Genomic DNA, 288,358 nt, shown 5'->3' on the forward strand with positions numbered 1-288,358 from the left:
TCTGACTTACCTGCCCCTAGCCCTGGTTAACAAACCAGTCCTGTGTAAGTGATAACAGCCTATAGGACCAAGTCAGGAAAGCCAACACAGAATGGATGCTGTCTGCTAGGATTATACCAATTCAGAAATCTAGAAGGTGGAGAATGACATTCAAAGCCCTCTGCCAGTGTTCAGTGCCAACCTCACACCTTCCGAAGAGTCTCTGTATTGGCTCGAGTCACGGCTGCCCTAATGGAGCCCCTCAGCTGTGGTACAGAAACAATTTGGTGCGCTACAGCCAAGGCCTGCAGTACCTCCTTTGCGCACATCATGTATCTCTGTCCCTATGCCACCTCAACTATACTGCCTGAATCCACCACACACATTATCTCTGTCACTCAGAGTTCTTCCTCAAGAAACGGAACAGTCTTCCCAGGGAAAAATCAACCTTCAGGTCAACGCTACCTATTTCCTGCTACAGAAGGTTACAAAGCCTCTTCCTGACAAACAAGGCTCATGTAGGCATTTCAGCTGGGTCCTGAATTCCTGCAGGAAGGAGGCTGTGTGCACATGGCTGGATAAAACGCTGAGGTCTTCAGCGTGCCCTGCACTGTGGAAATCAAAACAGCACAATCTATGGAAGAACTCGGGAAAGCCACTTCAGGCAGAGAGGAAGCTTCAGACCCCAATGTACCACCACCACCTACAGGCTTGGCTCCTGGGATGGGAGATGAATATGCAGTGCCATTGGCACACCAGTGGTTCAGGTTTAGTACAGTAACAGGTCTAAACAGAACACACTGACATGCTCTGCTAAAACCTACACCTTCCCAACACTTTCATATACTACTCCTCTCTCACCTGATAGAGACTCTGTACCCACATTGTCAAAACCCACAGTTCTCCCCTTCTTCTCATCCACAAATAAAACATAAGCAGTGTTTCTCACTCTCTCACTGACATCACTTCCCCCAGCCCCCTGCAATTCCTCTGATCCTGCTACCCATCCTGTATCTATAAGATTATCACAGAGTTTTACTTCCTCAGTCCTCTGTTAGGTCTATCAGCAACCTTTTCCAAGCCTGAACACTCCTCAGGTGGTTCCTGCCTTCATCTATGTCCCCTTCAGACTCCTTGCCTGGTGTTAAGTCACACTGTTTATCTGATGAAAAACTTGGACTCTCATCTCCTCCTTGTCTGGAGGGGCTGAGTAGACTGGCAAACAGGTGTAGATTCAGGAATAAATGCAGAGACATGGATTTGACAAATCTCTGCAAGAGGCAGCAGAGTACTTAATTTGAAAAAAAAAAAGATTATTTAGAGCTTTAAATGAAATAAAACCCCCAAAGTGCTCAGCTAAAACACTGTCATAAAAAAAAGGGGGGGAGGGGCTTTTGTAGTTCACAGTTCACTGGAGGTATTCCCCTTCGCTCAGTGGATTAAATACAGCTAGATCTTGCTTTCAGGACATCTTGTGAAACTGGTTCAAAAACTGCAATCTCTCTGCTTAGCCGGTGTCTTAGGGGTGATTCTGCACCAGAAATGTTGCAGGAGACTCCTCATACATCCACTCCTATTCAAAAGCAATTTCTGATAACCCAGTGCCATCCATTTCACTCTTGTAGCATCCTGATCCTGGCCTCACCAGCAGCATATGGGGATCAACAACCAGCCCATCAGTCCTTGCCCAGCAGCTTCTGAAGAGACGGAATACACCACCTTGCTACCATATTCAGCCCCATAATGCAAAACTCAAACTGTTTTTGTTAAACTCAAATTTGGATGTATGCATCTGCACAAGCACATAGGGAAGGGGTCTGCATAGACCTACACACCAGCCAGTGATCAACATGGCTGCATTTGCAGAGGGTTGAAGGGCTCTGAAGTAATTTCTAAAGACCTGTGCCACCCTACAGAAGTTTGTAGATTTGATAGCAGGGGCAAGAGAGGAAGAAGCGGAGGCATCTGTTTTACGAGGGACAGCTGACTTTCTGCTGTGGCTTTGTCACCTCTCTGAATGGCAAATTACACACTCTGTGCTCCTTCAGACTGCAGCTGACCAGTGCATGGTGAGAGCCCTGAGGAAGGGGGCAAAGAACAGGATCCTGTTGCAGCCAGCACACGCTGCTGACTATTGATAAATAGGGTCAACCGCTTGCCATGAGGCACTTGTGCAATAATTGTTACTGCCATCATTTGTCATGGATGTCTAATTAGAATTTGTTGGTACAGCAACAGGAAATCAAAACATGGCATGGAATAACAACAGTTCAACGTTAGTCTGGACTCAGCCCCCTCCCATGGAGGGCAGAGCCTTTGCAAGAACACCTCTTGCTGAAGTCTGCCAGTTTTCACACAGCATCTCTTCCCCCCAGCACAGCCCAACATGGTGGCCACAAAGTAAAATCAAAGTAAGGTTCCCACCAAAAGAGTGTAAAGTTCCTCACACGGCACTACTGGTGGTTTTGGAATAGGAGGAATTGACAAGAGCATGGAGGAGTTGAGGAACTAAGTTCCCAGCCCTCACAAGGACTCCACAGCTGAAAATCTGTGGCAGCCTTGCACTGTAACACATTTTCACCTGCACCAGAACAATGAGTCATCTCTAGGCCTTGTGCAATAACCAACAAAGAACGAGGCAAAAATATACCAGACAGCAGGAAAACAGGGACCTTGCCCCTTACCTATAACAGAGGTTAAGAGTCTGTTAAAAAACTATTTGCTAATCAGATTATTGCACTAACTCCTAGATGTGGAGATTTATGGATTTGACCTGTGCAAGTTCCCAAGTGCAGTCTATCAGGTCTGTTGCTACATCAGAAAGGAAGCCCTTACTTTACAGGAGCAAACAAAGCAAGCGACAAGGAAATAAAAATGGAGAAATTTACAGTTTAGGTAACTAACAGAAAGGAAAGAGACAGGCTTGTAATGAAGCATCCTAACACTAAACACTACTGACAGCAAGCAAATCTCAGTTCCAAGTTGTTGAAGGCTGGGTGCATTTCTGCAGTGAAAGGTCCTGTTTTTCCGTGACAATTGCTGTCAGCAACCTTGGTACTGGGCTCTAAGAACCCTGGAAAAGCACGAACCCGGGCAGTAGTGCTATGGCCTTCGACTTTTAAAGTAGGCTTCGATTTGCAGCAACATCAGCTTCATGAAGGCAGTGCTCTACTACAGCCGGTATCAGTGACTCTAACTCCGTTGCCTGTAAGTGCCATCACACCCACAACACTGCCCACGGGGCCGAGAGACAGACTTCTTGAGGGTAGCCTGGCAAGTCTCCTACCCGCTGCCAAAGGCTGAAGAGCGGGGCCCCTTTTACCTTTGCTCCCAAAATTCCCTATGACCAGTCACAAGATTTGGGAGCCCAAACTATTGCCTTGGGCTACAGGAAATCGCTGCGGTCCTCCCAGCCCATAAAAGTCCTCTTAACTCCCAAACTTGCTGCTCCACAGGCCCTCCTCAGCCAGCCTGCCCCCCAAGTCCCTGCAGCCCCTCGCCACTCCGGGGTCTCTGCCCCTCACTACGCCCAGCGCCCACCACAGAAAACCCACACCCCGGGCCCGAGAGAGCGGCAGAAGGCAGGCGACGGACCCATCCCGCCAGCACCGCCACCGCTCCCGCCCGCTTCCATCATGACGTCAGGCGCGCGCGCCCCTCCCAGCCGCGCGCCGCCGGGGCGGGGCAGGGCGGGGCGGAGGAGCGGGAGAGGCCGCCCCGGGGCAGCGGGGCGCATGCGCCCCGCCCGGCGGCCGGGCCGGGCGCAAGATGTCGGCGCAGGGCGATTGCGAGTTCCTGGTGAAGCGGGCCCGCGAGCTGGTGCCGGGGGACCTGTGGGCCGCCAAGGCCTGGCTCATCACGGCGCGGAGCCTCTACCCCGCCGACTTCAACATACAGGTAACGCGCGGCCGCCGGCGCCACGGACAGGGGCGGCGCGCCGGTCCCCCACACGGCCTTGCGGCGGGCGCTGCCTCAACTGACGGGCGCTTCGGCCAATGGGGGCGCGGGGGCGGGGCGACCGGTTGCCGTGGTGACGGGGACCCGGCGGCGCCGTCTGGTCCGCTACCGCCGTGCCGGGGAGGGCGGCGGGCGGCCCCGCTGGCAGGGCCCAGGCCCAGGCCTAGGCCCGGCGCCTTTTGCAGGCTCCCTTCGCCGCGTTGCGCTGCCCGCGGAACGCGCAGGGCAAGGCGGCGGCGGCGCCCAGCCTCTTGCTGTGGCGGCCGGCGGTTAACAACAGAGCGGCGAGCTTGGGCTTCGCTGCGGTAAAACCGGCTCCTGCGAATGCTGCGTGAGAGAAGTGGAAGCGTTGTTGTTTTGACAGCCGAGGGGAAGGGGCCTTCCTGCCGCTCGCGTCTGCCCGTGGCGGCACGTTTGGGCTGGCCGGTGCGCCGGGCCCGGCCGTGCCTCTGCTGCTGTGGCCGCCGTCGCGGCTCGGGGTTCTGCGTGGCCTTGCACGGGAAGCAAACCCCGCTCAAAGAGCTCTCTGAATTCTCACTCGAGTTCTTTGTTATTTGTGTAAAAACAAAGCCAGCACGTTAATATTAGAGTGCTTGCCGTGAAGTGTGCTTCGCTAGTCTGAGCTCAGCTCCTGACTCCCACAGCAGATGTGGCCACCCTTGCATTTTCTGCCATCCGGCCTGCTGCGGCGAATCGGGGACAGTTTTTTAGAGCGGAAGGATTAATGTGAGTCTCAAATGTATTCAAGAAAGCTATCGTTCTGTTCTGCTGTCCTGCAGTATGAGATGTACACCATTGAGAGGAACGCTGAAAGGACGGCGTCTGCGGGCAGGCTGCTCTACGACATGTAAGTAACCAGAGCTGGAACTCCGCAGTTACGCCAGGTGCTGCTTTCCATAAATGTCAGAGTTTCCAGAAATATAACGTGAGTGTTCTTGGAAATCCACGTGGATAAATTAAGCAGAAAAGGTCTTATTAATTAAAAATAAACAGCAAAAAGGAAGGTTTTATTTTCCATTTGCCCATGGACGTTCTTTCATAGGAAGATTTTGTCTTGGAAACGGATTTTGAGATCACTGTGCATTCCCTGCCTCAAACTTTATTACAGGTTTGTGAATTTTCCAGACCAGCCTGCTGTATGGAGGGAGATTAGCGTTATTACGTCAGCATTAAGGAATGACTCGCAGGACAAGCAGACACAATTTTTAAGAGGTAAGGATTCCATTCGGTCAATAGGGAGAGTCCTGAAGCAATCTGAAGATAAGTCCTCTGGTTACATATCTAGTGTGGCAAGTAAATGTCCGTCTTTTTAACTTTGCTTGTGGGCGGGCTGCAGATTTTTTGCTCAGTTCAGCCCTAGAGACTTCATTCAGTATGTTAGGCTTAGGAAACACAAAGAAAGGGACATGAGAAGCTGGTTCCCATTGCTTTGTATCTGGTATGGGTAGACCAACTCTGCCAGAACAACAAGCACTTAGAAGAGAGATTGCATAGGGAATAAGTGGAACGGGACTTATAGACTCATTAAAGCTGGAAAAGACCTCTTAAGATCATCAAGTCCAGCCATCAACCCAACAGCACCACGCCTGCTAAACCATGTACTGAAGTGCCACATTTACACATTTTATGAACACCTCCAGGGATGGGGACTCCACCATCCGCTTACGAATCATTGTCCCACTGATGGCAAAGAACAATGAGTGGTCATAAAAATGGAGTGAATTTGTACATGTGAAGTGAGGGTTATGAAAATGAACAGTGACCAGAAGGGCTTGGCGTTCACTGCTGGCAACCACAGGCAGTTTTGAAAGCAACATTTACACGTGACAAATTATAATCTGCTGTTTGAATATGTGCTTCAGAAGCTCTTAAGGACAAGCAGTGTGTAACTACATACAGGCTATTCCAGTTAAGGAAACACTTGCTTTTTCATGGGTGTGTTTATTTTTCAGAGAGAATACATAAAACATACACGGAGAATGTGTTGGTTTCTTTTTTAGTGTCTCATTGGAAGTTTCAGTTGAAAAAACTACCTTTTAATAACAAAAGTAGTAATTGTAGAAGTGGAATGTAAGTAAAAAAATAAATGAACATTCTTGGAAAAGCATCTTAAAATGTCAAATATTTAAGTATTAGGATTTTCAGTATTCCACTCATTAGCAGTCTTACTTGTTAATTCAATTTCTGTTTACCCAAGTAAACACAGATAAATATTCATATGGTCTTCTCTGAAAGAAACAGCTGTTTTTTTTCCAGAAGTAGACATTAAAAGCAGAAAAAAGCATAAGGCAATCTCACTCTGCGTGGCAAGGTGATGTGGACTAGTCTTTTTACCCTTTGCTAGTCACCTTTGCAATTTAGACATAGCAAGTTAAAACGTTTTAATTTTTTGTTTAAGGATTATTTGAAACCCTTCCTGGTCGGGTCCAGTGTGAAATGTTACTGAAGGCCACAGAGCAGTGTTTTAACACGTTAGAAAGGGCAGAAATGCTACTACTACTTCTGCGACGTTTCCCAGAGACTGTGGTACAACACGGGGTAAGAGAAACTTATACTAAGTCTTCAGGATATTGGCATTCTATTTCTTGAGATTTTGCTGAAATGTGTTTTCCTTTGCTTAGTGAGAGGGTGAGTGTTTCTATTCATGTTTAATTGTGGCTTATAGTTCAGATTGCTGTATCTTGAGGTTACCACCAGGAAAGAATTGGGCAGAAAACAAATGGAGGCAAATAAAACAATATTCCGTGCTTTTTGAAAAAGCAGAATAGCATAAAAAAGAGTGTAGGGGAGTATTGTAGTCTAACAGAGAATATTGTTTCAGCGTTTTGTCAGTAAACTCCCATTGAGGGCAGAGTGCTTTGAGGTTATGAGTGAACTCTAACAAGCAGCGTGTTTGCTCTGACTTATGGAACTACAGCTGAAGCTCTTTAAAATATGACCTACTTTTTAAGGACAGTTTAAGGATAGTTTAAAAATAGTTTAAAGACTATAAAACCTGTTAGTTCTGAGAGTGACTTCCACTAACGTGTTCTAGCTTGTACTAACATCAGGCAAAGTGCACAGTCAGTTACTGCAGCTCAGGTGACAAGCTGCAACTTTAAACCCTGGTACCTCCATCACTTTCACCTGTCTGTGGACATCTTTACTGATACAGTCACATGCACAATTTTTCTCTTGATCTTGTTTCGCTATATCCTGGCATTGCTTTGCGCCTTTTACTAAGTAGAGATAGTTTAACTATGTATTTAGAGACTAGCACGTGCAGTTGCTATGTAATGAATTGCTACTCATGCATCCGCTGAATCAGCTCCATTGAACTGCAGTTTAAAAAGTTCTGAAACCACTGTTCCAGTGTTTGATTTTCACCTCTGTTTACACAGGTAGGCCTTGGAGAAACATTATTAGACGCTGAAAGTATTGAAGACCAAGAATCCCCAGTGAATTGTTTTAGAAAATTATTTGGTAAGAAAATATTAATGTTCTTGTTTTATTATACAGCTTTTTAGTACAGCAAGATTCTGCATTCAGTAAACTGCTTTCAAGATATTAGGATTAGAAAACTGCTTTAGTCAGAAGAGGTTCAGGCCCCATTAGGCCAGGCTGACCATACAGTACAAATTGGTATTACACAGTCATTCATGTGAGGTTCTTTGTGATCCTTTGCGGTGTATGGTCAGCCAGAGACAGAGGCCTGCATTGCTGACTGAGTAACCTTACTTAGGGCAAATAGAACAAAAAACCCCCACAAACCTGAAGGATTTTTTGGTTTGTTTTCTATTTTAGTTTGTGATGTTCTTCCTCTAATAATTAACAACCCTGATGTTCGACTCCCTGCGAGCTTGTTATATAAATACCTGAATAAAGCAGCGGAATTTTATATTAACTATGTAACTAGATCTACACAGACAGAAAGCCAATATCAAGGTAAGAATATTTTTACAAAATTAACCTTTCTTGGAATGTATATTGGTATTACTGAAGTGACGTCCATAAATGACGAGTGCATTACTTTATGTAATGTATCCTGTAGCCAAGTGTAAATAGTAGTATTTGATGTTTCTTAGTTCTTTGATACCAAATCACCTCATGATGCTTCAGCTACTTAGCCATGATGCTCATGATGCTTCAGCATATGTAGTGAGAGGTGGGACAAAATGTCCAAGATCTCCTTATCCAGCCTATCAGCTCTCTTGTACTAGGAGGCAGAAATGCCTACTGCTCCCTGTTAGCCTTCTCAGTAAAGAAAGGTTACCCTGAAAACTCCGGTGTACATTTCCACATGTCTCCCTGTTGAAAATAAATAAGTTGGTTTGATTTCTTTATGGAGAGAAAAAAGTGCTTTTTTTTATAGGTTCACAAGATTCTTCTGATATTATGTCTCCAAGCAAGCGTAGCTCTCAGAAATACGTAATAGATGGTCTCACAGAGAAGTCATCCCAGATTACAGATCCTTGGGAGAGGCTATTTAAAATATTGTCTGTGGTGGGAATGAGGTGTGAATGGCAAATGGATAAGGGAAGAAGGTGAGAAATTTGTACTTTTCCAGGTATTTCTTCTCAAGGAGAATTTGGCTTTTCAATTCTTAAGGAGATGGGTTGAAGAAGGATTTTAACATGAGGACATTGTACAGTCTTGAAAGAAAAGCTGCACTGAATTTACACACAATGTAAAGCAAAAACGTGGACCCAGGGAGCACTTTCAAAATAGGCTCTAAACTAAATCTTTGTTGATGAAAGTCGTATGTAAGAACTGTAGTACTGTGGGGTATCCTTCCCTAGGTGCCCCAGCAAAGAGAAACTTGGTAAATGTTCAGTGAAGTTTCACTGGTGTGCATTCCCAGCCTCCACTGATTTGCAGCTGCGGGATTTCCTTGGCCAAAACCTGAAGTTTTTCTTATTCACTGTGCATTCTTGCCTTTAGTTTTGGAGTCTGTGTAGCATCCTGAATTCTTTTTGTCCCTCTTCCTCAGAAGTCTTGGTGATATTTTGCATCGAATGAAAGACCTCTGCAGATACATCAGTAACTTTGATAGTGATGCACATGCTAAATATAAGAATCAAGTAGTGTATTCCACGATGTTGGTCTTCTTTAAAAATGCATTCCAGTATGTCAGCAACATCCAGCCGTCACTCTTTCAAGGTCAGTTTCTAATGTAACTTTTGTAAAAAGTTCTTTGTGATTTCATTGCTAATGTCTGAAATATCTTTTCTTATTAGTCTTTTGAAACTGTCATCTTACAAAGTGACATGGGTCTTTTTAAAAATTCTCCCAAGCCATTAGTCTTACCAGCAGAAGTAGTTCATGACAACTGCTGTGGTGGATCAGACCAAAGATCAATCTGACTTGGCATCGTGGTTTCAACCTTGGCCAGCAGCAGGTAGTTTTCTGGCAAAGAGAAAAGTAACTGACCAGATGTTAGGAGAAACATCTCTAGTGTTGATTCCTACTCTTCCATCAGCATCGTGTTTGTTTCGTTTTCTCTTCCGATTCTGTTTCCTCGAAGATGATATTTTCCTGGCTTCCTTCAGTCAAAAGATTGTACAAAAAGCTTCCACAAATTAAGTGAAAATATTTTTGCATTAGGAACACACAAGAAACTTATAATTAATCAAATAAAAACTGAATAGGAAAAGATTTCCTGAAATTCACAAGCTTCCAACTTGGCTTTATTTGTATACTTTAAGCATAATCTTATTTAGAACTTATTGAAATAAACAGCAGCATAAAGAGGAATTTTCAACTCCTAATAGTATGCTTCTTCACTCACTGCTAGGGAATTCCTTGCAGCAATTACAATAGTCATCATAGGTAATCAGTACTTATTAACACTACAATTAGTGATTCGTGATGAAACTACAATTTTAGTTGTGTTTTGTGTTCATAAGTTTCAGCACAATTTCCTGTGTGGAACAAATGATCATTTGAGTAATGAAGCACTCAATACAAATGGTGGGTTTTAAACAACTTTACAGAAAGTTGGGTAATCAGTTGAACAATGTCAGTAGGTAGCTAAGCTCAGAAGACAAATGGCATGGCAACTTGGAAGCAGAGAACTTGTAGTCACTTCAACAAACACAGAAACTGACTGAGTTGAGTTTTTTGTTCTGTCCAGAGGAAAGAAGAGTTAACGGTGGAGCAGTGAGATACTTCAGCTGTGCATATAGTTTTAGCTGCTTGATTCTGAGTTGAGTAAGAAAGCAGGTAAAGCACTGGTGAAAATGTTCCTTTCTAAGTTGTACAATTGAGTATGTTAAAGCTCATGTTTTCAGACTGAACCACCAAAAAAAATATACTGAGATAGCAGAGCGCAGTCCCTTTGGTGCAGCATTTCTGGTACCCTCTGTCATTTCCTGACATCAGGAAAGTATTTCCAAGAGATCTGTTACTCATTTCTGCTTTAGCATTAAAGTCTGGTGGTATTCAGCGCCTTTCATATGCTTTCTATCATCAGGGTTTTTCCTTCTCCTCTTTGGAGGGCTCGCTGTAGAAATGCAGAATCCTATGTATTTTGGAAGCGTAGTGATGGGGAAAAAAGCTGTCTCCTTAATCCGGCAGCTCTGAGCTTTGATCGGCGACTTTCTTCTCATGTGTATGGACTTGGAAGAAACCTCGAGAGAAAACTTCTCAATGCATTTCTCTTACATAATTCATATTTGCCTTGCTGGAGACTTGAGAAATGAATGAGGCAATTCACACCTCTCATAACTTTCAGGCTGCCTGCAAGCTTGGCAGGAGTTGCTCTTTGGGCTGATGCTTTTAGGGGTTTATTTATAACACTGTGCTAGAAATCAATTAGAAACTCTGTAAGCTTAGATTCTAGAGCTTGGTTAGATGGAAAATCACAACATTGCTTTTTGTGTGGCTGTGTAACTTTCAGAAATGTAAGAGAAGATTTGCAGCCCGAGTCAAGCCTGAGGTTAGGTTAGGTTTTGTTTTAATTTAGGACCAGAGGTTTTGGAATAAAGGCTACAGTGCGCTTGCCTGCTACTGAGAAAAGAGCATTTTTCTGGAAAGCAAAGCGCTTGACTGGTATTCATTCAAATCAGTATGAGCAAAAGAAAAACCCACTCTTTTCTTCTCAGGTGTTAGATGTAGGCAGCTCTTGAGATTTTAGTGATAAAACTCTTCCAGCATCCCAGTTGTGGTACTTTCGTATCTGTTTGTCATGGATGCTATTTTCTGCATTATGACTTGGCTCTGTTTTCAGTTCACACAGGTTAGATTCAAACACAGTGGAATACATGATGGTACAGGAGAGTTGATTTCAATGTGTTGTAGCCTTTGTGCAGGGGACATTTCAATGGTGGTATTCAGTTTGAACCTAGTCAGAGGAGGTAACTATTTGTTAAGCATGCCAGGTAGGTTGTTTCTTGTAACATTAACTTCTGTTGTAGTGGACTCCTTACACATCACTTCTGAGTAGACGGGAAAAGCTTAATATAGGTTCTTTTATATCGAGATGAAATGTATTGTCCTTATACCAACATCTCAAATTATTCTTTGCAATTACGTATGAGGCCTTAGCCTCATGCCTTTCTGCAAATAGAAACAGAAGAAATGCACATACTGAAAATACTTCTGAGCACTACTGTCTTGTCTGGTGGAGATTTCAGAAAGGGAAAGCAGATTAATGGATTTCCCCTTTCCTTTATATTTGTTTTTTCTGAGCTTTGCACATCTATATACAACTCGATTGTGCAAAAGGAGAAAATGTTTTCGGAAGGAAAGCTTTCTCAGTAATGGCCAGGTACCAGTGTTCTTTGAGATTAAGAAGTGGTGTTCCTGTTTTATATCTAATGAAACTTAAGCACGAAGGTCTGAAATAACAGGTACCAGATGCCACCGGATGTTCTGTGACACCAGTGTAAGTAGAAATTATGTCTTCTATGCTTCAAAATGAGACTTCTCTAGAGGCTTTGAGGAGTCATGATGGGCTCTGGCAATCAATTAAGGGTTAATTCTGTACACTGAAATCACTGGGGGCAAAGTTGACAATGAATGAACCTACTAGATAAATCTTGTGATAAAATACACTCACTTCTTTGAGGCATCGGTGCCTGTCAGCATATTGATTTGGTTTCTCATGAGAATGTTTTGAGAATATTGCTGTGCTTTACCATGTTTATGGCTGTTAACTTTGCAGCTGTTTGTTCTGTTCACCTGTTGAATATTTGTACTTCTATAAAAGAAAATAATGCTTGATGAGAGAACACCTGCTGCCTGACTATATCTTGTGACTGCTCTGTAAGAAAAGGATTCAAATATATTCTGAAGCTCTCAGACAAACTTTTGTGAGGTCTGGTAAATGCATTCTGACCTTTACCGTAAGGCTGCTTTGAGAAAACCATAGCTTTACCAGCATAGTTTAAGCCTATGCAACTTAAGTGAATTAATTTCAGATTGTTTTCTCTAGCATTATAATAATTACTTGTAAAGGAAACAAAACCAGCTTGATGTAGGCATGAGACCTTTCAAATCGCTTTAGAGCAATCTTGAATTAATTTGTCTTTAAATCCAGGTCCAAATGCTCCAAATCAAGCCCCACTGGTTCTTCTTGAGGATGTGACCAACATCTATGGTGATACAGATATTGATCGTAACAAACACATACACAAAAAGAGGAAACTTGCTGAAGGGAGAGAAAAAACAATGGTAACTTCTCTAGACATTTTCCTTCCTCACAAGAGTGGCATTGGTACTAGAATTTAGACAATAGTCATTTTGACACAGAGGTAACAGACATATCTTTAGAGCTACCCTGGAACAGCTGTTTATGACCACAATTTGCAAACGAAATTTTTTTTGGCTAAAGCCGTCAAGAATAAAAATTTTTTGTAGCAATTGCTGTAGACACGTATGTGCTGATGTGAATACCTTAACCTGAAGGAGTTCAGCAGAGACTGCAGAAATTTTTAAAAATGGTAGCTACAGCAGTCATGTTCTACAGCTCAACCTCCAAATTAATTGACTTTTCATGACTGGAACTGTGAATACATCTATTTCTTTAATAGTAGAAAACCACTATTTTGTTGAATTTCTTTGCTGGTAGAAGTATGCCCTTATACAAGAATTACATTTCCTTTGCATTACGCCACTGTAGGCTTAAACTGGGTGATAAAGTACGTATGTACTTCAACAGATAGTCTGCCTGAGGCTCAGTGGAGGTACGCCATGTTTAACAGAATGAATTCTTTTGGGGTACTGTTTATCACACTGAGTTTCTTGGTAGTAAAACAGATTGTTCTAATATTAAAACAAGCTAAGTGAAAAGTCACTTAAAGGCACTTAAACTAGGATCTTAGCATCTCTAGTGCAGAATTGTTTTCGTGTGTTCAGTGGAACTTCTGTGACTTTAAAATCTTTTGAAATAAGTATAAATTAAGTGAATCTTTTTGTTTTATACTAACTCTTAAGCAGAGCTCAGATGATGAGGATCCTTCTGGGAAGGTGCGAAGTCGCCATATTACAGTAAACAAGGCAGATCTCGCAAACTCTATTGAAGTATTAGAGAGCTTTAAACTGGCAAGAGAGAGCTGGGAGCTGCTCTGTTCTCTGGAATCACTCGACAAAGGTAAGGCTAACTGCAGGCAGAGTTGCATTTAGGCTTCATTACTGTGCAAAGCAGTCATTTTACTATTATTAAAATAGAATTCCTGTCATTGTGAATCCTTAAAATTGAATTTACTTTGGGTCCAGAGTATTTTTGGTCTAAGTTCCAGTAAGAAGCTTTATCAGTTGTTGCGTTTCTGAGTATTTTGGTCCTGGATTTCATTTCCTTCTTCATGCATCTTTGCTTATTTACCCCCATTTCTCTTGGAAGCAGCTTTTACCGAAGGAACAGTTGGTTAGTAGTAGTGCTGATAATACTCGGTGAGGAAGTGCTGCTAATGGCTGCTTTAGTTCATGCTTAAGATGATGGTGTCTTTATTCTGTCTCTCCCTTTCTGATAATATCTGGTGTGATAATCAAATTTCTCTTCTAAAAAGCAGCAGATAGTACCACCTAGCTGCTTTTAGATTTGTTGGATGCTGTGAAGTATAATCAAAATATGATTGTATAGGAAGAGAGTATCCTATATTTGAAAGATTTCACACTGTTACTGTTTTGTTTTTCTCATTTTTAAATTCCGCCCCCCCCCCCCCCCCCGATAACTGATTTTTAACTCAAAGACTCAAAGCTGTGAAATGCTTCGTTTTCTACTTTTGCTTTTCTGACCACTGACACAGAGTTCACCAGAATTTGTTTGTCGTGGAAAACAGACACCTGGCTCTGGTTAAGAATCTTTCTTACAGACATGATCATCTACCAGGTAAAAAAATAAAAACTAATAAAAATGACAGTTACATTGCTCTTTCTTTTAGTGAACAGCTGTTCTGATTAGCCACTTTGACTGCTTTAAGTGTCTACTGATTTTATCCTTTAAAGCATGACCCTTTTGGGGATGGAATCATACCATTCCTACCACAAGCTAGGTACTCTACTTAGGATATTCCTGCCCCAATAGCTGTTTGTTGAGTCCAGCTAGTTTGGGCATATGAAAAAGACCTCTGCAATGGCATTTTGACTTGTGGATATATATAGCATTATGGAAGAAAAGTGCATTTTAATGTCTGTCAGTGCATTATTTTGGAACACAATCAGATAGAAGAATTTTCAAAGAGCAGAAGATTTTACCATGTCTCAGTTAAAATCTATCATTCTCTTCAGAACTTAGGCTGACTGTACTCATTCCAAATACCATCTGTAGAACAAAGCTTGTTCTTTTATATTTTTCTTTTGGAGGTTTCTTGTTTTTGCCTGTACTTGTACCTGAACAAGAGCTATTTCAAATTCTATTATAAAGTAATGATTAACTAAAAAGCACAATTATTTGTTTCAGTTACAAATGCGATTTTGTAAACAGACTTTTTAAAGCAGAATTCAGTTTGTCTTCTCACTGCCTTGCAAGTGATTGATCCACACTCCTGTACGCAGCACGTCACTGGAGTGTTCTGCTAGATTAAAATTCTGAAGCCCTGTTACTTGGGCATGCTCTGTTTTGAAAGCTTTCTGTAAGGGAATTTTTATTTCTGTCTTTCTATGCGTTGTATACAGAAGATCCTAACACTGTCTTTTTATATATTTTTTTAAAGGGGCAATACAAAAAAGCAATTAGCAGCCTACATCACTTGGCAGCTCTTCAGGGCTCTCATTCTCCACAGCAAATTACAGGACAAGGATCATTAGAAAATCAGAGAGCGCTAATCCAGTTAGCAACATGCCACTTTGCCCTTGGAGAATACCGGGTACGTACAGCATTCCATACAGTGGTCCTTCATCATCTGGCCCCGGGGTTCCCATTTATATTCTTCCTTTGAATTTTCCTGTTAGGCTGCTTTCAGCAAGGTATCAAACATAAGCTAGAGTCTACTAAAAAATCCATGCTTCGCAGGGGGAAGAATTGCATTTCCTGGCACATAAACCATTAGCATCTCTCATATAGTCTTATTTGGTAGTTATAATTTGGGGGGTTTAGTTATGATTTGCCATAGCCACGAGTGTTTGAGTTGTCTGTAAATGTAACCTTAAATTTGAATTCCTTTACTGAAACAGTTTTAAATACTGAGGGAAAATTCTTATGTATAGGCTTCATGTGGCAGATGAAAGAAAAGATTTATAGAAAAGAAACTTCTGTGATCATCTTAGAAAAGAATTAGTTATGAACTGGCAGTATAAGAGACTCCAGAACAATATTATGTGGCCTGACCTCTGAACTTGCTCTACCTTTGCAATACATATTTTGTGGTTTTAATATTGCAGGAGTGCATGGTGGTCTGAGGTCAGTCAGTGTCAGCACTAATAATAAAGGCTGGTCTCTTAGGATCTAACGTCATCCTAGTACTACTGGACAAGTCTTTTTGTCCCTTCCAGTTTACTGCTTTTTTATTGGAAATGTGATAATATATCCCCAGACCTCTTACTGTCTCTAGGAAATAGTATTAAAAATTCATTGCATTTCTGTCATGCTGTCAGGTTGCCATTTCCCTTTCTATTTTTACCATGGACAGAACAAGCTTTTAAAAACTATTCTAAGAATTCATTTGAAAACTTAATCCTTCAAAATAAAATAGTTTTTGGTTGCAGTTATATTAATCTTGAAATGAAGAATGCAAATACATTTTTTTCACAATTAAAATGACTTGTGTAGGCTCTCAGAGATTGTTTAATGACAGCTATGTCTTTTTGCTCAGCCAACAAATTACACATTAAGTCCACTCAAGTTCTAGCAGATAATTTTGCGATTGTTTTTTTATTTTTGCAGTGTCTGAAATTTTTAATCATTATTAACATACCTGAATTTTAAGGACTTTAATTTAGGTGTAGCATTATCGTGTCTCTCTTCTTCTTTTTGTAGCAAACATGCGAAAAAGTGCTTGACCTCATGTGCTGTATTTCACTTCCAATACAAGAAGGAGGTAAAGTACAAGAGGAGCAACCTAAAGTAAAGTCTAAATTCAGGAAAGGTATGGAGTTGCTGCTACCCTAAACTCAGTTGTCAGCTCAATTTTAGCTCATGCATTTCAGTTGAGTATATAATTCTTCTCTTTTTGTATTATGAAAAGGGAGGAAGTTCTTTATCCCCTCTTGGTTTGTGAGTGGTTTTCCTGCTGGTACCTATTAAAATATATTGGTGATAAAGTCCAACCACAGGAAAACAGAAATGAAGAAAAATTTTTAAAATGTGTAACTTCACATTTTGAATCATTTGTAATTTACCTTCAAAGTTTTTCTCCCTACGTGAGATTTGGCAATTGTAAATTTGTTTTGCACCATTCTAATTTCTTTCAGATTTAAATAATTATGAGACCACTAAAGAAGTTGCATGATAAACTGTTCTGTTGCAGGGTCTGATTTGAAGCTTTGGCCATGTACCAGTAGAGCTATCATGCCTTACTGCCTTCATCTATTGTTAGCTTGTTTCAAGGTAAGCTACAGTCAAGACTTCAAATTCTCTCATGTCTCTAAGGCCTAGTTTACACATCTGGGGACCTGCAACTGCATGGCCTTATCCCAGCGGTGTTACTAGGTGTGAAGGGCTGTGCCTCAAGTGCTTCTCACCTAAATGGGTTTGTGAAGGGTCTTTTTCTGGGGAGGGAGGGAGTGTTGATGGAGGAGGGTTTGTTCTCTCTTTTTTTTCTCTTCTATTCATTTTAGTTTTGGACAGAGGAGATAGAATTAATCTCAAAATATTTTTGTCTGTATTCAGACTTCCCTTATAGGACAGTGGAGAGAATTTGGTATTTTGGCTGGAAACTTCCAACCTATTTTAAATGTATAGATTAGGGCAGAATGGAATACACTCCTAAAGAACTTCTTTTGTATTTGCACAGATGTAGGTGAGATTAATCCCATATATTTATAAAAGCAACATGTGTTTCCTGATTGTCTCAATGTCAATTTTTTTCCCTGAAGCTCAGAGCTTTCACAGACAGCAGAGATGACATGGCACTGGGCCACGTGGTTGTTCTGCTTCAGCATGAGTGGCCAAGGGGCGAGAACTTGTTCCTGAAAGCCATCAACAAAATCTGCCAACAAGGAAACTTCCAGTATGAGAATTTTTTCAACTACGTCACAAGTATCCTTTCTCTAACCGAGAGTGTCTTTGACATCCACAACTACGTGCTGGGGTGTTGAAAAAGCTGCTGGATAGTTTTAGCAGCAGCTCTCTCCCTGAATCACATTCTGTATTTATTTCCATACCATGCAAGCCTCTTGTAATAGGTAGCAGTGCACAATGGACAATAAATATGCCTCCTGTCACCTCTTCTGGCACTTGAGAGTACCCTTAAGTACATTGCAATTGCACTTCCATTCAGAAAAACAGCAGCAGTTTAGGCTGCTCCTGCAAGTGATTGCAGTCTTTTCAGTAAGGTATACAGGACATTATACTACAAGGGTGTTAACAAAAGCATAAAGCGGTACTTACGCTTCAAAGAGCTGAATGTCAGAGCTGAATTATTTTGGCTATTGTTTATTAAATGCTTTGTGTAGGTGAGATTTTTGGGTTGAGTAAGATAAGGAGCTGTGTCAAAGTTCATGCAAAGCGTGTCCAATTTCTATATTCATATATCTGACATACTCTTTGATCAGCATACACGCACATGGACAGTTTAGTGGTTAACCTGAATAGGCATCCAGCCATGGTCCTCAGGAATCAAGGGGTCTAACTCCTAACTGAGACAACTAAAAAGGCTCTGCTGTTAAAGGAAGGGGGGAAAAAACAAAAAGAAAAGCTAAATAAGGGACCAAAATAGAAAACTAAAAAGGGTGGTATGTTCCACTGTGGTGGCATTTCCTTCAGTCCCAGTCTCAGCCTGCACTGCTTTGATAACCTGCAAGGCAGGAAAAGGAAGTAAAAAAACTAGGGAATTTGGAGAGATGAGCTTTCTTTACCTCTGACTGTACATGAAGAAATTAAGAAAGAAAAAAAAAAAAGACGTATGTACTTTGCAATTTAAAATTTCTCATGAATTTGTGGAGGAACAGAAATACATGCTGTGATCTTCTTTACCACTTTTAAGAATAAGGTACTTCAGTAGCTGTTCATTTTGACTGTCAGCAATGTGGCTTCAGATGCGAGAGATAAGGAATGTTCTCTATCATTTTTTCTCAAATCTTTAACGTTTTCTTCAGATATTGATATGTTAGAGGAATTTGCTTATTTAAGAACACAGGAAGGAGGGAAAATTCATCTGGAACTGCTGCCAAATCAAGCAATGTTGATAAAGTAAGGATAAAAAAGCATTTACTGTTTTCTTTGGGGGAAAAAAAAAAGGGAGTATGTTCTGGTTGTCTTTGCTTTCATGTAATCTTCTGGATAGTAAGTTTGTGATGTCTTTGAGATTAAATTTAAGGAGTTGGCTAAGGAGTTCAAACAAGGCCATGAGTTTCTTTTTCTGACTCTCCTGCTGATCTGTGAATTCTTTGGGGGGTTCTTCAACTTTAAACTGTTACTTTTATGGAACTTTATTTTTAAGTGTGGCATTTGCTTTAGAATGATTCATATTAAAGTGATTACAGTATTGCTTTTTCAGCCAGACACTTGCACTTTGCAGGAATTCCTTAAATAACTGGGCCTGAGTGCAAGGTGTTGTTGGTAATTTTGCTCAACAGTAATGCTGAACAGAAAGCACTATTTGTTGTAAACAGAGTTATGAAAGACCACTGAATGATGAAAAACTTAAGTATTAAACAAATTAAATTACACTCCAGGTAAACTCTAATAACCTTTCTGTCAAAACTAGCAGGTCATCTCTTGCTATGTACTGAACAAGCTTATTCTGCTTAGCTTATTACGAGATGCTGAAGGAAATTAATAATTTGGATTAACTTCCTAGGTGTTCTTAGTTTTGAGTCAAGACTGAACAAGTATCTGCTGCAGGGTTTTAGTGGCAGAATGTTTTGGAATATCCTGGTTCTTTATGAGAACTTGTGGTATTTTGTTCTGTAAGAGGGGGGCTGCTAAAGTTTGTTGTGATTCCAGTTTGGCTTAATGTATTATGGTTATTCACTAACTAGAAATGGGCTACAGCTTTAAAAAAATGGGAGCCTAACATTATAGACAACTGGATCCAAATTTGGACTAGTAAATAGATTTTCCACAGTTCTAGGTAACCAACACAAAAATGAGATACTAGGTGTAACTAAAGAAAAGAAAAAGAAGAAATACAAATGCTTAATTATATGACAGAGAATTTTTTTTAAGCTCTAGATTTTCAAACTCTTGCCCTTGCTGTATCTCACTGCTTGTAACCAGCTGTATGAAAACAAGAATCAGAGTATGGTGCACTATGTATGATACTAAGTAATAAGCTTTGTCAGCAAAAGGGCTTAGCACTGAAGACTACACCTGGTAACTTCTTAGCTGCTGTCTCAAGTTAGTTGCAATAGTTTAGCACTATTTCTCTGCATCACAGCTTTTATTTTGATTGGCGTGGTAGCTGTTACGGTTCTGACCCCACCAGTCAGGAGGCAGGTAGTAAGCAGTGTTTCTAGCAAGACAGAAACCTCTCTTTCACCTCCTTTTGACCAATGCTGTGTTTCCTGAATGGTGGAAATGCTTGTCGAAGAGCAGTCCATTTCTTTGTGCTTATTGAGCCAAAATGGTCAAATACCCCTTCCAGCTGGAAAAGCCGTGTACAGTGTCTTATGTGTCTGAGGTGTGTACGACGGGAACCACTTCACCAAAGAGCGGAAGGGAGGGAGAGTTCAGGGTGTAGTCCACTAATCGGAGATGACTTCTACTCTGCTGGTAGCCCGGATGTTTTTTTAGCTGGACTGGCTGTGAGGCTCAGGGATGGTGTCACCCAGCAGTGTTGACCATAGCAGCACTGATCAGCTCATGGCCTCCCGTAGCTAGGGTTTTAGATAAAAGTGCGCCAGCACAGCCCTGTTTCCTGGGACAATGGTTGGTGGGCTCAAAATCTGCAGACTGTCTTTCATGTTTCAAAACTTAGCATCAGTTCTGGTTCTAAGAGCTGCTGCACCACCCCCCAGTAATTAGCAGGGGCAGCTCAGACGCTGTTCAGTCATGCACAGGAAGACTGTGAGTTTGCCACAGCAGCCCAAAGACGAAGCAGTTGCTCCTTTGCCTGATCATTCCTTGGCATAAATGTATATAGCAATCCTACATCTTAATTGATGGGAAATGTATTACAGATAGTGTATGTTTTTTATAAGGACAGCTTTTTGTTTTGTGACTTGTATTTTCCTCTGCAGGTGAATTCCACATTCTTTTTCCATTACTCTTCCTCAGTACCTTATACTTTATGGAAATTATATTCGTTTTTCTGAACCCAGGAAAACAAACTGCAGTGTGGTTTTCAAAAGCTGAAGTAAGATCTTGGTAGCCTGCAGACTTAGAATCAGGTCCGGCAAAATATATATATATAGCTTGTAAGCTTTCCCTTTGCTTGTATCCATTGTGGGAATATGAAGGTCCACGGTTTTGGTTTTAACTGGTGACACAGCCAGCTCATTCCGTTTGCAGTGTCAACAAGACTTCTACGATGGCCTCTAAATTCAACCACTAAGTGCTTTTGAAGTAAAGTCTCATAGTTTTACTGATTATACATGTCAGTAGTTGGCAGTGTTAGCTAGTGAGGTTAAAGAGAAAAAGAACAATATGCAAGAAATGACTGATTCATATCGTGCTGCTATTTTTGATAGATCTTACTCTAATTAGACTAATTTTAGCCTACCAAACTGCGTAAACTTGATGTGAAAGCTGTTGAGTGTTCTGCCCCTATGCACAGTCACATCACATCTGCATTTGGGGACAGAGGGGGAAAAGCTCAGTTGGTTTGAAGTGAAACAAAGTATCTTGAAAGTGTAATTTTTATTCTGATCCTGCACTTGAGTATGTTTAGTTCTGACTGCAGATCTTGCAAACAGTAATGAAGGCACAGTTGCGCAGAATCCCTTTTGCAAACATATGCTGCTCTTGGACCAGTAACATCTTGCTGTTCCTTTGTCTTTTCTGTTCCCCGTGTCCATTTTTGCAAGTACTGGACTCATTCATGCCAAGAACTCCTGGAAAATGACCTTATTTGAGTAATTCTTGTGAATATTTTATTTCAGGTTATTGTAGCTGTATTGTAGAGTGTTTCTGTACTACTAAAATGTCCCATCTTTATTTGACTTTCATAAGTATAGCTCTCCATCCATATTCATTAAAATAAATTATAGATACTAACCAAAGTGCCCACCTCTGAGATCTGAAGGTAGGCACCTAACTCAATATTGTAGGTATGTAAGTACGAGTCTTGCTTCTGTGCTCCCTGCTTAGCATCTATGGGGGTGAATGATGCACGCAATACTTGGGTGCCTAATAAGATTAGGTGACATTTTGAGAGACTTAAGAAACTAGACCTGTTCTCTGTATACCACATTTCTCCTTAGGTGGGGCATTGCATTTGCTCTAGGCTGGACATGTGGGGTTATTATCTTGTGCTACAGATAGCATACAGAGATAAGGACTAATTTCACAGAGAAGACAAACTGTCTTCCACTCGAGACGCCTTTTGGTGGCTAGTTCATGTGGCCGTAGCCATAAATGGGAGGTTGCTCTGAGTGGGCATTTGTCCTCTGACGTCGTGACTTCTTCTAAGAGCCATTTCTGTATGCAGTTTGAATTTGAAAAGGTGAAAAAAGCCATCTGTGGGCTAATGAAAAGATACTTGGGCAACCTGTAACAAGCACTGTCATGTACTCAACTTGGCCAGTACCCACTGTGCATGCACTCAGCTTGGGCTCAGCAGCAAGCCCCGTAACTCCCAAGTTTTGGGCTCTCCCAGTTCGCTGACGTGCTCTTGCCAGCTCTGCAGGGAAGCTGTGGTATCTGCAGCGCTCCTCTGATTAAAACTTTTCTGATTGACACACTTCCTGGGAAGAGCTCTGTCAGTTCATCACAGTACAACTGTGAATTGGTTTTGCACCTACTGCTGTCCTTTCTCCCAGTGTAAATGTCCAAAAATATGTGTATATATTTAGACCACAGTTGCAGAACAGCCTTGCAATGAAATCTGGGGATATTTGCATATTTGTTTGATGCTGTTAGGGTCCTGCACCCCTTTGGCTGCTCAGTGGTCATATTGCTGTGTGGTCTCACCCTAGTTCTTTGTTGCTCCTTTTTCTGGAGAGTTGTTTTGCACCGGAGGGGGGAGTTGGTGTGTGGTTGTTTGAATGCTGCTATTTGCTGTTTTTTAAAGGACTTCTAGCCCTCCCATGGGGTTACTGCAGCAGGAATTCATACCTGTGCTACAGCCCAGCATACAGACTGCTGACAGGTACCAAGTGGAAAAACCCTGCTCATAGTGTGCTGTGTTTTGTCAACATGTTTTACTGCCCATGGTTTTCAGCAATTTGTTACTCAATATTTATCTTTTTTTTTTTTCTCCATTTGTGCCTACATTGCCTGGCAAACCATGTTGTTCTATTATAACATTTATTTTTCTTTTTCCCATAAGTTGCCAGTATCCGTGTCCTTTCAATTTAATAATCACTGTTGAATTTAAACAACAATGTAGAAATCCCCCCAAATGATACCAATGTTCAATCATGTATTAGCAAGACTATAACCCTTTCTTTTCAAGATACTGGTCACTGGATCTGTTTGTAGCTACTTTTCTTCATTTAAGTTGTTCTGAATTCTGTTTTCCAGCTGTTGTGTGACACACATCTTCAGAAGCGCTGCTGGCTTACTCAGTAGCTGTAGGTTGCTTATTCTCCTTTAGGTTGTAACAGACCATAGTGGTCAGCTGCCAGCAATGTTGAAGACAGTAAAGGTGGAAAACAGGGCTTATCCCGTAACCTCTGAATATGGTGGAGTATTTTCAGTGCAGTTTTGCTTCACTCGGCGTAGCTCATCAATGAATTGCCCAGCAGTCTCCAGGCTAGTCTCTTCTTTGCCTTTTCCACGTGTTACAGAGGTCTCTACTGATTTGGCAGAGAAGTCTCTTCTCAAATGCTGGACTTGGTGATTTAAGTGGAGATGGGGCGGTGTTGTTGGTGAGGGTAATTCCCAGACTTTTCCCTTTCTTGTTTCCAGCATCTCTGGATTGTTATAGAGGCCCTCACCTTTTATTTTTTATTTCCATTCTGTCTTTCGTTGTGCTTGCTGGGTTCACTCCAGTTCTTCCCTTCTTACCCATGAATCAGGACTTGTCTCAACGTTAGCATTATGGTTTTCTCTCTAATTTAATTTATGCTGCTCCTTTAGTAGTGCTAGGGCTCTCATTTCAGCACATATCTTTTGCTTCCCTTGCAAGTGGGGCTTGCAACTAGATGTGACAAAGTCGTGATCTTACTTATCCAGTTCTGGATCAGTGTACGTGAATTTTTGTGCTTTGGGGCTGCAGAACATTGTTTTAAGGACAAGATTTAGGTATTGAGTGCTACAGGACAGTGTAAGGATCAAGAATTGTTCATAAGAATGGCCTTTAACAGGGCAATATCCCAAGTTTCCCCAGCCAGCATCGCTTTATCTTGCTCAATAGCTGGACCTGTGCTCTGTTTGCAAGTAAGTCCTGAACTTTTCCTCAGAATAAATGTAACTCCTGCCTGGTGTCTAGTATCTCCACAAGAGCTGGCTTCTACTGACGCAGACTCTCAGCCTGCCTTGATTTTGGCTTTGTGTCGGCCTGTGAAGCGTTCGCTGTGCCTTTCATTAGTCAAGGAGTTATCAGTGCCCACAGGATTGTATAGCTCCTTCCTGCACTTCCCTACTGGTACAAGATGCCCTCTGCTCTTTATGGTGGCAGCCGTCTGCCCCCTTCCTCCAGAGGAAGCAGGTTAATCTTTTCACTCTTCTTTCAAACCCAACTATTTATAGAAGTGATTACAAGGAGGAAGTGGCCTGGGCAGCAAAGGTAGATAGGAAAAAAAGAAAACAGACTTCCTTTCCCCAAGCAAGGAGAACTCTGTACATGCTGGGTTAAGAGACTAGATTTTCCTGTTAGCCAGAAAAGTCTTTTTCCCCCCAACAGCCATAATAAAAGCAGTGAGAGCATCGACTTGGAACTTCTAACTGTTGAAAGACTTGTAAGCTACTAAACACCCGATTTTTTAAAAATAGCATAGTATGGACTATTTGGCTCTCCTTATATAAATTTGGGTATGGACAGTAAATATATAGTAAGTGACATGCAGCACCTTTTAAATTACTGTAGTGCACCAAATAACCATTACTTGATTTTGTCTGTCTCTCTCTCCTTCATGGCTTAAGGCATCATACAGTGACGCGGGGTATAACTAAAGGAGTGAAAGAAGATTTCCGCCTGGCCATGGAGCGCCAGGTCTCGCGCTGTGGGGAGAATCTCATGGTGGTCTTGCATAGGTTCTGCATTAATGAGAAAATACTGCTGCTTCAGACTCTTGCTTGAATGGAGTGGATCATCATGCAGTGTTTCTTACGGAGAGAGGGGAAGGCTCTCAGTTGTGTGAACAGTAGCATGGCAGTGGAAAATCGCTTGTCCGGAGAGTCAAAGAAGTTCCCTATGAATTACACGTTCTGCAATACACAAACGCTACTCGGTGTTTGTTCACTGCGTAGTTTTCTCATGTGGGTAGATCAAACTTTATAAATAAAACTTTGTTTAAGAAGTCTTCTGTAATGTCCTATTTATTTGGGTTTTTTTTCCATAGCATTATACTGAGGTCTGCGTCTTAGTTCTTTCTGTCTTTATACATACACAGAGAATGTAGCAGGATCTTTCAGGCTTTTTATTAGCACTAATTTGGAAATCACAGCATGAGCAAATTTCCTGAGCTTCCAAAAACTATTATCTTACATTGAATTGGTCTGCTCTCTCCTCCTTTTTAGCCAAATTCTACCTGTAGTGCTGGTTTTCAGATTCAGGGCCCTTACGTAAATTCATTGATAAAGAGGATTGCTTTGATCGAACTTTGGTAATGTCCAAGTGCTTATACAAAGACAATAGTATTGAATTCAATGAATAATGATCAGCTGAGTCACCACTTTCCACAGCACGCTGTAGCACAGGGGTGCCCCTGAGCTTCCCCAGGCAGTCACTGCACTGCCAACCCACGTGCAGGGCTGAGGATGCTGCCAGTGCTTCTGAGTCAACCAGATGGCCAAGTTAAATGTGTGCCAGTTGCCAGTGGTGCAGGTGTGCGGCAGGTGCCAAGGGTATATACAAACCCCCAGCCACGTGAGTTAGGGGCTGCCTTGTCAGATGCAACGACTGTTGCCATAGTCCCACTCTGATAACGCCTTGCAGTCGCCACCCAGATCCCTTGCAGTTCCTTTTGTAAGCACCATCAGGCTGTCTTTGACTGCCCAACCACTGCAATATGTTCAGTTTCTCCATGTGAAGGAGGGAGATCAGTAAAATATTTACAAAATGTAGAAAACAGAAAGAAAGCAACTGCAGCAGACTAGTTAAGTTTTTGCTAGATAGGAAAATACTGTCCCTTAAGTCACATTAAAATCTTGATGGCAACTTCCATGGCACTGTGAACTTGAACTAGTATCCATTTTTAGTAATACAGCCTAGCACAAGTGGCAATATTTCAGGCTAATCCACCTTATGCTCTTGCCCCATCAGAATCTAGGCTCGTTACACCTTGACCACCTCTGTCAGATTTTCCAGAATATCCTTCTCCTGTAAAGTAGATATGATATTATGACCCAAAGAGTTGTTGCAGTGAGGTTTTGAGTCAGATGCTCTGCATGGGATTGACTGTCTCGCATCTTCCACTTAAAAGGGAAATAGTTTTCGAGCACTTCGTGTCCAATGTAGACCAGGATTGAGTTCATTCCTGAAAGTAAGCACAGGTCATACCATCTGAAAGAGCAGGTAGGAGCTTGCTTCAGAGTAAGCAGGCAGAGGCATGCCAGGCTTATGGAACAGAGTGGCACCGAGACAACAGCAGCTAATCACAACAGCTAATGTTGCTTTCCCCAGAGATGCTGTACACATGTGTTTTCAAATACAGTCTGAGGGGTTCTCTCCCCCCCAACATTTGTTGAAAAGAAAGGCAGACAACCCATATGCTAAATTGAAAAAACAACCAAATCAGTATCCTGCAATTTTACTGATGAGGAGAATAATCACAGTTACTGTTTTCAGGGTGGCCAAGCGCCAACGTATTTGGTCAGCGCTACTGCCTTTACAAACAAAAAGCTGACTGCCCTTCAAAGCTCTATGATTTCTGGTAGGAGATATGATACTATGCTCTCACCCTACCCATCTTCCTGTCCAGACACCAGACACCAAAGCTGCTGAAAGGTTCCCTCTGCTGTGGGTTTGCATTCTGTACTCAGATATTTGTCAAGAGCCCAGCGTGGTTAAAACCGCAGTGGGATGCTTTGGGAGACAGGCTCATCTAAAAACACAGAGACAGAACCTACGCAGCTGCCCAGGGGATTTTGTTGTCCACATCTTCAGAAGTGGTATTACTCTGTCGACAGGCCTTTGAGTTTCCCCATTAGGTTACCCAAGTCTCAGCAGTCTTTTCCAAAACTAGCTATGAAGAACCAGCTGTGGTGTTTTGCTTGGTAATAGGCAGCTGTTCTCCGGGACCTTGAGACCAAACTGAGAACAGTCATTGGGCAATAGCAGCTTCCAGCCCATTTAAAGACTTGATGGTCCCTTTCTCCTAAATATCTGGTCTTGAGTGTCCCAGTTCTGCGCAAAGATTCACCTCAAGTTAATCATCCTAGCATCCTCTGGGTTACCTCACTGTAAAGCCCAACTCTTTTAAAAAGGGAAGCACAGAAAACATAAAAGGATAGTATCAGTGCAAAAAGAATTCGAAGGAATACGTTACCTGCCATGGTTTACTGACCTGGGTAGAAAAATGGAGCACCTGACCACAGTCTCTTGACATCCACAAGGTAATATATCAGCAGTAAGAGGATGAAGGCAAAGCAGCTCATGGTTGTCACATATGATATTGACCTACGCCCATTTTCAGTAGAAAGATTATTTAGAGAAGTATGTGATTCAGACAAATCTCAATATAAGCAAGGCAAAACATTCTCCAAGGTAAAATAGTGCTTTAACAAAATCATACTAAAAGCTGTATCTCTTTGCTTACCATAAGTTCTTGTTTATGGGAATAAACCCTTCTTCTTTAGAACATTTTGTCAAGATAGCAGAAATAATTCCCTGCAACAGAAAGTTGCTGAAGTTCACATAACCACTGCAACATGTTTCAAAAATACTAAGTTTGCGTTGCGTAAAAATACACATCTATTAAAGAGCAACATAACTGACTTACCATTACTATGCTCCATATGATGAACCGACTCATAATTTGTTTGTACTGGTCTTTGTAGAACAAGATAATTTTTCCTGCCTAATATAAAAAGAATACAAAAAATGAATTAATGCCCATAAATGTAACTACATGTCAAGAGCCAGATGTATTTGCCACCGGCTCCCTGTGCTAAGACAGAGAACATGAGCAGAGTTTGTATCAACTAAATGCCTGAAAGGCTCAGAATGGGAACTTTGTGCAAAGAATGGACACAGATGGGGAAAATATGTAAATACAACCCACTCAGCAATACAGGTGCACCTTTTCTCCCTTCCCTACCACTTTAACACTGAGGAAGGGGACAAGCAACTTTGTTAGGTTAACACAATGTGACTCGAGCTCCGTCTCCCTCAGCAAGGACTGCACAAAGGAACAAGGTTACATGGACTCCCCAGCCAGCCCCAACAGCTTCTCAACAGGGCCACGTCGCACCCTGGCCTGCTTGGAGCACACGCTCCTTTTCACCCACCACTAAGAAATGTGTCCTAATGACTCATTCCTCAGTGTCACCCTTCTGTTCCAAGTTCCGCCCCCAGAGATTCCCAGTCAATTTTTACCCAGTGCTACATGCAGTAACATTCCTTTCCCAGCACAAGAATTTCAGTTTGGCTAACAGCTGCTGCAGACAGGAAAGCCAGCAATGACCAACTAGAACTGCATCAAAAAGCATCATGAAACCCTATTTTAAACATGGTGGTGAGCTGTGAGCTTTCAATGTTGGTAACACTAATGTGAACCCCTGCCTCCCTCATGTTTGGGAAGGTGAGGACCCCCACAGCACCTATGCAAGACAGCTAACACTACATGTCAAGCGGAAAATTAGCAACGGGGAACATGTACAGCTGCAACCTTTAAAACTGTATGTTTAAAATGAAGCTGTGAAGTCTATGCATCTCTTGGCCCTATTTTCCAACATGCAGAGCCAGCCCAAACTTAAAACAAGCAAAAGAAGTTTCTGGTTGGATATTTTGCAAACTTCCTCTGTCCATCCCTTATAAAAACTGAGAAAAAGTCTTGATTTATGTAATGCAAGCTACTGCCAGGTTAGATTCCACTGCTCTGACACTCATCTCAGGATAAGTCAACCTAAAAGCATTGCTCTGGAAAAGGTTTTGTTAGAACCAGTCTCAGCCTTAAATAAAGAAACCAAGTTCCCTCCCCACTTCCAAGATTCCTCCAAATCTTCCCATTATAGCACACATCCAGAAAGAAAAGAGGTACCTGCAGTCCCAGAAATGCCATAAAAATTGTATTTATGGTCCCCAAGATCCCTTCAGGATCATACGGCATCGTTGTTTGGTAAATCACCTTAGAGAGAAAACACTTGTTACAGGGCACCTGAGCAACCAGTCTGCTCTCTCTTCCCTCCCCCTGCATGTATCCTTCCCAGGCCCTTCCCGACAGCTGGCCTGTGTTCAGTGCTCGCCTGCGGCTTCATACTGCAACCCAAGAGCTACTTACACTTGAAGAGGGATGCTGATATATATGCTTTTCTCCAAGCAGCAAACGATCAATGTAACCAGCCGCTCCTCCAGTGCAGTTGGGATAGTTTCCAAAGTCTCCAATGCCCCCAGGACCAAGATAGCCCCTAGACCAGAAGCAAACAGGTTATGGCACCAAGTGTTGGTACATTCCACCTGAACAGCAGCTGGTCCACCGGCCCAGCACACTAAACACTTGATGTTTTCCCTGGCCAGCGGCACGCGGTGAAACACAAGTCCTACGTGACAGCTGGCTGGTGGCCATCTTGTTCTGATCATCACAATGCCATGAGCAGCCGGATCACGAGGGGACAGGCAGTATCAGGAGGCTAAAGCAATGCTTCAGTTCAGACCTGGCTACCCAGCCAGCTGCTCCACCTGCTCTGCAGGTGCTGACCCTTTAAAGGGGCAAAGACAGAGACAGGGATGACATTGCGATGATCATATATCGCTGTACACAGTTCTCAGGGAGATTTTAATCCTCTTCTTCAGACAGAAAGGAACAATGATGTTGCTTTTATAACACCTGGTACTTTAGTACCAGACAGTTTTTTCACATGATGAACACTTCCCTTAAGCCTGCTGGCCTAAAAGCTCTCCTCTTCACTCTTTTCCTATGGCTAATAAATGTATTTTCCACTCAGTAGAAGAAAAACAATCATCTGATGCCCCACAGAAAGTAGTCTGAGTGCACAGTCTTACCTGGGACAACCCGGCACTGGTAACAAAAAGGTGAGACAGAGCCAAATCACTTCTAACATCAGAATGAAAATCCACTGTGGCCAGTAGGGGAGAATATCCTGCAGAGCAGGACATGGCGTCTCCTGCATGAGAGGGAGGGAGGAGGGTATTAGCTGGCAAGTAAAAACCATGCCCTCAGGGTATCCTGTACTTCCTGGCAGGCAGTCCCCCAGATACAAGAAGGAGCTGTTGTCATGACAAAACCGGGTTCTACCAATAGACTTTTCATCTTCACAAACATTTTCCAGACACTTAAGTTACTTGGGGGAGGGGTAGAAGCAAGCCAAAACAAAAGCCCACAATGTTTTTTAGCTTGGAAAATGTCAAAAGGAATTTTGATTCATGAGTACAACAAAAGCCTTTTGGGAAAACTGACTCCAGAAAGGCTGGAAAGCATTATTACTTTCCCCTGCTGTGAAAAAACACTGCCAAAATTCACCGGACAAAACACAGGCCATGGGTCTCAGCACAGAGATGCCTGTCCCTGAGGTCCCTTGGCAGTGTAAAGTCACCAAAAGTGGCTGGGAATGCCTGCTTCCAAGCACCATCTGAGTGGATCAGTGAAATCCTCAAATACAGCAAAGCTAGATGTGATAAAACGCAGACTGGGACACTGAAAGGTACATTCTCCCCCAAAATTTTTGCCAGGTCACACTACACTACACATCAGGTAAGATGCTACATGTTTTCTCATCATTTCTCATGTGTTCTTTGTGCCCAAACAAGAGCAAAAGCTCCCAAACCCTACTCCAGTATCACTTGTCATCTCCCCACATAACTCACCAAGATCCCACTCTCAACCCCCGCTCTTGTAAACAGGAGTTCAAGAGCAGCAACCACCAGGTATGTGAATCCCAGCCTCTGGAGCACCCCAGGAATACGCAGATTATCCCAGGACACTGGAAAACACGCAAGCAATGTGGAAGAGGAGCAGACATAGGCTCTTTCGTAAATATAAAAGCTACCCTTCTCCAGGGAGAGCTGAGACCCGCTGCACCTGCAGGTACAAGGACACCTCTAATCTGCCAGTCCACTTTCTGGAAATCATAACCCTGAGAAAGTCACCACTAAGACGATAAACAGCGGTTGGCACAGGGGTCAAACACAGAGAATTGCATCAGTGCAGAGCTGAACAGCACTCTACAGGATACCATCAAACCGCCCCTATGCAACTGGTCAGTACAGAAGGCCGACACTGTTTTCTCAACAGCCCAACGAAGGAGGCAGGACCAACAGTTGCAGAAATACAAGGAAGAGAGCAAGCTCCGCTCACATGGTCCAAGGCAGTAATTGGGATTCACAACTATGATTCCCAGCAAGATTAGCAGAAAACTCCTCCAGAGGATTTTCCCGAGCACCTTCTGCTTGGAACTTCCCCACCTCAGCATGGAGCTCATTGACAACGATATCGATGTCCCCATGATGAAGACAAACCTGGAGAACAGAGCAGATGGGAAATGGAGCTGACAGATGTCTCATCACACATGTGAGTGACAGCAAACACTAAAGCTAAGAGTAGCCTGCATTGCCCCAACAGAAATGCATGTATTGAGTGAAATTGGACAACTTTACTTCCTTTGATTGCTAGGAATTCCCAGACAACTGAGCTTGTACTATGGGACCCTTCCACCTCTTTCAGTGGTCATTTGAGGCAATAAAGTTCAGGAAGTAACTGCATTCTGGTCTTTCTGCAGCAATATATACCACCAAAAAAATTCCATTACCCAAAATTAAATTAGCGTCTTTAGAGCAGTAAAATACAAGCTGCAAATCTATGATTCATATTCAGAACTGACCCGCTCCTCCCCTCTAGATTAGGTTCACAGTCCAAGTCCAGCTCTCATCTCCAGGAGTAACCACAACTGGTGTGTATTTTAGAGAAACATGCTAGGGGCAGATGGGATAGTTGCTTCCCCATAAGACTAGAGAGATTATAGGTTATAGAGAGATTAGCTTAATTCAACATTCCTTTGGCTAATTTTACCTCTGGATACACATCAGTCCAGCTTTGAATCCTGCCATACTGACCGCCTTCAACACGTCAGCTTGGCAATTAGCTCCTCAAGGATACTGCACTTCCACTGGTAGGGTAACCCTGGGCCTCCCACTGACGTTGTGTAGGTGGAGGAAGGAGGATGTGGGCAGCCGAACGCAGTTAGCTCTTCTACTGATTCATAAGGATGGTGCTGTTATCTGGAGGGGCAGATTCCTACCAACCGAATAACACAAATTCACCTCTCCAAAAACATCGAGGCAAGGTGCGCACAATGTTCTCCTTGCAACCCTTAATATATAGAACCACTTGACACAAGAACTATTCTTCAGGAAGACTTACCATGGAAACACCAGGTCTGCCACTGTTAATCCTACAGAGAAACACGAAGAAACACATTATTTACCTCAAACCCTCCCTAAATTTTAACAACATTATTGCTGAGTTTCCAGAGGAGTTGCAGGCTGTTTGCAATTATTTGATGCCCCAAAATCTAAAACACGTTATAAAGAAAACATACAAAGAGCTAATCATCTCACTTCACTGCTTTCACCATTCTCCAAAAACAAAGTCCGAACTGATCGCTGTGTCTTGGGAAAGATTTCAGGGGTGGGATCCTTGCTGTTCTCCACTAGGGCAGCACAATGCCCAACCCCTTCCCCATCAGCTTGTCAATCAAAGCATTATGTTCGTACAGCATCGAGCACCATCAGCTTGACTGTGGTCACAGAACAACACAGGAAAGTTAAACACATGAATCTCTGTCAAAAATGAAAAGGTTACACACAGATTGTGATCTGAAACTACGCCGTCACTGTGTGATGAGCAGGACTGTACGCTGCTCTGCCCATTAACCTAAGAGGCCAGATACCCTGCTGAGGCAGACTGGCACAGCATCCCAGCCTTCAGCTGAGCATCAGCTCGCTGCAGCAGCTGCAATGCTAACCATGTCTAGATGCTGCCGCAGTTAAAACGTAGATTAACTGTCTCAATTGTACTTTACCATTCCAACTCTCATGTTTGAAGAACCAGTATTTTCCTCCTCCATAGTTAACAAACACCATAATTATAAGAGAGAGCCTAAAAAGACAACAAAAGCACACACAAAGTATCACATGTCGATGAAATACATAGATATGAACACACAGTTAATGTTTACCCCCATTAGGACATTTCTAACTGTGAGATCTGGCTTATTTTATTTTTAAAGCAAGATTATGTACAAGGTTTCCAGCTTTGCCAAACGGGAAGCAGCGTTTCAAAGATCATGGGTGGCGGTGAACCAAAGTAAGCTCCTTCACATAGCGTTTTCGCACTGAACATATGTTGTTCTTTTCCACCCTCTGCCACAACTTTAATGTTTCCTCAAACTAGATCAACTGCAAAGTGTTTTGGAAAATCCAAGATTTAAAACCTTGAGTATCTTCCAAGTAAAACAGACCCCCTTGAACCCTCCATCTGCTATGTATTTCCATACACTGTCAAACTGCCATTGGAAAAATCTCATTCCCCTTGGAAGAACTGCTTTTGAGCAAAGTCTTCTGCTCACCCTCGGAATGTGTCCAGTGAACGTAGCCGCTGCCGAGAGGCCGTGCTCCACAAACGCGGGGTGGGATCGCTGCTAACAGAGTCTGTTGTTTTCGGGGACCCGAGCTCCTTCAGGAACAAACCAGACACCAGATCGGCAAGTCAGCAGCTGCATCAGCTGCCTAGAGAACAAAGATCAGTAAACTGCAGACTTTCACATACTGTGTTTGTCTTTGTTCTCCCCATCTTCCTCTTCCTTTTGTTTCCCCACTTGCTACTTCTAACCCCTTCACGACTCCACCATATTGCAATAATATTTGCAGATGCTCCACACTCCCCCTTTGACCGGGGTGGAAACAAAATATGCAGTGAAAAAAGGCTGTGTTTGAGACTAATGAGAGCCGAATCCAGCTGAAATCAGCCACAGATTTGCTGTCACTGTGAGTGCTGCTTCACAAGAGTTGAGCAGATCCAATTGTTGACTCTCAAACAGGATCCATCCCATCCCACTGGCACCTGTCTAACACCACAGAGAGACTGTTTAGAGAGCTAAATCAGCCACTACTTTTAAATGCAGGAGTGGCTTCTTTCCAATCAAGTTCCCTAAATCACTCTGATCAGCTCCAGTAACAGCATAAAGAAGCAGACATGGCTGTAACACAGCTATGGAGACGCACAACTACAAGAACAGCTGCAGAGCTCTGCTCCCAAGTCTTTTGATTCTAGACAGGTTTGGACCTCCTAGATGTGAAGCCCAGACTGTGATGATCTGTCTATTTGTACTACAAAACACATCTCACACAGTGATGCCAGGTCTAGAGCTGCCAGAGAAATGTTGACTTCAGTGTAGATCCTGCTAAAATTCCTACTGTGCTGGAAGCAGACATGAAAGCTAGCACTTCTTCCCTTCCCTTACTTCGTCTATGTCAGAAGTGGACAGTATTTTCACCAACACGTTTGCTTCAAGGGAACCAAAGAGGGCACAAAGCTGTATGTTCGAGACTTGCAAAAGCTCTATTGGGAATCCACTAAACTTGCATGGAAACCCTGTCTAGCATTCTCCATTGCCCGTCTAACTTCAATACAAGATTTGCCAAGGGGAACATGCACAAGGAGATGACTAGTAATAAACAAGTTCCCAGATGTCCAGATAATGTGTGTTCCTCAGAGGTGAAAACATTACAGAATGCAAATTAAAGACACTGTGGTCACTCACGGAATTAATCAGACGATCAGTTTCTCTGGGGTTCAGTTTCTTATAAACCCAGTTTCTGACTGGATCAATTCTGAAAATTAGTAACAGTTTAAAACACAACACAAAACAAGAAGTACTTTATAGCCAATTTCATCTTAATATCAACGATTCAGCAGCATAAATCAAAAGTTGCGGCAGTCTCTATTTCTGTTTTCCCAGCTCACATACGCAATACTGAGATTCAGCCAGTACCTGGGACCTCAGTTAAGTCCAGCTCTGTAAGTACACTGCCACAAGCTCAGGTTCAGGGGCTTTATTCTTGGGTCGTTTACAGGCAGGGACGACTCACGTCATTCAGTACACAAGATGGAAGGCTCCATACGCTACACACACTGATGTCCCACTGACTTGTATTGCCAGTTCAGGGCTAGACCCAGGAACAAGTCACAGGAGGGTAAGGCAGGGTGTGTGCAAGCTTACAGTGGACACCCGCAGCTCTGCAGTAACCGCTCTACGTACAAGCTAACGAGGCTGCAAGATATCCCTCAAGGGAAATCCTATCACTCTGTATTTATTATCATATGGACAGCTACCACAGCTGAACTTGTACACGTCAACCTGATAACAGGATCTGATCTGCAAGCAGGGCTACTGTGGGACTGCTTACACTACCACATTACTGCGTGTGTTTTGAAACTGGCAGCCCCACTTCACGTGTAAGAAGGTATTACAATACTGTTCACTTACTTCATAAAAAGGCGTCCAACAATCAGGATAGCAAGGATCCCCGTGTAAACCAGGAAAGCAAAGAGAATAGCTACATGAAAGGGAGAAGAACACAACTCTATAAATGATCTAACAAAACCATTCAGCAGCCTGGGCTTGGCCAAGTGTGGCACAAACATGACAAAAAACCCAGCCCACCAATCATCACATCACCTTCTCCATGCAATACATATCTCCAGCATCAGTCCCAGAGGAAAAAAAGAAAAAAACAACAAACCACAACAAAACCCCAAAACAACCCAAAACAAAAGCAGGATAGTTTCAAAGTGCAGCTCAGGGACTGCACAACTCGGCATAAAAAAGGCAAAATAAAACTGCACTGCATCACAAGGCAATGGTCAGAAAAGAGCTGATGTGCTATACATTCTGAAGAAGAAACTAGAGATTTAGAAACAGCCTCAACACAAAGAAGACAGGGGAGAGGGTAACACACCAAGTTTGCAAGCATGCAGATTTTTTTTCACAGCTGGAAGACTGGAAGGACTGAAGAATAACCTAATATAAAGGAAAAGAATGGAAGAGACGTAGATGAGAGTTTGAAACAGGAAAGGAGATGAACGAAAAAGCAAGACGTGAGGTTTAAAACTAAAAGCACAACAACAAACAAAAGTTTAAACACTGTATGAATTGTTTCCCATTTTGTGAGAAGAAAGATAGAGGCAAGAAGAGGGATTCTGTGCACATACATAAACATGCAGGGGAACAGGAACTAACTACAAAAATATCTCCCTCTGGACACATACCCACTTATTTTTCTAAGCTAATCCCTGCTGCAAAAAGGTTGTGGTCACACAGCATATCATGTGAAGAGGCCTGATCCTGGTCAGGGCCTCAAGACGAACATATAAATCGTAAAGAGGTAAGATCCTGAGAGAGGAGCAAGCCCATGACACATCTTCAGCACAGCATAACTGGCTGCACAGGCTTTTTAGCAAGTTGGTTCTGCTGGGAGACATGCAGGTTGTAGAATGAAAGGGGAAAACAGAGCATTACATACGGAGGTAGCTGTTGATAGGGCCTTCATTGATGACTAGGTCACAAGAAACACTTTTGGTTCTTGTACTTAGGGTCTTTACCACAAGGGAATAATTGCCAAACTCTCCAAAATGATACTGAATCCTGCAAAGGATAAAGGAAATGAAACTTGCTGAGCCATCACTGCGAAGTTCAGGCACCACGGCAGCATTTGGGGGGCTGTAAGCCTGAATGCTTGCAGGAAAGGCAAGCTGAAAACTCGGCCTAACAGCATGATCTAGCGACGAGGTGCCTGGCTCTGCCTTTGGCAAACATTACCCTCCCCTAGCCCAGCACAGATGCTTTACCACACATGCACTGCCTACCACATCACCTGTCTTCTCGAACTACAGACTCTCCGCCAGAGAAACCAGGTGCTTGCACATACTGGCTCAGTGCACACCATTTCAGCTCCTGCTTGTGCCTAGACCCTTCCAGCACAGTTCTGATGCACACCACAGCTACAGCAGTGGAGGAAGGGCTGAGCTCCAGGTCCAAGCAGCCAGGAAAAAGCAGGTGATGAGCAGGCAACAAATAGGCACATGGCTTCAGGTAAAAAACCCCTAAATACAGGACAGAGCTACCCAGGTGTTCTCCAGGGCTGGGCCACCTACTTGCAGAGCTCCCCGTCACCCACAGAGCCGTTGAGCAAAAGGGTGAGCGGATGCTGGGTATCGACCGCGACTGCCGCCATGCCCGGTGTTCTCGGGCTCCCGTTGCTCGGCGGGACGAACGCCAGGAACTGATACAAGCACTGTGGAAGAAGAGCGGGAGGGGAGCTCGTCAGTCCCAAAGCGGAGGGAAGGCGGCCCTGCCTCGCACAGCGGCCAAGCCAAGGGCAGCTGCCCAGGGGCCGGAGCGGCCCCCGCGGCGGGGCTTCCCGGCGCGCCGCCGGAAGGTTACACTGACGCGAAGCCAGCCAGCGAAGCCACGGGGAGACGCCAGCGAGGCCCAGCAGTCCCGCCGAGGCCCGGGGCCGGGCTGCCACAAGCAGAGGCCGTGGGGTGACACCGACACTGCACGACCCCTCCGCGGGGCCCTCCGCTCACCTGGTGGCAGGCGCCCGAGAGGGCGGCCAGGCGGAGGCCCGGCACCGGCAGCTCGTTGCGGACGAGCAGCAGGGCCTGGTCCATCCGCCCCGGGGGGGGCCGCCCCGCCGCCTCCCCCCTGCGGGGCCCGGCCGCGGGCCCGCTCCCCTCCGGCGGGCTCTCCCCGTGCGGCTGCGTGAGGCCGGGCGCCATCAGCAGGGCGCCCAGCGCCGCCGCCGCCGCCGCCACCAGCCCCGCCGCCGCCGCCATGTCGCTGCTCTCCGCCCTGGGGCGGCGCCGCCACCGCCCTGCGCGGCCGCGGCGGGGCCGGGAGGTGCCGTCCGTCCCTTCCCCCGCCCCGCTCGGGAAGGCGGGAGGACGGACAGCGCGCGGAGCTGCCCTGAGCGTCCGCCGCTGCCACGCGCGGCCTGTCCCGTCGGCTGCGGGCTCGGGGCGGCGGCGGGGCCTGCCATGTTAGAGCCCCACAGACGCTTACCCCCGGGCTGGGGAGAGGGTCCTGCTTAGCCTCCGTCTGTCACGGAGAGCGCAGAAGGCGCGGCCATGGAGAAGAAACCGTACCTCGTTAGGAGGGAGCTTCCTCCCAGGGAGGTGTCGTCCCTCTCGCTGGCCTTACTGCTCGCAGCCGTCCTGCTCCTTAATGCCCTCCTCTACCTGTACCTCAACAAGTTCTACACCTCTTCGGGACACGCCGAAATGGACCCCGGCCTCTGCCCTTTCGGGCACTTCAAACTGGGAACAGTGAAGAATTGTTCCCCGTGGCTCTCCTGCGAAGCCATGAACAGGGAAGTCAGGAAACTCAAGTGTGTTGGTGAAGGCGCTGTCAAAAAGGTGAGTTTGGTTTTCCCTTCTTCCCTCCTGGGGAGAAGGAGCTGTGACTGTTTGCTGGCTCGTTAATGCCCATACCGCTGGTATAATTATCCCCGCAGCAGCTAATTACTGTAGACATCCAGGGGCATATGCCTGCCGCTACGGTGCACAGAACAGGTAGGAGACAGGTCAAGGGGCAATGGGCACAAACTGAGGCACAGGAAGTTCCGTCTGAACATGAGGAAGAACTTCTTGCCTCTGAGGGTGATGGAGCACTGGAACAGGCTGCCCAGGGAGGTTGTGGAGTCTCCTTCTCTGGAGATGTTCAAGACCCACCTGGACAAGGTCCTGTGCAGCCTGCTGTAGGTGGCCCTGCTTTGGCAGGAGGGTTGGACTAGATGACCCACAGAGGTCCCTTCCAACCCCGAACATTCTGTGATTCTGTGATTCTGTGAGAGTGTGACCGGAGCCCTGGGCCACCTCCCTGATGCCGAATGACGTCCAGCTGCATGAGCAAAATCACAGAGATGGGTGAAGCGCTTATGGAGTGTGGTATGATCGTGGCAGAGTAAGGCTGGCTGGTTGGGTGGTATGAAATAATTCATCTGCATTGCCTATTCCAGAGAAAATTTAGGAAATCGTGATGTAATTACAACATCAGTAAGGGCCTGCTGTGACAGGTACATGGCCCTACCTAAAGGCTTGACTCTGCCTGGTGACTGCGATTTGCAGGTCTGACTAAGCATTCACTCGGAGGTTAGCGGCAGTGGGTAGCAGTTGGTGGAAGAAGGCTCTCCACGTCTTATGTGTCTCTTGTGTGTTTTAAGGTCTTCCTGTCTGAGTGGAAGGAAAACAAAGTGGTCCTGTCACAGCTCACCAACTCCGAGCTGAAGGAGGACTTTCTCCATGGACTGAAGATGCTGAAAGCACTTCAGAGTAAGCACGTTGTCCGGCTACTTGGCTACTGTGAGCAGCAGTTCACCATCCTCACTGAGTACCACCCTCTGGGCTCCCTGAGGGGCCTGAATGAAACCCTCCACATGCCCAAGTACAAGGGCATGAACACCTGGCATCGCAGGCTGATGCTTGCTATAGACTACGTGAGTGTCATCCGGTACCTGCACAGCAGCCCTCTGGGCACCTTAGTGATGTGCGACTCAAATGACCTGGACAAGGTCCTCTCTCAGTATCTCCTAACAAGTGACTTTCATATCCTGGTGAATGATTTGGATGCTTTGCCTCTTGTAAACAGGAGTGCTGGCAGGCTGGTGAAGTGTGGTCATCGGGAGCTCCGGGGCGAGTTTGTAGCTCCTGAGCAACGCTGGCCCTATGGAGAAGAGGTGCCGTTTGAGGATGACCTCATGCCTCCCTATGACGAGAAAACAGACATCTGGAAAATCCCAGATGTCTCCAATTTTTTCTTGGGCCACGTTGAAGGAAGTGACATTGTGCGACTGCATTTGTTTGACATCCATGCAGCATGTAAGAAGAAGGACCCAGCTGAAAGGCCTTCTGCCCAAGAGGTCTTAGACACCTACAGGAAAGTTTTAACTCTGCTTGTTCGGGAGGCGGCCATGCCTGGTACCAGGGAAATGTTATAGTGAGACAAACAACATACTGAAGTTGATGTCCTTCCTATTTATTTAGCTTGCCTGAAGGGAAAAATCTCCGTCCCCAAAACTGAGAAGAAAAGAGCAACTGAAGTTGTACCTTTTGATTAAAATAAATAAATAAATCAGTGCAGTGCTGGAGCTGTGCAAACTTTCCGTTAGCATGTTTAATCTATCATTGGAAGAGGGGGAGGGAGAGAAATGAAGTTGGGTGGGTTGGGGGGGAAATTTTTTCATTAAGAAATAATAAATTTTCTTTTGCAACATTTACACAGAAACTCTCTTAAAAAAATTACAGAAAAAGAGTTTTAAAAAAAATTGGTCCACTTAAACTGATTGGCAGAGGACTGGAGAGCAGAGACCATGGCAGGTGCCCCAGAAGCTTTGTGCTGATTCCTGTGGCTTTGGTCCATGTCTTATCCACAAAGTCCTCACCCGCTTCCCCATGCAGTAAAAGGAGCGGTTACTGAGAAAGGAGTACCCCAGTTCACTTCAGATTTTGGTGAACCCTGATGCCAGAGCCCCAAGGGCAGTCTTTCCTTGCTGGATGGGGAACAGGTTGTTCTTGGAGCTGTAGGGACATTGCTCTGTGGGCCGCGTATTGCACACCAGCAAGCATGTGGCTACTTCGTGAGCAAGCAGATGATGCAGATCCTGAAGAGACTTTTTACAGACATGAGCTCTTGGTTTTCAAGCCTTTGTCCCATGGTATTCTCAGATGAGCTCTTTGGAGATGAAGCTGTAAAGCAGAGGAGTCTCTTGCTCTTTTTTAATTCACAGAAATCCTGAGCGCTTTGGAAGAGAGCTGAAGCGTATCTTTTTTTCATTCGCTTATCCTTGATGAGTGTCATCATGACCTGATGGAAGTGGGGAGAACAAGGACTGGAAGAGAATGTGACTTCCTTCCACAGCAATGAGTACTAAATGTGAGCTTTGGAAAGTAAAAGCCCTAGATTCAGAGCATGCAACTCTATTGGGTCTGAATTCCAAGCCCACTAAGCATAAAGAAAGACTGCTTTTTTGTTCATTGTGTTTAGGAGAAAGCTTTTGGTACCTGCATGGATGTTACAGCCTGGTACCAACAGCTGGAGAGGAAGAATAATGATGCTCTTTAATCCAGCAGTAGGCTCTAGTGGGATTGGGATGCACTTGTTCTCGGTGAAAAAAACAGGAACAGTATGAACGAGACACATGGACTTTACCGTTATGTACCTATGGACTTTCTGTTCTGTGGACTGTTTGAAAGACCTAAGGGCCTAAGACAACTTCCATGTTTTGAATTGAGAGGTGATTTGTAAGCAGAGAAGTGCACAGTCCTTTCTGCCGTAGAGTTTGGTTCTGTTCTTTGCTGTGCTGATGTTCCTCTTTACCTAAACGAGCCGTGTTATGACTGCACTGAGAACATGCAGTCAGTTTGTGTACATAATATTCAAACGTACCTGTGTTCTATTGCTACCAGAATTTTATTATAAATGGGAAAACTTTCCTGCAAACGACTAAATTCATACCTGATCACACACAATGCCAGCAGGCGCCTTTTAAAGGCTGCTCGTTATGCCTTTCCTTTCCCTCTGGTCAGTCTATTTTCTTATATTAGCTGATTTTTGCCATTTTTCACTTGTGCCGTCCTTCCTGGCATCTTTCCTGCTCAGGTTGTCAGCAAGCAAAGCTCAGAAGCCAGGGTCTCCAAAAGAGAACAATGATTTTGGATGCTTCTTGTTTGTTTTGGATTTTTACTCAAAACACCTTAAAGATGCCCAGGGAAAAAGAATGCTCTCTCTGTTGTAAATGCATCATCCAGCCCATGAACTCTTGAGTTGTTACTACTAGGGTTAAAGTTCTACAGTTCCATCATGGATCCAGGAGGTGCAACAGTTGGAAAAGCATCCTGTTACAGCTCCTCAAAGCCAGGGATCAAGCTTTGGAGGGCCACAAGTAAAATCTTTTGTGCGTCCCCAGCAATAACTTGTTATTTCTTGTTAGCCATCATGTACACTTGAAAGAAAAATCAGCATCTGATGGCTGTGAAGTAAACATATCTTGTGTTTTTTATGAGAGTAGCAAGGACAGACAAGAAGAACCTGCCAAGCCTCTTATACTGGTCCCTCTTGGTTAATAGAAGCTTCTGCTTGGATTCTTGCTCTGTTGTATACCATTGCACCTTGCAAACAGCCATATTAACTTCACAGAGTTAAAAACAAATGAGGACAAATTCTGGTTCTGAGTAATTATCTTGCTGTGAAGATGTCTGTCTCTGTTCCTGGAGGAAATAGTTACAAATTTTTTTAGGAAAAGTTGTCTCCCGAAACATTCACTCTGAGCACTGGGTCCTCCACATGTCTCTTCCCCATTCTCTCTCCTTCAGCTTGTGTGTTGTCCAGCGTTGTATTTCAGCAGGAATAAATTACATTTGTTCTGAACACAGCATTATGGAACTTCAGTTTCTTTTTTGGGATATTGTTTCCGTCTACGATCAAACACTAGATGGCAGCATGAAGGTCAGCTTCGCTTTAGCTATTAGCCGTTCCAGTCTCTCATGCCCTAACAGCGCCAGGATCTGGCCTTGAAGCCAGTATTGTGCTAGCAAACTTCCATAAACCCCTAGAAGATCTCATTGTGTTTGCATTAGCAAGTCTGTAGTAACTAGACAAATAGATATAAGGGCCATCAGAAGAGCCACAGATAATAGCTGAAGGTACTACCTCCCCTTTAACTTGCTCGTGGTATTTGTGTACTTTACTGTCCCTTTTAATCTCAACCTGGTGCAACCTCAACCAAGTTTGAGTGTCACCTCCATCTAATCTTTCAGTAAATCAGAGGAGTTTGCAATCTCTCCATCTTTCTGTTTTTCCCCACTAAGCCCTTCCACAATTTCAAGATTGCATGAAACCTGTCCTTCCCACATTTCAAGCTTCATTTCCCTTAAAGAGAAGAGGCAAGGCCTCACAGAGAGGGAAGAAGAGGTGGGACAGCCCTATATGCAGTTGCCTACTGTGGTGGTGCAGCCCACCCCACCCCGGCAACCCCAGAACCAGCCAACACTGTGTTCTTGCTTGCGCTGCAGGAGTAGCTGGCTGGTGTGCAGTGAATCGGGACGACTTGGCGCTCTCCTTGTGTCTGTACAAGAGCAGCGAGTTGGGCCCATCAGGCACCCCTGACCGCACCTGAAACTCCCGATGCCTGCAGTGGCACCCACCTGGTACATGTCAGAACCGTACCTTCTGGGTAGTGCTGGAATTGTAAAGTTTCTGTCTAAATATCAGGATTGCATCATGTGGATTGTGACCAGGATGGAAAATGACTGATGCCTAAAGTCAATCATCTTGAGACCCTATGAACAGTGGTACCAGGTGAGGCCCTTTGAGCTCTTCTGGTCCGCAGCGGGCTGTGCCCAGTAACTCCCTCTGAGTGGGACGCTTCTCAGAGTAACTCGAACTCTGTCGGCATTACCTGGGCTGATCTCCTTGAGACTCAACCTTCACCTGTTGAGAGATCATTTGATTTGAAGTGAGTATTTCACTGAACTCTGAGGGGAATTTTTATGATTGTATTCAAAGCATAATATCCTAATACTGTGATTGTAATAGTAAATTCTTTCTAATCATGCTGTAAATGCTAAGTTAACCGGTGATTAATTGCTGCTAAATCCCTGTGATTCTCTCTCTCCCTAAACTGTGAACACACCATGAATTGCTGCTAAGCATCTCCCTTAGACATAAATTGTTGTGGTCTAAGGGCGGTTCTGGATGCAGCCGCACCTAGGCTCCTCTCTGAGAAGGAGTCTGGAAAGCAAGGGGGTACATTCCAGACCTGGTGACTCAATGGGAGGGTTTCCCTTGCCCCTTACACTGTTCTTTTACTCTGTGTGAACCGTTTTCCACTCAAAACCTCCTTCAATTTGTGTTCCATTCATTTAAGAAGTACTAGAGTGACCCTTGCCAACGAACTTTGTAAGATCACATTTTCCAGATTTTCAGTAACATCTTTTCTTGCAAAACCTTTGAGTGATCATTTAAGCGACCTCACCACTCATTCACGACAAATTGGCATAGCTGGCGGGATGGCAAGTAGTATCACTGTTTAATTACAAAAAAACGGAATAAATCCATTTTCCAAATTCTTGGATGAATGGGGTCGTAACAACTGGCATGACTGGGAAGCAGTAGAAAAACAACTACTGGTGGCTAGGACTCATATAAAACATGGAAAAGAAAACATTCCAAACACTCAAACACCACTACCAGCTCCCAGAGAGAATGGTAATCCTTTCCATTCTCAGTCAATAAAACAAATAGTGCCTGGATGACAGTTGGATCTATCTGTCCGGCAGGTGGAACCCTATCAATGGATACATGATAGTAGCCATGATAATAGGCCATAGATTTTAATCCCAATTGGACCTCGACAACAAATGACAAAATTTCGGATAGATATGGGAGCACAAATTTCAATACTAACACAACAAGATGCTGAGAAGCTGGGTATGCAAACCAGGCGGCAACAAGTTAAAATTACTGGAGTGAATGGAATAAGTGCTATTTGCCAAACTGTAAAAGTTAATTTATGGCTCCCCAGCAAGAAGCGTATGTCATCTACTCGCTTTGCAATTAAAGATCGCAGTGAAAACATTTTAGGATTCGATGTTTTAAACGAACGAACCTGGCATTTGCCAGACGGCAGCATCTGGTTTTTCGGTTCAAGTATCAATCCTCACCCTAATGAAAACTGGGAAACTACTGATAGTAGTGGTACAAAACACAGAATAACTACTAGGTGAATTTACCCTGTATCATAAAGGAGTAACCCTTTCGGCCTTCCCCACCAAAACTTTTCTTTCTTCTCTTTTGGAAAAAAAAAAAAAAGAAAAAAAAAAAGACTCTACATCGATGGCAATGACAACGACAGCAGTGTATCCCCAGTTCACCATTGATCTTCCTCTTAATTGGGATAAGTATAACCTTTCAAGCACAGACACAAAACCCTTGGACAATCCATACACAAGACCCTTGGGACCATGCACTAGTAAAACTGTTGCAACATGACCTGCATCAATTGCTGAAACGAGTTCAAGACAATGGGTAATGGACTCTGATCACTGTCCATCATGACACAGAAGAGATACATCACGTCCTCAAAAGAATGAAGAAAGATGGGGAACATACCTGGTGGGATACGTTACTCAGATGGTCTCCAACAGCAGCCAGAACCCTGAAACAGATGTTACAGCCCACTGTGATTCTGTTAACTCTTTGTTGTATTATGCCTGCTGTTAAACATGTTCATATAGAGTGTAGAAGTTAGCTAAAAAAGTCACATCATTGCTAGAAAACCCTACTTACATATGTAACCTTGCTTAACCACACTTAACGAATCTTGATAATTAAGGTAACCAACTAAAAATTTGCCTCGAAATTATAATTGGAATGTAGTATTGCTTGGTTTATACGCACAGACGCAAGAGGCGACCACACCACCACTCTGTGGAAAGATGGATTGACGTTAGTCACTGGGTGGAATGTGGTGGTGCAGCCCCCCCTCACACCTGGCAACCCTCACACCTGGCAACCCCAGAACCAGCCAACACTGTGTTCTTGCTTGCGCTGCAGGAGTAGCTGGCTGGTGTGCAGTGAATCGGGACGACTTGGCGCTCTCCTTGTCTCTGTACAAGAGCAGCGAGTTGGGCCCATCAGGCACCCCTGACCGCACCTGAAACTCCCGATGCCTGGAGTCGCACCCGCCTGGTACATGTCAGAACCGTACCTTCTGGGTAGTGCTGGAATTGTAAAGTTTCTGTCTAAATATCAGGATTGCATCATGTGGATTGTGACCAGGATGGAAAATGACTGATGCCTAAAGTCAGTCATCTTGAGACCCTATGAACAGTGGTACCAGGTGAGGCCCTTTGAGCTCTTCTGGTCCGCAGCGGGCTGTGCCCAGTAACTCCCTCTGAGTGGGACGCTTCTCAGAGTAACTCGAACTCTGTCGGCATTACCTGGGCTGATCTCCTTGAGACTCAACCTTCACCTGTTGAGAGATCATTTGATTTGAAGTGAGTATTTCACTGAACTCTGAGGGGAATTTTTGTGATTGTATTCAAAGCATAATATCCTAATATTGTGATTGTAATAGTAAATTCTTTCTAATCATGCTGTAAATGCTAAGTTAACCGGTGATTAATAGCTGCTAAATCCCTGTGATTCTCTCTCTCCCTAAACTGTGAACACACCATGAATTGCTGCTAAGCATCTCCCTTAGACATAAATTGTTGTGGTCTAAGGGCGGTTCTGGATGCAGCCGCACCTAGGCTCCTCTCTGAGAAGGAGTCTGGAAAGCAAGGGGGTACATTCCAGACCTGGTGACTCAATGGGAGGGTCTCCCTTGCCCCTTACACTGTTCTTTTACTCTGTGTGAACCGTTTTCCACTCAAAACCTCCTTCAATTTGTGTTCCATTCATTTAAGAAGTACTAGAGTGACCCTTGCCAACGAACTTTGTAAGATCACATTTTCCAGATTTTCAGTAACATCTTTTCTTGCAAAACCTTTGAGTGATCATTTAAGCGACCTAACCACTCATTCGTGACACCTCCCCTCTTTCCAGTTGTCCCTGCTGCCCATTCCAGTTTTCACCACCAGTGACAGCCCTGGATAAACATTCAGGGGTTTTGCTGCCTCAGTAGCAGCAGCTCTTATATGTCTGTAGGAGAACATCAAAGGATGAAAAGCATGAAGAGGCCTGTTCACAGCTGGAAGCCTGCAAGCCCCTCTCTCCTCATCCACTCCCCAGCCAGCTCTAGACCTGTGGACATGACCTCCCCTGCCAAGACCACTGCCACAGCTCTGCCTAACCTCAGCAATAGCTGCTGGTTCCCATCTCAAACTCAAATCAAGGGCCCCACATTCCCTGTCCTCTCCCACAAAGATGCTTCTCCTGGGACAGTTATTGCCAGGTTTCCTATTGTATCCCTGGTCCTCCGTCCCAAAATCCAGCCAAATAATCTGCGCAAAGACGGAGGGCACACAAGAATAAGGACTGCTACTGGTGCTCATCTCCTTCAGAAAACTTCAGAGGAGGTTCCCCAAACTACCCTAGGTGGTCAGTGCCAGGGCAGATATAGTTCTAGAGGTCCCAGGGCTTATGTTTGGTGCCATCATCAAGATGAAGGCCTTGGGTCTGGCCACTTGCCCAGGGATAGGACAACCCTTTTGCTGAGTCACTGATCTGCACCACCTTGCCCTTCCCTTTCGGGCAATGCCTCCTCTGCCATCTCTGTAGCAGTCCCACAGCACATCCTGCCCACCCCATCTGACCAATTAGACAAAGAAACAAAGCAGAGACCATATCCCAAACTCAAGAAATACTACCTGCTTCCCAGACTGCCCCCCCCCCCCCCCCCCCCCGAAACACTGCTGTGCCAGTGGTGGAGGAGACAGGGAGACCTAGGACATGCCAGCTGAGCCTGCTGACAGTCTGGCTGTGGGTGCCAGCTGTGTCAGGGCACCTGGACCCATTACTGGTATGGTATGCTCTACCCTTGGTCTGATGCTGTTGCCAAAACAACTCCCAGTGGATTTCCCAATAAAGTTTAGCCCTTCCCAGGTAGATTTGTACCACAGGATACAGAATGGAAACGGCCTGTCTCAGAGCAGAGTCCCAGATACAGTTCAAACCCACTGCTCCTTTCTTTTTTTCCTCAGAGTCATCCAAAGAATAGCACTGTCAAGGTTATGCTGTTTTCCTTTCCAAACTGCCTGCTGGCTGCAGGCTTCTTCTAGGCGGCTCAAGTCTGATGTAGCGTGTTTCCCTTCATGTGCTGTGGGTTTCAGACTACAACCAAAAACACTCCTATAACACAAACTGCTGTACAGGTGAGCAGCCTTTATGGCAACTCATCTGTATGTTTGACACCATCAGATGCAAAAAGTATTGCATGCCTATCGACACCAGCTGCTATGTAGGCCTGGGTAAATGCTGAGGAAATAAAACAGACACAACCTATTGAACAGGTTTGTTTTTTCCCATTTTTGAAGGACGCTTTTAAAGTCCGTGTTACTCTCCACTTAATAGAGTGGTAACTATGAAATGTAGCAGAAGTTTAGAATACCACACAAACTTTTTGCAATTCTATCATAAGCTCTAAAACTATATTTTCCTTTGGTCCCACATAAACAAAACATCAAATCATTATCTTTGTGAAAGAGAGGCAGTGCTGTTTGCCAGATATAATTTGTGAGATATTTGGCAGAATTTGCAACTGTAAACTGATTCTATCATTATAACTATAATGTCTTACCAACAGTCAAGAGACCCTGGGAACAAGAAAAAAGTGGTTCTTAAGTTCTTCTAGCATGATATAATGCATATATTTGTAGAGTTCATCCAAATAAATTACATGCTACATGGTACTTTTAAAAGAGAAAAAAGGATTTTATGGTTTTATTTTAATTGAAATACTGTATACTTGAGATGACCACATGATTGCCAATAATTGTCAGTGTCCTGAAGTCTATAATCCAGTATTTATCAGGATTAAATGGTGAATATATTTACATTAAAGTGATATTTATGTCTCAGCGATTTCTGATTCTGTTTAGCTCTGCATAACTCAAAATCCATTAAAAATCATGTATTTATATAGAGAGACACACACAGACTCTTTGGCCATAATTTTCAAAAGAACAAGCTTACTGTTAGATTCCAGCATTCACATTTTGGATATGAAGTAACTGGATTTTTAAAACTGATAACGTTCAGCAGCTTTCAGTCCAATTTATAGTAGTTGCTGGATGCTAAGGACTTTTGGAAAGCGAATTCCTTTCTTGTAGAGCTGTAAGATCCTTTTCAGCAATTCTCTTGTTAAATCTATGGGACTTAAGTGGGTGCTTTTATCAAGTTAGATTTCTTTTTTTTGCTAGATTTCTTTGTGGAATGAACAAAGTTCCCCTTTTGTCAAAGTTGGGATGGTTTGTTTGTTTTTTTTTTTTTAATTAAATCACACGGCTATGTGTTTTTCTCCCCAAGACCTGGCTCCTGTGAGGGGTTGTGTCTGACCCATAGCTGAAACTCCCCAGGCTTATTTGCTACTGTGTAATGTTGAAAATCTAGCCACTAAGCTTGGGTCTCCATTAGCTACGTTTTGCCAGAATAGCTCATACCAATGCCATATATTATTATTATATATTATTTGTTTGGTGCCTATATTATTATTATGTATTATTTGTTTGGTGCCTACATGCTTTGATCACAGGCCAGGATCCCGGAGGTCAGATGCTATACAGGCACAGCACAAAATCGTAGAATCACTGAATGCTTTGGGTTGGAAGGGACCTTTAGAGGTCATCTAGCCCAAAACCCTGCAGTCAGCAGGAACATCTTCCACTGGACCAGGCTGCTCAGAGCCCTGTCCAACCTGGCCTTGAGTGTTTCCAGGGAAGGGGCCTCCACTACCTCTCTAGGAAACCCATTCCAGTGTTTCACCACCCTCATTGTAAAAAATTTCTTCCTTATATCTAGTCTAAATCTACCCTCCCTTAGTTTAAAGCCTAATGGCTTTAAAAATGACACTCCTTTCCCTACAACCAGCTTTAGTCTAAGAAAATAGAAAGCAACTGGTGTCCTGATGCATTAACAGCATACACAAGCACTGGTTATCCCATCCCACCTAATCCAAGCCACAAATAAATATGCTACATAATCTAGACAGACAGGTCATACCATTTCTTGTGCACATAACAACAACTGCAAGGCCTGACTTTGCTCTAACCAAACTCAAGAGCAGCTTGCATTCCCATTTCTCCAGGTGTTTCAGGAGCCTAAGACTGAAACAAAAGTTCAAGCTATAAAAGGAAACAACAGCGTACCAGGAGAAGCTAATCTAGGCTTAAGAGTCAGCCAGCTTTGGTATTTGAACCAGATTCCTCAAGGCAGTCACACAGAAGGCCTACTCCCCCATAATTCCTATTGCTACAGGGCAGCAAGTGGGAGATCACCCCTTTTTCTCAGGTTTGCAAGGCTGCCACACTCACTGCAGCGCTACATGTTGTGCTCCTCAACCCAACCCTGTCCTACCCACTGCATAACACTTGCAAACTTCAGAGGGCATGTGGGGGAAGAAAATCTCTCTCTGCCCGTCCTCTAGGTTTGGGGTGGGTGGATTATCTGAGCCTTAAATCGAGAATTTGATTAAATCAAACAAATCAGGCACCTGCTGAGTGAGGCAGAGTCTGTTCCTGTGTGCTGGAGTCTGCGGAGAAAAGCCCGAGACCCGAAGTCGTGCTTTGTGGATGCAGGCATTCGTTTCCTCCAGATGGGAAGCTGGCTGCAGAGTCCTGGGGCGTTCCAGCCCCTTCCTGGGTTGCCCAGAGAGTGCTGCAGGGTTAATACAAAAAGTGCCTTTAGATACAGCTTAAATACAGCTTCTCTACACCCCGTACAAGGGAGCCCGATCTCAACTGAGGTCTAGAGGTAGTAATGAAATATAAAGAATACCTAAGTTACTCACGTTTATTCTTTCCACTTTTCTTCCACAGACGTATAATGCTATCTTGTCAGGCCTGTTAGCAGAAAAGTTCAACATACTGGAAAAGCAAACAAAAAGCCTCAACTTCATGAGAAACTGTTTAAAATTCCTGTGGAACCATGCATAATTAACTGTCTTGTGTCACGTTGCATAAGTGATAGACTTTTTTTTTTTTTCTCTTCTAGTGGTTTCCACAGTTCTGTGCATGGGTGCCATCCTGATCCAATGACCTAGAATTATGTCTAATTGCTGTTCTACTCTTATTTCCCACACCATGTGGGGCAAGGAACTTCTCTCATGATACAGTGCCTTAGCTTTTTTTTTTTTTTTTTATATTGTCATTTTCACTCATATCCTTTTATGCCCTGATCTGAGGGCTTTTAAAAGGAATCTATTCCATAGCATGGAAAGAGAATGACCTGGCACATCTTGCACTGAGAAAACGGCTCCTCAAAAGATGGAGTCCCTCCAGGCTGGCTGGATATTTGCAAAGCAAGTGCCATCCAAGTGAGGTGTCTAGACTCCCTCTACTCAGCAAGGGGTCAGGGCACTTCCCGGGCACAGGAGGACGCATTCTGAATGTTTGACATAGGTTAGATAAACCATGCCCTAAAAATACTTCCCCCCCCCCCTTATTGTCTTATAAAGGGTGAAGACAAATAACCGCAACATAAGCACATACCCCAAATATGCGTAAAGCTAAGGGAGATGAACCATATCTGTAATGTCTACATTGTAATAGTTCTAGTATCTGAAGGAAGGTATGGTAAAAGGAAGTATCACTGCCAGAGGTAGATAGAAAGAAGCAGGGGAGGATAAAGGACAGCACACCTAGCCTGTCATGTAGCTCAAACATGCCACATCAGGCAGTACAGAAGAAAAAAAAAAAAGCATTTGTGTGTGTGTATGCTAGAACATCCTCTGCCTCGTTAATCTGCATCGCATTAGGCAGTTCAGACAACTTTTCAAGCTTCTAGACTGAAACGCTTGCTCTGCTCCACCTTTTCTGCCAAGGCATAATCCTAGAATTGTGCTTTTTGGCACCAGGAGCATATGGAGCATAGGAGTAACCTGTGTTGCTCCAGCATCTGAATATCCAGCAACTCCTATTTTGGCATAAAAAAACCCCAGAGAGGCAAGATTTCTCATAAAGTGCTCTTTCTACTTTGACAACCTAAACTGTCAAATTTAGTTCCCATGTGCAAAGTGAAAGCCCGCGACAATCGCGAACTCTTTCCCTCTCGTCACCGGGCACTGCTGCGCCACATCCCAGACGCCTCCACCGCCACAGAGCGAGCCCCAGCCCCGGCGGGGGAAGCTGCTTTTGCCTCCACGCCTGCCAGGCTTTCGGGGCTGCTGAATTCACGCCTCTGCCCGCCCGCGCGATTCCCCTCAGGCGCTGGCAGCGTGGAAGCAAGACGACCGCTACCTCCCGCGGGAGAGAAACGGCCACCTACTCCCGCCCTCTCCCCCAGGGCCCGCCGGCGAGAGGGAGAAGGAGGGGGGGGGGGGGGGAGCGGCCCGCCGGGGGGAGCGGCCCGCGGCCCCTCACTGCCGCCACCTCCGGGCTAGCCCGACCCGGCGGCTGGCAGGCCGAGGCGCAGCGCCTCACGCCGGCCCCCCCTGACGTCACTTCCCGCCGCCACGGGCCACCCCCGCCGGCCGTTCTCCCCCATGGCGGCGGCGGCGGCAGCGGCCGGGGGGGCGGGAGGCGGTGGCTCGGCGGCGCTGGGCGACGGCGGCGCCATCGACTACTCGGTGCACGAGGCGTGGAACGAGGCCACCAACGTGTACCTGCTGGTGGTGCTGGCCAGCCTCGCGCTCCTCGTCTACGCGCGGCGGTGAGGGGAGGCCGCGGGGGGCGGGGCGAGGGCTCTCGCCGGGAGGCGGCCGCGCGGGCCCCACGTGCCGCCGCGCCCGCGCCGCTCACCGCCGTCCCCCCCCCCCCCAGGAACAAGAGGAGGATCATGCGCATCTTCACCCTGCCTCCCGCCGCCGAGACGCCGCCCGGCTTCTACGACAGCCTGAAGAAGGTCCGCCTGCGGCAGCAGCTGGAGATGTACTCCATCGGTGAGGCGGGGGGGCGGGTGCGGGCCTCGCGCGGTGGCGGCACGCGAGCCGGGGCCATGACAGGGGCAGAGGTGTGAGGGAGCGGCCGCGCAGCTCTCGTCCCGCCGCTGTGGCGGGTCCCGGCCCGAAGTGAACAACGGCCGGCGGCGCCTGGGTAGCCGGGTGGAACCTGGGAGCGCCATGGAGCCATGAGTAGCTCCGTGAACCGGACCTCGGCAAGAACCAGGCCTCTCCGATGAGGGCTGCCGCTCCTGCCTGCATGGAAGGTCGGGGTGGAGGTAGGGAAGGGCCCTGCGCCTCTGACACTTCAACGGCACAGTTCGGAGAAACACCTGGACTCGCCTCACGTCCGCCTGGAGGGAACGTGGGCAAGACAGTGCTGTAAGAGTTGGAACCACCTTTTAAATGTAAAGATTCTTAAAGCAGGCCATTGCATTCTGTAGGAACAGAAGAGGACGCCATGAGCCATTCCTGCAGAGGAACGGCTGCTGGCCTTCGTTGACGGCCTTTGTTCCACTGCACGCAACTCCCTGATCTCCCTCCCTTTGCCTTGCTTAACCGGATTAGTTTTGAAGTCAGTGTGGTTGTGAGCTTGTGGCTTGTGTATTGTGGAGGAGACGAGCGATGTGGAGGTCAGCCGTGTGACTAACGCGTCATTCAGGCCATCCGTAATAGTACTTAAGAAGCCATAGTCTTTAATTTATTTTTTTTTAAATGAAAGGACGTGAATGGAATCATAGTTCTGTGCTATTAGTTTACTGACATTTTGCTATGACCTTACTGTTGAACCTTTCCAAGGCCAAACGCTAAAGGACTAGTTCCACGCTGCAACTGAAACTTCCCTAAGTGTGGCTACGCGGTGAAATTACATTCTCTAATCTTAAGTCTGTTTCTTGATTGTCATCATAGTTATACATGTGTATATATAGATATGTATACATGCACACACATATATATACATGTATGTAATAAATGGTATAATTGGTGTTGATCGGTGTTTCTTTTTTTCAGCGAGGAAGTACGAACAGCAGCAGCAGCCACCGAAACAGACTGAAAGCATACAGCTGTCAGTGGAGTGAAGCCCACAACCGTAGGAACTCGGGACGTATTGCCGGTGCTGATGACGAGAGTCAGCGTGGAGCTACTTTCGATGCCTCTTAATTGACAATAGTTGAAGGCAAGGGGGAAAGGAAGGGAACTCTCCTAAAACCTTTGTTCTCGGCAGCTTTTCTCTGAGCCCCACAAAGCGAACAGAGTGCCTGCTGAAACACTCAGCATGGAAGCACCCAACGCAGGGCAGACCTGCTCAGAGAAACCTCTGAGGGCAGAGAAGTGCAGCCTTACCAATGCTTTAAATTCTTTCTCTCTCTCTATGCTGGCACCTTGGAAATCAGCTCCTACCTCCTCTGGTAGCGGCACCCTAGCGAAAGCAAGGCAGCACCCATCTGCCCGGTGGAAACCCTTTTGTTCCTTGAATTGTTGAATTTGCTGAATGCATTCAGTAAATGCGAATGAAGATGCCGTGGCCTTACCGCCCAGCGAAAGGGGACAGCTTTGAGGGCCCGCAGTGTCGCTGGCGGTAGCACAGAAAGAGTCGGCACTCCGTGTTTATATGGAGGTTGCGCATGCAATACTGCGAGCCCTTCCTGGAGAAACTCCGGGAACTGGGAGGTGAATTCCATGTCTAGAAGACACTTAAAGCAAACACTATGATGTTAATAGCAAAGGCGGTTAGCTTAATTTAGTCAAATTGCTTTGAAGAGTGGGATTGTCTATAAAAATTTGCGTAACCAGAAAGACCAGGGCTTATCCAGAAGAGACATCACACCCCAGTTACTTTTTTCTTTCTAGGTCAATCACAAAATCCGTTAATTTAAAGAAAACTGCAGAAATTGCTTCTTAATAAAAGCATCTGATCACAGAAACTACTTGAAGCTGTCTCACGCTAATCACGTGCAGCGCGTCGGCAGTCCCGCCCCGCCGGGAGGAAACTTGGCCGTTACCGGGCTGACCTTGCCCGGGCCGCGCGGGGCCCGGCTGCGCGGCCTGGCCCGGCAGGAGCAGGGCTCGCTGGGCTGAGGCCCCCGGCGCCCGTGCCAGCGCCCCCGCCCGCCGCCGAGCAACCCGGAATGCAGCATCCGGCCGCGCGCAGACCCGCCTCGGCCTCATCACCTCCCGGAAGCGGCGCCCTCCCCCCGCCCCCAGTGACCTCACTTCCTGCCGCCGCTTCCGCCTCCGGGCCGTGCCGGCTCCCGCCGCCGCCGCCGCCGCTCGGAGGCCGGAGTGCGCCCGCCGGGCGGTGAGTGGGGCCGCGGGGGGCACGTGCGCGGGGACGCCCCGCCCTCGCCCCTCCCCTCGCCCCGTCCGCGCCGAGGGGAGGGGGGCGGAGGGGAGGGGGCCGCCTCACCGGCGGCGGCGCGCGGGGGGCCGTGGTGAGGCGGGAAGGGCAGGGAGGGGAGGGGCCGCCTGAGGAGACAGAGCGGGTGGGGGCGAGGAGGGGGCGGCCGGGACCTGCTCTGGCTGTGCTTGAGGCCCCGGGGCAGGCTGCGTGCCGCCGGGCCGGGTGGGCTCCCCCCCATCCGCGGCGGGAGGGCTCTCTGCGCCCTGCGCCCGGCTTCACCCCGCGGGCGCCGCGGCCTTGTCCCGGCGTGGGGCTGGCGGCCGTACGGCGCACTGGGCCCTGCCGCCCACCCGAGCGGCCAGGCGGGGGGCAGGCGGCGCGGGGACGAGCCTTTGCCGGCGACGCATCGTCTGCAGCGCTCGCCCAGGGCGACCGACCCCGGCAGCCCCCCGGTGCGGCTCTGTGCGCCGCGGTAAAGCAGCGTACCGGCGTGAGACCGCTCTTTCCAGTTTACTGAACCCAGCCGCCTTTCTGTCTCTGGCGAGTAGTTTTACAGTTTTCCTCTCAGCTGAGCTGGAAGCACCGTGAAGGGCTTAGGAACCTCGAGTGGCTCGCAGCTCTGCTTGTGTTCGTGGGCCAGAGGAAGTGGCACAAGCATCCCACACGCTGATTTGTCGAGACAGAACGCTTTTAAGGAGAAGCAACAAAGGCAGAACCTTGTCCAGGGCACATACCTCCCGCGTTTGCTGGGACGTTAGAAGGATGCCGCCGGAGCCGTGAGCGAAGGGCAGGTAGTGGTTTGTTCTCCCGCCTGAAGTGCAGCTAATTCTGTCCCAGCCAAACCTTACCCTGTTTCGTTGGGGTTTTTATATTTCAGTTTTACAGTACAAGTACGCTTTGGGACAGGAGGTGCAGTCAGCTTTTGAAATTTTACCTGAGATTTCTGCCCATTAATTCACGATGTTGCACGTAGGAAAAAAGTGCTTTCTTTAATCGGTAGTAAAAAATCGGTGCCTAAAAGCAAAGGCAGATAGAATAGAGGTAGTAGATCTATTTATTTTGCGTCCATTCATAGTAGTTGGGCTTGTAGGCATGCACAGGAACGGATTCTCAAGCTCTCCTGGAACTTCGTTCATGCTGAATTATTAGATGTCTTGGATGAGGAGAGCTTGTGACCTTTCAAAAAATTGTGCCAAAGTTATCTTTAGTTGCGTTTATTTTTGAGAATGCTGTACAGAGGCAAATCTTTCTAGCTTGCCCAATACTGTTTAAAAAGCTGTCACGATAGGTAGATTTAGTGGTGTCTGATCACACAAAGCATGTGAGAGACGGCTTTCAAAGCAGTTAAAACTTTGCATCTGTAAGGTACTGCAAAAAAGCATTAACAAGCTGCTCTCAATTATCATTTGGATGTTTTTGAGATTCTGACTGCTCGGTTGCGCCCGTGGGAGCTGCCGAACAGTCAGATCTTTGTAAATGCAGTCTTCAGATGGAGTTACAGCCATGACTCTAATCATGTGTGAAAACTATAATCTTCTGTTAAGTGGTGGAAAAGTCATCTCTCTCCTCATAACTAAAATGTGGTAGGCTAGGTTTTATATTCAGCGCTGCACAGAAGGTCAAAGCTTTTCAGTTAGAGCTTTATTAATTCTGTGACAAGGCTCAAGAGGGTCCTAAATGTTTCTGAGCTGTGAGCGTGACCGTGCTTAAAGCTGAAGACTTTGTCAACTCGGTGGGCCCTGTAGTGAAAACGTCTTACCCCGTGCCATGAGCATTTTGAGTTTCAGTCCAGTGTTACATGCCGGGATAGTATGAACTGGCATGTGCCAGCCGAGCCGAGATGAGAACGTAGCCTGTAGCAGCTGCTGTGGTGCCTTACAGCCAAAGAGTTACGAATTTCAGCAGCGTGACGCTCAGGGGGTGCTAAACTTGCTCGCGAACTCCCCTTCCAAAGCTGCCTGATCCATTGAGAAGACCCGCAGAGGAAGCCGTTGCTGTACCACTCACACTGTTGATGTCAGCAGAAGCTCTGAAAATAGGGAGAAGACCCTAGTGGCCTGCATCCGAGGACGATTTGCGGGGAAGCGTCTTCAGCGCAGTGCAAAATTATTCATTGAGAATGTTCTAACCTATGTTGAATCTTTCTGTGATTTGCGTTTTGTGTATATAATTAAGACGCATTGGCCAAAAGCCAGGTGACAGCACAGGGCTCTGGAATGTCTCCCTGTTGCCTGGGCACTTTATTCACTTAGTTTACTTCCGTGAGCATAATAGCTCCTTTTAAAGTCCTCCTGAACTCAGGAGTGCCGCTGCTATTGAGCAAGCTGAAATTATACACGCTGCAGAGAGAAAGGTGGGTATGTTGCAACTTAACCTCTCTTTCGGAGGAATTGAAAAGATTTTGCCCTAGCCCTAATTTCTACATTAAAGAGATTGGAAATTGTTGCTACATGCCTGCTTCAATAGGGAAGAAGCGCCTTGTTGGAAAACATGTTATTAACTCCATGATGTCTTTGGCCTGTTACGCTTGAAGAGCGATCGCGTTTGGAGGAGCCTTGCTGGCAAAGTGCAGTCTTCAGTCGTGGTTGCTTACGCTGTGAATCAGAAGGAGTGATAAGCGGCGTTCGCTTTCCCCTCCAAACACTTAAACCGTGTTTAGTCATGGTAAGGAACCTGGGTGATGTCACCTAGTTTATTAACGTAGTCACTCAAGCAAAAAGCAGCATTTGATCTTGTCCTCGAGACAGGGCTGCCACTGAAGAGCAGAAGGTTTCAGTGCCTCAGGCCCCTGAGAATGGAGGTAAGAGCCTTTACTTTGCAGCCCCTTTTCTGTTGTGGCATAAGAGTTACAGGTCTAGAACAAGTTTCTTGTAGTCTGACAAGCTCCATCAGGAATTGGTGTTGGCGGGACTCCCTGCTGGCTCAGGGACAGATACTGAGTATGACCGGAGATACTGACAGTGCGCAGAACACCCCAAAGCCAGCGCAAATGTCTTGTGAGACGTCTGATGTCGGGGAGTGGAAATTGGTGCTACTTCTTCCACAACAGAAGGCAAGAAAGGAGGAGGGACAAAACACGTCATGTTAAGAGCAAAAGGCTCAGGATTTTTTAGGCAGGAAAACTCCTGCCTTAATAACTTTTTTTCCCGCTCTGATAAAAAAAGGCTCAGTGCTCAGCTGTCTCCCTGAAATCTGTGTTTACAAGAAAAAGCCTAAGAACATTTTTAAGAATGAAGGTGCTTCGCCTGATTTTTGCAAGGAATGTCTAAGCTTTGGGTGTTACTTTAGTAAAAATAATTCCTGATCTTTTAATGGAATATCTAAACTCTGGGCGTTAGTTTAATAAAAATAACTTCAAACTCCAAGATTAACAGAATTGCTAAAAGGAATTAGTTCTCTGTGAGTAAAAAACAATAAACTGAATTTGGAATTTCTGAACCAAACCCTCGAAGGCAATTTGTGGCAAAACTCCAGAAAAACAAAAAAAATCTCATTTTTGTGAAACAGCTATGTATCTTCTTTGTGAATTCTAGCTTTGAAAAGTGATTCTCCCCTTGCAGAGGCCTAGGAATGAGAAGTTTTAGGAGAACTGGCTTTAATTTTAATCTAATAGTAAAATGAATTAAGAATCCTGAAAAGGGGCTGCTCAGATTAGGGATTTGCTGAAATTGGAGTGTGAGAAAATGCCTTACGTTTGCAAACCTGAGGAAAAGCTTAGATCCTGAGCCTGCGAAGGAGTAGTCCCCCTCAGTTTCCATCAGGCTGTCAGACTTGCTGGAACTGGTTTTAGATATCCGTGGTGTATGACAGGCATGCATGGATGTATAGCTTGTTCCTGAGAAAGACCGTGATTTGGACAAGATAACAGAAACATTTGTCTTTTTTGTAATGGAATAGAACGAGTATTTTGAAAAGACTCGGCTGGCAGGAGAGCTGTATTACTTTCCAAAATATCCTCTGGATCATCCTGTAAACGTAGTTTGTAATACACTCTTGACTGACAGCATAGGGTGTGAAGCATAAATTCCTCAGCAGGAGTGATGTATGTTGGTTGTGCAACGGGAGACTCCATGTGATCTTGTTATTTATGGCACTTCTCTCAGATGTCTTTCTGGGACTCGAACAGCTGCTGTGAACTTTACCCAGCACAAAGTACTTGGTATGTTTGAACAACTCTGTTTTGCTGTTGCTCAGATCATGGTGTACGCTCCCATGAGCAATATTAGAACCAGCTTCTGTGACACCGGTTGTAAAAACCGAGCAGAACTTAGGGAACCCTTTTGCTGATTGATGAAAAGCTTGAAGGGGAAAAAAGTAAGAATATCATCTACATAGCTTTGGTTGGTGGGCATCAGGGAGTGACAGTTGAAGGCATCCAATTTGTGTATACTGTAATATGGAAGGAAGGGTGGACTGACAGAAGACTGGCTTTTTCTTTTCAGAGGGAAGTTTGGAAGAGTAAAGGCAGAGGCACGGGCTTTTTCAATCTTACCTCTTTTCTTCATGACCATTTTGTTAAATGGCAGCAGCCGATGTTTGTAGGAACTTTCCCTCACTTTGATGGCAAGCTGTGGCTCGTTGTTTATTTTGGTACGTGGCAGTGCCATTGCTGAATAGATCCAAATCTACAGTTAGATAAGGCTTGGAATAATTGATGTTCTTAGCTCAACTAAATAACCGAGTTCACATAATCTGTAAGTGGCCAGCAGATTTTTTTTCTTAGGCGAAGTATGTGCTGCTTGTATTGCACATTTATTTAAAGCTAATTTTAGCACAACAGATTGAGAATTCTCTCAGCCCAAAATACCTTTGTTGAGTCCGTTAAAAGATTTCCTTACCCAAACTCTGTTTTTCTGTGTGACAAACAGAAAATATCACATCTTTTTGACTTCACTAAGGACCCAGAAGCGGTGAAAGTGTTACACTCAAGGCCTCCAAGATTACTTTTGCCACTGCTGGTGGGAGAATTGTTCTGTATCATTACTGTTTTCTCTTTTAACCTCAGCAAATGCTGAAATGCCAAAGGCAAACCACTCGATGGCTGATCAGAGGTCCTGGAGATGGTGGCATGGCAGTACTCTGAAACTTGTGGCTTGGACCGCTGTTTGAACATTGCCTAAGAGCATTGTAGAAGTACTCGGTTCAGGATGTCGTCTTCACTCATGTGAGACAGAAGAACAGGAAAGCGTTTATGGCCACATAGAAAGAAAGTAGTGAGATTGTCTCTCTGGAACAGGGTTTCTAAGACTGCTACATAACTATTACACAGCATGGGGAGGTCACTGAGAAGTACGCAATGGGACAATTTAACTGCGATTGTGAGACCTGTGATTTTATTGGCTCTAGTCAGTATGTGATACTCAAATAGAGAAAAAAATTGCACGTGGTTGTATTGCTTAATGAACTAACAGTTCGCAAAGTGGTGCCTACTACCAGTTCTGTTATTTTGATCATTAAAGAGCTCCATTGTTTATGGACCATAGGCTGGGACGGGAGTTTTCTCTTGACTGGTTCTCTTGCCTGAAGATCCTTCCAAAGAGGGATGAAATGGTATAATTTTCGCTTTGGTTGAGGTGAAGAAGTGTTCTCTTGCCATAATTCACCAGTTCCAAGCCCGTAATCAAAACACTTGCGGTAAAACAGTGATGGCTATGTGGTATTTCTTACAGATGCTGTAAAAATTCTGTCATCTCCGTGGAGGGTCATCTTCCCATGACTTAACAGCCAGACCTAGTCTTTCTCTCCAAAAGACTTTGGGATTAAGAACCTGTGGCCTGGCGTCCAAAGTTTTAGCTCCAGAGGCTTGGAGAAGAAAATGCAGCCCAAATAGTTACTGAAAGCAGGACTATGTTTTGGGGAGACAAGAGGATCCAGAACCTCAGGTTTGCTTTAAGAGTCTCCCTTCTGTGTTTGTTGCTTGCATACGTCATTATATTTTTTTTTCACCAAACTTATGTCGCATGAAGATGTGGCTTTATATCTTGATGCCTCTTGCAAGCATTGTGTGAGCAGGAACAGCAGTGACTAATTGCACTGGCATTTTAGTAAATACTTGGCATAATCATCATGATGAATAAGTCATGAGCTCATCCACAAGTAACAACATACGCTAAAGTTACTGCACAGAGGAACCTGCAGCCCACAGGGACATAAGCCAAGAGCAAAATGGGATTGGTTTTGCTTGGTTGGACACTGCTCTTTATTCACTCATGGAGATGGGAGGGGAATTCTTTGCTCAGAGGGAGAGGTTCCTGTGTAACCTTGAAAAGCACAGCATGGTATGCTTCTTGTCTGTTCTTTTATAACTAAATTTGTCAGAGTCTCAGGGGGGGTTCAAAGAGCACAACACAGGGCAAACCAGTTTGCTTATGAGGGTGGTAGGTCTGGAGTGGAAAACATCAGAAAAGTGAGCTTACAAGGTCTAGAAGAGGGTAGGGTCTGGTGAGATTCTGGTGGAGCTGCCAGCTTCCAGCAGATCCCAGAAATTTAGATTATGGAAGTATTGCTGGATAACTATAGAAGTTGCTAAGTTGTTGCCTTAAAGGCCGCCAGATTATGTTCTCGCTCTGTAACAAGAGTGCAGTCTGGCATGGGAGTTTATGGCTGGAGCTGGAGCCTTCAGAAGGGGAAGAGAGGTGGTTGATAGCTGTGCCGGTTCCCATAGTGCAAGAACAAAGGGGTGTTTAAATTAAATTGAAAATCAGTACGTTTGAAACCTGGCATAACTATACCATGTGATATTACCGAGGCCAAAAGTGTAGTCGGATTCCAAGCAGACCTGGACATTTATATATAGAATGACAATGTCCAGAGTTGCAGTAAATAGGATTAAAAATAAATTAAGCATATAAACCTTCATGCTTACTGATGAGGTCAGGAAGGAATTTCCCCTTTGGGTGAATTACATCATTGTTTGCTACCTGAGCTGTTCCACCTTCTGAAGCATCTGTTCCTGATCACAGGAAGCAGGATTCTCAAACAGATGGACCAGCAATCTCACCTGTCGTGGCAGCGCTTATCTTACCCTGACTGGGTAGGATCTTGTCGAAAGGGTTTGAGAAGCATTTATTATTATTATTTTTTTAGGGTTTTCTGAGGCCACCTGTACTGCAGTGTATGTCCACTTTTCCAGTTTCTCATGGGTGAAAGAGGACAACTGTTGGCCAAGTGCCTTTAATGCATCCTGAGAAGTGCCTCGCAAAACATCAGCAGCAGCCTGCATAAAGATGGAAGCTGTGGTGGGCACACAAGGCATCGCTGTATTACTCTGTAGATTAAAAAGTAGCTCTGTGAGAAGCTGAACTAGTGAAGTTGAGAGTTTCCTGCAGCTTTCTCAGTTTTGGTGGCACTGTGATGCCTTAAACATCCTTCCGTCTTTCTTTCCGTTACACAGCAGTACCGTTAGCGTCCCTGATTTTCCCAACAGCACAGTGCCTGAGCAGCCTCTCACTGCCTCATAGTTCTTGGGTATATTTAATCAAAACGTGATGTCTCCGTTATGTTTGTGAACCAGGCACATTGCTCAGGGGGCTGTGTCAGTTACTTATTACACAAGCCTGTTGTAGGAATTGAGCACCTTTGAAATCTGTATCCTTTTCCATCAGATTAGGCCGAAACTGGTCTTACACTTTACATTTCTGTGCCTGGGACAGTCGGTGTGGTTATGTAGCTGTTGTTTCCTTGGGAAATGAGGAAAAATATCAGTCTTCCAAGCAAGTTGCTGTGCAGTACATTTTCTCTCAAAGCAATTGGGTGCATGAACAGTTACACCAAATAATTGAGGCACGTGTGCCTTTAGAACATGCACCGTTTAATCTTAAGACTTTCCCCAAGGTGTAAGGGGAAGACTTCCTTGCCAAAATACTGTAATTGCGTTAGCAGTCCGGGAGGTTTCTGTGTTTTGTTACTGAGCTACAAAATTCTTCTGATGATGTTGGCTGCTGTGAAGATCAAAGTTAGAATACCAGCCTGCCAGTAAGTTGTCTCTCCAGAAGAAGACTGAAGATTCCTCCGTTGTTTGAGGTGACAGCCAGCGTCAGATCTTTTTGACAATTACTAATCTTTTTCTGCAGTTCTCTTTCTGCATGCACCAGTGAGCAGCCTGGATGTCTTTTAATCTGTGTGGTGCATATGCAGAGTATAGACATCAGATTAACGAGTGAGGTATTCAATAATAAATTGAATTACTTGTCCACAGTTAATTTCTGATGCTCAGAAAGAATATGGAGTTACGGTGACTATGGAACAGGGAAATTGTGGTTTCTGTTTTTTGTATGCAGTGATCATCATGGTAAAACAATAAGGATCACTGTGGTATAAAATAACTGGACTGTATGCGGACATGTTCTGGCTGTCCTGCTGACGGGACATGTGTGGCTGCCTTGACTTTTGTATTCTGCAAGCTCTGGAAATCTGTGATAGTTGCCTTTCCCAGTTAGGCAATTTCTCAATAGCAGGCATGATCACTGAGGCGGAGGCTTTCAGGACTGTTTGCCTCCTAAGCCCTTTTGAGGGTAAGGACTTCTTCAAGAGTTCAGAATTGAGGAAATATGTATTTTTCTTTGACATATAATCCCTGCATAACAAATACATTTCTGTCCGGTTACCTAACAGCTATTGTTTCTGCAACACCCAGAGTGTTGTCAGAGGGTTTCTTGCTTTGACCGTCCAAGGCTCAGTTATCTTCTCTACTGCATTGTGCAAGAATCAAAGCCAAGACTTTTTGTGTTTGGATGGGACTCTGTCCCTGCAGCTGCCCCTTCTTTCTAGTGTAAGAGAGCTGAAAAGACCCGTCGTTTCACTTGGAGCAATTGGCGAAAGACGTGCTATCTTTCTGAGCAAAGTGTGCCCCGTGTATGGAGCATGCTGCGGTCCAGTGCTTTTGCAGAAGAAAGGAGGATTTCATATGGGAGGTGGAATTCTGAGAATTTGAGATGGTAGCTGATAAGAGGTAGGATCTGCTCTGCCTCTGCTAGGAAGAGATTTTGGTGCTAATGGTTATTTAAAAATGGCCTTAGCCCTGAAAGGGAGAGATTAAATTGCTTTCGTGCTTCTGTCTCACTGAGAGCTGGCTGGCAGAATGGTTTTGGTGCCTGCTTATCTGCCCTGAGGGCTTCACAGCTGGGGAGGCTGCAGAAATCGTTTCTCCTGCACCCCCTTGTTCAGTGTTCGGGCAGAATTGTGAGGCAGGTAAATGGTTTGGGCTGCTTGTTTGGGCGCAAGATGGCTGTGTCTCCATTTTACGCATGAGTCATCCTTCTGCCTTTTTGTTGTCAGGCTCTGAACAGTGCTGATGTTGGCTTTGGGCCCGCTTGATCCCAAGTTTTGGGTGGCAGAAACAGATAGGCAAGTGCCCTCCACCTCAGCCCCAAACTTTGACATGATTTTGGTGTACAAAGATGTACAAAGGTACACTGGATTTTGACATGATTTTGGTGTACCAAAGGTGTACGAAGGTACACTGAAAATACCTTAGGCCTTGATCACCTTATAGTTAAACTGCTGTAATGCCGAGGAAGCATCTCCTCCAATACCTGATAAGTGTGTGAAAACAAGCGTACTGTGGAAGTTGCGTAGATTAGGGAGCAGTGGGGAAAGTAGAGGAGAGGCTTACAGCTTTGTTTTTCATCTCAGTTGTAGGTTAGAGCTCTACTTACTTGGACAAAGGGGTCCTGGGTAAAGATAACTTACATTGTTTTCAGTAGTGGGTAAGTTAGTAGATGGGTCAGTGGTTTCTTTTACTTGAGCCGGGTGCTGCAGACTAGTTCTGCAAGCTTGGCACCCGGTGATGTTTTCCACGGTATGTAAGGCTAGCCGGTACAGGATTTCTCCTGCTTGTCATGTCAGGAACGGAGGTGCAGATTGGGAGATTTCATTGGTTACCCCTGTTTTGGCACGCAATGTTTACATACCTAGTTTGGCAAAACTTTGCTTTTGTGAAAGGAACTCTTATTTCCTAAGAGGAACTTGAATGAGAGTTGGGATTTTATTAAAGACACAGAGGCATATTATTATTCATCTTTCCTTGCTTCATCCCTGTGATGTTTCCTGTTTTGCTTCTTGAGATACAGGTGTCATGATGAGGAGCTTCTCAGAAACAGAAGTGGATGATGAGTGGAGATGAAGAAATCATACATTTAAGAAGTTGGCTCAAGTTTCCGTTACAGGCATGGAAAGTTTCTGAGACCAAGCCATGCGTGAAGAACATGAGTAAAGAAGAGGGAGATGTAGACCCAGACTTTCTAGAAGGGATTGCAGGATTTGAGAGGACGCTGCACAAACATCACGTAGTTTGCTTGCTTATTCATTTACCTGCACCCCTGGATTGTAATACTTTGTTTGCATTATCTGTTTGGAAGTTGAATAATCCCCTCACATCTGTGTCTTTAATATAATCATGGCTTCAAGCTTGTTTTAGGAAGAGCAGAACATCACTGTAGTTTTTCTTTGTTGATTAGGTAGCTGCTGCTTTGTACTTGAAATCAGTTTTGGTTTTTTGTAGAAACATACACTGAGTATGGAAAAGATCAGACTATGACCGTTATGAAAGAGGAAATCAGGGGTTTTGCTTGCACGTAATAAACAGACTTTGCACAAAAAGCGTGACAGGTGCGTAGGTAAAAGAAAAAAAAAGATGGTGCTAGCCCTCTGATTTGAGTAACCTTATAATGTATTATTCTTACGCTGTCCTTAAATAGATGACAGAATGAAATATTATTCAGTTCAATCTTTTTTATTTGACTGTTGGTCACGAAAATATTCCAGATAAGTAAGATTTCTTGGCAGGGCTGTGGGGATTTAAGTGCAGATTACTTAGTATTGAGTTGGGGGAGAGCTTTTTAGAAAGGTAGTTTTTTGACCATCTTGGCTGTTACGTGAAGTATCTCCAAGGAAATACTAGCCATGCAGTCCAGCAAGTTACAGTGCTGTGAACAGACTTAATTGTAGTAAGTCTGTGGTATGGAGTTGCTAAGACTTTGACATATATGTATTTAAAATTTAAAAATTAAATATAATTTCCTATATTGGACAGTGTTACTGGTAGGGGCAAAGAGCATCTTTGTTTTTCTTATGAACTTTTATCTGGTGTTTTATCCTTAATAAAAGGCTATGGTTATTTTTGCATACTGGCTGAGTATTTGGCCTTTAAGAGTATATAATTAGGTGGAAGAGTAAAAGCAGTTGTTGAAGGACTGTTTTTCTAATGAAAATAGTTTGAAATCATATAATTTTAGTTTCTTCCAAATAGATGTGATTAGTGTGTTGGAAACAGTTTTACAGTGGATATAAAGGGAACAGCTGAGAGACAGTGGCTGAGAATGTGTCCAGCTATTTTTGTAGCTAACAGTTATATTTTTTCAGTCTCTTTACTTAGATATTTCCGTATAATTGAACAGCTAAATTACAATTGGATACAAAAACTATTTGCACTTAGTAATATTTATATTTTAAAATAGGTTTTATTGTACTAATTGATAAGTAAATCACAATGACTGTGAGAAAACTCTAGCCTATATTATTACTTTGATAGAAATTTGAATATGGGATAGTATTGTCTGTATCATTTAAAAATGTTTTCATGGATTTTTAGCTGCTGAAACTGAAATCAATAAACTTCAGTTACTGTTGTTGACTGGAACAAGTAAATCTGCACATTTCTGTTTCTTTGTATTGCTTCTGCCTCTACATTCACCTAGTGTTTCTTCCAGCATTACTCCTTTCATGGTACTTGCGTTCTTTAGATCAGCTCGTGAGGCACTCTTGGTGTGGGTTTTGGATGTTCTTGTGGAAGACTTTCTTGGTGGAGAACTGTGCCTCTGAGTTTGTGCAATTACTTTGTGTTTTCTGAATAAACTGTAGAGAATCCCAGGCGAAATAAAATCCCAGGATTAGTAGAGTAGCCAGTTCATAATTTTTTTTGTATTTTAAATATATTTGTCAGTAACTGATGATTGTGTTTGAAAGTAGATACAGAATGGTCTTCTGCACACCTGGATTTCATGTTAGGTTAGTGACACCAGTGTATCCCAGACCGAATACACGTTAGTGAACAATATGGTCTATGTTCTGGATTACTTTGGAGAATGGAAAATACTTTTTGCGTTGTTGAGAAGTTTGTAAAACTGGAAAGGATTATGTTTATTTTAAAACCCTGGTACTTTGGATTTTTAAAGAAGCAAACTTGTAATATAGCCCAAATTTGTTGTAATCTGTTTAGTTATTTGTACTAAATGAAGTGATTCAAAGCTGTTCATGTGTGCTGAAATTTTAAAGAAAACAAAGTTAAATTTCAGGAGATAATTGGTTAAACACTTGGAGACAGTGTTGATTGAAATATTAAACCCATTTTGGGAGCAATGTATTCCCCTGTTTCAGAGCAACTGTTTTCTTGGCATTGTTTTATTAGTTTGATTTAATTCAATACCTGATGAATTCAAGGCTGAGGAACTGATTGACAGTTGAAAAAATGGCATAATTGTCCCTTTTTAATTCATGTGTAGAAGAGGTGGAAGAGGAAACGACTTCTATAACTTGTGAAGGTCTCAGTGACCAGAAACAACCAGTTGTTTGTTAATTATAGATTCCTTGTTTACTTCTTTAAAAGCAAAAACATTTAATGTACTTTTTTCCTGAGTATGCAGTGTTCTTCACATGATGATCCACTTGCTCACTTGTTTTATGGATAACAGTGAGTGATTTTTCCTTATCAGTACAACAGAGGTAGACTGCAGTCCCTTCCAGGTCTTGCAAGAAATGTGCTTCACATATGCTTCCATACTCCAGAAGACTCTCTTCATGTGGTGTGGTTGTCATGTCCGGCTGGCGTAGACTTAATTTTTCTTTTTTTTTTAGGTTCTTTTCTCCTTTTCTGCTTGATTTTTTTTTTTTCTGATACTTCAGCTCTCTGGGAATTTGCACCCTGCCTTGGAGTGATGTATCTCTTCTCTCAATGCTTGTATGGAGCAGAGAGGTCTGTGTCAGCACCGTGCCATTCCTGTTGTTGGGTAGGTCATTTTCTCCAAGGGAAATGCATAGGTCTAGAGAAGTCCCCGTTCAAACCATGGTGGGCATAGCAAGGTCCTGGCACAGCTAGCTCTGATTCTCACCCTTCTCCAGAAAGGCAGGGAAGAGGGAGGGTTACTTGTGGAATCCCGTGTGCAATTCCTGACCTCTCAGCAGCATCCATGCGATCTTTCTTCCTCTGGGTGACTGTTAGGGTGCTGTAATGCATCACTATCATAAGCACAGCTTATCTATAAACACCTATTTTAAAGGAGGAGGCACACTAGCCACTGGCACTGTTTGCTGGTGCCATGTACTCAAAGAAGTGTCTTTTGCTACCTTAATGGCTTTCTCTTCTCTTTATAGCCTCTGTGTCAGCAAGCAGAGAAATGCTAACTGCAGCTCTTGCCACAGACGAGTACGCTGTCAGTTCACTGGAGGCAGCGTGTGTCCCGTTATCCTGCCTGTACCTTTAGGAAGACTCTTTGGGTCCACCTGGATGTAGGCACTGGACTGCTGAAGCACAAATGCTAATGTTACCAGGGTTTGCTCCCAGGCTAGGAAAAGCCCAGATTAAACATGGAGCCATCCCTCTATGAGCAGTAACTCATCTGAGGGAGAGTTCTTGATCGTGAGATCCCTGACCAAGCCACTATATTAAGTTGCTTTGTAGGTCCACTTTTCCTATGATTTTCAGCGTTAATTCTTGCACTCAAGAAGCACTGGAGAGCAACATTTTCCTTTGTAGATGGAGGATAAAGCCTACCTTTTCTTGACCTACTTCACAGGACCACATGCCCTTAGTAAGTCGCCTTGGAGGTATCTGCTGAGCCAAGTACCCGACCGTGGCACAGTCTTTGGTGTGTTGCATTGATGACGATTTAATTGCTAGCCAGTGTGACAAGTCTGTTTGCCACCTATTTGCTCTAGCAGCATCGTCGACCTACGGTGAAGCAGCTGGCACGCTAAATCTGCCTTGTTGGTGGAACTCAAGGTTTTTGTTTCACCATCATGCTCCTCACGTCTCTAGCAGCAAAGGCTACAGGAGATAAATGTGGACCATTACATGGACTCTGAAGAGCAGAGATCAGCAGCTATTGGACTTTGCATGGTCTTCACACAGTATTATGCATGGTCACGAGCTTCCTGGTATAACATTTGGCTGCTGTTCCTATGAAATGAAGCCAAGGTCACAGCTTTCGTTGCTGTTTCCACCTTTATATCTTTATTACTGCAATGCTCGTAGAAAAAAAGAGCAGAATTTCCATTGCCGCAATATATTGGCCTCATCTACTTCCACCTACTCCCATAACAGCAGCCAGCACCTCTGAGTGTCGTCGTCCCTCCTTCCTTTGATTATACCGCTGGTCCTTGCTTTTGGCATTTAGCTAGCTCATTTCAGCAGTGTTCTGTCCTATTGTCCGCACTGATTCTGGAGGTTGTCAGTGAGAGCCAGCCAGTGTGGTTTGGCATGTTCACAGCTACTCATTCACTCCATCTCCCTTTGAAGAGAGAGGGTTGCTGGACTCAGGGGAGCCCCAGCCATCTTTCTGGCTCAATGGGAAAAGACTCCACAGCGGTTATTCTCTGAAACCCAAACCGAAATGGAAATGGCAGGCCATCCGGGGCTTGAGGTGTCAGGTTTCCTTTATCTGAAAAATTCACGTTGTTGACTTTTGGCAACCACACTCTGGCTTTTTATCAAAGGGATCTTTGCATAAGCCTCTGAATTTGCGAAATGTGTATTTTTGGATTGCCATGGGAGTGTTTCATGGGCAGTTTTTATGTTCTGTGTAAAATCAGTATAGATCTGTTAGTAATTCAGGATAGTGCTTCTTGAGTTGTCAGCAGTAGCCAGGGCTTGTAGACGTACGTTGCCCATGCTGATTGCTTTCTTCAGATATAGGGCTGGGGAGGGGAAATGGGAAATGATGGATTAAGCTCAGGGGGGCTCAGAGTAGCAGTTCACCCCTTTCCTTGGGCTTAGGATGGATATAGTATGCTCAGTCTCCAGTGAATTGGCCAGAGTCACGGGCGATACGAGTCTGGTTCCGGCATTAACTGGCTCAGTGCTTGAATCAGCACTGGCCGAAGCCTTGCTCCTTCAGGATGGGTTTGCTGCCTTTGAACCCCTCGTGGCTCGGCGTGGGCTTGGGCTGTGACAGGGGTTGGAGCCAACCTAGCTCTCCCAGGCCACACAGCACCCAGAGCCTGAGTCATCCTCTGTGCCAGCCTTGGCCTCCGGCAGTCCCAGTATGGGTTCCTCCTTCTCATTTTCCCAGGGCTTGCTTGCCCAGTAGGCAAGTGTGATCTCAAGTGGAGTCACGCTCTGCAACATGGCACTCTCACTGCATGCCTGTGCAAGCACAGTCAACTCGCCTCAGCCATTGAGAGTGGGAGTCTCCTAGCTGAGGTGGGATGTCCTCTTTGAGAGCCTGGGGGCTTGCTGGAAAAAGAGGTTTGGACAACAGTGTGACACGGTTCAGAGCCATCAAGAAAGCCTATCCAAATGGTTTGCTGCTTCCTCAGAGCAGAGGAGTCGCTCCATCCCTGAATGCCAAGTGACTTCTTAATTTTTATGTCTACCACACTAGACTTTCTAGAGAGTCGCTGAGATGCTTTTTCTTGCAGTGAAACATGGATGCATCTCTTTCTAGTCCAGTATTGTCCTGGCAGATAACAGAATGTGTTGGAGCTTGCTACCCAATATGCAAGAGCAGATGTGCTTTTATTGGTTGGAGCTGGCTCTTTCCAGGTTGAACTGTGTTTGAAGCTATCTGCAGAGCAGATATTCAGAGTTTTGCTAGTATTCTTTAGGCTCAACGGAGCTACTGAAGCACTCTACCAGTGCTGTGTTCAGTAGAGCTGTGCTGTATCTCCATTAGCCTCAAGGACCTCAGGGCTGATTTCCAGGTAATGATCAGCATGTGGTGTCCTGCTTCAAGTCCCCCTTTGAAACCAGAAAGAAGAGTATTGCAAGAGCTGGATTTCATGGAGATACTGTGTGATACCTGTGCAGTCATCTGCCACCCATTTTCATTCCTCCTCATTAATTTTATTTTCATTGTTTGTAGATTGAGAGGAAACAAGTGTTCCCAGGCTGGGTCAGGGGCACAGTACTGATAAAGGAAACAAAAAGTCCCCAGTTCCAGCTGCTTATGGCTCCCAATTTTAGAGTACCAGCAGGTATGTGAAAGCCCAAAAGCTTGCATTGCTGGTCAGTAACCGTATTTAAGTTGGCACAAAATAACTTGAACAACATCCTGCAGCTTTTGGATATTTTTATTGTATTTCTGTTTCTGACCAAATGCAGCTTACAGGTATTCAGGTTCTAATTCTTATGGGGTTTTATAGTAGAAAATGATAATCGTCCCCCATTATTTTATACTCAAAAAGTATTTATTTTTAAATAAGTATAATCACTTAAATATGTAGCCTTCCCATCTGAATGGCAAAAAGGCCAGTTACATTTGATATAAAAGTCGCATGAAGTTGCAAATTAATGTTGTTTTAGTGGTTACTGGTAAATGAGAAACTGGGCATCTTTCAGAAAATAGCTGATGCAGAAATGCAAGCCAAAGGGGGCATAAAATTAATTCTTTAAATTGGCATGTCCCATTACATTATTTAAACCAGAATGTAAGTCTGCCTGGCGTGGTTTTGGTGAATTCAATAGGAATCTCTCCATTATGGATTTACCAGAATAAATTACAATGAAAAAAAAAAATTTTATATTATAGATACACAATATATAGTTTATATATATTGTAATACATATGTGATATATATTTTAATATATTTAATGTAATACATTTTATATCTATTGTAATATATAATATTTATAATTTCTACAAATATTTGATTTGATGGGAACCAAACTGGTGCTGCCATTGCCAAAAGCCAATCCTCATCATTTATTTTGTGGTTGTACAAATTTTCCTTTGGCTGCTTCTTTAGTGGTATCCCAAATTGTAACTCTTTTTAATGGTCAGCCTATCTTGGCTTGCATTTTCCCATGCCTGAGGTCCGCAATGCTGATTAAGCAGAACAGAAACTTTGAAGATATTTCCTTTTCCCTGTGCTGTTTATTATATCCTTTGCTTTGTGTGTAGACCGAGCTCTGAAGCTTAGGTCAACAAGAAACCACCGTAGTGGTCAGGCTGTCTCGTGGGAAGCGGCACTCCAGTGGTTCCAGTCTGTTGTTCTCCTGGGTCTGAGATGATTCCCACAGGTTGGGCCAGCAACTTATGGATTTTGAAATCAATGTAGATACCTCCAAAATAACGTGTCCTTTCGACAGTATTTTTACCTGCATGTGCACGCTGGTGGTGGTTACTCTGGGCTAGGAGAATAGTGCTTTAAGTGGAACTAGGGTGGGTTTAGCACTCGCTTGAACCATTTGAGTTTGAGCTTTTCCGAGCCAGACATCAACAACTTGTCAGCTATAAAGAGAACATGAAATAATATTTTGCGTTCTTTTTTTTACTTTATAAAGTTAAATAAGTGCTCCAAGAAAGTTTCTGTGTTTGTTTATTCACTTCCTTAAAGCCTTGGAACCCAGACCTATAAATACAGAATGACTTCATATTTACAATTGTGATCGCTCTCACTTGAATTGATTGATGCTACTTGTAAAAAAAAAGAAAGTATTAAGATATGTTTAGATCTGCAGAAGAAGGTTAATATTCTTCTTGTTAAAATATGTTACTTTTGTACATCAGGGAAAACCAGTGTGAAAGTATCAACCTCTCGCACTTTAGTAAAACTAGGAAGCCTGTTTGCCAGCTGTTACAGAAGTAAAAGAAAAGATGTTGCAACCAGACTTTAGAGACGTAGCTTTGCACAAAGTTAGCAGCTGTACTGCAAACTTGGTAGTAGTTGGGTATTGACCTTAAATAGAGAGTCAGCATTTCTTACAAGGAATCGTGGCCTGATACTAATAATTCTTTTTTTTATTGGGGATTTTTAGTGTAATTTCTGCATTGTAGTTTTCTAGCTGGAGTTCTGCCCTAATTTCTTTTAGAAAATGATGTAGGCTTACTAATCCATGTGAGTTTTCTGAAGAAATGTAAACCACTTTTCAGATTTACCAAATTATCCCTGAATATCATCTGCAGCTGAATTTAACCAATTTAGAAAACTTTTGCCTCCTTGTTAAGAAAAATCCTTTATTCAAACTTGAAAAAATAGATGAGGTAAGAATTATGTTTCCAAATCTGTGTTTACAAATCTAAATCGATGATTGGTTTGTTCTCAAATGTTCAGGACGCACAAAATTTACCGATTTAAGTTTGGTGTGTTGAAATTGCCATGGCTTTGAGTGACTCAGAATGGAGTAAAATCTAATAGTTAAATTTAAAACATCATTCATTTATAAAACAGAAATACGTCCAAATAAATTTGTGTCTGTTAGATTTTTAAACTGTGACAATGCAGTTTTGATTTACATTCCTTTTTGCTGAATGAAGTGGCTTAATTGCAGTATATAATATTAAAGCAAATATTTTATATAAAGCTAAGCCGGGTGCTTTTAGGCAAACATTATTTTTGCCTTGACATACACGCAAAAATGTTTCCCACTCAAAGGAAGGTGGTTGAAGGAATTTGGATTGGGTAATTTAGGTTGAACTGCTGAAAGCGAAGTTGCTTGCTTAGGCATCAATCCAGTCAAAACTCGTGCACATCTTTAACTTTCTGCAGTCTGCGTAGCCTGTGAGACCTCTACTGACATGCACAAAGTAACAAGCACGCAACATCTTTCCCGAGTTGGATGTGCGTACCCCGCCGTCACATGCACTGGAATTGAGCAGGCGTTGGAGTGTGCTGGCACATAGGAGACTTGGGGCTCCTCAGAGATTACCTGGTAGCACCGAAATGCCCAGCTGGCGGTCAAAAATGAGATTTCCTTTCTTGTCGATGCCTATGCTGGGGGGGGAGCCGGGGGGAAGGGAACATTTTGTTGCTTTTAATATGAGCTTCATTGGATTGGTTTGTCTCACTAGTGCAGTCGTGACGCAGTGTTGTGTTTTATCAGTGCCCACCCCCAGCAGAATTCTTTGCTTAAGAGGAGGCAGATTTTCACCTACTGAATAAGACTCTGGACTCGCATTGATGCTTCTCGGTGTTGTCTTGTGTGCTGTCCTGTGCCAGAGTGAATTTTATCCGCGGACTGCCTGGTGTAAGTTATAGCCCTCTTTCTACCCTCTGGAAGTTTGCATGTTCAGATGTGACTGTGCTGAATGATAGGATGTCTATTTTAGACTTCAGCCTGTATTTACAATCAGGAGGGTGAGTCGCTGGAAGAACTTAGCTCCTTTTTCTTTTGAAACAACTTTTAGAGACTGGGTGAATGTTGAAAGATTTCTCTGCATGGTTTTCTTTTATAAAACATATTTTCCATAACCATGAATGCTTGTTTTCTCTGAATGGGTCTTAGAAATCTCTAGTGTTGAATCATAAAAAACACTTGCTTATTAGAAAGACTTTGTTCAGTCACTGAAGGATCAAATTGTCCTTTAGTTAGAGAAAAAGATATTTATTAGCAAGTGCACAACAAGGACTTGTTGATACTTTACCTACCTTGCTTGTAGAATTACTGTTTAAATGTGACTGCTCTCTTTGTTTTTAGTGAATGTTTTCAGCAACAGAATCTCATGCTAAATATTTTATATGCATTTTTGACCTTTCAGTGGTGGGAACAGAGGTTGATAGGGGCTAAGAAAAGGAAGCATCCTGTGGAATTTTTGGGAGCTGGCGGTGGCAGTCCCTCTCTGCAATGTTAAACTGGACGGGAGTCCTTGGAAAGCTATCAACTTCATGTGTGTTTCCGTATCAAGTAGTAGCGTGAAGTATACGCCTAAACACATTGCAAACGTGTTAAAATAGGAACTGATTGATAGAAAGAACTGCTTCTGCAGATGCGGTAATTGATTTTTTAAAGTAAGTTGACGCTGTTTTTTGTGTACTGGAGCATTAAACTTGCCTCATGTTTGGCCTTGTGACAAATCCTGTGCATGTAATTTAGAGCCATATAGGGATGTTCTTAGTCTTGAACCACTTGAATTAATACCATCTTTCATATCATGAGTGTAGTTTTAGTAATTTAAAGTAGATAATTTGTGAGCCTTGTGGCCCAAGCACAAACTGGAAATGATAAGGACTGTTGATGTGAATGAAGTTAGTAGCTTTGGTTATAAATCAGGCTTGGTTTCTACGCAGTGCTGTGTTTAATACCAATGGACTAAAATGCCAGATCTGATATGAGTTTATATACATAGGTGGGAAGCCTGGCAGGTTGATTTTGTGTAAAGAACAACACACAGAAATTAGAGAGGTATGGAATAACCTCCTAGAAGCTGCTGTCTGGTAAGCATTTTAGACAGACTTTTCAGCCGCTGGTAACTGGAAGTGAACCTGCCTGTCAGTACAAATTCAATGCCACTGTCTATCATGAAATGTCTGCTGTTTTCAACACTGCAGGGGGAAAAAAAAATCATCCTCCCCTGTCTGTCCTGTCATAATGCAAAGTGGAGTGGTTGCAAGAGTTACCTTGAGAAATGCTACACTAGTTGCTGTCTCTTGATTTTGCTTGTACTTGGGCAATAACAAAACAGTTAAAACTGGGACCTCACGGAGTCTTTGTCCTGTCTGGAGTAGGAGAAAGTTTTCAGCTGCAGCGTGGGGAAACTTCTGAGAGCAGAAGAGCTGCATACAGCATGGCTTGTATATGGTATGAGCTGCATGTGAGATGATTTATATACCTTGCAACGTTTCACGAGTGCAGTATGTTCTTCCCTAATTTTCTGTGAAGAGAAGATTAAAGGAGGTTTATGGGGTCTCTGTTTGTTTCCTTTATGTCACACAGTTGCATTGCTGGTGGGTAATGCGCTGTGATTGCTTCCCTAGACTTTGAACTTTGTCCCGAGCTTTTATTTAACTGTTTGTTCCTGTTGTTAGATGAATCTGCATTCTCTTTAGCAGCAATTTGTTTGGCAAAATAAACCAAACAACTGACATCTTTGCTTTTCAAATTTCATATTATTTTTTCACTAAAAACTTGTCTAGGCTTAGAATTGTGCTATGAATAGTTTCCAGAAGAGGTGTCTTAGTCAATGTCCGTATATAAACATGTCCTAAAATGATCTTGTGGTTACCAGGAGATCCTGACTTTTTCCTGAGGATTCACTTGTCGTTCTGCATGAATCAAGGTGCTTCCTTACCTAGGTTTTGTTGTCATCTCTCCCTTTGGGAAGAAATAGCACTTTGTGTTAACAGAGTTTTTACAAGATGTTTAGCTAGCAACAAAATAAAGTCCGAGGGGGGTGTCTGGATCATCTGCCAGCAAGGCAGAGGGACGTGCTTAGCATTTCCAAAAATCAAATTTTTCTCACTGAGGTGCAAGTTCTGTAAGTTTCTAGGTCCACTTAAACAGTCAAAAGCTTCAGCTCAGACCTCCCAAGTATGGCACTCTAATTATGGATCATAAGAAAACTGTATTAGCTAAAAATCTTGCCATAACGCAGAATTAGCTTCTTACAACTTGAAATTTCATCTCTACACATTTCCCTTTGCTCTAACAGCCATCAGAGATACACGCTCCAGCTTCAGGTCCTACAGCTCCTCTGCCCAGCGGTGCGTTGGTGGTACAGCTGCTGTGGTGCAGGCTGGGTTTGTTCAGGAAGAGTTACCCAGAGCGTAAATAGGAAAATGAACTTTTCCACCGGATCTGCTGCAGTAGCATAGCGCACCCAACTGCGGAGGCCTTGGTAGAGAGGCGGTGTCGGTCCTGCAGGTAAAGGGGAGGGTTTCCTCACATCTGGCGGGGCAGGTGGAATTGCATTTGGCATGCCTAGAGACGTGTCGTTGAAATATAAATGAGCACAGGAAAGAAACAGGCTAGTAACTTCCAGCTGTCATGCAGAGAGCAGACGATCTGCCATCCCTTACTGTACGATTTTTCCAGTTTCTTTTTTGTCCCAGTAACAACATGAAATACTGCAGGCTCTTGGGTTAGATTAGGTGATGAGGGGCATAGCTGAGCGTGTCTGAGCATGCCAGATGTATTTTGGGCTCTAGAAAGAAGCATGCTACAAGATTTAGTCTGTATTTAGTCACTGGCCTACTTTGTAGGATATTTTGCATTTCTGAAAACTTTCTCAGCAGAGATGTGCCCTTCTTTTTCTTCTTTCTGTTTCTTTCTTTAAATGTTTAACATCTTTTACAGTTATTTAAGGTTGAAAGTAGTGATACCTAGCCGTTCAAATGCTGTCTGCATGTTAATTTTTAAATGTGTATTTCCTCCCTTTCCTCTTTTCCTTTTGATTTTCATCTTGTTAAAGACAAGGCTTGGCCATTGCCATGCTCTGTCACTTGTGCAAACTCAGTGAACGTCAAGTCGACCCTCCCAAGTTTTGGAGGAATCTCTGTTTGAACCATCACCTTGCATAAAATGACAGGAGGGGTGACTTCTTAATAAAGACATCCTTTTCTCCCAAGGCCATATATTCCATTTGACAGGGAGGGAGATTATGTAGCTGCATCTCTGAGCCCTTTGCCAAGAGCCCCACCGACACTTTGGGAGACTCTTTGGCCTTATCAAGGAGTTTTAGGAGCACACATACACACACTTGAAGTCTTAATTTCTTTGGGACCATCTGGAGTTCTTCTCCCCCCCCCAACCCTCCTAGGGAAGCTAATAAAGGCAACCTTGTGACTTAGTGGTTTATTTTGGAAGCTGCAGGAACTGACTGTGGCTGGATGAGCCAGATTTGGCAAACGTTGTCCCATGAACTCTGTTGTGGTGGGGGAATGTCACAATTCCCCTGCTCTTTGTTCCAGAAATTGGGTCACTGCAGTAAATTGGTAGGTTGGTTGATAAGTGGAGAGAAGAGACAGATCTCTATTGGGAATAATGGTGTGCTTTCATCTTGTGGGTCTGAAGGAAACGGGTCTCATGTAATCACAGCGTCTGTGGATGCATGTGTGGATCTCAGTCAGCTTTGCCCATTTTCACAAGAGGAAATGGGGGCACCAAGGCTAACTTGGCAAAGGTACTGTGTAAATCCATGCAGGATGAAGAATTTAAGCATTAATCTCCAGGATCAAGGAAGGACCCTAGTCCAGCACTTCATCTCCTAGCAAAAATCTGATGTACATAATAGAAATTTTGTAACAAATTAGTTTAATGGAGTTTTGTATTCCTTCACAGGCAATGAAGTGCTGACTCTTAATTGTTTCTTCCAAATATTGTTAGCCTTTTCTATCTCTGTCAAGTGCTTTTCCACTCAATGGGCTGAGTACTCATTAATTATAAAAAGGCAACAAGTCTTTAAACTTAAAAAATGCATTGGTGCTTCATTTTCTCATGTTCTCTCATAGTATAAATATCCTCATACAAATGTTTTTAGCCATTAAGACCTTCTGAGATGTTATTTTAGAGTGTAAGGCATTCAAGGATTGATGTCTGCTCTATGTCTGGAAAAGACTGGAGTGACAGTTTTTCAGCCAGTTTGGAGCCTGGAGAAAGAAAGAGGGTCATCTTTTCTCCTGAATATGTATCTTTAGAGAAAGCATCAATCCTTGACATAAGCTTCAGGGTTTTCTAGGAAACACTTTTGTACAGATGTGGTGTTTTCCTGTTGGTTGTTCTCCAGGATTTAGCGTCTCAGGAATATGTGAAATATCTTTTATTTTTTAATTTTTCCATTATTTCAGAGCTTTCAGAGACCCTTCCTCCTTACTACCACAGGACCTACATGGCATTGGGTTCATCAAAACAAATTAAGCATGGTCTTGAAACTATGGATATGGGTATATTGTGTGAGACTGAAGCAACTGTGGGGAAACTGAGAGAGACCAGGAGGTGGGCCTGGGGCTTTTCAACTGACATCCCCTGGTCTCCTGAAATGCCTCTTAAAACATGTGGAGTTGGCTGACAGATACTTGCTGCTAAATGTTCATTTGACCCCTTGCCACCTCCAAAATGGCGCTTTTCTGGAGGCAAACAACATGGATAGGAAAGCAGAGGGTGGCATGGGATGTCTTCGTGGCGGCAGCCAGCAGAAGAGGCAGATGGTTTGGGCAAATTTGTTTCTGGCTTTTAACCGTCAGTGTGTGCCGTATCACTCTGCTTAGCAGTCTTTTGGATGGTGAAGGGTTTTTTTTTTTAAGTCCCTTTCTCTCTGTCCATTTTTTGGTTTGAAAGAGCTCACTCTTTTTTCATATTAGACCAATTAAGGACTAATTAAGATGTAGTTCAAAAGGTGATTATAAAACTGAAACCATCAAAAGAAATACTAGAAGATATCTATAACAATGATTTCAATATAAGAAACCTGTCAGTAACTGGTAACCATCTGTAAGAAAGAGCAGGGAGCTCAACTTTTTAATTGAACTTTTTTTTGTAGACTTCCGTAGGTCTGCAGGGTTACATGGGAATATTGCAATTATTGTGCTGTTTCAGTGACTGAGAAACTGTAAGAAAATTTTATTCTTACTGCATGGGATGTGATGACAACAATAGGTGAATATTAATACTCTTCAGAGTATTTTCAGTGGCGTTTCCTAGACAAACATACAGATAAAATCGTTTTTCAAAGGAGTGCATCCCTGGCTGTAGCTGATCGAATATGAGAGCTCTGCTGAGGTCAGTGGAGTTAGGTGACACACATCAGCTGGGAATCAGGCTGTATGGTATGGTCTCTATATTCTACATGTCCTATATTCACTGGCTGCAAAGACCCAAGAAGGATCCTCTTTCTAGAAAGAGGGCTTACCACACTGCTTGGTAAATTCAAAACAAACAAAACTCCCAACCTTTCTAAATCCTTTCAAATTGCTCAAAAGATTTTCTCTGTCAGTGATAATGCAAGAAACATATTGCTTTGGAGGTGACCTGATTTTAACCTTTTCTGAATTGCTTTATGATTAGAACAAGTCACATGCTGAGGTAGGACCCTGTTAGTGGATTTAAATTGCCTGTTTACTTCTGAAAATGCGCATTGTTATGGGCTCTGCTGAGTATTCCCTTTTTTTTTTTTTTAATTTTCTTTTTTTCTTCTCTTTTTTCACTGTTGCAGGACAGAACATCACAGTTGTACCAGTTTGGGAGCAAAATATGGAATGTGTTTCACTGCTGACCAAAGGCAGCCAAATGAACAGTATTTATAGTAGTTTGAAAATCAGCAGTTAGCAGTTTCTTCACATTCTAACACTACCCGGCACTTTCCAGAGAGAACTCATTGTTTACAAGAAATCTGCTTTCCAAATCCGTTACGGTGCCCTCCAGCCTTGACTATTAACTATTTGCGAAGGGGAAGCTAATCTACGGTTTGGGGGAAGATGGCAATGGAAGAGTACCTGTGGATGGTCATTGTGGGTTTTATCATTGCTTTTATTTTAGCCTTTTCGGTTGGTGCAAATGATGTTGCCAATTCTTTCGGAACAGCTGTGGGCTCTGGTGTTGTTACTTTACGCCAGGCTTGCATTTTGGCTTCAGTTTTTGAGACCACTGGCTCAGTATTACTGGGAGCAAAAGTAGGAGAAACAATTCGGAAAGGTATCATTGATGTTAACCTGTACAACAACACTGTCCCACTGCTGATGGCAGGAGAAGTGAGTGCAATGGTTGGTAAGTAACACTTTCCTATTCCAAGTAACATTCATTGTGTATTTGTCGTCTTGTTCGTTGTGAATATTGTTAATTACGTCTTCCGATCTTCTGGACTTGCATGGTTTTTTTTGTGTAAATGTGGGGGCCTATATTCCTTTTTTAATCTCCTGTGTTTTTTAAATGCTTCTACTAATTTACATTTTTCAGTACTTCAGCCATTTAACTAATAGAAGAAAAAATGTTTAGCATAATGGATCATACCTATGTATTCCTAGGGTACTAAAAGAAATTATTTTGGAGATTTTTATGGTGTTACATGGAAAATATGTAAGCATAGCATTTGTGACTGCATAGAAGATCCTACAGAAACAGCAGTTTGCTATGAATTCATACAAGAAGGAATTACCTAAATAGTTTTAAAAAATTTGCAGAAAATCCAAACATATTTGCTTAAACTGATTGTCTAGCTGGGTGATTGCAATAAATCATACACTTCACCCTTCCTCATGGCAAAACTAAAGGAGCAGTAAAGATAGATGGTCACACGTTTAAGGTCTTTTTAATTTTTCTGATTCAAACCGACAGCAGTTCAGCATACCTTAGAGTCTGCTCTGCGTGCTTTTGTTTGCCGTTAAATTAATCTCCATTTAGAAAAAATAGCATATTCTGAGGTAAGTAACATTGAGCCACGGTATTTACTCTTTGTTTATATGCAAGAGCCTTTGTGAGCTTTTGGAGAGCTCCCTCAAGGATCAATAGCAAACCTGCTTTTAAAGAGCAGGAGACAGCAGGAAGGAAACCCTTTCACTGTGGGAGAGGCAGCCCAGGCAAGGGGCCAGCCTGCCCATCCCACCACCACTTCTTCAGTCTGGCAGGTCTGTGGCGTCCCATGCCAGGGCAGCGTGATTTGCACGAGCGTTGCAGTGTCCTCTGTTTGAAAGGGATGCTCCACTCAAGGATTTTCTTCCTTAAACCTAACCTAAATATTATTTCACCTACACCTTCTAGCCTCCCCACAGTTTTCCAGCAGGACCTGCACGTGAGGTAGGTGAATCTGTGCAGAGGTCTACTACAAGTGGTTATTTTCCCGTATCTTCGGGGAAATAGGAAAATTTTGCTTTTTCTAAATTTTAATGGATTAAGATGGACATTGAGTGCTGGTTTCTGGACTTGTCTGAGGTGGCTTTGTGTGCTTGAGAGTGGGAAGGTGGTTCCCTTGGGCTTTTGCTGCTGCTGAGCCTCCTGAAGGTTGGCCACCTTCCCCTGCCGAAGAGGAAGAGGGGCTGGTTAGTGAGAAACCGCTTCCCCAAATGGTCCCTCTGTGACGCTGCCAACTTAAACCACATCAGATGCTCTTGGGCAGCCCCATCAGTTCGTCTTTCCTGATGTCCTGCAAGGTCAGCTGTAGATTTCTGGTCTTTCCCTCAAGCTGTAGGGTGGCTTCTTAGTACCACTCCACTTGCATCATTTGACCTTCTGCTTCCTGAGATAGCTCCATCATTTCCCACGGGTGCATGCCCAGGAGTAGCGTACACCATCTGAAATGTGAGTGACCTGCATCTTCTGACCTTCATGTTCTTGATGCTCATGGTCCCCATTGAAGGGGGGGTCCTTTTCCTTTTCTGTGTCTATTTATGGCATCTTGATCCTGGCCAGGCAAAGTTTTAAGTCTCAGATGCCCCCTGCGGAGGCAACTGGCCAGAAGCTCAAAGAAAACAACTTATTTGCATGCGTATTTACATAAGCCTGTGTGAACTTCATGACCAGTTGCATTCCCTTCCTCCACTAAGGGCATTAAGAAGAAATTCCACATTTTAAATCTCAGAATTAATCACAAGTTACAAACTGCAGATTTCAGGTTTTTTTTTCCCCCCTCCAATCCATCTCCAGCTTTTCTCTGTATGTATGATATTTTTTTCTGTGTTCCCTCTGAGCCTTCTTGGATGTTTTCTTTTCCTTTTTCTGTTTTTGCTTTGCATTTCTTCCCCTGTTCTCTCGTGCCTCATGATCATGTTTTTGAGAATGGATTTAGCTTCTGAATTTCAGTGAGGCTTAAATGAGTCAACAGTCTGGGAGAGACCAAAAGTCGCAGCATCCTCTTTCCAGATGTTGCTGGGAGATCCTTTGATGCTTGCAGCAAACAGCAGATGGTGATTTTCAGGGCGACCTTCTCTCCTAAGAGAGAGAGAGGCAGGGAGCAATGGCATTAAAATTTTTAAATACGACATTTTGTAATAATTTGTAGAGTATTAAAATGTTATTTGTTAGGCAGTTGGGAAGTTAGGGACTGTTGCTCTTCGGAGTAAATTGTAGTACTGCCCTAGCGTTAATTAATTGTCAGATTATTGTCAGGAATTGCCTGGGTGTTCTAGTGGTCCTGGTGGGAGCTGCAGTCAGCAGCTGGTGTGACTAAGGAGATGCCACCGACAGAGAGGATGTCCCAGCCAGGGCTAACAAAGCAAGGTGCTGCCCTGGTCTCACGGGTTGGGGTGGCACTCGACGGGGCTGGCGGCTGGCACGCAGCACCGGGGCCTCCGGAGAGGGGATGCGGTGCCGTCAGTAGCAGGGCAGCGCGAAACGCGCCCTGAGCCGAGAGCCAGCGCTGGCCGCAGCCAGCCCCCTTTCCTGAGGAGGTGGCAGCTGGGAGGATAGGGTGCGCGGCCACCGTGTCAGCAGGCGGAAAGGATCTGAGTGTGGGACTGTGTGACAGCTCTGGTGAGCCTCCTGCTTCCCAGGTCGCTTTTGCGAAGATAAAAATTGGGAACATGCATCTTACATTACAGAGGAGTTAAAGCTTTGATGTAGGTAGCTCAGGCATTGCAAACCCCAGAAAAAAGTCCTGCTCTGGCTTGATTTGAATTTTCTTCTGTTCCTTAATGTGCTTCCTTAAACTTCTTTAGACCACACGTCATCCTTCTCAGACCACCCATCAGTCCTCCACCACTTTCCTTCTTGCTCCCCTGTTTGTTTTCAAGGTGAAGTTGATTAAATAAGAAATAATGCCACACTCCCTCTATTCCTTTCAATACAAAAAACCCCAGCCCTCACTATGCATTTGCAGTGCAGCTGTGGCTTGGTAGCATTTTCCCTGTTTTTTAAAGTGAGTAGTTTGTAATTACATATATGTGGCTGGCTTAACTGTTTATTTGGCTCTTTACAGGTGTTGCCATCTGTTTTCTCTTTCACCTCACTTCCACTTGCTGGTCTCTAAGTTCATGTCAAAGGTTTCAAAGTGTATTTATTTTTATTTCAGTACAGGGGAAGAGAAGCCAAAAAATTGAAGAGCAGGTGTTCCTTGTTTGATCTAGAATTTCCAATAGCAATAGTTGTTTTGGGATAGTACACCAGCAGAGATCAGTTTTACAAACTGGTTGACTTCCAAACGTAGCCGCATATGATGCCAACAAATCACCATTTGCAGGTGGCTCCGTTTCAATGCCTTCAAACCACCCTCTCCTGTTGGAATTGAAGATGGAGGCAGAGATTTTGAATAACAGCGTATGTTCAGCGACCTTACTTTGTCACCTGTGTCTGCTGCAGATCTGTTAAGAGAGGTGGCACGAGCCAGAAAACATAGGATCTCTCATGTTTGATTGCTGCCATTGGGGCCTCTTAACACATCAAGATTTAGTCTTAAGGCCATGAAGTCTTAAAATGAAGAAAAGATCTTTCTAACAATTCTCTAATACTAGGCAAGACCCACAGAAAGCTTGTGTCACTGCCAAAAAGGTTTTGGTGTCCTGAGGTTAGTGCCACTGCAAGAGGAGCAGGGAGCCTGGGCCCTTGCAATGTGAAAATGAGTTGGAGCATGGAGCTGCATGCTGTGGTCTGATCTAAGACTGAAAATAAATACAAGGCATCCTCTCTGGTGCTTGGAGCTTCCCCCCCCCCGCACTCTTGGCAAATGTCCTTCCTTGGGACATCTGTTGGGACACCAGGCATCGCATTTACTTTACAGACCATAAGCCGCCATCCCTTAGTTAGGGGATCTTATTTCCTTACACCAAGGGTATCTTTGGCTACTCCTTGACTAAGATAAGCCTTTTCTGCAGTTCTGAATTGCTCCAGTACCACAATGAGCTGCAAATGCAGGCGATGAGAGAGTCCTTATTCCCTCCTCAGTCCATTTTTCTTATCGAGGACTCTGGATGGCCACGCGGCACTGAGAAGAGGCATAAAAACTCCCTGCCCCACAATTTGAGCCTTTCTCTGGTAGCATCTGAATGTAGGAGCTTGGCTAGTTCATTAATGAAACAGTGAATGCCTCCTCATGCTGATCACTTGGAGGCTTCCAGATCCAGCTCTCAAGAATGAGGTTTTCTAAGCTTGATGCAGACTGGGAGCAGTTTGTGTATTTAATCAGACAGGCTGTAAATACTAAAAGCCTTCAAAAAAAAAAAAAAAGGGCAAAACTGTTGTGCAGTGTAAAAAGTTTTTCGTAATAAAAAGTCATAAGATGCAGCATTCAAAGCTGCTGTTAAGCTGTCTTAGTATCTGCTTTTAGAGACAGAACAGGAACAAAACTCTCTTGAGGAGATCTCTGTTGTGCATGTGGAGCGTAGGCAGTGCTCGTAAAAGAATGTGGGTATGTGGCAAAGAATTTTCTGCATGACATTATTGTTACTGTTGTTTATACTATATGGTTGGGTTTTTTTCTAGGTTCTGCTGTTTGGCAGCTGATCGCATCATTCTTGAAACTCCCGATATCGGGGACCCATTGCATCGTAGGTGCTACGATTGGATTTTCTCTGGTGGCAATTGGCACGCAGGGAGTCCAGTGGATGCAGCTCGTCAAGATTGGTAAGTGTTTCCTTTTATGTGTGAGGGTATGTGAAATAGTGTGCACTGCCTGTAAAAAACATTCCTAGAAATGTGCTTTGTGCTGGTAGCACTGCCTCCTTCAATTATTTTCTGCCCTAGTCCTGTCATTCAGAAGATGCACTGACACCGTGTTCATTAAGGGCTGCAGCATGTCTCCAGTGGAGAAAGGGCTAAGACGCAAGTTGCACTTCCCCAGCGGTAAGCTGAGGAGACATTGTTCCTCAGAGACATGCTTCGAGATGACGTTCCTCCTCTTCTAATTCTTTTTGTGGCAGCTCATACCACCTCGTTCTTGCTCTCAACAACGCTAGCCATCATGTGAATGCCCACAGTCATGTTCCCCCACCCACCAGCTTCAGGGAGGCAAAAGCTAGGCATACAGCACATGTTTAACTCGCAGCCTCCCACTGCCAAGATCCGCACAGCCAAGCAGCGATGTGAAAGAGTTTTCATTATTGTTTTGGAAGCCTTGTAACCCGACTCGCAGCCTAAGCCCTGTGTTAAAAGGATTTGATGCTGAAGGCACAGAAATACAACTGAGCTTTAGAGAAGTTGGAGCAATGCGCATGTTTTTAAATTCTGTCGAAAGTAGAAGAGAGTTTGCAATGACAGCAGAATCAATCTGGTAACCATGTCGCAAACAATAAATCACTCTGGATGAGATTTCCAGAGTGCTGCCCTAATACGGTTTTATTGAAATCCGTCCGAGTTTTGCCACCTACTTCAGTTAAATCAGTCCTGGACACTTGCAAATCTGGCCTGCAAAAAATGTACGCGCATTATTCGTTACAGTTGATGCTTCTGAGGCATTTTGGAAATCAAGATTTTTGCCCTGCGAGCAGCATGGCATCCTGCTAGATGCAGTTCCTTTCCACTTGCTTGCAACATTCATGGTCATGGTGATTAGGAAATTACAGAGGTTTCTTGGTCCGCTCTGCGTCAAACTACAAGAAACTTTCCTGATGAATTTGATTGCTAAACTTGCAAAATTATTGGGAAATTATTTGGCTGATGTCTCTAATAGTGCCTAGCATTACTTTGACTTTCATGTATGTCAGTGGACATTGAGTTGCACCAGTTTTAAGTAAACATATGGAACATTCATTCCAGTTTTACAAGAACTGTTTTAAATTTACTGCTCATTAACTACTTACTTACTTAACTATTATGTAAGAATACTGTTCATGTTCCATTCTTTCTTTTCTTCAACACAGTTGCCTCTTGGTTTATTTCCCCACTGTTATCTGGCTTGATGTCTGGAGTCCTCTTTGTGCTGATTAGATTCTTCATTTTAAACAAGGTAAAGAAATCTCACTGTTATAATGAGTGCTTGGTATGAAGGATGTGTTCTAGCCCTCCCATTTGAGTCCTGGCATTTCCAGAGTTGAAAGTTTGTGACTTCTTTTTTGGACAGGAGACCAGTCATTTTTTTACAGCCATTGGAACTGTACTTGCTCTTAGCATTTCTGTAAACTCAGATTAAGTAATTTGAGAAGTATTTGAGGCTTAGAAGGTGCTACATGATAATTAATATTGTATATGCTGTTTGATTAAAGGATGGTACATTGAGATTGCTTCTGTATAAGTACAAACTTGTTGGCTTTGACTTAGCCTCGTGATAGCTGCTCTGACTGTTATTTAAACAGAACAGTCCTCCCTTGGAGATACTTCAACTGGTATTCCATAGTTGTGAAATTTTAAGCTGTGGTTGTCTGGCACATCAGACGTTAGAAGATGGGCATCTGCATGTTTCCTAGATTCTCGAGAAACCTGAATCGATCAGTTTTAGTGACCCTAGTCAAAAGTGGCAGCTTCGAGGTAACATCAGTCCGTATATCTCCAGTGCAGAAGACGGTTTGCCTGCCACCCAGCATGAACTGGAAACGAGAACATTTTCATCTGTTCTTCCCATTTCTCACACCATTCAACTTGCTACACTGGGGGAGTGCAGCGCATGACAATGATCTAAAATAAGGGACACTATATTAGCAGTTACACAGGGAACTTAAATAGATGAGAGATTAATTCTTTTGCTATAAATAACACCACCTGTAACTTCAGCTTCATCATTCTTTATTTCTGATGTAAATAAATGTCAGTGATAAAAGCAGAATATAAATTTGATTGGATTCAGCTTTGAATTTAAAATTACTCAAGTTGCTTAAAGGATGATGAAAAGTTCCTCTATTACATGCAAAATGTAACAACTTAAGAAATTAGTCATCAAAATCACATGAACTCTGGTATAAAAACCACATATTTAAGCATTAAAGAGACAGAAAAAGTTCAAGCTCAGGCAATTATCTTCTGACTGCCATCTGTGCTGTTCACAAAGTGGTAAGATTTGGAGAGCTTCTGGCATAAGCAGGTAGTGACTTGCGTTGTGTGCGTGCATAAAAAAGAGCAGTTTTCTAGCTTGCGAGTCCATGCCCTGGTGCAGGGGTTCATGCCCTTGTTGGGGGTGTCTGTGAATAGCAGCTGGCCCTGCGGATACAGCCTGTGCTGCATCACGTGTCGGGACCGGGGCATAGTGCAGGGCAGCTGCCGCCTGCTCTCGCTCCCTTTTATAACTCATGGCAGCAAGAAACAAAACCGCATTAGCCAGCCCCTTAGCTTTGCCAGGCTCTTTGCAAACATGCGGAGCCCCTCAAAAGGCCAAAGCAGTCTCCTCACAAAGGCTTTCTCCACTGCGCGCACGGTGCATTTCCGCTCGCCGTCAGCTGAGCCTTCCCTCGTGCGCACCCAGGGCATGGGACCGCGGCGGGCAGCACATTGCACGCGCGCTGCGTGCGTGGTACCTGTGTAATGCAGCCAGATGCCGAACGTGTCAGAGACTTGTGTTAGCTGGTGGAAAGTGCTAGGATGTCTCAGTCGAAACCGAGAGGTTAGGAATACGGTTTTGCGATGGATGTGTTGCACTGATGCTTGTAGCCCTGCCCCAAAAAGATCAAAGCTCCATCCCGCTCGGCACCCTGCAGTCGTGCTGAGTCAAAGGGACTCCTCATCTTGGAGACAACATAGGAAGAACACTTCTAGGAGAAAACACTCGCAGAAAGAAACCTGTGCCCAGGTCACCCAGCAGGTCTGCAGCTGACCTGAAAGTACAGCCTGTCTCCCTGGTTTCCATTAACAGTGTCAAGCTTCCCCAGGATGCTGGTGTGTGCCAGGACCAGCGTTGTGGATTTGGGTGTAACCAGGCAGGTTATCGTCCCTTCCTCACCATCCACCCAAAAGCTCCACCTGCCTGGCACTGACTCGGGAGCGCGTGTTTTCCTCATGGTGGTTCACGCTGACATTAATCTGGTGGAAAATCCAGCTAATGTTTCCTTTTTTCCCCAATTCCTATGCAGGAAGACCCTGTGCCCAATGGTCTCCGCGCACTTCCAGTGTTTTATGCTGCTACCATAGCTATTAATGTCTTTTCCATCATGTACACGGGGGCACCAGGTGAGTGAACCGTCCGCGGCAGGAGGCACGAGAGGGAGCCTTCCCACAGTGTGTAATGATGCTCTGCCAGCATGCTGTCAGGTAGCTGTCAACACCACACGGTTATCTCCTGTATTAGGAGTTAATGAGGGCAAGAGTAAATCATACAGCTCCCTGCATGCTCCTGTTTGTTTATGAGTTTTTGTGACTCCCTTCTGATCACTCCAGTTAGTGGGAAAGAGCGCAGCTGCAGAAAAAATCCCTCTTTAGAAGAAGGGGAAATACTGAGCTGCCAGCTTCGGCTTTGTAAATCTGAGCACATGTTGAGCTTTCAGAGGTGTTCCAGATATGTGCATCAATGAGGGAAGGTTCAGAGTGGGCGGTAAGAGCAGGTAGGCTGTTTGCGCTCAGTCTAAGGCTATAGCTCCACTGAAATCAGCAGAGTCACTGTTCTGGCAGATCTGGCATGGAGCCTATTAATTAAATTTACTTAAATTTACTTCTTTATTTCCCTTCAATGATAAAAAGCCCCGAGCCTGTTTCTGCATTTAATGCATCTTCTTTCTTGGGTGCTGTGTTTTCATTGCAACTGAGTAGAAGGAATGATATGTGCCATTTTCAGGATTTTATTTATATTTTTGTATATTTGTATATTTTATGTGCATTTATGTGTTTGTGTTTAATTATATTTGTGTTTATATTTGAACCTATGTTTTCGTATTTATGTTTGTATACTTATATTTACACATTTTGTATTTATATATTTACATTTATATGTTTATATTTAACTTTACTTAAGCAGTGTACATTTAAACATGCACTTGCAGCAAAAGAGTTCAGTAAAAAGATGTTCAATGCTCTCGACTACTTTATTGAAGACTCTGGTCATTAAATGTTATCTTTAGATTTAATTTTTGCCCTAGAGCCGTGAACTAACCCGAAATTGAAGAGAGACTCCTGAACATGCCCCTGAATGAAGAAAGCAGGCTTAGAAAGTGACCGTTTTTGGATAGAAATTTGTTTTCTCTAAAACCTGGTGCGCTAGATGTACTAGTTAAATGCAGTCGGTAGACTCTACTTCATAGCATAGCATTACTGAAATCAGGAGAAAGCTTGAGAAGTTCCCACTTTGAGGGTAACATAACTCAACTATTCCTTTTTCTTAAGTCTAACTGGCTACGTATCCAAGATGCTTCACAGTAAATCAGCTGTATAATCAACATTTCCTCATTAGTTGTACTGCAGAAGTAGGTCAGACACTCTGCAGTCACTCATTAAGCAAAATAAATGAAATGAGAATCTTAATGTTGCTTCTGTTTCATCTTAGCAGTCTCTAAAGTGTATGAATAAAAAGGTGGGACTCCATTTTTGATACTCAGGAAGAACACATTTACTCTCCAAGGCCTCTGTCCTGGCGACATTTACCCACAAGGATGAATTAATCACATAGCTTTCAAGATGGGCATGCATGTACGGATCAGAAACTAAGCCCTTTCTTCATTAAGGGTCTGATCATTTAATTGAGCAAGTGCAAGGAGCTCTGTTGGGGGGATACGTGCAGGAACACGAGTTACTGACAGGATTGCCCACTGCAGGACTGAAACCTGTGCTCTCCAGTGCCATATTAAGCTATTGTCAGATAGCAGATGATGGCTTAGATTAAGCCAAGCATCAGGCTTTATTGACCAGACCAAAGGTCAGGTAAATACTTACCCTAATGGGCAACATAGTTTAACATGCATTAGTGTATAAAATCACTGCAAACTTGTTTTAGCAGTCCTGATGTGGGAGTTTTACCCCTGACTTCTCTGGAAATAAGGTCACAGTAAGATAACAGAGAATTGGAGGATTAAACCTGCTAACATTTGCATGTCAGCCGGACCTTTAAATACTGCACTAGCTGACGTGTTAAAAATGATCGTCTCATTCACATTGGTTTTGACTACATTGTGAACACAGGCTTTTCTGCAATGGACTGCTCTTCCACTGCCTGAGATAATTAAGTCATGTTAATTTATGGTTTGCTTGAGTTTTATTTCTTTGTCTTCACAGTACTGGGACTGGTGCTGCCAATGTGGGCCATTGCTCTAATATCAGTCGGTGTCTCCTTAGTATTTGCCATCTTAGTCTGGATTTTTGTGTGCCCCTGGATGAAGAGAAAAATAGAAAGTAAGTAGTTGCTTGATGAAATGCAAGTGATATAGAATCATGGAAAATTTCATTTCAGGGCTGGAAGTGCCCTTGAGAGGTCACCTAGTCCAGTCCCCACCCACAGGCAGGATGTGCTTAAACTATTCCTTATGTATTTGTGTAACCTGCTCTTAAAAACCTGCAGTGGTAGAAATTCAAAACCTTGTTAGGCAATCCATTGTAGTGCTCACTTCTTCTGGAGTCTAGCAAAAATGGGAAAATAAATCCTGGAAGATAATCTGTTTTATATTTTATTAAGGAAACATTAAAGAGGAAAAATCTGGTAGAATTACTATCTTGAGGTGACTTAATTTAACTTTATAGTAAGTTAGGCTGATCACAGCTTTTAGCTCTACAGTGTTTTGCTTGTTTGCTTTGCTGCTCTCAACAAATGCAGTGTTTAAAACGCAGAGATAAGTTTCAGATTTCATTAATAAGTGAGCAGCTCGGTGTTTTATTTCAGTTACCTACCTTGGCAAATTTTACAGGAAGAAACAAAGTGCTCTAGAATTTTCTCAGATTAATTTAGTGAAGATAAGCATTAGAAATAAATAAAGAATGTGTATGAAACAGAGCCAGGTTATTGTATCCACGCTGATCTATGCCGTTGATGCAAACAGTGGAAACATAAGCAGCAAGACGGGTAGGGTGGGTTTAAAATTACAGTACTGTTATTTCCTTAGGCCAGTTAAAGAAAGATGCTACACTGTCAAGGATATCGGATGAAAGTCTTGATAAAATTCAAGATGAAGAAACACCAGTCTTTAAAGAGCTTCCTGGTGCCAAAGCATCTGACGAGAGCACAATTCCCCTCACTGGCTCAGTAACAGAAGCTGCTGGGGCATCAGATACTATTGCAAATGGAAACCATCCACGTGTACCGTATGGTAAGAAAGTAAGACAACACAGAGGGTTTATCTCCTCCCTGTTTCGATAGAGTTTCTTAACTGCAGGTAGGTCCTGTTGTAAATGGTAAGTTAGTGTCTGGGATTTCCAGCTTTAATCCCTCTTCAGCACTTGGTGGGAAAGATGCTCATTTACAAGTGACATTTTCTTGAGAGGACTTAAAAACAATTACATTTTGTTTGGCTGTATTTCAATTCTAGAAACAGCTGCAAACAAAAATTACTTTCTTTTTGCTTTACTTTGTATCCTTAATGGTGTTTCCATCGTTTTATGCAGTGGAAAAATACAGAGAACACAAATTGCTGATGTATGAAGGTTAAATTCAGCATAAAGATGATTAGCATACTGCCACAGGAGATGAAAAGATTTGGGCTTTAGTTGACAAACATAGGAGTGTTTGGAGCGTGTCCACTAGAAAAATCTCACGCATTGTTTTCTGAATGTATATTTATAAGAAGTAGGCTTGTGTGCATAAAGCTCTTTCTGTTCTCTCATGTGGTTTCATTGCACCCCCCTGCCCCACTTAGTGGTCTGCTGACTTTGATATCACTTTGCTAACATCTACACAGCCCTGTAATTTGGTTAATAAATGTCTAATATATTCGACTGATTCTTACAAAATCAAATAAGTCATGATGTGAAGCCCTTTGAGTGTGTGCTTCCAGTTTAAAAATAGCTAAAACCAATTCTGAATGTTGCGCAGTGGAAATCCGGGAAGCCAGGAAATGAAAAAGATAGTTTCTGCAGAAATACTGCCTTAGCTGTGACATATGCCCTACGGCATATGCTAATATTAAATGGGAATAAGTGTCATAATGTTTATAGAAATAAGATATACAAAATGTTGGAATAGCTGAGGAAATATTTCTGCAGAACGTGAACATTTTTCCTTTATCTTTTTTAAAATTATTTTTAAAATTTATGTAAATGTCTCTTAAGTGTAAGTACTTTTGAAAGGTGACCTCATATTCAGTATGAAATTACAGTAAACCACCTTTCCTGAAATCCTTTTTATGCCTATTCAATGTAGAGAAAACCTCAGAAGAAGTAGAGCTTATTTTACAAGACAGGAATTTTATAGAAATTACTTTTTCAAAGAACCTGAGGATTTAACCTTCAGGTATCATCTTTGAATAGCTGATCCCAAGTGACTTGCCGCAGGTCATACAGCATGTCTAGGGGAGACCCAGCACTGGAACAAAGCTCTTTTTGCACAGAAGATGAGAGAGTTTATTTTGCAGTGTATTGAATCTTGGTTTATTCACCGCATATATTGCAAATTGATCTTCTTTGTCCTGTACTCTCCGATGCTGCTGTTTTATTGTCTCGTGAAGTGGGAGAGAGTGGGCTTCTGTATTATATTTTGTAGAAATAAAAATGAATCTCTGCCTTTTTAGGAAGGGCATTTTCGATGACGCACACCTCTGTGAAATCACCTGTTTCTAACGGCACCTTCAGTTTCGATGGCCAGGTGAGGAGCGATGGCCACGTTTATCACACTGTGCACAAGGACTCAGGTTTATACAAAGACTTGCTCCACAAAATACACCTGGACAGGGCCACCGATGAGAGGCCCGCTCAAGAAAACAACTACAAACTGTTACGACGCAACAACAGTTATACTTGTTACACAGCTGCTATTTGTGGCATGCCTGTGCATTCCTCCTTTAAGGCAGCGGATACGTCAGCTCCGGAGGACAGTGAGAAGTTAGTGGGAGACACTGTCTCCTACTCCAAGAAGCGAGTTCGCTATGACAGCTACTCCAGCTATTGCAACGCAGTGGCTGAGGCAGAGATCGAGGCGGAGGAAGGTGGGGTGGAAATGAAGTTGGCCTCTGAACTTGCAGATCCTAACCGGCCCCCAGTTGATCCCGTGGAAGAGGATAAGGAAGAGAAGGACACGTCTCAGGTCCATCTACTTTTCCACTTCCTCCAGATCTTAACAGCCTGCTTTGGATCCTTTGCCCATGGAGGTAATGATGTCAGGTAAGAGGATGAGATCTCACAAACCAGCAATATTATGGTTTAAGTGCTTGGAGCAAGGTTTGCCAGCTTGGCCTGTCGGGAATTGTATTCATTTCTGCAGGCAGATGATCATCAGGGCTGTGTTTTACAAAGCTTATGACACTGATGTCCCTGGTGCTTTCCAGGAATTGAGCTGCTCAGTCTGCAGTTTATTTTCTTCTCAATGGTAGCACCTTTTTAATTCGCTGCTAAATAATTGTGCAGTAATTAGTTTAATTTTGGCAAGCTTTGGGGCACTGAGACTTCCCTGGGCAAGCCAACCACCGTAAAAGCCAACAGGCCAGTCCCAGCCCTACAGAGTTCACAGCCTATTTTAACTGCAAGGTCAGAGACCATCAGCAAATGAGAGGTTTAGACTATTTTTGTCATTAGATGAATTTAATCTCTTGTCACATTGTGAAAAGAGGTGTGTGAAGAATGCAGAGATCTATCCTGTGGATAGCTAGTCTGTCTAGCAGAGCAGAAGACTTCTTACTAGGCTTTTGGCTCCTCCACATGTTGCATAAAGATCTGCAGAGCTCAAAAGGCAGTGTGTTGTTGTAAAAATACTTGAGTAGAAACTAGCTAGTGGCATAGCTTTCTGTCCAGATTTCCATAAGAAAGCAAGCCTTGGCAATCCCTCTTCCACTGAAGACTGCTATCTTTTCATCTTCCTACTTCGTTCACTTCCCTTCTGTTCATTTTAGGTGCTGCTGTCAAGCTGCTTCTCTACTTTTTGTTTTTGCCCTCAGCCTTCAATCCCGTTGTTAAAATCCTGCTTTCCTCTGTGTTTGGTTTTAAGCTCCTCACTCATATATTTAGGGCAGCACCTCTGTTGTCCACATCTTTTTCTTTGGACTTGTCTCGTACATTTTCCTTCCGCATCCTGGAACTCACTGTCTTCCTGTGTATTCTATTTATTTTCTATCAGGCTGTTTGCTGACATTCCTTGGAGGGACAGGAGGAGAGAAGAGAGAAAAATTAAAAGCTAATATAAAAATTTAAAACCGCAAGTGGTTAAATGATTGACCTGTTTTAGAGCATATTTAAGTATGAGGCATACGATACAGACTGAACCATGATGCAGCTCAGCAACACTTTATGGAGCAGAAGTGCCCCATATAGTTTGGATAGCACTTTAGTGGGCAAAAAACCATGCAGAGGAGATCTCCCTTGTTTCATTGTTCGGGCTTTTCCCTTGGACCTGGAAGAGTTAAATTAGTATTTTGCTTTTGACTGCAGAACTAACTCATAATAAGGGTAGCTAGACCCAAATTTCTTCCAAGATGATACATTATAACATTGTAATGATGCCAGCCATCTTTGCTGTAGGAGCTGATGTCAGGGCTCCTGTTTAGGCTGACATCAGCAGGGATCCTGGCCGGTGCAGTTGTGTGTTAAAAGAAACAGGGAGTCATGGTAACTCCTTATTTGGGTGACTGTTTTGTTCAGACCATCCCCTCCTACCCCCCTGCTGCAGAGCTTATATGTGCTGTGTCAAGGATGCTGGAGCCCTTCCAGGGCTGGGACTCACTGAGACGAGCTGAGAGCCTTGTGACACCATCATGCACATGGGCTGAATGAAATCTAAAGAATTTTAAATCCCGACTAAATGTGTTGGGACAGAACTGCTGAAAAAATTGTTGTTGTTGAACTTAATTAGCGGCGCCAAGTGAGCAGGTCCTACTGGCTCAGCAGCCGCGCACAAAAGGAGCACGTCAGGTCATTGCAAGAGCAACAGGAGAATAAAAAGGGCAGGATGGAAAAAAAGACCTGGGCCAGGAGCGTGACACAAGGAGAACTGCCAGCTTCCTAAATGCTTGTTCAGAGCCAGCTTTCCAGAGAGGCCGGGAGGCTGGGTTTTGTTGGCTGGCAGGGATTATATGCACCTATGGTTGAGTTGGACTGAGCTTATGTTCTGTAAATATAGGCTGGTTCAGCAGGAATCGTGATGATCCAGAGCTCAGTGCTGCAGCCGCGGCAGCCTACCTGTATAAGTGCAGGCAGCGGGTTAGTCGCTGAAGCTGTAGGCTTTATGCTGCATTTCAAAGTCTGGAAGCATGTCCGAGTTAACTAGTTCCCAAAAACAAGGGCGGTTGGGCAGGCTATTTTGGAAATGGCTAGAGAGGACTTGCTAACCCCATAGCTATCTCCTGTGCTCAGCACAACGGCGACTGTGGCTGCTTTGCTGCTGGGTTGGGAATGAGCAAGCTATGAGCAAACGATGCATCGGCCCCACAGCCCATCCAAGCAAAGGGGAAGATGCTTTTGTTGACTCCAGCAGCCTCTGGAGCTTGTTACTCCTCAAATTCTTGCAATCAAAGCAGGATGACCCACGGGAAGCTGTAGGTTGGTGTGAGGTTTGCTGATTAAAATCTTTTGTTTATTGTGTGAACAAAAGCCTGAGCCTTGTGCTTCTACAGACCTGTCTGTGTGTGTGTTTAGTCTTATACAGATTCCTTCTCCTATAAATGGGTAGCCTCTTCTGTCCCTTCCTACCCCCCGCCTCAGGCCATCGTTCCTGCTGTCACAGTAGAAACCCTGGGGATGACAGAAGGAGCTGTGTGCCCTTGCTTGTGTGAGCAGGCATCTACGCTGGGCTCATGTATTTCAGCCGTGAAAGAAGGTGGTTTGTTATCTGGATGGTGGCAGGAGCCGTGATGCTCCTGCTGGACAGGGTGACCGCAGGCTGGGGTGCCGAGGTGCAGGCGGTACCTACGGAGGTTCAGCTGGTACGGGCTGTAGGGAGGAGAAACCTGCTTGCAGACATTTCACGGCTGTGCAGGCGATCTTAGTTTTGCTGAGCTCCTGCTGCAGAAATTATTTGAATGTGGCTGCTCTAATTAAATTTCACACAGAGAACTTCAGGACCACCCTTGTGTATTCATACTTAGATATTATAGGAAAAAGGGGTCATTTGTGACACACTTTTATTGCGCGATGATATACGCACTGTTTCAAAACTGTTCAATTATTGGAATTAGGATAAAACTCTCTCAATAATCTGTGATCTCTGGAGATTATGGCATTTTTGTTTCCTGTTGGTATATAGAGGCGTGTCTTTCTTGCACCCTTACTCAACTGGATGATGTCTCCAGGCGTGACTGCAGCATATTCAGAAATATCATCCCACTTATTTTCCTAGTGGAAAGCTCGTTTGTGAAATCCTGTTTTGGGAAGTAGTCAAATGACTGGGGATTTTGTAATTATATTTGCAATATTTGAAGCCTAATATAGATTTCTCAGATGGCTGTTTCGCTCGTCATTCAGTTTTAATCAGTGATAATGTATGTGTCAAGCTTATTTCACTCAACTACAAAAAGTGACTAAAACACGGTCTGCTTTTTCAGGTAGCAGAGAATCAAAGCATAGTCATCAAGTAGTCTGTAGATCGTGGATTATAACTCAAAGCTTATTCAGAATGTAGCATTCAAATACCTTTACATTTTCTTTTTGTGCAACTCACTGCTCCCCTCAGATAAGTAGTAGTGAGGTAATAGCAATGGTGCTAGATCATAAAATATTATGAGAAGCGTGATGAGATTTGGCTATGGAGCATTCAGTTGATGGCATCCTTCCACTACTAAAAGAAACCCCTTAATTTTTGCTAAAAAAAGAAAAAAAAAGTAAAAAAAAAGTTTGTAGTGCTTGTTCCTCCAGAGAAGGGCCTGGACTTGTGACCCAAAGGCACCTGAAAATCTCTGCTCGTGTGTGTGTGTGCATGGGAAACTGTAATTTCTAAGCCTGTCTCATGACAGCTGAACGGGGGCGATGGGGATTTTGTCGGTAATACTATCTGTCTCACAGAGGAGAGGAGAAGCCAACTCTATTTATAGTTCAAATTCACTGTCAAATGCTATCTTTCACAACAGCTTTATAAATAGTGCGGGACAGATTCTCAACTGGCACAAAAGAGCAGAAAAAGAGAAGTCATGCCAACTCACGTTAGTCAAGAGAGCTAGCGAAATCATCATGAGGGTCAGACAGCACTTCAGAAACACTCAGCAGCGCTTCGCTGATCCACCCTGACACGCGTCTGTGAGCACGGGCATTACTGTAGATGGCATTTCATCCCGTATCGTGCCTCCGGGGAAGGCAAACAGCCCCCGCGCGCTGCCCCTGCTGCCAAGCCCTGCGCACTGCGAGTGACAGGGCCGGCAGAGTGAAAAATACTGGACATGGAGAATACACGTCACGACCGGTAGACTCAAGAGTTAGGCTTCTTATGGCATAACGTTTCATAAATTCATCCTAAAATTAACTCGTAATGGCCATCCTCTTGTGCTCAATGGGAAAATGCATATTAGGTGTACAAGATCACAGTAATACCACAACAGGGGTAGCTTATCTTGGCTTTTAAACCCAATAGCTAAAAAATACGGTAACTCCCTCGAAAGCATTTCAGTTACATAGGAACCTAATGGCAATTACGTCTAGATAGAGGCGGAGAGGGGTTCAGAGCCCCCAGGTGACCATCTCAGGCTTTTTTCTTCTCCCTCTGAACTACCACAAATAAAACTTGGAGCTCCAGCACAAAGGAGAGTTAGTTAAGGCAAGTAAAAGAGCTGCGTGGGAGAGTAAGAGAAAATTCCTTCTTGAAAATAGACTTGTGAAATAAGTCTTAGCCAAATGCATGGAAGATTTGAGGTCTGCTTTCCTGCTAGTCATGTCTTGAGTCAAATGAGATAGAACCAGTAGGAAATACTATGAAAGCCACATCCTGATCTAGCCAGCGTCCTCGTGGTTCATCTGCTTAGTCACTCAGTTGTAGGAGACATCTGTTAACTGCAGAAGGTCTCAAAGCAAAGTCTCTTATCTAGCAACGCCTTTTTTTTGTGATGTGTTGTTTCTCTCTTACTTTCCTGTTGGGACTAGTTGTCTTTAACCGATGAGCTCTTCCTAGTCCCGAGGATGGTTGATTGCACATAATGGTGGTAATGTCTCAAAGCAGACGTATGCAGTACCAAGATCCTAGTCTTTGAAGTTCGTGAGTCAGACTCATTCATTGTGAGTTTCTGGCAGTTTTGTGGTGGGACAGGCCTGATGGCTTCTTCTGGAGCTGTTCTCCATTGGCATAGGAAGCATTGACACCACAAGACCTTGAGACTGGACCTACTGAAGAAATCCAGAAGCTGAAGGAGCCCTTCGAAGGGCGGTGACAGTGGTAGATCAGAGTCACCGTCTCTGTGCCACTGCCGTTTGCTGGCTGTTGGTAGCCACTTGCAGGTATTTGGGCTGGGAGACGCCATTGACCCTAGGAGCTGAACATTTCGGTCACATTGAACGTGATTTACAGGGAGAGGAGAAATGTCTCTCTGGTACAGATAACCAGTGATGCAGATACCCACAATCAAAAATGCAGTGAATTACCTTTTTGCCTTTCCAAGCATATATGGATACAGTGCTCCTCTGCTTTCTTTTCCTGCAGGGAAGGTATCAGAAGTGCTGCCTCTGTGGGCACCAGCGTCATCTCTTCCAGTCTGCTGGGCAGCATCAGCCACTCAGATTATCCGAGGCTGAGCAAAAGTCAGCAGAGTTTTGCCTTGCCTTCCGTTGCCACAAATAAGAAAATAACCTTTTCTTCGAGGATTAAGCTTAGTTGATTCACAGAGGTGTAGCATTTGCAAATAATTAAAACTGGATTTTGGTACAAAAGAGCATAGTTTGCTGCTGTAGTTTTTGAAGGTTTTTCTGTCTTCCCATTTACATTAGAACTGACAAATATCCATCCATAATCTCTTCAGAAGAGTTAGGAATCAGTGCCTCGGCTCGCTCCAAATGTACCTGTTATTTTCAACAGGGAGGCTGTCCCCAGGCCGTACAGCAGAATAAGAAGGGATGATCAGTCTTCCCTTTATTCATCTGATCAATGTTTTAGCTGCCTTTATCCATCCTTCTGCATCCATCAGTTGAATGTATAGTGAATTACCTTTCTTTTTCTATGCACAACAAGGCATTTAAATGTGCAAGTAATTTAACCCACACCTGAAAACACTGGCAAAGACGTTGCAGGTCAACTTAAAAATATTAGAAATGCTTTGATCAAGAATCTCTTTTGGCTTGAGGGTAAAATAATTCTTGCATTTAGGCACTGAGGATTTTTCATATATGGTCCTTTCACTCACACAAAACCTCAACAAATCAAATGCATACTCGGACACAGTATCAGACCAGAATTTTAAAGTATTTTTGCTAGTGGAAATCATTATTTAAAGTGTATTCATATCTTCACCATACTATCCAGTACCCATTGGATTTTATTATCCATGTTAGCTCGCTCATTTATTTCCAGCATCCTTCTCAAAATCCATAAGAATTGTTAATTCCTTTTTATATCAAAGAGCATTTTTAAATATTTTTGTTTGCCTTGCAGCTTGAATATTGTTGTGCATGTTTATAGGGGAAAATTCCTTCCTAGTTACTTTGCTCCCGGACTGCTTCTCAGAGGTCAGAGCTCAGTTTCTGAAGGACCAGGAGAAAGGAGGAGGGTCTTGTGTTGCTTAGATGCGCCAGGCTTTGCAGTGCTGAGGACCCTCGTCTCTTGGGATTAGCGTTCAGCCCCTAGCACCTTGTATCTGATAAAGATGGGATTTAAGTAAATTATTAACTGTCGGTTACAGTGGCCTGGTTTGCACAACATTTGATGTTAAAACTAGCCCTTACTCCATCTGTGTGTTTTGGAGCGAGACCAGGAACTAAATTTAGCTGGTCCTGGATGCAGGGCGAGCATAGCTGTCAGTCCTGCCTGTGGCACTCGCTGCGACCCGCTCCCCTTATCCATTTACAAAGAGGGGAGCTTCCCGTGGTTTTCAGACTTTTTGAATGACATTGGATAGGTTTGTTCTGCTCTTCTCATGATTATTTAGATGTAAATGCAGTGCTGCCTCACTTCTTATGCTTTTTTGGTTGTGGACAAATGCTGCTCAGCAGGCCAAGCAGCTACTTACTTTAGCAAATGAGCTGCAAAAAAAAGGGATGTTAAAATTCTTACGTGCTTTCTAGTATTTGTCCTGGTTTCAGCTGGTATAGAGTTAATTTTCCTCCCCATAGCTGCTGTGTTTTGGATTTCGTACAAGAAGAATGTTGATAATACTGATGTTTTTAGTTATTGCTATGCCATCAAGGACTTTTTTCAGTTTCCCATGTTCAGCTGATGAGCAGGTGTGCAGGAGCTGGGAGGGAGCACAGCCAGGCAGATAGCCAAGCTGGCCAAGGGAAATATTCCATACCATGGGCGTCATGCTCAGTTTATGAATGGGGGTTCGCCGGGGCGCAGGAGTTCTCCTTTTCTGAGAGTTCGAACTTTTCTGTGAGTTCAGTCTGTTTTCAGGAGTTTCGCGCAATTCACAAAATCTGCAAGTTCCGTGTTCCGCGATCGCTGCCCGGGGACTGGCTATGCAACTGGTCGTCGGGCAGTGAGGAAAAAAATTGTATTGTATATCATTTGGGTTGCATATTCACTATTGTTATTGTTAGTAATAGTAGTGTTTTCCTTTGTTGTTTTATTAAACTGTCTTTATCTCAGCCCACAAGTTTTACTTTTTGTCCATTCTCCTCCTCATCCTGCTGTGGGGGAAGGGGTGAGCGAGCGGCTGTCTGGTCCTAGTTGCTGGCTGCCTGGTTAAACCATGACAATATTTAAGCTTCTAAAGTAACTGGATACCAGCTTTCAAGTTTTTCTTCTAACTCTCATGTCTAGAAACTTTATGCTCTTTTAGAATAAACAGAGTTAGAAGAATAAACAGAATCAGAAGTCAGTCAGTCATCCAGGCACTGGAGACTCCAGCCACCAATATTGGGTGACCTGTATTAGGAGTGGGTACTCCAGTGTTGCTGACTTTCAGTGTTTTTCTAGATAGCAGCAGCAGGGTAGCAAAAAGGGCTTATGCCAGCTCTGCGTCACCGAGGAGTCCTCTCTGATCCAGTCCAACTAGCTCTACAACGCATATGAAGAGGACTAAGTCACATTCCTGTCTGCATTCTGATCATATCTCCAAGCGTTACAGGTTGTCAGACTAGATTATATTTGTATCTTCTTGTCTGCGATGATAATTTTGTTCATTAATTTCCCTCTTTGACAAAAAGAGCTAATTTAATACTTGAATTTTAAAGATGTAGAGCTCTTGAATTGTAAATTTTGAGATAATTTCAGCGCAGTACTGAGTGTACTGGGTTTTGTCCCAGAACAGACATAGTGAAGTATTACAAACTCTGACATCTCAGGAAACAATTTGTAAAAGACAAATTCCTTTCAGCATTCACTATAGTTAACAGCGATGAAGTGACAACTGAAAAAGCAACGTGATAAGAGTCTCCTGCTGCAGCCTTTCCAAGCGAGAAAGGGTGTTGCCTGTAGGGTCAAGTCAGAGCAGTGCTGCACGCACGATGAAGAAAAATCGCACAGAAAATAAGAGACTTCTTTCAAGGCAATTATGTGCATTTTTATAACTCAGGCAATGTTTTTCTGTTTCTCCAGCAATGCAATTGGTCCCCTTGTCGCACTCTGGCTTATCTATGAGCAAGGTGGTGTAATGCAAGAAGCATCGACTCCCGTCTGGCTGCTGTTTTATGGAGGAGTTGGGATCTGTGTGGGTCTCTGGGTCTGGGGTAGAAGAGTTATCCAGACCATGGGTAAAGACCTCACTCCAATCACACCATCAAGGTAGGTACACAGTTGTCATTATGATCATGTGAACTTTGTGTGTGAACCTAACTGAGAAATTGCTGCTCCAGTATTTTTTTTGTAATGCAGTTTGCTGCATTTGCTGTGCTTTGATTTTAATGATAAACTGGCTTTGACTTCTCTGTCTTTCTGAAAAATGAAAGAAAAAAAAAGAGGAAAAGGAGAGAAAGAAAGAATGAGAAAGAGAAAGGAAGAAAAGATAACTATGTGAATTAATAATGAATGTATTTTGAGGCGTAGAGGTCTCCATGAACAGTCTTCTGCTGATGTGGTAGCCAGTGCATTTGGAAATGGCAAGATTACAGTGGCTTTCCCAGCAGTGTGCTTCAGACTATTGAAACCATATGTATTCATTGCAGTAATTTTCATCCTTAATGCATACTCGACCTCTGCTGGTGCTTAACCAAATTACTAATTAGGCATGATTCACCGCAGCGTAGGGTAGTAACAGTCCCTGATGTGATGAGCTGCGCAGCCGGGTTGCTGCAGATGACTAGCCTGTGCCGTTCCCGTTATTCAGCCCTTCCTTATTCTCTTAACTTATTCCTGTGACAAAAATCAGTCGGAGATAAAACAGTCGAAAGAAGATACGGGTAAGACTTCGGCACGCTGCACGGTATCAGTCCGAGCTGATGCAAAGAGTGATTGTGAAGTGTTTTCTTATGCTTCCTGCAGTGGATTCACTATTGAGTTGGCTTCGGCGTTCACAGTTGTGGTAGCTTCCAATGTTGGACTTCCTGTCAGTACTACACACTGCAAGGTATGCCTTTGCCCAGCGACTGCAGTCACGGCAGTCTGGACTATTCATCATAAAACTGTGTCGCTCGAGCCAGGGATGATGGCACGGTGAGGGGAAAACAGCCGCTCGTGGAGGATGGTTAGGCGTAGGCGCGTCAGCGCGTCTTGGTCCTGCCAGTGACATTGGGAAATAATCAGGCTTCCAAAAAACACATCGGAGTTGTCACAGTGAAGTCACTGCAGTCAGGCACAGCGTGAACTCTGTAGCTGTGGTTAAAGAAAAACAGCACTTACAAAAACGTGACCTCAATTTTAAAGCAAATGATTACAAGGAAGAACCTGGTTTCCTCTGACAGTGCCATTTGAACCTGGTCGGGTAGCATTTCTCCCTTGTTCAGAGGCTGCGCACCATTCATCATTTATACTTCACTTTCTTGATAAGTGCATGGCATGGGATTTCCTGCATATAACTCTGTTACTACAGGTTTTCCATTTGTCCTTTTTTTTTTTATTTCTTCACAGTGGATTTTGCATTGAAGTAATGTGTGCGCTAACGGTACTTGTAGCCTCAAATGTGGGTATTCCAATAAGCTCCACCCATTGCAAGGTATTGGAGTTTGCAGTGATCGCATCAGTAAATCACATCACTAGGACAATCCATAACAAAATACGGGAGATACCGATTGCTGCAGATTGCCTTCACTATGCGATGCGCCGTGCAGACAGCGATCGCAAAATGAAGAGGACTGCTTTTAAAGCCAGTACGGCTAAGCAAAGTCAGCATTATAAGTAATTGCACAAAAGTCTGGAACATCTTTCACCCTTACGTGGTAGTATGAACTAATATAGACATATTAAAATAATGTAGACTCGTAGTTTGTGTGATCCCAGTTACACATATTTTAGAGCCACCTGTATGAAAAACACTGCTACATCATTAAGCTAATATTTTAACATCTTTCTTCTTTTGAACCAACTTGTCCTCACTTTTGTGCGTTATAATACAGAATCCGGCCCTTGTAATTAGTTTTTTGAACAAGGTTGTTGGCTTTTTTTAAAAACAAAAGACCAGTTTGAAGTACAGATATAGGCTGGGTAGTAAGCAGAATTTCTTTGTGTCATATGACATGCTGTGTGAGAAGACATTTGTATTGCTTGTAGGTAACAGGGAGCATGTGGACATTTACACTGCTGAAAGAACATAGTGGGAATTTGGAATTCTGTTCCCCCAGGAAATTCCCGAGTCAGATATCCCGTCTTTCGTTCCTTTGCTTCCCCATGGACTCCCAAGCTCTTGGATGCGCAGAGCTGTCTGTATCCATCACCTTCTGGCAGGGCGTGGGGAAGCCCCTCCAAAATCAGAGACCCAAGAGCAGCAAAGCCCCTCCACTTCGGGACATACCACCAAGCTCTGCAAGAGCCAGCCCCTGTAGGATTCACTGCTGCACCCTGGGGACTGGGGAGCCCTTCCAGCTCAGGCTGGGGCAGGCAGGTTTTCGGGGCTGACTGCTCCATGGCAGGGCAGGCGGGCTGGCAAGAAGCCGAGCATCTTTGCCTGTGACATTGACCTGGTTTCCAGTGAAAGAGTCAATGAAATTCACACATCCTGCGAAACGCCCCAAGTTGGTTCAATCAGCCTTTTTCTGGTGAAAACCATTTCTTCAGAAAGCCTTCCTCTATTGCAAAATCATTTCTTTCTTCTGCTGTAGAGCTCTTTGAGAAGCAGCCAAGACTGAGCTGCTCTGAAAGGAGGTTCAGATTTCCTGGCACTGGCCGAACTCTGGTTCCTCTGAATCAGGCAGGGAGGGGAAAAATGAAAACAAAGTGATCCACTTCTAAAAACGCTAGCCTGAAACCACCTCCCTTTAAGCTGATTGGTATATGAAATGCGTGCTGAAGAAGTTGCCAGGGAGAATAATACAGCTTTGATTATCCAAGTTGCATGCCTGATGCACCTCTAGCCAACTGTTGTAAAAGAGAAAATACATTTTGGTGCAGACAAATAGACTGAATTTAAAAGGAAAATGTCTTGGAAGCCATAAGCTAATGAGAGGGTGGCATTAGGAGGTATTCATTGAATCAATGCAGTTAAAAGCTTGGTCTTTTCTAACTGCAGAGCAAAATAATTATTTTTAAAGGATACTTCCATAAAAGCAGTTAATGTGGTTAGTCTGTGTCTGCTCTCTGTAGTTTGCTGTATCTCATTAGATGGATCATTCTTAGTGGGGAGATCCAATTCACAATAAGATTAGACTGTTCAAAGATGTCACATTAATATAACTGACTCTGTGTTTCGGCGAAATGAGATCCTGAGTTGAAAGAACCTAAGTGATCAACACAAGATAAAGCAAACACTTGTAAGAGATGTTTTCATTGTTTTCTTCGAGAGCCCTGTGAAGGAATAAAAGAACTATTGTATATCGTTTACTCCATGGGAAAATGCCTCTCTGAAAGTGCTCTCAGCCACTGAGACAGAAATGCCTTCTTAAAAAACAGCAGAAAAATTTCACCCTAGCAATTGAAAAGAAAATGGGTTCAAGATGACCTAGTCCTAAGCCTCTAGCATCAGGGAGTAGGAATTACTCTTTTCCCCAACATTTGCTCCACAGCAAAGTAGCGTTTGCTGAAGTGGGAGCCCTACCAAAGGGGTGTCAGTAAACTGAACATGAAGCAACTGGATGACTGATGGCAAAGAAGAAACAGTGTGAAACACCTTAGGTGGAGTGAGACCTTTTTGAGGTGAAACTATAGAGTATGATGAAAAATGGAGACCAGGTATGAAGGCAAGCTCTGGGACGCATTTTTCAGGTCTTGGAGCAGATGCAGTGGCAAACTGGGGATTAGTACTAGGAAGAAAAGCATTAGCTTCTGGGAAATATTCATCAAGCCCTCTCAGATCAGGAGTTGCATTCGGTCCTACATCAGAGGCTTTGGTCCACATGAGGTAGCCGCCACCCGATATGCCTGTCCTAAATCTACAGCCCAGCAGCTTTGCCACCCTCAGTGCCTGCTGAGAGCCTGAACTACACCTTCGTCCTTGCCACGAGTTAAAGGGGAGAGGACAGTCCCTCTGAAAGCCTCCAAGTCAGGAGGGCCTGAGGGAAAGACCTAACCTTTTGAGCCTCCAAGGGAATTTGTGAGTCTGAACACAGTAGCCCCGTTGCTCTGCCTGCACCCATTCACCCTCCCTGGGAATTTAGCACTGAAAAGCCGGTGCGGAGTGAATGCTTACCTTGCCTTTCTGCTGCCCAGGTAGGCGAGTGATCATACTGAATCTTACACATAATTGTGTTGTTAATTCTAAGATATGAGATGTAGAAATAAACAGGCCTTTCTCAGCTGTAACAGATTGAACGTGTTCACATTCGGATAAAATTTGAGCACAGGAGTTAAATGATTTTTGTGTGCAAAAGCGACTTTGCTGAGGTCATACTGTCAGCTCTGTTTTGCTATTATGATTTTGGGGTTTTGAAAAATATTTTCTGCGTTGCTATGATGGAATTATCACGTTCTCTGTGTTAGTGTGATATGCCATTGCACAGGATCAAGAGAGACAAAAGCATTTCTGTAATGCTTTAAGCAGAGCATACTGAAGGCAAACTGCACTGGTTTCAAACCAATCTCAAAGTAGATACCATCTGAAATCCTGCAGACGGTGTAGTGTCCCTACAACCAAGTTTTAGCTACTCTCCTAACCTCTAATCCATCAAAATCACTATTAATAAACTAAACTTTAATAATGTTTATAACAGATTACCAATGCCATCATTGCTGATACCTTTTAAATTTCAGGAAGGACTCGGAGATTATCGTACGTAGACTGCAGGCGCGCTCAATAAGCAATGCTTCTTGTTGCAAGCATGACAAACTGATGCTGAGGGCATGCAAAATGTAGATCAGAGCCTAACAGCTGAGCTGCTGAAAAACCAAGCGCTGTTTCCTTGGGTTAATGCTTTGATATAGTTCAGAAGTGTGAGGTTCCTTTTAGCTAGGCACCTCCTAAATACACTTACACCTCCTAAATACAGAACAGCATGTTGTCCACTCAGAGGATATTCAGATGAAATGTTACCCAACAGATTTCCTTATTGGATCAAGCTTTAGACCAAGACCTTTTCAATCCTAGAATATGAAGTTTAGTTTTTCCTTGTTCTGTCACAGGCACTTTTGAGTCTTATTTCCCTAGAGTGACAGGATCTCCCTCAAATAACTCTTTTCTCCAAAAAGAAATGTTAAACAGGAGATTGGAAGTCAAACAGGTGTTAACAAAAGATGCGGATTCAATATCCCCATCCTATCTCTCCCTGCTTCCCTGTCCTCCCAGCATTTATTGTTTTTCTGGCTCCGCACATGGGGAGCAGCCCATCGTCTAATCCATAGGCAGGGACTGATACTCCCATTAAGAAAACAAGCAGGGAAGAGGAGGCAGGGATGGCATTTCAAGGAGCAAAAGCCCAGCCATGTCTTGGAGTTTCCTTTCCTTCAAAACAGGATATTCCTTCCACATTTCATGCTGCTTTACCATGTGCTTTGAATAGACTTGCACTGATTTACACAGTTTTTGTTAACGGCATGGAGGGCCGCTTCCCGGGCAGAAAGAAAACTGCGTTTCTGAAGGTTATGCGTAATTTTTCACCGGAGATGTTTTTTTCAGTCCAGTTTCTTAAAAAATAATATGCTGGGTTTATACCTGAGCTTACTAACTGAAAACACATTTGAAGGAAGAAAAGGTAGCTTTGCTCATGCCACAGTGTGTTTTGTCTTCAAAAACACTGATCTACCCAGCCGCCCTAGTAGCAGTGCCTTTGAAGGATATTTTGGTGGTTTATCTGTTCCCCACCTGAAGCCAGACCTCTTGATGTCCATGCAGTTTGCATGCCCCATAGCATCAGGCTGATGTCTTTGTCCCCAGGGAGGATTTTAGCTCCGGATGCTTTGCTTGGCTGGCTGGTCCAGAGGGGTTGGTTTTCCTCGGAGGGCTTGGGCTGATGAGTTTGGTGGAGGGCAGCTGTACTGGGTCTGTCCTTGCGCTGTCTGTCTGCCCCTGCCAAGTTACCACTGCTGTTACAGGGTGGGCTCAGCTGCTTTTTTGGCTGTTGCTGTCCTGTTTATAGCCCGCAGTATTGAAATATATAGGTGCTGTTTGGAATCAGCCCTGTATGCCAGGCTATAAGCTGCAGAGGTTCAGCAGCTGCAAGGTGAACAGGTAGGACATCCCAAACCAGCAAGAGGACAGGCAGGTGGGACGGGACCCATACAAGCCATCCCGACCTGCCCCATGCCATACTCTCTGGAAGAGCCTTAAAAACAACTTGCCCGGTGTTTTCATGATTTCGACCGCAGTCTGGCCAGACTTCGTAGGCACTTGCCCTCCCCCCTACAGACCGAGTCAGGCGCTGGGCAGGTGGAGGGCTGCCTCGGTTGCCCTCCTGGCTGGTCCGGGAGCTAGCAGGGTGGAGAAGAACCCACAGATGTATTTATTCTCCTTTGGCTGACCCTGAGACCCATGAAAAACAGGAGATCATTCTAAAATAAAGGTTAAGGCACCCTGGAATTGTCACCCTCCTGCCACCACACCAGAACAGAGCCATCATCAGGGCTCCTTTATGTCAGAGCATTGCCTGGTATCAGCTGACTGGCATTGGTGTGGCCATGGGCATGTTACGGGCACTCAGACCTGCACTTCACATATTGTCTCCCTCTCTCTTGCCTGCGCTCCCAAGGTCGGCTCCGTGGTGGCCGTCGGCTGGATCCGCTCCAAGAAAGCCGTTGACTGGCGCCTGTTCCGCAACATCTTCCTGGCGTGGTTTGTGACTGTGCCGGTGGCCGGCTTGTTCAGCGCCGGGGTGATGGCGCTGCTGATGTACGGGATCTTGCCTTACGTCTGAAGAGCCTCCTCCGCTGGGAAAAGGGGAAACGGCCAAGCTGCTACCGAGGGGAGAAGCGTTCCCATGAAAGAGCCAGTTGGAGAGGATCCATCTTCCATATCTAACTTCTTATCTACTGTACATAACAATGTGTCATACTGGTGACATGGTGATGTGGTGCCATTTCTTATATATTAAAGAAATATATATGCATATAGTAGGTAACAATACCTAAGTTATATTATCAGTGGGGTGAAAATAATTGCCTAGGATTTAATATTTAGTAAAATTTGTACATAGTGTATCATTTTGGTGGCAATTTTTTAATCTTTTGAAGAAGCGTATGGATTAGGAAATGTTTCTTGTCCATTTGATACGAGAAGAAGTGAGGTACAGGACTACGTAACATGAATTTTTTTAAAGGTATTAAGATACTGGAACAAAATAGAATGTGCAGAAGTTCTTTTCATAAAATAACTGTTCATATCATGTTGATCTTTGTGTATCATAGCGTGATGGTTACGGCTGTGTAAATACTTACAAACAGTAACTTTTAAATGGTGCGTTTCCCTGATATATTTTGGATAAGAAAGTTTAGGAAGTACCAAAGAAGCAGGGGAATAGCTTATCGATATTATGTTGTTGTCTCCACGTGTGGGCATGTGTTGTGTTTCCCCACCTCTAATTCAACGTTGTTTTCACCAAGGTCCCGCCAGTCAGGCTGGGATAGTACTGTTCATGTCTTAATGTAACTTTAAAAAAAAAAAAGCACACAAAAAAGTTACTTCTCGTTACTTAGTAGGTAGACCACGGCTCTCCACATTAGCTGATAGTAGACTGACTTCATTCTGTGGGTTGAAGTATCTTACTGCTCACCTTCAACTTTTCCCCTTCAAGTCCGAGCTCCCGGATGCCCTGCTGTCAGTTCCGGCAGGAGAACGGACCATCAGTCGCCCCTTGTTCTGTCCATCCAGCCACAGCCACACACTCTCGGGTGCAGCAGCAGGACCGCGGGGTGCACGGCACCCCCACGTGCAGAAGCGAAGGGCAGCAGCGGATAGGAAACGGGCTTAGCCCGGGTTTTGTGGTTGAAGGTATGGGCGCCTGTGGGAGGGCTGACCCGCACAGGGGCTGGCGTGAGGAGCATGGTGAGGACGCAAGAAGATGCTGGGTCCCCCCCAGCGAGTCCTGTCCCATGCCACAGCCCACCAGCCGCCCGCCGTGCTGCCGGCCCCGAGGAGGGGACGGGAGCCTGGCCCTGCGTGGGTAGAGGCTGCGTGGTAACCAGCATTTGGGGTAAGACTGCTTCGTGGCAGCTCAGGGGGAGATGGCTAGCTTACATCCCCTGCACGCCTTTGGAAAGCACATCTGGGTGAAGGTTACTGTTATGTGGGTGGGAGGCAAAGGGCAAGGGGTGCCCAAAGGAGGTTGGGAATCTATTACTGTTTAAATGCTGCTAAAATTTTGATAAAATGTTCTTGGTACTCCATTGTGACTTTTCCATTGGTCATTCATACTAAATTTATAATAAAAAGATAAACAGCCCCTATCACTGTTTGCCTCTTGGGTTTTGTGAACGTTACTCAGCCATGCCAGCTGTAATGGGAAGACTCCGCGGGCAGCTAGAACCTTCTCCTTGGCATCCACTGTCTGTTGTTCTTTGTCTGCCGGGGTCGGTGGGGATGAAACTGCTCTCTATGCGGCACTGACGAAACCTCCATTTTCTTCCTGCCCCAGCCCTCGCCCTGCCCGGGGCTTGGCTCGCGGGCATCTCCCCAGCGAAGTTCGGGAGCTTCACCGGGCTCTCGCTGGCTCCAACTGCCTCCTCCCAACCCTAATCCTCCCTTCTGGGGCTCTGTAAGCACCCCCCATCGCTGCAGCACCATGGAGCTCGTTTCCAACGCCTCTGAGCCCCTAAGAGCCGTGGTATACATAGCACTGGCAAACAAGTGGGACCGATGAGCAGTGGCTGAGTGCCCAGAGCAGCCAGTAAACACGTGAAGGCAGTTTGGGACCTGTGGAAAAGGGTGGAAGGACTCACTCTGTCTTCACACTTGCACAAACAAACGCCTGCCCAGTGGCCCAGCAGCTTGCCGCCTTGTGTTATCCGCAGAGACAAACCAGACTTCTCTTACCGCACCGGCAGGGACCCAGCTGCAGCCCTGCCAGGCAGAGGCAGCACACAGAGGGCTGTGCCAGCTCCGAGGGGTGTGTGATGATCCCCCAGCACACGGTGCTGGGCTTCTGTCGACGCACACATTCATGAATAAAACTGTTATGAGGGAAATAGCCAGCAAGGAAGCATCTCCAAAATATTGCTGCCCCAAATACAATAACCTTTAATCTGTAGGGAGATGGGAAACCCAACTTGACTTTCTCCATGCCACAGAGGTGTCCTTTGCCACCCCAGGAAAGCAGAATCACCCCAGGGAAGCACAGCTGGCGGAATGCCCTGCAAATACAGGCACGGCGAAAATGTCCTTCCCTCAGGCAGCAATCAGAATAGGTACAGGTCTATTTTCAGAGCAAGAAGTGGTGGGGTTTTTGCATTTTTGCAGCAGTGTGGAGGGTCAGTGGGGCATGAGAACCGAGCCTCATTTAGCCAAGACCCATTTAGCAAGCAGATGCTGATGGACCTTGACAGAGACATTGGGATGCTTTGCACCTCGCAGGACTGCCCCAGCCCCTGAACTCAGTGCTGTGGCAGAGGATTTCCCACCGCAGTTCATGGCCAACAGGTCTACAGCCCTGCCAGGGCACAGGACTTCATGGTGGCCATCAGGCAGACCTTGCTGCGTGCTGGGGAGGAGCGTGCGAAGGCTGCTGGGGCCTGGATGTTCACCTTTCAGGAAAGATGAGGGCAAGAAACAGAGAAATTGTCCGATCAGCCAGGGATAGGTTAGGAAAGCTAAAGCCCTGGTAGAATTAAATCTGGCCAGGGACATTAAGGGCACAAAGAAAAGCTTCTATAGTTATGGCAGTGATAAAGAGAAGACTAGGGAAAACATGGGCCCTCTCCAGAAGGAAATGAGAGACCTGGTTACCTGGGATATGGAGACGGTTGAGGTGCTCAGAGACTTTTTTGCCTCAGTCTTCACTGGCAGGTGCTTCAGCCACATCGCCAAAGTCACAGATGGCACCGGCAGAGACAGGGAGAATGAAGAACCAACCACTGTAGGAGAAAATCAGGTTCGAGACTATCTAAGGAACCTGAAGGTGCACAAGTGCATGGGACCTGATAAGGTGTACCCATGGGTCCTGAGGGAACTGGCAGATGAAGTTGCTAAGCCAATATCCATCACATTTGAGAAGTAATGGCAGCCCAGTGAAGTTCCCAGTGACTGGAAAAGGTGAAATATAACACCCATTTTTAAAAAGGGAAAAAAGGAAGACCCAGGGAACTACAGGCCAATCAGTCTCACCTCTGTGCCCAGCAAGATCAGGGAGCAGATCCTCCTGGAAACTATGCTAAGGCGCATAGAAAATAAGGATGTGATTAGTAACAGCCAACATGGCTTCACTAAGGGCAAATTGTGCCTGACAAATGTGGTGGCCTTCTACGAAGGGTTTATTGTGTTGATGGATAAGGGAAGAGCAACAGACGTCATCTACCTGGACGTGGCCAGCAGGGTGAGGGAGGTGATTCTGCCCCTCTACTCTGCTCTGGTGCAACCCCACCTGGAGTCCCATGTCCGGCTCTGGAGCCCTCAGCACAGGAAAGACATGGACCTGTTGAAGCAGGTCCAGAGGAGGGCCACAAAGATGATCAGAGGGCTGGAACACTTCTCCTATGAGGAAAGGCTGAGAGAGTTGGGGTTGTTCAGCCTGGAGAAGAGAAGGCTCTGGGGAGACCTTATTGGAGCCTTCCAGTACCTGAAGGGGGCCTGTAAGAAAGCTGGAGAGGGACCTTTTACAAGGGCATGCAGTGATAGGACATGGGGTAATGGCTTTAAACTGAAAGAGGGTAGTAGATTTAGACTAGATATAGGAGAAATTCTTTATGATGAGTGTGGTGAGGCACTGGAACAGGTTGCCCAGAGAAGCCATGGATGCCCCCTCCCTGGAAGTGTTCAAGCCCAGGTTGGACTGAGCTTTGCGCAACCTGGTCTAGTGGAAGTTGTCCCTGTCCATGGCAGGGGGATTGGAACTAGATCATATTTAAGGTCCCTTCCAACCCAAACCACTCTGTGATTCTATAACTGAGGAAATGCAGTCCAAATTTCAGAAGATGAAGTGTCTACTGCAGCTCATGGACCAGTGGTAAAATTCTTGACTCAAATCAGCCTGAGAAGGAGAGTCAGCTGGCAGAGTGTGAAGGTGCTAATAGACTCTAATTACCCTCATCAACCTCTCCTGGTGCCTCCGGCCTCCACTCCATATGCTTGCCACATTTCCTAGCTTGCCCTGGGACTTGCTTCATCCTTGTGTGTTTGTCTGATGGTCACTGGGCTGTTGCTGGGACTTGTTACTGCCACCAACTCTGCTCTGCTTGTGCTGCTTGGCAGTGTGCCCCACACTGGTGAATTGCTGTGGTGTGGCAACCTGTGCATCCTGGTTTGCCCTTCTCAAGGGAGCAGCCCTGTTCTTCCAGTGCCCTGCCACTGGCCTCCTGCCTCTGAGGTACGTGCCCTGTGTGCTAGTGACTGGTCAGGGGGGCTGCCCATGCCCCAGGTACCAAGGCTTGTTCTGGTGTTGGTAACTTAATGCTTCTTGCAGGATCCTGTGTGGTGTGAGAGCCCAGAAAATACAGCTGGGGAGCGTGCGGGGCAGGGCAGCATGAAGGCACAGGGCCCTTAGTTTGTCTGCAGCAGAGAGATTGGAGTTGCTTTTTGAGACCCCGAACTTGGGGACCTGGGCGCCCCTGGACTGCAAGATGATGTTGAAAAAGACTTGGACAGATACATATTTTTGGAGAGCAGAAGACTGTTTGATTGAGGGTCTTGTGCAGTTTATGTGCTGCTACTTCTCCAGGGAAGGCAGCTGATGAGAACACGGTTTTTTGAAAGGTTTAAGGACCTCTGGGTTTGTGTTCTTCCTTTTGTTGAGCTTGCTTTAGTGACGCTAATGAGATGGCCTGATGGATCTAATGGAACACTGATTCCATCTCCTGGTTGCCAAAAGGAGTCTTAATTTGACTAAGATTTTATTGCCACTGTGGAGCTTTGTAAGCCACCACTTTCTCAGCAGTAAAGCAGAATGGAAAGGAATTATAAAGAACAAACATACGAACTGTGCTTTTCCCAGGTGAAGTTGTACAAATAACTAAGTATCACACAGCCTAATTTCTGGTATCTTAGCTTCTAGCAGAAAAATTTATTTCTGTTGCACTGAATTAAGTTACATTTTCATGCTGATTGACACAAGCAGACTTTGCTTCTACTTGTCTTGCAAAAGTAACCATTATCTGACTTTAGTTCTTGAAACTAGGCTGCTGAACTCTTGCAGTGATGCTATTTTAGTACTGTGTTGATGAACAAACACTTTGTCTGGGGGTAACATTGGTCTGAAAGATCTTATATGTGTATTACATCACTTGTTCAACTAATTGCAGTTTTCAAAAGGGCATTATTTTCCCAAGTGAAACAGTATTTTTAACTTCTACAAATATGCTGTGCTGTTACCAGCTTCCAGGTGCAGAAGCTTTTTGTCTGAGGAGGTGAATGTAAGTAACAAAAGCTTGATTCTTAACTGCAATCAGTTTTTAACACAAAGTTGGTGCCTGGAAACCAAGCACAAACACGAGTTGCATGGCTCCTTGCATCTCCCCCAGCTGACACCAAACAGCCAGCTTCAGGAAGATAAGTCTCAAATCATGACTCCTCATCTGATAAACCCCAAATTCAGGGATATGACATCTGTTACTCCTTGGCAGTAGTGCCACAGTGCAAGTATTTACTATACATCATTATTCACTGCCGTGCTTCAGAGGGAGGAAGAGCCGTGGTAACTGTCCAGCTGATGGCCAGTCCTCTCCACTGCCGAGTCGCAGTCAGCTCCTGGGTGGGATCATCCCGTACAGCAGCGTGGTGCGGGCCAATTCCTTTGCTGTGGGCGGCTCATGCAGCCACAGAATTTAGGTGCTGCTGAAGAATAGGATCCTTGTTTCTGATATCTCCTTGTAAGGACAACTGGGGTTCTTGGCCTTGGAAAGCCAACTCCACCAACAGTTCATATCCCTCCCCCAGCACAAAGGGAGAGGGTGCTTGTGTGGATGAAGTTGCCAGTGTCATGGAAAGACAAGGAGGACGTACACTGCCCTTATGTGAACCAGTAAGATGGTCCTAACTGAGTGGAAAAGCACTAAAATATTTTTGGATGATACTAAAACTGCTTTCCTACTGTGAGAGAATTTATCACCTTTCCTGCTTGAGGGGAAAAAAATATAGGAAGGTTAATCTGAAAATATTATCTTGCTGTCTTGATGTACTTTGTAATGGATGATCTTCTCTTGATCTTGTAAGATAATTCTGAGAATCCTCTTGACTCCTGTGGAAAACAGGCACATCTTGAACTGCCTAAGTTTTGTGGTCTAAATAATTTTCTGCATGCCTGACTCCTTCCACTCATTCACGCTTCTTATGGACTCCTGGTGATCTCTGTAATGGACATTGCATGTGGCATGTCTTTCACACTCATGGGCTTATCAAGGTAAAGCTGACAAGTTCTCTTCTCAGCTTCTGACTCTGCATGACAACCTGTAGTAAGTCGTGGCCACTTCCAGACAGATGACTACTTCGGTTTCCCACAGGACCAGAGATGCTTTGTTACACTGATAAAGTGCCTGTCACAGCATGCCGGGGTTAAATGCTGCTCAAAATACACCAAAAGCAATGGGGAACTGGCACAAGAAATGATGATGAAAGGGAGAAAGGAAACTTCAGGCTAGGCCCAAGCACTGTGAAGAGCCTGGTCCCCTTATGGGGAGAACTGCACAAATTTAATTCAGTGGACGAGCTGTGGATGGAAGACAAATGTGAATGTACTCAGTTTTCTTAGGTGACAACCCTGTGCTGTGTCTACCTGCTTCCCAAAGTTTTAGATACTTTTTTCTAAGCACTGTGAAGAATTTGCATACAGAAATCTGTGCTTAGAGGCTTCATGCAAGAACTGCACAGTAGTGAATAAGAATTGCCTGACCCAAGGGAGAAAGTGTAAAGCCACCTCCTCATCCCCACTTTTTGCACTGAGCAGCAGAGATGCATGCGTTGATCCAGTTCTGTGCTTCATGGAAGGCCTGATGCGAGTGAGTAGGAAGTTTGTCCCCTGACAAAAACGCTATTATGATTAAAAACTCCTGCCTAGCCACTGGAGACAGCCTCTGTGCCAGGACAGGGACCCTTAACCAAGGCATGACACAAGGAAGTGGAGGGGAGAAATCAGCCTCTTTTCCCCAGCACCAGCTGGAGTCCATGTCCTGTGGAGACTGACCTGAATAAATTCTGTCTCCAGCATACTGAGCAGGCTCTTCAGAAGTCACCATTGCTCTGCCATGCCACTGCTGCCCATCCTACCAATGCACACGCTGCTGTTCTCACTAAAGGTATCTGCGCTGATACAAGTCACCTCAAACTCTGAATGCAAACCCACACAGTCTGCATACTGTACAAACAGGTGAATACTCTGCCCTGCAGAATACTCCATTTCGGTGGCAATGGAAAACGTATTAAATTCACCTCACCTTCTCTATTTTTGCGTGGTCTTCATTTAATAGGTACTGAAGTGACAGCATCCATTAAAAGAGTTGCATTATGTAAAGGTTGGCTAAAACCCTTTCTACTTATTTGGGCTATGGTTTCTTAGCACTGCAGAAAGATGTTAAAAGGCTACATCAATTTGCAGGCTGTTCTCTTCCATAAAAACTTGTCCTTCCTATCCCATCTTTATAGCAAATAATGTTCATTAAGGCAGAGCTGCCCTTCCTTTACGAAGGCTGAAGGAAATGCTCTTAGATATAATTTGAAAAAAACCTCCTGGATTCACAAAGTGTTATGATAAAGACATTTTCTTTGCTTCACTCTTACATTTTGGGTAGTTTACGTCAAATCATGTCAAGATATTTCCTTTGTTCCTGAAAATGACTCCAGTTCCCCTTCACACAGCAATGTAGACATAAAAAGCTCTACTTTGTAGGACCCATTAACAAATGCAAGATAATTGCAGATGGTGTTGATAAAAACCCCAAGTACTGGGATAAGCAGAAAGGGTAGAAATAAATGAGGTAGCAAGGACATACTAACAATACCAAAATAGCCTTCAAAGATCAAGAGGCTGCAGCTGAGACAGATGAATAATGGTGGAAGTACAAGCTGCTGATGCGAACCCAGAAGAGAAATGATGGCTACAGAGAGGACAGTGGCCCTCCCCTGAATTCCCCAGCTTACGTGGCCTCTGTTAGAGTAGATGCATCTTGCAATCTGTTGCTTTTGTCTCATGCCAACATCAGATATAGGGCAGAGGTGGCCACTGACTTTTTGGGTGGGGGGATAGGGAGGGTGGCCACAGAGCAAAGCGAGCAGTCTTTCTCCTGCCCTGTGCTGTGCTCCAGCCCACCAGGGCACTTGCTCTTACTCTGCTCAGCCAGTTTCAGAAGTAGTACTGAAGGACAAAATCTCCACTTAATTTAATTGAGAATGGCTGTAGGGCTTTAGCGCTATCGTTGTTTCACAGTTATTTTTCCTGGAGCTGCAATTATCACTGCCAATGCAATTCAGTGGGTAGTGGAGGAAGTCAGGACAGTATCTGCTTCAAAACCTCTGCTGTGCTACCTACCCATGACACTTATTTGTGAGGCTCCCACTCTGGAAACATTTTAACATCAGATCCTGGTCATTTACATTTGCCATTAAGATTCTGCATATAAAGAGCTAATAAATGTTTTAATACATTCTTCATGAAGTCATAAAATCCAACAGACCAGCAAGTTGCTTCTACCTGTGGCCTGTAACCATCTGCAGCATTCGCTGGTGTATTTATAACCATCTAGAGATGTGGCATATGCAATAAAACCTCATACTCATTTATTAACCTCCTATAGCCCACTGGAGAATGTTCCTTTGATATAAAGTTGGATCATAATTTTATTACTCAGGGGACTTATTAATTTCCATGTACAGTCTAGCAACCTATACAATGAACAAACCTGCTACAAACCTTCTGATAAAGAAGAAAATACTGGGCAAGGAAAATTTGCCACCCTTGGAGGAAAAGGCCCAGTAAGGCAAAGGCAAGTTTCTTGCCAACCTTACTGAAAGAATGAAAAAGTAATGAATTATCCAGGCAATATCTCGGATTAAAATTGCAAAATACAGGGCTTTCTTGATGCAATTATTTTGTATGCCCTGCTTATTCCTACTCAGTACCACAGTGTTAGATTCCTTTAATCAATTAAACAGGTACATTCGTGATGCAAAACAAATTAAGTGGGACACCTGTGGACAGGATTTGCTGGTTGATTTGTCCTGCCTGCAGCCTGCAATGTGCTAATGCACGTGTGCCATCAAGTGGTGCAGCAAGAAAGAACTTGGCGAAGAACCGCTCCTCTCGCTTAAGCCTGTTAAGTACAGGAGACCTATTGTCCCCTGAAATGTCACCTTTTTATCTGTAAATAACAAGTGACAAATATTGACATGCCACCACAACACTAGGTGAGAAAGAGCTCTATGGCTGGGGTTACTGGGCACGTAACTACAGGGGCAAATGTCTGTTAATTCAACAGGCTTCGAGGCTCTTACAACAGGCTTGTATAAAAACCTCACCTTTTTACAGCCTGCCGAAGGCCCCAGTGGTCGTACAGCATGGTGTATGTCCCACGTAACAGAACGAAGCAGCTCTGGAACGACCCCTCCGAGGAACCGATGAGCAGCACGACTTGTTCAGACAGAGGATGCTGATTTCAATGCAGCTCAGTCCAGCCCAAAAGAGGAACAGCCACTGTCACTTGAGACCTGCTGGGAGTGCCTGCTTGGTGGAAGACCTGGACACCTATGTGGGGACACAAGGAGGTCCTTCATTCTCCTTCTTGCACTGCTTCCATCCATGCTGGAGCTGATGAGTTAGGCTCAGAAACATCTGACTGGGGTCAGGGATATGAAGTGATTAATCTAGGTACGTGGAGAACCCTTGCTGGGGATTTCTTGGAGACCTACATGCTTTCCATCACCAAACTACCTCGGTATCTCAGACCTGAATACATCAATCCCTATTTTACTATGAGGAAATGTTTAACTGCCTTTTTTTCTTTTTCCACATCCAGGTAACTTGAGTACATACAAGGGAAAGGTCATTGTTTCAGAGCTGCTAAGGGACCTGTACTCAATAAAATCACTAGAAGTTAACTGCCCCTAAATACCTTTACAAATACGGTATTGGGCAACATGCCTCAGAGCATACAAGTACATACATTGCCCAAACCCGCTGCTTCCCTAGCCCTAGGTGTAGCGGATGGCAAGACCAAGAGCATCACAGAGCGGATCTGCTACTTTTCAGGCTGCCTGGCATACGTTCACTTTTACCTCATGGATACATACATATAGCTCACTTATGAGTTACCACTGCATTTTCCATTCTGCTGGAGCTGAGCAGTAGATATTACCTTACGCAGATTTTATTCCCTGGATATTGCCCGATGCCAGACACATCTCAGCATCGCCTGTTTCCTTTGATGACAAAAGGTAACGCAATTCTGTTGAAGTGCGACTCCGTAAGACAGATAGTGTGTGGTTAGCAGGTAATCACAGCCGTGTTGAAGCAGAATTTGAAATACCAGAACAGGAAAATGTCAAGGAAAAAGAACAATGTGAGCAATAACAGAATTGTTTGGAGTAATTTGTGGTTAGTGGCACAGAGATGTTTGAATCTGGACCACAATCATTTATTTCCTAAAAGCGAGTAAAACAAACCTCTGTTCCAAAGCAGCTTGTTCTCACGGTCAGAAGCACTAGGAAACATCCAGCTTCCCTCTTTTTCACTACTTGTGAAGCCTCACGTTCAATACAGTTATCCAAGGTCAGCTGAGCTGGGATACCTGTCTGTGTCTGTGTTCTCACCCACAGCCGCCCTCCCCTGGCAAAAAAGTCACAGGAGCATAAAGGGCCCCCCCATTTGCTCCTTGGGGAGTATCTGCAATACTGGCGTGGTGAAATATCCAGGTGTCGTATTCCCTTTATTATCAGTATTTACACGGAGCTGGAGACAGAAAAGCAGAGGAAGAGAGGAAACGGCAATACACTGTATGGCAAAGAGAGGAACGTTGCTTCCAGTAGTTAAATGGCTAAGGGAAAAATCAGACTTTGCAAACGCTTTAAGTGACTGTATTTGCATGCTATATAATTGGTACTCAGGAAAAATGGAAAAAAAAAGAAAACAACAAAAGCAGTTTCATTATTAGTATCACAAAACAAACAGTAAAACATACTGCATACTGGCAGACTTTCTAAACTACCGAGGAAGTGTGAGTGACAGGGAAAAGTTCATCAGAAGACAAGGGCAAAGAGTGAAAGGTAATTTAGTAGGAGATGTGTACTCAATTACCTGGAAAAGCTAGTAAAGGAGGGAGGAACAGAGTATTCGCTAAAAATAAATGCACATCTGAAAGCGTTGATTATTAAAATTGCAGTTATTCTCCGCACACTTCAAATGCTGCTGGAACAGAAAACCTGTGGGTGGGTGCAGGCACGGCTAAGGCCCGGGAGGCTTGGAAAGCAACACGTGAAAAGTAGAGGCTGCGCTTCAGAGTGGTCAAAGAAAGTGAACATCAGAACTTCCCGGCCTCTTCCAAGATGCTGCTTCCCCCCTTCCATGGTGAGCAGCGCTGCTGCCTTGTCATGCTCGAGTGACTGCGGTGCAGGTTCACGGGAAGGGCTGAGCTTCCGCTCCTCTGTTGTCACACCCTGACTTCTTTTCTTTCCTCTTTAAAAAGCAAACCTTACATGAGTTTTTTCTGTTCCCCCCAGTGTGGATGCTGTGATGCCCAGTCCTACACACCCAGGCTGGCCCAGGCTCTCGCTGTCTGTAGAATTCGGTCTGAAGTTTGCTGCCAACAGATCTGCATCAAAGAAAGGTCGTCAGAGCTGAAGGCAGTGTTGCAGGCAGCATCACGTTTGCTCTGGTGCTCTAGCCATGTTTGCCATAAGCCCTGTGCTGAGCCTGCAAAAATGAATGAAAAGACTCCAGTTCGTGGAAAGCTGCTTCCCAATAATGTAATAATGTATTATTAAACAGAGGAGCTTTCAAGCATCTCTGTTTACATATGTAAGCCTTCCTCAGAGAAAGTGGGCCCAGAGTTCAGTGAGACTCATGGTCCGTACGTAGTAGGTTGAGGTACTGTGCAAAGGTTCAGATCAGAGCTGATGATGGTGTCAGAAACCGCAGCGGCAGAGCAGTGATGTCTCACAGCAGCAGGATGGAAATCACCCACCTCTCCTCGCTGTCTTAAAAACTATGAAGATGACTTACATGAGGTTTTGAGTTTACTTTTTATCTGCTCTTGAGCATCTTGTGCTTTTCCAGTTTCCAAACTGACCAGGTTCAGGGCTTGGAAACAGTAAGTCCTGCATTTTGGGGGGGTTTCAAAGAGACTAAAAGTCCTGCGTTTCCGGAGTTTGATACCACTCTTACTTGGGCAGTTTAAGGTTGTGAAAACAGAGCCTAAATCCTGCGTTGTCTGGGCTTAGAAAAAGGCTCATTTGGGCAGTTGTAGGGTTTGAAAATGGGAGACTGGAGTCCTGCATTGCTGGGCTCAGACACAGACACCAAGTCCTGCTTTTTGGGGGAGGGCTTGTCACTGGGCTAATCTGGCCCAGTTTAGGGTCCAGAAACTGAGACCAAATCCTGCGTTTTGGCGATGCTGAGAGAGAGATCAAGTGCAGCAGCTTGAAACCACGCTCCCGGGGCCAGTCTGGGGACTCGGCAGCAGAGAGCGAGCCCCGCACTCTGGGGCTCCGAACCGGGCCCACGCTGCTGTTCCGGGCTCCTCGGCAGCAGAGCCCGGCCCAGCCCCGGAGCCCCCCGCCTGTTCGGGGCCAAAGGCCCTCGGAGCGCCCAGGGGTCCCCCCCCCGGGCGGCGCTGGCGGGTCGGTGTCCCGGCTCGGTGTCCCGGGTCGGGCCCCACCGGACCCGAGCCGCGGTGCGGGGCCCGGGCAGAGCGCGCCCGGGCAGCCCCAGCGCCGCCGGCGGTGCCCAGACTTCGCTCGGCGCCTGCGCGGAGCTTCGGGGCCGGTCCCGCAGCGCGGCTCTTCCCGCCCGCGGCGCCAGGACGGACAGCGGGACTGGGACCCCTCACGGCCGCGGGCTCCGCACGGCCGCCGCAGCGGCCCCGCTCGGTGCCGCCGCGGCTGCGGGGCCGGTGCCGCAGCTGGGGCGAGGAGGGGGGAGGGGCCTCAGGGCGCCTGCGCCGGGCGGGGCCGAGCGGATTTGAGCCCAGGCGGCCGCCGTCGCCTCCGCGTCCCCCCGGTGGCGGCAGCGGGGGCTCGGGCCGGGGTCCTGCGGGGCCGTGGATCCACGTGGGGGCAGTGAGTGATCTGTGACCCTGCCGGAAGCCAGGGTGACCTGAACAGGCACCAGCTGTAGTTCAGCGCAGCAGAAATGGACCGGGGCTGGAGCCACGGACCGGCTGGAGCCGAAGCGAACCCAGAGAAGATGAAACCGAGCTGGAGCCTAACACGTGCTGGGAGCAGGAACAAGCTGGGGCTGGGCCTGAAACACGCCAGGGGCAGAAACAAATGGGCTGGAGCTGCAACAAGCGGGAGGTGAAAGGAGCTGGCACCATGGATGAACTGGAGCTGAAATGAGCTGGAGCTGCCACCAAACTGGAGCCGTCCGCGAGCTGGACCTGAAAGGAACGAGGCCAGAAACAACCAACCTGAAGCTGCAGATGAGCTGCAGCCATCCAGGAGCTGAACCTGAAAGGGACTGGAGCTGAACCTAGCCAGAGCCGTCCATGAGCTGGAGCCACAAATGAACTGGAGCCGTCCACAGGCTGGGGCAGAAACAAAACCAAACAGGGGCAGGAGTAACTGCCCTGAAGCTGCACCCAGGCTGGAGCTGTGAAGTCCCCGCAGCATCCCTGGGCGGGCAGAGCCAGGCAGGCACACGCAGAGCCAGGAACGGGGCCACACGAATGGCAGGCACCAGCACCATCCTTGGCACAGGCGGCCCAGCTTCTCCCTGGGGGATCCACGGCTCGTGCAGGTCTCTCCGGTGGTGGGGGCTCCCACGTGGTTGGGGCTTCTCCGGCCGTCTGTCTGTCCCTGCGCAGGGAGAGATGTGGGACAGTCAGAGCTCCTAGTGGCACAGCAAAGAGCCCCCCGAGCTGCTGCCCCTGGAAATCCTGCTGCCTCGTGGGCATGGGCAGCTCGTCCTGGCCTCTCGCCAGTGCTTTCGGCAGTGGCTTCCCAGGGCCATGCACTCGCAATGGGAGGGGAAGGAGGAATGGGGGTGGGACACCAGAAATGTTCCATTTCTCGCTGGGAGAGAGCCAGGGTCTGGCTGAAAACCCACCCGCCCCGTGCAGCAGCAGCAGCAGCAGTGGCACAGGCTGATGACCAGCAGCCCTGGGCTGGGGCTGGCACTGTGCCACTGCCAGCGGGACCTGGGCTGGACCCTGATAACACCCACCAGCCCTGAGGGACGTGCACTGGCACCGGCGGTGACCCACTGGCGCTGCCCCTCTGGCGTCGGGAGCCCTCCTTCCCCATGGGGAGCCCTGCCTGGGGATGGCACCCACCCACCCTGTCCCTCAGCTGCTGTGGCGGCAGGACGAGGGGCAAAGCCAAAGTGCCCTGAGCACAAAACTGCCCCCGGGGCATGGCAGCCCCACTCCCACGGCTGGGGACAGGACCCCCACCTGCCCCTCCAGCCCCAGGGACCCTGCAGGGACCTGGCCCCTCCTGCGGCACCAGAGATCTCCAGGCCCCACCAGCACAGCCAGTCCCACTGCCCAGGGCTGCTCAACCACCGCCTCGGGGCACTCCCCTCACCTCCTGGCCAGCATCCCCTGCCACTCACTGCCCCGGGGCCCTGCTCCTTGCCCAGGCACTGGGATGAGCCTTCCCCACGCTATGGCACAGCCACACAGCCTTGCTGGTGCCACCAACACCTCCCGAGGGACTGGCAGCACTGGGATGGCCACTGCTCCCCGTGCCCGGCCAGGCTGGCTTCACCTACGGGGCTGGGGTATCCCTGGAGCGGCCTCTGCTCCCACTGCAGCACGGTTTGCACGGACAAAGTTTTTGGGAAAAGCAGGGCTTTGCGCAGGGCCCAGAACTGCCCTGAGGCACAGGCCCCACAGTGGCAGCGCCCAACACGGCCGGCTCCAGCTCTCGGGCATCGCCTGTGAAGATGATGTCGGGCAGGGCTGAAGGGCTGAACCCCAGTGGAAACCAGTTCCCCCAGCAGCAGCACCCACGCTCACCAGTTTGAGCTCTGCTCAGCTCTGTCAGAGCCAGCACCAGGCCGGAGGAGTTTGTCCTACTGGCAGCCGCTCCGGAAAAGAGCTGGGGAGAAGAAATCAGCTGGAAGGAGAGAGCTCAGTGGCAGGAGGAGTTACTGGCTGCCCTGGGACACCCGCAGCCCCGCCAGGTCCCCATCTCCCCCATGGGACACATCCCCCAGCACAAGTATTTATTTTCTGTGCATCTGATAATATTTCATGTATGTCTTACATTGATACAGACATGCAAGGAAAAAGACATGAGGCTGTGTTTTACTGATGACCTAAAAATGTCTAAGAGGGATATTAAACTGTTAACAAGAGCCACTGTGAGGTGAGGAGATTAGCTGGCCAATTTACTGAGATGTGGTACTTGGGGGACTCCTATGTTGGTGTTGGGGGGGGGGGGGGGTGGTGCTGCGTGGAATCCTTGTGTATGTCTGTGTCAGAAGCGGTGTTGGGGCTCTTAGCTTTTTCTTTTGATCCTTCACCTGCAGGTTGGATCAGAATTACTGAGATTGGTGTGGTTAAGCACTGATGCTTGACTTGCTGGTCACTGCTGTAAGTGCTCCATCACTGAAAGGCTGTGGCTTTAAACAACAGGTTGCCTCCCTTCCAGAAGTACTGGTTCACCAGATCACTGAGCAGCAGAGTTCCCCTGGAGAAGTGTATTTTGGGGTGGGGGGGAATGCTGACGGCACGGACACAACCCTTATGAAATATGAAACTGGGGCTAGGACTTATTCATATCTTAGTCATAAAAATCCTAGGCATAAAGATCACCTGTAAATGAAGTAAAGATTTTCCTGTGGAGCAAGAATTACTTGTTATAACACCTTTTCCAGTTAGTAAATAGCAAACCCCAAGAAAATAAGTAGTCTGTTAGGAATGGCTTGGCAACATGTGTCTCATTTCAAAACAGCCAGTGTAGCAGAAATGCAGATTTGAGAGTGTGTTTGATTCTGTCGTATCTGAATCCCTTTGAAGACACATCCTCCCAGCCATACTCAGTACGTTGTGTCTCTCATAGCATTCATTGAGTGTCAGTGGTGATGACACATCTGGTTAGATTTGCAGAGATGGTGTCAACTGGTTTCACATTTATATGAACCTATGGTCAAATTAGGTGAGGGCCTCAGGCCCCTGGAAAGCTATCTGCCATTTCCATCACAGCATCCAGACTCCCCTGAAAAGGTAATACAGCTCACAGCGCTGCAGCTGTGATGACTTTTTAACAAAGCACTAAGCTGTGACCAATGAACCCCTGCTGTATTTCATCAGATCGTAAAGATCACCTGTTTCTTCAGTCTATGATGGCAAACTTCTTTTAACTTCGTATCACGTCCTCTAGCACCATTTCTTCATTTATTTTGGTCCAAGTCCACTGGCTGATCCTCTGAGAGTTTGTAGCTTTACCTAATAGCAGCTCTTGACATTGAAGCTTGTGTTCTGAGCAAGAACTGTATCGTGGAATGAGGCTCCCATGCACAAGGTAATGATTTTTCCATTAGTGTGCTAAAACTCTTGACTATCATTTCTCGGTATTCCCACTGGAAGGCCTGACCCGGCCGACGGCGCAGGATGTGCCTGCTGCTGGACGCCCGCGCTCTCCTTGCTGCGGAGCTCCTGCTGTCCCGCCAGCAGCTGCCCGGGCAGACAGTCCCCAGGCTGTGCTGCCCAGCGGGTGTTTTCCGACAGGACAGCCGGGGAGCATTCGTGCCAGTAGAAACGTTTATTCTTCTTACTGGAACTGAGACCAGTAGTTAGTTACTGAGCTGAGTTCAGACTGGTTACCTACATTTTCACAGATTCTGAAATGAGCTCTTGAAGCGTGGGCCTCCAGCAAAGTGCGAGTGGGCAGCTAGCATGGTGAAGTACAGCCCTGGCGCCCAGGAGGACAGTGCTCAGTGCCCAGCTCTCCCACAGGCTCCTCTCGTCTCAGACAAGTCTCAGCTCCCGACTATGGCCACTCCGTAGCTCCCCAGACAAAATACGGGTTTCGACCATCTGCGTTTTTTCATTTCCTTAGATATAAAACTTTAGAAACTGATATGGCTTCTTACAACAGGATTTTACAGCATCAGATGCACGGGGGTTTGCAGAGGTTTAATGGAAAATAAATAAAACATACGCTGCCTTTATGAACAGCCGTTGTGGTCGTGGACTCAGCCACGTGGGAGATCACCCTGCAATAACATTGCCTATGTTGACATAGTATCACGTGTCTAATAAGTTATTTGGAAGTGAATTGCTTAAATTGCATCTTTTCAGTGTGTTCTCTTTAGCCACAAAGAAGGTACACACATGTTTTTAAAAAGGGTATGGTTTAGCCACACCTACCAACCAGCTTGGCGTGCACGTCTGCACTGCTCTTTTATGTTTTCCAGAGAACTCTGCGGTCCAAAGCACACATCACAGAGATGGAAAACTTTCATATGCAGGTTGAAGTAGCATAAACTTGCTGGTCTCAGAATGTCATCCCACTTAGCTTTGAGATTCCCTTAAATGACCTTATATGCCCCCTCTTCCTTGCACCTTTACAAAAGGGGAGATAAAGTCAAGCCTTTCTCCTTCAGCAGAGGTAAGGAGGAATTAATCAAAGTTATATGATACACTTACCCAAAGGTCTAATCTTTGGGCTACCTCTCCTTTAAAGCTGAATTCAGACTCCATGTTTCCTAAGCTTGTATTTTTTAGCTCACAGGATGACGAAGTACATCAAATAATGCCACCTGTGACAGCTGCTTTCTGGATTATGGATTTACTGACTAGGAACGGGGGTTGAGTCTTTTAGTCCAACTGCAGCAGCCCTACAATAAACCCTGAGGTGACAGCAGTTGTGGTTTTACTGGTGACTTGGGTTAGATCTGAAGCTAGAGCTGAAACAGTTTGCCTTATGCTGTGGCTCTCACAAAAGGCTGTTTCTGCCCAGGCAGCTGCTTGCTGCTGAACTGCCGGTGGAAAGAGAGGAAGGTGCTGTAACTGTTGAGCAATTTCTGTTAATCTGAAAACGGAAGTGTGCTCACACCATTGGCCACGAGATTAATCGGCTTTTATGGTCACAAGTACTTGAGTGTCCAACCCAGGATGCTGGCGACACACTGCTACAATATACAGTTCATTGAGCAAACCAAAAGCAAACAAGCAGAATTTAGCAATAACTTCAGTGCCTAATCATTTAACTCCTTCCTTTCTTCCACTGCAGTGATGCTAACACAGATCTCGTCAGCTGGGTTGGTCCATAGGAAACAATGGCACTCCTCCTCCAAGCTGGAGAAATCAGGGATTTGGAAACAGAGAACAGTATTAAGCACATTATGAACCGTGTTATCTCAGAAATGAATCTTTCAGTTAAATCAGCCAAAAAGTAGAGCAAAGACGAGTTTAGATACCCGCTTTGCATGGTGCACAGTGTTGCAGCATGTTGACAACCAGGAGAGGGGAAAAAAAGCAAAAAGGCAATCTATCTCTGCAGACTACTTAACGTGGCCCCACTGCACTGACATCTCTGGAGAAGTGCAAGCGAAACTCAGCTCAGCTTTTAGTTGTAGCTGTACCAGAGAACTGGAAGAAATCTACTTCAGAGTCAGAGTCCAGTCTTCCCTCTTGCAGGCAACCATCCCACAGCATCTCCTTCGGAAACAATCAAGCTTTATCCTAAAAGTGGTTTCCAGTTCTTGTCATCACTGATGCTACTGCTTCAGAATCTTACTCAAATAAGGGTCTGAATTTTTTCCTACTATCTGGACTGAAGCTACTAACAGTTTTTACCTCATTACCCTTCAGCCAACATCACACTTCCGCTCAGGTTCCCCCCTATGCTATGCCCTATGACTTCATTTTACCTTTGCAAACAAGCCAACTTCCGTAATATTTTCATGAATTCTCTGTACCATATTGAATTTGTGGTTTTTATATATACATATATAAAAAATTAAAATTCAGTGCAATGCTATGACTTGTTACATGTCTATAGTAAAAACACATTGTCCAAAACATCCTAGGATTGTATTTTCTGACAGCCACATCTTATTCTTGGCTCCTCTTTATCCTGTATTCAGCTGAAACTCCAGCTAGTCTGTCACTTTCAGCAGAGGAGCTCTTTGAGTGCCTCCTTATGAATTCAGAACTATATTATCTTGCACACCATACTATGAAATTTACTCCCCACCCCTGCCTTTTTAAGTCTGAGGCATTCTTGCATAATCCTTCCTATTGCTTCTGTAAGTTAATTACGTCTGATTCTTGTGCTACCGTCACTACTGCAAATATACACAAGATAGGTGTACAGACCTCACTGTGAAGAATTCTCCTATAAAACTTCTTCCAGTCTGGCAGCTTTTCTTTGTTTCCCTTGTCTCAGTTTGAGTTATTCTACTTCTCTTCCCGTATTGTATAAATACTGATTTACAGGTAGGCTAGATCTGCCACATTTCTCTAGGCTATGAAATTAGTTCTTAAAAATATATGCCTCTAAGAAATAAATTCACATTATATTTTATCTAGTTTTGTGAATAAGGGTTTTCTATTATGGAAATAACACCTAGACCACGCACGTGGGAAGTCTCCAGTAAGCAATTTTAGAACAGCACAGCAGCTTCCAGCTAGCTCTCAGGAGTCTGGGCTTCAGGCGATCAGTTCAACGATTTCGCTGTTCAAAAGGCGAAACGGGAAACGAAAGCAAAAGATGCAAATGTGCTCGACTTCCTGGAAAAGCCAAATACAGGAAAAGACTTAAAGCTTTTTTTATTTTGTTTCTTAAAGGAGAACACTCACATGTGAAAGTATCAAAGCTCCATTATGATCGCACCAGACTCAAAAAAGCTGAGCTTGCTGAAGATAAGCTCAGAAGTAAGCCATGAGGCACATAAATAAGTTAAATTCTGTTTCTGACACTCTACATCCAGCACAAGTTAACACTACTGCAGAGCTGGGTTCCTGCTTTGCACTTACCACAAACAAGCAGGGAGCCTCTCTAAGGAACAGAAATGGCTTTTCTGAGATCAAGCAGGAACACGCTTTAGCATGTGAAGAGTCCAAAAGTATTAAAAAAAAATGCTCCAAAGTGGCTCATTTTTGGAGGAAATAGTAATTGAACGGATGCAGAGAGTCACTATGAAAGAATTCTGGTACCAGGACAAATTTGCAATTTGGCTTGCACACGTCCAAGCCGTACATTGCTGAGAAGAGCTGGAGATCTTTTGAGAGACCACACAGCTTACACACACACAAACCAAATAAAAGCTCAATTACACAACCAACAGCTCTTCAGGCCACCCCAAAGTCAGTAGTCAGTCCAGTCCTATTTTTAAGTCATCTACAGCTGGTTTTGTTCTAAACTGACAAACAGCATGGTCGTACAAGTTGTACCTACTGGCTTTCTGAAGTTGCCGCCTTTCATTGCTGAACACCTCTCAGTGTGATCCTTAAAGTCATTTGATAATTCATTCCCACCTTCACGTGAGCTTTTGTTTTGTATCTGCAAGACACTTCTCAAGAACAGTTCCACATGGCTATGATAAAGAGCAGTGCACAACCTCGTACTTACAGCTGGGCTGGGGACCAGAATGGGAGCCAGGGAAATGCCAGGCACAGCACAAGGAAGGAGGAGGCCCCTTCCCAGACGCATAAGATGAAGGACCTATGTTTCAAGAAACATGATCCTACATAAACTAAGGTACTGCGTGCAGTATCTTTTAAAAAAAAATCCTTTGTGAAGACATTTCAAACTGGGTTTTGTAGTGCCAACCTTCTAAATAATACAGTAGTTTCCATTCATGTGTATATGGCTACTAGCAGAATATGAAGAGGACACTCCTAAAAGAAACAAATCCAAGGTGCGATAAATTTTTTTGCCTGTGACAGCTCATTGTCCAGACAGGAAGGTAACAGAGAGTACACATCTGTGAACTTCAATGCTAGAACAGTTTTACAAATTTTTGCTGTTAATAAAATCATTGAAGCAGGAAGAGATGAACAGAGATAATCACCACAATGTATGGCACTATCAACTGTTCAGTTTTTCAGTGGAGTGCTTCAGTGCTTTTTACAGTGATAACGACATGGGCTTTTGTGCCTGTGTACATCTTCAATACAGTAAGCTCCAATTCTCCTCAAGATAAAATGCTTGTCAAGAGTCCGGCAATGAAACAAGGCTGATTCAGAAACCCAGAGGGGACACCCACACGCACTCAGCCGGCGTCACGCGCTAGCTGCTGAAACACAGCCGGCGCTGGGAAACGGGCCGTAGCACAGCTCTTCGGGCACCGGTCAGACGTTCGGAAACCCCAGGATGTTCTGGGAGGTGGAATGAGAAGAGTTATTTAAAGACTCATTGTGTTTTCATTTTACAAAAGAATAGTTCAAATGCTACTTCTTTATTTGAAACTACTCTATGTATTCCTTGTAAAAATTCTGAACGGAGAAAGGCAGAAGCCTACGCTTAATTTGTTTTTAAAGTTTGGCGTCTGTTCTATGTTAGTCCATGCAATTACACACTTGGCAAAGGATTCCTCCTACACCACCAGTCAGAAATCTAGGAAAAAGCTTTACAGTCCTGTGAACAGCCAAAATTATCCTCGCCCGGGCACTGGCACAGAGACCGTGGAGCGGCCGCCTGTGACTCCCGTCTTTAAGGGGATCACCTGGAGATGCCGGTGACTTCTGCCACGAAAGGCATTCGCCTTCAAAACTGCCCCCGCATGAAACAGTCCCAGCGGGCTTCTTCCCAGAGTGCAGAAAAGCCAGAACGCAGGGTTGCTTCAAACCTGCCATGGCGTAAGCCTCGCTGGGAACACACCTTGGACCCCAGGCTGATACACAGGCGACACAAGGACATTTTGCTGGGCAGGACCGCTGCCCTCTGTGCCCTGTCAACCGCAGCGTCTAACAAGCTTTCAGCAGGACCAACAATGGGATTGCATAAAAACATATTGCAAAAACATCAAGATGGGAAACGTCATAGCTCAGCACTACTCAAGAGATAAAAATTAATGTTCATTGAATACAAACATGAAAAAAACACACTAGGCATATAGCAAATAAATCATTAACAGTCCTGAAAGTAGAGGGAATGAAAGTTATCGCAGGCTGAAACCCCCCTTTTAATCTTCACAGAGATTTTGCAGAGAAGGGGTTCTGGATGGATTCTTAGAGAAGAGTAAGGGGACAGGACCTGTTAGAGCGGGACCAAAAGCTGTGCCGGGGGGGCAGAATATGCTCCTTCCATTACAATCTGGATGTGGCCCTGGGGACTTTGTCCGAAAGCAGGACTGTGAGGCACGCAGGGCAAATTGTTCCTTTGGGGACTGCTACAGTGAGCATTATTCAGGACAAAACAGCAGGCCCAAATCAGCTCAGTCAGAAACCTGCTTTCAAATGTTACTCAGCAAAACAAGTAAAAGGAAACAACATATATAACGATACAGAAGCAGGGCTGATTCTGTGTTAAATGGTTTCCAAGTTTCCCCAGGAGGTCTCTGAAGCACTTACGAAGGAAAAAAGCAGCCTGCACTACCACTGAGCTGGCAGCAAGTGCCTTCTGTCTGGGAATAGCTACACTTCTTTTCCTCTACTGTCTGTATTACACAGGAATTTGGAGGGAAAAGATGAACGTGGCAGTCACGAAGCTTTCAGAAAAGATGGGAGAAGGGTAGCATTAAAAAGGATCTGTGCTACCTGTCTCAAAATTTAAGTAGAGGATTTAAAAATACATTGAATTACTTTTTTTTTTTAGTAACAATGGAAGAACAGAGCATTAATGGCAGAGCAGAGCTACTCATGAAGAGCTGAATTCTTTTTATGGTGTCTTCAGCTTATTTTCTAGAGTTCCTTGCAAAACAGTCATTACAACACATGGCTTAGTCTCCTGGGAAACTGCAGCATAGCCACCACTGCACAAGGGAATTCTATTAATCTCAAGCCTTAACTATAATTTAAAACCTACCTGCTTCTTAGCACAGAAATCCCCCCAGCTGGTGAAGCCCTGCTGACCAGACAGGCAGGTCCCAACAATGACAAAAGCCATGCTGACTGCAGGGTGAAAACACGAAATTGTCCAACAGTCCCATCTCCACCGATGTATATGCATATGTTAAAAAAAGCTAGGCTAATGCATTAGAACAAGAAAAAATAGAGACTGTGAAGGAAAGCTGAAAAAAAGAGGCTTGTTAACAGCAATTTGTGTATATGTGTTGAAAACCTTGGGATAAGAGTTTGTTAACTAAGAGCCAAGTTAACTCCATTGCTAACAGAGCTCACCCAAATACTCTTATCTCTCTAATCACAGATGGAATGAAGAAACTAGGAATCAAAATGAAAAAAAAAATTATTCAAACATTTGCATGCCTTTGGTTCTCTTATCTACTAAGTATCAAAATTGGGCAATAGAGTCTGAAATCTGTTTTCCTCTCTGCAACAGTAAGATTCACAGAGAGATTTGGGGAAGTAAGCTTAAATGCATAGAAATGTTTGTTCTCTCAGGAAAACTGCATGACCACGCTTTTGCTAAGGAGGAGGAGATGACCGCAGCATGCCAGAGTACATTTCCACTCCTTAAGAAGCAGCGAGGGATGGTTACGTGGGCGCTTAGCTGCGGGGAGACAAGCTGGGTCTGTTCAGCAGCAGAAAGTCCCGAGCTCAAGGGACTGAAATGCCCAAGAAAATTAGGCACTTGGCTCATGTCAGCTCTAGCTGAGCACTTAACGAGACAAATGAATACAGAACATGACAGCAAAGTGCTGGAGGCCAGCTTTAAGGCTTGGTGACACCGGACCAGGCAGCACTAAAGACATGTCGGTCTCTCCCTGTGACCTGCCATCCTGTACGCACAGGCTGCCGTCACCCCCACTGGTAACAGCTACAGACAGAGGAGCGGCTTTCAAGAATTTTGGACTGGTACCAACTGCTTTTTAAAAAAGAACATGAATGAAAGAATGATTTCAAAGGATAACCAGGTAAAATGTTCAAAATAGGGAATTAACAAGTCAAAGCACTTAAGAATTCGAATCTCGTTCAAGTCAAAAAGAGACTTCTCAATGTCTGACACTTTACTGAACAGGATTTTGGTTGCCAAAGGATTTTCCTTGCCTAATAGCTCATCTCCTTGCTATAGACTTCTTGTACCTGGGAAGTGTGCTCCAGCTAGCTTGAGGCAGATCGCTGCATCAGAAAACAGAGAACTTCTTTGGGAATTAGGGCAGAAAAATGGACACTTTCTCCCACCCATTCTGGACAGCATGCAAACCCATGTCTCTTTTACCTTCTGTCAGCCACACGTTGGGCAGCAGCTTCTTCCTGTATGAGGAAGCCCTCGAGAGTTTGCCAGTGGCTAATTTGGCTCCCTTCTCACATGTATTAATTAAACCCTCATGCAAATGAGGACTGGAAGATGAGCCCTTTTCCCTTGTATTGCTTTAAAATGCAATTAACAGAAGTGATACATCCAAAATATGCCTAGACAGACACAGACAGGTTCCAGAAGCCAAAACATGTCACTCTGGACACACTGCGACATACCAGGGCAAGCCAAGAAATAATTGGGCTTAACGTACATTTAATGAACATAAAACCTAGACACTGTACTCCGTAACAGCTCCGTCTCAAGCACTGTCCCATCAAACCCCTGGGACTGCGGAGTAGCAGTCCTTCCCCTTCCATGCCGCTCGGGCTCCGGCTATTTCAGTCACGCCTGGGGCCGGGCACGGTGTTTTCCCGCGCCCGCTGGCAGCCTGCTCTGCCCCGGGGAAGGAGCAGCTTCACCCGAGGCTGCACCACGGCAGCTCCTGTCAGCAGCAGGGCTTCATCCAGGCGCATCCCTCCTGCCTCGCGGGGGGTGTGTGTGTGTGTGTGTGTGTGTGTGGGTGTTTTCAATAAATTCTTTGGGAAAAAGGATATATTATCTCTGCTGGTTCTCTTCCATATTAATTGGAAAATATATACATGTAAGCTGGGGCTGATGTAAAGACTTCCGACAGCTGCACACAAGGCATAAGAACATTATCTGGGTAGTACAAAACTAAAATTTTAGAAGACTACAAGCTTGCACACATGTTAAAAACACTCTTGTGAGTCCAGTTCCCCTTTCCCATTCTCATCCCCTTTTGGTTCCTCTGTGTAAAACAGCTGATGAAAGCTCAGTTTCATCAGAGTGAGCGCAAAGGAATACCAGCGCTTTTATACGCATTTGGAGACCTCCTCAGAAGAAACTGCGGGGTTGGCAGCAGTGAAGTTAGCAGTCTACCTGCCTGTACAAGCTTGAAACAACCCTAAGCTGCATGCTGCTTGACCCATCTAGTCTCAAACTTCTAGTGCCCATCTACCAACAGCTCTTTTCCCTACACGTTTGCAACACTCTGCTCAACCTTTGGTGACTGCAAATCACAGTTTGGTAACAACAGAGAGGCACTCTAAAAAAGAAATGACTACCCAACACGTGCATATTTTTTAAAATCCTCTCTCTAATTTCCTCCCCTCTGCTGTTAAGCAGGCACACAGTAAAACAAACAAAATGTCCAACCGAAAAGAGGTTTTCTGTCTAGGCAGCTTTTCAGAGGACTGCATGATGAAAAAGCCCCAACCCCTGGCACAAAGACCGTTCCAGGGCACAGCTCTAGAGAAGGCAACGCTACAGAGGGAAAGGAGGAAAGTAAAAAGGGGATGAAGCTGTCAGTTCTAGCAGACGGGAAAGGTTAAGAAATAAACTTCCAAAACCTAGAGTAGAGCCCAGGATGGAAAGAATCAAACAGGGTCAAAGCCAGGTTGCTCTTGAATTTGCCTGCACTCTACAAAAGGCCTGACCAAAACACTTTATCAAAAAAAACCTGAAGGCTTGAATTTACTTAAGCAGTGAGCGTTACTTATTTTGTGCGTGACCACCAATAGGAGTTTGAAGGACCAAAATTCAACTTTGCTACTTTTAGAAAACCTATACTGCTTAACTCACTGTGCGTCCTGAGCACCACAGATATATTTAAGTGTCTGTTGGGTCTGGCAGACTGAACACCCTTCTGACCTGCAGAAGAAAAACAGAATGAACAGTTTGAAGTGGATTTGTTCTGAACTATATGCTGTTCTACGCATATTTAAAAAAACCCAAAAAAACCCTCCCAAACCCTTCTGTAGCACAGCAATGGTCACTTTGAAGGATTTTTCACACCCCTGACCACATCTGGTTCCTTCAGAAGCTGCTCTGGATGCAAAATAGATATGCTATGAAACAAAAGCTACTTTAGAACACAATGTTGCCATTATTTGTTAACATCCAGCTCTACTTTTTTTTTTTTTTTTAAATTCAGTGAAACTTGCTGCACACTCAACCACAGAGGCCTGACACAGTTTATTCAGCTCTTGCACTGCAGTTCTTTCTCCACTCGCTGCAGGTTAACTGATTTCAGCGGATATCTGAACGCTGCCCCATTTCATCTGGACCAAGCAGGAAATACAGCCGGGAGTCAAGTAACCGTGAACACAGCAACCCAAAGCATTCACAGTTCTCATTGATGACAATACTTTTTACTAGAAAGAATAACAAGTGCTTTCCATAGGATTCACTTAATAGAGTTTTTAAGAAATAGGATTTTTCCTTTTTAAACGGACAGCTCCAATGCAATGACTTTTCAGTGCAAACAGGGTTCTCCAAGATTCTCCTACATGTAGAGTTTCTTCTCTGTGCACAGTAGTTCAAACACTTATACGTTTGGCAGGTGTGGAACATTACTGAAGAGTTCATCCTTTAAAAAAACAGTGGTTATGTAAAAAGCTTTCAATATGTTACACTGACCAACAGGAATTACATCATTTGTTGTTTAACACAGATTTAAGGGACATAATTCCTTCATACAGTCCTACACGCAGATATATAAAGGTGCTTTCAGTTCTATCAAGAATAATAATCATTATACCAATATAAATAATATTATCAATTTTTACTATGTAGACAAAAGTGAAATTGTCTTTTGTTTTTAGATTAACCTTCTGCTTTTTAGCTAGCGACATCCTTTGAGCGCTTGGTGCTTCCTCTGTCTTGGAACTACATCTGGATGGAAGGAAGAACACAATACAAGGACTATTCACCCATTTCTCCCTCGCTTTTGGCACACTTTTACAATCAGATTTCTTTTGACACATATATGCATCATTTTCATGCATTTTGTTTTCCACTCTTTATGTCTGATTCTGTCAGTCCCCTTTTTTCCTTAACTCCTCTCTCCTTTCCTGCAAATGACGCAGAAATAGTACAGCAACAGCACAGAATTAGAATAAATGATTCTGTGCAAATTCTTACATACAATGGAATGTATGAAACCATACAGGTGAGGGGGTTATCTTTCATGCAATACATTATTTTTCTTCTTCATTTTCATTCACCCTAACTCCACCAGGAGGGTTATTTCTTCAGATTTTTAAAAACAAAACACTTCCACAAAGGACAAAATGCAGTAAATTACCCTTAAGAGAAACCATATAAACCATTCACCATTCACAATATTAGTCCAAAAGCTCCCTAGAGTACACGTATACAAACATGAACATCAAAAGGACAACTAAAATGACTTCATGAGTGAAACAGTCACAGTTATGCACATAATAAAAGGTTACATGCATATAAACAATTTCCTTACTGAATTTGTCACAGTCACACCCTTGGCTCGTTGCTCCCCGTTCCTTACGCACAGAGCAAAATCACCGCTTCAGGAAACACTACATGCCATCTCACAGCACGGCATCTTCACACGAGAGCACTACTGTAACAAGGATATCACAGAGACACTCTTTTCCTACAGGATGAAAGGAATTGGGTGAGATCCTCTGAACAGTAACTTGATCGTGAGAAAAAAGGAAGGAATTTTTTTTTTTAAATGACTGTTGTAGCACAGCCCTTATACAGGAGAAAAATACACATAAACCCACCACTGCGTCTATACAAATATGCAAAGATGTAAACAGATGTTCTGCTTCTACGAGGCTTGAAACAAACCCAAAGTTTACCCCTAGGCACTTGTGAGTACAAAGCTCCTAGCTCCGAGTTCTTGCTGTTTGCGCTGGGACTTCCAGCTGTGGATAACAAACCCCTGTACCCAGGAGCACCTTCTGTTGCCAAACCTTTCCCTGCCATCAGCGTAACTATTTAACTAGGTGCCAGTCACCACTGGTCGCCATCTAAACACGCGGCTGGGCCTCAGTCCCCCTGCCAGCTCCGCAGAGCCTCTTGGACCCACAGTCAAGGCCACCTGAAGGTCTGCAGAGGAGACCTGGCTCTTCAGAAGGTAACTACGCCTTCATGAGAAAAGCACAGAGACATGTCTGCAGATGGTATTTAGGCACATAAAGACTTTAAAGGAGCTGGGCCTTGACGTTCACTGCCCTATGTAACAATTATTTTACTCATAGGGAAGTCTGAAAGACTGGGGCTAATGGTCCTGGAAACAGAGCCCAGCAACCAACACGATCCGTATAGGCATAGAATTGGCCTTCAGAATCCAGTTGCAGGACTAGGAGCATAGAGAAGCTGCCCTTAACTTCAAAAAGTCTCTGGATAAGACAGCATTTTCAGCTAATCTATTGTTGATGTCTGTCTTCTATTACACTTCTTTAAGTAAATGTATAATTTCACTCTACCATAAATGAAGCCAATTTTGCAACTAAATTTCTTACTAACATACAACAAATATTAAATTGGTAGCCTATTTAGTAAAGGTCCTGTCTCATCTTACTGTTTTTCTTTACGTGACCACATTCAGCTTGGAGATATTCAGTACACCCCCCATGCGGCTCCTGGGGAGCCAGAGTGAATTTTGCACGTGGTCTTGAACGTACACACCCTATTCTCTGATTTGCGTTGCCCACGATACACACCTATAGATAGGCATTTTTGTTGCCTAGCATGGAAACGAATTAGGTAAGACTGCTAAATAAAATGACCACCTGATTTCAACTACATTCTTGCCTTGCATGAGGAAACAGGTCTGATTTGCTTAGGTACACAAAGCTTCTAGCTCGTGTTGGGTCAATGCGTCCCTAATTTGCTACAGCGTGAAGAGATCTGGTCTGGTGCCTGTGGGGTGGTTCAGACACTCCACGCAGGACCCAGAGGAAGCAGACAGTATCCTAGCATCGCCTGCTGGAATGGCAACACTGCACCTGTAACCACCTACAAAGTCCATGGATTACCCAAATATTTATCTTCAGAAGGAGGGCTGGGGGAAAGAGCAAGTATAAAAAAAAAAGAAAAATAGCAGCAGGAGCCAAGTGCATTTCCAAAACCAAGGCAGAGCTCCATTAGCCCACGTGGCCAGCATAGGACTGTGATTTCTCCTCAGCGACAGCCGCAGCCTTGTGTGAAGTCACTAACATGAGTATCAAAGCATTTTGCTGGCGTAGCTTGTTTCCTGGGGGAAACTAACCAAGGATGCTTTTGTGTGGGGAAGTTGTGCTCACCTTATGAACCTCTGTCATTGCAGGTTTGTTAGCAAACCTCCCTGGCACAGATTTACCTTTTCAGCAAACAGCCTAGCAAATTACGCAGACTCAGGGAACAAACAGCACACGAGCAGCCCCCCTGAGAGTGAAACAGGACACTCGCATCAAGTGTCCTTTTTAAAACCAGACAGAAAATTTTCACCATACAAAGCAAGAACATTGAAGGGGGACAGATAAAAAGCCAATCCCTGGACTAAGGCCCCAAGAGTGCACAAAACAGTACACTGGACACCACCATATTACAAACATTATCCTTTTTGCCCTTCAAAGATGTAGTAGGGCACTGGTGACTTTGCTTAAAATGCGTAATTTTAGTCCCCCTCACCCCAAACATTGGAAGTTCATCAAAATGCAATTCGAAGCATTGCAGCTTTTGATATGCCACCCATTTGCTTGAACACACAAATCCACTGACATAGTGACAGTGTTGAAATATATAATCCGAACAGCATCTATAAAATTTTACTGTTGTACATAAATAATGACAAGGCACAGAACAGCAACCAGTCCAAGAGCTTGTAGGCCAAGAAACCAGAGCATAACCCAGAAGAACATAATTATTACAGGTTCTACTATCCGTTCTCCAAAGTACATCCTTGTGAAGCCTATTCTGATAAGGCTTTTGTTTAGTTCGCCAAAGAGAGTCCCCATCTTTTTATAGTCATCTATTACTGGTTCTGCGGAGTGGTTTCTTTGTTCTTGCTGGACCTGCGGACAGAAGACAGAGTTAGGAAGTATGTTGTACAACCTGTTCTTATTACCATTATTGTGCTTCTGAACAAGACTCAGCTCTTTCTATTTGCATGCGTAAAAATAATATATACATGCCATAAAGCTACTCCTTAAATTGAGAAATGGAAAATGTTACATAGCTTGTGACTTTGGTACAATGTCAAGTACGACACTCACGTGTCCAAACTTGGGACATCTGCAGTGATGCTACAAACATGCAGCCTGTCTCCCCTCCAGATGCCACTCTCGAGGGGTGAAGCTCTCCTGCAGGTCATGCATCTTACCTGTCTGTGCAACACGGATGCCAGGGCAACCAAAATGGAATTAGATACCTGTAACTTCAGGGAGGGGATTTGATGGAAGCAGATTTGTTATAAAGTATTTCCAGAATATCTTCGGAACCCCAAGAACAACACAAAACTATTAAGCACGAACTATAAAGTATTTCGCACCGAAGCACAGGGAATTGAAGGGCTCCTATCACCACTGAAAGAGGGGCACTGGATTTGACCAGGAAGGTGGCAAACGTCCATCCTGATGTTGGCATAGCAAGCTGTGAAAGTCAGGCAAAGGAAGACAGAACCAGGGACCACACAGACACAAAGTGGTGGCACAGGAAAGCAAAGGGGAAGGGAAACAAGTTCTGCACTTTTTTGGGAAAAGAAAAATGATGGGGCAAATGCACAGGAAGGCAGAAGCGCATCTTCAGATGAAGATGCCACATTTAAAATCACCGCAGAAAACATGCGACTGTTTCAACACGTAAATTGTAAGTAGATTAGAGATTGAAATCCAATCTCTCCTTCCCCAGTGTCCACAGATCCATTGCACAAAAGCTTTTTGCCTTGTGTTTGGGTATGACACGCTTTCAAGATGATGAACCTGAGTTTTCTAATCCTTCCAGCAGGCAGCAATGACAACACATGCAGCAGCTACTCATCAATATTTCAGTCAACTGATCAATATGTCCAGCACATTGCAAATGTGCAATTAGTCTATTCCTGGATTCAAAGCAAACATGTATCTTCAGTTCTGTTTCCAAGGATGAAAGCTATTCTGCATCCCTGGTTACACAAGCACCGTCTTTGCGGAGAAAGAGAAATTCCCTCCCACAGCAGCGCCACGCTCTCCACTAGATAGCAAGTGATAAAGTGAATTCCCCTCCCCACAGAAAAACATCTATCAAAGACCAAGGGAAGCCAGTATTTTTCTTCCAGGCCAGACTTTAGGCCACGACGCAGAATCTTCTGGCTGAATGAAGGTTGGGTAAAGCACCACAGCTGCTACTGACAAAAAACTCCCAACAAAACCCCTACAATCCCTCAGCGTTGCGTGCTTGGGTATTTTTTTATTTGCTTATTCACAAAGATTTTGGTTTAAGTTTCAGTACTGAATCCCAGGGAGGGAGGGGTGCAGGAAGCCTCAATAGTAACGAATATTCAATTTCATTTTTCTGTGGTTCTGCAGCAGAGCCTGAACGTGGAGAAGCACAGTACTGGAGGTTACGTACTGACAGCCACCACCTTGTCTGTTTTCCGCCCGCTTCTCAGGTCCAGGTCATTTTCAGCCCCTCACTAGATACAGAAACCCCAGCTTTCAGCACTTTAGCTTTAACTGTGCTTTATTTAATTCAAAGAAATATTGACTCCTCTTTAATTCCAGCGTTTCAACAGTAGTTTCTTCAAGAAAGGCAGAGCCTCTTGTGAGCCCTGGCAGACTTGGCAAGGGAGGGTGCTTGCCACCCCGGGAACACAACGCTGTTCCAGGAACTCTCCTCCCTCTACTCCCAAAGAGCTCAGGGAGACAAACAAACAATTAGCCTAAGTGGTATAGTCATCACAACAATTCAGGAAACGAGAAAGGATGTGCTGGGAAGGGAAAAACATACGTGTCCGTGCTGACAGCATCTCTGCTGGTACCAGGCAGCTGCGAGACACGGGATTTCCCTAGCAGCCCCATTCTGCGTTGATAAGCTAACAGCAAGAAGCTGCACACAGTCTCTTAAGCAGGGTACAGAGTAAATTCCACCTTACTTAGGGTGTCCGGGTCTTTTTTATCTATAGCGTTTTGGGTTTTTTTTTAAGCAAGGCTTTATCTCACCTCTCCTTCTGAAACAAGTGTAGGCTCCTGAATTCCTAAAGCGATTACACAAAGCAAGCTTCTAGGTGTGGAGACTGACAAGCGTGTGTTTAATTACAAAACAAGTGTCAAGTTATTTTTCCAAATATTTTCAAAAGCTCACAAAACCTTTCAGAATTATCACGGAAATTCTCAAGATTACAAAGTCTGCTTCAGTTAATTAGGGCTGAGCATGTCTTGCTTCAGGCAATTCAGCAAAAAATAAGCAAAGATGAGAACAGATGATCAGCCGTAAAACACAGATGGCATATTTTTCTTTACTATTGCATAATTTTTCACATGCTGGACAAATATGTTTCTTCAGAGGTGTAGCTAAACCAGACCCATTAGGGAAACACCAGTAATGCTACAGAACTCCAAATTGCTAAAAAACCCACAAAAATAATAAAAAAATAATTAAAAAAAATCAAATAAGCTTTAACATTGCAGCTGGAAGTTCTCCCTGATTTTCCGGGGGCACAGTAAACCAGCATACAGTCCCACATAAGTGCCAGCAGCTCTCAAACCACATCCTTAGAACCAAATACTTCTTTTGGTTTTTTTCCAAAAGTACTTTTCCAAGTGTTTTTAGAAATTGGCTACCTTCAGCAAGCACACAGTTCCCAGCTGACTCTTACTTTCCATAGGACAATTTTCATACTGAATCTGCTGGATCAGCCTGAAGCTAGACAGACACTACCATAACAGAAAAACGTGGAAAGAGAACTGTACCCATTCTGAGCAGCTCCCCCCCCCCCCAAAACAGAGCTTCCTCATTTAAAAGCAAAAGTTTCAAAGTTGCTGGTTTTAAAAATCAATAACCCAGCCTTGGCTTCATGACTTTCACGAATTTTTTGCGTATCAAGAGGGAGCGGAGGGACCTCCTTTCCCTGCACTAGCCCCAGAGCAAGCGTGCTGCCGAGGCCTTCACAGCAGCTCTTCTCCCCACAGCTAACACGTGCCGTGCCGGGGGCACCCCCAGAATTCATCTGCCACAAGGCAGGAGGGAACGGAAGGGAGGTCTGCTTCATCAGCAGGAATTTGTTTGCCTTTCCTCAATCTTTCAAAGACAGGAACGATGAAGAAATTCAGAGGGGCTGGGGGAGCATTTGTTTCCTAACCTAACGTTTCTTATCAAATTGCTGTAATGAATTACTCCTTACTGTAAATCAAACTAATGTCAAATCTAAGCGATTTTATTTTAGACATACTGATATCATCAACACCCTTAAAGCAAATTACACTAGCAGATTCCTTTATACAAACATACAGCCACTAGGTATGACTTCATTGCCTCAATTGCCTTTTCATTTTATATTCTTTAAATGCTTTTGTTTTTTTAAACGAAAAAAACCCCAACCCTATATATTTCAAAGAATCACAGAATAGTTTGGGTTGGAAGGGACATTTAAAGGCCATCTAGTCCAACCCCCCTGCAGTGAGCAGGGAGATGTTCCACTAGACCAGGTTGCTCAGAGCCCCGTCCAACCTGACCTTGAAGGGTTCCAGGAATGGGGCATCTACCACCTCTCTGGGCAACCTGTGCCAGTGTCTCACCACCCTCATTGTAAAAAATTCCTTCTTCATATCTAATCTAAATCTACCCTCTTTCAGTTTAAAACCATTACCCCTTGTCCTATCGCAACAGACCCTGCTAAAAAGCCTGTCCCCATCTTTCTTATAAGCCCCCTTTAAGCACTGGAAGCCTGCAATAAGGTCTCCCTGCAGCCTTCTCTTCTCCAGGCTGAACAGCTCCAACTCTCTCAGCCTTTCCTAGGAGAGGTGCTCCAGCCCTCTGACCATCTTTGTGGCCCTGCTCTGGACCCACTCCAACAGCTCCACGTCCTTCTTGTGCTGGGGTCTCCAGAGCTGGATGCAGGACTCCATACTCTATTTCATATTTGCCTTCTATTTTGACATTAAATTATTTAAAAATAAAAATAGAGTTATTATACGGAACAGAAAGGAAACTGTTTGATGTGTCCCACTGCTTGGCACGTAGGCACAATGTTCTTCACCAGGCCTACTGCAGTGCCCAAAAGCTCCCATCAAGCAGCCAGTTTCCTCTTGTCCTTTCAGATGTTTGGTGTTATAAGATTTCCCTCCCTATTCAAAATGGCATATTTTCATCAGCAAAGCTGTTGTCTGCCGTCTCCCACTCTTTAATGGCAGAAAGTCAGAATTTGGAAGTTCCAAACTCTGAGAAGCTTTACCACGGAACTTTGTAACCAAATTTACCCAGCTGTTATGGCCAAATGACTCTGGGGCTTGGGATGCTTTAAGCAGAACCATGACATTCCCTCTCAGATGCAGAATGCCCTAAAAGGACCTTTCTTCAGAATGAAAGTCTCCGAGGAGGTCACAGAGGAGATACTAAGTGCAAGTTCTGTCCACTTCCAGCACAGCTGGTGCTCCTACATCCCTGCAGTGCTTCTGGAAAAAAACTCCCATGTAACAATGTTTTCCTGGACCACCTTTAAAACATCAGAGAAGGTAAAGTCAAGTCCGCCTACTGAACCCAATGAACATCCGGCTGTGGCTTTACCGGTTATGTTCGTCATCAGCATAACACACAAAATTATGTGTGTTCTGACCACTAACTAACCCTTGCTTGTGGCAAACTTCCACCACATTCACTCAAACTCACTGCTGCCTAAACTCAGGAAAGCACAGGGTAAATCATGATCAGAGGCCACTCCACACCAATCTGACAGCAGGAACTTTTTCTTGCTTGCCCCCTTCCCGTCGAGGGTGTTTTGACCATGCAGAGAAAGATGAGATCCCATCAGAACACACCAATCTTTGCAATGATTCACGTGCTACTCTCTAGGAGAGAAGGATGAAGTTAGCACTGAACTTTTTACAATCGTTTAAGGCTGATCCCTGTCTGCACCTCCTAAGTGTAACATAGCCAGTTCAAGGTCTTTTCACCTCAAATTGTGGGAAGGCACAGTTCCTGCCCCTGACCACATACAGATCACACCAGATAGCTCTGCCAAGCCCTCGGAGGATGCAGAAGACAAATGGATCCAAAGGGGGAATGAACCTACCCCAGACACTTGGGAAGTTATTTTCTTGTGGCTAATCAAAGACAGCATGGAAGCACAGATTTAGCCTTTCTTTTTTCTGCTATCAGCAACGCTAGCTCACTGAAGGAGAGCGTCAGTGATGTCCTTACACAAAGGCCAGATGTCCTTTACACAGCGTTGCCAACAAGCTCTGCCTGGAAGTCCCTGCAGCTTCTCCCAGGGGCACGGCATGGCTGCTGCTGCAGCATCTTCCTCAGCAAGCAATGGAGCCTGGCACCCCACTCCCAGGGCACCCCACGCTCGCTGGACATGGCGGATTTGCTGGCCACGTGCAGATGACACGTGACAAAATGCTGCTACATCTGTGCAACGGCAGCTTTGGGCTGGATGAGCGGTCTGGGAGGACCACAAACCGAATGGCTCCAAAGTGACCGCAATGCTCCTCAGTCCTGTAACCCCACCACTGCACCAGTGTGAGGAGAACAGGTGTGGTCACGGCGTTGCCTTCCAGGCATTTCATCTGCTGAAGCAGCAGCTTGGTCAAGAGTTTTCCACACTTTGTCTAAGAGTCTTTATATCCTTTGTTTGGTTTGGGATTTTTTTTTTTTTTTTTTTTTTTTTTTGTGTGTGTGTGTGTGTGTGTCTGTGTCTGTGTCTGTGTCTGTGTCTGTGTCTGTGTCTGTGTCTGTGTCTGTGTCTGTGTACACGAACGTAAGGAACCTGCTCCACCTGAAGATTAAGGATAAAAAAAAAAATCCATTCAACTACTCTGAAGGTACAAGATTCTTCAAAACAAACCAAATAACATCCCTCTTCCTGTTTTTCATGATTAATGAATTGAAGAAACCCCAACAGTCTCCTGTTGCTCAGACAACTTGAAGAATTCCCACCCCGCACTTGACAACAGCACCAGGCCAAGCATAAGTCTATCAGTTTCGCTTTTCTTGCACCAGCTGCTCGAAAGGGCATTACACAAATGTGAACTCCAGCAGTGGAGGGGAAAAGTCCAACGGGTTTGGGAAATAACTGCTCTCCATGTACAAGCTTGTGATTCTACAGTCGAAAAAATCCTGCTGGACAAAGGAGGCAAAGAGAGGGGAGTAGGAAACAGATATCCACAAAGTTCATTTCCAACACAGAAAAACAGCAGTGTCCCCCAATTGTTTGTAACATGCCTCAGATCACAATCGGTCACATTTACAGTTATAAAAGAAAGAAAAAGAGACAGCATATTTAAGAGAATTATTTCCATGTTGGACAGGAAACAAACTCCTTTTGAGTTTAGTAACAACCATGTGTTTAACAACATCCAAATGAGCCATAAAAAAAAAGAGTGTAATAAAGAAATGCAGGGATATCACATTTACATACCCACCCACACATTTTCCTTTTTTTCCAAGTAAAAAGTTTCCTCTGCACTATCTACTTTACTCTTATCATGGTTATTTTTACTCCAGGGAACAGGTGGTGTGTCTGATAGCTGAAGCCTATAGACACTCAAAAGCCAGAAAAGCCACTGAGATGCAACTTTAGGAACACGCTCACTTACTGAAAAATACTCCTATATTTCTGAAAGCTGGAGCATTAATGTTCAGAAGAGACAGCCTCACAAAGTCAACTCTTTTCAGAGGACACAAACTAAACCTGAAAATACTTCAAGCTCAATCTTACAGAAAAATATGAGAAGAAAGTGAGCAGATGACAGAGATGAAGAAGAAACCACAAGTTCCCTCCCCTCCAAAACAGGAGACCAGCTTCTGCTGGGTGCCAATGGGGACACGCACCAGCCGACACACAGCTACAGGTATTTGATGGTTAGGTCGCTAGCAACTTAAGTCCCAGGGGAAGGAATCACCCAGCCTTGCCGGTGCTCGGCCATCCGACTGCCCGCTGTATTGCCACGGACAGGCTTCGCAGGTTTGCACCGACCGGCACGGTCCTGCGTCATGGCCTCCTCCTCCTGGGAGCCACCGCCTCGGCCCGTCGCAGGGCACCGGCACGGAACCCAGCGAGCCAAGGGCCAGCCGGGCGCGGGCTTTCTGCCTCCTGCTCCTCCAACGCGCAAACAGACAGTTTCCTTACTGGTGATGCGTGGCATGCGACCAGGATTTCACCCGCCTTTCTCTTCTTTCCGAAGATTTCTTATTTTCAATTAAAAGAAAGTGAAATTTGCCCAAGAAGGGCAAATAATTGTATTGGAAATGTTTCTGATTGTCCTCCTCCTCTACCACAGCAGGAAGAGAATGGTATCCCTTTGCCAGCACGAAGCTAACAGTTAGCGTCTGACCTTGTAAACGTAAGCGGTAAAAAGATCTTGATACTCAGCCAACAGACTATTAAGACAACAAAATTAATTTCAACTGTCTAGAGAAAAAAAACCAGGTTAATTTCTCTAGGCTAATTTTAATCTGATATTTAAATATGACGTTAATAGATTAGGAAATGAGAAAAAAAATCATACCTCACTTCCAGATGAAAACCAAAACAGATAAAAGCTAAATTTAACTTGTTCCTCTGGGGGAAAACAGCAAATGCAAGAAAACTAGAAAAATTCCTAACACCAAAAGTACTTTACAACAGCTACCAATAAAAGTGACATACTTAGAGGAAGTTTAAACAAAAAAATTGAAAAACAAAGACTGGGTTAACTTCACAGCAAGAATCTAGACACCATTTATAAAATAGAAACAAGACATTTCTATAGAAACAAGCAACAACATAAGAAAAACAAACGCACCATATTCCCTTTAGTCAGCTTTTACGGCAACTCCAGTTTAGGAGCAACAGTTGCTGGAACAAACTTTGAAATACCAGGTGCAGTTCTGCGTTACGGAGACGAAAAGGCTTTTCCAGATACTGAGCTTGCGCGTGTGCAGCACAGAGAAGGCTTCAAGAGCAACGGAGGCTTCCCTTGACAAACTCCGAGTCCTGTAACTCCAGGAGTAAACTTCCCAGGGAATACGGCACCGGATGAGAAACTGCCACGGCCAAGAACCGGGCCGGGAGGGTCCGAGGGAGAGGAAACCTGCCTGCCTGCCCCCGCCTCTGCCCCGGTTCTAGGCTCCTGTCTGCACTCATCCTCACGCTCCTACTACTGTCCCTGCAACTTGACCCCACCCATGCTCCAATTTTACATACAGACTAGATCAAAAGCAGTTTCTAACACATCTTTTCCTCGCACCTGCAACACTGTTTCCACAGGATTTTGTTTATTGATGTTCCCCCACTAAAACCAGTCAGCTTGATCCAGCAGCAGGCTTGCGATCCACCGCACGTTCAGCGCGGTCATCAATGCACTGGCTTGCTGAAAAGCAACAGCTGTCAATTTTACCATTGAAGAAGACGACATTTCTGTTTGCTTCTACCTCCAGAATACTTTTTTCTTTAAGAAAATGGGATCTTCACATGACTCAAGCCGAACATGTTACCCTGTCTACTGTAGGTGCTACAAGTATATCTGAAGCGGTTCTTTGTTTTGTTTTCCTTCAAATACTGTCAAGCCTCAGAAAACCCACTAATGCTTTTTAGAAAGTTATTATCACGTATTATTATGTAGCTATGAACCTCTGCAGCAGAGTTAAATTATTTGTAAAGCCAGAACTAATTTGGGATTAAGCCTTCCCTGACAGGTATCACTATTTTCAGCTTGGAAACAAATCCCAACAACTGAAAACAGGTGAAACCTACTATTTTCAGATTATCTCAGTGTGGAATAAATTAGAAATAGGTTTCTAGCCTTAAGCACCACAGCTTACTGCCACGCACACTAGTTTACTTTAAAACATTCTCGACCTCCGCTGACTTCTGACTGAAATGATACCGTTCCAGGCAACACGGCACACATCCATCCTCCAGTCCAACGAACAAGGAAACATTTACATGAGGGATACCACAAGGCTGTTAACATTATCCTCTAGTTTTGTTTCAGCTCACTCTTTCCATGCTGCAGAAATACTACTGATATTGGAAACTTATCCAAAAACTAGTAGACTTGAACTTTGCCAAGACACCCATACCTCTTCAACGTAATTCTCAACAGGAAACACCAAAAAACTTTTGTAACAGTTTCTCTAAATCTGAACCCATCTATTTGAAGACAAAATACTCCACTTACAGGGATAAAACACTGTTCAAAATAATAATAAAACATCCCAAAGGGTTACAAACTCTAGTTAATGAAAAGGTGATTGTCTAAGCTAATTTATCTACATGTGAATCCATGTATCGCATATCAACTCTGCATTCAGATGTTTTCTAGGAGATGCGTTGGTTTTAGCTTAGCCATCGGACAGCACTTTGGATTCCATGTATCCCACACCAGCGCCAGGTGGAGATCCTGGCCTCATTGAAGCAACCAGGAACTCTGCCACTGCCTTCAGCTTGGCTCACAAGAGACTAAAACCCATTACAGCCCAGACAACCTTCAGTAGAGAAGAGAGCCACAGTACCGTGGCTTGCAGGAACGCTGTCTGCTCTACCACAGCTTGGCTTCAAAGCCCTGACGGATGGGCTGGGTGTGGGGTCTCCTGCTAGCAAACACCACCTCACGTCCTGCTGTAATGCAGGACTTCTGCCTCACCTTTTATTATTACATAGCCACACGTCTTCCACGTTTCTGTTCTTATCTCGTGGTTTAATTTATGGGTGTTGATGAGATTTAGACTGTAGCAATATGACAAAGGCTAAACTAGTTTAGAAAGTGGGTTAGGGAAGGAGATTTGAGGTCCTTAACTCCAGCAATGTTGAAAATACAGGACAACTTGTGCATCTGACTAATAACTATCAACAGTTAGAAAAAACTGTGATCTCGCAGGGTGAAGCAGCAGCCTGCTCCCATGGCTTCAGGAGCAGCCGAATCTTTGGGTGCCTTCGCATACCGCTCTTACAAACACCAGCAACACAATACAGGAGAGGTGGAAGAAACTACCCAGGTTCTGCAACACTTTGGAGACTAAAGTAAGGGTAATTATTCTCATCTTTGCATGCAGACTTACAAAGGATATTAAGCAGATTATCATCCAGTCCAGCTTTTGAATCTAATCACTGAAGTGGGTAATTCCACAGTCTACTGCAACAATGAATTCCGAAGGCTATGTATAACATTTAGTAACATATCCTTCTAGCCTTTTAAAAATGTACCTGTCAGTAACTTCGTTAAACATGTCCTTGTTGACATAATGATAAGCTTCAACAGAAAATTAAAGCCAGAGGGTTTAGCATTAAATAAATAGACCTTTTTCCTACGGAGTACTCTCTTTTAAAGCAATATTAAAAGACTTGTACGTTATTATTTAGGTCCTTCTCATCAGGATGGTATTCTTACATCATTATGTTATGAGGTACGATCTTACACAAACTCAGATTATTTTGGAGGAAACGGGAAAAAGCAAATCACACCCAGGTTACCAGCTCCAGATCCTCACCTAAAACAGGAAAAAGGCCAAAGGATCTGCTCTCACGTGGGCCTTACTCGACACCAGCTGAGAGAAGTAACAGTTGACACCATCGTCAAAGCGGATTTTGACCCATTTCTTTCGCATCGCATGCAACACCGAGGTGGCGTATGTGTTTGTCCTTCTGACAACAGCGCGAAACAGGAAAGCCCAGGCTGAGGACCAGCAGCCAGGCTAACAGCGCAGACACCCTCAGCAAGCACAGGAACAACGCCAGGCCTCCGCGAGGGACTCCCGGCGAGGACCCTGCCGGGGAACAGGATTCCTGCCTCCTGGAACGGCAGGGTTCAGCAAGAGCCCCCCTGCGAGACCACACAGGGCTGGGGGAACTGATTATCTTGAGAGAAATCTGGACGTGCTCACGAAAGCAAAAAAGTGACAGCACGTGACTAGGCTTGATGACCCAGGAGCCCCTCCAAATCAAGCTCCGTGTCTGTGCTTCTCTTGAACAAGAGAATCCAGGAGTTTCTGTCAGAGTCTGCAGCAAGTGAATGCACCGCTAAATCCTCACCTAGCTTCAGCCTTCTCTAGACAGAGAAGAAAAATACTCCTATTTATTCATAAAACTACAAATATTTTTACTGTTATTATATACAGTGTTCACATCCTATAGGTACGTTAAATAAAGGCAACTGACATTCCTTATTTCCAAACCTAGTTTATTATTTGTCCAGCCTGCTGGCACCTCACTATGTAGAAAAAAATACTCCACACTACGACAGTGAAACATTTCCAGTAAACAGGAAGGATTTTCTCTTTCTTCCTCATGGCCTATCTAAAATTTCTGCCCTGCTACCTTAACGTTAGGCCCCAGCTTGTCAGGAAGAGCCACGATCACCACCTGTGCCGGAGAGAAGTGGGAAGAGAGTTTCTCTGCCAAGGGTGCCTGCAGCCACCCAAGCAGTACCTTTACCAGCTTCATTTTAAAATGTGTTTAGGCAACACTAGAAATTAGTTCTTCGGCCCTCACCATCCCCTGAAACCACGGCCACGCACTCGTCTCTACGAGAGAAGCAGTGGTAACCAGAGAGTAGCTCCCTCTTTAGCGAGGGGTTACAACCCGTTTGAGAGCAGTAACACATCCCAGATGACGTGATGCCGCGTTTTCACCTCTCTTTTCAGGGAAGGAAGCCAGCAGCCAGAACCAGGGAGGATTTCTGTGACTCTCCTCCAGGAACAGCCTGCAGAAGGGGCTGTGGATGCAGCGAGGGGAATTCCTGCGCCTCTCGGAGCACCCCGCCTTACCCTACGTTCGGGTACGTGCCCTGCTCTGCCTCTTTTATTTTTTTAGAGAAAGGGACAAGGAAGACACACGGACCTAAGAGTGGATTCTCAAGTGCCAGCGTCTTTCAGAAGTGGCCCGCTTCCAGCTGTAAGGTCAGGCCAGCGCCACCAGACACTTCACAGCTAGGGTAGCTGAATACTGGGAAGGCGCTCACCTAGGGCTGAGCGCGCTCACGACCACCTTCAAAGAATTTTAAACGGAAACAATCAACAAATTAAACAAAACTGCCTGGGAATTACTTTGGGACGTGCTCTGTTTGCCCCTGTGGAGCCACCAGCGCTAGAGGGGTCCCTCGCACTTGGGGCTGCGCTTCTGTCGTCGAACGCGGCGCCAGCCCGGGCGCGGGGCACCCATTGCTCCGTTGGCGACAGGGGAAGCTGCGCGGCTCCCGGCGCTCCCCGGGCGAAAAGCCCGCGCCCGGACACCGCGCACCCCGCACAAAGCTCGCGAGCCAGCAAATGAGTTGGGCCTGGGTTTCTTCTTCCCTCCGATTACACGTTCGATTTAATAACCAATTATTTAAGTAATAAAGGACTGAAAGCTTAAAATACCTAAGCGAACAAGCACAAGTCTTTGCAAGGAAGCGCCGAACGACGCGGGGCCCCCCGGGAATGGCAACGGCATCCCCCCCCCCCCGGCTTCTGCCCAGCGAGGCGCTCGCCACGGGGATGCCGCGCAGGGACTGCCCGCTCCCAGGCGGAACACGCGTCCCGGAGGGGAGACCGAGGGCCGGGAGGGCATACCGGGAGGGGGGAGCCCCGACATCCGCGGCCCGCCCTGCCAGACCCCCGCCCGCCGCCACCCACCTGCTCCTCCGGCGGCCGCCGGTGCCGGGCGGACGCCGCCGCCCCCGCTTCCCGCTCGCATTCCCCCAGCGCTGGCGGCAACGGGAGCTCCGCCGCCGAGCCCATGTCTCCCCGCCGCTACTACCGCCTGGCGGGGCGGGGCCGGAGCCGTCACGGGGTGCGGAGGGGCGGTGGGAAGCGGAGGGGCGGCCCCGCGGCGGGAACGCGGGGGCCGGGCCGGAGCGGCGCCTGCTGCCCGTTAAAGCAGAAAAGAACCGGCCCCAACCGACCCCATTTCCCGGGCTTTCACTGAGCGCAGGGCACGCTAGGGCGAGCAGCGGGCCTGGGTGGTGGCGGGGCCGCTGGCAGCACACGTCTTCATAGCAGGGCCTGTTGCGACAGGGCAAGGAGTAATGGCTTTAAACCAAGGGAGGGTAGATTTAAGCTGGATATAAGGAAGAAATTTTTCACAATCAGGGTGGTGAAACACTGGGACGGGTTGCCCAGAGAGGTGGCAGATGCCCCATCCCTGGAAGCCTTCAAGGCCAGGTTGGTCGGGCTTGGAGCAGCCTGGTCCGGTGGAAGATGTCCCTGCTCACTGCAGGGGGTTGGGCCAGGTGACCTCTGAAGGTCCCCTCCTACCCAAAGCATTCTGTGATTCTATGATCTTTTCTCCTCATCCCAAATCCTCTTTGCGCGTTAATGGCGGCAAGTCTGCTTCCGCCAGGCTCGGCTCGCGTTTCCGCAGGCAGTTATCGAGGCGCTAACAGGGTGCGCGGCAGGAGGATTCTGTGGAAGTCAGACATTCATATGAATTTTACGTGGCTTTCTGCTGGTTGGGTGCGGGTCCCACTGTTATTTGGAGGCAATTCTACCTGCTTTTTGCTTTTTCTGTCATTATTGTTGACCAAAAAACAGCAGCAGCTGTAGCAAACCTAAAACCATCACAAAGAAACACTGGGCGTATTGCGGTATAGTCACACCTTCAGGCTACAAGCAAGCATTCTGTAAAAATGCGGAACAACCCCCAAGCCACACCGACCATCAGGCCGTGGGTTTGGCCCCCGGGGCGGAGGGATGGCTGGGATGGGGCGCTTGCTGACGGGGTCACTGCCCACCCGGCTGCGGCCCCTCTTCCCGACGGAGCAGCTGGCCATGGCTGCTCCCCGACATGGACAGTGGCCAAGAGCAGCTGGCCCTGATGGCTTGACCGATTGCTTGCCCGGAGTTCTGGTCCATGACCCATCTGTTAGTAGTGTTTCTCAGGAGCGAGAATAGGCTTGGAGGAATACCAAGGTGTTGAAGCAGTGCCTGTAAACCATGGCAGTCCTGCTGGCGTGGGGAAATGCTGCACACCAGGAAAAATCCTATGGACTTCACCACCGAGGGCCGTGGGGACGTATTTCTGTGCACGGTGTGACTGCTCAGCAGCAGCTCTGTAAAACACCCCTGAGGCTCTCTGCTCACCAGGTGCTTTGTGAAGAAATGAAGTGTCACACATAGTACTGACATGCAGTAAACTCTCTGGAAAAAAAGATCTTAAATAAAGCATTCGTTAGGTGTCCCTTTCCATGAGCTTTTTAGTATACTTAAATCCATAAACCTTTGCTGGTTGGTGGCTCACAAAATCATGTATTAGAATTTTTTTTAGGAGAAGTTAATGCTGAGGCTGCCGTTGTTCTTTACAGCACAGTCTCTGCTCCCTGCTGCCTGTCAGGGGCTGGTGACCATTGTGCCAGGACTACCATGATGTGTGCTGGCTGGCCTGGTGCGGTGGTTTCCTCCTCACCTGTCCGCAGTGCTGCTGGTTTGACGTTGATCTCCCTGTAGAGGAAGGTTCTTCCACAGCTTCTGCAGCGAAGCAAAGCTGATCGTACACCAAGAAAAGCCATGCTCCTCCCTACTGCAGCTATCAGCCGTTGACTGCCCCTTCACATGCTGAGAAATGCTCCATGTGGGGAAGCACCCCTGAGGGCAATAACCTCAGTGCCCAGGGGAAAAATGGGGACTCAGTCAGATTTTTTAGGATGCAGGCACCGTTACAGCCTGCGCAGCTTCAGTAACCTCAAAGAAACCCATTCCCCATTCCCCTGTATAGCAAAGACTCACAGAAGCGGCAATGCCACAATTGTATCACAATCTCTGGCTCTCCTCACTCTCAGCTCTCCTCAGCTTCATGTGCTCTGAGCGCTGGTGCCCAGGCCTGTGAATGTAGCTGAGCTGTTGCAAAACTACTGTGAGCGACTCATGTTTCAACTTTGTCCAACTGAAATCAGGATTCTTTCCAAATATTCATAAGCATGCTTCATAAGGATTTAATCACAAGAATGAGTTGAAGGATTTCTGTCACAAAAAGAGATCCCCACAACTGAGTAACTTTCCTTTCAAGATCATCGTCTGAGTGAAATTTCCCACACTCCGAGCCCTCTGGACATGGCTGACCTTCTGCTGGTGGTGCCTTCTCCCAGTATTGATAATCTCAGAAAATGCCAGGATAAATCCCAGCGTGACTGAGTGACAGGCAAAAAAGCCAAGTGCCAAAAGAAATTGCAGAGATGCCAGTTAAAGGGCAGATTGTTCAAAAGAATTCTTTGTTTTGCACGGGGCAACTTGTGGTCAATTCGTAATACATGTACATACAAAATATCTCCCAAGGGGTAAAGAGGGGTCTTCTGCACAACTCTTATCATCTGAGGGTCAATAAGGAGAGTCAGAACCTCATGATAAATATCTATAATTAAAAAGTTTTCTGGAAAAACCGCTGCTTGCAGTGGGAGGAAGACTGAATGCTGCAGCTTTGCTCAGAGCTAGGACAGGCTGAGCACACTGGTCTTTCTGAAACCCCCTCTAGACCACAAAACGTAGAAACAGCTGAAACGAGTGAGACTAAAACTCCCTCTAGATGGGTATCTGCTCTCTAACCGTGGCCAGTAGTAGGTGCCAGGGAAAGAGCAGCAGATGCTGCAGCAGTACTTCTTGGGAGCATCTTTTGCCTTCCAGTGATCTGAGGTTCAAAGGCTTCCCGAGCCCAGGCGCTGAGCTGGATAGCGAGGGCAGCGTTTTAGCAGTGGGATCAAAGGCAGCCGAGGGAAGGCATGCTACCACGGGGATCAAACGTGGCCAAGCCATACAGAGTGCTTATATTGGTCTTGTTGCCCAGGGGAATGTATCCCTTTCATGCTGCCATTTTTTTCCCATGTCCCTGGCATTTGCTAGTGCCTCCTTTGGCTGCTGTTGTGGCCGGGGCAGCGAGCCCCCTCTCCAGGGATGTCAGCTGCTCCTGCCCCCAGGACTTCCCCATCCCATCGGCCTGCCTGGGGGCATGAAGTCAAAGACGAAGCCTGCCAGAGTGCAGGATGTGGTTTGATGATACGATAAAACCAGTTTTAGGCCATTTAATTCCAGACCAAAAAGGGCATAGCCATGTAGCACAGAGACTCCGTGCTTGTCCAAACAGGTCAGAAATGATTGACTGGTTAGCACTGTGTCCACAGGCCTTACGCCAGAGCAGGTACTGCCTGTCCTCTCTCTCAGCGGGCATGAACGCCTACCACCACCACCAGCCCAAAATCGGGCCTCGTATACCAGCCGACTCGACACATACGCGACTGTGTGCCTGTGTCTGCTCCAGACCAAGCTGGGCCTTTGGGGTTATTCTCAACACAAAACTTACCCTTGCGGGGACTCAGAGAGGACAAGGACGAGACACGATGGATGTGCTAAGTTCTCACCCGCTTGCTGTCTGCCATTTCCTACCAGTGGCATCTTGGCTGACTTCCTCTAGGAAGTATGTGGTTAAGGACTTCAGAAAAAACAAAACACCCAAACTATTTTTTTTCTTTTTATATGCATCTAACAGATGTAACTGACTTCAATATGAGATTCACTCAGATTGCTGAGTGCACAGTTTAATCCCGAATCTTTCTGAACTCCAGAGTTCATCTAAATATTAAAAGGCTTGGAAAAAACAGAGGTTCTTTAAACCTCTGGTAATGGAAACTTTTGTCATAACTGGGAAGAGGTCAATGTGGTTTTGTACAGTATAATGGATTTACTGATGAATGGAACATTTCAAACTCTCTGATGGGTTTTATCTACTTTATATTCCAGAACTTAATATAAGTAAATTCTCTAAACTCTCAGACAATTTGTCCAGCATGACCATGCAGCTTATGGTGGCCATCGGAGCTCTTACATGGACATTTAGAGTAAAGCTGTTAAATTCTGTAATTTCCTTAGATCCTTCAGACATATTAAGAAATACAAGAAATGGCTTTTCCAACACTGGATACAAAGTGAACTGGGAGAAATTTGAATTCAAAACATGAAAATATATTAGAGCACACTGAATAAAAATGAAATGAAACAATTAATTTGGCTCCTTTTTGTTACGTGTATAATGACAAAAGGACATTGAAGATCAGCCCCCGTCAGCAATCCCTATTCTCCAATAGTTCATACTTATCATGCAATCTCATTTAAGGACCAAAGAAAAATAGGCATGGGCTCATAGATATGGGCTCGGAAAGAGAGAAACAAAACAGTAATGGAGAAGTTCTATCACGAAAGGTCACCTGGAGCACTCCCAGGCACTGGAGGGTAGTTTGCTGCAGTACCTTTTGTAATGCATTCGCCGGTTTAATTTTTTTTTTTAATGTCTCAAGTGAATTCTGTCATTTCCCTTGGATATTATTTCACAGTATAAAAAAAATCTGACAAAAGGCTCCCCCCATCTATAAAGTCTAAATTTTCCCTTTTTTAGTTCATTCCATTATTAGATTATGATGAAAGCCTTATTTTCTGCACAGCCTTCTTGCATGATCAACCTTTACCTCTAACCGTATTAGGTTTAGTAGGTTTGCAAAACAGAACCTTAATTTTGCTTACTTCAATCGCTCTGATCTTTCTTAATTTATGATCTTTATTCTTGGCTATCATTTGAGAAGAGAGCTTTGATTTTTTTTCTTACCATGAACCTTTCATAAGCATTTACTCCACTGCAGTATAAGCTCAAAGCAGGCAAAAAAATGCTTTACAAATGTGTGGACAGTCCAAATTCACAGCAGTTTATTTATTTGTTTGATTATTACTACAGGACATTGGAAGTCCAGTTTGCTGCTCGCTGCCACTCACAATGCTCTTGTGCTTCCAGCAGTTCTCCACAGTAATATAGCCTAGGTTTTTTTGCAGTCTTCTTTGCTGTGTTCAACAGCAATAAAATTGTTTTCTCAAAGTTGAAGTAAGTCCGACAGGTTACCAGTATGATGCTTCACCTTTACAGTGCAAACCCATTTGTGGGCCGTACCAGTTTCATGAGTCCCTCCCTGCCCCTGCCTCCCTTGTCCACCCCGGTGGCCCGTTGCCCCCCCACGGTGGTTCCTGCAGGCTGCACAAGGGTCTGAGCTGTGGCTCTGGGGAGAAATACATATGGGCAGCTATTATAAAGGGCTCGTGGGCGTTCCTAGCCTAGTCCCATGGACAGTTTTGTTGCTGCTAAACCGGGATGGTGCTTTGAGTAATAGGGACAGAAAGAAATGGCTTGAGACACAAGAAAGAGAAGGGAGAGGGAAATGCCTTGACAAAGCGCTGATGCTGAACACTCCACATCACGGACCTACGACCTCATCCCCAACGTTTAATTATGTTCTCTCCTCCACCGGGACTCTCTTTGCGTTTACATGAAACAGGTGTTTGTTTTTTTTTTCATTTTGAGGACAAGGGTATTTAGGCTATGGGCACTTTAACAAGTATGGGCTTGTAATGTAAAATTTATGAGGCTGAAACAAAACCCAAGCTTTCCTTAATGTTTCGCCTTGTGCTGTCATTTGTCCACGTTGCAAGTAAGGACAGGGCAGAACAGCAGGGTGCTGTATGGGGGGTCTGCATGTGTGTGCGTGTGTGTTAAATCTCCAGTGGACAAATGAATCACAGTTTTAAGGGATTCTGCGTATATAAAACAACTACAGAAAGAACAAAGGGGATGCTAGGTATGTGGCAGCAGAAAAGGTCTTTTTGTTAAAACTAGGAAAGATTATGTTAATTTCTGATTAAAATCCTGAGCATCCAGGCAAGCAAAAGGGATTGCGGTAACCTGATATGCTCAAAGAAAGAGCAATGAATGTATATGAGCACGAGGTAGACAGGATACTACGAAGAGGAATGGCCTTACTCAAAATTACTTAACTGAGAAGGCTTCCTGGCACCCCAGAGCGGGCAGATGAACAGACATGGGGAGAAAGACTGACAAAAACCTCACACAATTCCTGTGGTGTTTTGAGCCTGGCTGGGAGGTTTTGGGTTGTTTTTTTTTTTTTCCCCTGCAGTAGAGACAGGATTGTATTTTCTGACGATAACAGCCTGTGAGAAAGCTCCGTGTGTGTGCGCGTGTGTGTGTAAGACTCTAGCTAGCCCTGAGGAGTCAGAACGATGCTTGGTGATGACTTTAGTTTACGTGGCCCCAGTTTCATTTTCTCTAATTTATTTAACATAACTAGAAATCTGATAAAGTTCATCCAAGTGAATCATTAAAGGCTCAGAAAGGCCTAAGTGATATGCTTTAAAATTAATTTTTTTTTTCTCTTTTTTTTAACAAACCCTAGTTATTTGAAGCTCTCACATACTTTTGTGCTTCAGGGAAGGGAGTAATAAATTAGGATCTTTATCTTGCACTAAGTTAAAGTTTTCCATAAAATTATGTGAATAATTCATAACGGATAATTTATCTGATGACTTTTAGCTCTCATCTTTGCTAATTGTCCCCAAGCAGAGCAAATTTTCCTCAAATGTGCTCGTTTTTAAAAATTATTTATGAAGGCTTTCATTTAAATAAAGTTCTGGGCTTGCAGCTCATCCGTGAATAAATCCCTGTGACTCTGGCAGGTCTCTTGTGAGGCAGGAAGGTACAGCAGGACATGCTTTCCTGACTGGGGTCTCCTGTTCACGAAGTGCCCAAGTCCCTCAGGTGGGGACCCAGTCGGGGCGCTCTGGGGGTCCCTTCTGGCTCATGCGCCCATGTTTCCTTCCTAGAGGAACCAGATGTGGGGAGGAAAAAGGTAAAGTGATAAAACCCTCATCTTGTCAGCCTGGGGATGTGCCTGGGAAGGGATTTGTGTCCCAGCTGTGCCAGTGACTATTTGGATAGAATTTCCGTTATGAAAGGTGACAGCTGTGAATTCCTTGGCTGTTTCTGGGGTACATGCCAAAACAGCTGCCTAGCATTTGCCTTGCTTAACACCACAGTATCCTCCAAAAGAGGATGCAAGAGTCAAGAATATAGTCAAAGAGTGTTTAGATACCTAAGAATGAAGATAATGCCACACTGGAATTTTTAAAAATGGCCTGAGATGTTTGTGAAAATCCCAGAGAACACCTGCTTGTACCTTTGGGCACCTAAATAACCTTTGAATATAGTTAAAAGTAATATGAACTACCATCCCTTGAAATTTTCCTGCTGTTTCTTCAGTCCTTGCTATCTACATTTCAGTATAACTGAAGCAGGCACTTCCTACGGGCCAGATTATAACACTTAGCTCTTAGACAAGAAGGAACAATTAAAGATCAAGTCTTTTATAATTTAAACTACAGAGAGCGCTAAAATATCAGAATTCTCCACCGGACTGAAAAAACGATACAAAGCAATGCAGCAGAGACCTGTTGCGATGACAGGCTATACTTTAACTAAATGGCAAGACTTAATTAACACTGCCCCAGCCTGGGTTCAGAGTAAACTGAAGCCTACTATATGATTAACTCCTCTGTGCTTTAGTAAGAGAAAGGGAGACTGCAAATGGAAGCATCTGGCGCTTTTCAGAATTTAATTAAAGAAATGCAAAGAAGCTACTATTGCTACTAGAATTTCTCCTTGGGGCGACAAAAGGCAAACATAGTAAGTGGGAAAGGAGAAACTCGGAAATAAGAAGGAAACACACCCCACTCCCCGACAAATCCCAAATAATTGAGTTTTTCATGGCTGTCAAGCCTTCTGTTCCTCCTCTCCTGAGTAAATTGGTTTACATATTATCTATTAAGATACTGAGAATACTGAAAAGGTTCTGCTTTTAAATGACTACGATTTTTTTAACTTTATTTTTCCTTCCACATCAGTGTTGGAGTGCTAGTATAGAAGATTATTACGAACTTACATTAGAGAAACAGCTATTAAGTCTTTCAAGCCACTCACGGATTGTGATTCGCATTCAGTGGAGGTTGTACTTAGACACATTGCAAAGACTTACCCTGCCTAGATGACTTATTGTCTAATTATGGAGAGCTGGCATAGTTCATAAAAAAACTATCTGAAGCCTATTAGTTTTTAAAATACCCTCGCATTTTTTGCCTTTTCAGATTATTTTTATACTACATATTCAGGGGAGACATCCAAACCGAATGGAGCAAATTTATCGCCACCAAAGAACTGTACCTCTGCTTCAGTACTGCATGTCTGTTTTTCTTGTTAAAAAAAGGAAAGCAAATGACTAATTCCAAGGGGAAAAACAACGGAAAAGGAAGTTACTGAAAAGCTTTTCTAAAAGTGAGGTTTCACATTCTTGTTTGTATCTTCATTCCTTCTTTTTTAATTACTAAAACTACATAGGTCTTTAAAAAAATCAGAATATAATAGTACTGGAGTAAAGCTATTTTATTTGTTTTTAATGAGGCTTCCAGTCCGGACAGCTGTCCTGGAACATTCGTAGTAAGATAGCTTATTCCAGACCAATCTCATGGAAACCAGCCCGTCAGCCCAGCTTTGCTGATGTAACAGATGCTAAAATATCCATTCAATTGAGACAAACTCTGAGCAGTGATTTTAAGAGAGAGAAGCTCATTAAATTAAGACACCTAGTCAAGGAGGAGGCAGGCTGTTGAACACATGCCTGTTGTTAATCCAAAGTTTTGTTTAAACTGTATGATGACCTTCTTGGACACGTTTAGCACCCTGTAGCTGCCAGGAAGAAACATGCTGCTAGTGCTGAACGTGGCTGCAGCGGTAGCAATCAGAGGAGTAGCAGGTAACAGCACTGAATTTTGAGGCTGGAAGGAAATGTTTGGTGCGTGATGGTTAGAGAGGAGAACTGACACTAAAAGCTACAGATACGACACAAGTCTAACGTGATATTACAGTGCCTTTGGCACCGCAGCTGATCATTTGGAAAGTGCTACTTTACCTGTAATAATACGTACAGAACCTCAACCTGAATTCACTGACTACAGAAATTCCCAGTGAGTTTCATCACTGTCCTAAGAGGTTATGCCCAAGTAAAAGAATAAGGAGAACTCGTGTTGCTCCAAAGTAGCAAAGCCTGACCGTGTAAAGTAAGAAGTCCTTTATTTTGGAAGTATTTTTGTAAGGAGAAAATGTCATCAATTTTAAGAAATGGGTATGCTGAAATGTTCCTAAGTATATTATCTAATAAAGCTTCTGATCTTTACATTTGGAAAGGCAATTGCTGTGAAATTAAAGTAAACCCTATTTACATTCAAATTACATGGTCAGTTCAATGCCTTTCCTGATTCTTTTCTTCATTTTAAATTTCTTATGAAGTTATATGATCCTTAGTTTTTCAACTAGAATTCCCTGTCCTTCTTATCTGATTGGCTTTTTTCTCTTGATGTCAGTTGAGAAGTTTTGCAACTTGATGAACTTTGTAAAGAGGTACTTCTGCAAACCACAGTAGAAAATTATGAGGTTGTGTGCTAAAAAGCTGCACTGATCTTTGACTATGTTTTTCATGGTTTTATGCAGTTGTTTAGTAACGGCTATAGTATACGTGTTTGGCACTGGGTGGCATTAGGAGGAGTCCCAAAGCTTTAAGGAGACTGCCTGCTTCTCATCAACTTAAAATGTTGTTTCTGTATGTCCATGTCTTAGCCTCATCCTTACTCTCTTGTCACTTGTCCCTCCTTTCTCAGTAGGAGCACATTCTCATCCCTGCCTTTTTTTTCTCTTTCCACTTTGGAAATACAATCATAAAACTCTCAGACATTTAACTTCTTTCATTTTTCATGGCTCAGAGATTTGCTTGGTGTTCTGCAGTTAATCAGATCCTTGTCCAGGGACCAAGTTCTTTGCCATATCAGAAGTACAGGCTGAGGGAGATAAAATAAAAATGAAAAAAAAGGTTACTGTCCTAGTTTTGATCACCATGACAACAATGGTAAAGTATAGTCCTATTCTCAGTTTTAGAGTGCCATTTCTGTAGCACTTCTTGGACTGAATTTGATAAAGGTAAGAAATTTTCCTCTTGAATTCCTTTTGTAAAGCATTTCAATATTAATTCTGGCTTGAGGGAGAAGTAGAAGTGAAGTAGGGTGGAATTAGCAGTATGAGAGGTATGAAGGGAGGTGGAGATGATAGCAAAGAGAAGGTTAGACATTGTTCCTTTGCAGAAAGGTTTTACATCAGGAGGGGTTCCCCTGAGATGTATAATGAAGAGATGTGCAGAGGCCCTCAAACACTTTCAGTGTGGCCTGTTAGACTAGTACAACTTGAGGATATTGAGGATCTAAGGCATAGCAGATAGAGCACATTTTAAGGGAAGTAGCCTGTCTCTGTAGGCAAGACCCGAGTGCCAGTTTTCATTTCAGTATTTGTTTTTAATAGCTCTGCTAAAACTCATCATGAGAACACTAGCAAAGTGTTTCAGATCAGAAAGAGCAACAGCACGATTCCTGGATAATGTTATATTTCTGGGACTTGCTTATTACTTGAGCTGCTCATTTTTACAACTACACACTAATTGGACCTATCGTTTCCCATTCCGCATCTGCTCCCAGTGACAGGACGGGGTCAGGCAGATTCCAACCGCACAGCAGAGACTAGCACTCAGTTGCACTTCTTTGTCGAAAGGCTGATTTAAGCAAACGCCCTGGAAACTGTTCTCCTTAACAGAAATGAATTGGTCATAGTAAATGGTACTTTTATGCCAGTTTTGTGCATTGACAAGAAGAAGCGTTTTATTGTTTCTAAGAAAGAGAACTAGATACCTTAGATACTGTTTTCTTGTAGGTGCTCTTACAATCATTACTTGTCTACCTGAAGCCTTTTTCCAGCTCACTTACAAGCTATTGATATGAAACCATGCCTTTTCAGCAGAACAGCAGTAGCCACGGTTCAGGAAATGTTCAGTAATTGTACACGTATTGCAATAAGGAGACAAAACCTTTCATTATTTTAGCAAGCAGTAACGTATACAGACGTGCTTTCAGCAGCCCCTGAGAAGCCTGGAAAGCAAAGTGGAGTAGCAAAGCACAAATGGTTCTAAGTCACCCTTGATGCAAATGAACAGAAATATAAGGCCAACATTCTATACTAGGATGTTTCCCATCAGGGCAGGAAGCTCTTGCAGAATGAATTCTACTGCCTGTTTGGCTTATTCATTGTCCAAAATCTTGAGTTTGTGCCACTTGGTGACTGTCCCATTTTCAATTTCTCTTCTCTGTTGCATTAGATGGAAATCACTCGCCATCACTCATATAGCTCTTCTAACAAGTCAGAAAGAAGAAAAATAGTCTGTCCCGCACACTGCAGATAGATTTTGTTTCTCTAACCCTTCCATCTAATCGAGGCCAAATGGCTTTTCTCTTAACTCAATGACAGAAATCCCATTCCGTTCATTAAGATAAAAATCCCCTCCCCAGAAGAGATCTGGGTAGATTACGTTTCTAGAAACAGACAGGACCTTGCTTAATAATAATTTTCATATAATCGTAACCTGAAGTGTTTTGCTTTCAGGTGAGCTTTGAAACATAGCAGCCAGATGACGAATGCCACCTGGTGGAAAAAAGGACATTGGGTGTTTTCTGTTCCACACCTAACGTCACGTAGTAAAATTTCTCCATCCAGAAAGACCTGAGCTACAGAAGCCTCTAGGGAGGAGACTGAAATAAATTAATTTTAAATTTCCCTATCCATATCTAGCTCTACATATAGGTATGTTAGTTTAAAAAAAAATTTAAGAAGTAGTCAAGGTGCACATCTATTGCTCCTTGCTTCCATAACTCCTGCCATCTCAAAGAATGCTGACGGTTGTAGTAGGAGCAGCTTCTGTGGCAGGCATGCAAAATGCCAAGAATTAAAAGTCATGTAGTGTGAGTAGCCAGAAACTCATCCTCCCGAGGAAGAACCATTTCCTCCAACTAGCTGTTATCACTGACAGCTGCAGAAGTAGTTTTTGCTACTGGTGTTTTCTTCTAGGCTTCTGCAAGAGCCTGACTTTTTTCTAAGTCATATATTGCTGCTAGAATCCATGGCATGGGGTTTGGAGGAAATGGGAAAACCTGGAACTCTTGAATGATTTACACTTATTCAAGCTTAATACCCTTATGGGCTTTATTTTGTGAACTTAGCCAGGTACAGGAGCTACAGCAATGAATGGGAAATAGGTGCCTGAGGACTTACTGTATCTGAGTTTGTTACACTGAACAAAATAAACGCTATTCATCACTAAGCCCATGAATGTTTGAGCCACCAGGCCTGTGCAGGAAGATACAAGAAAATCCTCAATGGACATTTGTAACACAATCCACTCCAAAAATGTTTCTTTCTAACAGTTAGAACTGATAGATATCTCAAACATGATGGCTGAAATCCTCCTCTACAGCTCATTTTAAAAATAATTCCATCTCAAACCGTGATTATGTTAAAATGGAGATCCTGCTGACATTAAGACTGCACTCAGTCACTGGTACTGCTCAACGGGACTATTAGTGCCCTTCAACATGGAAATTTCCCTGATCTTCACTATATTTGGCAACACTGTCTATGTGTGGCCATATACATAATATGGCTTCTAAAAGTGAATGAAAATAATATTATAACATACGTAACTACCATATTTCTGTACCCATGTATAAAACGTAGTGAAGTTGTACAGTGACTCATGTAGAGCTTAGCCACTAGGCGGTAGTACAAGATTAAGTCATGTAAAAATAACCGGTAGTTTTTTAATTCATTTTGTAGCAAACTTCAAAACACACATCTGCTCCATAAGAAATTTGGTAAAACATTTTCATGCTTCTTTATTAAATCAGCAAGACACTTTGAAGAAAAATATGTCTCACCAGATTCCATAATGGGTTAAATGCATTATTTGAAGCCAATTAACCACAAGGATAAAGGGTATATAACCCTCCCTGTCTTCTTCCTTCATCTTATGTTTTTGTGATTAGTAAGGTTCAAAAAATGCAGTCTAGCCATTGTGGAATCTTCGTGAGATTCAGGAACTACAGTACAATCAACTTTACACTGTGCCATCGATCTTACGCTGGAGCTAAACTAGATGGACTAACTATAGGATAAGTTCCTCTTTTCACAGAATCACAGAATGGCTGAGGTTGGAAGACACCTCTGGAGGTCCTCTAGTCCATGCCACCTGCTCAAGCACGGCCACCTAGAGCACGTTGTCCACAACCGTGTCCAGCTGAGTTTTGAATATCTCCAAGGATGGAGACTTCACAACCTCTCTGGCCAACCTGTGCTAGTGTTTGACCACCCTTGGAGTAAAAAAGTTTTTTCTTGTGTTCAGTTTTCATTTTCTTTAATCTTTGCTCATGGCCTCCTGGTCTGTCAGTGAGCATGACTGAAAAAGCCTGGCCCCCTCTTCTTTATTCCCTCACATCAGGTGTTTATACACATTGATAACCCCCCCTTAGTCTCTTAATTTAATTTTTGCTAGTGTTCTGGATAAATACAAAAACTTCAATTTGGGTCTAACATGATAAGTTAACTGTATAGAGTTATGTTCTGGTTTAGGTTAAAGCATAAAAAGGGAGATTATATGACTACAGGATACAACACTGAGTGCATTTTGGGAAGCTCCTGGCTGTTACAGAACAAGTCAGCCTGGTTCACTTCCTCTGCTGTGTTTGACTTTGGCACCTCATGTGACAATGTGGATGATTGCCTTCACTGACTGCTAAAAAGGTTATGCCAAAGTGAATTTGGTAACAAAAAGGAAAGGCATGCAGCATTTTGGCTCTTTTTCACACAAATGAAACAATCACATCTTTCTGCAGTACCGCCTGGAAGACCCAAATTCATGGTTTTTTGAGATCCTCATCTAATGTTCTTTTGTTCTACCAGGTATGTATAGTTCCTCCTAAAATACCTGGGGCTATTGTTTATTGTAGCGCTGTACTGCATTATCTCTCTTTGATATAGTTTTTATTGATGGGGGAGTGCAGGGAAACCACCAGGAAGAAAGCCTTTTTCAGATTTTTGTGATTTAAGAATATTTTCTCTAATGGGAAGGGGAATACAGTACATTATTAAGAATACTGAAAAGTTTTCCTCAATTTGTATTTATTTTTCTAAGAAAAGACTATCTTGCCTTTGCAGTGTATTTTTCAAAAGTTGTTTGTTGTTTTTTTTTAATGGTTGCCAACATCCTTATCAATGTGCATTTTGTAGAGTGCTGTGTGGATTCAGAGTATTGTAAAATGAATTTTAAACCAAGACTGGACATTAGCCATAAAGTCCAAAGAGAAACAGTACGGTGTTTTAATCTCAGGGTTTGTTTTAGCCTGCTGTATAGAGAGGAGCCAAAAGCTACAAGAGATTGTGGGCTCACCCTTTTTGAAGAATAAATTCTATAAATGTTCTCATTTGACTGGAGTTCTGCTCTTTAAATACAAACAAATTAATGAAAGTTCATGCTCTTTAATTCTGAATTCTATATATTGGTATGCATAACCTAGCGAGCATGAAAAGTGTAATTATACTCCAACTAAAACTACCTCAGTCTTACAAAGCCTTTCCCACAGATACTAATTTCTACTAGCTTATTTTCGACCTAAATTTGAACCATCCTTGATGAATGTTTGCAAAATTAACCAGGGTTCTGTCCATTTTTATTTTAGCACAATATTTTTGGATTGTGGGACCTGATCCCTCAAGGAAAATGGAAGGACTCCCAGCACCTCTAATGGTGCATGATGAGGTCATACAGGCTAATATGGAAAAGACTTTTTTCCATCTCCTTTCATGCCTTTCAAGTCTGATGCAGGTCATGAATCCTCAAGACCCATTTCCTATTTTTTTTTTTTCCTATTATTTTTGGAGGAGCTTCATCCCATCTACTCTTCTGTCTTGGTTGAACCGTAACATGAAGATAGATATTGCAGTAAGTACTGCTGGGGAGTGGAAGTCTCAAAAGAAAAAAAAAAAAGGTGTCCTTTTCTGTTTTTCTCATAAAGAAATTTGAATTTGCGTAGGTCATGGTGTGAACAACAAATATCTGATGCTGCAGTTCCCTTTTCCATGTGATAGTATAGCTATTTCCTGATATTATAGGTATTGATATATTACACAAAAAGACTTGAGGTTCTTTCCATAAAATAATAATATTAAACCCTTGCATCTTAATATATTACTCTGACAACTCAAAGAGTCAGTAGTTATTTTAGGAGGCTATCCAAAGGTTAACCAGATAAATCTAAAACTATGGTCATAAATCCAAACAATGACCAGCCGTAGAAACAGATGATGCTTCTGGAAGGGCCCAAACCATTTCCACCCCTTAATTCAACGTAAACCTCCTGTTTGGAGCTCTGCAGTTGAGGTCTTTTGTTGAGGCTTTTAAATGCATTGTGTCTTCAAAGGTGAGATTTGTGGCACAACATATGAAACTTCTTTAACCAGAAACAATGCTAAGACTCTGCATGCCTGATTGACAGGAGAATTTTGATAGTTCTCCTGAAATCAGAGAGACTGTTTAGGGAACTACAGTTGCACCAATTGCAACTGAAAACAACGAGCCCAGTCAGCCTTAGTTTCTCCTCCTGGTTGCTTACGATTTGTAGGCCTCACCAGTATCTGTCAATTGAATTGTCTTGGTTTAACTTGTTATTACAGATTACTCCATGACTGAAAACAACAGATTTTGATACCCACTTTTCATCTTTCCTTAATCTTGTTCTAGCACAGCTTCATTTACTTCAGTTACCGCATTTGTCAGAATCAGTTTTTTGGTGCTTGAAAGATACCAAGTTACTGTGGTAATAGGTTACACACCTGAGCGAAATAACTTCAGTACCACAGCTCTACAGGGTTTGGTTTGTTAGACAGCATGAGGGTTACCTGAAGGAGGATGAACCCAGTAAAGGAGTATGCAGATCAGGCAGTGGTGGTGTCCTCCAGCAGACCCACTCCCAGTCATCAGGGTTTTTTTCTGCCAGTCCCTGTCAGGGGAAAAAGGAAAAAATAAGTGGGTGTAGGCTTAATGCTGGGATGTGTTCACTGGGCAAGTTCTTGCCAAAAGCCCTCTTTATGGAATAAAAAAATCATTACATCATAATAATTCAAAAGAATTATGTGAAAGAAGTGCAGAATATGCTTGCTCCGTATAATTTATTAGTTCCTGTGCTTCATCAATCTTTCAGTCTCTTCTGCAGCAGCTTATTTTTTACTTCCATAGTAGTGAGGTCTGCCATTCCAAAAAGAGGTAAAGTTATCCAAAGTGGGAAAAAATGTCTGGGAATTTATGGAGACATAAAAAAATCATAAAAAGATTAAATCCGAAGAAGTGGTGCAATAATTACAACTCTGAGGCTGCATAAGGTAAGAATTAAAAGCACTTCCTCCTCTTTCAAAAATATATTGGAACAAAAATTTAAGAGCCAGTTGCATAAGCTTACTCTTGCTCTAAAGTGGTTGATTATGGTTATCTTTGATCGCATTCTAGAGCCAGGAATCAGCTGTATTTATTTATTTGATTGGCTTCCACCCATTCAGGATAGTTATAATCATTGATAAATTATGCGGGTCAGTGGATGGAGGTATTTCGTACAGAATAATGCCTAATGATTCACTGAAAAGGTGGGAAAAATCTTTTTGTAACTTCTTACGTGGTCAAGGTAACATAGCAACATTTGCAGCTCCAAAGATGAGATAATGTTTAATTCCTGTAGCTATGGAGCTTCAGGACCATGCCTTGAATAAGTTAAAAGTAAATACCTTTCAGGACAAAGAAACTAATATGTTTTACAGAACACGGGCAGGGGGAGGAACAGGGAAAGAAAGCGTATGTGAAGGGAATAAATCTGTCGAGACCCCTGGAGTACTCCAGAGGAGATAAGTTTTAAAAGCTTGCATAAGAACAGCTTCCAAATATTTGTGTAAAAGGCCTCTGTCACTTAGGCATCTGAACTCTGAAACAATACTAAATAAATGTACCTTCACAATATTTTAAAAGAGGAGGAACAGCGCTAGAGGGACACTAAAAGCCTGATTTCCCTTTCCCTTCAAGTAGGTTTTTACCATTAGAGAGCCATGGATGTCAGAGAAAGCACTTCATGTTCGCCGCAGGAGGAGTGGGAGACGCGAGCAGCCCCCAGCCTGTGCCTGGCCCTCGTTCTCCTGGGGGGCAGCTGAGAGAGCCAGAAATGGGACCCAGCACTGTGCACGTGGAAGCCACGGCCTGAGCTGCCGAGCAGTGTTTCTCTGCCACCCCATGCACGCTTATCAGCTTCTATTGGCCAAGTATTATCCACCACTGTTGCAGTTCTTGCCACTTATACCGCGGTTCATTATTATCTTTTTATGAGCTAGTGATGCAGAATTACATTCCGGCATACAGCATGAAATACTTGTCCCTTTGAAGTAACATCTCTAGATGAAAACCGGACTGGTCTGGTGGCTGTGTGGACAATGAGTTCCTCTGAGAATTGAATGAGGTGGATTTTCTCCACAGCACTTATTAACTCCCGAATGCTTCAGGGCAAAATGTAATTACTGTGTCTTACTGCACATCTCGGAGCTTAACGAGGCGTTTGCTGTTCAGAGGATGAGTAATTTCTGTTACAGGAGTGGCTTTGATGAGGGCTCTCTAAATTGATGTGAGCTTTCCTAGGCAGTCAGTGTGCTCTTACGAAGTTTGCTTTAGAGCCTTGCACAGTAGTGCCTTATCTCGAGTTGTGCTCCTGTGCTTTACTGTAATATAAATATTTCCTAATGATACAATGGTAAGTCAGAATGATTCAGAGCATTGGTGGCATTCTGTGGCAGGCCCAAGTACTTCAGCATTTTCTCTGTCTGTGTTGTGTGAGCTGGTCCAGAGAGACGACATGGCCTGGTTTGCCTGAGGTGCCTTCAGAGGGTCTGTTAATTCTCCTCTGCTTTGGGTTTCTCTTGTTCCTGATGGTTACTCAGCACAGTTGATCCAGAGAAGTGAATTTTAGGTAATTATAATTATTTTCTTTTGAAAGATTACTTGTATACAGGTGTATTTATACATAATTTTAAACACATATATGTGTTTATAAAAATACGTAAATGTACCTGTGTAGAAATATAGATATATACCTGTTTCTCCAATGGCCAAAGGAAAAGGAGAAGGAATAGGAAGAAGAAATAATGGAAGAAGAAGAAAAATGTCAAAGAATGATGAAAGATCAGTTTCTGGTTTACCGAAGGTCAGCTTTATCTTGGTGATAATGAAGACTGCAGTAGCGGGAACCAGTAGGCTTTTGTTTCATTGAATGAGTGGCTATAGTTCAAAGATTTTAAATAGCACGTTTTCCTAGATATTCTGCCAACACTGAGGCAAGCCCAGCAAACAGGCCAGTAAGAAGAGCGTTAGCATTTTGATGCAGGAAGAGAACGGTGCTGCTTTCAACCTTATCTTTCCACTAGCCAGTCCAAGCAGGAGCAGGTTAGAGAGTTTTCAGTAGCAGCACATCACACCTGCGTCTCCCCAGTGGTTAGTATTGCTGAAAATGTTTAATTGTTACTGCTACTGCCACATAAAATGCAAAAAATGACTGTTCTTCTCATTAAAATGGAAAAAATACCCCAACAAAGACAAAGCAGGGATAGTTTCTACCAAGTAGGATAGCTTAAAATATGTCAAGCAGACTTGTTTGCAAAAAAATTACTCCAATTTCAATCCCGATCTAGTTTCAGTGGTGTTTCTTATAAACAGTTGTGCCAGCATTCTCACAATCAATCTTATGTGTCAATCCTATTTTCTGACAAATGATGACCATAGGACTATCTCAAAGGTATTTTGAGTTCCCCTTCTGCTTGTAAATATTTCTGTCACCTAAAAGAGGAGTGCACAAATTAGTCAAGTTAGCATGAGCATTTACAGATGCAGCCACTACAGCTACCTCACAATTATCTTTGCTTAAAAAAAAAATAAAAAGAAAGACCCACTTGAAAATTAGACCTGAAAAGAATTCTGAATAGAATTTTCTAGTGTAGCTTCATTATCTCAATGGAATTACATTGAAATTAATCAGTTCAGCCCAATCATCATACGGTTAGAACAGAAATCACACTTCCCACACTTCTGCCTGTGTCAGAGTTACAGCTGAAACAATTACTGCAGGAGATGATTTTTAACTTCTGTGAAAGCTGTGCTTACTGATTCAGCACTGCATTTTAAGTTTACAAATCCAGTGTCAGAAATCAATGGCATAATGTTCTTACGGTAATCTCGGGAAAAGCCTTTTCTAAACCTAATGTACATCATATTTATTCCTAAAATCTCATCAGCTAATCCCTTAGAAATAAACTGTTGTGCTATAAATGTCATGTATTTTCCTGTCTGTGTTTTCAAATCAAATAAATGCTTCCTTTACTGCATTCTCCCACAGAATATCTTTACCTCTCTGAAGTCAAAGCAGAAGCGTTACTCTTCCATGAAGATGGAACACTCCTATGCAGAGTTTGCAAGCAAAAGTACGTATGCATGTATTGCACACCTTCAGCTGGGTACGCGTTGTGCACAGGTCATGTGAGTTGTTGTCAACAGACTTATGCTGGGGAGCCAGTCTGCTCCAGAAAGTCCAGTTGTGTACAATGTTCACAAGCAACCCTAAACCATGCAAAATTAATCTGGCATGGATTCTGTTTGTATAGTTCAATGGAGTTGGGATTTGTTTAGACAAGATTTGACAGAAAACCCCAATTAAAAACCAGATATATCTTCTTCATTGCACTCTTCCTGAGAATAGAATGTGTAAGCATTAACTCTGGTATCGTTTTAACCCAAATCACTAACAATCTTTTATATATGTGCACAAGCTTTCTATTGCAAACATTCACCATTTATTTTTTGTGCTGAAGATCGCTGCGATCTCTTACCATAAGGGATCTATTTTTTCCCTAGTGCAACCACATCTCAGTCACCTGTTTATTTCATGGATGATTCTGGGACAATTAAAATTGCTTGCTCAATGTGGACAAGGAACAGGTTTACACATGGCTACACTTCCACAAAAATGATCTGAAGGTATTTTGAAAAATACGTATGTGAGCACACACAGAGAGTCATGCAAACCTTTTCATTTGTGGACTCTGCAAGGAAAGTCCCAGCAGTCCTCAGGGATGATGCCCTCTGCACATCTTGCTTCTCAATGCCCAAGCATTAGCTGGCCCTCCCGCTGGCCTTTTGGTAGCTCAAGAACTCACCCTAGCTGTTAAGCTACCACAGCTCTCAGGAAGGCAGGACCTACCACAACGTATCAGATGTTTTTTCCATCAAGGCTGGTATTTTTCACTTGCAAGCAGTAAAAATTTAATGTCCCACAGAAAAGTAGAAAACGCCATCAGACAAATGTGTAGAAATACAAGAACATACCAGACTGATGCTTAAACTGGACTACCTTTCTAAGTGTGCTAAACTAATTACTAAAAACTAAAACTAAAAGCTAAAACTAAGAAACTGTGCCTGCTAATTACAGGCAATTGGGCTGGTCAATTCTTTTGAAAGTTTAGTTATACAGCTTACACAATGGACTCCCCATGAGAACAATCTCACTGAGATTTTCCTACAAATGGTGAAGACAATCGACCATTCCATTTGTCACCTATCAACTGCAGAAACAAATTCAGATTCAGGTGCTAAAACTTTACTCCTTGATTAACAATCATTAAAATCCGGAATTTTGGTTTGGGCAAAACTCTAAACAGAAGAGTTATTCCAACAACTAGTACCCTGATGAAGAGTCATCAGTGCAATAACCATCTTGAGTAATGGAGCTTCACAGAGCTGCTTCATCGTCCACCATCGGCTGTGAGAGCCTGCCTTTAAAAACTATTTGCATCACTGATATAAAACTCTACAGGAACCAATGGGAATTGAAGACTTAGTGCAAGAAATCTTATTCTTCACTGCTTGACAGTAAAAGGGCACTTGGCTCTAATAATTTTCCTAATGGCTTAACTTGCCAGTTGTAGTGTGTTACAAAGCTAAATTACCCAGAGTGACTGCCAAAATTAACAAACTATGAGATCACTCACTTCTGAAAGAGAGAACTGAAACTCTGTTTGCAGCAGAAGTTCACACAATGAAAATGTGCATTGCAGGTCGGACCACAACATTAGCATCGCTTCTTTCTGCTAGCTTAGAAGCCTATCTTTTAAAATAAATGATGTATCCATCAGAGGAGTCAGTTCTGCACCTTGTTCCATTTTTAAATTCCTCTCTATCAGGCAGCTCAGAAGTCTGAATGCTCTCATTTTGGATTTGGCCAAAAATAATGAAAATACAACAGATAAAATAAAGCTTAGTAGTATATTTGAGTATAAAATGGCCTCATATAAAATGAGGTCAGCTTGGCTCATGTTAGAGCATAAGTGAACATGCTGAACTTTTTTAGTTGTCCTTTTTGCATGCTGTTCTTTATATAGTGTGAAAGGCATTTATGATATATATTGTCATTTCAAGTATTCTTGCCAAGCAGTTTCTTAGTCTTTTCATAAATTTAAAGGAACTTTATAACAATTCAGCACATTTAATAAACATACTTTATATGGAAATAACTTTTTGGATAGCAGCAAGATATAGTTTATCTTAGAAAGTTCTGCCTTAGCTTTGCAAAAGCAAGCTAATCATAATCTGATTAAAGACCTTATGCTAATGATAATTTAAACGCAAATGCAAACATAAATTGTCTGCATTGATAGTCCCTTACTGCATTTTAAAGACTACAGATAAATCAGGAATGTGCTCAGAGCCAATGTTTCAGTGAGAATTGAGAAATATTTTAAAAAGTCTAAGTTTGTAACAGTGATGGGCTATAAGTATACTATGCTGCCTTGGGACACAGAGTGTAATATGATTCAGACAAATAAGTGAAATCTGGCATGCAGTGCAGCCGGGGAAAAAGAAGTACACTCACTTTAGTTCTCAGCTTCAACAGATCTCTTGTGCACTCTTTGGTGAAAAGAAATGTGCCTGTTTGCTGCAGAATTTCATGGAAATGAAATTGATCCAGTTTGCAGTGGGTGAGATAGCTCAGCTACAATGGCAGGAGGCCTGACAGGGAGTAGCAGTGACAAGGTCTCACGTCACGCTGGCTGTCTTCTCCTCAAAGCCCCCTGCATCAACGCTTGCGCAAGGAACGATTTCCTGGCTTTGCTGCTCCCACAGCAAGATCGAAGCTCTCACTCTGTGACTGCTGTGACCCTGGAGCTGCCTCTTTGCAGGACGCTTTCTGAAGGGGATCATTCACAAAATGGGACAGGAGCTATGAAGTGTCAGCAGAAGGAACAAAGCTGCATAGTCCAGACTGACTGTTGCTAGGAAAGGATCAGAGAAGACTGCAACAACAAAGACTCGTAGCTCTCCTTCTCTTTACCAATAAATGCAATCATTACGTAGTATTTATATACTGGGCATTGTAACCTGGATGTGCCGCATTCTTGCGCCCTCTTTTAATCTGCTGCAATTTATTTTGAAGTGTCACGCTCAAGTATTACTGCATGCTTTGCCTCCTGCCTCGTTGCATTTCCAAGGCTTGATTAAGCAGGTTATAATCCTTGAGAAGATGTCCACCCAAGGCTTAGTGAATGCCACAACATTTCTTATGTACTCATACAATGCTTGCAGATTTCTAGTATTTATTTTCTAACCCTCAGCAAAAAGCATTAAGTGCTTTTTCTGGATCAGACTTCCTCTCACCCCTTCTCTCCCAGACCATTTGTGAAAATCTCTTCATAAGAGGGTACTGGGCTTTCATCCAGGCTTAGCTATACTTCTTTGTAAACTTGATAAAAGTGAGGGATTTACGGTATGCACCACTGCAAAAAATTCTGCTTTGTGATTTTGATATGCCTTAATTAATCAACACTATTGGTTAGAAATTAAGCAAATCTAATGGTTACTCAGAATATACTACCATAGGGATTTGTATCCTGCTTCAAGTAGGAAATTGCCTTGCTCAGTTTTTACAAAGAGCTCCCACCAGATGTCCCCCTTTCCCCACCAAAGTGATTGCAAAAGACTATTTAACTGGCAATTTCAACCCCTCTGTAGTAACTCAGTTCCTCATTACGCTATACATATCCTGTAAAATTAGTTACCATACTTGCACTTGGACACAAATAGTAGCTGCTTTTATTCCTCAGCCTGCAGGAAGAGTACGTGATCTCAAAGTGCGCTTTACATTTAGAGAGCTGGAGATGGGCAAAACAGGTTCCTCCCTGCCTGTCTCACAGGGCATGGGAAATGACGGGCTACTTCAGGTGCCTGTTTTCCAGCACTGGCAATTACATGCAAACTATCTGGGACTGTGTTTAGTCACATATTTTTAGAGAAGTGAAAGAAAGACGAAGGGTACCTTTAAATCTTTTGGAGTAGTCATTAGGACGTTTTGATTTCTGCACAGAAAAGTGCAAAAAATGGGCTGACCTTATTCACCTTTATGTAGTTTTAAAAAGCTGAATAAGAAATAAGAAACGAAATCTCAGGGGCAGAACTATCACCTTTGATACTTCACAGGAGTACTACGTGGAATATTTATTCTGATTCGCCGTTGTCACTTGCTAGGATGCCAGTTACTGAAAGGGCATGTTATAGCGTTTACTGCACCACTGAATATGACAAGCTAGTTGCTGTTCCCACTTACCCCTTTGCTAGCATAAAGTGGGCTTTCTGATCTTAAAAAAAAAGTGCTTTCTGACCATTAGCCATTAAGGGAGCAATGCAGAAATGAGAGAATATAGACTGAGGACAGAGAGGTGTAAAATTTGACTTAACAAACACAGAATAATTCAGAGACTCTTCAAGATGTAATAACGTGCAACTGAAATGGGCATTGCCATGAAGGGAGAATTTCTGAAGTGCCCTGTTATTAACATGCTTGCTGGCATGTATGTCACTAGCCATGGTGGTGCACAAATGAGCCTGAAAAATTTTGGTTGCACTTCCCAGCCAGATTTAATTTCATCCATGGCTGCAACAATCAAAATCACTCTTTCAGATATAGCCATCTTTCTTTCTCTGCGTACACCTGTTTCCACTCATTCTGACAGTTTAGTACTTAATGTGGAAAGGGCAGGAGGGCCTGACCATAAGATCACGCTTACATTCCACAGAGTCCGAGACGAACAGGAGAAATGAGTCCATGACATCTATTTCATAACGCACACAGAATAATGGGATATTTCTGGTGCTTGAGTTCTAGACATTGACAATTAAATGTGAACTCTCATAAGAAGAAGTGAACTTATTTGACATCTTGCCAACTAAACTGCGAGGCAAGATGCAGTGGATTTATTCCTCTGGCACTGCTAGTCACAATGTGAGCCAAACCCAGAACCTCAGTATCACATGGGCTCAGTTGGTTTGAGGGAGTTGCGAGCCCATGATGAACCCAGCCAGTTTTTAGACGTGGTTGGGAATAGAATAGCGTGTGCAAGCCACAGATGGTGGATTAACCCATTTCTTCCTGTTTTCCTATAAGCTGGAACCTCTGTGGTCCAGGTGGGATCAGGTAAATACATACCCCCATTCTCCCCACACTCCCCCCCAAAAACAAACCAAGAAAATACCCCCCCAAAAAACCCCCAAAAATCTGAGAGCATGAAGACAGTGAAATATCTTTACTTTTTCTGTAGCTGCTTATGTATAAAGCAGAATGAAACATATTTCTTTCATCCCACCTTTTCTCACGTTTACACTGTCCTTGCACATCCCTTAACACAGAGGAGGTCTCCATCTGATAAACACATTGGATGGTTCAAGTAACAGAAATAACAAACAATGGGGACAGCTTGACTGACATAACCTATTTACAGACTCAAGGTGTAAGGAGCAATCTTGCAGGGTGCTTATCTGCCAAATCAATGGCCAACTGTACTGGGCATAGATAGTATTTTACAGGCTTAACCGCGTAGTTCCCTTCTCACTTTCTTCATGCAGGATTCTGTCGTGTAAAATCTGACTTAACTCAAAAGGCTACATGAGGAATAAAAAGGGGAAATCTGGTTAATAAAAGGATTTACTTCAGCTATTAAAAATAAATAAATTCCCAAACCTCCACTGCAATTGAAATGGACATTTCAAATATTCTAAGACAGACAACTACTCAGTTGTAGCTCTAATGATTATGATATGAGCTTATGATTTATATAAAAAGTGGCATAATTACTGTGAATATCCTACTGGATTTTGCAATAAGGAAAGAAGGAATTTTCATGCTTTCTAGGTTAAGGATAAACATAATTGATTTATGATTAACATGAAGGTATAGGCTTATCTTCCAAATATATTTTATTTCACAGAGAATTGAGGATAAAGGCATTTTTCTCATTTATATTGAAACAGGGTATTTGCAAGCCAGAGCAGCTAGGAGCAATACTGGTGAGAGCTCCTACTGGATAAAGACTTGACATCATTCATGCTAGATTCAAGTCCATCTGTTCTATGGCAGGGGAAAGATGAATGGGAGGTCAAAAGTCTAAAGAATAACACGAACAAGGTTTTCAAAGGACATATTTATAAAGTAACACAATTAGGAGAAAAGAGGTTCACATCTTCCTGTCAGTTTGCTACAAATTAATTAAGCAACACTGATCACTAGGCATTTCTTGGGAACTAATGGGAGTCAGAGGTTAATTGCCCAAGCTTGTGCCCTAGACCACCAGTTCTTGCCAACTTTGCATGCCACTGAAGTGTCCCAGACTGGCTCTTGTAGTTTAAGTTAAAAAAAAAAAAAAAGGGTGCAAATATATTCCAGTTTTGGGAAAGCTGTATCAATCATGGGGCAATAGTTACTTCTAAAGGGATGTAGGTCTCATCCTGAGAAACATCAGGATCTACCAATTCCCATCAATCCCTCTGGAACTCTGTTCCTCAACAGCTGACAGAGGCTCCGGCAAGTCTCACTGAATCACACCCTCAATTTCATGACTTTGGTAGTCCAGTTCAGATAATAACACAGAAGATGACTACATCTTCAGGCATTTCAGGCATCCTCAGCCACCACGAATACTGCAATCAAATCACAGCAGTGGGTCAAATTTGACACTCTGCACTCATCTCTAGAAACTGTTGTATTACACGCAACCCTCTCCGAAAAGGTCTCTTGCAAGGCCACACAAAATTGGGCTGCTTCAGGGAACGTAAGGAAAAAAGTTCTAGAGACCCAGTGAGTGCTGGAAAAGCCCTGTCCCCTCATTAAACCCGGTGGCTTACATTTTAAACATCTCTCTGGAGTACTGAATAATTTTGCAGCGTCCTGCCTTGTTCAGCAGCAAGGACGACTCCTTTCAGATGTAAGATGGATGAAAAAATGTGTGAGTCTACTGTTAAACATGATTCTGACCATCCCATGTGACAGGATGAAAAAAGCAACTAGTTGTCATCTCTGCGTACACCTGATTCCTTACTCTCTCCACAGGTTAGATGTGTCATCCGTGGCAGGATAGCCACTCCGTGTCTGTATGGCAGGCTGAAGTAGCAGCCGGCTGCAGAGCTCCCTGGAATAAACGATTTGTGTTCGTGAGTGTCCAAACTCCAGACATTAGTTTAACCCCGAGTAAACTGCCAGCCTGACTCTCACTGGCATTGATGACAGCACTGGCTACAGCTCATTTCTTTAAGACTTCCTCTGAAGCTTCCCTGTTCCCGTCCTATCCTGGGATGCTTCCCGGCAGTTTATAGAAACCAGCAATTTCACAAGGTTGTTTTAAACACCAGTCCTTGTATCTAAAATCTCTCTCTTGTTAGCTGTGGTAAAACGCATGGCACTCAAGTCCTGAGTGCTTTCTCAATGGCGATCAATGGACTCTGCACTTAGAGGGCAAATGTAAAAAGAACAAACCGAACACGGAGATCATCTACCTTTTAGGGCTGAGACATTAAAAAGCAGAAGCCTAATCTTTGGAATTTTTCAGTATAAATAACTGAGCCTGTTTATTCAACTTCTGAAAACATCTTCCACGCTCTTACATGAAATTTTCTCTAGCTAGTGCTTTGAGGAAAAAAACCTTCTCAACTTTCCACACTACCATTTTCACTATTTTCAATTTATCAAAAGCAAATGTAGCCTATTAAGAAAAGTTATTCCAGTGTATTGCTCTGTTTTAAAACACAAGTAGAGATACAGGACACAGTGAGAGAACATTCTGCTTTCTTGAAAAATTAATTATTTGGTACAATTCATCTTGTCCATAGTTGTTGCTTTTATTGAGTGACCTTCCTGACTTCTCCAGTTTGACATAAAAAAATCAAGATGGTAGCCACAAAATAGCACAAAGATGGTGGCAGCCTGATCTGTCTGTTCCTTATCTCCAGAAGAACTGAAACTATGGCCACCGAATAAGAGTAAAAAGCCATATGTAATGCATTTTACTGAATGTTGATCTCTGCATATTTTTCAGATGTCACCTGCACAGTATTTTAAGAGTGCAAAGTATGGTCTGAAAAGTTGGTAGTATTTATTAAGTGCTAAGACCTAGTTTAACCTAGTATACAATGAAATGGAGAAACTCTTTCTTTAGAAGAGTTGTGCATATTTTCCATTTTATGAGAAGAGTAGACACACTAAAATATATGTGATTATTTAAACATTTCTAGTTATGATGTTGCCCTACAGCATAACAGGAAAGGAGACTTTATATGCAGCCAGTCAACTGTGTGTGCTCTGCAGTTTACAGCCTCTTTCTTTATTGATTAATATGACACATAGGCCTTCTTACTTAAGCCAAGCTGCATGGCATTTTTCTTGAACGTATGCTGCAAGGTTGCATCCCAAACACAGAAAACACTTGTCCTTGGGCATTGCTCCTGCTGCTGCAGGTGGGCCTTGCTGACCATCAGCAGCGTAACTCAGCCGGGTAGAGCTGAGTCTGTGCTTGCAGAAAAATTCTAAAATGCTTCTGAAGGTAGGCTTTATTTTTCTTTAACTTTGCAGACGTCAGGGAATTTTCTGAGCAAAGGAGGTGCATCGCTTCAGTTGGTGACTCAGTACAAGGGACGTGACCGTAGCTGCTCTAAACACCAGTAACAGCCAATCTCAGATGAGCATGGAGAGAGCCAAGGGAGCTGGCTTGTGTGAACGCCTCTCGCGTCACAGTCAGGTGTGAAGAATGACAGGCAGTTGTACTGCCAGCTGAAGTGAGCTTCACGCAACTGCCAGGGAAGATACTCTCGTGCAGTTTCTGAAGTATTGGATATTTCATTATGAAGTACGCATTTATTAGTAAAACTTGGTAGCAAGAGAATAAAAACTCTTAAAATATAAAAAAGGAAGGGGTCAGATTGGGCTTTCCCTTCTACTTTCGTGGTTAATGTAAGCTAAACAGTAACGCTATGGTTTGCAGCTTAATAAATACATTGACAGGCAAAGTCGGTGTAAGAGGAACTTGTTACATGTTCTCGTATGCAGCAGGGTGAATATTCTTTAAAGCTTCTGGCACACAGTCTACAATTTTGCTCTGGGAGAGAAGATGTGAAGTAGCAAGAGAAATAAGGGATGACTTTAGGCTTGTCATAATCCTGTAAATTGTAACACCAGTGGGTGTTATGCTTTGCTTTTCTACACATACTCCTGAAAAGAACTCTTTGTTATTCAAAACATCGTGCTATGGCTTAGCATGGATGATAGATTTATTACTTATTGCTCATTTTGTCTTTTTTGGGGGGATGAAATTCTAATTCTTCCCTTATTATTAGAAACTGTGGCCAGGAATCTGAGGAAGGACTGGTGCCGGGGAACTGAATTAGAATTAGGATTCTGTGCCTATGACTTCTCTCCTATCTATGTCTTTAGGGAAATCTCTACTTTACTTTCCCTATGCGTAAAAGCCTACATATCTGCAAATTTTAATTAGATAGAGTACAAAACCTTCAGGATTGTAAGTGCCAAGCATTATTATAATCTATGACCTTCAGCTAATGAAGGAGTGCCCTGTTTTCACATAAAACATGTCAGGTATTATATCATGATACTGTTTGAGCACTCTGTCCTTCTGACACAACCTGTATATGACCTAGTGTGCTGGTAAATCCTTGCTTACACACATACACTGCACTGCTGAAGTTCGTCAAGACAGTGTTTGGTGCGAGTGAGCATGTTGAAATGTTTATATTCAGTTTACGCAAAATCAAAGCCTTTTACAAGAAGCCCTGTGACAGATTTCAAAGTAAAGGAGTACGATAACCTCGAATTTAACATATCCCAAATTACGGGATCAAATACAGATTTGGATACGTTGGAAGAGAAGTTCTGCACTGCTGATGGTAGCTAAAAGAATTTAAATAATGTGCTCTGATATGGCGTAGGGACCTCTTACAATTTGCGTGAAAAGAGTAATGAGTTTTTCTGTATTTCTGTACTTTTTCATAATTAAAAGATTTTTCTCCTTCTCCCCTAAAGCTCATGGTAAAGAAGCTGTTGGGAACAGTTCAATCAGTGTATAAATCTCCATGAGAAAGAGTCCATCACACATTTTGCATATCTTAGGGGTTCAAGAACAGTGGGCAGGAATCTGATCTGTGTTACAATAACTTCAAACCAGACTGAACTCATTGGCGTTCCTCCAGATGTCAGTTAGAATAACAGAGCGCAGAGTGTGGCTCAGGAAGCGAAAAACAGAAGACCTGTGTCTTTCACCATTGATGCTGTAACTTGTGACAGAAACCTTCTCTGAAGCCACGATGTGCTGGTGTTCCAACCACGCTGAATTCATTTACTTTGGCACTTTCTTGATTGTTCCACTGTCGATTTATTTGAAATGGAAACCGAGTCACGTTGCCTGCTCCTTCTCCCGGCATATGATTACACAATACATCTTCCATTTTTTTGCAATCAATCATTCCCAGTGCTATTTTCCCATGTGTACCACAGTACCTGGATTTTGGAGAGGTTTCCATTTGAACATGAGTGTAAAGGAAAAACTTCAAAGTAAGAGAAAGTGTCTATGCATTTGCAATGTGTGAAGAATGTCTACGTTGTTCCATGCATTTGCTTGGCCGTTTTGTGACAGATGATTTGGAACATATGCTTCTCAGACATTCGATGTGCTTCTCAGTTTTGGGTGTCAGAGCCAGAAGTGTCAGATAAACAAACTTTGTTTTTCAGAAAGAGTCAGGACCTGTCATTATTATAGACATCTCCTAGTTGGCTAGGCACAACCCCTGTAATGTGGCTGTTCAATATCAGAGACAGATGAACCAAATGTTTGGTATTCTCTGGATTCTATTCAAATTGTTCTGCAGTCAAATAAAGTAAAAACTAAAATAAGGTAGATAAGAGACAAATCACATCGAATTATACGCAACACTTGTTAAAAAGCATTTCAAATCGAAAGGAAATGCATTAGAAGAATGTTTTGATTTTTAAAAAAGGTAATTTATTCTAACTCATATATGTTTTCTCTCTACCAAATTCAGCACTCCCACATATTGGTTGATAGAATATCTGTAGACAAGTTAGGACCATAGAACAGTTTGGGTTGGAAGGGACCTTTAAAGGCCATCTAGTCCAACCCCCCCCCAGTGAGCAGGGACATCTTCAACTAGGTCAGGTTGCTCAGAGCCCCGTCCAACCTGACCTTGAATGTTTCCAGGGATGGGACATCTACCACTTCTCTGAGCAACCTGGTCCAGTGTTTTACAACCCTCATTGTAAAAATTTCTTCCTTATATCTAGTCTATACCTACCCTCTTTTAGCTTAAAACCATTACCACTAGTCCTACTGCAACAGGCCCCATCTTTCTTATAAGCCCCCTTTAAGTACTAAAAGGCCACACTAAGGTGTCCCCAGAGTCTTTTTCTTCTCCAGGCTGAACAACCCCAACTCTCTCAACCTTTCCTCATAGGAGAGGTGTTCCAGCCCTCTGATCATTTTTGTGACCCCGCTCTGGACCTGCTCCAACAGGTCCATGTCCTTACTGTGCTGGGGGCTCCAAAGCTGGACACAGGACTCCAGGTGGGTTCTCACCAGAGCAGAGGGGCAGAACCACCTCCCTCAGCCTGCTGGCCACGCTTCTCTTGATGCAGCCCAGGGTACTGTTGGCTTTCCGGGCTGCGAGCACATATTGTTGGCTCATGTCCAGCTTTTCTTCCAGCAGTACCCCCAAGTCCTTCTCAGCAGGGCTGCTCTCAATACCTTCATTCCCCAGCCTGTACTGATACCGGGGTTTGCTCCAACCCAGATGCAGGACCTTGCACTTGGCCTCATGAGATTCACACAGGCCCTTTTCTCAAGCTTGTCCAGGTCCATAAAATATTTTTATTTTTATTATACAGATGTAGATACTGAAGTATGTAGATTAAAAAAAAGCCCAAGATCAACCAGCAGGCCAGTGGAAGAGCAAGGAATAAAGTTTAAGAAACAGGAATAAAACTGAATAAAGGCTATATTTGAAAACAAAAAAGGTCTTAGATAGTGAACTATGTGTTGTGGGTGGCCACTGTCTTCATCCAAATGCTGACAAAGTTCCCTTCCCTCTTGAGGCACAGCTATGTCTGCCAACATCTAAGGAAGGGCACCAATTCTGTCAGTAACTGATTTACCTTGGGCTGGTGCTTCATCCATCTATACAAAAGGTGCAGTAAAGCTACCTAATTGATCAGCTAATCACCCAGGAACAGTGCTTCTATCACCAAGAGTGTGTCATTTTCAGCTCATTCAGATAGGGATTGCCTCTCTTATTCCACTAAATCTCTCTTCTCTGTCTCCTAGACAGCTGGTGTTTCTCCCCACTGGCTATGTTGACCTTTCGGTTCTTTCATGACACAATATCCGCTAGTGTCCCTTCCCTGTCACCTTCTCCTTATGCCTCTTTGTTGTCTGGACTCCTGCCCCTAACTCAAGCTGCTGTTACTGCCTCCTCTTTCTTGAGCTGTTTCATTTGGTAACATAGAGATCGACACTATGCCCAGCACCATTTGTTTGTTCTCCACATTTTACTTAGTCCCACTGTACCTCCATTCATGTTGCTGATAAAGAACTGATGCTTTAAGGGAGGAATATTTCCTGATTTCAAAGCTCTTGGGGACTTCCACTGTATAGAGGCACTGCTCAGTGCCTGACAGGGACGATGGAGGATTCTTGCATCATTCACCTCTGCATACAGTGGCCACAACCTGGTCTCTGGCTGCAGGGTCATCAAACCTTCATAAGTGTTGCAATCACAAATTACTGAAGAGCTAATTTTTCTAAAGCTGGGCCCATATGCAACAGCTTTCTTCTTTGACAGTTATAATTGCAGGGATTGCATATGCACACGTACTCCAACTGTGGACATAAAAGGCATCACAGACAGAACAAGTGAGATCATTTTTCTGGAGGGGACCTCAGACCCTACAGACTTGAATGGAGCAACCTGGCAGACACCTGACACATGCAAAGGTCTCACTGGGCTTAGAGGAAAAGACTTGCAGTTTTGTTCCCTGACTTCCAGAAAATGAAGGGACTGAGCCTGGGCAAATGTGACTTGGGACAATGTTATTGCAATGGCGAGAGCTACATTGCAGAGGAGATACTTCTATGTCTTCACTGCAATATTAAACCACGTGAGCAAGTCAAATGAATAAAATGAGAACTTTAAGAGGAAAACTAACCAACAAAGAGGAGGAACTATTTTAAAATGTGTTTGTGGTTAATCCCTTCTATGCTATTATCAGGGAAGACTGGGACAGCTGCAGGGTATGTGCATCTCAACCCACTGGCGTGCTTAACTGGAAGAGAAAAAGCAAGCGGTGAAACCTCCACTGAACTGGCATTTAAATTGCACTTTATTAAACAGATAGGTGACATGAGGAGCATATGAGTTAGGACTTGCTTTTTTCAGCATCTGAACATTCATTTGTAAAACTGGTTCTCTCGTTATTGTGTCAAAATGAGAGATTCCCAGCAGGGTGGTTGACAGGTTAGACAAAGAGTCCTGTTCAGTAATAAAACAGTTATGCAGGTGTTCTCCAGTTTTCCCTCCAGCATTTGTACAGAGCATATGAACTGTGCTCGGGCCTGATACACTCTTGCTCTAGCTAGGATTTGATAATTATTGCTATTGAAGTTGAGAAGAAGAGATGTTTTGACTAGCACTAGAATATGTGAAAGAAAATAAGGGGGTCAATAACATTCTGATTCTCAGGAAAGCTGCTGACATGTTCTTGTTTTCTGCACTAAACACTGACTTCAGAGATTCAATCTGTTAGACAGATATTTTTCTTGAGAAACATGTGACCATCACGCGCCATAGGTACAGGCCAGATCTAAACTCGGGGTGGCATGGAGGCAAGTGCAGACCATCCATAGCCAAAGCTTTTCCCTTCTTTTACGTCTTCCTCTGACTTGGTAAGTGTTGCTTGCAGCCTTATTTTCTTTCACATGATTACAAGCCACACCTAGTGCAGACAAGAATTTGGCTTACTTAAGACATATTGCAGTTAAAGTTGCAGGCTCCCTTCCATCACCTTTGGAAATAACCATTTCTTGGGATAAGCATTCAGCTGAAGAAACTCTAAAAAAAAGTCTGAAGTTCCCTGATGTGTGAATTTCATCAGTTCTTGGGTTCTTTGAGAGTACTTTGCACTGTTACAGCAAATTATTCAAAGCTGTTCTCTTCTCAAAGCAGTGTAGCAGAGGAATAACTTGGCTGAGGTGGGTGGAGCTCTCCAGGAGTGAAACAGACATATGAGAAACGGACCAGTTGGCATGACAGGGAACAACTTACATTTAAAAGAAATCTCAACTTGAACAAAATACTGAACCAGGCCCTGAGTAACTTGAGCTAGTCTGTTCTGCTTTGAACAGTGGATTCAACAATGTGGCTCTAGAGGTCCCTGCTACCTAAATGATTCAGTGATTCTGTGAAAAGTGTGCTATTTGTTAGAGGCAGAAGCTGCTGCCGCTGTTCTTCACTGATGGAATACAAAGCTGCATCTGTTAGCATTCTGCTTCACAGGTACCTTTGGAACTGTTACCAAGCTACTTAACATGATCAGATTTTTTTTGATCAGTAAAGTCTCGTGCTTACTAGCCATTTGTTAAGTAAGCAATAGCTTCTCAGTCCAGTCAGTCTGCACATATACGCAGCCAAAGCACTAGGCCTTCCCAGCAAGCAAATCCCTTATGATGTGTTGTCCATACTGGTGTCTAGCACAGTGTGGTGCAGCCCAAGTACGAGTTCACACTCTGTGGTTATTTGGAAGGCAACTGTGAAACAGTCAACCAGTAAAGATGGAAAGCGCATTGTTTATCAAATCGCTGGTGAATGAACAGAAATCCTCTGGGGAAGGGAGAAGCTTCCTCCTCTGCTTTCATCCAAATGCTGCTTGTTATATATTATCAAATAGTTCATTGCTTTCTCCTCACCTTGTTGATGACTACACGTCTCTTACAGACTTCGGATGATTCTTGCTTTCCTCTGCCTCATTCTCTCTTATCCCCAGCTCTCCAGTGGCCCTTAAATTTAGCCATTAATACTCAGCCAAGCAAGGCCTACACTGACTTCCGAGACCATTGCAAAACCAGACAGAGCAAATAATCACAATGTAGTAACCAGGAATTAAAAATCGCAAGATTTTTTGCTTCTGCAGCCGCCTGTCCTCATCAGTCCAGGATATGGGAAAAAGCCTGGCCACGTGACTTTGGTTCAGACCTTCAGTACAGACCATAGCCACAGGAAGTAATGCAATTTACTGGGAAGAACTTTGTCTTTGCATCTCATGTGTTTTAAATTTCATTGCTTTTAGCGTTTGTCACTCTTCTGAAGACACAGTTCTGTAAAAATGGAATGCCTACAGACACACCAAGGGGACAGGTGGGCTACCAGTAATACAGTAGATGCCAAAAGACGACCTTACTACATCACATTCTTCTGAGAAATGTCAAATATGATGCTTTTGCAAGTACTCCTAGATTACGACACTACCCAACTCTCTTTCTTAGCCAATATAATTTTCTACTAGAGATGGCTACAACCAAATGATATATCATTTCTGTCTGAAAAAAACCCTGGTACTTGTCATGCAAAAACTACCAGTAATGGGACAGACATTCTCACATACAATTTGAAATGAAAAATAGAAAAAATTGCTCATTCTTGCTTTCAAAACCTGTATTTATATTGCATTTATATTTGCAACCCTATCAACTCAGGTACTGAGAAACCCAACTCTCGCTGAATATCTGCAGGGAAATACTTATCTGTGTTTGACAATCACAGGACTGGGAATGCCAACACTTATTTCCTCAAATGCCAAGAACCTTTAACTGTCAGCAAAGCAAATAAATATTACATGTGTGCTGGAGGAGCAAGGGAGAAATGGATATAGTGATTATAGTTCATACTGGAAACAATGCTAAATCCAAATGCATGATTGACAGAATTTGTGAAAACATTTCTAAGTAATCTTTGTTACACTTCTCCCCCAGCATACAAGGCCAGCTAGGCAAGCAGAAAAACGGGGACTCAATACACAGTGTAGAAGAGACAGGAAAGTATCTTGATACAATGCTGGAGAAATTTTGGTGCTCCATCTAGCCAAAGTAAAGCCAGACCTGCATCTGAGATAATTGGCAAAGATTGGGAACCACATAACCATCAGCCGGGAGAAGATCAACATTTAGTGACAATTCCAGGAGAACAAAGACATTTGTTAGACATTAATGGGATTGCTATAATTTAACAGGCAGTAATAAAAGTTCAGGCAGAAAGTACAAATGCCTGGAGGGAAGAGCAGCTGATTAAGTATTACAGTGTAGTAACATAGTAGTGTAGCCACCAATATGTCCTGTGCATTTCCACATCACAGTGTACAAAGGACAAGCTGCAATAATTTAACAGAAATGAGCCCAAATTAATTTAAAGGATTTAATGAACTCCTAGATAGTCACAAAGCAAGAAGTTCTGGAAGTAAATGGTGATGGATGAAACAATAATCTAAGACAGAAACAGAATGGTAAATTCTTCACATTGCAAGATACCAAGCAATGGGCTGTATCAAGGATTTAATTTGATTAATTTAGTAAGGATTTACTTCCCATTTCTGTGAACACAAAGAATCATAGGGCCACTGATACTGCTTAGATGCCCAATTAAACATCAGGCTAAAAAACATAATCGTACAGACATCTGGTGAGAAATTTTTAAGTACTCAATAATGGTTTAAACCCTTTGTAACCATTGCTGATCTTTGACTAAAATGAAACAAGCCAGCTCTGAAGACTTTTAAATTGACATCAGTCACACCCACAATTACCGCAAAACCCCACACAACCGCCCTCCAAAACACTGTTGGTACAAAATCAGAGACTAGTTACGACCAATACAAAAAAATAATGACCTAGTTCTGTGATTTCATAACTTTTTCAGCTATAAAAACTACAACTATGCCCTGTACCCATTCAGAGCTGTTACTCATTATAAATATATAAATTGCTCCCCAAAATAACAGTTACCTGAAGATAAATAACAGTATGGCTGACAAGACACTGAATACCTTTTTCAAGGACATTTATTGCATAGTTTAGGAGTTAAATTCTTCCTTGTTTCTAAATATTGCTTCCACATTGGACTATAACACAAAACTCTATATGGGCATAAACCACAGCTTTGATGTAAAATTAATTAGTTCATAAAATTCAAGTATGGTTTATTATTGCAGTTGAAGTGTCTGCCTAAAGGAAAATTAATGTATTAAATATTTTTCCATAGAATAATCTCTATAAACTAGAATTGTTTGAAATAAGCCTGATCCTAAGGAGATGTGAAGGAGGTGCTATTTTTAACATGAGAAGCAAATCATAGCTTCCAGTGTTTGACTTCCCAAATCCCTTTTAAGTTTCTCATTGAGTTTCATATTGGTCTGTTTACTAGATCTTTTTCTCTAGTAACCTGTATTTTATATATGTGGTGTGTTTATGACATGACTTTCTGATCTTTTTTAATTCCAGTCCAAACCAGTGAGGCATTCTGGCAACTCAAAAATTAATTTAAATGATCCTTCCCTTCATTTATATGAGTATTGTAAATAAATATTTATGCCTTGATAGAACAAGACCCTTAACTATGTGCATAGTTTAAGCACGTCTCTATTTCCTGAAATATAAACTCTCAATTGCATGGAAAGGATCTGAGACTCTTTTCCCAAGTCGCTCGTACCTGTTTCTTCTGTTACTTTGACATTTATGCATGTACTGGAAAATATTCGCAAAAAAGTTCAACGCACGGACTTCACGGGGTGCTCTCCAGAGCGACAGCATAGAGCTGCTGTGGACAACTTGAAGAGACAAGTCCAGTGCGTTTGCACAGCTCTGAACAGCAGTGAGGGGAGATTACTGCAGATAATTGTGCATCTCCCCATACTGGGGAGTAGCAGCCAAGCCCCGGGCCTGAATTTAGCTGCAAACACAGGTACCTGAGTTTCTTTCCACCGGCTGGCTATTGTCAATGTCAAGTTACAAGCCCATTTCCCCTCTGCAGCGTCAGCACAAGGATTTCCTTTCATGTTTGTGCTGCCTTGCTAGGGAGCACCTGCCTGTGCTGCTTACCTCGTTTCCTTTAGAACGAGACTAATAGATAGCAGCCTGCCTCTGAGGTGCGCCGCAGGACGGTCCTCTTTGTATGATGCTTAGGTCTTGTAAAAGCCGGATTTAATGCTGTCAGACCCAACATTTGTAACATTTGTAGTGTCTTGGAACGTATGACAGAAAAAGGCCTGTTCTCAGGCCCACCAGTGCTATTGCCGAACTTCTCTGCTTACAGTAGCACAACAGCCCTACATTTAGACTCAGTAGTTAAGAGCAGGAAACAAGAGTAGCTGTTTGTTGTCTAAGCCTCCACTGTTTCTACTTCCAAAACTCATAAGAGAGTGCGATCTGCCCAAAAGTGTCTTTAAGAAAAATCTGGTACCCCAGGATTCCAACATTTAACAAAAACATGACAATTTCAATGGTGATAAAGCGCTCAGATCTCCAACAGTAGTTTATAGCCATGCCCAGTTTTTGTCACCTTCCAACACAGACGCACTAAGAGGTCTGTATCTGATCTAATACAAAATTTGGAGAACATGATATGCTGCAATTTTCTGCTAAGATTGATGCCAGACTATCAAATTTTTAGATTATTCATCATTTTAGAAGCACACAAGAGTACATATGCATCTGCTGTCAGAACTAAAGCACAAGTTATGCAAAGCACAATAACTTTGAAAATATATTGCCTACTATTAAGAAAAAGAATAACCCTACACGATTTCAGAGACCTTTTTTCTACAAAACTTAAAAAAGGATTCTGGACAAATTGCCAAGTTTACAAATATGCACACACATTCCACATATGGATATGCTTTAGTAATCATCTTTACAAACCTTTTAGGCTACACATGGCTCTAATAAATAACCCATTCACAAACAATATATTATCATCTAAAAAAAAAAAGAAAAACCCCAAACCCTTTTCATATACAGCCCAAGAGTTCTAGCCTTCACTTTCAACCCCCAGCTTCATGATCAATCATTACGTCAGTGTTCATTTTTCATGGTTTGGTGTTGAACAATAAATGGAAAAGAAAATGACTGAAATAATTAATATTGTCTCTGACAATGAGCAAAGCTCAAGAAAGAGCTCACGAGTGACAGCTGAGGACAGTCTGCCCTCTGTAAGTTGCAAATGTAATAAAACCTGAACTTCTTTTCTCTTTTCTTTTTGAACAAAGTTCACATGAGCCAAACTGCACGATGGGAAGGCTCACATGTCAGTCCCTTTGTGTAAATAGTAAACAGCTGCAGTTAAATATTTTACCCCTTGAAGGACAACACTTATTAACTCAAGGTTAAGAGCCTTGCAGAAGGTCAGCCGAGCTACTGGAGAGATGTGAAATATCATCCTTTGGCTATCTGCTGACACACAGCTAGGGCCTGAGTTATGCAATATGGGCAACGCAAGCTTCATCGCTCAGAGAACGACAAAAAGCTGTGTTCCCCAACCCACAAATTATTGGGGCAGTAACTGTTTCTGACCGGTAAGACCCTTCCTCAGCCTTGATCCTGTGAGTTTTCTTCACTCCCAAGTCTCACTGGGTTGAGTCACCTCTGTCGGAAATATGTGGTTCTTGTGTATGTGAGACCCAGACAAAGACCTTTTGTCTACGCAGCCTGTTTTGTGCAGGGATGGATGCAGAAGAGTCCAGGAGAACTTATGGCCAAGTGTCTCAAATTGTTCTCTCCCTGTGTGTGAGACCCTATGCATGTGAGACCAACGAGATCCATACACAGGCAGGTCTCTTAACAGGGAAAGACAGTAGTGCTAATGGCAGCTGGGCAATTACACCTTCCTGTATTTTTTGTTTGTAAACTGGGGTGCCCTTATGGGAGGGATTAACAAAGCCTTTCTGTGCTGTGGATGGGGAGCTGACGCAGAAGACACTTGGCAGCGCGGTGCTGGGATGGAGGCAGGGAAAGACCATAGGGGAGCAAGTGCTGAGGACCAGTTGTCTAAGCTGGGAGGTAACGGCATAGTCTTGACCGCGGTCTCTGCATTTCCCCAGATGTGGTGATGCAGGTGCTGGGGAGAGAGGGGTGACACACTCCCCCACCCTTCTCCATTTAAGGCTGTGCCTGAGATGTCTAGCCAAAGTGCGATATATCATGTTCGTTCATGGTCTGTGTTAATACTCCTTCTACTAAATCGCACATTAAAGCAATAGGAGGGCATAATCTGGCTGATTTTTTTTTTATGCATTGTTATTATTTTTTTCTTACATTTAATGAGGATTCTGACTTCTCAGATTTGTCAGAGTTAACAAGAATATGCACCTTTTCCTTGTCATGTAGGACTCCAACTTCTCATCTTAGTCTAAACATGCCCAATTTTTGTTTTCTTCTAGTACCAACATGTTAGACATCCAGCCTATCCCAAGATATCGAAGATGTATTTACCTTGGCAAAGAAACCGTTCTGAGCCTGACTGGTACTGCTTGTTTCTCTTTTTGGTGGTGTGCAAAAGTCTTTCATCGAAATTAAGGCCCAGGACATTAAAATCCTGATATATTTTAGATGAATGTGACCATAGTTATGTTTCTGACACACTGAGCAGCTTTTGTCATAAAAATAAAATGTTTTGTGTGGCTCTATTTTCAGTCTGTATCATCATTGTTTATCTGGTGCCTAACAACAGTGTATACCTGCCTATGTAACTCAGTAAGCTTAAGGGTACAGAGACCATTTGGGCTTTCTGCAGGTTGTTGCAAACTGCTCCAGTACTCATTTCATGTATAAATACTACTTGTCTGACTGATGAAATATAACTCTGAATGCGGAAGGCAGGCACACAATAAAAACAACAAATTAATAAAATTCTAAAAATAAAACTCTCCACCATAAGTCTTCCTATCTCAGATCTGACTGCATGACACCATTTCCCACACAAAAGAGAGAGTAAAAAGGTGTCTTGAGCTGCCAACAGGTTCCAGTTCCCTCAGAATAACACCGTCCTGCTGCCCCTTCTCTAAGAACATCTTGGGTTTAGACTCGAGTCCGGAGTGCTGCAGCTGATCACATATTTCTCCCAACAACAAGAAGTAGTGTCTAATCCAAACCAACTTCTAGAGAGTAAATCAAAGCCCAAAGGATGAATTTTTGTTAATGGGTGATTAGTACCGACCCTCCGTCTAAGTTTGATAGGTGGATGAATGACCGCCCTGTTGCCAGCAGTTACAGCAGGTTCTCCTTTCCCTCCAGAAAAGCGGTTGATAAGGGTCTGGTCTCAAGTTCTGATTTTCATGAGTGGTATTGCAATAAGTGTAGATAGTCTACTATCACTGGTCCCCTGAGAGGCAACCCCAACACACCGTGCAGCACTGAGCACTGCAGCGCTTAACTGGAGCAAGGCTGGAAGGGAATGGGCTCCTCCGCCCGCTGCTTGCAGTACATGAGCTCACTGCAGTCCGGAGACACAGAGCAATGCGCTGCCCGCAGCCAACAGCCCCGAGCAGGTGGGCAGCCACATGTCGCACTAGCCTACGTTTCCAAGTGACCTTCACTAGCAGCCCCGTGCACACCATATTGCATTAATCCTTGCTGGAGGTCACAAAATGATGGCTAAGTGTGCTGGGGTACAGATCCAAGAGAAACAGTTGCAAAAGCCTAGCCAGATGCAGGCAGAAAAATGTGCTTTTCATGTAGCCTGTTCAGAAGACTGAATAATTTATTAGTGTATCACATGCTATTTTTCAAAACCATGCCACTTTGAAGGAAATCATACATTTTAAATTATAAGCAGGTCCTACTAACAAAATGAATCACAAATGCCAAAGCAGACAAACCATTGTGTGTCTGCCAATTCCACGTCAAGTGACTTTGATTGCTTCATTGCCAATGGACAGCTCAGTGAGAAACAGCACATCGCAATAATGAAACCATCACCACTGCCCGCTTCAAAAGTAAGTCGGCACGCTCAAACCTCGATACAAAGGCCTCGGGGTGCCCCTTCCCGGGGTGCCCCCACCCAGCCTCTCGGTAACAGACCGTGCCGGGCTGCACGGTGGGTTTTCTGGCGCGGAGCGAGGTTGATAAACGACATACATTTTTCCTCCTCAGTGTGGGTATTGCTTTCCGCATGGTAATGCAGCACAGGTGTCGCAGACCAGGAGGGACACTGGCCAGCAGAAGTGCAATAAGGAAGTGCGTGAAGGAAACCATGCCACAGAACGCTGGGGAGAGGGGGTGAGACAAAGGGGCCCCCGGCCCCCAAGGATGCTGCCGGGCCCTGGCACTCCCCCAAGACTCACAGAGCATCTCTAGGTGCCATATGGTTTGAGGGCGAGCTTCCTGTGCTTCCAAGGGGTGGAAGAGAAGGAGGAAGTGTCTATGTACGGGGAGAGTAATTACTTCCCTCTTCTGCTCCTTCTCCCCCCGTGCCCCGAGCATCAACTTTACGCCACCAGGAGCTTGAGGCACAGTCTGATCTGCAAGGAGGCATTTGTTGATAAAACCTCGACTGAAACGCATGGGAGAGCAGAGAGTAAAAAGACAACAGGATAGCACCCTAGAAGCACATGGTGTGTCTCACGACAGCGACAGCCTTACTGTTGTTCCATGGTCAAATGGGCAGTGAGTTCAGCGGGCCTCAGATCATCAGAATCAGTTTTATTCTGGTTTCTAGAAGGATCTGCCCTATGTTTGCAGCACACTGGTTTTGTAGTCTTGCAGGAATCTGTCCTTTGCTGGCTGTACATGCAGTGACAGAAAATCTGTTACTATCGGCAGCCCAGACTGCCTTATCATACAGCTTTTATTGCACAGAACCATGTCCAAAAATCTGACAGTCCTCACCAAAATTATTACAGTACATGATGAGCATCATTTGTGATTGGAGCAGGACATGAAAAATGAAGACAATTCTGTTGTGATGTATCATATTTCACAGAATGTAAGGATCTGTGTTATTTCTATAGAGTTCATTAGAATTGGGTTAAATTTTCAGTAGTGAGGACAGGGAACTGAGTCAACTAAAAAAAAAAAAAGAAAGTAAAGATGAAGGGGTCTGAAGTCTGCAAAAGCACTAGTCTGTGGAAACTCCACCTAGAGGCAGATTTTCACACACATCTGCCAAAAAAAGCGTCACAATGTAGGCTCAGTTGTGGCGGTGGCAAGGGTAATGAAGACAGTTCGTACGTGCACAGGTTGATACATCGCTCCCTACCCTTATGATACCCCTAGTCTCCAGATTACATATGCGACTCCAGACAGTATTTTTTCATTAGCAATCTGGATATGGTTACACAGAAAGCTTTAGCCGTGTGCTAATGAAAAACAAAGAAACCCTGCTGGTGGTCAAAAGTACACTGGTTCTCAGGAAATTAGAAATTGTATGCAGTAGTGTCTGTGTCACATGCTTGTCTAACTTCTCCAAAGAAACTTTTTATTGATAAGCACAGGTGTAGTTCTCTCTTGTGCAGTAATCTTTTTTCCAATACAAGGACCAGAATCATACTCAACAGGTTGTTATTAGTCTCTAGCTTGGGCTGAACTGGCAGGATCTGGCCCTTATTCTAGGGCAAATGTCTGTATTTGAAGTGATGATCATTCATTCCTTTATTTCGGTAGGTAACCTGAAATGTGGAACGACAACTATAAAATCCTATCTCAACGAATACATTCAATCAAATTACCTTAAATTTAAAACTAATAGAATTATCCTTACTAAATAGTATCTCATAAAAAAGGTCACATCATTTCACATATTTTGATACGAATTAGCAATTCAATCTCAAAGTTTGAACTCATCTTTTCACAAAAGCTGCAGTAGAATAGCTCGGCTATTTTGGTGTGCTTGCAATGTCACTGGAGGTGATCTTTCTGGGTCAGATTTTTAGAGATATTCAAATGCTTTATTTCCAACAAAATCAACCTTTGAAAAGTTGGTCTACTTTCTTCCAAATTAAAGTGGGAAAAAAATGAAAAAATGAGAAAAGAGAAGCTTCTTTGAGAAGTGTTTAAATGTCACATGAAACATGGCAATGCAGACTATAGATCTTTTCTTCTCTTCGACTGCTCTATTTCAGCGTTCTACCCCAGATGCCAGCCTCAGCCTTTGGGCTGCTCCCCTCTTTCCTCTCAGCGGGATTATCCACTCAAGCTTTCACCAGTGTGTTGGGTTGTACTCCCATCATTTGCCTACCCTCCAGGTAAAAAGTTGGGTTTGGAATTTACATTAGCAACGGCATGACCACATGTATTCTGTGTGGCACACTTAAATATATGTGTTTCAATTAGTCTTTTGCTCTGCTTTTACACTAATATGAGTCACAGGATTTCTTTGAAGTCCCACCAGAGTCAGTCGAGAGTAAGAAGAGTTAAGCTCTTCATCCATACCTGGTACAAAACAGGTTTTGTATCAGACCAGGGAAAACAGATTCATAGGAAAGACAGTGCAGTAAATCCATAATGCATTTTCAGTTTTATTTTTGATTTTACTTTTTTTGCCTTCTTACAGCTCCTCTAAGAGCCATACCAAGCCCTTTCCATTGACACCTGTGGAACTTATTGCAGAAATTAAAGCAAATCAATGGCCCACAAGGACAACTGTCACCTGAAGAGCATTTTCCAGCATATCCCAATTAACAGATCTGTGAACTTAGTTCTCCAAACTTTATTATGTCAAGCTGATGAAAGGAAATCGCCCTTCCTACTTCACTTTCTAAATATTTCTGTGCAAAGCATTTTACAGCACGTAAGCATTTCTAAGCTAGACGAACATCAACTTTTAAGTGCAAGGAATTAAAAAGTTAACTGTTACATCCTTATAAAATACCGTTGATTTTTATATTGATTTCCTATCCCTTTTCCTTCCTCCTCCCTTTCTTTGTCCTCCTGTTTTCCTGATTATTTAGGAGACTGAACATAAAGGATTTTTATAGACTCATCAGATATGTCACAGATTCACTGCACTGTTGGCAAAAGCCGTATTGAAAAAGACTTTGAAAAATAACTCCTTTCCAGTGGATTCAGCTTTCCAAATTCCAAATGTTCACATCTCTATTTACTGTTACTTTGAATAGCTTCATTTCTCTGGATGGCTGATGAGCTTCCCAGATGGAATATAAAACTTTATGTAGCTCTTGAGGGGCTCCTTTTGCTCTTTATGAAGAATAAGGAAGAAAAATAGCTTTTGACTTGTAAGATTTTATGAAAAATAACTGTGGGGAAAATGGAAATATTTTCAGATGAACTGACCAGCTGAAGATTCTTGGCTGTAAATATTTGGTTTTCTTTGATTAAAGGTTTTAATTAAAGATCAGACTACTTTTTGGCACAAAGAAAAGTAGCAGCATGGCAGTACCTGATGGATTAAATGATACATAGTACGCTCTGTTGTTTTACTGCTTTTTCCTAAATCACTTAAAGCACAGTTCCTGCATGCCTGAGAGTTGTGAGGAACATGCTCTGCCCCTGCAAACATATTATTTTCATTCTTATACAGCAAGGAGAAAAAAAAATTCATGTTTCTCCCCTATTCCAGCAGCTTTTGCTTGAAGACCTAGAAAAATAAATTGTCATTGCAGCTTTGGCTACAACCCAAGCATTAAAGTCAATGGAAGCACTCGCAGAAATCCACCCTGTGATTCCACCTCCCAGTGTAAGGGCCCTCCTTTTACAGACTGGATTTTTGGGTCGATTTTCTTTGGGGAGTTCTAAACATTTCCTGAAATTCTTGAACAACTTCAAAAATGAGAAGGGAAGAACTGCATCAAGGTGGAGTGTTTGTCTTTTAGTTCAGATAGAGCAACTAAGTCATCTGGCTAGAAGCTGTTTTCAGGTGTCATGGTTAAAGGGCTTGCTCCAAAGACCACTGGAGTTAAAAAAAACCCTCTTAGTGTCTTTAGTGCAGTTTGGAGCGGGACTCAGGCATGAGTGAAAAATACTGGAGTTGCAGACTAATCTTCTGTTCATATTTGGGATTAAACTCTACTCTATATGAGACTGCTAAGGTCCATAATAAATAGTTAGAAGCTACCACAGAGATGGGAAAGCAATGGAGATTAGGGGGACTCATTTTTATTTCATTTGTTCGTAGCACAGTCTGCAAGACAACAACAGAAAGGGGAAACAACTTTGTATTTATTATTATGGCTGAGCTGCATGTAATAAATTATGGAAGAAAAAAAGACTGAGGGATAATTGACTGAAAAAACAAATGTCAGTTAAAGTAAACACAGCAGTTTCCACTGAACCTATTTGTAAAAATGTCAAAGGAGTTGAGTTGTTTTCCTTCACAATATTTGTGCTGGTATAAAGGGACTGTGGTTTAATTAAATTTCCCCACAGAGACTAGGTATTCCACTAGATGTCACTTTGAGACTTTGCTAAGATGAAGGACAGCATCCTGATGAATGGATGCAGCACCCCCCATTGCGAAAAGGATGGGCCGAGAGCTGTCTTGCAGCAGGAGCCCCTAGTCAGGAATGTAATACTGGGGTATATTAAGCACAATGAGGCTGATTACAGATATAGAACTACCTACCAGCAGAAGAGCTGCCATCTAGAAAAGTGCATTAGCAAAGATTATCCAGGCAGTAGAAACTTCTTGCGCTGCTCTTAAGGGAAGGAGTGAGGAGACCACTCTTTGCGAACACTCTACCCTGTCCTCCCTGCAGTGACCCAGTGGGAACAGGGTCAGACCTGGTAGGAACAGAGATGGCTCTTGGGCAGCTCTCCTGAGTTTCCACAGGAGACTTGATGGATCCAAGCAAAGTGCTGATCCAGCAACATCTCTCATCCCCCAGCAACAGGAAGGAGGTACTGGCCCTGATGTGGACATTTCTGCCCAGAGCACCTCAAAGGCAATGTGAAGCAAATTAAAACCATCTCCAAAAAAGAGAAGCAGATGACTGAACCTTGTTTTGGAACTGCCCCATTCTCTTGGCAATCAACTGTTATTTAATACACCAAAGGATGTCAAGGTTTCTCTAAATATCATATGCTGAATGTTGAATAACAATAGGGAAAGTAAAATATAGCATGCTTGTTCTTTTAAAGGCAGGTGAAAAGTGAATGATATGTCTCTGTTCCCAGTAAGGCAATAAAAGAGTCATCACAGTGGCAGAAGCCTGCCTTTTTAGCCCAGTCTAAAGAGGCTTAATATTAATCAAAAAAGGCAGAGCAAACCAAAACAAAACCCAGTTCATAGCCTTTAACAATGCTGGCACACAGATGTCTCTGCGTGGAGCAAGACCTTGTGTTTGCACCTACACTCAGCTGTGATAATGACACAGAATAGGCCGCTGGGACACAAAAATCCAGGAAACGTTAAAAAAAAAAGAAAAAAGGCAAAAAGCACCAAGAAATATGTCTGCGCATTAAATACACTCTGCCACATCTACTGCCAAGGGTGCCTGTCCAAAGCTCCAGCAAGCTGCATACTGTTTGTGTTGTCAACAAGCAGCAGCTTTTGTACCTATGCACATTTGTTTACTAAATAGATGAAAACAATGGAGCTCAATTAAAAGTAGATTAGCCACACATGTACCAAAGGAATGTGTACTTAACTGACTATGGCGAATCTGGCTCCAGTTCAATCCCCAGGAGAGGCTGCTCTGGCATGTCTGCCGTGGCCTTATTGGTATCCCATCTAGACACAGCGGTGGATATGGCTCCTCTAGAATATATTAAATGGATCGCATAATAACCATTGGGCAGATGTTGCAACAGCAGAAGTTTGCTGCAAATGCGCAGATGGGGCGGCAGATTATCCTGGGAAGGGAACCATGACTTGATGGGTTCATTTCCATTATTGCTTGGCAACACACCACATGCGTCACCACACAGGCTGGAAAACCCCTTTTAAGGAACCAGAATGAAAGCTTACACAGGGAGATGATTTATAAAGGAATACTGTCAACTGTGCAAGCCTATGGAGAGAATGTCCGAGGGAGTTTCTACTTCTGACTTTATTAATGAGAAGGAAAGAGAGAGCAAGCAAGCAAAACAGCAGCTATGAAAGGATAACTGAAAAATTGTGGAAATAAATACATCTCCTGCCGAAGACTTCAGGTCCTCAGTAACCCTGAGTCCTTCTAAGCAATAATCTAAAGTAGAGCTGTGTCCAACACAGTCCCTTTGATCTAAGCAATTCCTGCAGTCAGAATATTCTAAATTAAAGATTTTCAAATAAATCCAAGCTTTATGCTGACTTGGGTCAAAATCTTTCCGTAGCAACAACTGGTTTGAGATAGCCAAAAGCCACTTCAGTGATTTTATTTTTTCAGATTCTTTTGTGAAGGGCTCAGAGAAGAGTTATATCCCACTCTCTTTTTTTAAAAATTCAAATATATGGAAGAATATTCAGATGATTTTAGAAGTATTTTACTAAACAAACCCACAACTTTTATTACTCAGAAATATATGATTACGACAATAATTTCAGTGACACAGTCATATAAAAAATACAGAAACTGTACATGAGTTAGATAATCAACTCCCAAAAAAGTTTTTGCCTTATTTTGTAAAAAGAAAGATTTCTTGAGGAGCTGACTTTGCATGTGAATAAGTTTTGTCAGCCATAATTAATTGCTTTGTTGCTTCTGCTGATGAGCACACCTTCCTAAATGATCATGAGGCCACACGTTTTTGTGGCACTGCAGAAGCATTTCTGGTATGGGACAGCTGGCTTGCTGGGGAACCCATCCCATTTTTTGACAGTAATATTAAAACACGTATCTGTGACGCTGTATTTGAAGCAATCTACAAAGAATTAACTAACCAGTTTATCAACCGTACCATAATGGTGTTTATTTGTCCACCCAACTAAAGCAGATGAGTCAAGGAGAGGCTAAAGGATACTCCCCAAAAGAACAATTCAGTGTTAGTTAGATGTATAATCAGAAACTCGTACTACTGGTAGGCTTTTCTAATGTCTAAAATGAATTCTCTTTTCTTACTGAGGTACCTTAACTAAACTCCAATATTTAAGCTTAAATAAACTCCAATAATTATCTAACATTTGTTCTAATAAATGCTAATGTAATTCTGCAAGTACTTTTGGTAAAAGTCCTGTAGGCTCTAGAGAGAAAGAAGTAAAATTTTTGGAAAAACCCCAAACCACACCTTTCAAACAAATGCTCAGTTATCTCATCAATGTAGTTACAGAAGTACTTTCATCCTCTAAAATTCAATAGCTTTGGTGAGCATTTCTATAATATAGCAAGCAAATGATGTGGAGGAAATCCAGGCCCCATCTAAGTCAATGGAAATTTACAGGCTTTAGTGGAGCCAGGCTTTTACCTTACTAGGTTTTGGAATAACATCTCTAGGCATGTATTAAATTTGCATGCAGATTGTTGGGTCCACATCCTGTACCTTCTATAGTACTTTCCTATAAACACTCAGTTTCCTTGGCTTTTGGCACAAAAAGTAGATACAGTATCTTGGGGTGTGGTGTATGTGGGAAATACAGTACATTTGTTTAGTAAGCTATACAGACATGTTCCTATTTTCAGATTAGAAATAATTCCATTATTTTGATATGACTGGCTATGTATGTATAGAGATGGTGGAATTAGAACCTTTATGAAAAGAAGTAGAATGTTTCTTTGTGCATTCCAGTTTTTAGAGAAGCAACGCTTTATTATCTTTTATGTTCTCAGTTACTGAAGGGACTGATCAAGCTCCCACTGGAATCTAAAGGTAAAGGACTGGACCCTAAATCAGAACTCAGCTTTTCTGAAATTGTTAAAAATATCAACAAACAACATGCACTTATTTCTCTGAAGTGTTTCTGTAGCAATGACGGTATCCTTTCAGCTCAGCTTATTCCATTACATAGGGTTCTGTATAAAATGCAAGATTCCATACTACATTTTTGCAGCTTCTTTCTATCACCTTATCGAAATAATAGTATAAAAAGTAGCATTCTTTTTCACACAATGGGAGATAAAGTGGATGAACTGAATGCACTTCTACAAGTCTGCTTCTCCCCTTTTCTCTTCCTTGTCCTATCAAGGGCTGCAAATTATTCCAGTGTTCGACTGAGTAAATGTACAACTATGAATAAATTTACACTGTCATGGATTCCTTCCATATTACTCAGAACAGAGGCCTAAGACTACTCTACCACCTTTAAACCTACAGCTATTTAGGTCTTTTCTACCTCTAGTATCTTCTGCAGCATAAATGTATCTCTGGGCACAGAGAGATGTAGGCTTAAAATAAAAAACCCACTTACTTCAGGTAAAGCCAGGGGGATTATGTGCAGTTCAGAAAAGCATCAAATACTCTGAAGTTCTTAGATAGCTAACTTTCAAATGGGTAGGAAACATACACCAAAAACTTGCCTGAAGTACAAAAGCTCTGGACAAGTTACGTTGCTGTTAAATTTGGTCAAAGCTGGTCAAATTTACTCAAGAAGTATAATTTTAAGATGTATATATTAGCAGAGTTACAGCTACTGGTCAAATAAATTGTTGGACGAATGCTTGCTCTATTTGTTGTAATACATTATGAACAAGCATTTGGAAAACTTTACTGATAGTTTTTAGGTCTAAATCTTATAACTGAACAAGAAAAAACCCCAAACTTTTAACCAAGTAGGAAAATGACACCTACTTATATGTTCTAAAAGGACTAGTGATAGACTTATTGAAAAGATGTTTATCTATCTGATTGGTGGAGAAAATGATGACGTATACAATAGGACTTTTCATGTATACCTACACACACACAGAAGCAGATCATATACATGTATTTAACATGCAAACGCACATAGAATACATCAGAATAACACTGATCTGATCAGCAGGATAAATAGAAAATAATTGTGAAGACAAAGGACTGTATTTTAAAATGCCAAACATACTGATATTTGGCAGACTGATATATTCAGTTTATTTTGTGATTCTAGAAGTGATCATATTATCCACTACCAAATATCCTGTTACGTAAACAGAGATCCCTTCTGGAGACTCTGGAGGCAAACTATATTCCAAAGTGTTTTCAAATTAAAAAAGCCAATTATTTCAAACATACTGCAGGAAAAACAAAATCCATTCCCAGATCCATTTCACTGGTTTATCCAGGCATTGCCACTGGGAAGAAGAGCACCCATTGGACAATAGATTTACACTCTCCTCAGTATCCACGGAACACCTCATTTACACTCCTGCCAGCACATGAAATTACATCTTTCATTCTGACACTGAACGAAAGTCAAAAGGCCATTCTGCAGGCCTGATTTTGGGAGATGTACACTCTCCAAGACTTTTAGATATTTTATCTCCTGCACGTTAACATTTTCTCTGTGCTGCCTCTCTCACTTCATTAATTTCTGTTTAGCCACACACCCATTTAAAAAATTCATTTGACTTGAGTACTTTGGGGTCTATCTGCTGACAGAAAGGCATTCTACTGGTTGCAATGCAGTTTCAGTCTAATTATATACAGGTAAATGTACTCCTGTCATACATCTACTCTGCCATTGACCTACCAGGATCCATTTGTTAGACACTTGGTTCAATCCCAATGATTTTCTTTCAACTTAATATGTGTTGGAGGTGGTTATATGAGACCATTACACTGGTTTAAGTGATAAAAATTGGTGTAAGTTGTAAAATGCTAACAGGTCTTTGAAAGCTTGTGGTAGATAACAATTGTTGCTTTTTTCTTTTTCAGCACAGGAAATGATGCCTGAAGATGGAGCTGTTTACAAACTTCTGTAGGACAAAAGGGAACACATCTATTTGCAACAGAAACTTCACTGAAACAAGCAGTGTTGTTACTTTAATTACGTGTAAATAGACCTGCTGTTTTCCTAAACACTAGAACAGATTTGTAAAGTATGGATATACTACATATGCATTTTTTCCACAAGTACTTAAAAATGTTTCATTCCAGAATTGAAGTTGTCAATGAGACATTAAATTAATGTTAACTGACAAGAGGCTTGTATTTTTACCAGTATGATATTTATGTATGATTCGTAAAGTGCTCAGTCTCCAATTTGAGTTCTTTTCTTTTTTCATATTTGTGCCTATGTGTGGTCATACTGATTAGATTTTGTCATCATGTCATATTCATAGCTGACCTCTTTCCATTGATTGTGCCAGAAAAGCTGTTATGTGCAGCTACAGATGTCAATCTCTTCTTGCCTTCTGTAAATCCAAATTTATCCCCATGAAGGAGAATTTTCAAAGCTGCTTCAACGTAGGCAGAAAGAAGTTATGCTTGTATAGGATTTTTTTTTTCAGCATGGCCACTGGTACAACACCTTTTTGGTGGACTTTCATAGTCCTTCAGTGTGCAAAAATGATTCACATGCTAAAGTTGATCAGTGTGTAAATACTGGGAGAATCAGGGCCGAAGTAATCATAAAAGCTGTTGAAGTACACAAATAAACATGTCATATACATACTCAACATCCATAGTCTCTACTACGGTGTACAGTATCTGCAAGAGCATACCTGTCTTCCTAGAAACGTGACAAAGGGTTTGCCTCGGTCCCTGCATCTGCTTCATGGACAGCCGTTATTAAAACCTCAGCTTTTCATGTGGTTCTCACCTTCCTTCCGACAAAACATGCAACGTAAGCACTGCCTGAAGGTGCTCAATCCATTACTTACTTTAAATGGATTATCTACCTGGATTATCTACCTAGCTGATGTACAATTACTATTTTTTGTTGTGCTGTTAGACAAAGTTTTGGCTTTGTAATAAACTGCGCTATTATCACACAAGCATACATGCACACACAACCACACGCTGCCTTTTTCTTTCAGTTGTACCAGTTTAATTAAGAGATTTTAATCAAGCTCCAGTGCTGTCATCAAAAAAATTAATCTTACCCACCTATCTGAATATAAGCAAGCTGTCAGCTAATTTTTTCTTTTTTAAAGAGCACTGCATAAATAATTCAAAATACCATCTACACCTTGTTTAATTACCAGACTTAAATCCTGAAGCTTCATCAAGTCTCAAAACAAAAACAAAAGCAGAAACAATACCCAGGGTGTACTTTACTGTTTAGGGTAACTAGCATCAAACATACCTACAAATACTTTTTATTTTGGACCACGGCCCTATCTTCTGTCCAAAGAACCGAGAAAGCCATTACTGACATTTGGAATAGCCAGTGAATATAAAAGGTTAATTGGTCAAAGAATTGTCAGCATTCACAAAGAGAATTCTTAATTCAGATCCATGTGAGACCACACAGACTGTTTATTACAGGTTTCACCTTGTACCCTTGTGCTTTCTGGGCCAATGTCCTTCATAAAAAATCTGGCAGCAGTTCCCTACTCCCATTTAATTTGTCAGTACCAAGATGTATAACAACTATAGAGACACTGTAGTACAGCAACAGGAATGACTGCTGGATAAAACATAATTACCTGCTTAGGGTCTACAGAGAGAAGACAGACAATACAGAAATCGGAGAACTGGTACCACGTGCTACAGCAGCACTGAGCAGCAGCCTCCTTGTTTGCCACGGTGTCTCGTTTTTGTGCATAGAGCTAAGGCAGAGTCATGCAGTGCACACTGAGGGAATCCATTCTTACAGATAGTGAAGATACAGAACACACAAGATCTATGTCTGAAAGGAAACGTTTCACTACTTCTTCCCTGTCAAGCCCAATGTTCTCAAGGAAGTTTACAAGCCTTAGCTTTACCTTTGGGTGGAGGCAATGAGATCATTTCTCTGCATGTTTTAATATGTCTTGCAGATTTTTGCTCTTGTCTTCTCACCACTGAGATAGTTTGCTCTGATTCATTCAGTTAATGAGTGAATCAGTAGTTATTTGGATTTGTTGAAGAGACAACATCAGCAATCTACTCTGTATTCTTTCTTTTTAGCATGTTCTTTTTTTTTCTTCCCTTTTTTCTTTTTTTTTTTTCCATTTTCTTATTTCCTGAAAAATATCATTTGCTCCATCGTCATATTTTTTGTAATTCTACAAAACCTCTTCAGTCACTGGTATCTTGAGGTTTGACTAACTGTTGTCCTTGGGAGATTATAGGTGGTGGAGAGAAAAGGGAAAAGGACAAAGTGACTGTTCATAGCATATCAGAAATCTGAGTAATTGACTATATCTCCATAGATTTCCTGGGTCATATGTTCAACAGAACTGTAAGATTTTCTGGTAATTAAAAAGAGAAAACAAATGCTCTTGTACCCAGAATCTCTGACCAACTGTTTATCTTCATTGCATGTGATTTCCCTTCTCTGCCTTTGTGAGTATTTATCAGATAAACAATTTGTCAAATTAAACCTGCTTTACTGGTAAAGAAAGGCTGAAAAGCCGAATGACTTCTGGAGAGGAAAGTCTAGAGTTCTATTGACCAAAAGCCTTCCTTAAACTTAGAAAGTTCCCGCACTCATTTTGTCAGTCTCTTTTTGCGGTGGTGCCTGCGGTCAAGCTGACAACTGAGTTCAAGAATCCCAAGTTACAAGCCAATGCCCAAGCAACTAGCTGTCCTTCCTATCTTCTGCTCCTGAAAAACTTAGGAACAATTTTGACATGCATGTGTGAAAGCTTCCAAGGGCAGACATTCCAGTGCAAAACCCAGTCCCTTGTGTGCTCATCAGCAACTGCTGCAGTTTTCCATGTGTCTGTTCACAACTTGTTCTAATCGTATTTAGACAAGAGTTGCTTGAGCTTACAATGTATTAAAATGTATATCCATATATTGTTACAGAAGATCAGAAAGAGGAACACTACGAAAGAGAAAATTAGATAAATTTAATTAAACCTTCATCAGTTGCAAAGAATTGCTGAGTTCTGGACCAGTGTATGAAGTTTCCATGTACCACAGTCAAAAGTAAATGCAGTATTTTACACTTCTTTCTGGCCTATGAAGTACTGCAGTATGTTGAGTAAAATGACTCATTCTTTAAACAGAATGCAGTTAGTATGATTCATGAAAAAGTCTACTCTCAGTAGACTTAAATTTTGCATTTTTAAAGACAGATATAACTGGCACTTGCAAGAATATAGTTTGAAGTCAAAATTGTTTCAGCTACTTTGGGAGTAAGTCTGCCTCTTTCTTCCCCAGTTGAGTGCTGTGCTACAGAAAGAGGCATTTTCGCACAGTGTACTCTCACTGTGCCAATATACAGAAGGCCCAGGCAGAATATCTGTACTCAATTATCGCTCTCTTCTGACTTTCCAGAGCTCTTTTTCCATCCATAGATTCAACCAGCCACTCTTGTACTTCTAGGTAGACTCCCTCCCTTATCTTCTTACTAGTCTCTCCATAGACTCTCTTACCTTTTACTTTCCTGCATTGATTATTGGACTAGCTCCTTTCTGATTCACAGCTGGGGCCAGCTAAGAAAATTGAATATAGCATTGAATATTGCATTGAATATTGATACAAGAGCCCCTCTCTTCCCCTCCAGCTCTCACCCATGTCCATCAAAACTGTCTGGTGCAGCTCACTTATCTACTACTGACCTTCTGACAGATTTATCATGAAGCTGTTGTAGACATCATAGAGTCATGAAGGTGGGATTTTTTTCCCTTCCATCAGATTTGCATCCAGCTGCCAGACAGCATAGGCTAAGGTGGCAAGGCAATTCTCTTCAGCATGGCTAAGTCTTCATCAAACATTCTGCTGACAGTCACATCTGACAAGCTATGCAATTCCTTTTCCTGCACTCCAAGCCAACATTAATGTCATTGGCAAAAGAATCTTCACAGACATGCTCAGGAAAAGACAGTAACAAACCTTTGTGCTACCTGGGTTCAGGCATCCTGCCCTCACCTTCTGCAGCCTTCATCATCCTAAGGAAGGGTAAGTAAGCAAGCCAGCGGGATGTCCTCTTTGGTCTCTGCTCACTCAGCCATCCCAGCTAGGGCTGTAGCCACATCTTTCTGGTTTCTTTTACCTTTCTCCAAAAACCTCCCACCAAATCCAAAGAAGATTCTTCAGATAACTCATTTCAGCTTTTCCCTGCTCCCAGATATGTGTCTGCTCAAATAAATGTTTCCCAGTCAGCGACTAGTTCTCTTCTTGGTATCTTTAATACTCTTTGATGTTTGTCTGTGCTCATGTCCAGGGAGGGCCACCTTCTCTACAACACAAAGGCCTTGGGGCATGGGCATGGAGTTGAATGACACTCAATAGAAAACAATAAAGAAAGAAGCAGATTTTGCTTGCACTTTCACACTGAGAGGTTTGTACTAGGTCCATGGCTGTGTCATACCAGAAAACTCCAGTGATCAGATCTTTAGAGGAACACATAGACTTGTAATCCTTTTTTGCTGTGGAGATGACAATAAGCCTTAAAAACCCAATAATACAGGAACGAAGGAGTCTTTCCACTATGGACTTGGTCTTGACCACTGGCTATCAAAACCTAATGATAGGTGTTTCAGTTACACTGCTTTGGAGAGCTGCCTCACCACTTATTATTATTGTGCTGGTACTGCTCTTTATAATTTATCTGCATTGGGAAATAAACTATTCTATTGAATTATTACTACTTGCTGTGTGTATGAAAGGTATATGGCCATCACTATAATTATTTGTTACTTCACAGGAGTTTATGTTGTTTCATAAAGACTAAAAACTGACAAGTTACACTGCTTGTAAAAAGTTGGTTGTTATGAACCATTGTATACTTCATTTAAGACCTTATGAATATGGGATTAATACACTTGTTTCTTTCTGTTCCCCTAGTGATAATACAAATACATACTGTGAAAAGACACGTTTCACATCAGCATGGGTGAATTTCATCCTGGAGCAACAGCTAACTTGCATATTTGGCATAGAAGGTTTACTTTAAAACAGGTGGTTAAGATGAGTGGTTAAATCAGACTTAGCTTTCAAGAAAAAATTGCACCCATTTGTCTGATTTCTTAAAAGCAATCACAACTTCTTTTAGGGTAAAAGAAGAAGTTATTATATTTATATCTCCTTTATTTTATACAGATACACCCATGAAACTACAAGATCAGTTTCTCCAATTTAAAACAACCAACTGCTCATACACTATTCATTTACCTGCCTTGTAATTACTCAGTGTCAGACAGTCTTTAATTGCATGCATATGTATTTCTTTTTCAATGTTCCTGGTGTTACCAGTAAGGGGTAGGAGTCAAACTAGTGGAACCTTACCAGAGCTTGTAAGTGCCATGTCTTTACACAATTCCAAGCCAAAATACACATTTTGAGACAATAATAGTTGCAGAATAAAACAATAAAAATTATTACTTTCGGTATTTATTCACTTTTGTACAAATCATGTTTCAGTCCTTACCTGATGATAAGGTAGATGTTAGGAAATCAGACTTAGCAACACAATGTGAACATTATTGTATTCACAGAATCACAGAATCACAGAATAGTAGGGGTTGGAAGGGACCTCTGTGGGTCATCTAGTCCAACCTTCCTGCCGAAGCAGGGTCACCTACAGTAAGCAATAAAATAAAATTCGTAGAATGCTTTGGGCTGGAAGGGACCTTTAAAGGTTATCTAGTCCAACCCCCCCACTGTGAGCAGGAACATCTTCAACTAGACCAGGTTGCTCAGAGCGCCGTCCAACCTGGCCTTGAACGTTTCCAGGGAAGGGGCCTCCACTACCTCTCTGGGCAACCTGTTCCAGTGTTTCACCGCCCTCATTGTAAAAAATTCCTTCCTTATATCCAGTCTAAATCTACCCTCCCTTGGTTTAAAACCATTACCCCTTGTCCTGTTCACAACAGGCCTTGCTAAAAAGATTTTACCCATCTTTCCTACAGGGCCCGTCAGGTACTGGAAGGCTGCTGTAAGGTCTCCCTGGAGTCTTCCCTTCTCCAGGCTGAACAACCCCAACTCTCTCAAGCCTGTCCTCATAGGTGAGGTACTCCAGCCCTCTGATCATTTTTGTGGCCCAGAATGTGAAAATGTTATAATTAAATATATGTCATTCTGTATAGTGTATATATATTGTTTACAGAAAGCATGTACAGATGTCGAAAGGGACTTTTCTACTGTTGAGATAGGAAAGAAACATTGCTGTAGCAATAACCTAGTGGCAAAGAAGAAACTTTTGAGGTGCAACTGATACTGGGCAGAAAGGCTTAGGTCGTAGTGACGCTGTGTAATTTAGGCCTGATTAGTTTGTACAGACAATGTATGCCTTACTAACGACTATGTCCTTCCAGAGGAGCTAACAGACTGATAAAAGGGGAATATCCTGCCCAGAAGGTACCAGAAGCTGGATGATTGCCAAAGAATCATGAAGTTAAAAGTATAGGATAACCAGGAAAAAGGTAAAGGCGGCAGGGGGAGCACCCATATCTGCGCAAATATGGAATAAAGACAATACCTTTGCTCTGTGTCTCTACTGGTATATCGCACACCAGGTAAATGATCCTACTTTTGGGAAAACAGAACCACCATAAAACCTATAAAAAATGCTTTAACAATATTCCAGGCTGCACAGAAAGAGAAACAAGAACTAAACATTTTAATTTGGTGAATAGTAAAGAAATTAAAACTTTTTTTCCTGGTAAAAAAGGACAAGTCTATAATATGAAAACATTGCTACTTCGCATATCAGAATTTTTGGGGGCCGGGCTGATGACCTTGCAGAATATGGCCCTTTCTTTGGCTAAAGAGTGGCAAGCTAAATAACAGCAAGCAGAAATCCCATTCCCTAGTAAAAACTGGCCATGTTGCTGCTAGATCCTTGATTCACGGCCCAGTTCAACACTCCATCCCTGAGTTCTGCTATCGTGGCCCTCATGCTTTATCAGGGAAAATGAACTATATCTCTCCGATAGCATTCTTTCCACAGATGATCAACTGTGAAATAAAAATCGTACTGCAGAGACAATGCTTCTCTATGAAAATACTTAATTCCAAAGACTGACATGGTTAATTAAAATTTGGCATGTTAAAAACCAAACAAGCTGAAAAATACCTCCTTTGTGTAGAAACAAAAATAGCAAGGATTTTTACTAAGCTACTATGATTAAACCTTAAATATGTAAAAAAACCCAAACAAACCAACAAAAAAATACCAACAGGGAAAGTTGTACTTCCTAATCCTGTTCTATTCATGTTCTTCATCCATTCATATTTACGTAATTTCTGAGCATGTTTTGTATCTGAAGTGAAGCTCTCATTGACCTTAAAAGAATCCTAGAATATTTCCTACAGTGTCCAGAACCAGGCCAGAATTTGCTTACTTTGTTATTTCTGCTCCTCATGTCCACACAAATATGTTTTTGATCCATTTTCCCAATGCCTTTCTTTGCAGGAGATGTGGATATTCTAAGCTCTATGCCTATTTCCTGCCATATGAGCCATCTGCTCATGGCAGAAGAGAGAAGATGAGAAGGAAAGCCCAATATTAGAGGTGAAAGAGATTAAAATGCAAATAAATGACAGTACATTTTAAGACTGCCGTGGTAGTTTGTATTTGACAAAAAGGCAACATGGCAGGTTTTCCCCTGTTACTGTGACAGGTCACCATTTCTAATCTCAGGGTCATGTCCAAGTTCTCTCTTTCATAATTGCTTTGGCTGACATCTATTTTGACCTTTTTTCATTCTGGCCTCCCTGAATGAGGGAAGTCACAGAACCATAAAGAGGCTGAAGTTCCATAAAATGCCATAGTGATTATGAAATGGGACTACTACCCCTCTGGTCTTTGGTATAAATGTATATGTAATGTGCCATGATATTTTAACCCTTGAAAGTTGCTAAAGTACACATATTTGCACTGTTCTGGTACAATTTGAGAAAGCCACTTTTACAATACCTGCAGTGTTATTTGTTTGTGATGTACTATGAAATATGTACTCAGTTACAGATCCTCCCTGTTTTTAGCAAGGAATAATTAATGACTAATTAGCCATATTTGCTAAGAATTGATAGTAATTACAGTTGATATAATTTCGTACAGTTATTCCCTCTGCTATTCTGAACAGTCCCAATATCTGTCTTGTGGGACAACAATCTGCCCATTTTGTTTGACCCTATTATCAATTTAGAAACATTAGATTAAGGTCTACAGCTTTCTGCAAACATCTATGAACCTGGAAGCTGTAGAAATATTACGGTGACCAATATTACACTGACCAAAATGTACAAAAAACAATTGAATCTCAGCTAGGACAGTTATGACGCATAAACTCTCCTTCTTGATTACGAGCTACACAGTGCTGGCTAGCTTCTTGTTCACACTGTATTGTGATAAAACTCATAGTCAAGTATCAAGCTGATGCCAAGTGACAGAAAAGCAACTGTTAATAGTTCTTTGGAAAGGATTCTCTACAAAACCAGTGCTTTACAAAAATACTTTTACATGTATCTATCTAGCAATTTGAAGACTACATTTAAATAAGCGTCTTATTATATAGTCTTACCCAAGGAACCCTCTGTAAATCATTAATTACTACTGGTAATATTAATTGGAAAATATAAAGACATCTAAAGCACACATATTTCACTTATTGCAGAGCTACCTGAATCCTGGAAACTGTCCTTTCTATTATGTGTTAGTTATTAATACTATTCTCTTTTAAGATGACCTGGGCTAGGGATGCAGCTATACAGCTCATAATTAAAATCTGCTTTAGTACAGGACCAGGGGTGTACCAGGCAGCCTTTACTCCATTCAGTGATACAGGATTTTGTAATGCCAGAAAGAGCCAAATGTTGGATCAACTAGATACTACAGAGCAGGAGGAGGATGTGCTTTCTTCGTTAGAGGAGAGAGCACAAAATCAGGGCAGGGTTGTGATTATCTGGTGACTATGAGAATATGGTGAAGGGCTGTTCACGTGCCAGGGTTGGTGATAAAGTAGATGCTAGGGTGTGACCATGACACTGTCACTGGGAAGGAAGCCCCAAGGGAAGCTGAGGCAATACAATAGGGTTTTCAAGGAGGGAATCGGCATATCCTCTCACCTCGCTGAGCACAGAGGAAGGGTTTTCGGCACTGCCTTTTTTGTGCAGCTTCTCATATTGCAGGCATATAAGCTTGAGCAAGATTAATTTATTTGAGCATTACAGAAGTAGCTCAGCACTTGATGACCCCTCTGTCTTCAATTTAGAGATGTATTTATCTTCTCAGGGCTTTATCTATAGCCCGTTTTGCACTACTATTGTTTGCTCTCATCCCTCCTTTGCTCGCTCTTTCACTAATATCATATACCAGTAGTAAATAGCATTATTATAATCTGGAAAATAATTTCATCTCATATACAACTTCAAATACAGCAAAACCAATGGTGAATTAAATGTTGTATAGTAGTAGAGTCACCCAGGAAATGTGCGCTAAGTCTGAAGTTCTCCAGCAGGCAAATGATATCCTTTTTAATAAATATAGTGCATGATCAATCATGATACGAATGATTGAACAAATGACAAACTAAGAGTATTATCTGCTCAAAACAGCCTCCTACAGTATGGTCTTTCTCAGACCAAGAATAGAACTTCTTGGGAGGTGTAAGTACTGAAATGAAGTCTGCAAGATCTGCAAGCACATCAGATGCTGACACAACATAAACTGATGTAGTTCTCTTATAAACAAAGCACCCTTGATGTTTTGCAGCAAGGAAGAGCCTTGCCCCAAATCTGCTAATATCCTTGACTTCCTATGTAGCAAAACATACCTCTCCGGGGTGGGAGCCAACATAGTGAGTCATATCTTGTTTCTTATTGTATATGTAAAAATATCATACTTTTTTCTTTTAATCTTGTTAGTAAACAAATAAATAGTGAAAGGTTTGTAAATTTTTGACTGGTTCTTGGCTTTACTCTGTGGAAGGGTTCATTGTCCTAATATCATACTAGTGTAGTCAGTACACTACACAGATCATTATGCAAGACCCATTGCACAGATCATTTCATTAGCTTTTAGTAAGGCTATGTGTGAAAGCAAAGTGTTTGTTTTCCTTAATCAAAGGTACTTATGGGATATGTTAGTACAATGACCTACAAATTATGAATGTAGTGTTGTTTAATGTCCTAGCCATATTTCCCACTCAGGAGAATTTGGAAAGAATCACATAAAGGAGCACTGGAAATACCTGATTTTTAAAGAATATGACCCCAAAACATCAGCAAAATAGGGGAGCAAGATCTTGAAAAATTGGTTGGTTTGCCTTTGAATGCAAAGCATAGAAATATAACTTCATAGTTCCATATAATTGTAGTTAATTCATGTGATATTCGGTAAGGTAAAATAGAACTCAGAATGGGAATAAAACATATAAAAAGGTGAGATACTAAGCATCTAAGTTGTATTTCACTGAAAAAATCTTGCCTTCCCAAGAGGTTAATCTTAAGTCTCCAAATTAGTTCAACAATAAAAGAATAATTCTAATATTACAATGATATTCGCAGTTTAGTTATATTTTATCAGATAGATCTTTTTTCTTTTGTTCAAGTCTTGTAATTAAGCACCATTAGGCACATTTTTGAGATTTCATTAAGTCATCCTTAAGTTAATATTGAAAAGAAGATCAATTGCTTTTCATGATTAAAATGTCAGACCCTGGCAAGCTCTGGGAATAGACCTCCTGAGGTCATAAGAAAAAATGTCAGGACGTTAGTGGAGTTACCAAGCAAACATACCAGAACTTTAAGATTACAAGGCATACCCACTATTTTATAGACCATACAATACTTTTCACAGTACAGATGCATCCTGAAAACTACTTGTGAATAGTCCTTGCTTGCATAAACAGCTGTGCTGGATTCTGTGTAACAAAGGTGCAGTAGTCCTTACCCAGGCGACAAACCTCACTGAACCACACAAGTGGTATTTTGTTAGGGTGAGACCATAGATTTTGAAAAAAAAAAGAATAACGTGCTCGAAATATGAGTAGATTTCAGTACAAAGAATTAAAATCTAACCAAATTTTGCAAGACAGAAATAAGCACAGCTGCTTTTACACTCCATATCTCTGGATAATGTTTAAAACAAATGACTGCTGAAAACAAGAAGAAAAAGTAATTCGGAGAGCCTCTTAGAGCTCTGTCAGTGCAAACTCTATTCTTGCTTTCTTTCTCTTCTTCACAACCCATATATTAAAAAAAGGAATTTCAGCTCTGTCTGGCATGTTGTTCAGTGACAGGTTTTTATAACATTTGGTGAGGGCAAAATACAGATGCCAAAAAGGCTGGTTTAAGCCACATTTTATTCCTGATAGGCTTTCTTTGCTTAGAAGTAGAAATTCCTGAAGAAGCTGGACAGGAAAAAAATCCTGATGTAGTCTTCATTGCAAGGTTAGCTTTGATGATTAGCTCTAGATGTTGAGCAGCATTTTCACCAGTGTGGAGATGGCTGTATAAAGCTGTATGTACATGCTGCCGTCCACTGGGATGCAGAGCATCCTGGTGGAGAACTATAGCTTTTGTGGGGTAGGCTCTAGCTTTTGTTCAGCAGTATAGTGAGGATCTATATTATTTTTTTTCAGAGGACTGCGGGAGAACTTGTTGACTTCTGCAGAGCACAAAAGGAACTGTGGGAAAGTGGTGGACGACTTTCATCAGACAAAAGGATTAGCCTGTTTCTCTGTGGTAAAGCAGGTGGCTGCCAGCTGAAGTATGTGCAGCATTTGTACTCTTAATTTTTATTGCATCTAGCCAGCTAGCTAACTCAAGTGGGAACATCAAGATACTTCTGTGAATTAAGACCTTGCATCTCAACTCTCCACTTAAGACGGATGAACAGCCAGGAGAATGAACACTTGTATCATCTGTACCATTCCTAAAATGAAAGTACATGTACTATGGGGGATCGTATTGTTACACTTCATTGCAAGCAAGTAATCCTGGATGAAGAAAAGTCAGGTGAAAGACACATGAAATTTCAGCAACTAGCTAAGAGAAAGAAGCATTTCTTAATGAGGTGTTTAATGGGAAAAAAAAGCACCTAACACTGGAATCATACTAAAATAACAAGTAATTACAGTGAGATCTGTTCATAAACAGTATGAGGTCATGCTTTTATTGACATAGGTACCCCCAACTCTAACCCCTGTAAATGTCACATGGAGAAGATAATTGAGGTCATCAGGATGTATGTCTTCACGCATTCTCACTCTGCAGGACTTTAAAAGCATACTGTGCTAACTTGCTCACCAGGAAGTATTTACACAAATTTTATATGCCAAGGAAGTTGAGGCCCTGTCTTGACACAAAAACTTCCATAGCTGTGGAAAATCTGTACAACTTTCCTTCAGCCCTCCCGTAGCCATACAATATGCAATACAGTATTTACTTACCCTGTGTGTTCCAGGGGACATAGGATAGACGATACCCACTTTACAGCAAAGTCATATTAGTCTTAGCATCACTGTCCAGTGAATAGCTCTAGGCATTATTTACTGAATGTTATTCTTCATCTGCTATGTATTCTGAATGATTCATTTCCTCATAGTCCTACCCATACAGTATCCAGTTGTATCACAAATAATTCATCTGTCATTGCAAAGGGAGGTGAATGTGGGGTAAAAATATTCATTCATGTGCTTATCCAGTTTTCCAGACTGAGGGGCACTGACTCTTGATTTCACAGCATACTACAATTGTTTTCCCTCTTTTATGGTCATGCCTGGCTTGGACTTCAGATGCACTTGTGCACACTCACTATTTTTACAAATTAGACCTCAAGCTCCCCTGTTGGATTTCAAGGAAGTGAATGAAAAAGTAGAAAAACCTGCTTTTAAAATGATCTTCCTATTACACTACCTCATGAGAATTTTGTGGAAGATGCAAAAGGAAAGGTCAATTATCCAAGGAAGCATTTCCCTATAATAATTAGGTTAATATTCCTTCCTCTTCTTGCTAGTCTATGCTTCCGTTACTGCACATATTTTAATTCCTAAAACAAAAGAAACAAAGGTACATTTAAAGCCACCTTTATTATTCTGCTTCATTTCTTCCTTCTCTGAGGTAATTTTAAATTTTAATGGACCAGCCAAAACCTCTTTCTCTACTCTCTGCTTGTCTTGCTGCCTTTTCTGTCAATGCTTCTGTGGTTTGTCACAGAGATGGAACTTAAGATCTGCTGTCCAGACCAAATTCTAGACCAGGGTAACAAACATCAGAGAGGGTTGGGAGGCCCATTTTGCTGACATTTGCAGAAAGCAGAAGAATGATGATTTCATTCCCACTGGACCCACTGGAATGTGGGTCTCCATTCTGGTCCATGGACAATGTTCTTTGTCAGGTACAAACTATCCTCTGTACATATAGTTTTACTACATATAGTCTCCTGGGACCTTTCCGTTTGAGCTTCTCTCATTCTCTTCTTTCCTAATCTTCAGTCCTTACCTTAGTTTTATCTTTCCTTCACCTTTGGCTAGTTACTGTCTCATTTCCTCGAGAAGGTCTACTCAAATAGCTGGATTTGGTCTGCATTTGGATCATGAATAAATTTTGCATTGACTGCTTCAGACATACAATGCTCCCTGCAATGATAAGGGAAATCCTGCATTTCATGCCATTTTCTTAATCCCTCAGAAACCAATCACCATGTGCTAAACTCTGTGTTGACCTGGATAAAATGGAGCTAGCATATACCTTCCAGCTAAGCGGTCTTGGACAAAAACCACCTGAATAGTCTTGTTCTCTGATTCTTATACTTAATCTCAGCCATTTACACTCACAGCCTTTCTAGGTACTCAGTGCCTCACTCTTTTGAACTCCCATTTACTTGCTCCAAAATCCACTTTCTGTCCTTGCTCAGCCAGTCCCAGTTCTCCTTCTGTTGGTTCCTACTCCCAGTATTCACTTATCCACTCTTTCCAGCCTGTTCTCTACACCTCTTTGCTCAGTTTTCTTCCCATAGTTCCTTACCACTTGTCCCTTTTCTTTTCCCTTATTTCTTTTGCCCCTCCTTCCTTTCTAATCCCTTTCACCCTCTCCCAGTGGTTCCCTGTCTGTTTTTAGCTCAACAATTCACATCCTCCTTCATCGCTCCCTCTCCCGTCTCCACGCTCACCTATTCCTCCATAGCTGCTGGCTCCCTGTCTCCCACCAGCTCCCACATGCCTTCTCAAACTTTCCTGTTCCAGCTTCTCCCTAGCTTGTTACCCCTTTCTGACAAGACCCTGGTTTCATCAGAGTCTGGTTAATATCTCTTGTCCTAGGTTTCTCTTCTCCACACAGCCTCAGGAGAAAATGAGTCTAATATTTGTCCCTCTGATTCAGATAGGCATTCAACCACAGTGCTTCAGAAGGGAGAACTGCTGAGACCACAGGGATGACAGACTGCACTGCTTGGCTCTCCCACATGGCCTTTCCTCCACCTAATGCAGATCCTGCAGCAAAAGGCTTGGTGTCCCACACCCAAATCTTCTCAAGCACGCTGTCAGACTGCCACCTGATTGTCCAGACATAGAAAGGGACTGAGAGGGGACAGCATATGCTCAGCTGGTCAATATCAATGACACATTTTTCAAAACCTTTATCAAGAAAGGAGAAGTTTTACTGGGGGAAAAAAGACACATTTGTGACACAAAAATCATTCTCCTGCTAAATGTCATGTTCCATGCCAACAAAACAGAAGATGTTTTTGTTCTTAAAACAAATAGCCTGATTTTAGCTTCTTTTTGAGTCCTTATAATCAGAAACATGTTAATCAGTTTGACTAAAAATAAAGAAGAAAAAAGATCAGATTGAGGTGGACACTTCTATTCAAAAGGTTATAGTTTTGAAAGGTTAAAAACATGTGAAAATAGGTCTTACAATAAGAAATTTTAAGCAGCCATGCTACCATAACAGAACCAAACATCCTTCCTATGTGTTAAAAAGGCTCTTTTCAAAAGGGAAGTTGAAGAACTGGAGAACCTGTCCTTAGGAGAAAACCCATGCTGTTTGGGTAGTCACCCACCATTTTCCCTATCCCACAGAGTTTGCCCTCCCAGGGGTACAGCATTGATTTTTGTGCTGACTGGAGGGAGCCTGGGAAGAGATGAGAAGCATCGAGTCGATAGAGTCACAGAACCTCTCCCACATGTTCTTGCACAGGTCATAAAATACATGCAGGACTGCAGTCCTCTACTCAGACAAACTCAGCAGTTGCCTCACATCTTTTGGGAGCACCACTTACTGCAAAAGACCCCAGGATAACATGGGGTCATGGCTGTCTGTTTATCTTCAACATGGCCTTAAGATACAAATATTTTGTTATAAAAAACAGCTGGAATCAGCTATAAAGAATAAGATCCAGCAAAAGCTGTCTATACTCTCATGCATTGGTATTCTGATAAAATTGAAGTAAATGAGATATCTACAATTGCTGTAAGTGGACCGTAACTCCAGGTAGTCAACTTCCACTTAAAAGAAAAACCGTAAAAGAAACTAGATGATAAGGAAGTCTACTGACAGGTACTATAGCTGAGATGCCATCATTATGGACAGTCTGGTTCATCTGAAGTCAGTTTCCTGTATTTACAGATGTCATACATCAATATGAGAAAGAAGTTTTTTTGCCACCAGCTTTTGCTGACATTTTCTTCTTTGTGAAAAACTTAACTAATCACCTCAGGGTACATTTCCCTTCATCTTTCTATCCATATAGAACTCTCTGCAGCCACAATGTGTCATTATTTTTATGACCATTTTGCTTAATTTCAGAAGTGGTGAACTAGTAGGAATATTTTCAAAAAGTATCGTAAAATTAGTATCATCAGTGCCATGATGTTGCATGCTAAATTTTAACACGATGCCAGTGATTGCAGAAACATCTGAAACACAAGTAAAGAAGTGACTTGGGACCTGCAATCAACTGTAAATTTGTTTGTACTGACATCACTCAGCCATAATCTAACAGCTCACACTGTAGAAATTCTTAAATAGGACAGAAATTGTTGTACCTAAGCTCTGTCTCTGTAAATAGCTGAACAAAAAAGCCATGATCCTAATTCTTCTAGAATGCTTTTAAAGGGAGATATTGCATAGGAGGTAAAGAGAAATGTAGCCTTTATTACTGCGGTATCATCAGATTCCTTGATTTTTTTTCTGACAGCATACTGTAATAATTAAGGTGTAGAATAACTTAGTTTTTAAAAAGTTATCCTCTCTACCTCTCTGAAATAGTTGGGTCTTCATCTCTTTTCTGTATGTTATATATTCATTTACTCATTCATTATATCAGTGTAGATTACCACAAGCATAATCATACAACAAGACCATTTTTACAGGGCAGAATTTCACACCCTTTTTTTCCATGGACCACTGTAGAATTAGCTCTGCAGGCATGTCAGGCTGAATCTTCACATCTGTGAGCCCAGAAGTAAGACATTTGAAACCAGATATCTGAATTAGAATCCAAAGCATAACCAAAAAAGAAATGAACTTAAATCCAGGCACTTAAATCACTTGGACATTTCTCAAATTTTTATGCAAAATCTCACTTTTTAAAGGCTACAATCTAAGAAGCACGTTTATAAGTGAAGGACTACTATGTTAACTGTTAATGAGCATTATCTTACATAAATGTAAAACCAGTCAGCCACTATAAATCTCTGCAAGAATACTATGCAATGGAAAGGTTTTTCTTTTTTTCATTTTCTTCTTTCCCCACTCAAAACCAAATAAAAAAACCCCATTCCCTTAAGAAGTGATTGTCTGTAGACCTTTGAAGCCAAGGAGGGTGACAGCAAGGGCAAGAGGCTTATTTCAAGGGTCACATTTCATTTGCATAAGCAAGTAACCATAGGGTACTGTGGAATGTCTGTAAATGGATTTCATTACAGAAATTCAGCTTAAAGGGACTATAAATAATCCTCTGACAAACATTGTATATTGCTTCAAGTTCTTCTGTAATAAAAATATTTTAGTAACACAACAATCCGTGAAAGCAGGAAATGAAACAGCAGGAGCTGCACATCTTCCCCTTTTCTCTCTCAGGGCAACATTACATTGTAATATGTTTTAGACGAAAAAACATGATATTCATATTATTTTAGCAAAGTAATCCTACAAAAACAAGGTTATATAATTCCATATGGCTGAGATGGGGTGGCTAAACAAATACGCAGATCTTTACTAGCTTTTCCCTGGAGATCATCTGTCCGTCATCACAGGTGTGCAGGCTGCATGGTATTCTGCCCAAAGGAACATCTCCAAATATATTTGAATGTGTAAATCTTCTTGGATGAATTCCACTAAAGAAGCCATTTAAAGTACACATTTTAATGGGTTGACCTTTTTTGACCATATGAAGAAATAATGACTAAGGCCCCCAGTTCAGCCAAAGCATTTAAGCAACTCACTGATTTGGTGCACACATAACTCCAGTTTACTTCAGTAGGACTTAGCTATGTGGTTAGCAGCTTTCCTAAATGGGGAGGGACGTACTCACAAACTTACGAGTTAGTGCATATTTAACGCTTCAATGCATTAGTCTCCAGCACTGTAGGGTGTTTGAAGCTAGATGCAGTTAGGTGGACAGCAGACCACTCCTCAGATTTCACTTTCTGCGCTGAACTTCTGTGAGGGCCAGAAAGTTACGGGAGCTTTTGCAGTTTTCCTATGTGTAGAAATACATCCACTGCAGTACCCCCTGAAAGAGAGCTGACTTGCCATCTTCAGAGAGGAGTTTGGGAGGTTATCTCATCACGACTTGATTCCCTTTGGAGCGAGGAACAGCCCTATTCTGCAGGGCATGGAAGCTCTCCTCTGCACTAGCAGTCACCTCTGCGGGAGTTTTGGCAGTACCCCAGTCTGTGTCTAATGTGTCTAATGTTTCGAATGATATACTTGTAAAGAAAAGAAAAATGTAGAGGTACTTCTGCAAAAGGAAGGAAATAGTGGGCATTTAAAGCAGTAATCTAATTTCCATTTATGTTAGTTTTTTAAAATCTTGTTTACCTTTCTAATAACTACAATTATTCTCACACTGGCATTACTGTTTTCTCTGGAATAGATGTGCTCACAGTGAAAAATCCAATTGAATCAGAGCATGTAACGAGAAAATGTAATCCATCATTATTAAAAAAGACAGCTTACCTTTATCTGGGTGTTAAACAGTACAAATCCATGAGAGCCAGCAAATGTTTTGATATAAAAATGAAGGGCATTATGAAGGCTGAAGTGGATTTGTCACTGAATTATACGTATTACCTCAGAAATGGCCTAATATGTGATTGGCGAAACTATGTGTTTAAGGGTGGGAAAAGAGAAAATCAGTCCATTTTCTTGTTTTCCATATTTCCTGAGACACTGAAGGACGTATTGAATATCAGGCTATTTTGTGGATAATTGTGAGATGAAAAGGAAGGATATCGCTGAAGAGTAAAACCACAGTTGTTTCAGCTGCTTATGCCTGAATGCTGCTTCTGACTACCTGTGTATGAGGAAATGTGAAACAACTTGCTGTACATGAAAGCTAGGCAGCGTGGTCACAGGTACCAGCACATAATGGCAAGTTCAGCAAGGCAGTCCCTGTCTCCAGCTCTCCAGACGACTTGGTCAAATCCACCACCAAGGAGGCTGTACAAGTTACTCATCTTTACGACAGACTTCAAGGACTGCAGACCACAAGAAAGCCATGGGGATGCTACATGATTGTAGTACTTTGTGCGTTTGTCATGCTGAAACAACAGTTGCTGTTGACAGTGGAATAGACTTACTGTACCTCAGAAAATAAAAACTAGCATACTTCATTCATAGGTTGAGGTTGGTTGTACTAGAAGAGTGTGAAGCACTTGCTACAAACTCTGAAATGAATGCAAAATGGCTTTATGGAAGATTTATTTAGAGAGGGCCCAAGTTACCAGGCTTGAATGCTTGCGATGCAGGTAGGTGCTGTGGGATAGGGTTTTGCTTCATTTCACAGTTGATGCAAAACTGGAGCTGGACTTGAGGTGGAGGCAGGTAGTGTTTGTGAACTTTGCCAATTTTGAACGAGATGGGAAAAATTTACACAGAAGTCCTTAGATTCTAGGTCCAGCTTTCAGAAATAATTTCTTACTTGACCTACGAGTTCAAAGCAAAAGCTTGCAATCAAGCAAATCTGCCAGATATTCAGTCACATAAAACATACACAAGCATGACAAAACACTTGTGTGAATCCATGGTCCTTCTAATGCCACAGATATGAAGTGAACAGCTGCCAGAAATAACTGCTGAATAAAGCCCAAATTTAGCCTTGTCTCCTTCCTTACAAATTTAATATCTTCATTCAGTCCCTGATTGTGCCTTTCGTTTCAAGCTGAGTTTTTTCAGAGGAAGTGATTTCGGAAGTTTGGGGCGAGATCCTAAACTGTTACATCGCCACATTTGTTGGCAAAGCAGTGGTAAACTTGCCATGACACCTGTGAATCCCTATTGTCTAGGTTCAAAACTCGCTTTTTGTTAGGTCACAGTTTACATAATCTTTTTTTCCCAGTGTCCTCAAATGATGTAGCCTCTTTTGAAATATTTGATGGATTTAGAGAAATATGCATGTGTTGTTTAGTTTTTCTACATATTAAGGATTAGACACCATAGTCACACAAGAAAAGATCTCATATTCCTAATCTGAATTGCCCAATACCTGGGCTGACTGGCAAGAAATGGATCTAAGGAGATACAATATTCAAAGAAAACAGGTTATGTGGTTCTGTAATTATCCACTGAAACACTAGAAACAGCTTTAATACCTTCAAGAGTGGGTGACATTTAGGTCTCCTAGATCAAGAAAGAGCAACATAACACTGAATTTTGCTTAGGAGGGCAAACAAGCATGTGCTCAGGACTGAGTGGGAAAAGTTCTTTCTGCTGGAGAAAACCTCATTTCTCATCCCCAGGATCTTTAATTCCAAGTTCTTTTCCTCTCAAACCATTGTTTTTCTGCTAATATATTTTCTCTGTTCCTGGTAGAAATCAATATCGGATAAAGATCCATAGAAATTTCTTCAATACAAGGCAATTTCAGAAGGTAGAAATGGTTTTGCATTGACAGGAATGAATATTAATTAAAAAAGTAAAATTTCTAATTGCAGCTTATATATTCTACAGTTCATGTCTGTAATTGATCTAGAAAAAAGGCACTCTTCGAAGTGGCAGGATTCCCCCAAATCTTTAGATTTTTACAGATAATTCTAAAATTTTTGATCATATAACCAGGGAAGAGAATGACAAAATCATATCTTTTCTGTGCACCCAGTGTCAAACACACTAAATGAACTTTTAGATTATCTGGAGTAGCGCTTTCTCAATAGATAGATGCCTGTAGCCGACTAGGAGGCACAACAGGTGCCAATATTTGGGTGGCAAAGTGTCCTTTTGACCTCTAAAACAAGCTACATCATTGTATCCTGTGTTCATTATGACGGTACAGAGGGAGAAAGTATGCTCATGACTCAAAATTAAGTGAGAGTATCATCTCACAGAAAGGCAAGATAATGAACACAACTGTGATAGGCTGGTGCTCCTGGATCTTTTTAAGATCTTCTAGTGATATGAACATCTGTGTGGCCAAAAGGCAACTTGGACACTTTGCCTTGTTGGACCTGGCACTGCATTTGACACACCATGATACGCCGTTTAGTCTCCCTCTTTCAAGAGGTATTTTCATTCGGTTACTGTTGTCTGTGAATTAGAAGGGCAAGTGTACGTGGCACATGAATCTGGAAAGGGAATGGAATAAATAAAATTTATTCGAGAACAGCAAAGCTGGGAATCTCTGATTTTGAGAACAGGCAAAATTGAGAAGAGGTGTGCAGCTAATGCGATCAAAGAAATGGTTTTGTTCAAACACCATCAGCTCATGGACCATTTAGGAAAACAGGCAAATAGTGGTCAATTTTTCACAATGAATTATTCACCCTGTTCTATTGGAACACAACGATCCCAGAATGCTAAATTAGGAGTTAATCAGGATGCAATCTCTCACTCCTCATGTTTGGCATTGCCATTGACCTTATTGTCAGAGAAGCTGTATATGGATGACGCAGAAATAGCAAAGCTTAAAAGCAGTATGCCAAAATGTCTAGGTTTTTGCTGGCAACATAATTCCCATAAGTAACAATCATCAGACAAACAATGATCAAAAAAATTCAGTAACATTTAAAGAAAGATGGGGTTTATCATTAATTATGAACAAAAGAAATTCAACAAAGTTAGCAATTCCTCTCTCAGGCATTTGGTGGAAATATCAATACACTGGAGATGAGTAAATCCGTTTACATTCTTAGTAATGGGAAAGACTGAGGGAATAACCACAAAAATATGTAACAAATCTGCAAGGTGAAAATCATCAGAGAGTTCAACAACTACTTAATCTCAGACATTGTCTAGGAGAAAGAAAGGATTATCTCATATAGAAATAAAAATACAATGTCTGTCATTGCAGTCTTTGGCTGGCTACATATTGGTTATATATAATATATGTATTTGGCTCACTATATATGCGGCTATAATATTCATTGAGCAGCGTGCACAATGGGGAAACCAGTGCGAAATCATGCACAGGATTTGCAAAGCGTGGGCCCAGGATACACAGACTGGCAGAGCATTATTCATGCCCTAAGCAGTACTGGATTGTCTCAGAAGTATCCAGAACCAGATACTACGAGTTCCTCAACACTATTCCTTCATGTAGCTTTGGTAGAAACTACCCAAGGTATGTACACAAGGTATAAAAGATGATGCTTTCCAGAACTGACCAGCCCTCCTGCCTAAACTGAACTCTTCTGTACGCTAAAGCCTATGCTTCTTATTTTAAAGACCTTAATCCTCAATATCACTGTTTTTGTAGAAGCTGCAAGAAGCCTGAATTTGGATTTTTAGGATACAGAAGTATTCCATGTGTTTCTTTAAGACATTACAGTGAATTGCCAGAGGTACTCCTGTTTTTGCAGCCTCATCTTCAAAGCCGATGTAGACTCTCATTCACATTTAGACTTTCTCTAAGAAAAATGAACACATTTCTATTTGTGTATTTACTGAGTATTCTCTAGAGGGATAAGATTTGGCTGCATAAATCCCAATCAGCTTAAAGATTTGGTGTCTTATCAGACAGGAGTATCACTGCAGTTTTACCTGAGTAAAGTTTCTCACTTTAATAGGATCTACAAGCATGCATCTGAAGCAAACCAGGATTAATGTCAAGATGTCATTGCTTATCTTTATTAGTTGGGCTCTGAAGTAAAGAAATGCTTTATATTCTGGTCCTCAAAAATAAAATAGTTACCTTTCAGTCAATTTACTTCTTAACCTCATTTCCAAGCACTCAAAAGCTCTTTGGGAAAGGTGTTGCACAAAAACATCTGTTCAGAGGGGAAAGAAATGTGCTCCAAAGAAAGATGTGAGAACTCTGCATGTAAACATATTTGTGCAAACAGGCAATGGCAACTCAGAAGGTACAGAGCATCCAGTTCCCCAGTCTCCACTACAGCACATCTTGCGCAAATCTCACTTTCCCTAAACTCCACTCTCACGTCAAGCCAGCTCTCAGAGAAGAAAGGGGCAAAGTTGCTCACCTCTGCTAATCTTCAGTTCTCACGGTTGGGCTCTTTGGCCAGATTCTGTTTGGATAACTGGCTTCAGCTACTGATTCAGCAGAGGGCTTGCTCTGTTGTGAGAGTATAGTTACATGCTCCCAAATACTCCCGGATTTGGAAAGCAAATAAGCTTTACTCTTTTCTGCTGTCTGCTTGCCCATGTGTCTCTGTGGAGTCAGGTTTTCTGCTTTACAATCAGTCTCCTGCTGGGTTGTGTAATTGGGCTTCCAGATAAAATAATCTGGAGTGAATAACAGCTTGGAAAGATTTCCTAATCTTCATTTTAGTGTTGTATCTTAAGACCACTTTTTGCTTTTCAGTTCCTGTGATCAGGGCAAATTTCCCAACATTAGTTCGGATGTTGTTCCACCAGCATATATAGAGCATACATGAGCAGCAATCATCATTACTAATTATCACCTTTAATATCTTAATTATAAGCAGGAGCTTATAACTTGTTTTCCCTTTTGTCTTTAATGGATGGAAAAGGATTTTATGTAATCAAATCCTTAGCATACACACTAAACAGCATCTATTCACAGCAACTTAGATTCTGGACCCAAGAGTACCATTTTTTCCTCTCTGTGTTTGAGCATTCTACAGTTACTTGAATATAACAAATTAACATTGCGTTCACTTAGCCGTCCAGCAATTCTAAGAGCATTTTTATATTATCTGTTCCAAGGAGGGAAAGTCACACCATGTTCTCAAACCAGTAACTAAATTCATTAGTGAACATAATTTTCTCTTCAATACCCTTCTCTTAATAGACTTCTTTTACTTATCTACTATACTCCAAAATAGAAATAAAGTAAAATAGTAGCAGGAGAATATGCAATTCAACTTTAGAAAAAATACAGTGTACAATTTGCTGCAACTGAAATTTGCTATACTTATAGTCTTTGGTGCCAAAGGGGAAGCATACAGACAAAGGTATGAGGGCACCCGCCTACATGGATTACTTTTATTGCAATTTAATTATCAATTAACAACAGCTTAAGAAACTTGTATTAGCTATTGACCTTGATCTTTTGTCTTTGCATGCTATTAAGGAAGCCAGAATACAAACCTCATAACACTGCAGTTATCAATTTTATGATAAGGGTATATATAATGCATTCTTTCTATCTGTTAGGTATGAACCCGTTCCATGTAAGATTTTTCCAAGTAAGCATATCTCTGTGGAGACATCCATTAAAGGACTCATAGGTAGTAAATTAAACCTGACTTCAAAGACAACCCTTCCTCAGACAAATGAGGCTACAGAGATAGAAAAGGGCAGAAGCAATCATTAATCTATTGAAGGCCACCTTCTAAAATTAACTGTTGTTTCTAAGTTCGATGACCATTTCAAGATTAATTGTTCATAATTTTACAATGTGTCTCTATAAATTCTGCACTTATTAGGTGATAAAATATTGCATACCAGAATCAGTTCTCCTTTATTCTACTTATCCTAGCAGGTCAATTGCTTTAATTCAAAATATATAGAGGATTACTCTGAACTTCTGAAGTTCAGAAGTTAATTTGAATGAGGTGTTTTTCACTCATCTGTAATAAACTTTTTTAAAAAATTTACTGTATTTCAGCTTCAAACCTTTCAAGGCATTTTCTCCTCTTTTTTTCCTTTTCTTTTTTTGTAGATGTAGGTCAGTTTTTAAAACCAACCCCTGCTGTTACAGGACATACAAATATATAGATTTCATAAAAATATAATCCTGGAGAAAACTGAGAGATCATTTGTTCATGTATGATGCAAAAAGAGAAGACACTTGGCAAAAAATCCAGATCTCCCCACAAGCTTGGGAACAATCATCTGTGAAGAGGCACTGAAGTGTCAGGCACACCTCCACCCAAGACAAGCGGGTTGTGTGTTACAAAATGGTTACTTGCCCATGAATGCCTGATGTAGGATCTGGAGTCATGATCATCTCCACTTCCCAGGTGGATAAGTGCCTGGGCAAACCTTGGTTATGGCTGCTGATTGGCAAAGGCACTATGGGTATGAACCAGCACTGTAAGGCATCCTTCCTCTCATCTTTATTTGTAAAATGGGTCAGGTTCGTGACAGGACCATGTGGCCTGTGGAACAGGTTTTGTATTTCTATAAATATATATTTATATATAAAATACCTATGTTAAATATTTAGATATATATTATATGCAATATATTTTACCACACATTTCATATTTATGAATTCTGGTTGCTTAACAGGATATTAGTTTTGTAGACATTTTAGCAAAGCGTTACTATTTCACAATTTATTTCAAAATTAACTGACTTCTACTGCCTGTAAGTAGCTCGGGCAAAAGGACTGAATTGAAAGCAACAACAAATAGACCCTCACTGCTGAATATTTTATTGTTCATTTATAAGAGAAGTTATCTGCAGAAACACAGCGTGCCTGCTGATTCACTGAGTGAAAAATAAGAAAGGTAGCTAAGTGTCCACTGATTTTAGGATTTCACACTGTTCACAGGTGGGATGGTGGAATGCCAGCATATTTATTTAGCTGATCCAAAGATGACAATGCAATATTAGAAAAACCCTACCTCAGCCTGTAGTGTTTGAAACGAAAGGGACTGCAGCTTCCATTTGCTCTCTTAAGTCATGTCAGGGAAAACACAAACAGCCCGAAAAAAACTCCTGTGAATTAAACACTTTGCACAAGAACAAGCATTTTCATAATCTTGACTTAAGTGAATTTAAGTTGTTTAAAGAGCTACTTTAAAAAAATGAAACTTCAACACTTACCTAGAGATAATTAAATTAAAATATCAGCAAACTCCACATACCTAACTGCCCATACAAAATCTTTGATTTAAACTTTATTGCTAGCACCCTGAATCTTTTCCTCTCACCTCCCTTAAAATCTGAGTTGTATTACACTTAGCATGAAAGATGGAGAGGCAGAAGAACGTAATGAAAATATTCCTCTTCCCAGGCTCATCAAAGTTGATGAACACTTTAAACCCAGTATTGTGTGTGTGTGTGTGTTAGGGTTCTTCTGCTTGGCCTGGCCAAAATATTTTCCATAAACAGCTTTTAATTCACAACTAGAAGTTGAATAGGTAAAATTATTAGAAAAATGAGAAGAAAGATGTACAGGGTGCACTACTGGCAAAGATGGGAAAGAAAATCCTGTCTCCCAGTGCCCTTTCCACCGGAACCCCCAATCTCCTCATTCCCATATATCAGACAGTTTTTTAAAAATGGAACATTTTAGGTAAATTACAAAAGTCCTCACAGTAGGTTAATTTGTACTTCTGGTACATCCCTAAACCCTTGATGGCCTACCAAGTGCTTCCTTTTCAATTCCATTGAAATGTGCTGTATTTATCGACAAAAAACCCCCTCCAGAGATAGGCAGCTCTACAAAACTTGCCACACATCAGTTGGATTTTTGTTTATGTATTGAAATGTAATTGGGCAACTGGAGAAAAGTGGATTGGTGAGGTGTTATTTTCCTAAAGATTACATTTAATAATGTTGGTGTACCCTCCATAATTTATTTGATTAATAATATTTGATCTAAACCCAAATTATGACTTCCCACATATATGACACAACTAATGAACTGTGAAAGGAAAGCTGTTCAGATGGTCACCAATAACCAATGCTTAGTTAATCCTTTAAATAAACCAGAGCTCACAATGTGTCCCTTTGAAGTCATAAATAATGTATATTTTTCTTTTGACTTTTAATAAGCCAGTGGAGTTCATCTCACAGTCTCCAAACACATATATTTTATTATGGGCCTCTGCAGTTTACTTTAATTAGTGTGTCTGAGTGCTTTGGGAGACTTAGCCCTACTGAAAACAAACAGAGTCTTACCATCTATAAAACATTAGCTCCCTTTGGTTTATCCTGATACAGCCGAGGCTCAGTGAGAAACACATGGTGTAAGTAAACACTCATAATTGCATTAGAATTCCCGGGTGTATTGGTAATTCAAAACCTGTTTCAAGATATTGTTAGAGCAGTTAGAGCAGGTTTACCAATCTTCTCGTCTTCTGGGATTTCATGAAATTCCATTTGGAGAGAACTTTAAATGACAAATCTAATAGAAACAGCAACAGACAGAACAAGTGACAGGGGCTCTGAAAAGAAAGCACATTGCTGAAAACCCCCTTGGTGTAAGTGTGTTTTGTCATGTCTCTGAAATTCCTCATTCCTCTAAGCTCCTTGTGATGTGTTAATTTTTGCATAAGGTGGGTATGCCTGTGTCTTCTTCCACTGTCCCCTGCAGAACTTTTGGTCCAATGTGTCAAACAACCTGATATTCCTATTCCTTATCTAATTTTCCAAGAAAACAATGCAGTCAGCTCCAAAATGAGACATATCAAACAAAACGAATACTACGGTTTCAGTAGTATGGTGAATGATAACAGGCACATTTTTTAAGAAAAGAAACTGTTGAAGGCTTTCCACTGTAAGGAGGATTTAAGTAATTGAAAATCCTTCATATGCCTGTAATTCGCTATTTCTTTTTCCCAAAAGAAATAAAGTGTTCCTATGAAACAGACTGAACAAAAATAGAAGCAGACTGGTTTGACTCTAGAAAAAACCACAGCTATTAGATTTATCCAAATATTATTCAAATTAATGTTGATAAATCAAATTTCTTTCCACTTAGGCCCTTAACCCAAGCCCCACACGTATTACTTCTGCATCTTCTGGAGTTCTAATGCAATCATGTCAGAGAATAAAATGTTGACTTCTTTTGTGTTCCTTCCATAATGTTGATGTAAACATAGTGTGACTGCTCAAACAGCAGGATTATGAATTCAGTATAAAATGAATTGCATCAGGTTTTACTGTTTGCCTGAAAAATATACTTTAAAGGTACAGTGCTCCATTTCTATGAAAAAGTTTTCCAAACTACAATGTCTCCTCTAAAGAAACATTTTTCAGTGACATATGACTTAGTAGCTTTACAAAAGAGCAGAAACTTGTATACAAAAAAAAAAATCACAGAAAAAAATTCATCTAATTTTCAAAAGCAGTTCAATGCGAGGAAAGCATATCTTTACGTATTCTGTCTTGGCGAGGTCAAGTTGCAATGCCTACAACTAGCCAGTACTACTTGTAGTTTTTCGTGTAGTCTTGCTACTCGTACAATACAGAAATATTTATTTCATTAAAGTGCTAAACAGTTCTGACAAAAAAAATGAGAAGACATTTCATTCTGCTGCCTGACCCTTGAGAACCTCTTGAATTGTTTGTACCTTTGTACTTGTACAAGCTGGTCCTTCTACCTCTACTGGCATTTGTTTTAGCATTGGCTTTGTTGGCCATTATGTTTCTTTGGTTTGCACCTTCTGTTTTTGCTCCTGTGAAACTCCACTCTTAAACCTGTTAAGACACTTCAAAATCTAATATTTTCCCTTACAGGATATTTATAAATCCATGTCATTGCTTTATATTGTAATGATTAGTGCAAACAGACCACTACCAATAAAACACAAGCTATATCCATTGAAGGTCTGAACGCAGAGAGCACTGAAGGTGCGTGGCTGAAGCCAGGCTTCCTGCACCATCCCAGCAGGAGAGAGGACGAGCTGGGGCTCTGGGGTTACCTGCAAAATACAGCAATGAGCTCTGCCAGGCTGGTCTTGCTGGTGCCCCACGCTGCCACAGTAGCCATGGCTTCCCCTCCCATGCTGTGGAGCCCCAGAGCTGTTTCAGAGGTGATAAGCTGAAGGCGTGAACAAGAATTCACTGCTCCTTTTCGCTTTAGAAATGCTAAGGCACTTGTTAGCTGCAGCCTACATATGCAGAGCACAAGTTTGGAAGATTTACAACTGTATTTTAATCGTGACTTTTTGCTCACCCTGCTACCCTGTCAGCAGGGAAAATTTTGCAAATGGATCTTTCAACCATGTTCCTGCCTCTGGAAAATCAGAGTTGAAAATCATCAGTTCTACCACCACAATACACTGTTGGTCTAAACAACAATCTTTGCTGTGAAGAATTGGGTCATCTGGCCCCAAATCCACACTTTTCACATATGAATTGTGCTAAGTGACTATGGTTGGATGAATTCAGCTTGTTCTTAAACACCAATTAAACTTATATAAATATACAACCTCTGACGCTGAGAGTCTAGCAAAGCTGTAGTACTAATAAGGTTTGCTGAAGTTATAATTCTAAACCCCTCTGCATGAAATATTTCCTCTGTATTATATTCATCTACAGAAGTTATGCTGAAATTGAAAAAGGACAAAGCAAACCCAGTTTGTCAAAACACACCATATTTATGATATTAAATAATTGAAGCTATAAATAAATATATACAGTGTCGATAAAATTGAATTATCAGGCAAAGCATAATTGGGGTTTATTTAAACTGTGACTGACTCCATTCATCTGTTATTCCAGTGGTTATACAAAGATAAATTACTTTCTCGGAAATTGAGAGACAAACTTTTTTTAAAAGATATTTTTCTTATCAGGTTTTCATTAGACAAGGCAGCCTGTTTTATATATTTGTACAATTTAAGTAGGCTTTTAGTCTGTTTGTTAATATATCACATTTATTTAAAACTCCTGAAGGAAGTTCTTAATCTGTCAAAACTTCAAAGATTTGAAGCTGATAAATAAATGAACAATACTAAATAATTCTTTGTGTTGTCTACAAAAACACAAAACAAGTCTTACTGTTCTTCTGTAGAAGGTGAAGCCTGGATTGCTTTGAAATCACGCAATATTTGCCTACACCACACAGCTGCCAAAGCCTGCACTGGCTGGTAAGTACACCCACTGGCTTAAATAAGGTGCCTTTCTGACTAGAAAGGTTGGTCAGGAATCAAAAAGACGCTTTAATCCAATTTTCAATTTCATATCACAAGAGGTGCTATGGAATGATTGTCATTTGCAAAAGAAAAAGACAAGCACAATTAAAAGCTGAATCTCTAATCCCTCTGCCTATGGTTTAGAACTGGAGCCAAAAGAAATATTGCCTTAACAGGTACATTTCCCCGGAGGGGAAGCACACCCTTGACCACCTAGCTGGTGAAATGAAGAGATAATAAGATGTTCAGATGTATCAATGGCCAACAAATTGTGTGTTGGCTCCTGACAGAAAAGCCTAGAATTAGTGGGTGGCAAATGTGAGCTCTGTTTTCTGACAGCGGCTGTTTCAGCATGGTGGCGAATCAAACAGTGTTATTTTTCAGCCCCTGTCTCTAGCAGCCAAGCCACATACCAGGCCGTGAGAAAATCTGTGTGTAACTGACATTTGTCTAAAGATACATTTGAAAATGATTGAAGGGCAACATAAACCGCTTACCACTAATTAGAATAATTAATGGTACGGGTGGATGACAGCTGTTGCAACCACACACTGTGTCTCACTGCCTGAAAGAAAAGAGGCTATTAATAATTTTAGTCTGTGAAGACTATTACTTTAATACCTGGGAAGAGTGGGCTTAAAAATATTTTCTCCAATTCACTGAGGAGTTCCCCTGTTCCTGCAAGCATTTTGCTCACCAGCCATAACTCAGACACGGTAGGTGAAAGGTTTTACTTCCTTCAAAGAATTTTCTTGTCAGATCTGGTTCATCTACAAGATAAAACTGCAAATGTTTCTATTTGTCTAGATTAACAGAGAGACCATCACATCTTGTTTTAACAGGGTGCTATTTTACATTTTTCATGTAATCTCCAGTAGAAACAGAGTGTGAATAAGATTCTATGACCAGGCTTTTGTGCAAACTTCGGAATGCTTTCTTGTGGTAGTAACTGTGAGCATTATCAAGCCTTTTCCTAGACACTACAGCATGGATGCTTTATGACTAGACAGTGCCACTACCAAGTCAGGAACAGACAATTGTAAGAAATGGTATCGGGTAGACATGATATTGTCAACTTCCTCAAATTTCTCTTGCAACATCTGCCATTTTTAGAGCCCTATCTCAACATGAGACAACCTTAGCTCTTACTTTAAAATGTAAGTTACTACCCTCTAGCTTCAGGACAGAAGTTTGAAAATGCAAACCTGAAAGGTTCATAAATTACCTTGTTCACTCATTATAGAACTCCTAATGCTATATGGATATGGATATACACCACAAGACGGGGGTTTATTACGGACCACAAGACGGGGATTGGGGAAACAAAGTCCCTCCCATTGTAATGGAAGATCAGGTTCGTGACCACTTGAGGAACCAGAACATACATAAGTCTATGGGACCTGATGAGATGCATCTCAGAATCCTCCTCTCTAAATTGGAGAGATACAGATTTGAGAGGTGGACTATTTGATGAATGAGGAATTGGTTGGATGGTTGCATCCAGAGGGTATCTGTTAACAGCTCAGTGTCCAGATGGAGATCGATAGCAGGTGGTGTCCCTCAGGGGTCCCTACTGGGACCAGTGCTGTTTAATATCTTCATCAATGACATAGCGGAATCGAGTGCACCCTCAGCAAGTTTGCAGATGACACCAGGCTGAGTGGTGCAGTCGACATGTCTGAGGGACGCGATGCCATGCAGAGGGACCTGGATAAGCTTGAGAAGTGGGCCTGTGTGAACCTCATGAGGTTGAACAAGGCCAAGTGCAGGGTCCTGCACCTGGATTGGGGCAAACCCCAGTATCAACACAGACTGAGGGATGAAGGGACTGAGAGCAGCCCTGTGGAGAAGGGCTTGGGAGTACTGACAGATGGAAAGCTGGACATGAGCCAACAATGCGCGTTTGAAGCACAGAAGGCCAAACATATCCTGGGCTACATCACAAGGAGTATGGCCAACAGGCTGGGGGAGGTGATTCTGCCTCTCTACTCTGCTCTGGTAAGCCCCCACGTGGAGTCCTGCATCCAGCTCTGGAGCCCTCAGCACAGGAAGTACATGGAGCTGTTGGAGTGGGTTCCAGAGCAGGGCCACAAAGATGATCAGAGGGCTGGAACACCTCTCCTATGAGGACGGGCTGACAGAGTCGGGGCTGTTCAGCCTGGAGAAGAGAAGGCTCTGAGGAGACCTTATTGCTGCCTTTCAGTACTTAAAGGGGGCTTATAAGAAAGATGGGGACAGGCTTTATAGCAGGGCCCGTTGCGATAGGACTAGTGGTAATGGTTTTAAGCTAAAAGAGAGTAGATTTAGACTAGATATAAGGAAGAAATTTTTACAATGAGGGTTGTGAGGCACTAGAACAGGTTGCTCAGAGAAGTGGCAGATACCCCATCCCTGGAAACCTTCAAGGTCAGTTTGCACAGAGCTCTGAGCAACCTGATCTATTTGAAGATGTTCCTGTTCACTGAGGGGGGTTTGGACTAGATGAGCTTTAAAGGTCCCTTCCAACCCAAACCATTATATGATTCAATGATATACACAATTTGGGTACAAAATGTAGTAAATATCACACAACTTTGGTAAAAAAAAATTGCAAATTTTTTACATGATAGATGGTTTCTTTCCTCTCTCAAAGTGTTTGTAAATAGACTGCCAGTTTTTTAAGCTTCCTTTATTTTATGATGGTTACTAACGCTGTGCATAAGCCTCAGGTTGTAATAAATGGTCAACTACATTATTCCAAACTGAGGTACTGAAGAGGCCTGTACAAGATCAGCTGTGGTTTCTCTTATTTCACAAGGCAATTCCCTTTCTTCTCCCAATTCGACGTCATACCTCTGACATAGAAACTATGAAAATGGTGTGATTACCCAGGAAGAGGCAAAGAGCACCTCAGGCAGCATAAAAGGATTACTCTTATACTGCCTTTCTCCCGTTTGGGACTGTACTGGCCTTGGCCCTTACCCCTGCCTCATCTAAAGATGTACTAACTTACTGAAGTGTTAAAGTAACATTTTCTCTCAAAAATTCTTAAGAAATAATACTTAAATCCCAGATTTACAAATAGTACTCTTAACTCTAGGCAAGCATATGCATGTGAACCCAAAAGTGAAGAATGAGAACATTCTTCACCAAAATTGTTTTGTGAAATTAGTCAGCAGCAAAACTCAGGAATGTGATGTCATGCTCAGACTAGATTGTGCATTTTCTGAGGTGGCAAGAACTCTGTTACTTGATCTCAAAGCCATATTTTGCCATTGTATAAGTAAATATTGCATGACTTTGGGGTCAAACAAGTATGGCCTCTGCACATAATGCAGAAAACAAAGCTCCCTCAATTCAATTGTGGGTCATCTGTGCTTGGTAGTGTCTAAGCCACAAACTTACAGGACGAGTGCAGTTCACAGAATCTTTGAATCTCTTCCAAATCAAACAATCAAGGCAGGCAACTGTAAAATATTCCCCTTTTTCTGATGATGCACAATACGGAAGTTACATTTTTATAGGAACCTATTAAACAAATAGACAGGAGTGAATTAAAGCAGAATCCATTCTTTCTCTGCAGCTGATATAAGATAACTGTTCATATCATGCTTTCCAGTTTAAGCAACACATGTTCAAACTAATGTCTCCCATGCCAATTCAAACTACCTTAAAATTTTCTTGAATTCAATCATATTTCATTCACACGTCTATAAACGGGCATCTTTCCTGAACTTCACTACTGTGTTTTACTGTATGTTCATACTTGCATATAAATCCACCTTTTTGCACGTGTTGTCTGAAACAGAGTTTTCCTCTCGATTATATCTACATACATCTACAATTACTTAAACATGCAAAGAGCCATAACTCTATTAAACTGACAAACCAAATTTATCCTGTGCATATTGATTTGGCTTATTTGACATAACCATAACACATTCCTAGATAAGACGGGGCATTGGCTAGGCCTGGTCAAAGGAGTGGTATTTTTCAGTTATTTTAACCTGACAGCGCTTTCAGGTCAGAATAAGGTGACAGTTCTCTCAAGATGAAGGCTTCCAAATGGTACATGGGCAGCACATAACTCTCCCAAGTTACGATTTTACTGATTCAGACAACAGACGTTGGAAGATATGCTCCAGCCTATATCCAGAAAGACTGCTTCTGAAACTTATGAAAATGGCTTAGGATTTATCAACAACAAATGTAAATTAATAGGAGACTTTATGATTCTGTACAAATAACAGCACAATTAAAATCCATGGGAATCTTATCACTCATTTCTCTTGGATTGGAATGTGAATTTCCCTCTCAGAGTGAAACCATCCCCAAATCATGGGGCATTCATACCCAGGCAGAGGGTCTTGCAGTGATTTTCAAACATGAATACAGCCTCTGAACTCTTTCATCTAGGAAGTTTTTTCACATTTTACAGATGGGAGTGTGTAGGGAAGTTAAAGGCTAAAAGCAGAATAGCATTTTGACACCAAAAGTAGATGCTAAGTGAAAGTTAAGCAAATAGGACCAAAATCTTTGTGAGCTGCTGGTTAATTGGCACAGCTCACTAATTTTTAACCTGCACTTTCTGAAAGCATTAAGACAGCAGGCCCTTTTGTAGAAGGCATTCCAACGGAGTGCAGCTTTATCTATTTCTTAACAAAAATATGTTTAATAAGCAGACCGCTTATCCAGACTGTAGACAATCTAGGATCAATTCCCACCACTGTCTGAAGAGATTCAGTTCTGTTGCTGAGAGACTCAACCTTACCACCTCCCTAGGGAGAGTTGCTCCCTGCTCAGTGTATCACTGTCTCCAGGTGCCGCCCCGGGCACCCACCATCAACGTCTGGTGGCACAGCCCAGGCTTCTGGGTTCAGCTTCTGCGGCCACACACACAAAACTGTGCTTAGACCTTGCCCCAAGTTTTCGTAGCCAAGCAGTGATGAGGCAAGAACTTGAGTCCACATTTCCTAGTAAACAAAGCTGTTTTCTAATGTTTTGATCTCTAAAATCCCTCTTGCTTGTTCTGTGCTCTAAGCGGTAGGCTTCAATGCCTGCTATCATCACACCCCAGAAACCCACACAGAATTATTCTAGAGACTTCAGCAAGCTGAGCTACTAAATACAGTACCCGTTATGGTTTTCTTCCAGACATGTGGTTGTGTCATACTGGAGTTAGCATGACAAAATGTAGAGTATTCGATAGCATTTATAACTTGAAATGGGAAAATTCAGCTGCTTCCGTTTTTTGAACAGTCAGGACTCTTGACAGAGCTCATGTAATAAGTTGAATCCTATAAAGATGAAATTTACAGCTAACCGGGAATACGCTCCGCTATGTAAATTTTAGTGAAATCAGACCTATGTCTACATGAATAGTTACAATGGGTTTCTCATATGTTGTTTCTGACCCCAGTAGAAAGTTACATTTTAGTTTTTTTATTGCTAATTTACTAAATAAAATTAAGCCCTCTATAGGTTGCTGGCAGAATTTCAAATGTTCAAGGTTGTCCATATTATAGCCTGACCTTACCATAATGAACTGACTTGTAATTTTGAAGACACACTTCAGCAGAGGGAGGGACTGGGAATTTGTCACATGCCTGGAGTTTGTGGCAACTATTTCACAAGGACCTTTTGCAATAAGCACAGCATTCCTGGAATATTAGCAGAAAAATTCAGACAATGACTTGGGTAATAAAGGGGATGATTTTATCCTTTGTTCACTGTGGACATCACTGTCATTAGACTGCTAAGGCTTTGAGGTCTTTTACTGTGGTAAAGAACAGAAGATGGAGGTAAACAATGGAAGGAAAAAGGAAGTCTCATGTTCAATGCAAATAAATAACTGCGAGACTTATGACATTAATGAACAAACTGCTGAATTTTTATGAGTTTAAGAAGTAAATATCCTCAGCAACCTACTATATTTCCATAGCTCAGGCAGTGGAAGGGAGAGTGCTCAGCTCACTGCTCTTTCAGCTCAGACTGTCAAGGCAAATCGCTTTTAGCTGGAGGGCTGGAATTTGTGCTGAGGTGCTGCAACTCAGCTGGCTTTCCTGTGCTGGAGGTTTCGCAGAGAGGTGAAAAATGGGGTAGGAACAGAAACCCTGACTGTAATATCTGCCAGTGTTCACCCCTCACTCCTCAGACCACCAGGTAAACCAACAAACAATATAAGGAATCACTGGTGCTGTCTGTAAGCACTGTTTTTACGTATTCAAATATGGGGAAAGTGGATTATACCTTCACTTAAAGGCAAGTAGATAGAGAATGAAATATTTGTTTCTACTCTCCACAAGGCAACAAAGGAATCATGGTAATTACAAAAAGCCTGTCTCTTTCAGACCTTTCTAAAATGCTTAATATTTCTTAAGGCATGCCCTTATGAATAAAATCAGAGGTGATTCTAGGTAATTCTATGTTGGTATAGCTTATTTTTTCCTTCAGTCTATCAGTCCATACACTACAGCTATATAGAGCCTTCTAGATAAAACAGAAATTACATCTCAGCAGGTGTTATCAAGATACAGGAATGGAGCAGAGTCTGGCTGATTTAGGGAGCTGAGTGAAAAATATCACTATGGATAGCATAGCAGTGAAGATCAGAGTAGACTCGTCCCTGAATTAGACTGCTTTCTATTTGGGTGAGTCTGGTTGACTGAAATTGTAATTCAAGTTACTCTACTGAAGTATCAAAGGCAGACCTGACATCTAAATGCCAACGATGTTCATGTGATTTTTCTAATTCACATTGACAGGTATTTTGAATCTGTGCTGCACTTCAGTCCCTGTTGGGATGCCAATGAAGGCAGGCAGAAAATAGAAATGTCCAGAGAAAGAGAGCAGTTATGCTTTAAATGTGATATCAGCATTTCTAGGGAGACTTTTTATCTCCTTTTGCTGAGTTCATGCCTAAGAGAAGCTATCAATTCCCAAAGCTAAGAGAAACACATCATGTGAAATGCAAACTTTTTGTTTTGGAAATTTATGAAAGACTCGATCTAAAGCATTTTACTTAAATTCATATAGATTAGAGATAGATTTTTCCCCCTATTTGCTTTGAGAAAGCAGTAGGTTCTTCACTAATATAAAAAAATTCTAGTATTAAAAGCCTTCAGGTGAAAGAAAAGAGGAAATATTGAATAAGAAGAAAGCTTTAAACCTTCTGAGACTTCATGCACTCTCCAGTAAGATGAAAGTAACTTTTTTAAGTCTTAGGCTCACTTAGAAACATTTTGAGGTGTGCTGTTACCACATCGCATTGGCTTTTTTCACTCCAGAGCGATTTCAAATCTTATTGTGGTATGTTTGGCAATACACTTAAAAGATTGCCACTTAATCTAGTTAAGTAAGTTTGTCTTTGAGCAAGTGTCTGTCTATCCACCTGCTTATTACTTTTTGTTCCTTTGCAAAAGAAAGGAAATGAAAATCATTGAGGAAAAAATGGGTCAACAAAGTCTTATCTTATTCAGTTATTCTTGCAGCTGTGAATTTTACTACACAGACTTTTTAGTAGATGGATTATTGCCATTAATTCCAGTGGGAGCAAGGCTGTTTCCGGAATGCCTCATTTTCTATGGCTGACTTTATTTTAGATGAAAAATATTTCTAGCTTTGAAGAACTGAAGTGAAAGAAAGTTTTGCCCTCAGGTTCAAAGGCTGCCTAATGGAATGTGACATGCCACATTTCTAGTTACTGTGAGGACAAATAGAGGAGGTAGAGATGCACTTTAAGAAGGTGATAGGCACCTCTATAAGTATAGCAGTTATCTTTATGTGACAGAGGAGTAGCTACCCCACTGCACAGTGGTCTTGTCCTTTGTCATTCAGAGTGTAACTCTACCCAGTCCTGATCTCGAATATACTATCAGTTACTGTAGCCCATACAAGTTTGGAGACCATGGATAACTACACAGACATTCTAGACTTGTACCCAGAAACTGCTGCTAGCTCGGGTCTGAACTCCACATCCTGCAGTTTCTCATGTAGTTTGCTAGATATGCGCCATTGGACTTGCAGAGACAGAGCTCTAACAAAAGACAGGAAGTAAACAGGAGAATAAGGAGAGTGGTAAAATGTACTAGAGAATGGATGCAAGGTTTTATGGACAGCCTTGTCTCTAGCATTTCTTAAATTTTCACCTTACATTCTTCTGTAGTGTCATTAACCTCCTAGGTTTTTGAAGAGAAAAAGATAATTAAAACTTGAAAAGATGACACTGGTCTGTACAGTAGGCGTAGAAACAGCCACTACAAATTCTACTGGTTAGCTCTGGAGAAAAAGCACTAGCGCACCTTCTGTTGCTCATAGCGGGGTTGATTCGGAGTCCACCAAGTGCGATGGGAATATTTCTACTGTCTCCAAAGGTCTCTAGAGGTCATTCTGCAAGCACTGAACTTATAGTGTTCATACTTCATAACACAGAGTAGTAGGAAATAACTTTCAAATATCGTTCTTTTTTGTTGTTATTTTTTTAATTTAAAAATTGTGGCACGGACACAGGGTACTTAAAATCTTCATAATCTTCAATGGATTTCACCAGCACACCAACTGAGGTAATAGAACCTCATTTCTGCCTTGTCTTTAGTTTTCACACTTTGAGATACAAGACTTATTAAAAAAACCCCAAACAAAACAGCTGCAACATTTTTTGTAACCACAAAAAGCGTGGGTTAACTCTTTTGTTAAACAAAAGCAACAGGGAGTTGGGTGTTTTCTGTTTGCTTACTTTTTAAGTCAGGAGATCTTAAATTGCTTTGCACAGGATAGCAATATCTCATAGTTGGAGAAACAGGCAAAGTGACTGCAAACTCATTGAGTAAGCTCAAAAGTGGGAAGAGAATTCAGGTTTACTAGATCCCTTTCTGCAGTTCTGACAGCTAGACATTGCTACTGTCTAGTTCATATTTAGGAAAAGCTTACACACATTAGCTCAGAATTAAAAGTGCAGTTTCTGCACTTCCACTGGTGGGAGGAACCAGGTCTTGAAAGTTTGACAATGCAAGAAATGGAAAAGGACTTATAGAATGGAAAATCTTATGCTACTGCTACTCATTATTTCTATATACACAAAGGTATGTCTTGAAATAATTAAAGATAATTAAGTTGTTATACTGCCATTTTAAACACTAGGATTTAATTTGCATGAATAATTACCTGCATGTATGTACATGGTGTGATCCCTGCAAAACTTAGTAGTTGTGCTTGCCTTAGACAGCAATGACAGTAAAACATTGCCTGAGGGAAAGATATTGAAATTGAAACTCTTTTACTTAAGCAGAATATCAATTTTGATTTTTTTCTAGCCAGCTTCACTATATTCACACTAGATTTTGTGCATTTTCTTCATTGTTGCAGGTATAGCAAACTTTGCTGGAACAGCAACATACTGGTAAGCAAGTCTTCTATGCTTATGTTTCCACCTGCTGTTGCAGTCTGAGGCTTATTTTTGTCTGCCACGTAATGTGAGAGACACCTTCAAAATCACATTCTCTTCTACATCTTCTCACTAAAGAAAACCAGATAAAGTTGCCACCAACTGCCTTTCAACTTTCCGTATTTTCCATTACCCTGTAACAGAAATCTGTGGTGATGTTCATCTTGGTCGGTTTTCTGCCATAAAAACACTCCCAGTAGTGAAGAAAATGGAAGAAATACGAGGGAAGTCAAAATACAGCAATAACATGAAATGGAAGACTTGCATTAACAAAGCAATGACCCTAAAATATCTTCTCTCATCTATATGCTAAGCATTTGGATTGCACTTTCAGTTAACAAATTCTTGGAGGCTTCTATTCACTGTAAAAATAAGCACCACAAATGCAGCCAAGCTAGTCCATTTAAATAAGCATAGAAATTAGACTATTTCACCACGTAGACGAATATTGGAAATATTTATACTTGTAAGGATATTAACAACAAAAACCTACAGAAACCACGACAGAAACATCTCATGCATGCACACGTACGTGTGTTTTCACCTGTGATCTACAGTGGATGTTACACGCAAGAATGCATTGCATCTTAATTGTTACTACTATTCTTATTCCAGATCTGAAATAATAAAGGACACCTGAATCACCTACTCATGATATCAGCTTGTATCAGCAGGCAAAAATTGCCACCTTCCTAGAAACAGGTTGTATTGATAATACTGAAAATATTGAATTAAATATATTCTTAACAAATATTCTTCTGATGCATTCTAAGAGGACTTCAGAGTCCTATCTTTTGACCCTACATAGAGCTCTAGAAAACAGCTATCATATAACTCCCCAGTTATGCTAGCTGAAACTTCACAGATCTAACTGAGAGAGTTTTGCCCTATTGTACATCCTATCGAACAGGAATGAAGCCCATAGAGATAAATCAGTCAAGCAACTTTTGCCTTTAGAGCTGCAGAGGCTGTGTTTTGTTTTGGTTTGTTTTTTTCCCCGAGAGCTGGATTTGGCTGAAGAGATGAGAATTTTTAAGAGAACTTGCTCACTTAAACTAACATAGCCTGCTAACTTAAGTCCTCATACAAAAAGTCAGATGGGCTTTGGCAGTAAGTTCAGACAGTCTGTGTTGTACTGAAGAGTACATCCTGTACTCTGCACTAAGATGTCTGACATGTCTGAACTCATATCTCAAAAGTTACTGCACCAGTGTCAGGAGAATGTAGGACACTTTCCTACTTATTGTAGGAGATGGAAATGAGAGAAAATAACTGATCTTTTCTGGTATATATTACGTGTGACTGAAGTCTGGAAAATAGCTGGATAGATCTTGTAGTTATAAATAATGAAATGGTCTGATCTTTTATATTAAACAATATATCCATCAATTTCCACTATCCTGATGCTGAACTTCATCTAAGAGAAAGCTGAGACATTACAAAAACCACAGGAAGAACTGTATGGAAAAGAAACTTAAAGAAGAAATATGTGAAAAGTCAGTCTGACAGCACTAAAATCATAAAAAAGATAAGGGAAAATAGGAATTTGAAAGAACTGACAATTGCACTGATGCTGTTTCAGTATGTGATACTTATATGGAAGATTGAAAGAACAGATGGCAGTGAGAATGAATCCAACAGCCATTCAATATACACTTATTTGTGCCTCCATAGACCATTGTTAATTTTTTCCTTATCCCCTACCACTGAGAAGGGTAGGGATAGAGGTGATCTGTTGCTGCTCTAGTGATTTTATCTTCTTCTCTATCACCTAAGCAGAGCTATCAATACTAGAGACAGGCCTAAACTGTCTGATTAAGATCATGATCTGGATTTCAAATGTTCAATACTTCAGTCATGGTTGGGAGGGGGATTTTTCTATTCAGTGATGTATGCATATCTATGGATATGGAGATGCATGGGCAAAGTCTGAAACTTGAGTCTGGGTTTGGACTGTGAGCACCGTAGTGTTTGGGGAATAAACCAGTGGTGTACAGTTGTAGTTTGGTTCAGACTCCTCTACTCAATAAGAATATACACGCAGGTACAATATGCAACAGTATAAAACAGTAAATAAACTATATATCTTGATTGTTTTTTAAAATTAGAGAAATGTAAGTACAACACAAAGAACGGACAGAAGAAACCTCGTTCAATAGCTGTCCCTCTCAAGAAATGGATCATACAAACCATAAACACTCTCCCAGGTGTCTAACGCACTGGTCAATACATGGCATATGCCAGCCTGAGGTGATGGTGGACATCTGGTCTGAAATGTTTTGTTTTTAACAAGTAGAATTAATTCAAGTTAAAAAAAATCATTTTTATTACTTATAGATATATTTTTATGCCATGTTAAGCAACAGTCCTAACCCTTCTCTTCTTCCCCCTCAAAAAACTCAAAGAAAACAAAAAGAACCCCTTGGGTGATGAGACGAAGATACCACAATGAAAATATGCAATGGCCTTCCCAGTCTATAAACATACGATAGAATTTCTCACTGTTATCTAGAACCAGCTGGAAACTGATTCACAGGAATGGTGAAATATAAGCAAGATAGCAGTGAAAGGTAACACAGGCATCTGTTAGGGATATTTCAGCTACTCACACCGCTACTGACTAATTCTTCACAAAGGGTTGATTGCTTTCATTTCCAGTGGCTTGGGAAGATATCAACCTTTTTTTTTGAAAGAGCTGTATTTTGTTAGCCAACATTAAAACAATACAGATGAGACCTGCTAGTAGCGAGCCAGCTTGCCATATCTGGAAAATATTTCCTTCTTGGTGCAGCTGAGAACATACAAGTGATACTCAAGGGCTGAAAAAGTATTTTCAGATTATCAAATAAGTTGGGAGCACTGTGCAAACCACAGTTTATCATGTATCTGTCCTGCACTCTCCTGATGGAGCTGTGCTTCTAGGTCTTTGTTTCGGTTACTACCAGCACAGTTGACCTGCATTTGCTAAAAAGAGGGCAAGGAAACGGGGAGATGAATTGCCTTAGTTCCTGTGAGGACCACGAGAGGTCACTCCAGCTATCTAGACCACAACTTCTCACAGCTTCAAAGGATTTGCTAGAAAGGACTCCCTGTTCCTCTATGAGCTTGGGAAAATTACCTTTTCCAAACAAACAAAGGGTTTCCATCACCCAAATGCATTTCAAAGGTTATTTACAATTGATTCATAAAACAAAGAAGCTTAAGGAAGGGTTTGTATGATTTAAATATTTTACTGATCTGAAAAAACAAATGAAGGACTGTACAAATATAAAATACTCGGATTTGAATTCTAACACGCTCAGATACACAAAGGCGGCCTCATGTCTTCAGACTTGAAGAACTGAAGGTCTCCCTTCCTACCTCTATTTCTCCCTCCTCGCCTTCACTGCTTTGCACACTCTTGATACAGTTTTAAGCAGAAATGGGCTGGCAAACACAGCGCTTTTCTGTTCCCTTTGTTGTGCCAAGCAGGATAAGAGATGACGGCTGTATGAGCAGGCTCTAGTGATTTGTGACAACTAGGAGTTATTTCCTAACAGGAAGTCAACAGACAATGTTTCAAGTTTTTTATCTTTGTGGTGCCTCAACAGTATGAAGCCAACAAATCCTTCTAAGACTCATCCTACTAAAAGCAAACAAGCAAGGAAATAAATTACATTCTAAACAAATTCCAAAGCTATGCCACTGTTCAAAATCACATCTAGGGATGCCTGGAGCTCAATTTTTGTCTTAACTTTGACTTGCTGAAGCATCACTTTGACTCCTTATCAGTTATACTGTGAATTTGCTACACTGAAAAGACAGCAAAGCTGAAGTTTTGGGCTGCTGGGCCTGTTTATTCCGGGAAGCCTAATGTACACACACCCAGTGCACCACACAGCTTATCTAGAAAAACTTTACCTCTGCTCCGTCCTATTGCCAGTTAGTCTTTTAGCCCTATAGCTTTACTTGATGCTATCATCGCATCTACATCACATGATGGTAAGCTTTGCAACGCAGTGAGTTTTTTGCTTGGACTGAGATGTCTGGTCAGCAAAGCGTACAGAAGTGTAACAACGTAGCTTCTCAGAGCTTCAGACCAAGAGGCGCGACATTGACCCCTGGTTACCTACACAGCACGATTTATCTAATTTCTGATAGAGCAGACCATCAGATCTATTTGATAATACACCCAAGCCTGAAAGAAAGTTTTCACATGAAGAATTCATCACAGTTTCAGGTAAGTTATTGTAAAAAGTAAAATCCTTTGTTAAAAAGCACATGTTACTCAGAATTTGCCATGGACCTGGGTGTGAGACTCTCAAATCCACCTCCAAATCTTAGTTTAGTTCTCTGTGTGAGCCATTCCAATCCCTCAGTCAGCATGATCTACCTGATAATCATACCATACCTGCTGTACACCTACAGTTCTCCAAGCAAACCTGACACTAGTTATGCATTTTGTCAAATCAAAGTGAAGCAAAATTTTTCTTTCGTGAGAGAAAATGCCTCCAAAAAAGCACAATGCAAAGACTGAGATAATGAATTTGTACTTTAGCCATGAGATTCACATAAAAATGGATTCCTAGTGCTTATGAAAACAATGAGAACATGAGCCCTCTGCCAGGTCTACTTCTATGTAATATACTTTGTACTTTGGAAGAAAAATAGCTTAATTCTAACTGCAATCATACAGAGTCATCTGTGAATAAGCACCTCATAGAACGGCAGCTTTATGATGTTTTTTCTGCGGGTAGGATTGCTCTCACTCACCAGTGTTAGCATAAACTGTGGCAACTAGTGCAGACCCTGAGTTACTGGTGAATGAAAGACAATATGAAAAACTGCTGAAGTTTTATTTGATAGAAATGTCTTATTTAATAATCCAACATTTACCACTCTTGCATGATTACACAATGGCAACAATGGTGTTCAGATTTTTCAGCGAAATTGATAAGTAGAACTTTTAAGTGATACTTCTAAGTATTTTTTTCTTTGCAATTAGCTCTAATGCTTGAAGAACATTTATTACTGTAAAATGAAACGAATGAATGTGGACTTTACCAAAGACAAAAACTCCCTGTATCATATGAACACTATATATCAAAAAGACAGCTGATGAATAACTCTGAGATAGTGCATATGGTAGAAATGGCAACCACTCAACCCTCCAGGACTGGGTGATCCTCAGAACTTTTGAAAGTTTCGTTTTGGTCACCTTCCAGAAAATGAAATTATTATCTCAACACAGCCCAACCTCTTTGAGTCTATAAATCAAATGTATTATGAACACAGGTTTTCTTGTAACACTTTTGACACTTTCTCGTTTTGGACAAGTTGAAAATGCCACAAGAGTCTTAAAACTGGTATGTTCTAATTTTTATTTTATTGAAAATTACTCCTTTACCAACACACTAAGGGTCACCATACTCATCTCCTGTTGTGCAGGGGTGCAAGGAATGCAAACAGGCTTTGACTGCTGACATTTCATTTGGCTTATGGGATTAAAATCCTGTGCAGTTTAGAATTTTGGTTTCAGTGAAGCTCACAATTCTCTACTGTAGTATGGAAACTTTTTTTAAAAAATTGCCAAGAGAAGTTGCCAATCACACCTAACATTGCTGCAAAAATTATTTGCTTGGAAGCAGATGAGTTTTATCTTCAGTCTGGTCTAAAACCTTATGTGCTGGCATTTGCCATACCCACTGGGCTGTATTCCTGGGAGACATAACTATCAGACCTGTCACTTCTTGCCACCCTCCTGATCCTGTTTTCCTAGATGTACTGCAGTTTGCCACTCTGAAACCAAAACGGCTATATTTTACCTTATTCCTTCCTTAATTTCCACAGGATGCTCACCCACATGCTATTTTCTTCTCCAGAGAGAAAGGAACCACTTTTCCCTTTGCATTCATGTGCAGTATCTGGAGAGCCTGTGTGAATGCACAGGGAATTGTCATGTCTATGTCAGTTGAGTTACAATAAGCTAGAGTCCTCCTCTTTAGATGCTTAACATCTTCTCCAAACATTGACTAGATAAAGCCTTTATTAACCAAAGTAGGTATGGCTGAGCATTGATGAGGACAAGGTGTCTCACAGAGAAAGGATAACCTACTTTGTTGAAAAAACACCAACTTAGTGTGGGTGCCATGAGCAAAGATGACTTGCAGTTGGTACCAGTGTCTTTTCAAAAATGCTGCTGGACTGAGCACATGCAGGAAAATCTGTAAGACTTTTACTTTCTCTAAGCCTAAAGAACGACCACAAGATTTTATTCTCCTACAGCAGTGGATCTGTCTCTTCTGTAAATACACTTCAAAGGCAACGATCAGCCGTACTCTGTATTTCAGAAGATGTATAAATAGTCTTGGAAAAATCTTGTGCTAATTTTGCTATTTCCTTAGAAGGTCAAGTTCAGGCATCTCCAAACTTTGCAGCTCACATCTTAACCAAATGGTAAAATTTAAGCTTCTCAAGGCATGTGCAGCTGTAATCCAGCCTCTGGTTTCTAGGGACCATAGGTCAGCACATTAATCTATTTGGGATATTTCATAGAACCTCTTTGGAGAAAAGAAAAACATTAACATAAAAATAAGCCATGTTTCCTGAAAATGAATCAGAACTTTTTATGATATAAAACAGTATCCCAATGATGACCCAAACCAATTACTTTCGTTTGTTCAGGCTCAGACTTACTGTACTGTGTTTCACTCTAGATACTGCAGCTCTTTTGTTAAAAGATTTTTTTGGAATAAGTAGTTTTGCTCTGATTATGAAATCAACTGCTTTGAAAAGTAGGTAAAAAACCCAAGAAATTTTTCTGAACAGCTGTGATATGAAAATAATCAAGCCATCTCCCACAGCATCATGAACAGCAACAATATCTTTAATAACAGTAAAAATGTGTGTGGAAATTTGTTGTTCCTACCACAACTGAAAATGACTCACATTACTTTGCAGGGAGTGTAAGAGGTTTTTAACAAATGCTTTCTGAAGTGGGTGTTAGTAAAGCATTACAGAACTTTGCAGAACCCAGCCTCAAATGTCTAGAAGTTGAAGCTGAGAAAATTTACATCATTTACATCAAAGACAGACTATTATTATTTTCACCTATCTCCACTTCTTCTCTGAGGTTTAATTATTTCTGTTTTGTTTTAAATACCGTTTCTTGCTATTTTTACAGAACAATAGATGAAGGTAAGTATTCTAATGTACAGTGAACAAATTTGCAGTTTAAAAAACAAGAGTTGCCCAGCAATGACAAAAAGAACATAAAGAAATAATGCATATGGGACTATGAGAGCAGGAAAGGATTTTAATTTTCAGATGGTGGAGTTTTGCTCGTGGCAGTTCTCGGCTACCGCATGTGCATTTCATATACTACCAGAGACATGGAACTGATTTAGATGTGAAGTTCATTGTTAAGCTTGGGCTTACTGTCAAATTAACTCAGTCATTGCTCATAATGTTAATTCCTCTGATGTAAAGAGCAGAGCTGAGAGCAAAAGCAAAAGATGCAGCATGTGCTTGCATGTGTGCATTTATATCTGTTCATGTGTGTTAAAGGGACTTCTTAACCTGCCCAGGTTTGTTTTCTCAGCTGGTGAAAGACATGTGATAGCTGTCACATTTACACTATCCTGAAAAAAAGATTATAAATGGCCCACCTGACATATTCTCCTCTCTCCTTCTTCCCACAGATTCTCCAAAAACTGCAAAATCAATATCTGCGTGAGACACAAGACCTGAACTGATACAGGCACAACTGAACAGGCACGTGGCAGGAAGCCTATAATACTTCGGAGGTTTTGTGGGTGAATATTCATTTCTGACTTAAGAATTGCAGAAGAAGAAGTAACTTTGTTTTTAAACCATGAATCATTGTGATTCTGGTGATGGGAATAAGCCCATTGCAAACAGCTGATGACCTAGAGAAGTTATTTTCCATAAAGCTAAACAAAAACCGTATGATTAGCACATTTCCAAATCTAAGAACAAAGCTAGTAAGAAAACATACAAGTCCTGAGGAACATTAAGTCATATGCAGGGCAGCCAGTGCCATGTAAGAATATGCTCTTTGCATCCATCACAAATTTTGTGGAATCATTCACAAGCACAAATGAACGGCAAGCAGTTGTTTAGGGACTTGGTTAGCATGGATCCGTTGTCTGAAGGGCGCTTGGCTGTGCTCTGTTTTTACTGCTATGGAGAAGGACTGCTGAGAAGGCATATTCCAGAACAGATTCCTTCTGCTGCGCAGTACCTTCCACAGGGGATCCATTAAGTCAATGAGAATTTTGCATGGCACAGCATCGTTAAATATCTGAGGATTAATTCAGCTGCCTCACTATGAACTTGGTACAACTATCAAGAGAAATGAATAGTGAAGATGACAGAACGATCTTTTCTGAATCCCTGTGCTGTCATGAAACATGGATAAATAATGAGAACTAAGTTCTTGGCAAATGCTAAATTTGGCTCCTGAGAGCTTAGACATAATGGTAATACGATATTCAAAGAGTGCAGTGCTCAGTCAATTAGATGAATAGCCTGTTTTTGCTTGTCCTTCTCCAATAAATTTGAGAACAAGTGGCATTAAAGAAACCCAACTATTTCTGCAAACTAGGTACTGGAACCTGGCAGATGACTGGGGGATATTAAACGAACCTTCATAGACATGCTAGCTTGGAAAGGGGAGCTGTATGATTGCAATGCAGTGTTAAACAAGGTAAGAAATGCCTTGTGTAGATACAGAGTTAATCCAAAACCTTGTTTTGTTGCCTCTTCTGTGCCAAAAAGCTCAGCTACTTTATTAGCTCTAAATCAGACTTGCTGAAATGCAGAAACCTGTTGGTCTTTTCTGCCTAGCTCTATGTGCTATATAGAATTCCTGTTCTGCTACCCTAAAGATAGCACACAAATAAGCTTTAACTAATAACGTTTGATCAATACACTTATATGAGCATGATCTCCTCCAACTGCCAGCTGCCCTAAAGCCACAGAGGGCAAGACAATATAAAAAACCAAAATTGACGTGTGCTAATTCCATATTAATTAAGCTTCTCTTGACCTGCCTTGTGTATTAAGGAGACAATGGAAGATCTTTGCATGCAGAGCAGCAAACATGCTCTTTTGGGATAATTTCAATAATCTCACTATATCAGGAAGATTCATGCCCTGAATTCATGCCCTTAATCAAGTTGCAGCATGTTAGGGCAATCTAGAGAGGGTGAATAAAGCTATTATTCATTTCTGCATGAAAGCCAATATCATAGCTTAGCGTGAGGCAGAGGGTACAAATTTATGTGCTCGACTACAAGCCTTTTTTACCTTCACTGTACAGAATATAAGATCCCTGTTTCTTTACATTCTATCATAACTTTTTAGGCTTGAAATATTTTCCCCGGTTGTTCACATATATGCTTTCGTAATAAATGTAAGCCAAGAATCCAGCTATCAATAGGCCAGTCTCCTAAAGGTTTGTTTATGGCTGAGGTAAACACATCAGCAAATATAAGGCTGTCAGCTTGTATGTTGCCCAAACACCACCAGCTCATGCCTCTACCTGAGGTAAGGCAGTGGCCTCTTATAGTGATTGATTTAGGCCGTTAACTCCAAATCAAAGTCGGTTTCAGTTCATCCATCTTTCTAGAACCTCAGCAAAAATGTTATTTGAAAACAAACACTGGCTCTTTGTCTCTTTTGTCAAAAGAGCAGCAGGGAGCTGATCGACAAGTCACTAACTACATCTCCATTTCTGCTGCCGCAGCAGCCTTCTGGAAGCTGTGCTGCTGAATTTAGGTATTTTGTCTGCTTATGGTCCTGAAGCACAGGTCTGGAGGAAGAGAGCTTGCACTTCTTTCCAGTAGCACTGAAAAAAGATCTCTCGTAAAGTCAAGTCTGCTGAATGTAAAAAGCAGACTTTGGTACTTAGTCTTTCAGTCCAGCTCACCAACGTTTGACTCGAGATCAGGAAGTGGAGCAAAACGGCGTTTTTAAAACACTTTTGCAAACCCTGCAGTATCAAAGCAATAACTGCCAAGAAAATGAAGGACCTAGGGGATAGCTCTAATCTGCAGCAACACAACCCCAATCCCAGTTTGGGTGCTGAACACATAAGGATTCACGGGATGCTGTAACCACGGTACTACCTGGACTTGACCTACAATAGAAATCAAGGTGACCTGGAATAGAAGTGACTCTGCACCCCTTGAAGATTTCTCTAACAAAGGACAGGTTTACAAATGGCTGGTTAAAATGGAGTTAGCCACTGGAATCTGTCCAAGAGCCTGGCCTGAACACAATTAATTCAGAGTAGCATCTCTGTCTGCCAAATCTGTATTTGTAATGATAGGCCTGCAGTATCAAGTGTTTGTAGGTGCTTGAGTCGAGGATTAATTCTGGGGATGAGATTTAACGTTTGTTAATTACCAAAGTTCTGTCTGCCATATCCTTGGCAAGCTGAGTGCCAGGGTAGGTCCAAGCCCCAGCTTGCTGGACGCAGAAGCTCACCAGCCTCTCACTGTGGAGTTGTGTCATGTACTTGAGGTGAGGCCTCTCTCTAAAATGACTGCTATTTACATGTTTTGTGATGTTTTAGACATGCTTCTTTTTGCTTAATTTTCCTTTTAATTTAGAAAATGATCTTTTTAAAAAAAGTACTCTGCTGCCGCAAGCACCTGCAGCTCAAAGGATTTTTTTTTTTTGGTTTATAGCTGTTCACATTATTTTCTCACAAGTTTGACTAAAAGACTCCATTCGAAAAACGATGAATGAGTATTGGAGTTGGGTATTCAAATGTGGGGGATTAGCCCACAGCCCTTTCTTCTCTACTGTCTCCTGAACGCTGATTCTCCATAACCTGCCTCTGTTTGACTGCCCCCTCCCCTGGCTCTGATGTGACTGGAGGCAGGGGGGCCTCTGAGGCAGCATGGGTTATCTGAGAACTCCTTCTCCAGAGCCTTGCTGCTAAGAGAGGGCAGTTTTCCTTTGTGGAAGTACAGTAATTATTTAAAAGAAATAATTTTTGATGGGGCCTTGTTAGCATAGAGTCTTTTTCCCTTCACGTATCTTCATCAAGAACAATGGTAAATTTCCAGGGGTTTTTTTTGCTGGAATTGAGCATACTCTTAAATCCAAACAAGCTAATTCTTAGTAACTTTGATATAAGGAGCTAAATAAACGTGATGGGGAAGCCACCAAAGCTTAGGCTTAACTTCACTGCTAGGCTCAGGCATTAAAAAAAAACAACAGGTTTCTTTGTACACTTTGTTGGATAAATACATACTTTGAACTACAGTCCGTATTTTTCTTCAGCATTTTAGGAGTTGATAATTGTTAACAGGAGTCCTTACAAGGGAAGCTTCAATGCTCTGGCTTATCCTCCTGGGCTACCAATTGGCTTGCCTCAGTAGGAAGATGTGGACAGACCTGCCTTCTGTTGAGAAAAAAAGAGGATTTAGTACAAATTGAGAAGTCACCTCATACAGAGTGTCAAAAGTGATCTCATTGTAGCTGGTGCAGCCAGCTGAAGTCTGCTGGAGCCTGCCATGCTTTCCGTGGGTCAGATTCCTCACGTTTTGTTATTTGAGCTTCCTTCTGAGAGCCTGGGCTGCCTAAAGGGGTAACACATTCCCTTTCTTTGCCCTTTAATCCAATCAGAGGGGCCTTGCTTTCTCACAGAGGGCTGTAATACACACTAAGGGCAGCTGAGCAGCTGTGAAAGTGAGGTGAAGATTAAGACTTCGACTCTGATCATACATTTCAATATGAATGAAGCCAATAAAAGGGAGATTATCTTTCTTGCTACTTTTCAAATGTCTTATCCATCAGACAGCACTGTTTACACGAAGGTTGGTGCAGTTGACGTGTCTTTGCCCCATCAGGTGCAGAAATGTTTGATCTTCATCTTAGAAATATATTTGGGAAGAGTAGGAAGGAAGGAAGGAGGAGAAAAAAGCGAGGGAGAGAAAGTGAGTTCTGGATGGAAGCAGATGGGAGCATGTCAAGTAAGAAATGCAAAAGTACTCTTCTGGTTTCAGTCTGGCACATCAAAGCAAAATGAAGAGGCATTTCAAAGAGGATACACATTGTTATTTGATTAAGATTCAGCTTCCTGGATGAAATGTGCATACAATTACTAGCATGATGATAGTAGGTTTCATAAGAGAAGTTTATTACCTCTTTGTTATTGGTTCTTATTAGCAGTGGATTCAGCCTTCTACCCTATGTATGAACTTCCACTCTTTTTTAAAATTTGCATATATAGATGAGATGTCCAAAACTAGCTATATCCTTTCAGTTTCTAATACAAATCAGCATCACATGGGAGGTCTATCCTCAGATTTGGGGTACGTAGAGAAGTCATACTCCGACAATAGTCATACAGTGCCTTCTTCGTATCTTTTACCAGTGGCTTTCTGCCTTCCTGTCCTCTTAAGTTCTTACGATGAATGTGGCAAAACACTGGAACAGGTTGCCCAGAGAGGTGGTAGATGCCCCATCCCTGGAAACGTTCATGGTCCAGTTGGATGGGGCTCTGAGCAACCTGATCTAGTTGAAGATGTCCCTGCTCACTGCAGGGGGGTTGGACTAGATGATCTTTAAAGGTCGCTTCCAACCCAAATAATTCTGATTCTATGATGCTATGAAAACTCAACATGCATTCAAATATAGGACTTTACCTGTTGCCTTATTTCCTCACATTGTTATCAACAGTTGTGACAGTCAGGCTTTATACATCTCCCAATTTTACATTCAGTGTCTTCAGGGGCAGGCCTGCTAATATTCCTCAATTTTCTCTTCTTCCATCCTGCTGAGGACCAGGAGAAAAACTTACGGCCTATATATAGCAGGCAGATTCTACATGACTTTCTGTGGGGGCCATGAATTGCCTGTCTTTGAAGTCTGCCAGGGACTTTTCACTGCTTTTCACCCAGCTAAACTGAGATGTTTCCAATCGCATTGCAGAAAGAACTTTAGGAGTTCAAAGTCTGCACATAGCACTGCATTTTGCCACAGTTCAGCTTGCAAATTATGTTGCAAAAGCAAAGTTCTTGAAAACTTAAGCATCAAGTGGTGTCAAACTCTGTTCCCAGTCAAAACAAATTTCTGAGGAATTCAATGGAAAGGATTTTGTAAATCCAAACTTGAGACCAAAAGCAGAGACAATCCAGTTCCTCCAGGTTTTACTCCCCCCTTCCCCAAAGCCTTTGCAGAAAATGATGAGAAGTGTGAGAAACAACATAGAAGTTCCCATTCCGAACCAGAGCAGCAGTCCATTCTGCCCAGTGCCTTTCCCTCGGCAGTGGTCAATACCAGCCCTTTTTAAGGAAGGACCAGCTGGTGGTCATAGAAGATTGCCTCATACCCTCTGCAAGTAGGTTAACTATGTCTAAACTCTTGTTTTCTCTCTTTTTTTCCTTGTCTTTTAAAATATTTACTATTGCAGAAAGAAGTATTTTTTAATGCAAATAATTATTCACTTTCACCACCCTTCTGTATTGTGGAAAGAAGTTTCATAGGTTAATTATAGTCTTGAATTACCAAAAAAAACCCCAAAAAAGCTTTACTGGCTCTAAATTTGCTGCCTTCTGATTCTATGGAACCTCCTTTGATAACATGAAAGAAAGGACTGAACAAATTTATTGTATTTACAGTGATCACTGTTTTCAACACCCTTAATATACTTCCTCCTCATGTCTAAAAAGCAAGAGTACGTATTTAAGCAGCCCATATCTTCTCTGTTCCTGTGTAGGAGTTAGTGCAACTCCATGAAATACAGATTTTGTAATGTTTTCTATGACTGAAGAATGAGACACTTAGTATTTGAAACATAGCTAATTTTGGATTGATATCATATTAGAGGTTATCAACAGAATAATATCTTCTCCTAAACAGTTTAATTTCATCTGTTTCTAGACATAGTGCTTTCTCCAGCCAAAAGCCAGACAGGTTTGGAAAAAGAGTCTAAACCACCTCAGTGCAACCTTAGGTAAGGAGTCTCCATCAGAGCGCTCTGAATATAGTCTCAAGAGGTAACATAAGCAGTAAGTATGAAATATAAGCTAATAAACACTGAGCAAATTTATTTATTCTTAAACTGGTCCTTTACTCTTTCTTTTATTTTTCCTTGGCAGGGAGCTTTCTTTGCTTAGAGCAGTAAATATTTTCAATAATCCTGCTATATTGTTTAGTTTCTATCTTAACTCACATTTAGAGGAAAAATGGAACAATCTGTGGGTTTTTTTTTCCCTCCTATCTGAATATCTCCTGGTGACTCTACACTCACAGTGGGACTCTTCCAATTAAAACAGATGAACTCGGTGCCTAGTGGACAGGTATCCATGTAACTGAGGCAGCCATTCAGCAGGTATCATCTGAAGCTCTGGTTAGCTAAGAGTTGATGAGGATGCAAGTATCACATTATCCTTTCATATGAAGAGACGATCCACTTAACCAACATCTTTACTATTCTCACAATTTAAAGTCTTGCAGTAACAAATATAAATCACACTTCTTCCTGTGTAAATGAGAAATGCTTATGATTCTTTGTCTAAATATAAGTTAGGTTATTTTTAATGCTAACACAGAAGCTGTATTTATCTCTGTATTTATCAAATTTACCTTTTAACATTTTTTAAAAAAAGCAAATATTACTTGTAGTTGCATAAGGTAGCTGAGATGTCATGTCTTTCGGAGAAATGGAAACAGAGAAGAATTATAGTAGAAATGCCCCTAAGTTAAATTGACATGTATATTTCCCCTCCTGTCCCTCCCAAAATAGATAATGAATTTTGAAAAACATCTATAAATTGACTCTATTAAGGCTAGTCTTTTTGTCATGCTATCTGCATGAGAGCATGTTTGTGTCCTTATGCAGCTTAGATTTAGAATTTCTGCCTTGATACTGTGGTAAATTTTGTATCCCAATGTGATTGTCACTTAATGTCATTTAGACATGCTTTTCTCAGGTTTTTCTGTGTTTTGCTTTTGTTCCCTAAGGTTGGATGTTGCCAGCTTTAAGCCCAGTGCCATAGCTGGGCAGGTTTTAGATGAGTGAAAGAGACCCCTGAAGTCTGATGGAAGTCACATAAGGCTTGTGTTTCTGAGATTCCTCACTGGATCTGGACTTGTCTGGTCTCTGGCTCAGAGTTCCTTGGGTTCTCTGAAGTACTGGTATTTTATATGTCTATTAAGTGAACTGCATTTAAACTCACTGGTTTCTATGCCAGTCTTCAGTAACCAAGAGGTGTTTGAAAAAGGAAGTTGAATGGGCATCTACTTGGTGGGCACTGTGCTGGGAAACAGGAAACCTGTTTTTAAAAATCTGATGTTATAAAATCTGGGAATCAAAAATGGAAAGAATTAGAATGTGAAGCCTACGGGGACTGGACAGCACAAAAGAAATACTAAAGGAATTTGTTTTCTTAGCATAGCATTATGTCAGCTCGGAGGGAAAAAATCACTTGGCTGCTTGACTCCAAATAGCTGGATGTGAAACCACTGGTGCCATCCACTACTTGATCCCACTGACAGATTTATTGCTTGCTGCAAAGCTGCTGCTGCTGCATGATGGAAGTGGCAGGTGCACTCTGCTACAAAAGAGGATTTCTGTCTCAGACTTCATCTCCATGCACATGTGTGACTAAGAGCAGCCAGAGGTCACAGGGGGACAGTTCAGTGTTTATAATGACTTATGAAGAAATGTTGCCATTTTCTTTAATCTTCCTAAGGACAATATCCTTGCTATCCCATGGTTGTATCCCAGGGCAGGCAGACTGACCAATTCAGTGCCACCTGAAATACGCGAAAAAGTAGAAAGTGGCAATAACTACTGGACAAATAAACAATATGCATTGTGTACTACTTACCAAAGAAAAAGAACTCTCAGTTCTAAGGAAGACTGGGATTATAAACCTATTAAAATAGCATACGGAAAAATCCACTGGAAACCATGCAACAAGTCTGAAATGCATTAAGTGGGGCTAAATCCTAGCCCAGCTCTAGATAACCCCAAAGGCTTGCGAGTACTAAAAGTCTGATCCTGGATTTAAGTGGTGATATAAATTGAAGATATCTCTTTGTTACTATGTGCATAATTACCGTATCCCAGTACGTATCTCCTAGACTACTCAGAGTTTAGTCCTTCTGCTTGTTCTGAAATGTTTAACTTGGCTATGAGTCTTTTGCAACTGAGTTTCCCCTTGTACCAATCCAAAAATCTCTTGCCTTCATCCTGGCTTGACTTTACATCCAGTTTGTAATGTCACTGAAGTAGAAATCTGTAGTATTTAAATATAGTAGAAATATATTTGGAATGAATTAGGTTGACAATGCTCCATTTTACTTTTACGTCAAAATAAACAGCCTACTCTCTGAATTCTTCACTCAAGGTCTTTTGAAGTCAGACTAGAGTCTTACATGTAAATTTTAGAACTATATCCGGGTTTCAAATGCCCAACATTTGACATACATGTACAGAGTGCACTGGAGAGGCTGCGTGAATGGAATTTGCCTTATTTCTATTTCTATCTGCCCCAGAGTTCTTCCAAGACTGGTGAATATCATTTCAATGAATTCTTGAGGCCACTTTTGTGGCATAAAGATTCACTAGGACCAGATTTCAACCACCAATGGTATTACCTTATTTTTTGGTTAGTACAACGTAACACCGTTCTGGCAGAAAATGATACTGACATTTGCATACAAATTCCCCAGTGCACAGTATCAGCAATCTTGCCGAGGATCCAGCAATTCCAGCATATTATAAACAAGCCATATAGTCCTCTCATTACATCAGCTAGCTTCTCTTGCACAAAAGGGTGAAACCAGAGATATCTTCAGAGTCAAAACTTAAGGACCAATCTTAACTTACGCTATCTTACAGCAGTATTATTTTACAATTTTCTTACCATTTTCAGTGAAGTCCTTTCTATACGTAAATTTAGAATGACACCTCTAGGTTTTCCTTTTGTCAGGTTTTTGTCATTACCCTTTCTGATTTAATATACAAGCTTACAGATAGCTTGTATACGTTTTCAATATCCACATAGTGTTCTGTTATCAGAAGGACAAGGACACTTGTGATTGTATTGCTGATTTTTTGTTTGTCTCCTGACTGTCCTTCCAAACACCTGCTGCTGCAGCGAAACGGCTGTGAGCAGCACGCGCGTGGCTCAAACAGGTTCTCAGGGGCTGCTGAAGGAGGGCTGGCAGGCACAGTCACCGTGCTGCACACTCACAGCATTACCTCTGACTGGCATTGCTCTCTATAATTGGTCATCATTTCTTTCCTGAAACTCTATCCTCTGTTTGTTATTACTTTGTGTATGAGATGGTTATCTTTGCTCTGCACTGTGAACTGCAGTACCATGCCAGAGCAGTGAGCAGAAGGCAGCTGCCCAAATGGCTTACACTTGCCATGTGGCTTCATTGCTCTCTGTCAGTGGATAACTGTGCTGAAGAATGACTGCCCATAGCGCTCCCCTTTCCCGGGATGAGGGAAACATGCAGCTGGCTTAAAACATGCAGTCCTGTCATGACTGGGGAAAAAAGTGACTGACTTTAAGACACTAAGCTGCAAAACAGTCTGGCAGGTGGTGCCACTGAACTGACCCCATTTTTGACACCACATTATCTGTTTCCCCCATTTCTGTAGGCTAGGGAAAGAGGAGGTGAGCTGCTTTCACGCATGTGAATACTTCTTTAGTAGTTACCAACAAAAAATGCAAATTCAGATTTAAAAATTCTACACGAAAAGTCTGACGTTTCCCATGACACCATTGCCAAACCACAAGAAAAGAAGAAATTGAGAGAAATAGAGCACTTGCTTGCTTAAAAGGAGTTGCAGTTAAGATGCAAGCATCAAGAAGGTCACTTTGATATTCTCCACTCATCCTCTGGCATTATTTATTTCCAGAAAAGACAAAAAAAACAGATTTCATCAACAGAACAAATGCTGGAAATGAGAATATGGCTCACGGTTTCTCTGGGACATTTTTGCTATAAACCAGAGGCAAATACTTTTTACACCTTTCCCCTTAAAAAAGCACCTGTTCATACCACATCTTTCTGACGTGTCAAACCACCTTTCCTTTCCCTTTGCAGCTGCCTAAGGAGGATCTCATGGAACTGGACTGATACCTTTCTGTCAGAAATTTCCATACAATGCATTGAGTGTGTTGATAATTTTCAGCCGGTTTTAAGTTCTAAATCTCTGTAAAAAAAAATCTGCTAAGTTTAGAATAATCAGACATTTCCAAGTTTGATTGTGATAGGTGCAAATGTCTTGCAAATAATTCTTTGTATCTGGTCAAGGAGGAAGGCAGCTCTGCTGAGCTAAGCAACAGATTTTTCAAACATGATCAAGATATTCATAAGCAAAATCTGAACTTTTTATAGCCAAAGGAAGGCAGGAGTTCTCTTCCAAACCTAATTTCAGACACCTTCAGGGTCTCAAACTGAGTTTTTACTATATTACAAATTAACAATTACTGACTCAATACAGAGGAAAGCCCCAGAGAGGTGCATTTTCGTTGATCGCTCTGTACTGGTAATTTTAAACCCTACCTGTAGGGCTCATAAGCCACCAAGACCAGTGCTCATCCTTATAGTTTATAATAAGCCATGAAAAATAGTCTGAATTTTAAAAGAAAGTAGTAAAGAATCAGTGTGCACTAGTGGATGCCCTTCTGCTGAAGAGCTCTCCATCAAGAACAGTCTCTGCATGTTGATCACTCTTACCTCTGAGGCAGGTCAAGGCTGAACTACCCACTGATTCAAGATGCCTATAGGCATGAGCTAAAAGGATGTTATTATTCTACTGCCATGTCTGCTCACATACTGCTGATCTCATGCAGTTACAGACAATGAAATAGATCAATAGATTTTAAGCCCAGAACTGACCGTTATCATCATTTTAGCATTTAGTAAGGGTCATAGGACATTACACAGTTTTGTGCCCCAAAAATGGCATTTGAACTGCAGCATATTTTACATAGAGATGGACAATATTATATATTGTATATGCTGTTCTTAAATAGGTGAAAAATTGAAACAAGAACTGAGCAGTGAAAAAAGCTACTAGAGCCTGGTACCAGAGTCTGTTAGGAATATGTGGAAGGGTGAATACTGAGAGCAGAAACTAGAATGACAACAGAAAAACAGATCTGAGCAGGATCTTAGAAGCTAACCTACAGAAACATTTCCTCTCAGAGGCTAGAGTAATGCTACCTTAAAGCAGTGTCTGATTCACCGAATGAATGACAGAATTCCTAATAACATCAGTAGTCGAGGCCACCTTTTTCACACCATGAAGCAAGCATAAGGATTAATATATTAGGAGGATAAGAAAGGATTTTGTTTTTTTTGTTCTCAGGTCAGAGTTAAGGATAAAGATCATGATCACAGCACACAGGTAATCTCACATGCTTCACAGCCACAATAATTGCTCATGTAGACTTGATTTAGCAGAAGATGTAACAATATGTATTAAAGTTGATAAAACGTGCTTTGAATCCTTTACTGAATGACCTCTCTTCTTCAAGGAAAATGTCTTCATTTGTGGATAGTTTTCTATCTGCAATTAGGAAGGTTTAATGTGGAAGCTTTTGCAAGAGTGCACTTGAAAAGTAAGGGTTCAGTAATGCACTGAAGACAGAGGCTACTCATGTGAGTAAAACTGAGCATGCATATGCTGGATTTTGATCCAAGACTATGAAATGTTCTTGTACTATTACTATGCTTAGGACTACTGGATTTTTACCTTCTTTCTCCCTTCCTTAGGTTTTTTAATAGTCACTAATTCACACTGGTTAATATTCAAGATACAATTTTGGAGAAAAGAGAAAATCACTAAGTGCAAATAACCTTACCTGATAAAAAAACCATACCCTGTTCCAAGAGCACTGAATATTAGAGAAAGTTGTATGATGCCAGTAAACAGGAAATAAAAAGAAGTATGTGGATAGCCAGAGAAAATTCAAGTCTCATAGGACCAATACATAAACATAATGAAGTGCTGGCTGCAATCTGGCATTTTTTTAGCTTTGGGGAATAGAAGGTCAGGGGTCTAATCGTGCTGCAGAGAGGAAAAGGTCTGCAATATGGGCATGTGCCTGCATCTTAAGAGTTGGAGCTAGGGAATTTGTGAAAAAAGAGGGAGAATCAGACAGTTAAACAACAAGGTAATGAAAGACAGTGTTATTTATGAAGGGTTGAGGCAAACAGCCACTTCAATGCTCACCAAATGTACAAGATATGGAAATGTGAATATACTGTCAGGGAAAGACATTATTTTGGAGGAATGACAGTTGTGAGGTCAGAGATGTGCAACTGGTTTAGACAGAATCCTAAACTAAGATTAAGGCAGGTCTGCATCCGTAGGTATGCATCCCTTGTGGTGAGCTCCAAAAAACCCTATTTGCTATTAGCATTAGGAATCTGCCTTGAGTCTTCTTCTGTTTCTGAAGATCTGCATCACCAAGTTCTTTGCTGACCTTCTGAGACACTTGCTTTGATTTTCTTCCTTCTGTAAGCACAGTCATGTTCTGCAGCTTCTGTATCCAAACCCATTTCCTTCAAAGCACAACAGTATTTCACGTGGTAGCTTACTTCTCATAAAAGGTCCTTAAGAGTATACAACCATACACTGGCCTGGAGCAAAGCTTAACTGAAAGCATGTATAAATTTAGAGGTGGAAATGGAGTAGAGTGGAAGGGTACCTTACCAATCTGTGCCAAGAACACAGAAATGCAGTCCTCATAATACAATAATTACTGCTATTTACTGATCAATTGTTCCATATATGCACTGGAGAAAAATGTATAAGGAGAGGAAAAAGAAAAGAGATGTGCTTTTGGATACTTATGGAGGATGGCTACTTCTCCAGAAAGCTTCTTTTCTTAAGAATGTTGCCTAAGAATTGCTCAAGTTGATTGAAAATGGCTGGTCTCACTTTGCTCTGTCCCTGTTGTAAGTTACTTGTGCTGCAGATTACAGTAACTGGAAAACTGCCACCTCTACATTCACTTTGGCCAGTGGCTCTGCCCAGAGGCTGAAAAAACAGTCTCAGCAATTGTTGGTTTATCTTTGACACATCAAGAAAACAATGATCATTCTTAAACCTTTTCTAAAGAGAGAGTATTAGAGCTGCAAGAAGTGGCTTTGTTAATTTGGGTATCTTCCTCTGGCCAGTCCAAACCCACAGGTCTCTCTCTGAGAGAGATGTGATTTAACTCTTTTAGATAGTAAATAACAAAAATATGGTTAATGTCAAGAACAGAAGCCTTTCTTTCTTTTTTTAATAGGTGCATAAAACTTGATAGATGGCAGAAGTCAGAATAAATTTCTAAAATATGTAACTAGAATTCATGCTTTGTATAGCTTGATCCTGTTCCCAACTAAAAATCAAGCAGAGTTTTGCTGCTGAACTCTGCAAGAGGAGAACAGGGCCTTCAAACTGCACAGTAAAATAGTCTTTATTCCTTTCTGTTTTAATGTCTATATAGATGTAGGCTGGAGTAGGATGAAAGTGTCAGTTTTTACATTTAAGGATTTGTGCTTTATGAGCCTTGATATGTTAATGCTTCCTCTGGGGCTATTCTGGATGAGTGCATTGCACAGGTGGCCTACCGCAATTTATAGGCACAATAATTGAACAAGAGAAATAAGAGACAAGAGTGTTTTCAGCACATGGGATGCAGCTGGCTCAACTACTTTAGCAGGAGGCATAACTTTTGTATGACAGAGTCCCTTTCTAAAACATAGAAAGAAGACTTTTTTCATGGAGAACCATGTGCTGCTTTTTGCACTTACCTTGCTTGCTTCACATACCAGAGCATGCTCGGAGAGTCACTTTGTCATGCCCTTAAATGAGAAATTTAGTCCTCTATAATTTATACTGCTCAGGAACTCTTTTAAAACAAACATCTGTTAAATCAGGAGTTGACTTGAGAAATGCATAACTCCCGTGAACCGAACAGTCCCATACCAAGGAGCATTAAAATTAGCAAGATGATGACATAATGCAAAGAGAAAAACAACTGGTTATTACAGTTACTATTAAATAAAACTAAGCTTAAACTAGCATTTTCATTGCTCAACTATCAGCTGTTTATATGGTTAACCTGGACTTTTAATGTTGCAAACTGAATGTCTTGACAGATGAAAGAAGTTTTTTTTGAGGAAATTGGAAGATGTTAATCTACAGTCATTTGACTTTCCAAAATGTAAAATTATGAATAAACAAACTACTACCACGTCTACAGACTGAACCTGCTAGGAAAAACTCTAAACTAAGGAAGGAAGTGGGATGCAACTAAAGCAAGGTATTTAGGTTTCTGCATTTTTTTAAGGAAAAACAAATTATGTCTCAATATTTCTGTGGATTTGAAAAAGCAAAAAATGTGATTTTATTCTATTAAACAGTAACAGTTAAAAGACGAAAATCAAGTCTTGATTACCTAATAGCATGTGTTCTGATACCACAAGATTAGTGGTGTCTTTCAATCAGGGTTTCAGGCTGAAGGCAGTAATTTTTTAGCATTTCTATGATGCTAGTATTTTTAAATTTATTAATACATCTTTCATGAAGGTAAGCTGCCTTTAACAAATATACCAGTAATTAGCGTCCTTTCTTGTATCTTGGTGTATCTTTGTGTATATCAGATACAGTTTATTTATTTTGTGATATTTTGTATAACAGAAACTTGATTACCATAACTCAGTGCTTACTCACAAAAACTCTTATTTTAAAAGTTGATTAAATGCTATAGTTAGCCAATTAGTTGCATTTTATTCACTGCTTCTTCCTCTTAAGAAGTACATAATTCATTGCTTAATACCCAGAAATTTTAATTTTTCTCTTTGCATGTGTCCTGGTTTCGGCTGGGAGAGAGCTAAATTTCCTCCCATTAGCTGCTGTGTTTTGGATTTAGTACGAGAAAAATGTTGATAACACTGATGTTTTCAGCTGTTGCTATGAAATCAAGGACATTTTCCAGCTTCTCAAATTCAGCTAATGAGCAGGTATACAAGAGCTGGGAGGGAGCACAGCCAGGCAGACAACCCAAGCTGGACAACTAAAATATTCCATACCATAGGTCTCATGCTCAGTTTACGAGTGGGGTTGGCCAGGGGGGCAGGAAACCTTCATTTTTTTCTCTTTCTCTTTTCTGTAAGTTTGAATCCTCTCTAGTCTGCAAGCTTGAACTATTCCAAGGGTTTGGTTTTCTTTGCGAGTTTTGCAAAATTCTCAAAATCCACAAGTTCTGGGTTCCATAATCGCTGCTTTGGGACTGACTGTAAATCAGTGATTGGGTGGTGAGAAAATATTCTACACAAGTTTTTTTGGATATGTATTATTAAAATTATTATTATTAGAAGTAATATTAGCATTTCCTTTGTTGTCTTATTAAACTGTCTTTATCTCAACCTAGGACTTTTACCTTCTGTCCATTTCTCCTCCCCATCCTGCTGTGGAGGAAGGGAAGGGGTGAGCGAGCAGCTGTCTAGTGCTTAGTTGCTGGCTGCCAAGTTAAACCACAACAGCATGTCCTGCAACAGCACAATTTTTAAGTTGTCCCTGATTAAATCCAAGTTTATGCTATCGCAGTAAGTAACACGTCTAATTTCTGATACACTAGACATTTTGTCCTGAGAATGAAATGGGGGGTGTTGTATTTTCTTTTTTGAAGCATTCTGCATTAAATTCTCATGCTTTTAATCTAAAGAAAAGGCAGAAGTACTGGAAAATAACAAGTATTCTACTCTAGAATTTACACTAATGGGAAAAACACACATATTGGAGACACTGCTCAGCACATGTGGGATGAGGCCATGAGTCACTACCTCTGGTGTACTTCTAGGTTTAGACAGTTGTAAACGAGCATAAGTGTAACCCATATTCTTATTCCATCTGGAACTTAGTGCCAAGTGTCACTATTCTAATTTTGGCCAGTTTTAACAGAATAATAACCACATGAGGTATAATTTCTTCTGTTTGACCACAGTTTACATAAAAACAGAGGGAGAGGGACCTGATCATCTGTTTTTGGTGTTAAGAAAGTACTTATGTGTCTGCATAAAAATTATCATGAAAAGATACATTCATCACACAGTCTTCACAAACTTCACTTACATCAACAAAAAGAATTCTGCACACCAAAGTCAAAATAACATCACAACACTGACAGAGGTGGACAATTTACACATACTCCAACCCTCCTCCCTTCACCACAGTATAATGACAAAACTTCCCCACAACTATTTGAAACAGATTTAAAACATACGAAAGGTTACTGAAGTCCATGTGCTTTAACATCTTACTGAACTGGGACTACAGGCAAGGAACTGAGTTTAGACAGAAAAAAGAATACATAATTTCAAAGCAAACATTTTTTTTTTAAATAGATAAGAAGAATTTGCAACAGGAATGTCACAGTTTTCTACCACAATGTGTATTTATAATTTCGTCAGAAGGATTCCTGCATTATCCCATTTACTTGTCAATAGCAATCTTTCCATTCTCTCATTGTCAGAAGGGCAATGGAGGGAAAATGATATTCCTTGATAATACCCTGATAATCTACAGAGCTCCATTATATACCATCAGGATTTCAACTTTGTGACTTTCTATTTAATGCAGAAAACCAAATTATGCTTGAAGTAAATGAATGTGTGTAATCTTCCAGGGACCTCTACAAATGCAAGGGAGGCTTCCTAAATATCTGCTATTAAAACAGGAAGTTCAGCACCACAAAATGCCCAAGAAAGGCAAGAGGATGTCACAGTGGTAGCAAAATTACTGGTGTTCTATAAATTTCCAAGTATTTTAATTATTTTTGAGACCACTATTTGACAGAGTACTGAAGCAGATGTCTACTATTAAGCTCTCAACATAAATGACACCTGCTTTGGCATCTTGCTCTCTATACAAGCTTCACTAGGCAGAACATCCTTGGCATTAAAGGTGTAATTTAAAAAAATTATAAGTTTCCAGTCTGTCTCATGTTTTTATACATTGTTCTCATTTCACAGGAACAGCTCTTCGCTGCACTAGGCCAACTGGGCAGTAAATGCTCTTGCTACCGTCAGCAGTTGCCTTCACAACCATCACCATGACTCAATTTTCAGCAGCTCCAAGAATCTACCTTTTCTAACCGGAAGTAAAAGCCACCCTATTTCTGCATCACAGGCCACATTAGGTACAAGATGAAAATTTCTGCTTCTTCATTTATTGTTAATTACTCATTTTAATTATAATTAGGTGATTTAGATGAAGGCTGAACATTTTACACTTTGTAGTTCTTGCGTTAAGCTGCAGGAGCAAGGACTACACTGAGACTTCAATTCGTACCACCCTTAAAAACAGAAAATATAATTTCTGTTATGTATTTATTATAATCAGCACTATTATAATCATCACAGAAACAGTGATGATGTAATTATGGTGTCATATATCCGAATGTATCTGAGTTTTTTCGAGTTCTGTACTCAGCCATAAACTTAGGCCAATGCACGCCTCTAGGTCTGAGAGTTCCACTAATTCTAAAAATAGATTCTTCACATTTTTCCGTGTATTGCAGCAAACTTACAATGCAGTTAAATGCTGTTTATAGAAGAGAGATGAAGAAAAGAAATTGCTCCATCTCCACACATTCTTCTTGCTCAGCCAGAAAGCAAACAATTCTGCTTTGCTCATTGATTACCAAAATAATTTCTTGATGACTTGTTAATTTGATAGGTCAAGCAATTTATTAGGTGTTTCCGGTGTTTCCAGCTACAGTCTGCATTGCAAGGAAACAAGTAGTGTCTGTGGCATGGAAGATGAGTCTGTGTCTGATGAGAGCCATGTGTACCAAACCCCCATTTTTCATAAGTGCTGTCATTTTACAGATGTATGACCCTCTTCTCCCGGTTACAGAGGAGGGGGGGCTGGGGGAAGATAATGTACAGGGTTCAGCAGAGAAACCCTTGTAGGCAGAAACACAAATCATGTCATGCAAACCAGAACAGGCTATAGGAACATCGCATCTCTTTGCAGAAGACAATAATGGACAGGACAGAGAAAGATGGAGTCTAAGATGATTAGGAAAACAGGAATGGTTAATGGATAACAGCAACGTGGCGCCAAGCAGTTCATTCCATGTCATAAAGATATGAGGCAACACAAACAGAGAGCAGGTAAAAGGTCTTTGAAATTCATCCAATCAATGAAGATGCAGATTTGTGTTCCCAGTATATTTGACAGAGAATAATACAGACTGTGGAAAAACTAATGTGTTTCAAATTGAGTCCGTTGTTTTCTTAGCATCTCTTATTCTCAGTGTGCAGTATATCATCGCCAATTTGAAATTACTTTTTCGGTTTTGTTATTTTTTTTAAACAACTCTTCTCTGCAAATCCTAAGCACTTTCTTTTGCCTTCAAACCCAGGGCTAATGTATCTTATGAACGTTATTTCTCTTTTACATCAGACCAATAAGCTTGAGAAACAGTCTGAAACACATGGGAGTAATTCCACCCCACTCCTCACCTCCTGTGGAGGTCCCTATTGCACTACTATTGCTGCAAAATTTGACTGGCTCCCATTGCACGGCGAAGGCACAGAGGGGTCAGTACTGCTAAGCCCCTGACCAAGAAGGTACTCGAAACTTTATTGCATACTTATGTGGGGCAAATTGAGATACTATACTTCCTCTGAAGATAGTAGGGAAGACAGATTAATCTCTAATTCTGCTGTGCTTCATGTAAGCCACCTATTTTTATTTTCTGTTTCAGTAGAAAACTACTCACAAACCCTCAAATTTTGATTGGCAATTTGTGGCAGTGCAGTTTTGCAGCGCTCAGCACTTGTGTCACAAAGTATTAATCCTGGAAGAGCATCGAGAAGTTAATTTGTGATTATATTACTGTTCAGAAATTAAGGGTTCAGTGTGTTTCTACATGAAAAGTGCTTGGGACCAGGCTATGCCTGACTTAGATTGGGTTTTTGAAGGGACTCTGAAGTCCTCACTGTTCAGAAGCTTGGATCCCTGGCATGCACAAATCTGCAAGTACATTGTGGATCTTGTACAATCATCAGGTTCTCAGCAGAAACTGACAAGAAATGAAGTGATGGCGTGACAGTATCTTTTCAATCAACCAGAACTTGTCTGAGAATCCAGCTAAAGAGCTTCTGCTCTTTCCTTTCACATAAACACTCCTTGTAATATAGGCAGTAGTGTGTAGCCACTGTAAAGTGACCATGAGTAAGTGAACAGAAGTAACTGAAACCTACTAGTATTGGATAACTTCAAATCTAAATGACAGAAAATATAGGAACACAGCCAATAGGCACTTCAGTAACGTGCTTGTTTTTCACTAAATCGTTTACTTTGGTTGAAAGTGTTTATCCTTACTCAGGCAAAGATTTCATTGACTTCAGTGGAAATTCTGACTGTACAAGGAATGTGGAATTTTTTTCCTCCTGTAAACACAGGTTCTCTGGAATTGCGGCCTGCACATAACAAACCTCTGAAACAATTCAGACCCATCATTCCAATTCACTGTGAACAGAGCTTCAGTATATCTCAGTTAACAATAAACATAGGCTCTCCTCCCAGTCCTATTGAAATCTATGGCAAAACTCCCAGCGACTTCAACAGGAGCTGTAGCAGACCCTGAGGCTTTCAAAGACCAGACATGCGATGGTTTAGCATTCTGCCTACTCTAACTACAGGTCAAACCTTTGGTTTTGTAAAATATAAAGGGGAAAAAGAATGAATTTTCTGCCTGGTTGATGGAGAAAAATATAAACCAGCACTAGAAGGCACTTATAATAAAAAGTGCTACATGGAGAGCATGAACCTCCTGTCACTCAAAATCAATTTTATATACTCATCCCATAATAAAATGCAGTCAATATAATGCTTTCCCACAGGTTCCAAATCACTAAATGACAGCTAAGTAGCATCATTTGTCCCATCCAATTACACATAAAAGCTAAATAGATCAAAATAAGCCACATCTAACCTATTTTTAAATAAGGAATGTTAATTATTGCAGAGTTAAGACTAGAATTAAACAGAAAATGATGCGGTTTGCTAGATAAGGAAGTTAGGAAAACATACGACTAAATCTCTGTATGCCATGATTACATCACATTTGATAACACCGTCCAAGATGCTGTTGTTTATTCTTTAGATAAATGTCCTAATCAATAGATACATGAAGACAAAATAAGAGTAATTAAGAGAGTTGTATTTGCCTCTCTATTGGTACATATCTATTGAAAGCAAATAGAATTCTCATCAGCAAAAACTACTTTGAGTCTAATTTGCAGTTTTTCTTTTGATTTATAGCTTTTAGAAACACCATGTCAGGGATATGGCAAATACTCAAGCATTTGCTTAGCTAAAAGATAAAGGGCTATAAAGCCAGCTGAGATATGACACAGAAAACAAGGTTTACAATAGCACACTCAGAACTGCAGGTCACCTTTCTTCAAGACCAGAAAGAATTAACATGTCCCCAGTTGCACAAGGGTTTATGGAGAGTCTCTTAAATGCCTTGTTCTTCACATGATTTTTTGTCATTGACAGCACATGGAGTGATTTCTAAAAGCTAACACATTTATGCCATTACTCCAGTCAAAAACTTTGTATTAATAAAGGCTTATAAAGAAAGTCTTCACACCTCAATCAGCATCAAGTTTTCATTGTGCTAGGACCTATACAAATACACAGGCTCGCTGTGAACTGGCAGTATGGAAACAACCAAATGCTTTTTGTTCTCTGGGCGTTTTTAAACATATTTCCCCAGGCAGCAATACCACTCCAGTTCAGTTCACCCCTAACCTCTAACACTTGCTACGAACATCTGATGCATGTGCTATAACCCAGATCAGTAAAATTATCTAGGTTTAGAAAAAACAAAACACTCCCAACTAAATCTTCCTCTCCCCTCATCTAACCTAAAAAAAACCTGAGGATTTAAAACATAATCAGGATCATTTCAGTAGCCTAGTTTATGGCCTGGCTCTCCAGACAGCTACCTCACCACAGCTCAGCACAGCTGAGGAGGGCACAAACCGTGATGCAGGATTATGAAGCTAAAGAAGGAAGAGAACTTTTCATAGTAGCTTTGCCAGTATGAAACCCATGAAAATAAACTACAACCTAAGCCTGCTTTTTTACTTTGACAAACTATGTACTAAGCAGAACAAGCATGTAAAGAAAAGCTCAGCTCTGCTTAAGTCAGTGAGTTATTCATCACTTCAGTGAGGATTTCACCTTTTACATCTAACAGAATTTATCTTTTTCAGTGCAGGCAGCCGAGGCTGATGGTATGCGTATTTTCTATCAGCTATGAGTGCAGGGCTTTCCCTGCCCCAAAAGAAAACAGCTTCTGAAGATCAGGCCCAAACATTCATTTTCTATTCAGTATTCCTGGAATGCTCTCCTGCTTCCTTGGGCTTCTTAACTATCTGAACCTCACAGTATCCTATCTTTAAAGTGGGTGTTACAATATCTATCTCACATGGCATTGATGACAATTAATATTTATGCTGAGCTTTGAGAGACTAGAATGAAAGTTAGTACAGTATAAATGCCTGGTTTTGTTCCTACTGTTCAGAAAAGCCTTTGCAAAGCTAATACTTTGCATTAGGGATCTTTCTGACAGACAAGGAATGAAACTAGTGAATGGAACTACTGGTGTCACATGAAAAGAGACCCTCTGTTCACCCCATCTCCCTTATGTATTCTTTGGCATTATCTTTTTCCTTCCTATCTTTCCAAGGCCCAGGGCATCAAAATTTACATTTTCTTTGCATTCTATCCTTAAGAAGAAAAGGAGGGAGGGAGGGAGTAGGAGGAGAAACTAACAGAGATAAAAGGAACAAACAGCTCTAGATATCAAGCAGTGTAACCAATTCTTTAGCCTGTGCTTTTTAATATTTCATAATATATAAACTGGAAACACATTATTCTTCGATTTTCAAACAACAACTGAAGTCACATGCCTGTTCTAAACCTTCTAAGGGATAAGGGAGCTGACGGAGATAAGAAAAAATATTCACTTGTTATATTCAGATGATACTGGTGGTGTTCCAAATTTCTATGGCAGGTGGTATGGAAGGGATTTGGGAGGTGGTGGAGAGAAAGGATGAAATACCTTTGGAAGGATGGTTAAAACCAGCTTTCAATCCTGTGAAAATGGATCCAGACTCTTCCCTTAATCACCAGAATAACACCATTCCTGTTGCTTTTTAAAGACTTTATGGTTTTAATGGTGATATTAAGCACAATAGCCGCTGTCAGGTATGCAAAATCATAAGACAGATTTTCTGCATTTCTTCCAAATTGCCATTTTCTGAAGTCCTACTGTGCTTAAGGGCCCTATCTTTAATTCATTTGTGACAAGAAAGGGTCATCTGACTTGACTTAATGTTCTGCAGTGCTCAAGGTAAGCTTTGCATTATAATGCAAAACTCATTGCATTCAGAGAAGAAAGATTGCAAAATACACCACTGAAAGCAGGCCGAAAACCATCTATCTGAATCAGAAATTCAGCCAGATACTAAGAGGGCCAGTGCCTACCAAGATGACAAACCCCTCTATCTGCGAGCACACCAGGACAGAATCACAGAGCACGGCTTTACATGCAAGATGTGAAATAGTTCTGTCCCTACTTTCAGCCGGAGCGGCAGTGTAAGAGACAGGCAGTATGGGGATACTGTACAACTTCAGCCCTTGAATTCTACAACGATAAGGCAGACTCCCAGGATTAACAGCCCTGTCAAGGGTAACTCTCTGAAGTGCTTATTTGTTTAGAAGAACCACCTCATTCATCATTAAGGAGTGATAGAAATGGAAGCCCTTTGACACAATATCTACCTGGATGTATGTTTTCTTGGTATCATAGAGAGTAGGAGATAAAACCTTGCTATCTGGTTTTGAAAACAGTATTAAAATGAAATACATTACTTGTGTTTATAATGTCTGGTTTCTAAGATGTTTATTTTATTGCTTTTCATAGAAATATTGCAAGCCAACTTGAAAGTATGCGCTTTCCATGATGAGCAGAAGTATTCCTATAGGAACATAATCTTAAGTACAGCAATACAATTTAATCTTAAACTCACCCTCCCCCTTTAAGAAAGACAGTTTTAATTTTTACTTTCTCTGAACTTTAAATAGATTTTTCTGATAATGAGTAACAACACTTGTCTGGTAAAATCGCAAAACTGATTTTTTGTTAAGCTTCGTTTGCAGAAAAAGTGAATTTAGCTAAAAATTTGTAATACAGAAAACCTGAACTAGTCATCTAAAGATTTTTATTACTTTTAGATATTCCATGCATGATCCTATACTGCAAAATCAGAACCTGTTTCTTCAGTGGCTTGGATTCCTCAAATCTGGGGTTTTATTCACAGCCCTTCTTTCCTCTAAATCTTACTTAAAATTAAGGCAGAGAGAAAGGGTCTAATAAACAACAAATCTTACGGGCTGTCAATGACTTGTAAATACTTTCCTTTGAGGCCAGAAAACTAAAATGAGGATGGTAAGAAGTGATGGAGACCGAAGAATATAAAACATTACAAGAAGTGCTGGGAAGCAATCCCTCACTCTGTTGGTGGTCTTGTAGATACTGGACCTAATTGGATGTAAGGAATTAAAGATATCTTGTTCTGTCATTTTGACAACGTGTGTAGTGAAGGAAGTTAGTGAAGCTCTTGTTTTACTAATATATTCCTTTAAAATACAAATAGAACTTTTCCAGAAAAACTGTCATTTACTGTAAGGGCAAGCATAAGATTTCAATAAAGTTGTGGTAGGAAATGGTAATTTTGTTATCTGTTCCATGCTTCATAGCCTGTTACCCTCTGCTAAATGCATTGGGAAAAAAAAAAGGATCCAAACAAATCAAAAACCCTCGTATTCCGTGTTTCACTAATTTTCTCTCTTTTTTTTTGCTTTCCTGCTGAACAAACACATATAGCGAAACTATTTTAAATGACTGCCTGGGCTATTAGCACGCTTCTAACCCATATAGGAGCAGTCTGGCTATGGAGAACTTCACATATTTCAGTAAGAAGAAAGAATTATGCAGAAACACTTTCTTCAACACAGTAATGGTGTGACTAGAAATACTAAATCCTATCAATAATTTGGCTTCAGAGTCGATGCTGGCACTGGTTTTACAATTAATAAACGATGTATGTTGTGTACAGCATGGTGTCAGTACATTTGAAATCATCATAGATTTCTCCTATGTTTCTGATTTTGTGTTTTTTTTAAACATCTGATTACTCCTGCCTATTCAAGAACTGCTCCCTTAGTAAGTGCTAATTAAGATACTGAAGAGTCTCATCTAATATTTATACTTCTGCTGTTGCACTAGATCATTTTGCAGTGCATGAACAGCGTCATGAAGAAGGAATTAGAAGCAGTATAGCTTTGAGCCCCAGATAATCCTTCACTGATTAGTGAGATTCGCATCATCACCTATTCTGAATGCACTCCTCTCAGGATGTTGATAAAGCCCTGCAGTATCACAATATGGACTTCCAAGCACAGCTACGGCTTTTCCACCCAATCAAAGTGAAACCCTCAGTTCACCTGGTTAAGCTAGCTAATCCTAAATCGGCTTTTAGATTGTCACTTAACAACTCTGAGGCACTCCAGAAGGATCCCGCACAAATCCTGTGGTAAATGAGGCCTAGGCTGAGTGAAAATGAACAAACAAAAAGCTGTAAAAATGAACAGCAGATTCTTTATCTAAGACATTTTTATTTCTTTTGAGTGAGAATTAAGACATCAGGAGTTGGACAGTTCTGTTAAATTGGTCTCCAAATGATGATGTATGCCTGCTTAGAGTTCAAATGACATATAACTACATACTAAATTGCAGACTAATGCAAATAATGTGCAGAAGGTGTGGTGCTTTGTAATTTTTGAATATATAGATGACTAATAAGACAAAATTACAGGTTTTAATAAAGAATTTGAAAAGTTTCAGTAACTCGTACGTATGTGCTGGCTTTAAAAATGTCTGAACAATCTGAATTTATTCATGAACTCCCCAACAGTATGCCACTATCTTCTGATGAAGTTTTTAGCAGAAGTTACACTCCTACGTTAATGGCTGTCCCTTGCAGGTAACTGTATGCTGTCATCTAATCCCTAGGGCTACACACCATTTTGGAAAAAAATCCTGTTCATTGTAGGCAGGGACCAACCGTAGGCTGGCAGCAGTGTGGCTGTAGCTGCTGATTGACAAGCAGAATGCAAGATAATTCTTGCATTTGTTACTAGTGATGGACAATAGGTGCTGCCCAAGTAGATTTGGACTTAGGCTTCTTAGATTTCATAGGCTGTACTGTAAAATTATTCCATTGAATACACCACAATTTGAAATCTCATACTGGAATTTATAGTAAGATAATCATACAGGAAATACGCTCTGAAATTATGTTAGAATTAAGTGATAGCTGGAAATTGAACTTGAAACACAGAATTACTCAATTTTTGAAAATCTTCCTCTTGCAGTGAAATGAGGGAGCAAGATTCCCAGCACTACCTAACAAGTGAAGGCTCTCACAGCAAAAGCTATCAGTGGCAGAGAATAAAGGTCTTGCTCTCTGAAGCGGATCACTCAAGTACCAATGCCAGATTAAATAGAAAAAACACACAGAGATATAAGTTTATTATCTTTCATACTGAATTGTTTAGAAATAATAAATAGAATACACAAACCCTATACCACAGTAGTTTATTTTGTCTTGTGGGAAGTTTTAACAGTTTCTGGGATTAAATGGCTTTCCCCTTCTGTGAAGGGTCTGATGTAAACTCTTGTACTGAGGCTTAAAGTCTTAAGGTTGTTAGAAGTTTCCATCAGTCAGTCTGTATGTCAATGGATAAAAAGTTGGTTGCTGATCTGACCTGTTCATCGCTCTCTGGAAAGATGCCATCAAACTACAGACACATTTGGCAATACTGGGGGAGGGGGGAATAGGAGAATAGGCTTCTTCAGTGAGAAAAGTGAGTTTCTCTATGCATTAGTACCAGGACATTCAGACAAAGCCTCAGAAAACTCCAAACCAATTTTGCACATGCGTATGCTCATTTCATAATCGAAGCCTCGACTTTATAAAAATCTAAGAATTACGTATGTTTGCCTGTTTAACAGAAGAGAAAGAATGGGCTGCTGTTCATATCTGAGACAGGTAAACACAGCTATTGTTGTTTAACGTGCTAGCTCCATGATTTTGCTGAACAACATGTGCTTGCAGAGTAACATGTTAGTTCACTGCAGAATAGACCAGCAAAATGTCTAAGGAAACTGCAGTAGATAAAAATCATTCTTAACTTAAAGTTATCCAATATCCATTCACCTGGATGAGAATACTAGTCACAGGACTTTTCAAATTTATTTTGCAATAATTTTTAAATCAGTCTCCTAGAATTTCTGAAAGCTGCAAAAACATCTCACTTCAATCCAGTATATTATTTTTTTCTCTGTTATCATGCCATGAATTTATGTCCACTGATGCAGTAACCATCTTTTAGGCTGAGATTGCTTTTCTAATCGCTTAAGTTCATAATTTTCGCTGCTTTTAGTTGCTTTTTCAGAAGTAACAAATTGTCTGATTTGTGGGTGTCATATTGAAATGTCTTTAATGAGATTCAGCATTTTCTACCACCTGACAAACTTAAGTTGTGCTTTTGTTTCTCACTCTTTAAATCCAGATGTATCCATCTTTAAATTTATACTTGCAAACAGAACAATCCAGGACCAAATGCTGAAACACAACGTTTAGGCAACATCCTATTTTTTTTCAGCAATGGGATTCTTGCCTCAAAAACGAGTAGGAAGGGACTGCAGTTTATTTGCATTTTGGCAACATAGCTTTCCTGTCTCTAGCAATTCCCTTACTTCAGTCGTCAGCAGAGAGTATCTGTAGCAAGGATTTAATCTAAAAATTGAAGGGAGATCTTATTCTGAACCACGAGCAACAGTGGCTATTACAGGCCAGACCCTGCAATCAGGTTTTACTGCCCATACATTAAGCTAAGGTATGTGTAGGTGGTTTAATGATCCACAGAACACAGGCCGTTCTTTGCATACCAGTCCTGCCCTGCAAATTTACAGGAACCTGAAAGCACTGCTAATTTACATGTTTTAAAATATCAGGACCATATTTAGAGGAAGCTGACAGAACCTCTAATTTATATATTTAAAAATATGGTGACTCTATCTGGAAAAGAATAAAACAAGAAATAATGGTATGTGTTCTGAAAAAAAAGATAGCTTAGCTTAATTAAGGGGAAAAATGCAGCAGACTCCAGTGGTATTTTCAGTGTGCCCATGTGACTTGAGGGATGTATTAATAGGCCCAACTTAGGCCTTACTGTATTCATAGGCCTAAAAAAGTTTTAATGACTGGGATCCACCTCACCTAACTGAAGATGCCCACAGTGGAGATTGGAGTCCTAGCAGACTACCTGTTTCCTCTGTACAGTCTGTAAAGAGTTACAGACATTTTTCATGTGTTACTCATCTGACGTATTTCAACAGCAATTTCAGACTGATGGCCTGCACTGCACTTTCCTCTAAGCATACAGACTACCAGCAGCAACCAGTTTAGCTGTAGATGAGTCCTACAGTGTGAATGCAATATTTGCCTTCCAGACTAGAATGGACAGTAAGTCCAAAGAGAAACAAGTTTTCTGTTGAGGTTTGTAAAGGTACCCTTCCATGCTGTATAATAAGCTACAGCAGCTTCCATAGCTGTACTATATGGTCTGCTTTGTAGGCCTTGGAAACCATAGCTCATCAATTCCAAGTAAAGTTTTACTACAAGTGAGCGACTGCCTAACATGTGGTTTTGAAATGGCATTTAGAGATCAGCTATACCTATCTGGCATACAGCAGGCATGTCACTTGCCAGAAGTTGATGATGAAGGTGCTCAGGTCAGGGGTGCGTCTTGTCGCACCCTGTCTGTAGTTGACCAAAACAAGCTAATAAAAGTTAACTAGGTTAATTTTTATAGCTCTTTCTATTAGCTGAATGCAGAGTTTATCATTCAGGAGAAAGGTAGTATCATGATAGATGGAAACCAAACATTTAGCACAGACAGCACAAACAGAAGCCAAGCATAGGTCACTGGACAATCAAATCAGGCAACAACAATGGTGTAGGCGTGACCGGGGGCATAGTTCAACACACAGGACAAACCCATTGGTTTGCAGAAAGTAGAATATTCTTTTGATTTTTACTGATTTATCTTTTTTTTCAGAAGGAAGAGTTGAGGAGTCTTTTGAAACCTGTCAACAGTTCATTCCTCTTGTCACATTTTCAGAAGAGAGGTGGGGAACTCCTATCACAAACCTTTGTGGCAGGTCACTCTGTGATAATCTGTATCTGATGCAGTGGAATAACCATGTTACACAATGGTGTAGGTTATAAAACCTCCAAGGAATCTAGTACAGACAGAAAGGGTCAATATACGAAAAAGAACAAAACAGCTGAAAAACTAGTCCCAAACCAACTCACTGAAAACGGTTAGAAACCAAGGCATGCTTACGTCTAATAAGGTAGGTGTTCTTGGCCTTGATTTCTTGGAAGATTTCCCTATATTTCAGTATCAAACCAACCACTTTGGAATAGCATTAGAAATTTCTATCCTGGGGATGCTGTCTTTTAGACAAAATAAAATCAATGTCCCAATTAGTCAGGATTTTTTACTGCTTGTTCCAAAATGAAGTGTCTTTATCTCTGGTCTTCAACAGATTTCAGATCTTGTCACAACTCAGTTCTCACTGCAGTTTCACTTAGATCTTCAAATCTGTGTTACGGTCCAGGTACATTATGTACAAAGAAGTGATTACAAACTACCACTGGTCTCATGGCACCGCATCACTGTTCAGTAACACTGAATTTGCGTGGAGTTGTATTTTGCAATACATTCACAAAGAAAGGCACTGTAGTATGCAGTATGGCTACTAAAAGTGTATTCCTGTAAAATGACCTTTTACTAACCACTGTTACAAGGATCTTCTGATTTCTTTAATCTATTTTTAGATGTTTTATATCTATGAACAGACCAAGTTTATGTGACCTGAGGTATCATGGTTTCTTCAACTGAAAAAAAAAGGAATAATATTACCATTGTAATATACTAGTGAATGAAAATAAAACCCCAAGACGATCAGAAACTAGGACTACTAATGTAAGAGGCAACCACATTTACTAAGTCTAAACAGACACTTGTAGGAATAAACTGTATGTATTGTCCTCTAACTTGAAAAGAAAGGGATAGAAGGGAAGAGCTTACCATTATATTCAGCAAGCTGTTCTGGAACATGTAAAAAGAGAGAAAACGTACTGATGTTGATGCCAGCTTTATCAGATGCATTTGACAGTTGCACGTTGTCTAGTTTATATGTGTATTTGTTCATGCCTATATCTGTTTATTGGCACTGCATATGTTCGATTTGTTTCAAGCAAAGGGTCGCTTAAAAGTCAAAAATATGCCCAGTGATTATGGCAGAAAATAAATTATGGTCTTACAGTTATCTTAACAAGAATGTACTATTAATTTAATCCCAGCATCCTAATTTATGGAAAAGTTGAATTAAATCAGATTTAGTCCTGAATTTGTACTGAATCTAGAGCCATCTCCAGTCTACCAACAGTACAGAAATGTCAGAAATAAGACACTTCAAGTTCACGAGTTTTAACATAAACTGGATTCCAGGTGATACCGGCTTGTCTGGAAAGCTGTTTAAAATATGTTTGAAAACATGGTAAGATCAAAACTCACTGAATAATGAAGTTGCAGTTTACTAAATCTGTGGCAAATTGTCCATTGACTTCATGTGATACGAAATTTTCTTCCTGTAATTCAATGAATCTTAGGTATTCAAATTCAACTTTTCAGCAAAATATAGATGCACACACAGATTAACAAGACACTGTTTCTTTCTTGTCTCTCAAGATTGTCCTGAATTGCAGCCTCCCGTGAACAATTCTGCTGCATGCAGCTAGGACTGGCTCACAGACTCAGATCTAATTCTGTGTCCATTATTTTCCCTCCTGCCTCAGCATGCTCCTCATCCTGGCCCCCAGTAAAAATGCTGCTAGTGGAAAAACAAGGACCACAAAACAAATCCAAACAAAAATCAAACTAAAACAAAAAACCCACACACCTTAGGATGGGCTTCTAATCCCAGAAGAACCTGAATTTCATGGCCAATTTATCAGACAAATGAGAACTCCAAAACTCCCAATTAAATCTGTGGTTTGGGAATCTTACTAAAGGTGCTGGATTTGTTGTTGTTAGAACTCAAATTATAATTCTGAATCTTGCTACTTTAATAATTGCAACATGAGGTTGTGCTGGAATGTTTTATAATCATCCTTTTCCAATCTCATTTCCATGTTGAGCAATTCTTGGAAAAAGCAAAAAGTCCAGACACATAGAACTAAAAACGAAAAGGACAACAAAACAGCCCACCTGTTTTTTCAAAATCTTATAAATAATTTAAGGTTTGTCTTACTTCAAATCCATTTTTAATGTCTTAATTATTTTGTTCACCTCTGTTTTTTCTAATATACCACCCTCCCTAGTGACTATAAACAAGTGACCATACTGAACCGAAGAACTGTGAGAAGAGGATCTGGCAAAGTAAATAGATAATCCTAAACAAGAACAAAAGTATCCCACTGCAGGAATGCAGAATTCTATGTCCATCACTGGCATTCTGGAAGGCTAAAGTGTTTTATAGGCAGTACCATATGCTAGAGAATAGAAGACACTCATGGGCATTTTTATGAAAGCAGAGAATTTGCCTTCAGGAAGTTTTTATGTGTTTGTGGAAACTCACAAGCTTCCCATCATTTTCGGGCATCTGTGATTTTCTTTCTTTTTTTTTTGGTAACATATGGAACTGTCACTTCAAAACACACCCTTGCATCACTATGAAATGTATATTTCAGTTCTCTAATTCTCTATGGCAGCCAGAGAGAAAATATATTTAAAAACACATTGTATTTGTTGTGTAGTTAAAGGGATAGCTTGAGCTTCTTGCAACTTAAAACTCGAGGTCTCCTCACCAATGAAATAAAAAAGGCTGGCGAGCACTGCTTTGGGGCTGCAACAGTTACCACGTCTGGTGCTTAAAAGCCAGCTAACATCATAACTGAAAGAACAAAGGAACAGTAAGTTTTGTCCGCCCAGGATTTTAGATACAAAAGTCAGTATCAAAAGTCCAGGAAGAAGTGTGGAAAAAAAAAAGAGTCTGTTCTGAGATTTCAGAGTGTTTTATGGTGTATGGCAGAACTAGCCTTCCTGACTCTCTTGTGCTGTGTATAGGTTATACTCAAACAATTTACAGTAAAATCATACTGCAGAAAAGGTTTTGGATATGAAATATGAAGGATGAAAATGTTTCCAGGTGGAAAATATTACCAATGCCAATATGCATTACAACCGCTAAGAAAATGTCCCACTTATCAACTAATATTTAAAAACAGTATTGCTTTGTAAAATTATTTTCTCTGAGTTCATTACAGAGCTCTGAAGATCTCTATATTTTTAGTTTGCGTAAAAATAAAGAGAAACATCTTTCCCTCAATCTCGGCAAATTGTTAAGTCACAGAGAACCTGCTAGCATTATCTATATTATAAATACACATAAAATACAGGAATGATTATTAGTACTTCTTCGAAGTGCCGCCAGCCCCTTGACAGTTTTCAGATAAAAATGCAAACTTGTCCACCCTGTAAGCACACTTCTCAGTAAATACGCATATACTTGGAAAAAATTAGTGTTCTCCCACACTTCTTTTCCACTTACAGGACACCATTTAGGGAGAAGCAGCTAAGCTATCCTAAAGTCTCAGATTGCAAATGTTATTCAGGTGCTTCAGTGGACAGGCACAGAAATTGCCTTATTTTCCTTCTCATGTGCTGCCTACCTATATCATTACCAAAGCAACATGCAGTTCGCCATCAACAACACACCACGTTAAAGAAAACTGGTCATTAAAAATAGACCTCAGAGAGAACTTGCCAACTCTTTACATTGCTTTACACATCGACACCGAAACATACTTGTCTATGTGAATTGAAAAAGTGGACTTATTTTTACTGCATTCATTCATTTGAACGTTTCAAACTGGAACCCTGAATTACTCATGGTTAACTCTATACAAAAAATTTCAGTGAAATAAATGGGCATAACAAGGTTGAGCATGTGTAGCGTTATTTGCAGGCTCTTCTAAGTCACCAGTTCATAATGAGTCATCTTCATTATACCCAGATAAATGCTATTGCTAGCAGAGTTTTGAAAGTACCTACAAGAATTCATTTTTGTCATTCAGGCTTAACATGCATAACTTGGTCTTTGAACACACTGGGATGTTTATATAGCTGCACACATAATATACGGAGACAAGGTAAATCCCCACTTTTCTTTCTTGTCTTTCAGGTATTTTCAGTGGTTTCTTTGTGTTTGTCATTCTGTTGGAATTTTGCAATCCTAATACTCAAAACCAGCTGAAGAGTAAACAGAGAACCTTTGTGATGTGAAAAAAATAGCAGATGAACAATAAATAGCAAATCATGCAAGCTTCTTTTGCATTTCTTCCTTTAAAAAATAAATATAGAGTAAAAGCTTTTCTCAGGAAAGAAGAAATGCTAAGGAAAAAAAGCTCAACATGAAATTATTTTAACTGGCTACGGGGAAGCATTCGGTGTCTTTGATACACATTCAAAACCCTTTGTCAGGATTTTGTCAGTGATGTTTTGCTCCATGTCTGTGGGAATTACTGGACTATTTTCAGACAACAGCTGCTGGAAAGGCAACCTGATGGCTCCCATCTCTGACACTGCAGTCCATTCTGTCAACTCTTGTCCAGCTTCTCCTAGGGCTCACTGAAAATAAAAATCGTATCGCTAAGTAAATCGTGCACTTTCTGTCTGTTTCTCTCTAGATGGCAGCATTCGCCTTAAGGACTTCCCTCTACATGGACATTTCTCATACAGGAGTAACGATAAGGGCTCAAGAAAAATACTGTCAGGGACCGGAAGTTCTTTGCCATTTGTTTTGGTTTGATATTCATACTTTTCACTGCTTCTTTTGCCATTGTTTGTGGGTTTTTTTGAGCATGTACAACTCTTCACATCAATAACTGTTTTAGCACAAGCAGTTAAAAGATAAATACCCCAGTGCAATTGCGTCTGTGAAATCAAAATACAGCGGGAGTTCAATTAACAGAATAACAACAAGCACAGAATTAGCAAAATATATTAAACTGACATGGATTAAAATTAACGAGTTGAAAACCTCCCCCTAAATTCCAAACACATCAGAGACAATGTTTAAAGCCTGATAACAGTTGGGCTAGCCTTGCTTTCAATTTCTGAACTCTGTATATTTGGTATAATTCAATACATGGAAAAATCCAGTTCTTGCACATTCCTGGTTTTCATACAAACTCTGGAAGAAGCAGATTTGTAAAAGACTTATTTGTAAGGATGAACATATCTTCACATTTTAAAATCAAACTTTGAATCATTTGATATTCGTCATTTGCTAAAACCCTGATCTCCTGCTCCACATATTTAGGGGAGGATCTCAGTCCAGTTGCATAGCATCATTGATTTACAGGGACTAAACAGAGATCTCTGACTGCAGGCAAGGAGACTCAATTCAGAAACATAATCTACATTGTCAGCATGCATCAAACACAGCATAATCAGCTGGTCAAAAGCAGTGGTTATCCTGCTGTATTCAGCGTTGGTGCAGCCTCACCTTGAGCACTGTGGGCAGTTCTGGGCCCCACAGTTTAAGAAGGATCAAAGGTACTCGAATACATCTAGAGGAGGGCAATTAAGCTGGTGGAAGAGCTGGAAGGCATGTACTGTGAGGAGCGGCTGAGGATTTTGGATTTGTCTAGTTTGTAGAAAAGGAGGCTGAGGGGCGACCTCATTGCTCTCTACAGCTTCCTGAGGAGGGGACGTGGAGAGGGAGGTGCTGAGCTCTTCTCCCTGGGATCCAGTGAAAGGACATACAGGAATGGCTCAAAGGTGCACCAGGCAGGTTTAGACTGGACATTAGGAAGCATTTCTTTACCAAGAGGGTGTTCAGACACTGGAACAGGCTTCCTAGAGAGGTGGTCGATGCCCCAAGCCTGTCAGTGTTTAAGAGGCATTTAGGAAATGACCTCAATAATATGCATTAACTTTTGGTCAGCCCTGAAGCAGTGAGGCAGTTGGACTAGACGATCCTTGCAGGTTCGTTCTAACTAAAAATATTCTGTTCTACTGTCAGGTAGACTACCATATTTTTTCTTCTTCTATTCCCTTATCCTACATATTTCTGGTGCTTGCTCATTATTAGAAATAGCTGTATATTTTGATAGTCCTTACTATAGTCTTATTCATCCTTTTAGTAATTCATGACTAGACCCCTTACTTCTACAAAACAGTTACACTAAGAACTGCTTAATTTTTCATTTGTGAGAGTATTAGGATGTGATATCTCTAGCCTGCATTAAATGAAAGAAATGAGAACTACCTAAAATGGGAAAAATCTAATTTATGATTAATCTATTTTTTCAAATAAAAGCAATTCATTAAAAAAAGATGCATATATTATCAGGTGTATGTAACATATGGTCTTGTGGGCTTTCAAGCAGATCATAACTGCATTATACATCCCTCTAGTAAATGTGTCCACCTGTAGCCGTCTCTGAAAGGATGCACTGCAGTCACAATTAATCCACATTTTTAGTGATCACATACTCACAGTAGGAAAGGAATGCTACCAGTTGTGATTATTTTTTCATAGACATACATAAGTCATTCCCTGTTTACTATCTTTTACGTACAGTCACTGCAACAATGTTTCCAGATTTTTTCTAACTTGTCCATCAGCCAGACCTTCACTGCTGGCTTTGTCTATACTCTGAGTCTCATGCAAACTAGAGATTTTCTTTTGTAAATGAGCCCCATCTTCATTTTTCTCATGCTTCCTCTCCTTCTCCCACCAGTTTGCCTTTGTCTATTAGTCCCTTAAAACTTCTTAGTGTTTTGCCTGGCCTGGCAAGCTAAGCCCATGGATCCTTGGCTGCCACAGCCATGGCATTTCCCTGGACAAGACAGGCCTGCTTAAGTTCTGCGTTCCAGTCTCAGCTGGAACACATCTTAAAAGGCTGTAGTGTAAGAGTACATGTTGCCATTTCACTACTTGTTATTAATGATTGAGAAAAGGAAGAATGTATTAAAATAAAAAACCCCTAAATATACAGTACAAATCGGCCAAGTATTAACTCATCTAGCAAAAAATTTTGATGTAAAAGCATAGAAATTTAATGCTGTAGCAGTTTGATCCAGCATCCCTATTTTATCTGCTTATCTCAGCCTCATCTGATGAATGCCTCGCCATTCAAGAATTTATTGTCCTGTCTTTCTCAGAGGAAACTTCTGTAATTATTTTTAAAAATAGTGTTGTGGAGACTTGGTGGCCAAATGCCTATTGATCATGTGGAAAGATACATTCTTTTTCTAACTTCAAAGACCACAATGCCGTCCAAGGAACTAAAACTGGCAGGCAGAATACCAGAGGAGAAATAGATAGGGGTAAGGACAGAAAGATTGTATCTCAGAGTCAGGAACAGAAACAATCATCTTCAAACTCTTCACTTAAATTACAGCAAAGATACAAAGCTACTGCAAGGTGCCAGACTTGTTGGAATAACTTTTGAAGATAATAAGAATTATTTGAATAAAAGAGTTATAAATCTACTTGACAAAACCATCTATAAAGTTACCAAAGCAGCAGTTCTTTCTTAAGTTGATAGGAACAGAGAGGTCATGCTTAATTTAATAATCAAGCAATCTGTGGACATTAAAACAAATGGCATACTCCAGATACATTTTCAAAGAGGGTGGAAAAAGTCACCATATTGAAATCAGATGCCATGTGCATCACACATCATTTCTTTCCATACTGTATTCCTGCCCTGTTCTGTTTTTTCCAGCTTTAGAAAGCTGTTTCTGTTTCTTCTCCCTCCGTTGATATGATCCAGTTAAATCCCAGCTTTGGAGACACTTGCATGAAACATCCGTGATTACTTGATTTCTCAGCACATAAATCTAACTACAAAACTTACTATACAGGACTCTGTTAGGGGGTAACTTTTCCTAGGCAACGTTTTTGCCTCAGCTACTATCTGCGCTGAGACCTGCATTGACATGGTAGTGTCGAAGCTGATCTCCATATAACATCTTAAGCAATTGTTTTCCCAGAACAGCCTGATAAAGCAGCAAAGGGATTAGATGGGGCCTTTCAGATTTTCAATAACCAGCTTTAATGTATGTTCAACTCCAAGCAGCTTTCAGCTTCTAAAAATCAAGGCCACAAATAGCTTCTGTTAGATATGATCTGCTTACAGAGGAAGTGCTCTCTTTAGCTTGCCACTCAGTCAGCTTTCCCAAGACTTTCTCTGCTTCTCAGACACATCTGTACCCAGCAGCAGCTCAGTTCCTAGTCCCCCTTCTCTCCACCTCGCCTGACGCTTGCAGCACAGACGACCTGGAGTGGTGAGCAGAAGGTGCCTGTGTGTCCGAGCAAAGGGTGCAAGCAGAACACGGGGGCAGGCAGCCGCGGCAGTAAGTGACAGGCAACCTTCCTGATTCTTAGTTGGTGGCTGAATTAATCAGGACACTTCATACAAGAAAAGAAATTAATCAGACTAAGCACTGCCTCATCCCACGCCTGTCCAATTTTGTCCACCACTTCTCACAGCATGGGAGGCAGAGTTGTGCCCTTGCCCCACCTACATTCTGCTGTTGCATTTCATTCTGCCGATAACTAAGCAAATGTCCCGAGATTTGCAGGTTGTGGCATGCCTTGGCCTTTGTCTGGTAAAGGTCGTCAGTCTGAGCTGAGAGTAACACTAGGTTCTCTCACATTCATCTCCTAAGTTTATGCCACCAAAAGGGAACCCCATAAACTGAAGGGAGGACAGAAGCTGCACAGGTTCTGTCCACTTCTGCAGGCACAGCCAGCCACTGGGAGAACTGCAGCGCAAGCACCTGCCCAAAAGCCCATAAAAACTGGAGCTCTCTCTTCAGATGTTTAATTACTGAAACCCAGCCCTCATATATTAGTAGACTAATATTAGAAAATACTTTCAGCAGAAACTGATAAACTTTACATATTAGTGAGGTTGTTTTACTGTTTGTGTGCTGTGTGCTTATACCTTGCTTGCTAAGAAGAATGTTGCAATGTGGCATTTTGAACAGCTGTCAAAGGGGATTTACATTACACCTGCAGGAAGACAAATCTGAACAAGGTACAAGATTTTAATGTCTGTGAATTGTGTGGTTCTATTAACTAGAAAATAACCTACACAAACACAAATTCTGAAAACAGGAAGAATATTAGCCAAACTGATTCACATATGCAAGGCAGGTTATATTACTAAGCTATGAATCTCTTGACCCACTTCACATGTAAAACTGCTTTTTCAAAATCTTTACAATCAGTTAGTATTATCCATATCTTGCTTTACTAAACTGAATTTTTAAAAAACTAAAAATTACGT

The 288,358-nt window shown here is 42.3% G+C and overlaps 6 protein-coding genes and 1 long non-coding RNA gene across 21 annotated transcripts; 4 read left to right on the forward strand and 3 right to left on the reverse strand.

The window, feature by feature from the left end:
• Window positions 1–3,687: 3,687 nt before the first annotated feature.
• Window positions 3,688–25,078, forward strand: INTS10 (integrator complex subunit 10). 5 transcript variants are annotated; one of them, XM_075421315.1, is made up of 18 exons: window positions 3,688–3,876; window positions 4,716–4,783; window positions 5,045–5,148; window positions 6,335–6,474; window positions 7,317–7,398; window positions 7,720–7,860; window positions 8,288–8,459; window positions 8,906–9,075; window positions 12,455–12,588; window positions 13,351–13,507; window positions 14,163–14,245; window positions 15,069–15,221; window positions 16,331–16,439; window positions 16,821–16,900; window positions 17,389–17,551; window positions 18,610–18,703; window positions 22,686–22,763; window positions 24,701–25,078. In XM_075421315.1, the coding sequence occupies exons 1-18, from the start codon at window positions 3,748–3,750 to the stop codon at window positions 24,855–24,857; spliced, it is 2,214 nt and encodes a 737-aa protein (XP_075277430.1). In that variant the 5' UTR covers window positions 3,688–3,747; the 3' UTR covers window positions 24,858–25,078. The 5 variants fall into 5 exon arrangements, with proteins under 5 accessions (XP_075277430.1, XP_075277431.1, XP_075277432.1 ...); XM_075421316.1 differs by having other exon boundaries at window positions 13,354–13,507; XM_075421320.1 differs by lacking the exon at window positions 3,688–3,876 and adding an exon at window positions 4,057–4,267.
• A 101-nt stretch (window positions 25,079–25,179) lies between these two features.
• On the reverse strand, window positions 25,180–37,794 carry HGSNAT (heparan-alpha-glucosaminide N-acetyltransferase). Of its 3 annotated transcripts, XM_075421321.1 has the most exons (17): window positions 37,546–37,794; window positions 37,111–37,250; window positions 36,480–36,601; window positions 35,444–35,513; window positions 34,718–34,787; window positions 33,524–33,630; window positions 32,978–33,054; window positions 32,317–32,347; window positions 31,255–31,415; window positions 30,765–30,880; window positions 29,943–30,064; window positions 29,221–29,347; window positions 28,981–29,067; window positions 27,721–27,798; window positions 27,538–27,608; window positions 27,286–27,398; window positions 25,180–26,256 (listed from the first exon to the last, which is right to left on the reverse strand). In XM_075421321.1, the coding sequence occupies exons 1-17, from the start codon at window positions 37,792–37,794 to the stop codon at window positions 26,075–26,077; spliced, it is 1,923 nt and encodes a 640-aa protein (XP_075277436.1). In that variant the 3' UTR covers window positions 25,180–26,074. The 3 variants fall into 3 exon arrangements, with proteins under 3 accessions (XP_075277436.1, XP_075277437.1, XP_075277438.1); XM_075421322.1 differs by lacking the exon at window positions 36,480–36,601 and having other exon boundaries at window positions 37,546–37,703; XM_075421323.1 differs by lacking the exons at window positions 32,978–33,054; window positions 33,524–33,630; window positions 34,718–34,787; ... (2 more) ...; window positions 37,111–37,250; window positions 37,546–37,794 and having other exon boundaries at window positions 31,966–32,916.
• A 48-nt stretch (window positions 37,795–37,842) lies between these two features.
• POMK (protein O-mannose kinase) lies at window positions 37,843–40,118 on the forward strand. The gene is made up of 2 exons (XM_009934289.2): window positions 37,843–38,373; window positions 39,180–40,118. Exons 1-2 carry the CDS (start codon window positions 38,086–38,088, stop codon window positions 39,951–39,953), a joined length of 1,062 nt encoding a protein of 353 aa, XP_009932591.1. The 5' UTR covers window positions 37,843–38,085; the 3' UTR covers window positions 39,954–40,118.
• An 18-nt stretch (window positions 40,119–40,136) lies between these two features.
• Window positions 40,137–50,901, reverse strand: LOC142361426 (uncharacterized). Its single transcript, XR_012764039.1, has 4 exons — window positions 50,463–50,901; window positions 50,166–50,329; window positions 45,125–45,986; window positions 40,137–43,444 (listed from the first exon to the last, which is right to left on the reverse strand). It is a non-coding gene; the product is annotated as an uncharacterized LOC142361426 (long non-coding RNA).
• Window positions 50,902–52,072: 1,171 nt separating this feature from the next.
• Window positions 52,073–54,478, forward strand: SMIM19 (small integral membrane protein 19). 3 transcript variants are annotated; one of them, XM_075420105.1, is made up of 3 exons: window positions 52,073–52,321; window positions 52,432–52,513; window positions 53,562–54,478. In XM_075420105.1, the coding sequence occupies exons 1-3, from the start codon at window positions 52,155–52,157 to the stop codon at window positions 53,709–53,711; spliced, it is 399 nt and encodes a 132-aa protein (XP_075276220.1). In that variant the 5' UTR covers window positions 52,073–52,154; the 3' UTR covers window positions 53,712–54,478. The 3 variants fall into 3 exon arrangements, with proteins under 3 accessions (XP_075276220.1, XP_075276222.1, XP_075276221.1); XM_075420107.1 differs by lacking the exon at window positions 53,562–54,478 and adding an exon at window positions 52,994–53,548 and having other exon boundaries at window positions 52,103–52,321; window positions 52,432–52,550; XM_075420106.1 differs by having other exon boundaries at window positions 52,106–52,321; window positions 52,432–52,550.
• Window positions 54,479–54,742: 264 nt separating this feature from the next.
• On the forward strand, window positions 54,743–110,687 carry SLC20A2 (solute carrier family 20 member 2). Of its 7 annotated transcripts, XM_075421324.1 has the most exons (14): window positions 54,767–54,849; window positions 73,928–74,071; window positions 74,583–74,832; window positions 76,473–76,684; window positions 79,971–80,521; window positions 85,163–85,303; window positions 86,539–86,624; window positions 88,675–88,771; window positions 90,803–90,919; window positions 91,624–91,827; window positions 93,244–93,832; window positions 102,327–102,512; window positions 103,209–103,293; window positions 108,995–110,687. In XM_075421324.1, exons 5-14 carry the CDS (start codon window positions 80,233–80,235, stop codon window positions 109,157–109,159), a joined length of 1,959 nt encoding a protein of 652 aa, XP_075277439.1. In that variant the 5' UTR covers window positions 54,767–54,849; window positions 73,928–74,071; window positions 74,583–74,832; window positions 76,473–76,684; window positions 79,971–80,232; the 3' UTR covers window positions 109,160–110,687. The 7 variants fall into 7 exon arrangements, with proteins under 7 accessions (XP_075277444.1, XP_075277441.1, XP_075277439.1 ...); XM_075421327.1 differs by lacking the exon at window positions 76,473–76,684; XM_075421326.1 differs by lacking the exons at window positions 73,928–74,071; window positions 74,583–74,832; window positions 76,473–76,684 and adding an exon at window positions 60,561–60,773 and having other exon boundaries at window positions 54,750–54,849.
• A 25,367-nt stretch (window positions 110,688–136,054) lies between these two features.
• FAM241A (family with sequence similarity 241 member A) lies at window positions 136,055–152,601 on the reverse strand. The gene is made up of 2 exons (XM_075421332.1): window positions 152,467–152,601; window positions 136,055–139,751 (listed from the first exon to the last, which is right to left on the reverse strand). The coding sequence occupies exons 1-2, from the start codon at window positions 152,569–152,571 to the stop codon at window positions 139,506–139,508; spliced, it is 351 nt and encodes a 116-aa protein (XP_075277447.1). The 5' UTR covers window positions 152,572–152,601; the 3' UTR covers window positions 136,055–139,505.
• Between the last annotated feature and the right edge of the window lie 135,757 nt (window positions 152,602–288,358).

This window comes from Opisthocomus hoazin, chromosome 5 (assembly GCF_030867145.1).
Source record: "Opisthocomus hoazin isolate bOpiHoa1 chromosome 5, bOpiHoa1.hap1, whole genome shotgun sequence".
Taxonomy (NCBI): domain Eukaryota; kingdom Metazoa; phylum Chordata; class Aves; order Opisthocomiformes; family Opisthocomidae; genus Opisthocomus; species Opisthocomus hoazin.

What these genes read in the sequence shown, in the direction of transcription:
- INTS10 (XM_075421315.1), top strand. Translation starts at nt 3,748, where the DNA reads ATGTCGGCGCAGGGCGATTGCGAGTTCCTGGTGAAGCGGGCCCGCGAG. An exon ending in CCGCCGACTTCAACATACAG is followed by an intron (nt 3,877 to 4,715) that starts GTAACGCGCGGC and finishes GCTGTCCTGCAG; the next exon opens with TATGAGATGTACACCATTGA. An exon ending in TTTTTTCAACTACGTCACAA is followed by an intron (nt 17,552 to 18,609) that starts GTATCCTTTCTC and finishes CGTTTTCTTCAG; the next exon opens with ATATTGATATGTTAGAGGAA.
- HGSNAT (XM_075421321.1), bottom strand. Translation starts at nt 37,794, where the DNA reads ATGGCGGCGGCGGCGGGGCTGGTGGCGGCGGCGGCGGCGGCGCTGGGC. An exon ending in GGTGACGGGGAGCTCTGCAA is followed by an intron (nt 36,602 to 37,110) that starts GTAGGTGGCCCA and finishes TATCCTTTGCAG; the next exon opens with GATTCAGTATCATTTTGGAG. An exon ending in CCCATAAACAAGAACTTATG is followed by an intron (nt 27,399 to 27,537) that starts GTAAGCAAAGAG and finishes AAATGGGCGTAG; the next exon opens with GTCAATATCATATGTGACAA.
- POMK (XM_009934289.2), top strand. Translation starts at nt 38,086, where the DNA reads ATGGAGAAGAAACCGTACCTCGTTAGGAGGGAGCTTCCTCCCAGGGAG. An exon ending in GTGAAGGCGCTGTCAAAAAG is followed by an intron (nt 38,374 to 39,179) that starts GTGAGTTTGGTT and finishes GTGTGTTTTAAG; the next exon opens with GTCTTCCTGTCTGAGTGGAA.
- SMIM19 (XM_075420105.1), top strand. Translation starts at nt 52,155, where the DNA reads ATGGCGGCGGCGGCGGCAGCGGCCGGGGGGGCGGGAGGCGGTGGCTCG. An exon ending in CTCCTCGTCTACGCGCGGCG is followed by an intron (nt 52,322 to 52,431) that starts GTGAGGGGAGGC and finishes CCCCCCCCCCAG; the next exon opens with GAACAAGAGGAGGATCATGC. An exon ending in TCTACGACAGCCTGAAGAAG is followed by an intron (nt 52,514 to 53,561) that starts GTCCGCCTGCGG and finishes TCTTTTTTTCAG; the next exon opens with CGAGGAAGTACGAACAGCAG.
- SLC20A2 (XM_075421329.1), top strand. Translation starts at nt 80,233, where the DNA reads ATGGCAATGGAAGAGTACCTGTGGATGGTCATTGTGGGTTTTATCATT. An exon ending in GATTCTTCATTTTAAACAAG is followed by an intron (nt 86,625 to 88,674) that starts GTAAAGAAATCT and finishes ATTCCTATGCAG; the next exon opens with GAAGACCCTGTGCCCAATGG. An exon ending in GATGAAGAGAAAAATAGAAA is followed by an intron (nt 90,920 to 91,623) that starts GTAAGTAGTTGC and finishes TTATTTCCTTAG; the next exon opens with GCCAGTTAAAGAAAGATGCT.
- FAM241A (XM_075421332.1), bottom strand. Translation starts at nt 152,571, where the DNA reads ATGGGCTCGGCGGCGGAGCTCCCGTTGCCGCCAGCGCTGGGGGAATGC. An exon ending in GGCGGCCGCCGGAGGAGCAG is followed by an intron (nt 139,752 to 152,466) that starts GTGGGTGGCGGC and finishes TTCTGTCCGCAG; the next exon opens with GTCCAGCAAGAACAAAGAAA.